At 43.2% G+C, this 288358-nt stretch overlaps 1 long non-coding RNA gene across 1 annotated transcript; it reads right to left on the bottom strand.

Moving 5' to 3' along the window:
• Positions 1–12435: 12435 nt before the first annotated feature.
• LOC102391039 lies at positions 12436–13846 on the bottom strand. Its single transcript, XR_006548755.2, has 2 exons — positions 13345–13846; positions 12436–12831 (listed from the first exon to the last, which is right to left on the bottom strand). It is a non-coding gene; the product is annotated as an uncharacterized LOC102391039 (long non-coding RNA).
• Positions 13847–288358: the final 274512 nt, after the last annotated feature.

The following is a 288358-nucleotide window of genomic DNA, read 5'->3' as shown; positions in this document are numbered from 1 at the left end:
GTGATGAAACCTCCTGTGAGGAAGCCCCGCGGGCAGAGCTCACTGTGTGGTCTCCCCTTCCTGCCCTTGGCTTCTGGGTTCAGTGGGAACCTTCCCTTACAAATTCTGCAGGAAGGGGTCAAGCCCCCAGTGGGGACTGTGGCTTCCAGGACACGAGCCTCTTCCCTCTGCAATGTCCCCCCTTTCCTTTAATGAGTTGATGCAGTGGAGCTTCTGGGACCGCCCCTCCTCCCATAAGCAAAGACTCCAGGACATTACCTGGAGGCTCACAGGGGACCTGTCCCCCCAGTTCAGAGACCCTGCTCAGCCCCACAGCTCAGGGGGTCATGCTTTCAACACCATCCAGAGAGCTCCTTGTAGACAGGGGAGACACACCCTCCCTCAGGCTCGGGGTTTTATAGGTGTTTTCCTTCTGCATTGTTTTACTCACTTGACCCAAAAGTTAGACATCATCAAACACAAGAGGACGGAAGTAAACCCTGAATGGCCCGTTCTCCTGGATCTCCTCTGGGTTAGTGGATCCCATGTACCCTGACCTCCATTGTCCTGAAAGCTAAAAGTAGAACACCCATTTACAGTTTTCGTCCTTGTCTTTTTATTTGATCCAGCATCATTCATCACGAGTTTCCCATCCCTTGTGCAGAGAGGCACAGATTATCTAACTTGACTGAACAAAGCAGGATGTATGAAATAATGTACACACAAAAAAATGAAGTCAGAGGAAAAAAGGAATTGAGACATTTCTGAGAGAGCTTGAGCTCTGATGTCAAATGCAAGCACTCCAACAGCTGTTTGGCTGATCCTCTTTCTCTGTTACAAGAGCAGGAAAAATTCATGAGAGTCGATTAGCACACACAAGAGATGGTGCAGAGACCAAATAGAACAGGTATAGAGTCAGCTAATGGAGTAGTGTTGAGTTGAAGGGAGGTGGATTGGCTCATGGATCCACATGAGAAAACTACAAAAGGGAGTCACACAGACACAGACACACACATAGACAGACAGACAGACACACACACACACACACACACATCCCAAGACCTCCTCCCAGATCAGACCATCCCTGGTACCTCTGAGAGACTTTGCTCAGCCTCCTCTTCTTGGGAGGCACAAACCACACCAAGGAGAAGAGTCAGGAACAGAACCTTCATCTTGTATCTCTCATGGTCTTTCTTCTGGAAAAGCTGAGGGTGTCCCAGCGGTTGGAGAGGATGAGAGTTGGTGCCACTTTTTATAGGATCATTACATTGGTATGACATGTCATGAACCTGTGGTTGTCCCTTCTAAGATCACGGTTACAGAGACATGATCTTCAATATCCTGCTTGGCAAAGGTCAGCTGTTTTAAGAGAAGCTCAGCTGAATCTGGACATTTGACCTGTAGACTGAGTGAGATATCACAATACACATTTGATATTTCAAGGTTAGGATATTTATTTTCCTTTGCATCCTGAGATCCAAACTGTCCAAGAGACATAGTCCCCACTCCTGTATTTTCTCCTTAACGTTGAGACAAAGGTTTAAAATTTACTCTCTCAAACTGAAGTTGAGTGTGTGTTTTATCAAAGTCAAAAATATTTCCTAACAGACACTTGGAAAGCCTCCTATTTCCCTTGAGTTGAGGAGCCCGTCAGCACAAAGTGTTTATCACCTCCTCCTGCTTCACGGTGGGCTGTGTCCTCCTTATAACCAAGAAGAGGATCCATTCAAATGCCCCTTCACGTCATCTGAGGATGGCATGTCTGTACATCATTTCCATCACTTGTTTTTCCAGACACACTTTTACCTGTCTCATCTGTAATGTATCATTTACTCATTGACTGACTTCTTTGTCAAGCAAGAAAGAAAGCAAGATGGTTCTTGCAATTTGTAGAATTTTGAAGGAAAAAAAAATTTTTTTTCCCTGACTCTAAATGCCAAGTTATGTTCAACTAGTTTGGATCTTCAACTATTTTCAATGCCTAGTTATTTTACTCCAAAAGTCAAAGAATCTCTTTTTGTATTTTTTTTTTTCTCAACCAGGAATCTTAATTCCCCGACTGGGAATGGAACCAGCATACCTCACATTGTTAAGTGTGGAGTCTGAACAACTGGGCCACCAGGGTAGTCCTGACTCAGGTTGTCTTCTGCGGTGGGAGGTTTGTTCTTCATGGGCAGATTTGGGCAACCATGTATATAACGGGGGCATTTCTTGGTGCAAAGAAAGACCAAAGGCCCTGTTAAGGACTAGAATCCAGAGCCATTTTCCAAGGTTTATTCAGTCACATCCACGGGAGTGCAGGTTCAGAATAAGGAGTCCTGGGCAGCACTGTCCAGTGGACAAGAAAGAAGGCTCTAGAACACCAGGAGGCACCGGCCCAGGTGTGTTTAGAAGACACCCAGCAGCCTGACAGTGAGTGTCCCTGAGACCTGTGACGACAGGGAGAGACATCCATCCACGTTCACTTAGACAAATGACAATGTTTGCCCCTCAGTCGTGTCTGACTCTTTGCGGCCCCATGGACTGTAGCCCACCAGGCTCCTCTGTCCATGAGAGTTCCTAGGCAAGAATGCTGGAGTGTATTGCCATTCCCGTCTCCAGGGGATTTTACCCACCCAGGGATTAGAACCCAAGTCTCCTGCATTGCAGGCAGATTCTTTACTGCCTGAGCCACCAGGAAAGCCCAGATAGACAAACAGGAATGTGGAAGAAGGGAAGGAAGATATCCACTCTTGTTCTCTAGGGACTGTCCACCTAGAATCAGGCTAAGACAGGGCAGGGACTGTTCTGAATATTTACCCAGGTTGTACATTTCAGCAGAGATTTCAAGGGTACCCCATTAGTCTGATTCAGGAAAGATGGATCATTCTTCCACTAAATGTCAGGGAGACTCTTTGAGATGCACACAGCCCAAAGGATACACACTCAACGTGAGCCGAGGAGGTAACGTCTGTACTTTGTCTCAAGTTTTCCTGCCAGAAATCCTCACCATTCGGAGCTTCTGTGGAGCTCGTATGGCCATTGAGAACCTCTCGAAGCCCTCCAGGTGGACAGGAACAGAAAGCTGATGTATCCATGACCTTCCTAATACTTGTGGAAACTTTTAGGATTGCAGGTTGACGTAGACAGGAGGAAATCTCCTGTAGATATCAGAGAGGACAGGTCCCATAGAGAAAGGTCCCATTGTTTGTCACTACTGGGCACCTTTGTTTTCATGTTCCCGTACTGGTATTTATTGATCAGCGTCTGTTTTCCTTCCATCACGCATGTTAGTTTTACTGAATGATGGACAATTTAATTCCTTTGTGAGCATTTGAATCAGATGGCCTCTAGACTTGGTCCTTTTTCAAAGTGTGTTATTATTATTAATCTATTATATAGGAATTAGAGTTTTCCACCCTCCAGCCTATGCAATAATGGGTGACTGTTAGCTAATGTTAGGTTGGAAACAAAAGCCAGCATCACCAATGGCAAACCTCAGACCAGCCTTTCTCAACGTGTGGGCATGAGTGAAAGAAAAGTTACAATCTCTGCAGACTGTCTTGATTTCTCTTTTACCTGATGGCAACAGACTAGAGAATAATTTTTGTGCAATGATGTGTAAACTCATACTCTCGTGTGCATCATAAAGAACATGTGTTCTGTAAGATTCCGCCTTGTCCACGCTTTGGTCTGAATTCGGTAAATACAGATTTAGTGCCAACAGGAGCCTAAGCTTCGGAATTTAGCAGGAAGCAGACAGACTCAGCACAGCATCCAGTAAGCTGTCTTCCTGTGGAAGAACACAAATATATATTAAAACAAGAAGCAAGAAATTGCCGCACAAATCCCTGTTTCTACATTGCAGGGTGAGGAATAAGCAAAGATGGGAACTTAGAGTGTGTTTCCGGTCCTGTTTTGGAAAGAAGGAATATTTTCATCGAGAAGGTTTTGAGTGATGCTCTGAGTATAGTTGGAGGAGTGAGTTTAGTTTGTATCTGTGAGAACACAATACGACTTGAGAACAGAAAATGCAAATATGTTTTCAACGGTCACCTTGGTTGGGTGTAGAATCTCTCAAAATTCTACAAGTGTGTTCACTTTTTTAAAAAGTTTTTTTTTAATAGAAACTGTGTTTTAACATTTTATTGAAATGGTTACATATTTGCTTCTGTTTCATCCTTTGGTTTTTTGCCTCCAAGGCATGTAGGATCTTAGCTCCTCAACCACAGATCAAACCCCACATTGAAAGGCCCTCACCTCTGGACCATCAGGGAAGTCCCTTGAAGTGCATTCACTTTGATAAGGCATTCCACTGAAAAGAATTATGAGACAATTCATACAGATAAAAAGTGTTAACGGGTTTGTTGATTGTGGTGTTGAAACATTTAGAAGTAAATGAAACAGTCTCGTAGTTGTTACAGATTCATAGTGGAAAATATAGGAAATTGGATTCATAAATAGTGCTCTGTGAATCAACACAATCTTTAAAATTATTACTATTTGAAATAAACAGAAAGATGATGCTCTTTATATTTTAATTCTCACGTATGTATAAAGCAAACAACTGCTCTCCAGTATGCTTGTGTGTTTGTATAGTGTTCTTGCCTGGAGAATCCCCGGGACGGGGGAGCCTGGTGGGCTGCCGTCTATGCGGTTGCACAGAGTCGGACACGACTGAAGCGACTTAGCAGCAGCAGCAGCAGCAGCAGCATAGGTTTGGTGACTCAGATGGTTAACAATCCACCTGCAATGTGGGAGACCTGGGTTCGATTCCTAGGTTGGGAAGATCCCCTGGAGGAAAGCATGGCAACCCACTCCAGTATTCTTGCCTGGAGAATCCCATGGACAGAGGAGCCTGGCGGGCTACAGTCCATGGGGTCGTAAAGAGTTGGACACGACTGAGCAACTGAACATAGCACACCTGGGCTTACAGGGTTTAAAGAAATCTGTCGGAGGTACCTAATTCTGTTTAAAGAATTAAGTAGCAAATTAGAATGGAAAAAAACTTTACTATGAACTCACAGGGTCCCAAGATTTGGAAACAACTTAGCGATTAAACCACCACCAACACCACATATGACCATGTGTCTGTAGACGGCTTTCTCTAAATTTAGTGATATTTCTTCTAAATTTTCTATGAAATATACTAGGCCTGCAAGTTAAGGAACAGCCTTATCCATTTCTTTTATAGACAAATGATATTAGAAATGTTTGAATTTATCATATATTAATTTTTGTAACCCATCGTGCATGTAATGTGTATATTTTTGTCAAGAGTATTAATTCCAAAAACATATATCTGTTTATACTTTCCTCATAGTCTGTATCTTTTGACTTTGTGGTGATAATCCATTTTTTATTAATATAGTTATCACAGATACATAGTCACACATGTATATTGGAGTATATATGTGTATGTGTATATATGGGTATATATATATACACACATAAATACATATATGTGTATTTGATATTTCAGAATTGTTGTCTTGTTCATGACAGGTCTTGCATTTCAAAATTCCTTAAGAGATTCACTCCATTCCTCTGTGTTCAGTTGCCTCTGTCCGTATCCACCCATCAGTCCAGCATTCCCAGACGTTCTGTGAAGATCATAGTCATAACTTCAACTGCATACTCTGTGCTATACAAGTGGGAGAATTTAAACCTTGTCCTTGACCTCTGTTACTACCAACTAAGCCAGGGAAACTTTCCTTACTGGTGCCTTTGACATTGGCCAGCTGTAGCTCATTCGGAGGCCAAGTCTCTGTAGGAACTAAAACATTAATTCTGCTACATATCATTTAGGTTTAGTTTTATTTTGCCAGCTCTTAAGCTGAATCTCTATGCTTTGGCCCAACTATTTTAAAAAGTCCTATATCCTGAGGAAAAAAAAAAGATCATGGCATCTGGTCCCATCACTTCATGACAAATAGATGGGGAGACAATGGAAGCAGTGACAGGCTTTATTATTTTGGGCTCCAAAATCACTGAAGGTGGTCACTGCAGCCATGAAATTAAAAGACACTTACTCCTTGGAAGGAACCAACCTAGACAGCATATTAACAAGCAGAGACATTACTTTGCCAACAAAGGTCCATCTAGTCAAGGCTATGGTTTTTCCAGTAGTCATATGTATGGATGTGAGAGTTGGACTATAAAGAAAGCTGAGCCCCAAATGATTGGTGCTTTTGAACTGTGGTGTTGGAGAAGACTCTTGAGAATCCCTTGGACTGCAAGGAGATCCAGCCAGTCCATTCTAAAGGAAATCAGTCCTGAATATTCATTAGAAGGACTGCTGGTGAAGCTGAAACTCCAATACTTTGGCCACCTGAAGAGAAGAGCTAACTCATTTGATAAGACCCTGTGCTGGGAAAGATTGAAGGGAGGAGGAGAAGGGGACGACAGAGGATGAGGTGATTGGATGGCATCACCGACTCAATGAACATGAATTTGAGTACACTCTGGGAATTGGTGATGGACAGGAAGGACTGGCGTGCTGCAGTCCATGGGGTCGCAAAGAGTCGTACATGACTGAGTGACTGAACTGAACTGAACTGAACTGAGCTGTAGCTCATTTGGAGGTCAAGTCTCCGTAGGAACTAAGACATTATTTCTGTTACATATCACTTAGGTCTAGTTTTATTCTGCCAGCTCTTAAGCTGCATCTCTATGCTTTGGCCCAGCCCTTGAAATAAGTCCTACATCCTGAGGCTGCTAGATCTTGTAGACTGTAAAGCCCTCGAGCAGCGTGGGGAGCTGAGCAGTGTGCTCCCCCAGTGACAGTGGGTGGAAACACTAACACCCCCTGCTCTTTGAAGCAGAAGAGGATGGAAGACCACCTTTAGATGTTGTCAACAGCTGTGACTCCTTTCTGTCAATCATCTTGCTCCTGCAGAGACCACACTGACGGCAGGGTCCTACGAATTGACCAAGGCTCCATGCCTGCCGACCTTGGATTCGTAGTGATCCAAATGGTAAGAAACATCAAGCCCTTTGGCTCAATTGCAGACATTCTGGTGCTGTCAGAATACCCACTGATCCCGTTGTGGCCCACGGCATCTTATATTTTCTCCCCATGAAGCTCGGAGAGTGGAATATCCGCTGCTTTCCTTGTAATGAAGAAAGATGCATTTTAGGGACATCTTTCTTGACCAGACTGTCCCCTTCCCTCCAGTTAGAGGATTCTGAACCCTGTCCTCTGCCCCCTGAAGACTTAGTCTTTTTTCTTCTCTCCCTTGGACACCTCTAGGACATATCTATTTACTCCATAAGTATCTTTAATGGAGCAGCTATCCATTTAAAGCCATATGCTGCTGCTGCTGCTAAGTCACTTCAGTCGTGTCCGACTCTGTGCGACCCCATAGACGGCAGCCCACCAGGCTCCCCCACTGGAGTGGGTTGCCATTTCCCTCTCCAACGCATGAAAGTGAAAAATGAAAGCAAAGTCCTTCAGTCGTGTCCAACTCTTCGCAACCTCATGGACTGCAGCCTACTGGGCTCCTCCATCCATGGGATTTTCCAGGCAAGAGTACTGGAGTGGGGTGCCATTGTCTTCTCCGTTAAAGGCATATGTCTCTGGATAAATTTAAGGTGCATCTTTTGACAAAGGAGATTTTCTCTACAGATACACATAAGTCAGGTGTATATTAAACCAATTTAATTAGATCCTCAGGAATCACATACCACCAGACAGAATGTGATTACAGACTAGGAGATTTGAGACGGGAAAGAGAGTGTAAGTATGAATAGAGAAGGATCATGTTAATCAGGAACCAGGAAAGTGGTCTTCATGTTGTTGATCTTGATTCCATGGAGACAAGGGACTCTTTCTGTAGGTGAGTAAAACAGAACCAAAGGTTTAAGAGAGTCAACTGTGTGACGGCTGACAGGGTGAGCCTCGGGCGGTAGACTGTCCATGGTACAGGAGCTGGTAGCTGACCCAATGGACAGAATGCTGGTGGACGTCAATATTACACATCTCTCTGATGTAGGTAGGGGTCCATGTGGAATTTTCCCCAGGAGGTACATATGGGGTAGCGTTTCCCATTTGGGTCAATTCTCAGAGCTACAGTTTCATAATGCCTGATCAGGGTTGTGATTGGAGCACACGCCTCTGATGCCACAAGTTCTATCTTTTCAGTCTTAAAGAATCAATTTTTTAGTTTTTATGTTGGAGTATATTTGATTGACAATGCTATTTTAGTTTCAGGAGTCCAGCAAATTGATTAATTTGTATGTACACATATAAACATCTATTCTTTGTCAGATTAATTTCCTATGTAGGTTTCTACAGAGTACTGCAGATAGTTCCCTATAATACACAGTTTGACCTTGTTGTCTATCCATCCTATAGATAATAGTTGCATCTGCTAAACCCAAACTCCCCATCCTTCTCTTCCCCAGCCTCCTCCCTCTTGACAACCACAAGTTTCTTCTCCACATCACTGAGTCTATTTTGTAAATAAGTTCCTCCATGTCATGTTTCAGATTCCACATGTAAGTGATATCATGTGATATTTATCTTTGTCTTTTGACTTACCTCACTTGGTATGGCAATCTCCAGGTCCATCCATGTTGGTGCAAATGCATGATTTCATTCTTTTTTATGACCGAGTGATATTCCACTGACTGTATGCCCCGCATCTTTCTTATCACACTCACTAAGAAGCTAGAGTTTTTCTTTGATTTTTGTCTTTCATTTTTTTCTTCAACAGAACATTAGAAGCCACAGTTTATGAGATCAGTGACAATTTCTGAAGCTGTCTTAGTTTAGAAAGTTTAAAGATCTCACTTTAAGAAAATCTCCTGAAGGGGAATATAATCGAAATGCATGCTTCAGACACATGGTGAGAAGTCCTTTTAGGTTCTGTCAGAAACATATGTAATTAAACACTAGTCTTGCAGAAAGCGTGAGCTCTCTCTAATCCCAATTTTCCTGGAGGAAGGGTGTGTGTGGACAACCGTGAGGTCAGGACTGACGGGAACACTAATTAGTTTCCACTCACTTGTGGTCATTCCTGCTTCTCTCCGATGACTCTGGTCTGCAAGATTCCTGCAGGATATGGCTTTCTCACCAAAGCTGCTTAGCATTAATCAAGCAACCCACTTGCAATTTAATATGGCTCCAGAGAAGAGAAATAAGCTAATGGAACAATAAAAGTTCTCTAATGATAGAATGTAAGTTGTTGGGGCAAAAAAACCATTACCTACAAAATGTGACAGGTATGAAATTACCATGTGTCCTTATTGATTTATTTAATGCAGCAACATTAATAACCGATGTTTTTCACTTACCCCGAGATTGATTTGAAATGAGTTTTCCTCAAGGAAGCTGGTCATCTAGGGGAAGATGAAAAGGACAGGAAATAAAGATTCACAGATTACTACTGTTCCAAAGGATTTACAAGGCTGGTTTTGTTTGTTTGTTTGTTTTTAAGTAAGAGATTATGGAAAATATTATTTCTGGAGAAAGAAATTTTCAATAAGTTGATTTATTTACTAATAGAATATTTACCTATCGGGTGAATGATATATTTAGGAATAAGTGTATAATTCATTTACCAGTTTCGATGAAATTCACAACATTTTCCTCTTCAATCCCTTTCTCTTGAGTCAGCTCCTTGAACTTCTGCAAGCTTTCGTCTTCAATATTTACTTTAACTGAAAAATACCATGCAGAAAACCGAATGTTTACCTCTGAGATCCCAGAGAAATTCCTCAGTGCAGAAAAAGTAGTTGAGTGTGCAAGTCAGATCTTCGCTTTTTACAAATTAAGCCTCAAACAATTTGTATTTCCCATGACACAGAAATCTGCTGTCTGTCTTAGGAATTAATTTCTGTGCAACTGTGTAACTAGATCCCCAGTGGTATCAGTAACAGGACCCTTAGAGACTCGCAGTAGCTCAATGAATTTGGGGGCCCATCCATCACAATGAGGAAATGACCTGCTCCATGACCAGCTTCCCAGGTATCTGCAGATGTCAGTCAGGTCATGTTCTGGACCCAAATAAATAGGAAACAGGATTCTCCCCTGACAGAGAGACGTGTTCACCACGTCACACATGATAATGGGACACGAACTATTCTGTAATAATACACCGGTCTACCCTATACCTTTCTTGGAGTAGACGCCTGATATCTTGTTGGTTCACATACCTCTCCCACTTCTCACTGAGAAGTGCTTGGGGGTGTTATAAGTGTTCATAAAAACAACGCAAGTGAACATTTGAAAGGGATGAAGTTTTATTATAAAAGTTTCTGTTCCAAGGCTTAGAGAGTATTGAGAAGCTGGTATCAACTGAGGAAATGGAGAGTAGCCTCATTTTAGCCATGGCTTGACATTAATTGAGGTGTTTAAAAAAACAAAACAAACAAAAAAAAACTAAAAACCAAAAACCATTGTAATTTTCCTCCCATTAAAATTTAAAAAAACATTTAAGCTGTTTTTAGTAAAATTCAGTTAATTTCGAAATTTCCACAGGTGAGAACTATTTTTAAATTCCTGATGACCTGATCCCCATAGCCCTACAAGCTCCTCTTCCCTGGTAGATGACTTTCCAGAGTCCCTGACACCGTGAACGAAAAGAAATGGGTCCCGTAGACTGAGTAATGGATATAGTCAGCACATCCTGATTTTATGGACAAAGATACAGACAAAGGAAATGTTCCATGATGGTGTCCATGTGAATAGGAGGATGTCATACGTACCAAAGAGTCCAGTCAGTACTGTTTTCTGGCCATGCTCATCCACGTTGATGTTATGTACTATTAGTATGTTGTTGGACGCATGACTAACCTCAAATACATTTTTACCCTCATCTGTGAGAGAGAGAGAAGAGATACATATGTATAACCTTGCCTTAATGTCTTATCGGTTGGATGTATTGTGACGTTTTGAGTGTACCAGCAAGGGTAGGTGCGATATAGATCTCTGTCTCACTCCGCAGGTGAGCTGAACGCGATGGTCGTTATGGCAGCAAGCGAAACAGACAAGGCTTTTCTCTTTCCTAATTTTCATACAGTTGATTGGATACACGTAAGTTGTAGTCAAATATGTACCCTTTAGGCCCCATAAAAATAGGAATGTATTTTGGGGCTGTTATGGCACCCCACTCCAGGACTCTTGCCTGGAAAATCCCATGGATGGAGGAGCCTGGTGGGCTGCAGTCCATGGGGTCGCTAGGAGTCGGACACGACTGAGCGACTTCCCTTTCACTTTTCACTTTCATGCACTGGAGAAGGAAATGGCAACCCACTCCAGTGTTCTTGCCTGGAGAGTCCCAGGGATGGGGGAGCCTGGTGGGCTGCCGTCTATGGGGTCGCACAGAGTCGGACACAACTGAAGTGACTTAGCAGCAGCAGCAGGGATATAAGTGTTAGCCAGCATCCCCATGGCTTTCAACAGAAGCTGCCTTGATGATTGAACTCAGGATCATTTCCTTGGATTTATGTTCATCCACTGAGCCTTGGATATATTAAGATGTTTTAAGATTTTTTTTGTTTGTTTGAGTGAATGATACTGATGTGCATACTTAAGACTCCTGAGACATCAGTTCATAAGGTTGTTGTAAGTTATGTGTGAGAACCATATGAAATACACGTCTCCACATGCTATATCATTGGGTAACACTCATAATTGGGTGGAGACCTCCAAGCCGTGTGTTTGAACCCTTGTCTCCTGACAAAATAAAGTGCTTGGAGATCTTATGGACAGGAGCATGCTCACTCCTCTGACTGTTTGTAGAATTCAGCTGTGTGGGATTCCGGAAGGAAGTTGTGCCAAGATTTCCACCCAAGCATACTCTGACCACTGAAATAGTCACACTTACAGTCAACAGCAAAAGTGCCATCCTCTTGCTTTATTCCCGTGACGTGTTTATATTCCCATTTCCCCTTGTGTCTTAAAAACAAAAACACATTCAAGCAGGTGGATTAAAGTCATGAAAAAAATTGATATAAAATTAGAATTTTCTTTGTTTCTTCCCAAAGATTAAGTGTGACAGGTAAGCTTAGTGCATGTAATAATGTGACCTTTAAAAGAGAGGAAACATGTTTTCTGAGGGCAAGTCACTATCAAGTGACAAGGAGGGCTTGTCTATTAAATCTGAGCCGTAGTTCCAAAGATAAACATCAAATACAGGGTAAATCATGTTTAAAGCAGAATATGGAAGAATCTAGAATTTTAGAAAAATAAAAGAATACCTGTTTTTAAAAAATACTTCCTGTAAACAGATGGTTGTCATCATGACAGACCTTGGGTGTTCTCATAACCTGGGAAATAATTGATTAAATAAGAGGGGGAAAAATCGCCCTCTTAGGAAAAGAAATATTTAATTTTATGAAAACACACACTCTTCTTCCATCACAGTACTATAAGAGGATTAAACACTGAAAGACACAAATGTTAAGACCTACACACGTACAAGAAAACACACAAGTCCACATGATATGCTTATATGACATAAGGAGAGTGTATATGTGTCCCTCATTGCTTTAATGAGTTGATGCAAGTGGAGCTTCTGGAACACCCCTCCCCCAAGCAAAAGCTCCAGGAAATTCCCTGGAGACTCACAGGGGAACTGCATCCCCAGCTCAGAGACCCTGCTCAGCCCCACAACTCAGGGTGTCATGGTCTCAACACATCCAGAGAGCTCCCTGCAGACGGGGGAGACACACCCTCCCAGAGGCTCGGGGTTTACATGTGTTTTCCTTCTGGGTGATTTTTACTTACTTGACAAAAAAGTAGAAGTCCACTGTGCCCTGTTCATCATCAAACAGAAGTTTGTGGAGGTAAACCCTGAATGGCCCGTTGGGCTTGATCTTCCCCAGGTTACTGGATGCAATGTAGGCCGTTCTCCATTGCCCTGAAAGCTAACAGCAAAATTCCTCTTAGAAATTGTAGTCCTTGTCTTTCTCTTTCATCCAGCCTCATCAGGCATGAGTTTCCCATCAGTTTTGCAAGTCAGAGACATAATCAGAACTGACTGAAAAAAAGGAGGGTTTATAAAGTACGGAAAAAGTGAAGTTAGAGGGAAAGAAGCAATTGAGACAATTCTGAGGGAGCTTGGGCTCTGATGTCAAATGCAGGATCTCAAATCCAACAGCTGTTTGGCTGATCCTCTCTCGCTGTTACTAGAGCAGAAAAAAAATGCATAAGAGGCAAGTAATACACAGTAGAGATGAAACAGAACAGGCATAGAGCCCATAAATGAAGCAGTGTTGAGATGGAGGGAGATGGCTCACATTATGGATCCACGATAACAAAATCACAAAAGGAACACAGACACACACACACACACACACACACACACACTCTCTCTCTTTCTCTCTCTCTCTTTCTCTCTCTCTCCAAGACCTCCTCCCAGATCAGACCATCCCTGGTACCTCTGAGAGACTTGGCTGTGCTTCCTCTTCTTGGGCAGCACAAATCACACCAAGAAGTAGACTCAGGAACAAAACCTTCATCTTGAGGCTCCCGTGGTCTTTCTTCTGCCGAGGCTGAGGGTATTCCAGTAGCTGGAGAGGATGGAAGCTGGTGCCACTTTTTATAGGGCTGATATGTTGGCGTGACATGTCATGAACCAATGGTTGTTCCTCCTGAGACCAAGGTTACACAGAAGTCATCTTCAGTATCCTGCTTGGCAGGAGCCATCTTTTATGTAATTTCATCATTGTTATCATGACGATTGTTTTAGGAGAAGCTTGAGGGAATCTGGATATCTGACCTTTAGAGTGAATAAGAACTCACAAACACATCTGATATTTCAAGGTCAGGAATATTTGTTTTCCTTTATAATCTGACATCAAACTGGAATGTGCTGTCCAAGGTACATATACCCCCATGCCTGTGTTGTTTCCTTAACATTTAGATAGCTTAAAATGTGTTTTCTAAAATTAAATTGAGTGTATCATTTAATAAACTTGAAAATATTTCCCACGAGACTATTGGAAAGCCTCCTATTTCTCTGGGATGACAAACATGAAAACAAAGTCTTTATCCCTTCCTCCAGCCTCACAGCGGGCTCTGTCCTTCTTATAACTAAGAGGAGGACCTAATCAAGGCTCCTTAACCTCACCTAATCAACGCTCCTTAACCTCACCTAATCAACGTTCCTTGAAAGTGAAAGTGAAGTCGCTCAGTCGTGTCCGACTCTTTGCGACCCCATGGACTATAGCCTATCAGGCTCCTCCATCCATGAGATTTTCTAGGCATGAGTGCTGGAGTGGATTGCTATTTCCTTCTCCAGGGGATCTTCCCGACCCAGGAATCGAACCCTGGTCTCCCACATTGCAGGCAGACGCTTTATCGTCTGAGCCACCAGGGAAGCCACTTAACCTCACTTAATCAACGCTCCTTAACCTCACCTAATCAATGCTCCTTAACCTCATGCCTGAGGAAGTTTGTCAGTGATTTATTTCCAGCTGGGTCTTGGATCCAGAGCCAAAGGTCATTCAGTCACACGCATGGGTGCATGGCTTCAGCAGAAGTGGTCCTCATTAACAGCATCTATTGGACAAGGAAGAAAGCTTAGAAGGTTTGAGTACACTGGTCCCAAGTGAGTTTAGAAGTCACCCCACACCCCAACTCTGTGACTGTCCCTGAGACCGGTGGTGTCGGGGAAAGAGAGCCATCAGGGCTCAGTTAGATAAACTCGAATGTACAGAGATGGAAGTTGGAACTGCATGCTGGTCTGTAGCGAGTCCCCACCCAGAAGCCGGGTAACACAGAGGAGGGGCCCCTCTCAATGGTCAAGCCAGGCTGTAGATTTCAGCAGAGCTTCCAAGGCTGCCCCATTAGTCTGACTCAAGAAAGACAGATCGTTTGTTACTAAATGTCAGGGAGACACTTTAAGGTACATAGAGCCCCTGTAAAGGACAGATCAACACTCAATGTGAGTGGAGGAGGTAATATCTATACTTTGCCTCAAGTGATCCTCCTAAAAATCGTCACCACTCGGAGCTTCCTTTGAGCTCGTATTTTCCGCTGAAAACTTCTCGAAGCTCTCCAGGAGAAGAGGAAAAGAGAGAGATGAAAAGAAAAAAAAAAAAGTAACATATCCATAAATTTCCTAATACTATGGAAACTTTTTGGCTTGTTGCAGGTTGACTTGAGGAGGAATAAATTTCCTACAAATATCAGAGAGGACTGGTCCCATAGACAAAGGTCACAGTGTATCTCACCATTCTGCACCTTTGTTTTTATGTTTCCACACTGGTATTTGTCAATCAGTGTCTGTTATCTTCTTTTTTAAATTTAAATTTATTTATTTCAATTGGAGTCTAATTACTTTACAATATTGTATTGGTTTTGCCACACATCAGCATGAATCCACCACGGGTGTACACATGTTCCCCATCCTGAACCCCCTTCCCTCCTCCCTCCCCATTCCATCCCTCTGGGTCATCCCAGTGCACCAGCCCCAAGCTTCCTGTATCCTGCATCCAACCTAGACTGGCAATGCATTTCTTATATGATAATATACACAGTGAAGTAAGCCAGAAAGAAAAACACCAATACAGTATACTAACACATATATACAGAATTTAGAAAGATGGTAACGATAACCCTGTATGAGAGACAGCAAAAGAGACACAGATGTACAGAACAGTCTTTGGGACTCTGTGGGAGAGGGAGGTGGGGGATGATTTGGGAGAATGGCACTGAAACATGTTTTCTTTTTCATCACACATGTTAGTTTTCTGAATGATGGATGCTTCCTTCCTTTCTGGATATTTCAATCAATCAGCCTTTTGACGTAATCCTTGATCAAAGGGTGTTGTTAACATCATTTATATAGGAGTTGGAGTTTTCCACCTCCTCCACCCTACTGTAATAAGGGGTGAGCATTAGCTGATGGTAGGTTAGAAACGGTAAACCCCCAGCTGGCCCTTCTCAAGTTGTGTGCAAGGAGGCAGGGAAAAGCTTCATTTCTCTGCACAGGGTCTTGATTTCCAATTCCTCTGACAGTCACAGACGAGAAATAAGTTCAGTACACTGTGCTGTAAACCTTTACCTCGACGTGAGTCTGAGTGAACTCCGGGAGTTGGTGATGGACAGGGAGGCCTGGCGTGCTGCGATTCATGGAGTTGCAAAGAGTCGGACACGACTGAGCGACTGAACTGAACTGAACTGAGGCATCATAAAGAACATGTATTCTGTAAGATTCTTCCTGTCCGCACTTGGACCTGAATTCAGTGAATACAGATTTAGTGCCAACAAGAGCTGAGCCTCGGAATTCAGCAGGAAGCAGACAGACTCAGTACATTGTCCAGTGAGCTGCTTCGTGTGAAAGGAGTCAGATGCATATGAATACAAGCTAACAAAGAATTGCCAAGTAAATCTCTCTTTAGAAGTTGTAGGATGAGAAAAAAAAAAAAAAAAATGGAGAGTGGAAGTTAGAGTGTGTTTGAGCTCCTGTATGGTAATGAGGGAATATTTCCATAGAGAAGGTTTTGAGTGATGCTCTGAGGAAGAAAAGCTATGACCAACCTAGAGAACATAGTAAAAGAGAGACATTACTTTGCTAACAAAGGTCCATCTAGTCAAAGCTATGGTTGATCCAGTAGTCATGTATGGATGTGAGACTTGGACTATAAAGAAAGCTGAGCCCTGAAGAATTGATGCTTTTGAACTGTGGTGTTGGAGAAGGCTCTTGAGAGTCCTTTGGACTGCAAGGATATCCAGCCAGTCCATCCTAAAGGAACTCAGTCCTGAATATTCACTGGAAGGACTGATGATGCTGAAGCTGAAGCTCTGATACTTTGGCCACCTGATGAGTTTGAGCAAGCTCCAGGAATTGGTGATGGACAGGGAAGCCTGGTGTGCTGTGGCCTATGGCATCGCAGAGTCGGACACGACTGAGTGACTGAACTGAACTGAATTGAGGATAGTTGGAAGGGTGTGTAAAGTGTGAAGCAGTGAGAAGAACACAGCACAACTCAAGAAAAATACAGATTGTTTTGAAAGGTCCCCTTGGTTGGTTGTATCTATCAAAATTCTATGGACATACCACCCTGAACATGCCCAATCTCGTTTGATGGGCTTCCCTGTGGCTCAGACTGTGTCTGCCTGCAATGCCAAAGACACTGGTTCCATCCCTGGATCAGGAAGATTCCCTGGAAAAAGAAATGGCAACCCACTCCAGTATTCTTGCCAGGAGAATTCTCCATGCACAGAGGAGCTTAGCAGGCTACAGTCCATGGGGTCACAAAGAGTCGGACGTGCATGAGTGACTAACATCACACACACACATGGAATTTGTTCACCATTGCTTCTGTTTTATATTTTGGTGATTTGGCTGCAAGGCATATGGGAGCTTACCTCACCAATCAGGAATTGAACCAGCACCCCCTACTTTGGAAGGCAAGTGTAATGACTGGACCATCAGGGAAGTCCACAGAAGTGTGTTCACTTTGGTTTGTTTTTCTTTTCAATTTTATTATTATTTTTATTTTTACTTTACAATATTGTATTGGTTTTGCCATACATCAACATGCATCCGCCACGGGTATACACGTGTTCCGCATCCTGAACCCCCCTCCCACCTCCCTCCCCATACCATCCCTCCGGGTCATCCCAGTGCACCAGCCCCAAGCTTCCTGTATCCTGCATCGAACCTGGACTGGCGATTCGTTTCTTATATGATATTATACATGTTTTAATGCCATTCTCCCAAATCATCCCCCCGCCCCACAGAGTCCAAAAGACTGTCCTATACATCTGTACCTCTTTTGCTGTCTCGCAAACAGGGTTGTCATTAACATCTTTCTAAATTCCATATATATGCGTTAGTACACTGTATTGGTGTTTTTCTTTCTGGCTTACTTCCTCTGTATAATAGGCTCCAGTTTCATCCACCTCATTAGAACTGATTCAAATGAATTCTTTATAATGGTTGAGTAATACTCCATTGTGTACACTTTGATAAGGCATTCCATTTGAAGAAATTATGACACAGTTGATAATAAAAAAAAATTCATTGGTGTGTTGATTGTGGTGTTGAAGCATTTAGAAATAAATTTAAGCATCTTGTAGCTATGATACATTCATAATGGTAAATATAGATCTTGGATTCATAAATTAGATCTCTAAGTCAATACAATCTGTAGAAATAGTAGTACCTAAGCAGAAATATGATTCTCTTTATAGCTTAACTCTCATGCATGTTTAAAAAAAGACTGCTCTTCATGGAGTCCAGTCATCTTAACTTTCAACTTTATGGAGCATTCTACTAAATTTCTTTAACAGATAAAGGGCTGTAGAAATTTTCTGTTTATCAAGTATGAATTTCAGTAATACATCTTTCAAGTAATGTGTTCATTTCATCAGAAGCATTAATTCCAATAACATAAACCTGTTTATAGTTTTTTCATCCTCTTTATCTATGTGATATGTGGTGAAAATTCTTTTTTTTAATAAATACAGTTATCTAAATAAACACAGTCACATATGTGAGTGATATATATAAGATATATCAGTATTTTTATATATATATATATATATAAGATAGTATCTTATATAATAAATACAGTCATCTAAATACATACAGTCACTCATGAGAGAGTCAGTTCCTAGGCAGATGGATAGGGAGTCTAGGGGTCCCCAAGGAGATAGGGGTCTGGAATTCTCAAGGAGGAAGAAAGGACAAACTTTTTTTCTTTCTCCACATTCCTTAGGATTATATAACAATAATGTATCCTGCCTAAGGACAGTCATTGGATTCAACCTTCTGTTATCTTAAAATGTTAATTATGGGAGTAGACCTGGTCTTTACAAGGATGTATCTTGCCTGAGGACAGTATTATCTTAAAATGTAAATTATGGGAGTAGGTCTGATGAGGTCTTTACAACCTCCAGATATTCTTTGGATTATATAACCTCATTGTTAACACTAGCAAGCGGGTACTCTTTCTGCCCCCTTCTGATGCCTATGTCAGAAGCTTTCTCTATCTCCTTTATACTTTAATAAAACTTTATTACACAAAAGCTCTGAGCGATCAAGCCTCGTCTCTGGCCCCGGATTGAATTCTTCTCTTCCGGGGGCCAAGAATCCCGGTGTCTTTGCGTGATTCAACAACAACCTTTCACTCACATATGTGACTGATACATATAAGATATATCAGTATTTATATATATCGGAGAAGGCAATGGCACCCCACTCCAGCACTCTTGCCTGGAAAATCCCATGGACGGAGGAGCCTGGTGGGCTGCAGTCCATGGGGTCGTGAAGAGTCGGACACGACTGAGCGACTTCACTTTCACTTTTCACTTTTATGCATTGGAGAAGGAAATGGCAACCCACTCCAGTGTTCTTGCCTGAAGAATCCCAGAGACAGGGGAGCCTGGTGGGCTGCTGTCTATGGGGTCGCACAGCGACTTAGCAGCAGCATATATATATATAAGATATATTGGTATCTTATATAACAAATACAGTTATCTAAACACACACATATGTGTGTGATATATATAAGATATATCAGTATTTATATATATATATATATAAGATATATCAGTATCTTATATAATAAATAGAGTTATCTTAACACACACAGTCACTCACATATGTGACTGATATATATAAGATATATCAGTATTTATATATATATAAGATATATCAGTATCTTATATAATAAATACAGTTATCTTAAGACACACAGTCACTCACATATGTGACTGATATATATAAGATATATCAGTATTTATATAAATATATATATATAAGATATATCAATATTTTTGTCTTGTATATGTGAGGTCTTGTCTTTCAATATCCTTTAAGAGTTTTATGCCCTTACTCTGCCCGCAGTTTCCTCTGCGTGTATCCACCCATACAATTCAGCATTTCCCAACATTTCCTGACATACTGTGAAGACAAAGTCAGAACTCCAACTGTATACGCTCTGCTATACATGTGGGAGAACTTGAAGAAAGCCCTTGACCTCCCTTACTATGCACTAAAGCATAGAAACATTTATGGCTGATGCATTTGACAGTGGCCAGCTGTAGACATTTGGAGGCTGTGTCTCCGTAGGAACTAAAATATTTATTCTGCTAAATATCACTCAGGTCTAGTGTTATTTTCTGAGGACCTGGATCAAATCTCTGAGCTTTCATCCAACCCTTGGAATATGTTCTAAATCTTGTGGGTGCGTGATCTTTTAGATTGTAAGCATCGCGAGAACCACGGGGGCTGTGCAGCATTCTCCATCCATGACAGTGGGGATGCCCAGTCCTTGCAAATCCTAGCATGCGCTTCTCATCCTCTTATGAGAAGGATGGAAGACGATGGAAGACGATCTTCAGATATTGTGAACAGTTACAACTTCCTGTATGAATCTGTCATCATCTTGTTCTTGCAGACACTGCATGGACTTCATGGTCTTGTGGATTGTCCAAGGCTCAGTTCCTGCCCATCTTTGGTTCGTAGTGATCCAAAAGGTAAGAAACATCAGTCCTTCAGCTCAGTTGCAGAAGTGCTGATGCTGTCAAAATACTGATTTATCCTGTCTTGGCCCATGGCATCTTCCACTTCCTCTCTATGAAGATCAGAGAGTGGAGCACAAGCTCCTTTCCCTGTAATGACTAAGATGTTTCCTGGGGACATTGTTCTGGAGCAGACTGTTCTGTCCCACTGTAGTAAGAGCATCCATAACCATGTCCCCTGTCCTGTGATGGTTTAGTCTTTTTTCTCCTTCTCCCCTGGACACCACGAGGACATCTCCTTTTAGTCCTCCTAAGAATTGTCTCTGATGGAGCACCTGCCTTTTAAAGAGATACGTTTCTGGATGGTTAAATTTAATGTGCTTATTTCTGTGTTTTAAAACGGGGGCTTTTGGTACCAACACACATAACTTAGGTGTGTATTAAACCAATTTATTTAACACTCAGAAATCAAACACCACCAAGCAGGACATGATTAGTGACCAGGAGAGATGAGATGGGAGAGGAAGTATGAGTGTGAATAGAGAAGAATCACGCTCATCAGGAAAGTCGTCTTCATGTTGTTGATCTTGATTCCACGCAGAAGACGACGTGTCTGGTCTCAGTGACTCTTTCTGTAGGTGAATAAAACAGAACCAGAGGTTTAGTAGAGTTGATTATGTGACTGCTGACAGGGGTGAGCCTCAGGCGGGAGGCTGTCCAGGCTGCAGGAGCTGGTAGCTGATCCAATGTGAGAATCCTGGTGGACCTCACTATTCCACATCTCTGTGATATAGGTGGGTGTCCATGTGGAATCTCCCCCAAGATGTCCATATGGGGTGACCTTTACCACTGGGGCTTGATTGTAGGAATAATGATATCAGGATGCATGTTCAGGCTCGGTAAGTGGAGCACATGCCTGTAGTCACACGAGTCTTGTCTTTGGGTTCATCAAGAATTTATTTTCTAATATTTATGTTACATTGGATTATAGTTGATTAGCTATGATATGTTACTTTCAGGGGTATATCAATGTGATTAGTTTAAACACAAACACATTAATATATACTCTTTTTCTGAGTCTTTCTTATCGACGTTTTCTCAGAGTATTGCATGTAGTTCTCTCTGCTATACAATAAGATCTTTTTGTCTCTCCATCCTGTATATATTACTTCTCATCTACTAAATCCCAAACTCTCAGTCCTTGTCACCAAGCCCCTCCGCCTCGTGGCAGCCTCAAGTCTGCCTTCCACATCTGTGAGTCTACTTCTGTATTGTAAATAAGTTTCTTCATGCCATATTTGAGATGCCACATATAAGTGATATCACGTGATGCTTGTCTTTTCCCTTTCAGACTTACTCAGGTTGAAAATCTGTAGGTCCACCCATGTTGCTGCAAATGGTATGATTTCATTCTTTTTTATGGCTGAGTAATGTTTTATTGTATATATGAAGCACATTTTTTTTTTTCATATTAATCTGGAAGCTAGTGAGTTTTCTTTTGCTTTTTTTTTTTGGTCAAATTTTCTCTCAACAGAAATTTAAAAACCCATAGTTTAATCTAGATCAGTGTGGTTTTCTGAGGCTGTCTTAGTTTAGAATATTTAAAGATCTCACTTTAAGAAAATCACTACCTTAAAGGGAAAGTGAAAGTCACTCAGTTGTGTTCGACTCTTTGCTAACCCATAGAGTAAAGAGTCCATGGAATTCTCTAGGCCAGAATACTAGAATGGTAACCTTTCCCTTTTCCAGGAGTTCTTCCAACCATGGGATTGAACCAGGTTGTCCTGCATTGCAGGTGGATTCTTTACCCACTGAGCTATCAGGGAAGCCCCTGATAGAGGAATAGAATTCAAATCCATGTTTCAGTGTGGTTCGAAGGCCTTTAGATTCTGTCAGAATCATGTGAGATTAAACACTGATTTTGTAGAAATAAATTCTGAGCTCTCTCTAATCCCATTCCCCTGGATGAGGGAAGTATATGGGCAACCATGAGGTCAGGACTGACGGGAACACTAATTAGTTTCCACCAGCTTGTGGGGATTTCTGCTTCTCTCTGACAACTCTGGTCTGCAAGATTCCTGCAGGATGAAGCTCTCTCACCAAAGCTGCTCAGCATTAATCAACCAACCCATTTGCAATTTAATATGGCTCAAGAGCAGAGAATTAATTAAGGTAACAGACAAAGTTCTTTAGGGTAGAATGTAAGTGTTTGGGATATAATCTTTACCTGAATAATTTGCTAGGTATGAAATCACTACATTTGCTTTTTGACTTATTTAGTGGAACAACATTAGTAAGAGACCATTTTCACTTACACTCAGCTTGTTTTGAACTCCGTAGCTTTGCACAGGGAGGACACTCATCTAGTGGAAAATCTAAAGGACAGAAAGAAATGATCTGCCGATTACTACCATTTCCCTGGATTTCCAAGGCTGTTTTTTTTTTTTTTAAATAAGGGATTATGAAAAGCATTATCTATGAACAAAGAAAATTTGAATAAATTGATTTGTTTCCTGTTAGTATATTTACATGTCAAGGAAATTATATATTTAGGAAAAACTATAATTCCATTACCAGTCTCAATGATCTTCAAAACATTTTTATCTTCAATCTTCTTTTCTTTTACCAACTCATTGACCTTCTCCAAGGCTTCAGCTTCAATATCATTTACCTTAACTGAAAAACATCACACAGAAGGCAGAATTTTTGCCCTTTAGAACCCAGAGAAACTTCTGAACGCAGAACAAAAAGTTAAGTGTGCAAGTCAGATCTTCCCTTGATATAAATTAAGCTTCAAACAGTTTCTATTTCCCATGACACAGATGTCTGCTGTCTGTCTTAGCAATTAATCCCTGTTGAACTTTAACTAGACTCCCACCAGCATCAACAGCAGGGCCCCAAAGACTCAAAGGAGCTCCATGAATTTGGGGTGCCATCCATCACAGGATGGATTCTGCTTGCTCCGAGACCTACTTCCTAATACCTGTATCTGCCATGCAGGTCTTGTTCTGAACCAAAATAAATAAGAAACACCATTCTGCTCTGACAGAACCACACTCACCATGTCACACATAATAATGGGAGATAATTTATTGGTTAATTAACTCACGCCTCAATACCTGTTCAGAAGTAGATTCATCTTCTGCTACTGGTATTCACACTTCTCAGTACTTCTATGTGCTTATGTGGGGTGATGTCAATGTTTATAAGAACAATGCATTTGAAAAAATTGATCAGGATGAAGATTTATTATAAAAGTTTCTGTTCCAAGGCTTAGAGTGCACTGGAACACTGGTATAACATGAAGAAATTGAGAGAAGCCTCATTGTCTCCATCATTGAAATTAGAGTGTTAAAAAGGAAAAACGAGAAACCAACACAGTATTGCAGTTAACCTATTAAAAAAATTTTTTTAATGTAATATTTTTAGTAAAACTCAATTTTTTATGTTTTAATATTGAGATTGAAAATTATTAGAAATAGCTGATGATCTGATTCTCCCCATCTGTACAAGCTCCTTTTTGTTGGTAGATTTTGTTCCAGGGTCCTTAACTCTCTGAACAAAGAGACAGGCCTTGTAGACCACATAATGGATATTTTCACCAAACGTTGATATTCTGAATAAAAGTACTGGCCATGGAAATGTTACATGAGAATTTCAATGTGAATAAGTATCACACATACCAAATATTATAGCAAATCTTGTCTTCACATCTTTATACATGTTGTCAACACATGCTACCCAAACTTTGTTGGACTTGTAAACAATTTCAAATACATTTGTACCCTCATCTGGGAGAGAGAGAAAAGATACATATATATATATATGACCGTACCTTCATTTACTGTCAATCAGATTTATGGTGGCAAATTGAGGATATCAGCAATGGTACATCCTGTGTTGATCTATCTCTCACTCAGTGTGTGGGCTGAATGATGCAGTTGTTAGGACATAAAGGAAAACAGGCAAGACTTTTTCATTCCGCCTTCTCATACAACCCACCTGATACACGTAAACTGTAGTCCAATATGTACTCCTTAGGCCATGTAAAATTGGCAATGTTGTTTATGTCATTATAAAGAATTTAGGGATATAAATCTTAGCCAGCATCCCCAAGGCTTTGAACAGAAGCTACCTTTATGGTTGAACTCAGGATGATTTCCTTGGGCTCAGGTTCATTCACTTCACCTTGGATGGATGAAGATATTTTAAGATTGTTTTTAAAAAGTGAATGACAATGATGTGCAGACTCGTAAAGGACCCCTGAGATGTCAGTTTATAAGGCTGCTGTAAATTGTCTATGAGAACGGAACGAAACAGAGGTCTACACAAGTTATTCTTAATGAGTGACAGTCATAATTGGGAGGAGACCTCCAAGCAGTGTGTTTGAACCCTGGTCTCATGCCAAAGTAAACGGATTGGAAATCTTAGGGACTGCAGCCTGCTCATGCCTATGATTGTTAGTAGGAGTAGAAATCAGATGTGTAAGCTTACTGAATATAGTTGTGCCAAGATTTCCACCCAAACATACTTTGGCCAATGAAACAGTCATGCTTACAACTCAACAGTATAAGTGCTGCGGGCTTTCTCTGTTCCCCTGACGCGTTTTTCTACCCATTCTCCATTCACCCTTGAAAACAACACATATACAATGTGGTTAATCACAGTAATGAAAACATTTGACATATAAGTGGAATTTTCTTTGTTCCTCCTCAAAGATTATGTGTGCGGTGTCACCAGAGTGCCTGTGAGCAATGTGACCTTTTCAAAGCAAAGAAATATGTTCTCTAAGGTCAAGTCACGATCAGGTGACAGGGATGGTTTGTGCGCACATTAAATCCGAGCAGCAGTTCCAAAGATAAACTGCAAATACAAAGCAAGTCGTGTTGAAAGCCAAATGAAGGAAAAACGCAGAATTTTAAGAAAAAATTAACAGAAAACACCTTTTAAAAATGAGTCCCTGGAAACAGACATGTATCGCCACCATGACAGACGTTGTGGGTTCTCACAACCCAGGCAGTGATTCATCAGAGAATATACTAAGAAAAAAATCGTAAAAATTAGAGAAAGAAAGGTTTGATTTTATCAAAACACACACTATTCTTCCATCACAACACCATAAGAGGGTTAAATATTGAAAGTCACATGTATACATACACATTGACAAAAACAGACAAACAAACACACAAATACACATGCTTATATGACATAAGGAAAAAATATATATAATATACAATAAATATATATTGCTACTATAACAAAAGACTTTCACTTCATATGTATCATGTGTGAAAAAAAGGTATATTTGTGACCTAGCATACACATGAAACAAATATTAAATGGACAATAACCCAACAAAAATTGGATTAACGTTTGGTCAGATACCTTGGGAAATAGTTTCCACAATGAATTGTGTTCACTGTTATTACTCATTATGAGACGGCATTGAAGTTACTCAAAACAACCAAATTCGGAAGAAAACCCAGTTTGCTATAACTGCAAAATACACAAAATGTTATCTATGCAAGCAATATTCTTTCACTTGGCTTGAAAAATGTGACTCCCTACATATGCAGATGCAGAGAAAAACGTTTAAATATTCATGCTGATGGGAAAAATGATGCAGGGCTCATAATCGTGTCATCTGAAGTTTTAGAAGAGGAGAGAATAGTTAGATCCATTATTACCTGTGGCTCAAGGGGTAGATATTTAATGGTGAGGAAAAGGAGATTTTTGGCAGAGATGGCAGAATTTTAGATTTGGACTGTGGAGGTCATAAAAAAGGTATGCTTCTGACAAAACACAGTGAACTATGCCCTCCACAAAGGTGCAGATAATAACACCTAAATACACTTCAGTAAAGTGGAATTCAGAAAGAGCAGCCTCATGCAAATACAAACATAGAACTAAAAACTGGCAAAAACAACAGAGAAAGATAATATGGTGTTCTTAAAAAAATTAGTGAAAACAGACTGTTATATCTCCTGACATAGGATATACGTAAGTCTGTGCATCTATATCTATATGTGTGGTTGTAGTTTGTTTGCAAGTGTAGAATAGACATGAAGTGAAGTGAAGTGAAGTCGTTCAGTCGTGTCCGACTCTTTGTGACCCCATGGACCCCACGGACTGTAGCCTACCAGGCACTGAGGAGCCTCTCAGCCTCTCAGTCCATGGAATTTTCCAGGCAAGAGTACTGGAATGGGTTTCCATTTCCTTCTCCAGGGGATCTTCCCAACCCAGGGATCGAACCCGGGTCTCCTGCACTGCAGGCAGACGCTTTACCGTCTGAGCCACCAGGGAATATATCATATATTGCATATGTACTATAGACATATACATATGCAATACATGATATATAAAATTTGTATGTTAATATGTCTCTAAACCAATCTCTCTAAGCAAAAATCTCTTAGTTGTTTTTTTCTTCATATTTTTATTCCTCCCTATACATCCCTGAGTTTGCATGTTCTCAGTAAACCGTCTGCCGTGTACTGGACATTCCCTGAGTGGTCCTTGGGGCTCTGAGTCTTTAGTAAACTCAGTGGTGGTGAAACCCGTGAGGAAGCCCCGAGGGCAGAGCTCATTGTGTGATCTCCCCCGCCCTCGCTTCTGGGCTCAGGGGAAACCATCTCTTACAAATTCCACAGGAAAGGGTCAAGCCCCTGGTGGGGACTGTGGGTTCCAGGACACGAGCCTCTTCCCTGTGCTGTGTCCCTCTTTCCTTCAATGAGTTGATGCCAGCGGAGCTTCTGGGACCCACCCCCCCAATCCCTATTCTAAGCAAAGGTTCCAGGACATTCCCTGGAGGCTCTCAGGGGAACTGCCCCCCCAACCCCCAGCTCAGAGACCCTGCTCAGCCCCACAGCTCAGGGCGTCATGCTCTCAAATCATCCAGAGAGTTCCCTGCAGATGGGAAAACACACTCTCCCTCAGGCTCAGGGTTTGTAGGTGTCTTCCCTCTGGGTTATTTCTACTTACTTGACAAAAAGTAGAAGTCTACTGTGCTCTTTGTATCATCAAACACAATATGATACACATATACCCTGAAAGGCGAGTTCTCAGCGGTCTTTGCCTTGTCACTGGAGGCAATGGAGGAGGTTCTCCATTCTCCTGAAAGCTAACAGCAACGTTCCCCTTTGAAATTTCAGTCCTTGTCTTTTTATTTCATCCAGAATCAACCCTCATGAATCTCCCCACATTTGTGCAAATCAGCACGTGCGATCTGACTTGACTGAAGAAAGCAACTGATAAAAAATTTAAAACTGAACTCAGAGTGAAAGCAAAAATTAAGACATTTCTGACATAACTTGAGCTCTGATGTCAAATGCAAGAACTCCAACAGCTGTCTGGCTGATCATCTTTCTCTGTTACAACAACAAGAGTCAATTAATACAGAGTAGAGACCACTCCAGTGTTCTTGCCTGGAGAATCCCAGGGACGGTGGAGCCTGGTGGGCTGCCGTCTATGGGGTCGCACAGAGTCAGACACGACTGAAGCGACTTAGCAGCAGCAGCAGAGATGCTGCAGAGACCAAATGGAAGAGGCATAGAGCCAGGAAATGGAGCAGAGCTGAGTTGGAGGCAGACAGTTCAGCTTATGGATCCACATAACAAAATCACAAAAGGGACACACACACACACACACACACACAAGACCTCCCAAATCAGACCATCTCTGGTACCTCTGAGAGACTTTGCTCAGCTTCCTCTTCTTGGGCGGCACAAACCAGAGCAAGGAGAAGAGTCAGGAACAGAACCTTCATCTTGTGTCTCCCGTGGTCTTTCTTCTGGAACAGCTGAGGGTGTTCCAGAGGTTGGAGTGCATGGGAATTGGTTCCGCTTTTTATAGGATCGCTTTGTTGGCATGGTGCGTCATGAACCAATGGTTGTCCTTCCTAACAGGAAGGTTGCACAGAAGTCATCTTCAATATCCTGCTTGGCAGGGATGAACTTTCATGGCATTCTGTGACTGTAATCATGGGGATTGTTTTAAGAGATGCTTAAGTGAATCTGAACATTGGACCTTTAGAGTGAGTGAGAAATCACAATACACGTCTGATATTTCAGGTCAGGGATATTTATTTTCCTTTATATCTTGGAATCCAAAGTGGGATTAACTGTCCAGGAGACATATCTCTGACTCTGTACTCTTTCTATAACATTGAAGGGATACTTTTAAATGTATTTTCCTATATATTGAATTTCAAAAATTGAATGTGTGCTTAACATAGTTAAATGGTTTCCTTCCAGACCCTTGGAAAGCCTCCTATTTCTCTGACGTGGTGAAAACCTCACCACCGAGTGTTTATCACCTCTCCTCCCCCACAACAGGCTCTGTCTTTGTTTTAACTAAGAGGACAATCCATTCCTCTGTGAAGTTAAGGCCACTTAACTTCATCTGAAGAAGCCCTGGGACCAGTTCATTTCTGTCTCTCCTTTTCCAGACACCCTTTGACCTATCCAGTTTGTAACGTATCATTTACTCAGTGACTCAAATGTTTCTCAGACAAGCGAGAAAGCAAGAGAAGAGTTCTTGTAACCAGCAGTCCCACTGCTGGGCATACACACGGAGGAAACCAGAAGGGAAAGAGACACGTGTACCCCAGTGTTCATCGCAGCACTGTTTATAATAGCCAGGACATGGAAGCAACCTAGATGCCCATCAGCAGATGAATGGATAAGAAAGCTGTGGTACATATACACAATGGAGTATTACTCAGCCATTAAAAAGAATCCATTTGAATCAGTTCTAATGAGGTGGATGAAACTGGAGCCTATTATACAGAGTGAAGTAAGCCAGAAAGAAAAACACCGATACAGTATACTAATGCATATATATGGAATTTAGAAAGATGGTAACAATAACGCTGTGTACAAGACAGCAAAAGAGACACTGATGTATAGATCAGTCTTATGAACTCTGTGGGAGAGGGAGAGGGTGGGGAGAATTGGGAGAAGGGCATTGAAACATGTACAATATCATGTATGAAACGAGTCTCCAGTCCAAGTTCGATGCACGATACTGGATGCTTGGGGCTGGTGCACTGGGACGACCCAGAGGGAGGGTATGGGGAGGGAGGAGGGAGGAGGGTTCAGGATGGGGAGCATGGGTATACCTGTGGCGGATTCATTTTGATGTTTGGCAAAACTAATACAATATTGTAAAGTTTAAAAATAAAATAAAATTTAAAAAGAAAAAGCAGGCTTCCTAACTCTAAACACATAGTTATTTTCAAGCAGTCAAAGAATCGGTTTTTTATATTTTTTCTTAACCAGAGAGTGTATTTCCCTGACCAGGGATGTAAACAGCACCCCTGCAGTGAGAGGCTGGAGTCTTAACCACTGGACCACCAGGATAGACCTGACTCAGGTTGTGTCCTGGGGATTTTGTACTTGATGGGCAGATTTGGGCAACCATGTATATGACAGGGCCATTTCTTGGTGAAAAGAAAGAGCAAAGGACCTGTTTTTGTGGTTGTTCAGTTGCTCCGTCGGGTCTGACTCTGTTACGGACCCTGAATGCAGAGCCATTTTCCAAGGGTCATTCAGGCACATGCATGGGAGTGTGGGTTCAAATGAAGGGGTCCTGGTGAGCACTATCCAGGGGATAAGGAGGAAGGCTTTAGAAAGCCAGGGGGTCACTGGCCCAGGCAGGTCTAGAAGTCATCCCCGACTCAGTGGACATGAGTTTGAGTCAACTCCGGGAGTTGGTGATGGACAGGGAGGCCTGGCGTGCTGCAGTCCACGGGGTCGCAAAGAGTCGGACACGACTGAGCAACTGAACTGAACTCAACTGAGCACCCAGACAGTGATTGCTTGTCTCTGAGACCTAGGACACCAGGGAAAGACAGGCACCAGGGTTCAGTCGGACAAGTGACGGTGCTGTGTAGGACAAGGTCCTCAGTTGTGTAGGACAGAGGACAGTTGCCTGGTAGGCAACTCTTTGTGACCCCATGGACTGTAGCCTGCCAGGCTCCTCTGTCCATGGGATCTCCTAGGCAAGAATATCGGAGTGGGTTGCCATTTCCTCATGCAGGGGGATCTTTCCAACCCTGGGATCAAACCTGGGTCTTCTGCATTGCAAGCAGATTCTTTACTGCTGGACTGTTGGAACCACCTGGGAAGACCAGTTAGACAAATAAAAGTGTATAAGGATGGGAGGAAGACATCCATTTGTTCTTTGGGGGAGTGCCCACCTAGAAGCAGGTAACACAGAGTATGGAGTCCTCTGAAATGGGTCACTGGATTGCACATCTCAGCATAGGTTCCAAAGGTGCCCCCATTAGTCTGAGTCAGGACGGATGTATAATTTCCCCACTAAATGTCTAGGAAGTATTTTCAGATGCACACAGCCCAAGCAAAGGACAGATCAACACTCAATGTGAGCAGTGGAAGTAGCATCTATATTTTCTCTCGAGTTTTCCTGCCAGGAGTCCTCACCACTCGGACCTTCCTTTGAGCTCGTGTTGCCACTGAGAACCTCTCGAAGCTCTCCAGCTAGACAGGAACATAGAGACATGAAATTAAAAAAAAGAAAAGTGACATATCCATGTCCTTCCTCATACTTTGGAAACTTTGAGGTTTCCAGGTTGATGTGGACAGGAGGAAATTTCCTACGCATGTCAGAGAGGACCGGTCCCGTAGAGAAAGGTCCCATTGTATCTCGCCACTGGGCACCTTTGTTTTTATGTTCCAGTATTGATATTCACCAGTGCGTGTCTGTTTCCTTTCAATCCTGCATGTTAGTTTTACCAAATGATGGACAGTCAATTCCTTTGTGGGTGTTTCAAATGTCAGTCGCTTGATTTAGTCCTTGATCAAAGTGTGTTATTTTTCAAGTATATAGGGTGCCAGTTTTCCACCCCTATGCCCTATGTAATAAAGGGTGAGTCTTAGCTAATGTTAGTTTGGAAACAAGAGCCAGTATCAACAGGAAATCCCACACATGCCCTTCTCAAGCTGTGTGCGCTGAGTGAAAGAAGAGTTTCATTCTCTGCACCATGTCTGGATTTCTCCTTTATCTGTCAGGGACAGACAGGAAAATAAGCTATCATGTGCTATAAATGTCTACCTACAGTTCAGTTCAGTTCAGTTCAGTTCAGTCGCTCAGTCATGTCCAACTCTGCGACCCCATGAATCGCAGCACACCAGGCCTCCCTGTCCATCACCAACTCCTGCAGTTCACTCAGACTCATGTCCATCGAGTCAGTGATGCCATCCAGCCATCTCATCCTCTGTCGTCCCCTTCTCCTCCTGCCCCCAATCCCTCCCAGCATCAGAGTCTTTTCCAATGAGTCAACTCTTCGCATGAGATGGCCAAAGTACTGGCATCATAAAAAAAATGTGTGTTCTATAAGATTCCTTGTGTCCACACTTTGGCCTGAATTTGGTAAAGACAGATTTAGTGCCAACCAGAGCCCGAGCCTCAGAATTCAGCAGGAAGCAGAGAGATTCAGAATATCGTCCAGCGACCAGTCTTCCTGTGAATGGAGACAAGAAATATTAATAGAAGAAAGAAAGAATTGACAAATAGATCCTTGTTTATAAGTCGCAGGATGAAGAATAAAGAAGGTGGGAACTTAGAGTGTGTTTGGGGTCCTGTTTTGGAAAGAGGGAATATTTCCATAGAGAAGGTTTTGAGTGATGCTCTGAGGAGAGTTGAATGAGTGAGGTTAGTGTGTATCTGTGAGAAGGATGCAATACAACTCAAGGCCAGAAAGTACAAATGTGTTTTGAAAGGTCCCTTTGGTTGGTTGTATCTCTCAAAATTCTACAAATGTGTTCACTTTTTAAAATATTTATTTATTTTACTTGGAGGCTAATTACTTAACAATATTGTTGTGTTTTTTGCCATCCATTGATATGAATCAGCCATGGGTATATATGTGTCCCCATCCTGAACCCCCTTCCCACCTCCCTCCCCATCCCATCCCTCTGGGTCATTCCAGTGCACCATCCCTGAGCACCCTGTCTCATGCATCAAACCTGGACTGGTGATCTCTTTCACATATAATAATATATATGTTTCAATGCTATTCTCTCAAATCATCCCACACTTGCCTTCTCCCACAGACTCCAAAAGACTGTTCTGTACATCTGTGTCTCTTTTGCTGTCTCACATATAGGGTTATCATTACCATCTTTCTAAAATTCCATATATATGCATTAATATACTGTATGGGTTTTTTTTCTTTCTGACCTACTTCACTCTGTATGATAGGCTCCAATTCCATCCACGTCATTAGAACTGATTTAATGCATTCTTTTTAATGGCTGAGTAGTATTTCCTTGTGTATAGGTACCACAGCTTTCTTATCCATTCGTCTGCCAATGGACATCTAGGTTGCTTCCACTGCTGGGCATACACACCAAGGAAACCAGAATTGAAAGAGACATGCGTACCCCAATGTTCATCACAGCACTGTTCAACATGTGATATTTGTTTTTCTCTTTCTGACTTACTTCACTCAGTACAATAGTCTCTACGTCCATGTATTTTTGCTACAAATGGCCTGATTTCATTCTTTATTGTGGCTGAGTAATACTCTGTTGAATATATGTACCACATCTTTCTTATCATATTCATCTGGAAGCTGGTGTTCTTGTTTGTTCTTTTTCTTTCATTTTTCTTTCTCAATAAAAAATTAACACCCACTCTTTAGCTGAGATCAGTCTTGTTTTCTGAAGCTGTCTTAGTTTAGAAAGTGTAAAGATTTCACTGTAAGAAAATCCCCTTCTGAAGGGGAATATAATTCAAATGCACAGACAGTGTGGCTGGAAGGCCTTTACTGTTTCTGTCAGAAACATGTGAGAATAAACACATGTACTTGCCGGAAAGTGAGCTCTCTTTAATCCCCATTTACCTAGACAGCAATGAGGTCTGGACTGACGGGAACACTAATTAATTTCCACCAAGTTGTGGCCTGATGACTCTGGTCTACAAGACCAGAGTTTCTCCCTGATGACTCTGGTCTACAAGATTCCTGCAGGATAAGGCTTTCTCTTCAAAGCGGCTCAGCATAAATCAACCAATTGTCAATATAAAATGTCTCAAGAGATGAGAAAGTCCCTAATATAACAAAGTCCTCCAGTGATAGGATGTAAATTGTTAGGACAAAAAAACATGATTATCTAGTAAATTTGGTAGGTATAATATCCCCATGTGTCCTTATTGCTTTATTTAATTGAACAGCATTAGTAACATATGACTGTCACTCACATTGTTGTTATGGCCCTTGTTGTCCACAGGGAGCCCAGACATCTGGGGGAAGATCAAAAAGACAGGAAAAAGAGATCCACCAGTTACAACCAGGAAGAAGAAATCCACCAGTTACAACCATTCTCCTCTATTCTCAAGGGTGTTTCTCTTTCAAGTAAGGGTTCACATAAAACCATGATATATGAGATAGATAGATAGATAGATGAGAGATAGAAATTTTAAATAAATTGATTTGTTTCTGGATAGTGTATTTACATATCAGGGGAACAATATATTTGTGAAATGTACAATCCCCTTACCCCTTTTGATGAAATTCACAATATCTTTCTCTCCAATCCCTTTCTCTTGAACTTCTCCAAGGCTTCATCTTCAATATTTACTTTAACTGAAAAGCACCATGCACAAAGTAGAATGCATGCCCCCTTAGAACTCAGAAAAATTCCTGAATACAGAACAGGAAGTTGAGTGTGCAAGTCAGATCTTCACTTGTTATAAAGCAATCCTCAAAGAGTTATCATTTCCCATGACACTGATGTCTGTTGTCCGTCTTAACAATTAATCCCCATCCAACTCTGTAACCAGACTCCTGCCAGCAGCAGCAGCAGGATCCCAAAGACTTGCAGGAGCTTCATGAAGTTGGGGCTCCATCCATCACAGTATGGAATGGACCTACTGCTTAAACAACTTCCTAGTATTTGTACCTACCCCTCAGGTCTTCTTCTGGACCCAAATAAATAGGAAAGAGGGTTTTCCCCTATCAGACACATACTCACCACGGCACACATAATAATCGTGTGTAGTCGCTCAGTCGTGTCTGACTCTTTGTGACCCCATGGAGTGTAACCTGCCAGGCTCCCCTGTCCATGGGGTTCTCCAGGCAAGAATACTGGAGTGGGTTGACATTTCCTCCTCCAATAATAATGGCAGAGGATCTATTCTTTAATTAACCCACTCAAGATTCTATCCAGTACCTTGCCTTAAATAGATGCATGTTGTTCCAATGGTATTCACACCTCTCAGGGCTTGTATGTGGGTATTTGGGGTGACGATAGGATTCATAAGAACAAAGCATTCAAAAAATTGAACAGGATGAAGATTTATTATAAAAAAGTGTCTATACCATGGCTTAGAGTGCATTGTGAGACTGGTATAAACTGAAGAAATTGAGACGAGCCTCATTATAGCCATGGCTAGAAATTGAGTTGTTTAAAGAAACTAGAAACCAACACAATATTTAATTTTCCTCTAATTAAAGATACAAAAAAATAAGCTATTTCTAGTAGAACTAACTTTTTAAAAAATGCTCAACTAGTTTGAGTTATTTGTAAATGTCTCATGATCTGATCCCCGTGACCCCTGCAAACCTCTCTTTCTTGGTAGATTACATTCCAGGGTCCTAACGCAGTGAACGTAAAGACGTAGGTGTGCAGACTGAATAACGGATATTGTCCCCACATCCTGATTTTATGGATAAAAGTGATGACAATGGAAATGACACATGGTAATGTCTATGTGAATATGAGGATGTCATACATACCAAATACGTCAACCAGCTGTGTCTCCACGCCTTCCTCATTCACGTATCCAATACACCGTATCTGAACAGTGTTGGACTCAAACTATAAGTTGTTTTATCCACTCGTCTGTGTGAGCGAGAAAAGATACTTACATACAAGCCCGTCTCCACGTATTGCCAATTCTATTTACTGTGGCAAAGTGAGGGCGTTAGCAAGGGGGCATCCTGTACTGATCTGTGCCTCATCATCGATGGGCTGAATTCTACAGTTCTTCTGACAGCTAGGACAGCAGGCAAGAATTTTTTATTCCCACCTCTTCATACAGTAGATCTGATACGTTTAAATGTAGTCAAATACAGGCCGTGTAAAATCAGAAGTGTTGCTTAGGTCCATTATCAGCATTTAGAGATATAAATCTTAGCAGCATTCCCATTGTTCTGAACAGAAGCTGCCTTTATGGTTGAACTCAGGATGATTTCTTTGGATTCAACTTCATCCACCATACCTTGGGAGCATTAAGATGTTTTAAGATGGTTTTGAAAAAGTGAATGACACGGATATGCAGACTCAGGATACACCCTTGAGACAGGTTCTTAAGTGAAAGAAAGTGAAAGGGAAAGTCTCTCAGTCGTGTCTGACTCTTTGTGAACCCATGGATTTACAGTGCATGGCATTCTCTAGGTCAGAATACTGCAGTGGGTAGCTGTTCCCTCCTCCAGGAGATTTTCCCAACCCAGGGATTAAACCCAGGTCTCCCACATTGCAGGCAGATTCTTTATCAGCTGAGCCACAAAGGAGACCCAATGATACGTCCCTGAGACTTCAGTTTGGAAGGCTGTTGTAAATTAGCTGTTAGAACCATATGAAAAACGGGTCTGCACATGTTATTCTCATTGAGTACATGAGTGCTTAGTCGCTCACTCATGTCTTATTCTTTTTGACCCCACGGACTGTGACCCACCAGGCTCCTCTGTCTCACTGAGTCACACTCATAACTGAGAGGAGACCTCCAAGCTGTGGGCTTGATCCCTTACTCCCGACAAAGAAAAGTGTTTGGAAAACTTAGGAACTGCAGCCTGCTCACCCCTCTGGTTGTTAATTGGAGCAGAATTCAGGTGTGTGGGGATATTCAAGGATGTTGCGCCAAGATTTCCACCCAAACGTACTCTGATCAGTGAAACACTCTTACTTACAAGTCAACAACATAAGTTCCATCATCTTGCTTTGCTCCCGTGATGTGTATTACTTCCTGGTTTTCACTCAACCTAAAAAAAAAACAAAATATACTCAAGGTGGGTAATTAAAATAATGAAAAAATTTGACATATAAAGAGGATTTTCTTTGTTTTACCCCAAAGATTAAGTGTTTGATGTCACTTTAGTAACTTTGAGCAACGTGATGTTCAGAAGAGAATATGTTCTCTAAGGTCAAGTCATTATCAAGGCTCAAGGATGGTTTGTCTACACTTTAAATCTGTGCAGTAGGTCCAAAGAGTAACTGCAAATACAAAGCAAGTCATGTTGAAAGCCAAATAAACATGGAGAAATCTAGAATTTAGGGAAAAATAAGAACAGTACACCTTTTTAAAAAAAAAAACACTTTGTTGAAACAGAGGTGAAGCCATCCTGACAGACCTTGTGGATTCTCAAAACCCTTGGCAATGACTCATTAGATAAAATGATAGGAAAAATCACTAAAAATTAAGATAAAATGTTTCATTGTAATCAAAACACACATTCTTTTTCCATTACAACACCATAAGATGATTAAACACTTAAGGACATATGAATGTATGCACCTATATCAACAAATATACACACAGAAGTAAACATGATATGCTTATATGAGATAAGGAAATTATATATATTAGTACAATATATATATTATACATAAGTTGCCTGCCAAATAAAAGGAGACTTTCACTGACTTCATATATGACATTACATCATGTGTGTAAAAGCTGTATTTGCCACATAGGAAGAATGCACATGAAAGAAATATCAAAAGGGAAATAACCCAAAGAGTTGGGTTAATTTTTGGACATTCATTGTCATTAGTCATGAAACTGCATTGAAGTCACTCAAAACAAGCCAGAACAAAACCATTTTCCAATAATTGCAAAATATACAGAATTTCTTATATGCAAGCCCTATCCTTTCACTGGGGTTGAAAAATGTGAGTCCCTGCATATGCAGACCCAGAGATAAAATTTTCAAGCATTATGGTGAGTGATAGGAACAAGGGGATATGATACAAGACTGAAAATCTTGTGATCTGAAGTTCTATAATGGGAGAGAATAAGCAGATCCAAGTTACCAGTGGCTCAAGGGGTAGACATTAATGGTGAGGATCAGGAGATTTTTGGCCAAGATAGAGGAATTTTAGATCTGGACTATGAAGGTGCTGAAAAAGGTGTGCTTCTGGCAAAATACAACGGTGTATATACGTACACACAAATATACTTCAGTAAAGCCGATTTCAGAGTTGCCACTAGATATTCAAACATGGATTTCAAAAATTATAAAAGCGGCAAAGAGGAAGATAAGATGGTTTCCTTAAAAGAATTTGTGAAAACAGAAATGTATACCTCCTGGGATAGAATATATACCTGTGTGTGTGTCTGTGAGTCTGTATCTACATGTGTGGTTGTAATGTGATTGTTAAGTATACTATCAAATGGAATACATATACAATATATAAATATTTATACCTTTATATATCTATAAACCAATATATCCAAGCAGAAACTTTTGAGTTGTTTTTTCGCTATGTATTTAATTCCTCAAAATAAGCACCTGACTTTGCATGTTAGCAAACCCTCTGCCGTGTCATGGACATTCCCTGAGTGGTCCTTGGGGCTGTGAGTCTTTAGTAAAGAGTGGTGATGAAACCTCCCGTGAGGAAGCCCCGAGGGCAGAGCTCACTGTGTGATCTCCCCCCGCCCTCACATCTGGGCTCAGTGGGAACCGTCTCTTACAAATTCTGCAGGAAGCGGTCAAGCCCCTGGTGGGGACTGTGGGCTCCAGGACGCAAGCCTCTTCCCGCTGCCACGTCCCTCTTTCCTGTAATGAGTTGATGCCAGTGGAGCTTCTGGGACCCCCATCTAGGCAAAGATTCCAGGACATTCCCTGCAGGTTCAAAGGGGAACTGCTCCCCTAGCTCAGAGACCCTGCTCAACCCCACAGCTCAGGGCATCATGATCTCAACATCACCCAGAGAGCTCCCTGCAGACCGGGAAGCCACACACACTCCCTTCATGCTTGGGGTTTGTAGTTGTTTTCCTTCTGGATTGCTTTTACTTACCTGTCACATAAATTGAACTCTATTGTGCCCTTTATTTCATCATCAAACACAGGATGATACCAAAACAAACCCTGACTGGCCCCCTCTATGGGTTACTGGATCCAAAGTAGACGACTCTCCATTTTCCTGAAAGCTAACAGCAAAAATCCCACCAGAAATTTTTGTGCCTGTCTTTTTATTTCATCTAGCATCACGCCACCTAAGTTTCTCACCCCTTGTGCAACTCAGCAGACATTTTCTAACTTGATTGAACAAAGCAGAATTGATAAAATAATGTAAAACTGAAGTCAGAATAGAAGAAGGAATTGAGACATTTCTGAGAGAGCTTGATCTCCAGTGTCAAATGCAAGAACTCCAACAGCTGTTTGGCTGATCCTCTTTCTCTGTTACAAGGGCAGGAAAAATGATGAAGAGTCAACTAATACACAGTACAGATGATGCAGACACGAAATAGAACAGGTCAGAGCCAGTAAATGGAACAGTGTTCAGTTGGAGGGACAGGGCTCTACTTATGGATCCACATAACAAAACCACAAAAGACACACACACACACCCCCCCAAGACCTCCTCCCAGAGCAGACCATCCTTGGTACTTCTGCAGCATCTTTCAGAGTGTCAGCTTCTTGGGCAGCATAAACCAGACCAAGGAGAAGAGTCAGAAATAGAACCATCATCTTGTCTCTCTTGTGGTCCTTCTTCTGCAGAAGGTGAGGGTGTCCCAGCGGTTGGAGAAGATGAGAATTGGTGTCAGTCTTATAGCATCATTGTGTGTTGGCGTGACATGTCATGAACCAATGATTGTCCCTTCTAAAGCCATGTTACACACAAGTCATCTTCAATATCCTGCTTCACAGGGATGCACTTTTATGACATTTTCTATGTTAATCATGCCGATTGTTTTAGGAGAAAGTTGAATGAATCTGGACATTTGACCTTTACAGTGAGTGAGATATCACAATACACTTCCAATATTTCAGGTCAGGAATACTTATTTTCCTTTGTATCTTGAGATCCAAAATGGGATAAACTGTCCAGGATACACACACCCTCCACTCTTGAATTGCTTCCTTAACATTGAGGTAACGGTTTAACGTTGCTTTTCTAAAAGTGAAAGTGAGTGTGTGGTTTCATGAAGTTAAACGATTTCCTAAGAGAACTTTAGAAAGCCTCCTACTTCTCTGAAGTGAGGACATCAGCACAAAGTTAATCACCCTCTCCTGCCCCAGAGCAGGCTCTGTCCTCATAACTAAGAGCATGATCTGACCAGTGCCCTTTAACGTGCCCTGAAAAGCTATGTCAGCAACACGTTTTCATCTCTCCCTGTGAAGACACCCCTTTATCCATCCAATCTGTAATGTATCATTCACTCACTGACTCTGTTGATTCTCAGGCAACTGAGAAAGCAAGACAGTAGTTCTTGTAATTTCTAGAATTTTTGAAGGAGAAAAAATTTCCTAACTCTAAAGACCTGAAAGTTAGTTTCAAGGTCATTCCAACAGTCAAAGAATCTGTTCTTTGTCATTTTTCTCAACCAGAGATCTTAGTTCCCTGATCAAGGGTGGAACCAGCTGCCCCTAAAAAGTGTGGCGTCTTAACCACTGAACCACCAGGGAAGTCCTGATTCAGGGTGTTTCCTGGGGTTTTTTGTTCTTGATGAGCAAATTTGGGCAACCATTTGTATAACCAGGGCATTTCCTGGTGAAAAGAAAGACCGAAGGGCCTGTTTAGAACCCTGAATCCAGAGCTATGCCCAAGAGTCATTAGTCACATACAGGGGAGTGTGGGTTTAAAAGACGGGGTTACGATCAGCACTGTCCAGTGGACAAGGAAGAAGGCTCTAGAAAGCCCGAGGTCACTGGCCCAGGTGTGTTTAGAAGACACCCTACAGCCCGACTGATTTCCCTGAGACCTGTGGTGACAAGGAAAGAGAGACATCAAGGTTCAGGTAGACAACTGACAGCCTTTGTCCCTCGGTGATGTCTGACTCTGCAACCCCATGGACTGCAGCCCACCAGACTCCTCTGCTCTTGTGATTCTCCAGGCAACAATACTGGAGTGGGCTGCCATTCCCTTCTTCAAGGGAAGAAGGAATCGAACCTGGGTCTCCTGCATTGCAGGCGGATTCCTTGCCGTTAGAGCCACAGGGAAGCCCAGTTAGACAAACAGGAATGTATAAGCATGGAAGGAAGACCTCCCATTTGTTTTCTAGGAATACCCACCTAGAAGCAGGATAACACAGAGAAGGAATTCCTCACAAATAGTTACCCAGATTGTACATTTCAGCATAGCTTCCAAAGGTACCTCATCAGTCTCACTCAGGACAGATTTACAATTTTCCAGTAAATGTCAGAGAAACAGTTAGAGGTGGACACAGCCCGAGCAAAGGGTAAACTCCATGTGAGCAGAGGAGGTAACATCTACAATTTACATCTATACTTTATATCTCAAGGTTTCCTGCTAGAAATCCTCACCACTCAGAACTTCCTTTGAGCTTGTATTGCCACTGAGGACCCCTCAAAGCTCTCCAGGTGGAGAGGAAAAGACTCTGATGTTGGGAAAGATTGAGGGCAGGAGGAGAAGAGGACAATAAAGGATGTGTGTTGGTGTGAAGACATTTTACCTGCTGGGAAATGCAGGCAGCGACCTCCTAGCAGTGAGCTCCCTCCCCACCTGAAGGGCCGCCCCTCCTCTCTGCCCAGCCCATCTACTCAGCACCGTGTATCTGGACAAGAAGCAACTCTGACCTACTGCACGTCACCTCTACACTGTCTACATCCGTTCTCAGTGGCTGGAAACAGTGGAAACAGTGTCACACTTTATTTCGGGAGGCTCCAAAACCACTGCAGATGCTGGTTGAACCCATGAAATTAAAAAAGACGCTTACTCCTTGGAAGGAAAGTTATGACCAACCTAGACAGCATATTAAAAAGCAGAGACATTACTTTGCCAACAAAGGTCTGTCCAGTCAAGGCTATGGTTTTTCCAGTGGTCATGTATGGATGTGAGAGTTGGACTGTGAAGAAGGCTGAGCACTGATGAATTGATGCTTTTGAACTGTGGTGTTGGAGAAGACTCTTGAGAGTCCCTTGGACTGCAAGGAGATCCAACAGCCCATTCTGAAGGAGATCAGCCCTGGGATTTCTTTGGAAGGAATGATGCTAAAGCTGAAACTCCAGTACTTTGGCCACCTCATGTGAAGAGTTGACTCATTGGAAAAGACTCTAATGCTGCGAGGGATTGGGGGCAGGATGAAAAGGGGACGACAGAGGATGAGATGGCTGGATGGCATCACCGACTTGATGGACATGGGTTTTGTTTGACTCCAGGAGTTGGTGATGGACAGGGAGGCCTGGCGTGCTGCAATTCATGAGGTCGCAAAGAGTTGGACATGACTGAGTGACTGAACTGAACTGAACTGATACTCTATCTTTTGAGTTTGTGATAGTAATCCATTTTTATTAATATAGTTTTTACAGATACACACAGTCACACAAATACATATAGATGTGTGTATGTATATAGACACACATAATTACAGATGTGTGTATATGATATTTCAGAGTTGTTGACTTGTTCATGCCAGGTCTTGCATTTCAAAGTTTCTTAAGACACTCACGCCCTTGCTTTATGTTCAGTTGTTCTGTGTGTGTGCACTCATCCAGTCCAGCATTTCCAGACAGTCTGTGAAGACCATAGTCACAATCCAACTGCATACACTGTGCATACAAATGGCAGAATTTAAACACTGCCTTTGAACTCCATTACTACCAACTAAGCCACGCAAAGATTCATTACTTGCATCTTGAAAATGGTCAGCCAGCCGTAGTCCATTTGGAGGTCATGTCTATGTACGATCTAAAACATTTATTCTGTTACATTACTTCTAATATTATTTTCCCAGCTCTTAGATCAAATACTGTAGCTATGGCCGCAACCCTTGGACACAGTTCTATATCTTGAGGGGGCTAGTTCTTGTAGACTGCAAACAGCTCAACCACCATGGGGAGCTGACCAGTGTGTTCTGCCCAGGACGGTGGGAATGCCAGTCCTCGGAAATTCTAGCATCTACAGGTGTTGGAAACATACCAGGTGGGAAGACCATCTTTAAATGCTATGAAGACTCAGAACTTCCTGACTGAGCTGTCAATCATCTGGTACCTGTGAACACTGCCCTGGGTCATGGCCTATGAAGTGACCAAGGCTCAGGGGCTGCTCCACCTTTGATGCCCAGTGACCCAAAGGTCAAGAAGGGTCCATCCTTCAGCTCAACGTAAGAAGTGCTGGTGCTCAGAATACACATTTTCCCTCAGTTGTGGCCCATGGCTTCTTACGCTTCCTTTCTATGAAGCTCAGAGACTGGAATTCAGGTTCCCATCCTGTTATGAATGAGATGCTCTCTAGAGACTTGTTTCTTGACCAGACTGCCCCCTCCCACTGCAGTATGAGAATCAGAATCCTATGCCCTGACCCTTGATTTCTTAGTCCTTTTTCTTCTTCTCCCCTGGACACCTCTAGGGCATCTCTATTTACTCCATCATTGTCTCTGATGGGACAGCTAACCTATTCAACGCATATGTTTCTGGATGGTTAAGTTTAATATGCATTTCTGTGTGTTGGACAATAGGGGCTTTTGGAACAAGCACATGTAAGTTGATTGTAAATTAACCAGTTTATTTAAACCCTCAGAAATCAAACACCACCAGACCAGACATGATTAGTGGCCAGGAGAGATGAGATGGTCTCAGGGACTCTTTCTCTAGGTGAATAGAACAGGACCAAAAGCTTAGTAGAGTCAACTGTGAGACGTCTGACGAGGGTGAGCCTCAGGCAGTAGGCTGTCCAGGGTACAGGGAGCTGGTAGCTGATCCAGTGCACAGAATCCTGGTGGACCTCCGTACTCCACACCTCTGTGCTGTGGGGGTCTGTGTGGAATTTTCCCAAGGATGTACTTACAGGGTGGTCTTTCCCATTGGGCTGTATTCTAGGAGCTATGATTTCAGAATGCACATTCATACTCAGGGATGGGAGCATATGCCTTAAATCCCGTAAGTATTGTCCTTTGGGGCTTCAAGAATCAATTTATTAATTTTTATTTTATGGTGGAGTATAGTTGATTCATAATGCTGTATTAGTTTCAGGGGCACAGCAGACTGAATAGTTTATACTCATACAATGTGTGGTTTCTATGCACATGCATTAATATCTATTCTTATTCAGATTCCTTTCCTATTTAGGGTTTTTCGGAGTATTTGACATACGTTCCTGTGCTCTACAGTTGAAAGTTCTTGTCTATCCATCCTGTATGTAATAGTTTGCATCTGCCAGCCCCAAACTCCCCTTCCTTCTCTTCCCAACCCTCTTCTCCTTGGCAACCACAAGTCTGTTCTCCACGTCTCTGACTCTGTTTCTCTTTTATAAATAAGTTCCTCTGTGTCATATTATAGATTCCACATGTAAGTGATATCGAGTGCTATTTATCTTTCCCTTTTGACTTACTACACTTGGTATGACAATATCTAGGCCCATCCATGTTGGTGCACATGCATGATTTCACTCTTTTTTACATCTGAGAAACTCCAGTACTTTGGCCACCTCATGGGAAGAGCTGACTCATTGGAAAAGACTCTGATTCTGGGAGGGATTGAGGGCAGGAGGAGAAGGGGACGACAGAGGATGAGATGGCTGGATGGCATCACTGACTCGATGGACGTGAGTCTGAGTGAACTCCGGGAGTTGGTGATGGACAGGGAGGCCTGGTTTGCTGCGATTCATGGGGTCGCAAAGAGTCGGACACAACTGAGCGACTGAACTGAACTGAACTGAATATTCCATTGAATAAATACAACACCTCTTTCTTATCATACTCACCTGGAAGCTAGTCTTTTTCTTTGCTTTTTTTCTTTCATGTTTTAATTTGACAGAAAATTAAAACTCACACTTGACCCTAGATCTGTGTCGTTTTCTGAGACTGACTTAGTTTAGAAAGTTTAAACATCTCAGCTTAAGAAAATCAGCTTCTGATGGGGGATAGAATTCAAATGGATGTTTCAGAGAGTGTGGCTTGAAGGCCTTTTGGTTCTGTGAGAATCATGTGAGATTAAACACTGGTCTTGCAAAAAAAAAAAAAAAATGAGTTGTGTTTAATCCCGATTTCCCAGGAGGAGGGAAGTGTGTGGACAACCATGAGGTCAGGACTGATGGTAACACTAATTAGTTTCCCCCAACTTGTAGGGATTCCTGAGTCTCTCTGATGACTCTGGTCTGCAAGATTCCTGCAGGATAAATCTCCCTCACCAAAGCTGCTCAGCATTAATCAATCAACCAATTAACACTTTAATATGGCTCCAGAGAAGTGAAATCAGCTACTGTGACAAAGTTCTCTAGCAACAGAATGTAAGTTGTTGGGCAAAAAAATATATATATTACCTACAAAAATTGGCAGGTATGAAATCACCAAGTGTCCTTATTGATTTATTATTGGAACAGTATTCAGTTCAGTGCAATCGCTCAGTCGTGTCCAACTCTTTATAACCCCATGAACCGCAGTAGGCCAGGCCTCCCTGTCCATCACCAACTCCCGGAGTTTACCCAGACTCATGTCCGTTGAGTTGGTGATGTCATCTAACCATTTCATCGTCTGTCATCCCCTTCTCCTCCTGCCTCCAATCTTTCCCAACATCAGGGTTGATGAAGGTGAAAGAGGAGAGTGAAAGTTTTCTTAAAGTTCAACATTCAGAAAACTAAGATCGTGGCATCTGGTCCCATCACTTCATGGCAAATAGATGGGGAAACAGTGGCTGACTTTATTTTGGGGGGTTCCAATATCACTGCAGATGGTGATTGCAGCCATGAAATTAAAAGACGCTTACTCCTTGGAAAGAAAGTTATGACCAACCTGCTGCTGCTATTGTTAAGTCGCTTCAGTTGTGTCTGACTCTGTGCGACCCCATAGATGGCAGCCCACCAGGCTCCCCTATCCCTGGGATTCTCCAGGCAAGAACACTGGAGTGGGCTGCCTTTTCCTTCTCCAATGCAGGAAAGTGAAAAGTGAAAGTGAAGTCACTCAGTCATGTCCGACTCTTAGCGACCATACAGACTGCAGCCTACCAGGCTTCTCTGTCCATGGGATTTTCCAGGCAAGAGTACTGGAGTGGGGTGCCATTCCCTTCTCTGACCAACCTTGACAGCATATTAAAAAGCAGAGACATTACTTTATCAACAAAGGTCCATCTAGTCAGGCTATGGTTTTTCCAGTAGTTATGTATGGATGTGAGAGTTGGACTATAAAAATAGCTGAGTGCAGAGGAATTGATGCTTTTGAACTGTGGTGTTGGAGAAGATTCTTGAAAGTCCCTTGGACTGCAAGGAGATCCATCCAGTTCATCCTAAGGGAAATTAGTACTGAATGTTCATTGGAAGCATTGATGTTGAAGCTGAAAGTCCAATATTTGGGCCATCTGATGCAAAGAGCTGACTCATTTGAAAAGACCTGAACAATATTAGTAACAGACTATTTTCACTTACACTGGGGTGTTGAAATCCATAGTCCACAGGAAATATACTCATCTGTTGGAGGATCTAAAGGACAGGAAAAAAAAAAATGCACCAATTATTGCCATTCCTCAGTGTTTCTAAGGCTGTTTTCTATTTTAGTTTTTTTTTTTTTTTTTCAAGAAAGGGGTTATATAAAAGATTATTTATGCAGAAAGAAATTTTAAATAAGTTGATTTGTTTGATTGCATATTTTCTTATCAGGTGAATGATATCTTTAGGAAAAACTATAATTCCACTACCGCTTTTGATGAACTTCACAATATCTTTCCTTTTAATCCCTTTTGCTTCTATCAGCTCATAGAACTTCTCCCAGGCTTCTTTTCAATATTTACTTTCACTGAAAAACATGACACAGAAAGCAGAATTTTACCACTTACAAGCAGTAGAAATTTCTGAATACCAAACAAAAAGTTGAGTGTGCAAGTCAGACCTTCACTTGTTATGAATTAAGCCTCATACAGTTACCATTTCCATGACACAGATGCTGTCTGTCTTAAGAATTAGTGCCTGTCCAAGTCTGTAACTACATCCCCCCAGTGTAACCAGCAGGACCCCAAAACTTACAAGAGCTCCCTGAATTTGGGGCCCCATCTGTCACAGTACGGAGCCTACTTGCTCCTTGATCAACTTCCTAGTTATCTGTTCCTGCCACTCAGGTCACGTTCTGGTCCCTAATATATATACAAAACAGGGTTCCTCCCTGACAGACACTCACCACGTCAGACATTATAATGGGAGACGATCTGTACTTTATTTAATCCACTGTTCTACCCAATTCCTTTCCTGAAATAGACACGTGTAAATTCCAGTAGGATTTACACCTCTCACTGTTTCTTTGTGGTTATTTGGGCTGTTTGTAATGTTTGTAAGAACATTGCATTCGAAAATCTAGCAGGACAAAGATGTATTATGAAAGTTTCTTTTCCAAGCCTTAGAGTGCATTGGGAAACTGGTATAAAATGAAAAAACTGAGAATTAGACTTGCCATCAGTTCGTTCAGTTCAGTCGCTCTGTCGTGTCCAACTCTTTGTGACCCCATGAACCGCAGCATGCCAGGACTCCCTGTCCATCACCAACACCGGAAGTTTACCCAGACTCATGTCCATGGAATCAGTGATGCCATCCAACCATCTCATCCTCTGTCCAGACATCCTGGAATGCAAAATCAAGTGGGCCTTAAGAAGCATCACTCTGAGCAAAGCTAGTGGAGGTGATGGAATTCCAGTGGAGCTATTTCAAATCCTAAAAGACGATGCTGTGAAACTGCTGCACTCAATATGCCAGCAAATTTGGAAAACTCAGCAGTGGCCACAGGACTGGAAAAGGTCCATTTTCATTCCAATCCCAAAGAAAGCAATGCCAAAGAATGCTCAAACTACCACGTAATTGCATTCATCTCAAACACTAGCAAAGTAATGCTCAAAATTCTCCAAACCAAGCTTCAACAGTATGTGAATCATGAACTTGTAGAAGTTCAAGCTGGGTTTAGAAAAAGCGGAGGAACCAGAGATCAAATTGCCAACATCCGCTGGATCATGGGGAAAGCAAGAGAGTTCCAGAAAATATCAACTTCTGCTTTATTGACTATGCCAAAACCTTTGACTGTGTGGATCGCAGCAAACTGTGGAAAATTCTGAAAGAGATGGGAATACCAGACCACCTGACCTGCCTCTTGGGAAATCTGTATGCAGGTCAGGAAGCAACAGTTAGAACTAGACATGGAACAACAGACTGGATCCAAATCGGGAAAGGAGTACGTCAAGGCTGTCACCCTGCTTGTTTAACTTCTATGCAGAGTACATCATGAGAAACGCTGGACTAGATGAAGCACATGCTGGAATCAAGATTGCTCGGAAAAATATCAATAACCTCAGATATGTAGATGACATCACCCTTATGGCAGAAAGTGAAGAGGAACAGATGACACCACCCTTATGGCAGAAAGTGAAGAAGAACTAAAGAGCCTCTTGATGAAAATGAAAGAGGCAAGTGAAAAAGTTGACTTAAAACTCAGCATTCACAAAACTAAGATCGTGGCATCCAGTCCCATCATTTCATGACAAATAGATGGGGAAACAATAGAAACAGTGACAGACTTTATTTTGGGGGGGCTTCCAAAATCACTGCAAATGGTGACTGTAGCCATGAAATTAAAAGACACTTGCTCCTTGGAAGAAAAGCTTGATCAACCTAGACAGCATACGATAAAGTAGAGAGATTACTTTGCCAACAAAGGTCCGTCTAGTCAAGGCCATGGTTTTTCCAGTGCTCGTGTATGGATGTGAGAGTTGGACTATAAAGAAAGCTGAGCACCGAAGAGTTGATGCTTTTGAACTGTGGTGTTGGAGAAGACTCTTGAGAGTCCCTTAGACTACAAGGAGATCCATCCAGTCCATACTAAAGGAAATTCGTCCTGAATATGCATTGGAAGGACTGATGCTGAAGCTGAAACTCCAATACTTTGGCCAACTGATGCAAAAAGCTGACTCATTTGAAAAGACCCTGATGCTGGGAAAAATTGAGAGCAGGAGAAGGAGATGACAGAGGATGAGATGGTTGGATGGCATCACCGACTCCATGGACATGAGTTTGAGTACACTCTGGGAGTTGGTGATGGACAGGGAGGCCTGGCGTGCTGTGGTTCATGGGGTCTCAAAGAGTCGGACACAACTAAATCAACTTAGGAAGCCAGCAAGCATACTATCAAATATATACATATATGATATATAACATATAAACATATGTATGTTTGTATAGCCATAAGTCACTCTCTCAAAGCAGAAACTTATTTTTTGTGAACGTTTTTATTCCTCCATATACATCCCTGAGTTTGCATGTTCTTAGTAAACCATCTGCAGTGTAGTGGGCATTCCCTGAGTGGTCCTTGGGGCTGTGAGTCTTTATTAAACTCAGTGGTGATGAAACCTCCCGTGAGGACGCTCCTAGGGCAGAGCTCACTGTGTGATCTCCCCCTGCCCTCGGCTTCCGTGCTCAGTGGGAACGTCTCTTACAAATTCCACAGGAACGGGTCAAGCCCCTGGCGGGGACTGTGGGCTCCAGGACACAAGTCTCTCCCCGCTGCCGTGTCCCTCTTTCCTTTAATGAGTTGAGGCCAGTGGAGCTTCTGGGACCTCCCTCTAGGCTAAGGCTCCAGGACATTCCCTGGAGGCTCACAGGGGACCTGCCCCCCCAGCTCAGAGACCCTGCTCAGCCCCACAATTCAGGGCGTCCTGCTCTTAACATCACCCAGAGAGCTCCCTGCAGATGGGGGAGACACACCCTCCCTCAGGCTCGGGGTTTATAGATGTTTTCCTTCTGGGTTATTTTTACTTACTAGACCCAGAAGTAGATGTCTACTGTGCCTTTTTCATCATCAAACACAACATCACACACGTAAACCCTGAATGGTGCATTGATGTGTTGTGGGTAAGTGCTGGGTCAGTGGATGCGATGTACAGAGTTCTCCAGTGTCTTGAAATCTAAAAGTAAAATCTGCCTTAGAAAATTAGTCCTTGTCTTTTTACTTCATCCAGCATGAGCTTCCCAGCCGTTCTGCAAATGAGCATCCATTGTCTAGATTCAATGAAGATAGAAGGATTTATAAAATAATGTAGTAATCAAAATCAGAATAAAAGAAGGAATGGAGACATTTCTGAGACAGCTTGAGCTCTGATGTCAAATGCTAGAACTCCAACAGGTGTTTGGCTGATCCTCTTTCTCTTATTAGAGCAGGAAAAATGCATGAGAATCAATACACAGCAGAGATGATACAGACACCAAACAGGAGAGGTCTAGAGCCGCTGACTGGAGCAAAGTTGAGTTGAAGGGACACAACTTGCCTATGGATCAACATAACAAAACCAGAAAATGTACACACACACACACACACACACACACACGAGCTCCTCCCAGATCAGACCTTCCCTGGTACCTCTGAGACACTTTGCTCAGCTTCCTCTTCTTGGGCAGCACAAACCAGACCAAGGAGAAGAGTCAGGAACAGAACCTTCATCTTGTGTCTCCTTGGTCCTTCTTCTGTCGAGGCTAACGGTGTCCCAGAGGTTGGAAAGGATGGGAATTGGTGCCACCTTTAATAGGGTCCTTATTTTGGCTTGATGTCATGAACCAGTGGCTGTTCCTCCTAAGACCAAGGTTGCACAGGAGTCATCTTCAATATCCTGCTTTGCATGGATGAACTTTCATGACATTTTGTATTTGAATCATGCAGATTGCTTTAGGAGAAGGTTGAGTGAATCTGGACATTTGCCCTTTAGAGCGAGTGAGAAATCACAATACACTTCCCATATTTCAGGTCAGGAAGATTTATTTTCCTTTGCATCTTGAGATCCAAAATGGGATAAACTGTCCAGGACACACATCTCCCGCTCCTGTATTATTTCATACTGTTTCCTTAACATTGAGGAAGTGGTTTAAATTTTATTTTCTTAAAGTGAAACTGAGTGTGTGGTTTCATGAAGTTAAATGATTTCCTGAAAGAACCTTAGAAAGCCTCCTACTTCTCTGAAGTGAGGAGGACATCAGCACAAAGTTAATCACCCCTCCTGCCCTAGAGCAGGCTCCGTCCTCCTCATAACTAAGAGCATGATCTGACCAGTGCCCCTTAACGTGGTCTGAAAGGGTATATCAGCAATGCATTTTCATGTTTCACTTTGAAGACACCCCTTTATCCATCAAATCTGTTCTTTATAATTTTTCTCAACCAGTGATCTGGGGATGGAACCAGCACCTTCCTCAGTGGAAGTGTGGAGTCCTAACCACTGGACCACCAGGGCAGTCCTGATTCAGGCTGTTTCCTGGGGGGTGGGGGCGGGGGCGGCGTTCTTCATGGGCAGACTTGGGCAAGCATGTGTATAAAAGGGCAATGCTTGGTGAAAAGAAAGACCAAAGGACCTGTTAAGAACCCTGAATCCAGAGCCATGTCCACGGTTCATTAGTCACATGCATAAGAGTGTGGGTTTGAAAGAAGGGATCCCAGTCAGCACTGTCCCGTGGACAAGGAAGAAGGCTCTAGAAAGCCCGAGGTCACTGGCCCAGGTGTGTTTAGAAGGCACTCTACAGCCCGACTGTGACTTCCCTGAGACCTGTGGTGACAAGGAAAGAGAGACATCAAGGTTCAGGTAGACAACTGACAGCCTTTGTCCCTCAGTGATGCCCGACTCTGCAACCCCGTGGACCATAGCCCACCAGACTCCTGTGTCCACGTGATTCTCCAGACAAGAATCCTGGAGTGGGCTTCCATTCCCTTCTTCAAGGGAAGAAGGAATCGAACCTGGGTCTCCTGCATTGCAGGCAGATTCCTTGCCGTTAGAGCCACAGGGAAGCCCAGTTATACAAACAGGAATGTATAAGCGTGGAAGGAAGACCTCCATCTCGTTCTCTAGGAATACCCACCTAGAAGCAGGATAACACAGAGTAGGAATTCCTAAGAAATAGTCACTCATGTTGTACATTTCAACATAGCTTCCAAAGGTACCTCATTAGTGTGACTCAGGACAGATTTACAATTTTCCAGTAAATGTCAGAGAAACACTTTGAGGTGGACACAGCCCAAGCAAAGGGTAAGCACTGCATGTGAGCAGAGGACGTAACATCTGTACTTTATATCTCAAGGTTTCCTGCTAGAAATCCTCACCGCTCAGGGCTTCCTTTGAGCTTGTGTTGCCATGGAGGACCCCTCGAAGCTCTCCAGGTGGAGAGGAAAAGAGAGATGTGAAAAAAATAGAGAAGTGGCATGTCCATTATGTTCCTCAGTTCAGTTCAGTTCAGTTCAGTTGCTCAGTCATGTCTGACTCTTTGTGACCCCATGAATCGCAGAACGCCAGGCCTCCCTGTCCATCACCAACTCCGGGAGTTCACCCAAACCCACGTCCATCGAGCTGGTGATGCCAACCAGCCATCTCATCCTCTGTCGTCCCCTTTTCCTCCTACCCCCAATCCTTCTCAGCATCAGAGTCTTTTCCAATAAGTCAACTCTTCGCATGAGGTGGCATGCGTACTGGAGTTTCGCATGAAGTACTGGAGTTTCAGCATTAGCATCAGTCCTTCCAATGAACACGCAGGGCTGATCTCCTTTAGGATGGACTGGTTGGATATCCTTGCAGTCCAAGGGACTCTCAAGAGTCTTCTCCAACACCACAATTCAAAAGCATCAATTCTTTGGCACTCAGCTTTCTTCACAGTTTGGAAACTTTAAGGTTTGCAGGTTGACGTGGACAGGAGGAAATTTCCTACAGATATCAGAGAGGACAGGTCCCATAGAGAAAAATCCCATTGTGTCTTGCCACTCTGCACCATTGCTTTTATGTTCTTGTATTGGGATTTATTGGTCAATGTCTGTTTTCATTGCATCGTGTGTGTTAGTTTTACTCAATTGTGGACAGTTAATTGTTAGGCTGAGCACCGAAGAATTGATGCTTTTGAACTGTGGTTTTGGAGAAGGCTCTTGAAAGTCCCTTGGACTGCAAGGAGATCCAACCAGTCAATCCTAAAGGAGATCGATCAGTCCTGAATGTTCATTGGAAGGACTGATCTTGAAGCTGAAACTCCAATCCTTTGGCCACCTGATGCGAAGAACTGACTCCTTGGAAAAGACCCTGATGCTGGGATAGATTGAAGGCAGGAGGAGAACGGCATGACAGAGGATGAGATGGTTGTATGCCATCACTGACTCGATGGACATGAGTTTGAGTAAGCTCCAGGAGTTGGTGATGGACAGGGAGGCCTGGCATGCTGCAGTCCATGGGGTCACAAAGAGTCAGACACGACTGAGCGACTGAACTGAAATGAACTGAACTGAATTCCTCTGTGGATGTTTCAGTCAGTCTCTTGACTTAGTCCTTGATTCAAGAGTGTTATTATTAATATCAGTTTTCCACCCCTCCACCCTATATCGGAGAAGGCAATGGCAACCCACTCCAGTACTCTTGCCTAGAAAATCACATGGACGGAGGAGCCTAGTAGGCTGCAGTCCATGGGGTCGCTAAGAGTCAGATACGACTGAGCGTCTTCACTTTCACTTTTCACTTTTGTGCATTGGAAAAGGAAATGGCAACCCACTCCAGTGTTCTTGCCTGGAGAATCCCAGGGACAGGGGGAGCCTGGTGGGCCGCTGTCTATGGGGCTGCACAGAGTCGGACAGGACTGAAGGGGCTTAACAGCAGCAGCATCAGCCACCCTATATAATAATGGGTCAGTCTCAGCTAACGTTAGGTTGGAAACAAGAGCCAGTATCAACAGTAAACTTCATACCCGCCCTTCTCAAGATGTGTGAACTGGGTGGGAAAACAGTTTCATTGTCTACAGAATGTCTTGATATTGCCTTTATCTGACAGTAAGAGACTGGAGAATATGTTTAGGACAGGGTTTACCTACAGGCCCTGCGTGCTATAAATGTTTATACCCCCATATGAACCATAGAGAACATGTTTTTTTGTAAGATTCTTCCTGTCCACGCTTTGGTCTGAGTTCAGTAAATATAGATTTAGCACCAACAGGAGCCTAACCCTCAGTATTCAGCAGTAAGCAGACAGACTCAGTGCAACATCCAGTGGGCTGTCTTCCTATGAAAGGGGAGAGATACACATTAATACAAGAAACAAATGATTGCCAAATAAACCCCTGTTTATAGGTTGCAGATGAAGAACAGAGAAAGATGGGAACTTACAGTGTTTTTGTGCCCTGTTTTGGAAAGGAGTTATTTCCATAGAGAAGGTTTTGAGTGATGCTCTGAGCAGAGTTGGATGAGTGAATTTAGTGTCTATCTGTAAGAGTACAGTACAACTTGAGAACAGGAAGTATAAATGTGTTTTGCAAGGTCCCCTTGGTTGGTTTTATCTATCAAAATTCTACAAGGTTGTTCACTCTTTTTAAAAGATTTTTTTGATGGGGACCATTTTTTTTTAACTCATTATTGAATTTGTTGCTATTTTGCATCTGTTTTATGGTTTCATTTTTTGGCTCTAAGGCAGGTGTAATCTTACTGGAGAAGGAAATGGCAACCCGCTCCAGTATTCTTGCCTGGAAAATCCCATGGACAGAGGAGCCTGGCGGGCTACAGTCCATGGGGTGGCAAAGAGTCAGACAGGACTGAGCGACTAACACACACACACACAGTCTTAACTCCCCAGCCAGGCATCAAACCCATACCCTATGCATTGGAAGGCATAGTCCTCACCTGTGGTCCATCAAGGAAATTCCTTCATTTTGATAAGACGTTCCAATTAAAGGAATCATGAGGCAATTCATACATACAAAAAAAAAGCATTAACTGGTTTGTTGATTGTGGTATTGAAATATTTAGAAATAGACTTAACCATCTATAGTTGGCGTTACACATTCATAGTCGAAAATATAGGAAACTGGCTTCATAAATTAGTTCTCTATGAATCAAAACAATTTGGAAAACTGCTAGTATTTGAAATAAACAGATATATGATGCTCTTTATATTTACTTCTCGTGTATGTGTAAAACAAAGACTGCTCTTCAGTATGTTGAATGTTTGTGCATTAATGAGAAAGCATGCATGTGTGTATAGAATTGTTATAAAGTTTTATTGGCCTATAGTTGCTTTACACACCAGTGTGTTCATTTCTGCTTATATCAAAGTTAATCAGCTATCCATATACATATATCAACTATTTTGGATTTCCTTCCCATTGATGGCAACCCACTCCAGTACCCTTGCCTGGAAAATCCCATGGACGGAGGAGCCTGGTGGGCTGCAGTCCGTGGGGTCGCCAAGAGTCGGACATGACTGAGCGACTTTACTTCCCTTTGGGTCACCACAGAGCACTGAGTAGATTTCCCTGTGCAGTACACTAGCTTCTCTGTAGTTCCCTATTTTATACGGTAGCTTCTCTGTAGTTCCCTATTTTATATGTAGTATCAATAGTATCAAAAGAAAGAAAGAAAGAAGGGAAAGATGCTGGGGAAATGGAGTACAGGAGGAGAAGGAGGCGACAGAGGATAAGATAGTAGAATGGTATCACTGCCACAATGGACATGACTTTGAGCAAACTCCAGGAGGTAGTGGAAGACAGGGAGGGAAACTGCAGCCTGCTGCAGCCCATGGGGTCTCAAAGAGTTGAACACAATGTAGCGATTGAACAACAACCTCAATGGTGTATATGGGTCAGTCCCAATCTACCAATCTATCCCGCCCCCCTCTTCTCCCTTGGTGTCCATATATCAGTTTTCCATGTCTGTGTCTCTATTCCTGCTCTGGAATTTGGTTTAAAGTACCGCTTCCGGCAATCCACTCCAGTACTCTTGCCTGGAAAATCCCATGGACGGAGGAGCCTGGTGGGCTGCAGTCCATGGGGTGGCTAAGAGTCGGACACAACTGAGCAACTTCACTCTCACTTTTCACTTTCCTGCATTGGAGAAGGAAATGGCAACCCACTCCAGTGTTCTTGCCTGGAGAATCCCAGGGACGGGGGAGCCTTGTGGGCTGACGTCTATGGGGTCACACAGAGTCGGACACGACTGAAGTGACTTAGCAGCACCAGCAACCACTTCTCTAGAATTCACATCCACGCGTTAATAGACGATATTTATTTTCCTGTTTTTAGCTTACTACACTCGGTCTGACAGTCTGCATGTCCACCCACTTCTCTGCAAATGAATAAGTAATGTTCCATAGCATAAATCCAGTATTTTTTCCCCCCTGTAAATCCCATGAACAGAGGAGCCTAGTGGGCTACAGTCCATGGGTTCACAGAGAGTTGGCTGCCTTAGCAAGTAAACAACAGCCAAAGTAATGACATCTTTTTCCATTCTTCTGTGGATGGACATGATGCTTGCTTCCATGTCCTGTGTATTGTAAATAGTGCTGCTGAACCGTGGTGTGCATGTACATTTTTGAATTTTGGTTTTCTATGGGTTTATAGAGTTTAAGCAAATCTGTCAGAGGTATCAAATTCTGTCTAAAGGAATACGTAGCAAATTAGAATGGAAAATACTTTAATATGAGCTCACATGGTCTCAAGAATCAGAAACAGCTTAGTGATTGAACCACCACCAGCAACGCTTATGATCATGTGCCTGTGAATGGCTTTCTTCTAAATTTAGTGATATTTCTCCTTGACTTCAAAAATTTTCCATTAAATCACCTGGACCTACAAATTTATGGAGCACGCTACTCAATGTCTTTAATAGATAAAGGACATTAGAAATTTCTGGATTTATAATGTATTAAATTTTGTAACACATCATGCAAGTCATGGGCATTTTTCCATAAGGAGTATTAATTCCAAAAATATTACTCTGTTTATCGCTTCCTCCTACTCTGTATCTTTTGACTTTGTGGTGATAATCCATGTTTTTATTACTATGACTATCACAGATACACACAGTCTATATATTTTTTATATATCTATACATATTTATATAGACATAAATGCATATGTGTATATATGGTATTTCAGAATTTTTACCTTGTTCATGCCAGGTCTAGCACTTGAGCATTTCTTAAGAGTTTCACCCTGTTACTCTGTCTTTTGTTGCCTATCTGTGTATCCACTCATCCAGTCCATTATTTCCAGACGTTCTGTGAAGACCAGAGTCGGAAATTCAATTGCATACACTCTGAGATACAAGCAGAAGAATGTAAACATTGCCCTTGACTGCCGTTACTACCAACTAAGCAATGGATGAGGGGCCTGGTGCCATTCTGAGTTTTAAGACATTCCTTTCTTTCATTAACAGACTGCTGGTCTTTGGAAGGAATGATGCTAAAGCTGAAACTCCAGTACTTTGGCCACCTCATGCGAAGAGTTGACTCATTGGAAAAGACTCTGATGCTGGGAGGGATTGGGGGCAGGAAGAGAAGGGGACAACAGAGGATGAGATGGCTGGATGGCATCACCGACTCAATGGACGTGAGTTTGAGTGAACTCTGGGAGTTGGTGATGGACAGGGAGGCCTGGCGTGCTGCGGTTCATGGGGTCGCAAAGAGTCAGACACGACTGAGCGACTGAACTGAACTGAGTGACTATATAACATCCAGCTGAAGACTAGCAGGGGGGTACTCTTTCCTCCCCCTCTGATGCCTATGTCAGAAGCTTTCTCTATCTCCTTTATACTTTAATAAAACTTTATTACACAAAAGCTCTGAGCGATCAACCCTTGTCTCTGGCCCCAGATTGAATTCTCCTCCAGAGGCCAAGAATCCCAGTGTCTTTTCGTTCAGCAACATCCTTTCATCTTTTTCTTTCATTGTTTTCCTCAACAAAAAATTAAAAGCCACTGTGGCCTAGATTGCTATTGTTTTCTGAGGCTTATTGTAGAAAGTTTAAAGATCTCATTTTAAGAAAATCAGCTTCTGATGGGGAGTATAATTTCAGAAAGTATGATTGGAAAGCCTTTGCTGCTGCTAAGTCGCTTCAGTCATGTCCGACTCTGTGCAACCCCATAGATGGCAGCCCACCAGGCTCCCCCGTCCCTGGGATTCTCCAGGCAAGAACACTGGAGTGGGTTGCCATTTCCTTCTCTAATGGATGAAAGTGAAAAGTGAAAGTGAAGTCACTCAGTAGTGTCTGACTCTTAGCGACCCCATGGACTGCAGCCCACCAGGCTCCTCCACCCATGGGATTTTCCAGGCAAGAGTACTGGAGTGGGTTGCCATTTCCTTCTCCAGGGCATCTTCCCGACCCAGGGATCCAACCTGGATGTCCCACATTGTAGGCAGACGCTTTACCGTCTGAGCGACCAGGGAAGTCAGGGATTATATAAAAGATTATTCATGGAGAAAGAAATTGTAAATGAATTGATTTGTTTCCTGATAATAGGTTTACATGTTGGGTGAATGATATATTTAGGGAAAAGTATAATTTCATTACCAATCTCGATGAAATTCACAACATTTTCATCTTTAATTCCTTTTTCACTTTTCAGCTTATTGAATATCTCCAAGGCTTCCTCTTCAATATCATTTACTTTAACTGAAAAAGAACATGCAGAAAGCAGAATGTTTGCCCATGTGGACACAGGGAAATTTCTGAATGCAGAACAAAAATTTGAAAGTCCAACTCAGATAGAACTTCACAGCTATAAATGAAGCCCCAAGCAGTTTCCATTTCCCATGACTCAGATGTCTGCGGTCTATCTTAAGAATGAATCCTCCTCGAACTCTGGAACTAGACCCTGCCCCCTCCCCACTGAATCAACAGCAGGACGTCAAAGATTCCCGGGAGCTCCATGCTCTGGGGGCTCCATCCATCACAGCATGGCACTGACTTGTTCCTTTACCAAATCTGTCACTCTTAACTTATTCTGGACCAAATAAATAGCAAAGAGGGTTCTCCCCTGATAGACACACACTCACCATGTTGCACATAATAATGGGAGATGATTTATTCTTTAATTAGCACACCATTATTCCCAGAATCTTTCTTGAAATACACACATATTGGTCCAATGATATTCACACCTCCCAGTGCCTCTAGGGGAGTATTTGGGCTGATGTCAATATTCATAAGAAGAATACATTTGAAAACCTGAACAGGATGAAGATTTATGATTAAGGTTCCTATAAGAAATGGCAACCCACTCCAGTGTTCTTGCCTGGAAAATCCTATGGCAAGAGGAGCCTGGTAGGTTACAGTCCATGGGATCCGAAAAAGTCGGACACGACTGAGCGACTTCACTTTCACTTCACTTTCCAAGGCTTAGAGTACATTGAGAAGTGGGTATAAACTGAAGAAACTGAGAGAAGTCTCAATATAACCATGGTTTGAAATTAATTGAGGTGTTAAAGGAAAAAAAAACTGGAGAAAAACAATATTGTAAATTTCCTCCAATTAAGAATTTTTAATGTCAAAAACCTATTTCTACTAAAACTGGGTTTCTTAATTTTTTTTTAATGTCAACATGTGAGAATTATTTAGAAATTTCTGATGATCTGGTCCTCCCCTCCCCTAAAAACTCCTCTTTGTTGGTAGATTTCGTTCCGGGGTTCTTACCTCTCTGAACATAAACACCTCGGTCCCGTAGACTGCGTAATGGATATTGTCGCCACCTATTGATTTTATCTATAAAAGTTCTGACAATGGAAGTGTTTCATAGCAATGTTGATGTGCATGTGAGGATATCATACATAGCAGCTGATATTACAGCTCATGGTGTCTCTCCCCATTTTCATCCACTTCGGCACACATAGAACCAGAACAGTGTCGGAAGCATACGTAACTTTAAATTTTGTTGTACCTTCACCTGGGAGAGAGAGAAAAGATGCACATGTACAAACCTGGCTTTGTTTATTGCCAGTTAGACATATTTATTGTCAGGGAAACAGTACATCCTGTTTCACTCCATGGATGGGTTGAAAGCTGCAGTTGTTATGAGAGCAAGGAAAGCAGCCAAGACTTTTTATTCTCACCTTCTCATAATGTTGAGCTGATATGCTTAAACTGTAGTCACATATATACCCTTTTGTTGTTCAGTCACCCGGTCATGTCCGACTCTTTGCAACCCCAAGGACTGTAGCGTGCCAGGCTTCCCTGTCCTTCTTCATCTTTGGGAGCTAGCTCAAACTCATGTCCATCGAGTCAGTGATGCAATGTAAACATCTTATCCTCTGTCATCCCCTTCTCTCCTGCTTTCAAACTTTCCCAGCATCAGGGTCTTTTCCAGCGAGTCAGCTCTTTGCATCAGGTGGCCAAAGTATCGGAGTTTCAGCTTCAGCATCAGTCCTTCCAATGAATATTCAGGACTGATCTCCTTTAGAATGGACTGGTGGGATCTCCTTGCAGTCCAAGGGGCTCTCAAGAGTCTTCTCCAACACCACAGTTCAAAAGCATCAATTCTTCGGCGCTCAGCTTTCTTCACAGTCCAACTCTCACATCCATACATGACCATTGGAAAAACCATAGCCTTGACTAGACAGACCTTTGTTAGCAAAGTAATGTCTCTGCTTTTCAATATGCTGTCTAGGTTGGTCATAGCTTTTCTTCCAAGGAGCAAGCACCTTTTAATTTCATGGCTGCAGCCACAATCTACAGTGATTTTGGAGCCAAAGAAAATAAGCTCTGTCACTGTTTCCATTGTTTCCCCATCTTTTTGCCATGAAATGATGGGGCCAGATGCCATGATCATCATTTTTTGAATGTTGAGTTTTAAGCCAACTTTTTCACTCTCCCCTTTCACCTTCATCAAAAGGCTCTTCAGTTCCTCTTCGCTTTCTACCATAACGGTGGTATTAACTGCATATCTGATGTTATTGATATTTATCCCAGCAACCTTGATCCCAGCTTGTGCTTGACCCAGCCCAGCGTTTCTCATGATGTACCCTGCATATAAGCAGCTTGTGCTTGACCCAGTCCAGCATTTCTCATGATGTACTCTACATATAAGCAGCTTGTGCTTGACCCAGCCCAGCATTTCTCATGATGTACTCTGCATATAAGCAGCTTGTGCTTGACCCAGCCCAGCATTTCTCATGATGTACCCTGCATATAAGCAGCTTGTGCTTGACCCAGCCCAGCGTTTCTCATGATGTACCCTGCATATAAGTTAAATAAGCAGGGTGACAATATACAGTCTTGATGTACTGCTTTCCCAGTTTGGAACCAGTCCGTTGTTCCATGTCCAGTTCTAACTATTGCTTCTTGACCTGCATACAGATTTCTCAGGAATCAGGTACGGTGGTCTGGTATTCCCATCTCTTTAAGAATTTTCCAGTTTTTTGTGATCCACACAGTCAAAGGCTTTAGCATAGTCAATGAGGCAGAAATGGATATTTTTCTGGAATTCTCTTGCTTTTTCGATGCTCCAGTGGATGTTGACACTTTGATCTCTGGTTCCTCTGCCTTTTCCAGATCCAGCTTGAACATCGGGAGTTCTTGGTTCATGTACTGCTGAAGCCTGGCTTGCAGAATTACTACCTTGTGTGTTACTTTGCTGGTGTGTGAAATGAGTACAATTGTACAGTAGTTTGAACACTCTCTGGCATTTCCTTTCTTTGGTATTAGAATGAAAACTGACCTTTTCCAGTCACTGTGGCCACTGCCGTACTCCTTAGGCCATGTAAAATTAGAAATGTTGTTTAGGGCCATTGTAGAGAAGTTAGAGATGTGAATCTTAGCCAGCATCCCCATGGATTTGAACAGAAGTTGCTTTTACAGTTGAACTTACGATGATTTCCTGGCATTAAAGTTAATCCACTGTATCTTGTATGGAATAAGATATTTAAAGGTTGTTTTTAAAAATTAAATGTACTGATGTGCAAGCTCAAGATACACATTTGAGTTGTCGGTTCATAAGTCTGTTGTAAATTATCTCTTAGAATCATGTGAACTACAGTTCCACACATATTACTCTCATTGAGGGTGTGCATGCTTAGTCACTCAGTCATGTCTAGTTCTTCATGCCTGCATGGATGTAGCCCACCAGGCACTTCTGTCTCACTGAGTAACCCTCAAAATTGGGAGGAGACCTCCAAGCCATCTGTTTGATACTTTTGTTCATGAGAAAGCAATGTGTTTGGAAATCTTAGGATCTGCAGCCTACTTACAGGTCTGATTGTTAGTAAAAGTAGCATTCAGGGGCGTGGTGTTATCCAAGGAAGTTGTGCCAAGATTTCCACCCAAACATACTCTGTTCTGTGAAACACTCAAACTTACCGTCAACAACATAAATGCCATCCTAATTTTTTTTCATGTGACATGTTTTGCTTCCTGGTTTCCATTCAACCTGAAAAACAAAAGATATTCAAGGTGGGTGATTACAATAATGGAAAATTTGACGTAGAGTGATGATTCTCTTTGTTTCACCCCAGAGATTAAGTGCGAGGTGTCACTTTGGAGACTGTGAACGATGTGTTACTCCAAGGGGATATGTTCTCTAAGGTCAAGTCACTAGTGACGAGGATGGCCGGTCTACACATGAAATCTGAGCCAAGGTTCCGCAGATAAGCTGCAGATACAAAGCAAGCCATGCCGAGAGCTGAGGAAACATGGGGAAGTCTAGAATTCTAGAAAACAATGAAAAGGATACACCCTCTAAAAAAAAACACACACAAAAAACAGTTCCTAGAAACAGAGAGGTGTAGATATCATCACAGAACTTGGGGGTTCGCACGACCCTGGCAAAGACTCATTGGATGATGCAATAGGAAAGAATCACTAAGAATTAGAGGAAGAAATGTTTAATTTTATGGAAGCACGCACTTTTCCCATCACAACACCATAAGAGGGTTAAACACGGCAAGACACACGTATGCCTGTACGTGTATTTACACACACACACACAATAAAACACACAGCGCATGATATGTTTATATGACATAAGGAAATTACACACATATATATGATATATATAAGCTATCAGCCATATAACAGAAGCCTTTCACTGACTTCATATATGTCATGTGAGAGGAAAGGAGTCCTGGCAGATGGGATGCAGGCACAATAAAGAAATATTAAAAGGGAAATAGCCCAATAAAAATTGGGTTAATTTATGAACAGACACGTTGGAAAAGAAAGGGCACCATGAATGGTGTTCATTGTCATTAGTCATTATGAAAACGCATTTAGTTATTCAAAATCACCACAAAGTGGGGAAGAACCGCTTTCAAATAACGGCAAAATATTCCCCAGTGGTTCAGGGGTAAAGAAACCGCCTGGAGTGCAGAAGCCACAGGAGACCTGGATTTGATCCCTGGGTCGGAAATATCCCCTGGAGAAAGAAACGGCAAGCCACTCCAGTGTTCTTGCCTGGAGAATCCCCATGGACGGAGGAGCCTGGTGGGCTGTAGTCCATGGGGTCACAGAGTCTGACACAACTGAGCGACTGAGTGTGCATAACACATACAAAACTGTGTATGTGTGAGCAGTATCCTTACATTTGGCTTGAAAAAGGTGAGTCCCTGCATATGCACACGCAGAGATACATTTTTACAACATTATTCTGAGTGATAGGAGCCGGGGAAATCAACCAGGACTCATACTCTTATCATCTGACGTTCTAGAAGAGGAGAGAATAAGGAGATCTCTTGTTACCTGTGGCGCTAGGGGTAAAATTTCATGGTGAGGAAAGGGAGATTTTTGAAAGAAATGGAGGAATTTGAGATCAGAACTGTGGATGTCATGAAAAAGGCGTGCACTGCTCAAAGCACATTAAACTATGGCCTCCATAAAGGTGTACATAAATACACTTCAGTGCATTCAAAATTCAAACATAGAGCTCAAAAACTGTAGAAACAGCAGAAAGGAAGATAACATGGTATTCGAAAAAAATTAATGAAAACAGACCAAAAATATCCCAGGATAGGACATGCACGAGAGTCTTTGTGTTTGAGAGTCTCTGTCTATATATGTGGTTTTAATTTGTAAGTATGCTATATCAACTATATGCATACACAATATATACTATAAAAACGTTATACATTTATATATTTAGAAACCAACCTCTCCAAGCAGAAAACTCTTGCTTTTTTTTTTCCTTAGTGTTTTTATTCCTCCATATACATACCTTAGTTTGCATGTTGTTCCTGAAACTTTCCCGGTATAGTGGACATCCCTGAATGGTACCTGGGACTCTGACGACTATAGTAAGCTCAGTGGAGATGAAACCTCCCGGGAGGAAGCCCCGCGGGCAGAGCTCACCCTGTGCTCTCCCCCCGCCCTCGGCTTCTGTGCTCAGTGGGAACCGTTTATTACGAATTCCACAGGAAGGGGTCAAGCCCCTGGTGGGGACTGTGGCTTCCAGGACACCAGACTCTTCCCACTGCCGTGTCCCTCTTTCCTGTAATGAGTAGACATCAATGGCGCTTCTGGGATCCCCTCTCTTCTCAGACCATAGTCTTCAGAACATGCCCTGGTGGCTCAGAGGAGAAAGGCACCACTCCCCCAGCTCAGAGACCCTGCTCAGCCCCACAGCTCAGGCTGTCATGCTCTCAACATCATCCAGAGAGCTCCCTGCAGACGGGGGAGACACACCCTCCCTCAGGCTCGGAGTCTACCTGTGTTTTCCTTCTGGGTGATTTTTACTTACTCATTGCAAATGGAGAAGTCTATTGTGCCCTGTTCATCAAACACCACTTTACACACTTTACGGAAGAAGTCCCTGAATAACCCTTTCTCCTTGGTCTTCTCTGTCAGTGAAAGCAATGTACACAATTCTCCATTCTCCTGAAAGCGAGCAGCAAAATTCCCATTAGAAATTGTAGTCCTTGTCTTTTTGTTTCACCCAGCATCATCCCTCAAGAGTTTCCCATCCCTTGTGCAAATCAGCACACCTTATCTGTCTTGACTAAGCAAAGTAGGATTGATAAAACAGTGCAAAAATGAGATCAGAGGAAAAGACACAACTGAGACACTTCTGAGATAGCTTGAGCTCTGATGTTAAATGCAAGAACGCCAACAGCTGTTTCATGGAACCTCTTTCTCCCTTCCAAGAGCAAGACAAATGCGTGACAGTCAATTAATGCCCAGCAGAGATATAACAGATACCAAACGGAACAGGTGCAGGGCCAGTAAATGAAGTAGTGTTTCTTCAGAGGGATATGACTCAGCTTATAGATCTACATAACAAAACCCCAAGAGAGAAACACACACACACACACACACACACACACACACACACACACACACACCCCAAGGCTGCCTCCCAGATCAGACCACCCCTCGTACCTCTGGGACACTTGGCTGAGCTTCCTCTTCTTTGGCGGCACAAACCAAAGTAGTAGACTGAAGAACAGAGCCTTCATCTTGTGTCTCTTATGGTCTTGCTTCTGTCGAGGCTGAGGGTGTCCCAGTGGTTGGACAGGGTGGGGATTGGTGCCACTTTTTATAGGCTCGCTATGTTGGCCGTGACATTTCACGAACCAATGGTTGTCCCTCCTAAGACCGGGGTCACAGACAAGTGATCTTCAATATCCGACTTGGCAGGGCTGAGCTTTCAAGGCATTTTGTCCTTTTAACAGGGAGTATTGTCTTAGGAGATGCTTAAGTGAATCTGGACATTTGACATTTACAGTTTGTGAGAAATGACATGTACACACCCAGTATTTCAGGCCAGGAATATTTCTTTTCCTTTCTATCTTGAGATCCAAAATAGGATAAACGCTGCAGGGCACACACCTCTCGCTCCTGTATTACTTCCTTAACTTTGAGCAGATGGTTTAAAATTTATTTTCTACAAGTAAAACTGAGTGTGTGTTTTCACATAGTTAAATGATTTCCTAAGAGAACCTTAGGAAGCCTCCTACTTCTCCGAGATGAGGAGCACGTGAGCACAAAGTATTCAATGCCTCCTCCGACGCCACAGCGGGCTCCGTCCTCATTATAACTAAGAGCAGGATTCATTCACATTCCCCTGAACCTCATCTGAAGAAGCCAAGTCAGCAACTCATTCCTGTGTCTCCCCTTCCAGACACTCTTTACCCATCTGATCTGCAATATATCATTTATTTACTGACTCGGGTGTTTCTTAGACAAGGAAGAAAGCAAGACAGTAGTTTTATTCTAATTTGTGGATATTAAAAGAATACAGACAGCTAAGCCTGATGTGCTGCATGCAGTCTGTGGGGTGGCAAAGAGTCGGACGTGACTTAGTGAATAACAACAAGAAGAAAAAAACAAATTTCCTAACTTTTCCTGTCTAGTTATTATCAAGGTCACTCAAACAACCGAAGAATCTCCTTTGTATTTTTTTCTCAACCAGGGATCTTAGGTTGCCCACTCAGTGATGAAACCAGCACCCCCTGCATTGGTGAAGCATGGACTCTTCACCACTGGTCCACCAGGGTGGTCCCCAATCAGAAAATTTCGAGCAGAGTTCTGATCCCAGCTAACACCCCTTATCCACCCACCATCACCCTTCTGTCTCTGGTTATGCACCTCCAGCTTCCCCAGGTTTTCCTTTTGGATTCTTACCAACACGCATCCCCTGGGAACGTGTCCTAGGACCATTCCGTCTTAGGAAGTCCTTTCTAACAGCCAGTCGAGGGGAGGGTAAACACAGTTTCTCCAAGAGATGATTGCCACAGGATGTCTCAATCTTGTTATTTTGTAAATGAAGGAAGACACAGGACCTTTATTCAAAAGTCTCTTTTCATCAGTATTGCTAAAATGTAGGTAAAAAAAAATGATACATAAAAAAACAGAATTGTCTTACTCAAACAGTACTCTTGTAGCCCCTCTCCCCAGACAATGCTAATCCATGCTTGGTACAACCCCCTGGCATCTCTTTCTCTAGTTTGTCCAGGTTTCTGTAACTGTGAAGCCTCTCTTTCCTAGTTTATTAATTATCTGTTACTTTTCCCTTTACTCTATGATGATTGTTTTTCTATGGAAGACGGCACAGCTCTTATCCAAACAGTGCAAGGAAACTTTTAATCTTGTCCACAAAGAACACCAAGTTCCTTCAAGGATTCATGAGCACGGTTCAATGGACCGATGTTGTACATTTCACATAGTTCCAAGGGGAAGAGAAGGGAAGTCGCTCAGTTGTGTCCGACTCTTCGCGACCCCATGGACTGCAGCCCACCAGGCTCCTCTGTGCATGGGACTTTGCAGGCAAGAGTACTGGAGTGGGGTGCCATTGCCTTCTCCGAAGGGTGGCGCATTTGTCTGAAATTTCCATGACCTTCCTAGTACTTGTGGAAACTTTTACGGTTGCGGGTTGACGTAGTCGGGAGGAAATTTCCTAGAAATGTTGGAGAGGACCGGTCTCATAGAGAAAGGCCCCATAGAGAAAGGTCCCTCTGTGTCTCGCCACTGTTCAGCTTTGTTTCTATGTTCCAGTCCTGGCATTTATCGGTCAATGCATGTTTTCTTTTCATCGCAAGTGTTGGTTTTACTGAATGCTGGACAGCTAATTCCTTTCAAGGTATTTCAGTCCATCAGCACTTGGACATAGCCCTTGATCAGAGCATTTCACTATCAGTTAAATAGGAATTGAAATTTTCCACCCCTCCACATGACACTAAAAATTGGTGAGTGTTAGATGAGGCCAGGGTGGAAACCAAAGACAACATCAACAGTGGAAAACCCCAGACTAGTGCTTCTCAAGATGTGTGCACCACAGGAGAGAAAAGCTTCCTTTTCTGCAGCATGCCTTGATCTGTCCTTTGTCTGACAATAAAATACTAGAAAATAAATTCCACACAATGTCCAGTAAACATCTACCTCCATGTACATCATAAAAAGCGTGTGTTCTGTAAGACGCCTCAGGTCCACACTTTGTCCTGAATTCAGTAAATACAGACTTAGTGGCAACAAGAGCCTGAGCCTCAGAATTCAGCAGGAAGCAGACAGACTCAGGACATCATCCAGCGAGGAGTCTTCCTGTGAAAGAAGACAAATACACAGATGAATATTGCCAGAGGAATCCCTGTGTAGAAGTTTTAGGGTGAGAATAAAGAAAGGTGGGAAGTTAGATTGTGTTTGGAATCCTGTTTGGTAAGGAGGAAATAGTTCCAAAGAGAAGGTTTGGAGTGATGCTCTGAGGAGGGTTGGAAAAGTGAGTTAAGTGTGAATCTGCGACAAGAAGATGGTAGGACTCAAGAACAGAAAATACAAATGTGTTTTGAATGGTCTCTTTGAAAGGCTGTATCCATCAAAAAATTCTACACGTGCATTCACTGCTTTTTTTTCTTTAAAGATTTTCTTTTCTGAGGTGGACTATTTTTAAGTCTGTTTTGAATTTGTTACAGTACCGTTTCTGTTTTGGTTTTTTGCCCACAAGGCATGTGGGGTCTTATCTCACCAACTAGGAATGGAACCTGTGCAGAGTTCTAACCACTGAGCCGGAAGAGAAGTCCTTAGACGGGCACTCAGGTTCATAAGGCATTACATTTAAAGCAATTATAGAACAATTGATACAGATAAAAATCATTCACTGGTTTGTTGATTTTGGTGTCGAAACATTTAGAAATAAATTTGATGTTCTAGCAGCTATGACAGACTCATAGTGGAAAATATAAATCATCGCATTCATAAATTAGATGCCTAATGTGAATTTTGTGAATTCACAAAATCCCTACAAATATTAGGACTTAATCAGAAATGTAATTCTCTTTATATTTTAATCGTCACATATGTGTAAAACAAAGACTACTCTTCAGCGTGTTAGTATGTTTCTGTTAATGGCAAAGCATGCATACTTTGTACGCATGAATTTGTATGTAGAACTGTTATAAAATCTCTGTTGGAATAGAGTTGCTTTCCAGGGTTGTGTTAGCTTCTGCCCATCAACAAGGTGAATCAGCTGGACAAGCACATATATCCCCTCTTTTCTGGATTTCTTTCCCACTCAGGTCACCACAAAGCACTGAGCAGAGTTCCCTGTGCTGTGCCGGAGGTCCGCATTAGTTACCTATTTTATGCATAGTATCAACAGTGTGTCAGTGTCTACCCCAATCTCTCAAATCCTCCACCACCCTGCCCGTTTCCTCCTTGGAGTTCCTATGTTTGGGCTCTCTGTCTCTGTCTCTGCTTCTGCCCTGGAACTAGGCTCATCTGTACTGCTTTCCTATTAATAGATTGCACACACACATGAATTAATATACTGTATTTGTTTCTCACTTTCCGACCGACTTCACGCTCTATCACACTCTGTAGGTCCATCCACAGCGCTGCAACTGACTGAGTAGTATTCCATTGTGTATATTGAGTATTCTCGCCTGGGAAACCCCATGAACATAAGAGCCTGGAGAACTATTGTTCATGGGGTGGCAAAGAGTAGGACACACCTTACGACTAAATAACAACAAATACGTCTTTATCCATTCCTTGGTTGGTGAGCATTAATGTTGCTTCCATGTCCTGGTTGCTGTACCTGGGGTGAATGTACATTTTAGAATTAATGTTTTCTCAGATGCTTTTGAACTGCAGTGTTGGAGAAGACTCTTGAGAGTCCCTTGGACTGCAAGGAGATCCAACCAGTCCATTCTGAAGGAGATCAGCCCTGTGATTTCTTTGGAAGGAATGATGCTAAAGCTGAAACTCCAGTACTTTGGCCACCTCATGCAAAGAGTTGACTCATTGGAAAAGACTCTGATGCTGGGAGGGATTGGGAGCAAGAGGAGAAAGGGACAACAGAGGATGAGATGGCTGGATGGCATCACCGACTCGGTGGACGTGAGTCTGGGTGAACTCCGGGAGTTGGTGATGGACAGGGAGGCCTGGCCTGCTGCGATTCATAGGGTCTCAAACAGTTGGACACGACTGAGCGACTGAACTGAACTGAACTGAACTGAGTATATACAATTTAACAAATCAGAAGTACCTAATTGTGGATTCAGGATCAAATTAGAGTGGACAGCACTTTAGTATGAACTCATATTATCATCAGTCTGTGGGTGGCTTTCTGTAAGTTCAGTAACATTTCTTCTTTGTTCTTAAATATTTTAATTAAATCTTCTTGCCCTGCAAATTTATCAAGCATTCTACTCAATTTCTTTTCTGGATTAAAGGACAGTAAAAGGTTTTGTGTGTGTGTGTGTGTGTGTGTGTGTGTTTGCTTATATCAGGATTACTAACACATGTTTCAAGTAATGTGTACATTTCATCAAGAATATTACTTCCAGTAACATAAATCTGTTTACAGTTTCCTCATGATTGGTAACCATTGGATTTGTGATGATGATTGGTTTTCCCATATTATTACTGACATGACAAATACATGCATTCACACAGTTATATTTATATGTGTGTGTGTTTATATACACATAAATCCATCTATATTATACCAGGTCTTGCCTTTCAGCATTTCTTAAGAGACTCGACCCCTTTCTCTGTATTCATTTGCCTATGTGTGTATCCTCTCATACAATCCAGCATTTCCAGATCGCCTGTGAAGACTAGCATGCAAAGTCCACCAGGATTCACTCTGCTGTACAAGTGGGAGAATTTAAACGCTGTCATGGACCCCGTTACTACAAACTAAGCCATGGAAGCATTCATTACTGCTGCCTTTGACACTGGCCAATTGTAGTCCATTTGGAGGCCAAGTCCATGTAGGAACTAAAACATTTACGATGCCACATGTCACCTAAGTCTAGTATTCCGTTCCCAGCTCTTGGACCAATTCTCTGAGCTTTGCCCCAACCCTTGGAACGTTCTGTATCTAGGATGGTTGATCTTTCAGACTGTAAACACTTTGAGCACCATGGGGAGCTGGGCTATGTGCTCTCCCCAAGGCAGTGGGAATGGCCTCTCCTTGGAAGTACGAGTATCCTCTGCTCTTTGCAGATGATGAGGCCTAAAGACCCTCTTTAGATTCTGTGAACAGTGACCGCTTCCTGACTGAGCTGTCAATCATCTTGTTCCTGCAAACACTGTACCCACATCATGATCCTATGAACTGACCCAGGGTTCACCAGGGGCTCAGGCAGTAAAGAATCTTTGGCAATGCAGGAGACTCAGGATTGATCCCTGGGTGGGGAACATCCCCTGGAGAAGGGAATGGCAACCCACTGCAGCAGTCTTGACTAGAGAATCCCATGGACAGAGGAGCCTGCTGGGCTATAGTCCATGGAAGCACAGAGAAGGGCACAACTGAGGTCTAAATCATATTAAAAAGCAGAGTCATTATTTTGTCAACAGAGGTCCATCTAGTCAAGGCTATGGTTTTTCCAGTGGTCGTGTATGGATGTGAGAGCTGGACTATAAAGAAAGCTGAGTGTCGAAGAATTGATGCTTTTGAACTGTGGTGTTGGAGAAGACTCTTGAGAGTCCTTTGGACTGCAAGGAGATCCAACCAGTCCATCCTAAAGGAAATCAGTCCTGAATATTTATTCATGGAAGGCCTGATGCTGAAGCTGAAACTCCAATACTTTGGCTACCTCATGCGAAGAGCTGACACATTGGAAAAGACCCTGATGCTGGGAAAGATTGAGGTCAGGAGGAGAAGGGGATGACAGAGGATGAGATGGCTGGATGGCATCACCGACTCGATGGAGATGAGCAAGCTCCGGGAGATAGTTGAGGACACAGAAACCTGGCGAGACAGGGACGCCTGGCGTGCTGCAGTCCACGGGGTCACAAAGAGTCGGACATGACGGAGAGACTGAACTGAACTGAACTGATGCAACTTGCATTCCTAGTGATCCAATCGTTAAGAAATATCAGTGCTGGTATTATCAGAATATGCCTTTTTCTTGTCCTGGCGCATGGCGTCTTACAGTTTCTCTCTATGAGGCTCAGAGAGTGGAACACAAGCTCCTTTCTTTGTCATGAATACGATGTTTTCTAGGGACATCTCTCTTGACCAGACTGCCCCGTCCCCTACAGTAAGATGACCCAGAACCTTGTCTCCAGTCCCGTGATGGTCTAGTCCTTTTTCACCTTCTCCTCTGCAAACCTCTAGCATGTCTCCTCTTAATCTTTCTCAGAAACCTTCGGATGGAACACTGATCCTATTAAAGGCACAGGTTTCTGGATAATTAAATTCAATTTGCATAATTGTGTGTTTTAAAACGGCGACGTTCCACACAAATACACGTGACTCAGCTGTATACTAAAGCAATTTATTTAAACTCTCAGGAATCAAATGCACCAAACAGGATGTGATTAGTGACCATAAGAGATGAGAAGGGGGAGGGAGTGTGACTGCAAAGAGAGAAGGATCATGTTAAACGGGAACCAGGAAAGTCGTCTTTGTGTTGTCGATTTTGATTCCATGGAGATGAGGACGTGTCTGGTCTCAGTGACTCTTCCTGTGAATGAATAAAACGGGACCAAAGGTTTAGTAGAGTCTACCATGCGACGGCTGACAGGGGTGAGCCTCAGGCAGTAGGCTGTCCAGGGTATAGGAGCTGGTAGCTGACCCAATGTCAGAATCCCGGTGGGCCTCACTACTCCACATCTCAGTCATGTGGGTGGGGGTCCATGTGGATTTTCCCGAGGATATACATATGGTTGAATCTTTTATCTACAGATGCATTGTAGAAGTAATGATTTCATAGTGCCCGTTCATGTGGATGGGTCATCTAAAGATGGTTTGCAGACTTGTTGATTGGCATAGCTCCTCTAATTCCACAAGCTTTGTCTTCTGGGTCTTTGCGAATTAATTTCATAATTTTTTATTTTATATTGGAGTATAGTTGATTAATACTGTTGTATTAGTCTTAGGTGTACAGCAATGTGATTAGTTTACACATACACGCATCTATTCTTTACCAGATTCTTTTCCCGCTGAGCTTTCTACAGAATGTTGCAAATACTTCTCTGTGCTATACATTATGATCTTGTTGTCCATCCCGGCTGTATGTAACACTTTGCCTCTGCTAACTCCAAACTCCCAATCCTTCTCTTCCCCAATGTCTCACACTTGGCAACCACAAGTCTTCTTCTGTATCTATGAGTCTATTACTGTTTTGTGAATAAGTTCCTCCGTGTCGTATTAAACTCCATATATAAGTGATATCAAGTCATATTTGTCACTGTCTTTCTGACTTACTTCACTCAGTATGACAATCAGTATGTCCATCCAGGTTGCTGCAAATGGTATGGCTTCGTGCTTTTTTATGGCTGACTAATATTCCATTAAATATACGCACTACATCTTTCTTATCACATTGACCTAGAAGCTAACACTTTCTTTTTTTCTCAACAGAAAATTAACACCCACACTTTAGCCTTAATCATTGTCATTTTCTGAAACTGTATTATGGTAGAATGTTTAATCACACTTTAAGAAAATGTTATTCAGAGTAGGACTGTAAACCAAATGCATGTTTCAGGCTGTGTGGTTGGAAGGCCTTTACTGCTTCTGTCATTATCTTGAGATATTAAACACTGGTCTTGCACAAAATGTGAGATCTCTTTAACCCTGCTTCCTGTGAAGGAGGGAATGTGTGTGGACAAGCGTGAGGTCACCAGTGATGGGAACACTTAATTGGTTTGCACCAACTTGTGGGGATTCCTGCTTCTCTCTGATGCCTCTGGTCTGCAAGATTCCTGAAGGATAAGGTTTTCTCACCCAAGTTGCTCAGTATTAATCAACCAACACATTTGCAGTTTAATATGGCTCAAGAGACGGAGAAGGCAATGGCACCCCACTCCAGTACTCTTGCCTGGAAAATCCCATGGACGGAGGAGACTGGTGGGCTGCAGTCCATGGGGTCACAAAGAGTCGGACACGACTGAGCAACTTCACTTTCACTTTTCACTTTCCTGCATTGGAGAAGGAAATGGCAACCCACTCCAGTGTTCTTGCCTGGAGAATCCCAGGGACGGGGGAGCCTGGTGGGCTGCCGTCTATGGGGTCACACAGAGTCAGACAGGACTGAAGCGACTTAGCAGCAGCAGCAGCAGCATGGCTCAAGAGAAGAGAAATTAGGTCTTGTAACAAAGGAACTTCTCCACTGATAAAATGTGAGTTGTTAGGACAAAAAAGCATTACCTATGAAATTTGGCCAGTGTGAAGCCACCACATGTCCCTATTCATTCATTTTATGGAACAACTCTAATAACAGTCTATTTTTACTTACACTGAGGTTGTCTGAAGCCTTATTGTCCACACGGAGGACAGTCATCTGGGGAAAGATGGAAAGGACAGGAATAAAAGATCCACTGATTACTACCATTCCTTACCATTTGCAAGGTTTCTTTCTTTTCTTTTTTACAGTAACATATTTTATAGATTATCTATGCAGAAAGAAAATTTAAATAAATTGATTTGTTTCCTGATAGGATATATTATGAAAACATATATTTCCATTACCACTTTCGAGGAAATTCACAATATATTTCTCTTCAATTTTTTTCTCTTCTACCAGCTCTTTCAATGTTGCCCAGGCTTCATCTTCAATATTTACTTTAACTGAAAAACACCAACAGAAAGCAGAATTTTGCTCCTTAAGCCCAGGGAAATTTCCAAACACAAACCAAGAGTTTGAGTGTCCAAGTCAGACCTTCACTCGATATAAAATAAGTCTCAAAGAAATACAATTTCCCACGACTCAGATGTCTGCTGTCTGTCTTAAGAATGAATCCCCGTACAACTCTGTAACTAGAACCCCCTCCCCCAGCATCAGCAGCAGGATCCCAGAGACTCGCAAGAGCTCCGTGAATTTGGGGATCATCCATCACTCTATGGAACTGACCTGCTCCTTGACCAACATCCTAGAATCTGTACCTGCCACTCAGGTCTTGTTCTGACCCCAATACATAGGAAACAGTGTTCTCCCCTGACACATACACTCTCGGCATGTCAGAGGAATAATGGGAGATGATCTATCCTCTAATTTTTTTTAATGGCGACATGCAGGAATTATTTAGAAATGTCTGAGGTCCTGACCTCCCCACCCCTATTAACTCCTCTTTCTTGGTAGATTTTGTTCCAGGGTTCTTAACTCACTGAACATAAAGACCTAAGTCCTGTCGACTGCAGAATGGATATTGGCAGCACATCCTTCTTTCATGGATAAAGTACCGACGATGGAAACGTTTCGTCACAATGTTGATGTGACTACGAGGGGATCATACATACCAGCCAACATTACAGCGCATGGTGTCTCCACGCTTAGCTCATCCACGTTGAAAACACATAATATCAGAACAGTGTCAGACAAATGAGCAACTTTCAGTTTTTTGTACCCTTATCTGTGAGAGAGAGAAAAGATACATATATACAACCCTGTCTTAATTCATTGTCAGGCAGCTTTATTTTGGAAAGTGAGGGTGTTCGAGTGGGTACATTCTGTACTGATCTCTGTCCCACTCCATGGGTGGGGTGAATACTACATGTTAAGACAGCAAGGAGTCCATGCAAGATAGCTTTATTTCCATCTTCTCAGAAAGCTGACCTGATACACTTAAATAATAGTTACATTACTACTTAGGCCAAGTAAAATTACGGATGTTTTTCAGGGTCGTTGTAAGAAGATAGAGATGTAAATCCTAGCCAACATCCCCATGACTTTGAACAGAAAGTGTTTTGAAGGTTGACCATTAGATGATTTCCTTGCATGCAAGTTCATCCACCGTACCTCGGATAGGATAAGATATTTGAAGATTGTTTTTAAAAAGTGAATGCACTGTTGTGCAAACTCATGACACAGCCTTGAGACATCGGTTCGTACGGCTGTTGTAAATTACCTATAAGAACCGTATGAAATACAGGTCGACAAATGTAATTCTCATTGAGTGTGTACGAGTTTACTCGCTCATTCATTCTGAGTCTTTGCCACACCAGTGGACTGTAGCTCACCAGGCCCCTCTGTTTCACTGAGTAACATTCACCATCGGGAGGAGACACTCAAGCCCCGTGTTTGAACCCTTGTCTCATGACAAAGTAACCTGCTCGGAAATCTTAGGGACTGGAGCCCGCTCACCCCTCTGATTGTTCGTAGGAGTAGAATTCAGGTGAGTGGGATTACTACTGAAGGAAGCTGTGCCAAGATTTCCACCCAAACATACTCTGTTCGGTGGAACCCTCATACTTACACTCAAAAACATAAGTGTTATCGTCTTCCTTTTTTCCCGTGATTTTTACTTTTTCCCATTTTCCGTTGCACCTTAGAAAACATATGCAAGGGCGTTGATTAAAATAATGGAAAAACTGTGACATGCAATTAGGATTTTCTTTGTTTCACCCAAAGATTAAGTCTGAGGTGTCCCCTTAGGGGTTGTGAACAAGCTGATGTTTTCTAAGGTCAACTCACTATCAACTGACAAGCAGGGCTTGTCTACACATTAAATCTGAGCAGTAGTTGCAAAGGTAAAATACAAATAAAAGTGCAAATACAAGGTAAGTCCTGCTGAAAGCCAAATCAACTGAGAAATCGAGAATTTAGAAAAAATAAAAGCAATACAGCTTTCTAACAAATACTTCCCAGAAATAGAGAGGTGAAGCCATCACGACACTGTGGGGGTTCTCAAAACCTTGTCAATGACTTGTTAGATTATATGATAGAAAAAAATCACCAAAAATTAGAGAAGGAAATTTTTAATTTTACCAAAACACAAACTTTTTCCATCACAACACCATAAGAGGATGAAACACGGAAAGACACATGTATGTATGCACATATATTGATACAAACACACATGTGATATGCTTATAGGACAGATTTTTTTAAAGAAATGGAAGAATTTGACATCTGGACTGTCTAGGTTGTGAAAAAAGTGTGCACTCTCAAAGCACATTAAACTATGCCCTCCATAAAGGTGCATATAATTACACATGAATACACTTGCGTGTCCTCAAAATTCAAACACCAAGCACAAATACTGTTAAAACAGCAGAGAGGAAGATAATATTGTATTCTTTAAAAATTAAGGACAATGGACCAAAAGTATCCTGGAATAGGATATGTATGAGAGTGTTTGTGAGTCTCTGTATGTGTGGTTGTTGGCAACCCACTCCAGTATTCTTGCCTGGAGAATCCCAGGGACGGGAGAGCCTGGTGGGCTGCCATCTATGGGGTCGCACAGAGTCGGAAACGACTGAAGTGACTTAGCAGCAGCAGCAGCATGCTATCAAATATATACATATACAATAGATAATATAAAAATATTTATACATTTATATATTTATCAACCAGCCTCTGCTTGCAGACACCACTTACTTGTTTTAATCTTAGTGTTTTTATTCCTCCATATACATCCCTGAGTTTGCATGTTCTTAGTAAACCCTCTGCCGTGTCGTGGACATGCCCTGACTGGTCGTTGGTGCTGTGAGTCTTTAGTAAACTCAGGGGTGATGAAACCTCCCATGTGATCACTGTGTGATCTCTGCCTGCCCTCGGCTTCTGCGCACAGTGGGAACCGTCTCTTACAGATTCCGCAGGAAGGGGTCAAGCCCCTGGTGGGGACTGTGGGTTTCAGGACAGGAGTCTCTTCCCTCTGGCCTGTCCCTCTTTCCTTTAATGAGTTGATGCCAATAAGCAAAGACTCCAGGACATTCCCTGGAGACTCACAGCTCAGAGACCCTGCTCAGCCCCACAGCTCAGGGGGTCATGCACTCAACATCACCCAGAGAGCTTCCTGCAGACGGGGAAGACACACCCTCCTTCAGATCGGGGTTGATAGATTTTCCTTCTGGGTGATTTTTAAACACAAAGGTAGATTTCTACTGTGCCCTCGTCATCGTTAAACACAACTTTAATAACGTAAAGCTTGGTTGGCCCGTTCTCCGTGGTCGTCTCTAGAACACAGACTGCAGGCTCCTCCGTCTTCTCTGTGTTAGTGGATCCAAAGTACACGGTTCTCCATTCTCCTTTGTAAAATTTGTCCTAATCTTTTTATTTCATCAAGCACCATCCCTCGTGAGCTTCCCATCCCTTGTACAATTCATTATCTAACTTGACTGAGCAGAGCAGGATTTATAAAATAATGTAAAACTGAAGTCACGGGATAAGACAGAACTGAGACATTTCCGAGATCGCTTGAGCTCGGATGTCAAATGCAAGAACTCCGATCCAACCCTGTTTGCTGATCCCCATTCTGTGTTACAAGAGCAGGAAAAATGCACTTGAGTCAATTAATACACTAGAGATGATACAGACACCAAACACAACAGGAATAGAGCCAGTAAGTGGAGTAATGTATTGCTGGGGGTATATGACTCAGCTTATGAATCCACATAGCAAAACCACAAAAGGGACACAGACACACCAAGACCTCCGCCCAGATCAGATCGTCTCTGGTACCTCTGAGGCACTTGGCTCAGCTTCCTCTTCTTGGGCAGCACAAACCAGACCAAGGAGAAGAGTCAGGAACAGAGCCTTCATTTTGTGTCTCCTGTGGTCTTTCTCCTGTCGAGGCTGAGGGTGTCCCAGTGGTTGGAGAGGATGAGAATTGTGCCACTTTTTATAGCATCCTTATGTTGATGTGACCCGTCATGAACCAATGGTTGTCCCTTCTAAGACCAGGGTTACAGAGAAGTGATCTTCAATATCCTGCTTGGCAGGGCTGAGCATTCACAGCATTTTATCTTTTTAACAGGGAGGATTGTTTTAGGAGATGCTTAAATGAATCTGGACTTTTGACCTTTAGAGTGGATGGAAAATCACCATACACAAGTGATATGTCAGCTCAGGAATATTTATCTTTCCTTTCTGTGTTGAAATCAAAATGGGATGAACTGTCCCAGACTCACATCCCCCACTCCTGCATTCATTCCTTAACGTTGAAGAGATGGTTTATATTTTATTCTCTAGAAATAAAGTTGAGTATGTGGTTTCACATAGTTAAATGACTTCCTACGAGACCCTTGGAAAGCCTCCTATTTCTCTGAGATGAGGATCATGTCCGCACAAACTATTCATCACCTTCTCCTGCCCCAAGGCAGGCTCTGTCCTCCTCATAACTAAGACGAGGATCCGTTCTGTGCCCCTTAACCTCCTGTAAAGAGGCATATCAAAAGTCCACTTCCATCTCCCAATCTCCAGACACACTTGATCCATCAAATCTCTGATATCTCATTTATTCATTGACTCAGTTTTTTCTTAGGCAAGCAAGAAAGCAACACAGGAGTTCTTATAATTTCAAGAATTCTGAAGGAAAAAAAAAAATCTCCTAACTCTATATGTCTAGTTATTGTCAAGATCAATGAAACAGCCAAAGAATCTCTTCTTTGTATTTCTTTTCAACCTGGGAACTTAACTCCCCAACCAGAGATGGAAGTCCTGCCTCATCCAGTGCAAGGGCAGAGTGTGAGCCACTGGACCATAAGGGTCATCCTCATTCAGATAATTTCAAATAGAGATGTGATCCCAGCTGACATACCTTATCTTCCCGCCATCACCCTTCCATCTCTCCTTAGGCACCTCCAACATCCCCAGGTTTTCCTTTTGGATTCTTACCAACACCTGTCCCCCTGGGAATGTGTTCTGGGCCATCACATCTTTTGAAGCCCTTTCTAACTGCCACAGAGAAGGCAATGGCACCCCACTCCAGTACTTTTGCCTGGAAAATCCTATGGACGGAGGAGCCTGGTGGGCTGCAGTCCATGGGGTTGCTGAGGGTCAGACACAACTGAGCGACTTCACTTTCACTTTCCACTTTCATGCATTGGAGAAGGAAATGGCAACCCACTCCAGTGTTCTTGCCTGGAGAGTCCCAGGGATGGTGGAGCCTGGTGGGCTGCTGTCTATAGGGTTGTGCAGAGTCGGACACGACTGAAGCAACTTAGCAGCAGAAGCAGCTAACTGCCAATCAAGGGGAGATTAAACATAGCCTTCTCAGAGATGATGAAAACACGTTGTGGCTGTCTTGTTATTTTGTAAATAAGGGAATTCACGGGACCTTTATCCCAAACTCTTTACATCAGTATTGCCAAAAAGGTAGGTAAAAAGTTGATAAATAAAAACAGAATGGTCTTACTGAAACAGTACTCTTGTAACCTCTCCCCCTAAAAATGCTAATCCGTGCTCGTTACGTCTTCCCGGCATCTTTTTCTCCAGTTTGTCCAGGTTTCTGTAACCATGAAGCCTCTCTTTCCTAGATGACTGATTTTGTCTTACTTTTCTCTTTTTCTCTGTGATCATTATCTATCTTAGACCACACAACTCCTATGGAAACCATGCAAGGAAACTTTTGACCTTGGCTACTAAGAACACCCAGTTGCCTCAAGGATTCGTGGCCAAGAGTTGGTGGACCTACACTGTACCTCTCACATAATTCCCACGCATGCTCCATTTGTCCGAAATTTCCATGACCTTCCTAGTACTTGTGGAAACTTTTAGAATTGCAAGTTGATGTGGACGGGAGGAAATTTCCTAGAAATGTCAAAGAGGACCAGTCCTGGAGAGAAAGGTCCGGTAGAGAAAGGCCCCATTGTGTCTCACCTCTGTTTACCTTCGTCTCTATGTTCCAGTCCTGGCATTTATCGGCCAATGCGTGTTTTCATTTCATCACAAGTGTTCGTTTTACTGAATGCTGGACACGTCATTCCTTTCTAGGTATTTCAGTCCATCAGCACCTGGACATAGCCCATGACCAAACCATTTCATTGTCAACTAAAATAGAAAATGAACTTTTCCACCCCTTCCACAAGACTCTGCTGTTTGCTGAGTGTGAGGTGAGGTCAGGGTGGAGACCAAGCGCAACATCAACAGTGGAAAACCCCAGACTAGTGCTTCTCAAGATGTGTGCACCATATGAGAGCAAAGCTCCCTTCTCTGCAGAAGGCTTTGATCTCTCCTTTATCTGACACAACTGAAGTGACTTGCCTTACCTTACCTTATCTGACAGTGAACTACTAGAGAATGAGTTCCATACAACATCTGCTAAATTCTGCCTACATGCGAATCATGAAGAACGTGTGTTCTGTAAGATGCCTCAGGTTCACACTTTGACCTGATTTCAGTAAATAGAGATTTAGTGCCAAAAAGAGCCTGAGCCTCAGAATTCAGGAGGAAACAGAGTCAGTACATCATCCAAAGAGAAGTCTTCCTCTGAAAGGAGTAAGATACACATTCATACAAGCTAACAAGCAATTGCCAAATGAACCCCTCTTTAGAAGTTGTAGCTTGAGAATACAGAAATGTGGAAAGTTAGAGTACTCTTGCCTAGAAAATCTCATGGACGGAGGAGCCTAGTAGGCTGCAGTCTATGGGGTCGCTAAAGAGTCAGACACAACTGAGCAACTGCACTTTCACTTTTACACATTGGAGAAGGAAATGGCAACCCACTCCAGTGTTCTTGCCTGGAGAATCCCAGGGATGGGGAAGCCTGGTGGGCTGCCGTCTATGAGTCACACAGAGTCGGACACGACTGAAGTGACTTAGCAGCAGCAGCATCAGAGTGTGTATGGGTACTATTTTGGAAAGAGGGACTATTCCATGGAAAAGGTTTTGTGTGATGGTCTCTGAATAGTTGGAAGACTGAGTTAAATGTGAATCTGTGAGAAGAGTACAATATGACTTGAGAATATAAATAAAAATGTGTTTTGAACAGTGCCTTTGGTTGGTTGTAGGTATCAAAATTCTACAAGTGCATTCACTATTTTTTAAAGTTTTTGTTTTTCCTTATGAGGGCTATTTTAAATTTTTTATTGAAATTGTTACAATGCTGCTTCTCTTCTACATCATGGTGTTTTGGTCACAAGGCATGTGAGATTTTAGTTCAAAAGCCAGGACTAGATCCCATGTCCTGGCATTGAAAGGCAGAGTTCTAACCACTAGATGGCCAGAGAAGTCCCTAGAAGTTCGATCACTTCCATAAGGCATTACATTTTATGACATTATAAAACAACTGATACATAAGAACACCATTAACTGGTGTGCTGATTGTGGTGTTGAAACACTTAGAAATAAGTTCACTGTTCTAGTAACGGAAATGACCCTGGTGGCTCAGAGGCTAAAGTGTCTGCCTGCAATGTGGGAGACCTGGGTTCAATCCCTGGGTCGGGGAGATCCCCTGGAGAAGGAAATGGCAACCCACTCCAGTATTCTTGCCTGAAGAATCCCATGGACGACGGAGCCTGGTGGGCTACAGTCCACAGGGTTGCAAAGAGTCGGACACAACTGAGTGGCTTCACTTTCACTTTCTAGTAACTATGATGCAATCATAGTGGAAAATATTTTAAACAATTGGATTCATAAATTAGATCTCTACGAATTAACACAATCTGAAAAATTAATTCTTTAAACAAAAATATGATTCTCTTCATATTATAATTCTCATTATGTGTGAAATAAAGACTGCTGCTCAGTATGTTTGTATGTTAATGACAAAACATGCACATATATATATAGAATTGCTATAAAAATTTTTGTTGGAGTATAGTAGTTTGCAGTGTTGGGTTAGTTCTGCCATACAGCAACATGAATCAATGATACGTGTATATACATCCGCTCTTGTCTGGGATTCCTTCCCATTCAGATCTCTACAGAGCACTGAGTATAGTTCCCTGTGCTGTGCAGGAGGTTTTTATTAGTTACCTATTTTATACACAGTATCAGTAGTATATATTATGTGAGTCCCAGTCTCCCATATCCTCTCAGCATCCGTTTCCCCCTTGGTGTCCAGATGTTTGTGGTCTCTGTCTGTGTCTCAGCTTCTACCCTGGAACTAGGCTCATCTGCACCGCTTCTCTATGAATAGACTGCAGATAAAAGAGCTAATATACTGTATTTCTTTTTCACTTTCTGACCTACTTCACACTCTATGACACTCTGCACATCCATCCACAGCTCTGCACATGGCTGAGGAGTATTCCATTGTGTATGTCCAGTATTCTTGCCTGGGAAATCCAATGAACAGAGGAGCCTGGGGGGCTACAATCCATGGAGTGCCAAAGATTAAGATACAACTTCCGACTAAACAACAGCAACAGCAGCTACATCCTTATCTAGTGCTCTGTGGGTGGACATTTCTGTTGCTTCCATGTCCTGGCTATTGTACTTGCTAAGTGGCTTCAGTTGTGCCCGACTCTGTGTGACCCCATAGACGGCAGCCCACTAGGCTCCTCTGTCCCTGGGATTCTCCAGGCAAGGATACTGGAGTGGGTTGCCATTTCCCTCTCCAATGCATGAAAGTGAAAAGTAAAAGTGAAGTGCTGCTTTATATTATGGTGCATGTCTGTTTTGGATTACTGTTTTCTCTGAGTAGATAGAATCTATGGAAATCTGTTAGAAGTGCTTGATTCTGGCTACAGAATTCAGGATGAAATTAGAATGAAGAATAATATGAACTCAGGAGCATGTGTCTGTGGGTGACTATATCTAAGTATTGATATTTCTTCTTATACAATTTTAATTTCAATCTTCTTTTCTTGCAAATTTATTGAACATTATACTCAATTCCTTTACTGGATTAAAGACCGAAAAAGTATGTTTTTGGTCTATATCAGATTTAGTAACACATCTTTCAAGTAACCTGTACGTTTCCTGAGGAGTGTTACTTCCAGTAACATCATCTGCTCAGTCGTTCAGTTATGTCCCACTCTTTGTGACCCCGTGGACTGCAGCACACCAGACTTCCATGTCCATCACCATCTCCAGACCCTACTCAAACTCATGTCCATCGAGTTGCTAATGCCGTCCAATCATCTCCTCCTCTGTCATCCCCTTCTCCTCCTGCCTTCAATCTATCCCAGGATCAGGGTCTTTTCCAATGAGTCAGTTCTTCGCATCACATGGCCAAAGTATTGGAGTTTCAGCTTCACCATCAGTCTTGCCAATGAATATTCAGGAATGATTTCCTTTAGGATGGACTGGTTGCATTTCCTTGCTTTCCAAGGGACTCTCAAGAGTCTTCTCCACCACCACAGTTCAAAAGTATCAATATTTTCGAGCTGAGTTTTTTTTATAATCCAACTCTCACATCCATAGATGACTACCAGAAAAACCACAGCTTTGACTAGACAGACCTTTGTTGGCAAAGTAATGGTTCTTCTTTTTAACATGCTGTCTAGGGTTATCATAGTTCTTCTTCCAAGGAACAAGCATCTTTTAATTTCAAGCCTTCACTCACCATCTATAGTGATTTTGGAGCCCAAAAAATAAAGACTGTCACTGTTTCCATTGTTTCCCCATCTATTTGCCATGAAGTAATGGGACCAGTTTAAGTCTGAATTTGGCAATAAGGAGTTCATGGTCTGAGCCACAGTCAGCTCCTGGTCTTGTGTTTGCTGACTGTATAGAGCTTCTCCATCTTTGGCTGCAAAGAATATAATCAATCTGATTTCGGAGTTGACCATCTGGTGATGCCCATGTATAGAGTCTTCTCCTGTGTTGTTGGAAGAGGGTGTTTGTTATGCCCAGTGCGTGTTCTTGGCAAAACTCTATTGGTCTTTGCCCTGCTTCATTCTGTATTCCAAGGCCAAATTTGCCTGTTACTCCAGGTGTTTCTTGACTTCCTACTTTTGCATTCCAGTCCCCTATAATGAAAAGGACATCTTTTTTGGGTGTTAGTTCTAAAAGGTCTTGTAGGTCTTCATAGAAAGTAGGGAAAACCACTAGACCATTCAGGTATGACCTAAATCAAATCCCTTATGATTATACAGTGGAAGTGAGAAATAGATTTAAGGGCCTAGATCTGATAGATAGAGTGCCTGATGAACTATGGAATGAGATTCGTGACATTGTACAGGAGACAGGGATCAAGACCATTCCCATAGAAAAGAAATGCAAAAAAGCAAAATGGCTGTCTGGGGAGGCCTTACAAATAGCTGTGAAAAGAAGAGAAACAAAAAGCAAAGGAGAAAAGGAAAGATATAAACATCTGAATGCAGAGTTCCAAAGAATAGCAAGAAGAGTTAACAAAGCCTTCTTCAGCGATCAATGCAAAGAAATAGAGGAAAACAACAGAGTGGGAAAGACTAGGGATCTCTTCAAGACAATCAGAAATACCAAAGGAATATTTCATGCAAAGATGGGCTCGATAAAGGACAGAAATGGTATGGACGTAACAGAAGCAGAAGATATTAAGAAGAGATGGCAAGAATACACAGAAGAACTGTACAAAAAAGATCTTCACGACCCAGATAATCACCATGGTGTGATCACTGACCTAGAGCCAGACATCCTGGAATGTGAAGTCAAGTGGGCCTTAGAAAGCATCACTACGAACAAAGCTAGTGGAGGTGATAGAATTCCAGTTGAGCTATTCCAAATCCTGAAAGATGATGCTGTGAAAGTGCTGCACTCAATATGCAAGCAAATTTGGAAAACTCAGCAGTGGCCACAGGACTGGAAAAGGTCAGTTTTCATTCCAGTCCCAAAGAAAGGCAATGCCAAAGAATGTTCAAACTACCGCACAATTGCACTCATCTCACATGCTAGTAAAGTAATGCTCAAAATTCTCCAAGCCAGGCTTCAGCAATATGTGAACCATGAACTTCCTGATGTTCAAGCTGGTTTTAGAAAAGGCAGAGGAACCAGAGATCAAATTGCCAACATCTGCTGGATCATGGAAAAAGCAAGAGAGTACCAGAAAAACATCTATTTCTGCTTTATTGACTATGCCAAAGCCTTTGACTGTGTGGATCACAATAAACCGTGGACAATTCTTCAAGAGATGGGAATACCAGACCACCTGATCTGCCTCTTGAGAAATTTGTATGCAGGTCAGGAAGCAACAGTTAGAACTGGACATGGAACAACAGACTGGTTCCAAATAGGAAAAGGAATTTGTCAAGGCTGTATATTGTCACCCTGTTTATTTAACTTCTATGCAGAGTACATCATGAGAAATGCTGGACTGGAAGAAGCACAAGCTGGAATCAAGATTGCCGGGAGAAATATCAATAACCTCAGATATGCAGATGACACCACCCTGATGGCAGAAAGTGAAGAGGAACTCAAGAGCCTCTTGATGAAAGTGAAAGTGGAGAGTGAAAAAGTTGGCTTAAAGCTCAACATTCAGAAAATGAAGATCATGGCATCCAATCCTACCACTTCATGGGAAAACAGTGGAAACAGTGGGGAAACAGTGGAGAAACAGTGGAAACAGATGGGGAAACAGTGGAAACAGTGTCAGACTTTATTTTGGGGGGCTCCAAAATCACTACAGATGGTGACTGCAGCCATGAAATTAAAAGACGCTTACTCCTTGGAAGGAAAATTATGACCAACCTAGATAGCATATTCAAAAGCAGAGACATTACTTTGCCAACTAAGGTCCGTCTAGTCAAGGCTATGGTTTTTCCCGTGGTCATGTATGGATGTGAGAGTTGGACTGTGAAGAAGGCTGAGTGCCGAAGAACTTATGCTTGTGAACTGTGGTGTTGGAGAAGACTCTTGAGAATCCCTTGGACTGCAAGGAGATCCAACCAGTCCATTCTGAAGGGGATCAGCCCTGGGATTTCTTTGGAAGGACTGATGCTAAAGCTGAAACTCCAGTACTTTGGCCACCTCCTGCGAAGAGTTGACTCATTGGAAAAGACTCTGATGCTGGAAGGGATTGGGGGCAGGAGGAGAAGGGGACGACAGAAGATGAGATGGCTGGATGGCATCACTGACTCGATGGACGTGAGTCTGGGTGAACTCCGGGAGTTGGTGATGGACAGGGAGGCCTGGCGTGCTGCGATTCATGGGGTCGCAAAGAGTCAGACATGAATGAGCGACTGATCTGATCTGATCTGAATGGGACCAGATGCCATGATCTTAGTTTTCTGAATGTTGAGCTTTAAGCCAACTTTTTCACTCTCCACTTTCACTTTCATCAAGAGACTCTTGAGTTCTTCTTCACACTTTGCCATACGGGTGGTGTCATCTGCATATCTGAGGTTATTGATATTTTGCCTGGCAATCTTGATTCCAGCTTGTGCTTCATCCAGCCCAGCATTTCTTATGATGTACTCTGCATATAAGTTAAATAAGCAGGGTGACAATATACAGCCTTGACGTACTCCCTACCCATTTGGAACCAGTCTGTTGTTCCATCTCCGGTTATAACTGTTGCTTCTTGACCTGCATAAAGATGTCTCAGGAGGCAGTTAAGGTAGTCTGCTATTCCAGTCTCTTGAAGGATTTTCCACCATTTGTTTTCATCAACAGTCAAAGGATTGGGTGTAAACAAAGGCTTTGGTTTTGGCGTCCATAAAGCAGAAGTAGTTTTTCTGGAACTTTTTTACTTTTCCTGTGTTCCAATGGATGTTGGCAATTTGATCTCTGGTTCCTCTGCCATTTCTAAATACAGCTTGAACATCTGGAAGTTCATAATTCAAGTACTGTTGAAGCCTGGCTTGGAGAATTTTGAGCATTATTTTGCTAGCATGTGAGATGAGTGCAATTGTGCATTAGTTTGAGCATTCTTTCACATTGCCTTTTTTGGGATTGAAATGAAATCAGAGCTTGTATGTCCTGTGGCCACTGCAGAGTTTTCCAAATTTGCTGGCATACTGAGTCCAGCAGTTTCGCAGCATCATCTTTTAGAATTTGAAATGGCTCAACTGGAATTCCATCACCTCCACTAGCTTTGTTTGTAGTGATGCTTCCTAAGGCCCACTTGACCTTGCGTTCTAGGATGTCTGGCTTTAGGTGAGTGATCAAACCATTGTAGTTATCTGGGTCATGAAAATCTCTTTTGTTTATAGCTCTTCTGTGTTTTCTTGCCAAATCTTCTCAACATCTTCTGCTTCTCTTAGGTCCATACCATTTCTGTCCATTTTTGAGCCTATCTTTGCATGAAATGTTTCCTTGGAATCTCTAATTTTCAAGAGATCTCTAGTCTTTCCCATTCTATTGCTTTCCTCTATTTTTTACATTGATCACTGGGGAAGGCTTTCTTACCTCTCCTTGATATTCATTGGAACTCTGCATTCAAATGGGTATACCTTTCCTTCTCTCCTTTTTTGGGATTGAAATGAAATCAGAGCTTGTATGTCCTGTGGCCACTGCTGAGTTTTCCAAATTTGCTGGCATACTGAATCCAGCAGTATGGACTGCTTTGCCTTTAGATTCTCTCCTTTGCCTTTAGATTCTCTTCTTTCTCAGCTATTTGTAAGGCCTCCTCAGACAACCATTTTGCCTTTTTGCATTTCTCTTTCTTGGGGATGGTCTTGATCACTGCCTCCAATACAATGTCACGAACCTCTTCAGGCACTCTATCAGATCTAATCCCTTGAATCTATTTCTCACTTCCAGTGTATGATCATAGGGATTTGATTTAGGTCATGCCTGAATGGTCTAGTGGTTTTCACCACTTTCTTCAACTTAAGTCTGAATTTGGCTATATGGAGTTCATTATCTGAACCACATCAGCTCCCAGTCTTGTTTTTGCTGGCTGTATAGAGCTTCTCCATCTATGTCTACAAAGAATATAATCATTTTCATTTCAGTATTGACCATCCGGTGATGTCCATGTGTGGAATATTCTCTTATGTTGTTGGAAGAGGGTGTTTGCTATAACCAGTGTATTCTCTTGGTAGAACTCCATTAGCCTTTGCCCTGCTTCATTCTGTACTTGAAGGCCAAATTTGCCTGTTACTCCAGGTGTTTCTTGATTCCTACTTTTTCATTCCAGTCCCCTATAATGAAAAGGACATGTGTTTGGGGTGTTAGTTCTAGAAGTTTCTGTAGGTCTTCATAGAACCATTCGGCTTCAGCTTCTTCACCATTACTGGTCCAGGCATAGACCTGGATTACTGTGATATTGAATGGTTTGCCTTTGAAATGAACAGAGATCATTCTCTCGTCTTTGAGATTGCATCCAAGTGCTGCATTTTGGACTCTTTTGTAACTATGAGGGCTACTCCATTTCTTCTAAGGCATTGTTGCCCACAGTAGTAGATATAAGGGTCATCTGAGGTAAATTTGCCCATTCCAGTCCATCTTAGTTTGCTGATTCCTAAAATGTCGATGTTCACTCGTGCCATCTCCTGGTTGACCACTTCCAATTTGCCTTGATTCATGGACCTGACATTCCAGGTTCCTATGCAATAAAGCTCTTTACAGCATCGAACTTTACTTCCATCACCAGTCTCATGCACAACTGGGTGTTGTTTTTGCTTTGGCTCCGTCTCTTCTTTCTTTCTGGAGTTATTTCTTCACTGATCTCCAGTAGCATAATTGGGCACCTACCAACCTGGGGAGTTCATCTTTCAGTATGCTTTTTACCTTTTCATACTGTTCATGGGGATCTCAAGGCAGGAATACTGACGTGGTTTGCCATTCCCTTCTCCAGTGGACCACATTTAGTCAGAACTTCCCACCATTACCTGTCCATCTTCTGTGGCCCCACACAGCATGGCTCATAGTTTCATTGAGTTACACAAGGCTGTGGTCCATGTGATCAGATTGGCTAGTTTCCTGTGATTATGGCTTTCGTTCTGTCTGCCCTCTGATGGATAAGGACAAGAGGCTTATGGAAGTTTCCTGATGGGAGAGAGTAACTGACGGGGAAACTGGGTCTTGTTCGGATGGGCGGGACCATGCCCAGTAAATCTTTAACCCAATTTTCTGTTGATAGGCTGGGTTGTGTTCCCTCCCTGTTTGACATGAGGCAAAACGGTTGTGGAGGTAATGAAGATAATGGTGACCTCCTTCAAAAGGTCCCTTGCATGCACCGTTTCACTCAGTACCCCCAACTCTGCAGCAGGCCTCCATGGACGATTTCTGGATGCTCACGGGCAAGTCTGGTTCAATCTCTTGTGGGGTCACTGCTGCTTTGTCCTGGGTCCTGGTGCACACACGCTTCTGTTTGCGCTCTTCAAGAGTCTGTTTCACCAGTCCTGTGTACGTTCTGGTGGCTCTATGGTGGGGTTAATGCTGCCCTCCTCCAAAAGGGCTTATGCCACACTCAGGTCTGCTGCATGCGGAGCCCCTGCCCCTGCAGCAGTCCATTGCTGACCTGTAGCTCCACAGCAGACCCTCAAACACAGTTCTGGCTCAGTCTCTGTGGAGTGTCTGGGTCCTGGTGCGCACAAGGTTTGTTTGAGCCTTCCGAGTGTCTCTGGCAGGTATGGGGCTTGATTCTAAATGTGATTTGGCACCTTCTACCATCTTGCTGGGTCTTCTCCTTTGCCCTTGGATGTCCACTATCTTTTTCTGGTGGGATCCAACATTCTCCTGTCAATGTTCAGCAGCGGGTTGTAATTTTGGAGTTCTTGCAGGAGAAGCTGAGCACATGTCCTTCTACTCCACCCTCTTGGGTAATGTTACTGCTTTTTAACATGCTGTCTAGATCGGTCATAACTTTTCTTCCAGGGAGCAAGTGTCTTTTCATTTCATGGGTACAGTCACCATCTGCAGTAATTTTGGAAACCAAACAATAAAGTAACATCAATCTGTGTATAGTTTCCTCATGATTGGTATGAGTTGGATTTGATGTCATGATTGGGTTTTTCCATGTTAATGTTGGCATCACAAATACACAAGTCACACAATTATATGCATAAAATGTGTGCATATATATATATATATATACACACACACACATAAATCCACATATGTGTATATGGTATTTCAGAATTTTTGACCGCTTTATGCCAGGTCATCCTTTCAACTTTTCTTAAGAGATTCACCATCTTCATTTGTTCAGTTGCCTGTCTGTGTATCCACTCTCCAGTTCAGCATTTTCAGACCAGCTGTGAAGACTAGAATCCAAAGTCCAACTGTCTAAACTCTGCTATACAATTGGGAGAACTTTAACATTGCCCTTGACCTCCATTAGTACCAAGTAAGCAATGGAAACATTCATTACTGGTGCCTTTGACTTTGGCCAACTGCAGCCCATTTGGAGGTCATGTCTATGTAGGATCTAAAACATTTATTCTTTTACATGTCACTTAGGTCTAGTATTCCTTTCCCAGCTCTTGGATGAACTCACTGAGCTTTGACTCAACCCTTGGAACATTCTCTATCTAGGATGGTTGATGTTTCACATTGTAAACATCTCAAACACCATGGGGAGCTGATCTGTGTGTTCTGCCCATGACAATGGGAATGTCCAGCCCTTGGAAATCCTAGCATCCTCTGCTCTTTGCAGTTTATGAGGCCTGAAGACCGTCTTTAGATTCTGTGAACAGTTACAACTTCCTGACTGAGCTGTCAATCATCCTGTTCCTGCACACATCACACTGATTTCATGATCCAAGAAACTGACCCAGGGTTCACCGGTGGCTCAATCAGGAAAAGAATCTTTTGCGGGAGACTCAGGATTGATCCCTGCATCAGGAATATCCCCCTGGAGAAGGGAATGGCAACCCACTCCAGTAGCCTTGACTAGAGAATCCCATGGACAGAGGAGCCTGGTGGGCTACAGTCCATGGGCTTGCAGAGAAGGTCATGACTGAGGTCTGAATCATTGGACAGCTACACTTCTACTTTGATTTCTCGTGATCCAACCGTTAAGAAGCATCAGTCCTTCAGGTGACTCACACAAGTCTTGGTGCTGTCAGAATACACGCGTTTCCTCAGTTGTGGCCCACGGCATCTTACCCTTTCTCTCTATGAGACTCAGAGAGTGGAATGCAAGCTCCTTTCTTTGTAATGCATACGATGCTTTCCTGGGACATCTTTCTTGACCAGACTACCCCGTTCCCTACAGTAAGAGGATCTATAACCCTGTCGCCTGTCCCGTGATGGTTTAGTCCTTTTTCTCCTTCTCCTCTGGACACTTCTAGGAATCTCCTTTTATTCTTTTTCAGAAATCTTCTGACGGAACACTGATCCTATTACAGGCACAGGTTTCTGAATGATTAAATTGAATCTGCATAACCACCTGACCTGCCTCTTGAGAAACCTGTATGCAGGTCAGGAAGCAGCAGTTAGAACTGGACACAGAACAACAGACTGGTTCCAAATAGGAAAAGGAGTACATCAGGGCTGTATACTGTCACTCTGCTTAGTTAACTTATATGCAGAATACATCATGAGAAATGCTGGGCTGGAGGAAGCACAAGCTGGAATCAAGATTTCCGGGAGAAATATCAATAACCTCAGATATGCAGATGACACCACCCTTATGGCAGAGTGTGAAGAGGAAATAAAGAGCCTCTTGATGAAAGTGAAAGAGGAGAGTGAAAAAGTTAGCTTAAAACTCAACATACAGAAAACTAACATCATGACATCTGGCCCCATCACTTCATGGCAAACAGATGGGGAAACAGTGGAAACAGTGGCTGACTTTATTTTGTGGGGCTCCAATATCACTTCAGATAGTGATTGCAGCCATGAAATAAAAAGATGGTTGCTCCTTGGAAAGAAAGTTATGACCAATCTATTAAATTGCATATTAAAAAGCAGAGATATTACTTAGCCATCAAAGGCCCCTCTAGTCAAGGCTATGGTTTTTCCAGTAGTCATGTATGGATGTGAGAGTTGGACTATAAAGAAAGCTGGGCGCCAAAGAATGGATGCTTTTGAACTGAGGTGTTAGAGAAGACTCTTGAGAGTCCCTTGGACTGCAAGGAGATCCAACCAGTCCATCCAAAAAGAGATCAGTCCTGAGTGTTCATTGGAAGGATTGATGTTGAAGCTGAAACTCGAATACTTTGGCCACTTGATGCAAAGAGCTGACTCATTTGAAAAGACCCTGATACTGGGAAAGATTGAGGACAGGAGGAGAAGGGGACAACAGAGGATGAGATGGTTGGACAGCATCACTGACTCAATGTACATGAGTTTGGGTAAACTCCAGGAGTTTGTGGTGAACAGGAAGGCCTAGATGCTTCGGTCCATGGTGCCTCAAAGAGTCGGACACAACTGAGCGACTGAACTGAATGGATTGTGTGTTTTAAAATGGAGACATTCAGCACAGATACACATAACTCAGCTGTATAATAAAGCAATTTATTTAAACACTCAGAAATCAAATCTGCCACCCAGGATGTGATTAATGACCAGGAGAGATGATATGGGAGAAGGAGTGTGAATGTCAAGAAAGAAGGATAGTGTTAATCAGGAACCAGAAAAGTTGTCTTTGTGTTGTTGATCTTGATTCCGTGGAGATGAGGACACGTCTGGTCTCAGTGACTGTTTCTGTAGGTGAATAAAACAGAACCTTTTAGGAGAGTCGACTGCATGACAGCTGACTGAAGTGAGGCTCAGGCAGTAGGCTGTCCAGGGTACAGGAGCTGGTAGCTGATCCAGTGTCAGAATCCTGGTGGACCTCAACACTCCACATCTCTGTGATGTTGGAGTCCCTGTGGAATTTCCCCACGATGTGCTTATGGGATGATCTTTCCCATTTGGGATCGACTTTAGGAGCTATGATTTCAGAATGCATGTTCAGGTCTGTGATTGGAGCATATGCCTCTAATTCCACATGTTCAAAAATCAATTGTTTAGTTTTTTTTTTAATGGAGCACAGTTCATCTACAATATTGTATTAGTGTGGGTACAGCAAAGTGAATAGTTTATACTAATGCAGCATGTAATTCCTATGTACATACATTACTAATCAGTTCTTTTTCAGGTACGTTTCCTACTTAGGATTCTGCAGAGTCTTGCATATATTTCCCTGTGCTCTACAGTTGGACAGTTTTATCCATCCATCCTGTAAATAATGGTTTGAATCTGCTAATCCCAGACTCCCAATCCTTCTCTTCCCCAGCCTTCTTGCCCTTGGCAATCACAAGTCTGTTGCCTATATCTGTGAGTCTCTTTCTGTGTTGTAAAGAAGTTTCTCAGTGTCATATTTTAGATTCCACATATAAGTGATACTATATGATATTTATCTTTCTCTTTCAACTGACTTCATTTAGTATGACGGTCTCTACACCCATCCATGTTGGCACAGATGCTAGTTTTTGTTCTTTTTCATGACTGAGTAATATTCCATTGAATATATACAGCACATCTTTCTTCTCATGCTCACCTGGAAGCTAGTTTTTCTTTTCTTTGTCTTTCATTTTTTGTCCAGAAGAATATTAAAACAAACACTTCAGACTAAATCAGTGTTGTACTTTGAAGTTGTCTTAGTTTAGAAAGTTTAGAGACCTCAATTTAACTGTCTTCTTCTGAGGGGGAAAATAAAAATCCATGTTGCAAACAGTGCGGTTGGAAGCCCTTTACTGGTTCTGTCAGAATCATGTGAGATTAAACACTGATCTTGCAGAAATCCTGAGCTCTCTTTAATCCCATTCCCCTGGATGAGGGAAGTGTGTCAACAACCATGAGGTCAGGAATGACGGGAACATTAATTAGTTTCCACCAACCTGTGGGGATTCCTTCTTCTCTCTGATGCCTCTGGGCTGCAAGATTCCTGCAGGATAAGCCTCTCTCCCCAAACCTGCTCAGCATTAATCAACCAAAACGTTGAACTTTAATACAGCTCAAGAGAAGAGAAACTGCCTAATGTAACAGAAAGACGTCCCAAGCAACAGGATGTAAGTTATTGGGACAAAAATTGTTACCTGCAAAATTTGACACGTATAAAGTCACCATGTGTCCTTACTGATTTATTTAATGGAACATTAATCGGAGGCTATTTTCACTTACACTCAAGTTGTTTTGGAGTGCCTTCTCCACAGGGAGGACAGTCATCTGGGGGGAGATCAAAAGGACAAGAAAGAAACATCCACTGAACTACCATTCCCGAATAATTCCAAGAGGGTTTTTTTAAAGTAAGCGATTATGTAAAACATTATGTACAGAGATAGAAATTTTATCTATATTGATTTGTTTCTTGGTTGTATATTTACATATCAAATGAACAATATCTTTAGGAAAAAGTATAATTCCATTACCACTTTCAAAGATCTTCAGAATATCTTTTTCTTCAATCCCTTTGGCTTTTATCAGCTCATTGAACACTTCCAAGGCTTCTGCTTCAGTATCAACTTTAACTGAAAAATATCACGCACAAAGCAGAATTTTGCCCCTAAGAACCCAGGAAATTTCTGAGTACAGAACAAGAAGTTGACTGTACAATCAGATCATGACTTGTTATAAATTGAGCCTAAAACAGTAACCATTTCCCTTGACTCAGATGTCTGCTGTCTGTCTTAAGAATCATTCCCCATCCAGCTCTGTAACTAGATTCTCCCACAGCATCAGCAGCAGGACCCCAAAGACCCACAGGAGCTCCATGAATTTGGGGCCCATACATCATAGTATGGAACATGCTTGCTTTTGTACCAACTTCCTAGAAACCGTAACTGCCACTCAGGCCTTGTTCCGATCCAAAAATATAGGAAACAAGGTTCTGCCCTGAGAGAGACACGTTCACCACATCTCAGGTAGTAACTGGTGGTGATCCATTCTTTAATTAGCTCAATGTTCTCCCCAGTAACTTTCCTAAAATACACAAATGTCCTTCCAACTTGTACACACACCTCCCAGGGCTTCTCTGTGGGTATTCGGGCTGCTATCAGTGTTAATAATAATAATGCTTTTGGAAAATCAAAGAGGACAAAGATTTATCATGAAAGTTTCTGCTCCAAGTCTTAGAGTGCATTGGGAAACTGGTATCAAATGAAAAAATTGAGAGTAACCCATTATATCCATGAGTGGAAGTTAATTGAGGTATTAAAAAAAAAAAAAACTAACAACCAACACTATATTTTGGTTTTCCTCCAATTAAATTTCTTTTTAAATTTAAGAAGTTTAAGTGTGTTTAAAACTTTAAAAAACAACTTTTTTAATTTAAGGAAAAAAATTGCTAGAAATTTTTAGCAAAACTCAGGTTTTAAATTTTTTTTTTTTAATTTCACCAGATGGAAACTGTTTAGAAATATCTGAATATCTCTTCGTCCCCACCCCTAGGAGCTACTCTTTGTTCATAGATGATGTTCCAGTGTCCTGACCTCAGTGAAACAGAAGAGGCAGGTCCTATAGACCACGGAAAGGATGTGCTCAGCACATACTGATCTTATGGATAAAAGTGCTGACATTGTTAATGTTACATGACCACGTCCGTGTGAGTCTGGGGGATTCACACTTACCCAATATTGCAGCCAGCTGTGTCTCATTGCCTTCTGCATCAGTGTTGAGAACACAGACTACCACAACGTTGTCTGATGCATATTTAACTATAAATTCCGTGGTGCCCTCATGTGTGACAGAAAGGATACATATATGCAACCCTGCCTTAACATATTGTCAGATAGCCTTCTTGTGGCAAAATGAGGGCGTTGCCAAGTGTGCATCCTGTGTTGATCTGCGCTCACTCCATGGGTCAGTGAATTCTACAGTTACTAGGCCACCAAAGAAAGCAGCAAGACTTTTCTATTCCCACCTTCTTGTACAATTGACCTGACACAGTTCAATTGTAGTCAAATATGTACGCCTTCCCTGGAGAAGGGAAAGGCTACCCAGTCCAGTATTCTGGCCTGGGGAATTCCATGGACTGTATAGTCCATGGAGTCACAAAGAGTCAGACACGACTGAGCGAATTTCACTATGTACCCCTTAGTCATATAAAATCAGAAATGATGCTTAGGGCCATCACAAAGAACTTACAGATGTGAATCTTAGCACAATACTCATTGCTCTGAACAGAAGCTGCCTCTTTGACTGAACTCAGGATGATTTCCTTGGCTTCAAGTTTGCCTGAAATATTTGAATGGCTTAAGATATTTTAAGATTGTAAGAAGTGAATGACAGTGACGTGGAAAGTCAAGATAGACCCTATTACAGGTCAGTTTGTAAGGCTGTTCTAAAGTTTCTATGAGAACCGTATGAATTACAGGTCTACACGTTATTCTCACTTAGTAACACTCCCAGTTGGGAGGAGACATCCAAGCCGAGTGTTTGAACCCTTGCCCCAAGACAAAGTGACGTGCATGGAAATCGTAGGGACTGCAGCCTGCTCACCCCTTTCATTGTTCGACTGCAGCCTGCTCACCCCTTTCATTGTTAGTAGGAGTAGAATTCAGGTGTGTGGGTTATTGAAGGACGTTGTGCCAAGATTTCCACCAAAAAATATTCAGACCAGTGAAACAGCCATACTTACACTCAAAAACATACCTGTTGTCATCTTGTTTCTTTCCCGTGATGCATATTTTTTCCCATTCTCCATCACGCCTTAAAAACAAAACATATTCACAGTGGTTAATTAAAGAAATGAAAAAAAAATTTGACATGCAATCAGGATTTTCTTCATTTCTCCCCAAAGATTCAGTGTGAGGGGTGACTTTAGTGCGTGTGAGCAAATTAATCTTCGAAAGAGAAGAAACATAGTCTCTAAGGTAGAGTAGTGATCCCGTGACATGGATGGCTTATCTACACATTAAATCTGAAGAGTAGTTGCAAATAAACCGCAAGTACAAAGCAAGTCATGTTAAAAGCGAGATCACCATGGAGAAATCAAGAATTTTAGGAAAAAACGCAAAGAATACAGATTGAAAAATATATATATATCCCTGGAAACAGAGAATTTTAGCCATCATGAGAGACCTTGTGGGTTTCACAACCTGGCGATGATTCACTAGATAACATGATAGGAAAAGTAAATCACCAAAATTAGAGAAAGGAACGGTCAGTTTTGTCAAAGTGCACACTCCTCTTCCAGCACAACACAAAAAGAGGATTAAACAGTGAAGAAACTTGTGTATATACATGAGCAATCCAACATACACACAAACAAGCAGACACACAAGTACATATGATATGCTTATATGTCATAAGGAAATTAAAGGGATATATAATATTTGGTGGCACTTACTGGTAAAGAGCCTGCCTGCCAGTGCAGAAGAGGCAGAAGACACGGGTTTAATCCCTAGGTCAGGAAGAACCCCTGGAGGAGGAAAGGGCAACCCACTCTGGTATTCTTGCCTGGAGAGTCCCATGGACAGAGGAGCCTGATGGGCTACAGTCCACGAGATCACAAAGAGTCGGACACGACTCAAGAGACTTGGCACTCATGCCTGTATTGTCAACCATATAACAAGTGACTTAGTTGACTGCAACAATGCAAGTGTGAAAAACGGTATAAATGGCATATAGGAAGCATGCACACAAAACATATATTAAAAGGGAAATAGCCCAGCAAGTGTTGGATTAATTTTTATACAGACACCTTGAAAAAGAATATCTACAATGAATTAATTTCACCGTTATTAATCATTACGAGAATGAAAGTCGTTCAAAACATAAAACAACTGGAAAGAAAACCATTTTCCAATCACTGCAACGTATACAAAATTTAATCTATCCACAGAATATCTTTTCGCTTGATTTGAAAAATGTGACTCCCTGCATAGGCAGGTGGAGAAGGCAATGGCAACCCACTCCAGTACTCTTGCCTGGAAAATCCCATGGACGGAGGAGTCTGGTAGGCTACAGTCCATGGGGTCTCTAACAGTCAGACATGACTGAGCAACTTCACTTTCACTTTTCACTTTCATGCACTGGAGAAGGATGGCAACCCACTCCAGTGTTCTTGCCTGGAGAATCCCAGGGGCGGTGGAGCCTGGTGGACTGCCGTCTATGGGGTCGCACAGAGTCGGACACGACTGAAGCAACTTAGCAGCAGCAGCAGCATAGGCAGGCACAGAGATCAATTTTTAAATCATAACGCTGAGTGATAGAAGCTGAGGAAATGAGGCAGGGCTCATAATCTTGTCATCTGAAGTTGTACAAGATGACAGAATAAGTAGATCCCTTGTCACCTGTGTCTCAAGGGGCAGAAATTAACGCCGAGGAGAAGATTTTAGCAGAGATGGAGGAAATTTATATCTGGACTGTGGAGGTCATGAAAAGGGTGTGTGCCTATCAAAACCCATTGAACTCTGGCCTCCACAAGGGTGCATATTATTACACATACACACACTTCAGTAAAGTTGATTTCAGAATGAAAGCCACATGACAATTTCCATCGTAGAACTCAAAAATTGTAAGAACGGCTAAGGGAAAGATAATAGGATGTTCTTTAAAAAAAACTAGTGAAAACAGACATGTGTATCTCCCGCGTTAGGATGTGTGTGTGTGTGTGTGTTTGTGTGACTTTGTGTCTGTATGTGTGGTTGCAACCAATGGTGTGTATACTATTAAATATAGGCACGTACGATACATAATATATGAATATATATGAACATTTATATATCGTACGTGCCTATATTTAATAGTATACATACCATCGGTATAGTATACATACCATCAACATTTATATGTTTATATATCTATAAACCAAGTCTCGAAGCATAAACTTCATAGTTGTTTTTTCCTTCATGTTTTTATTCCTCCATGTACATCCCTGAGTTTGCATGTTCTCAGTAAACCGTCTGCCGTGTAGTGGACACTCCTTGGGGCTGTGAATCTTTAGTAAACTCAGTGGTGATCAAACCTCCCATGAGGACACCCCGAGGGCAGAGCTCACTGTGTGATCACCCCCCGGCCCTCGGCTTCTGCTCTCAGTGGGAACCGTCTCTTATAAATTCCGCAGGAAGGGCTCAAGCCACTGGTGGGGACTGTGGGCTCCAGGACATTCCCTGGAGGCTCTCAGGGGCACTGCCCCCCAGCTCAGATACCCTGCTCCGCCCCACAGCTCAGGGCATCCTGGTCTCAACATCATCCAGAGAGCTCCCTGCAGACTGGGGAGACACACCCTCCCTCAGGCTCAGGCTTTACAGATGTTTTGTTTCTGGGTTATTTTTACTTACTCAATGCAAAAGCAGAAGACGATTGTGTCCTCTGTATCACCGGCCTCAATTTTAAGGAACTTAATCCTGAATGGCCCATTCTCAGCAATCTTCTCTGGGTTAATGGAGGCAAGATACACAATTATCCATTTTCCTGAAAGCTAAGAGCTAATTCCCCTTAGAAATTTTTGTCCTTGTCTTTTTATTTCACCCAACATTATCCCACCTGAGTTTTCCACCCCTTGTGCAAATCAGCACACATTACCAAACTGCACTGAACAAAGCAGGATTTATAAAATAATGTAGAAACTGAAGTCAGAGTAAAAGAAGGAATGGAGACATTTCTGAGAGAGCAAAGCTCTGATGTCAAATGCAAGATCTCCAACAGCTATTGGGTTGATCCTCTTTCTGTGCTACAAGAGAAGGAAAAATGCATGAGTCAGTTAATACACAGTAGAGACGATACAGACACGAAATAGAGCAGGTATAGAGCCAGTGAATAGAGCAGTATTGAGGTGGAGGGAGACAAGCTGCTCAGGGATCCACATAGCAAAACCACAAAAGGGAGACACACACACACCCCCAAGACCTCCTCCGAGATCACACCATCCCTGATACCTCTGAGGCACTTGGCTCAGCTTCCTCTTCTTGGGCGGCACAAACCAGACCAAGGAGAAGAGTCAGGAACAGAACCTTCATCTTGTCTCTCGTGGACTTTCTTCTGTCGAGGCGGAGGGTGTCCCAGTGGTTGGAGAGGATGAGAAGTGTGCCACTTTTTATAGCATCCTTATGTTGGTGTGACGCGTCATGAGCCAGGGCTTGTCCCTTTTAAGAAAAATGTTATCCAGAAGTCACCTTCGATATCCTGCTTTGCAGGGATGAACTTCTATGACACTTTGTCATTTAACGATGAGGATTGTTTTAGGAGATGCTTAAGTGAATCTGGACATTTGACCTTTAGAGTGAGTAACAAATCGCAGTCCACATCCAACATTTCAGGTCAGGAAGATTTATTTTCCTTTCTATCCTGAGGTCCAAAATGGGATAAACTGTGCAGGACACACATCCCCCACTCCCGTATTATTTTTCTAACATTGACGAGATGAATGATATTTTATTTTCCAGCAGTAAAATTGAGTGTGTGGGTTCACATAGTTGAATAATTTCCAAGAGAACCTTGGAAAGCCTCCCGTTTCTCTGAGGTGAGGATCATTGCTCAAAGTGTTCATCAGCTCCTGTTGCCCCACGGCAGGCTCTGTCCTCCTTAGAGCTAAGAGGAGCATGCATTCTGTGTCCCTTCACCTCGGGCAAAGAAGGCAGGTAAGCAGTTCATCTCCATCTCTCCCTTTCCAGATGCCCTTTATCCATCAAATCTGTGATATCTCATTTACTCATTGACTCAGTTGTTTCTCAGGCAAACAAGAAAGCAAGACAGTAGTTCTTATAATTTCTAGAATTTTGAAGGAAAAAAAAAAAAACATTTCCTAACTCTGTACATCCAGTTATTATCAAGGTCAGTGAAACAGCCAAAGCGTCTCTTCTTTATATTTCCTTTCAACCAAGGAACTTAGTTCCACAACCAAGGATGGAAGCCGTGCCCCCTACAGTTCAAGGGCAGAGTCTGAACCGCTGGCCCACCAGGGTTCTCCTGATGCAGATAATTTCAAGCAAGAATGAGAACCCAGCCAACACACCTTATCCTCCTGACAAAACCCTTACGTCTCTCCTTACGCACCGCCAACATCCTCAGGCTTTCCTTTTGGATTCTTAACCAACACGTGTCTCCAGGGAATGTGTCCGAGGACCATTGCATCTCACAAAGACCTTTCTAACTGCCCATCAAGGGGAGAAAAAATGTAGTTACTCTAAAGGATGATTCCAACACGTTGGGACAGTTCTGTTATTTCTAACTGAAGGAAGTCATGGCGCCTTTATTCTAAATTCTCCGCTCATCAATATTGCCCAAAATGTAGGTAACAAACTGGCAAGTAAAACAGAATGGTCTCTTACTCAAACAGCACTGTTATAACCCCTCCTTCAAAATAATGCCAATGCATGCTTGGTGTGTCTCGTGGTGTTTCTTTCTCTAGTTTGTCCAGGTTTCTATGACTATGAAGCCTCTCTTTCCTAGAAGATTGATTGCCTCTTACTTTTCTCTTTTCTCTGTGATCCTTGTTTTTATTTCTTAGATTGCACAACTCCTATCCAAACACTGCAAGGTAACTTTTGACCTTGGCCACCAAAGATACCCACTTCCCTCAAGGATTCACGACCAAGGTTCAACGGACCTATGTTGTACATTTCTCATAGTTCCCAAGGGTGCCCCATTTGACTGAAATGTCCATGACCGTCCTAACAGTTGTGGAAACTTTTAGGTTTGCAGGTTGATGTGGACAGAAGGACATTTCCTAGAAATGTCAGAGAAGGCAGCTCCCGTGGAGAAAGGCTGCATTGTGTTTCACCGCTGGGCACCTTTGCTTGTATGTTCCAGGACTGCTTTTTATGGGTCAGTGTCCATTTTCTTTTCACCGCTCGTTATAGCTTTACTGAAGGCTGGACACCTAATTCCTTTCCAGGTATTTCACTCCGTCAGCACCTGGACATAGTCCTTGATCAAACTGCTTCACTATCAAATGAGAATTGGATTTTTCCACCTCTCCATGCCACACTGATAATTGGTGAGTGTTAGATGATGTCATGTTGGAAACCAAACACAGCTTCAACAATGGAAAACTCCAGACTAGTGCTTCTCAAGATGTGTGCACCACAGGAGAGAAAAGCTTCCTTCTCTGCAGCGTGTCTTGATCTCTCCTTTATCTGACAGGAGAAGGCAATGGCACCCCACTCCAGTACTATTGCCTGGAAAATCCCACGGATGGAGGAGCCTGGTGGGCTGCAGTCCATGGGGTCGCTAGGAGTCGGACACAACTGAGCGACTTCACTTTCACTTTCCACTTTCATGCATTGGAGAAGGAAATGGCAACCCACTCCAGTGTTCTTGCCTGGAGAATCCCATGGACGGAGAAGCCTGGTGGGCTGCAGTCCATGGGGTCGCACAGAGTCGGACACAACTGAAGCGACTTAGCAGCAGCAGCAGCAGAATACTAGAAAATAAGTTCCATACAATGTCCACTAAACTTCTGGCTTAATGTACATCATAAAGAACGTGTGCTCTGTAAAATTCTTCGTGTGCACACTTTGGCCTGAATTCAGTAAATACAGATTTAGTGCCAACAAGAGCCTAAGCCTCAGAATTCAGCAGGAAGCAGAAAGATTCAGTACGTTGTCCAGAGAACAGTCTTCCTATGAAAGTATTCAGATAAACATATTGCTGCTGCTGCTGCTAAGTCGCTTCTGTCGTGTCCGACTCTGTGCGACCCCATAAACGGCAGACCACCAGGCTCCCCCGTCCCTGGGATTCTCCAGATACATATTAATACAAGCTAATAAACAATTGCCAAAACAATCACTCTTTAGAAGTTGTAGGATGAGACCAGAGAAAGGTAGAAAGTTAGAGTGTGTAAGGTTCATTTTTTACATTGAGGGAATATTCCCTAGAGAAGGTTTTGCATGATGCTCTGTGAATAGTTGGAAGAGTGGGTTAAGTCTGAATCTGTGAGAAGAATACAATATTTGACTTAAGAATATAAATCCTAATGTGTTTTGAATAGTGGCCTTCGTTGGTTACATGATCAAAATTCTACAAATGCATTCACTGTTTTTTAATAGATTTTTTTTTCTGATGTAGACTGTTTTAGATTTGTGATTGAATTTGTTACCATAATGCTTCTTTTTTATTTATGGTTTTGTGGCCACAAGGTATGTGAGATCATAGCTAGAAAATGAGAGATTAGAAGGCAAAGTTCTAACCAGTGAATCAGCAAAGAAGTCCTTAGACGTGCATTCACTTTCATAAGGCATTACATTTAAGGCAATTATGAAACAATTGATACATACAAAATCCATTAACTGGTTTTTTAATTGTGGTATTAAAACATTTAGAAATAAATAGAATGTAATAGTAGCTATGAGACAGGATGGAAAATATAAAACACTGGATTCATAAATTAGGTCTCTATGAATTAACACATCTGCTTTTTTGACTACACCAAAGTCTTTGACTTTGTGGGTCACTACAAAATTCTTCAAGAGATGGGAATACCAGACCACCCTACCTGCCTCCTGAGAAATCTGTATGCAGGGCAAGAAGCAACCATTAGAACGGGACATGGAACAACAGACTGGTTCCAAATTGGGAAAGGAGTACCTAAACGCTGTATATTGTCACCCTGCTTATTTAACTTATGTGCAGAGTGCATCAAGTGAAATGCTGGGCTGGATGAAGCAGAAGCTGGAATCAAGATTGCTGGGTGAAATATCAATAACCTCAGATATGCTGATGGCACCACCCTTATGGCAGAAAGTGAAGAGGAACTAAAGAGCCTCTTGATGAAAGTGAAAGAGGACAGTGAAAAAGTTGGCTTAAAACTCAACATTCAGAAAACTAAGATCATGGCATCTGGTCCCATCACTTCATGACAAATAGATGGGGAAACAATGGAAACAGTGACAGATATTATTTTGGGGGGCTCCAAAATCACTGCAGTTGGTGACTGGAACCATGAAATTGAAAGATGCTTGCTCCTTGGATGAAAAGCTATGACCAACCTAGACAGCATGTTAAAAAACAGAGGCATTACTTTGCTAACAAAGACTCATCCAGTCAAAGCCTTCGTTTTTCCAGGGGTCATGTATGGATGTGAGAGTTGGACTATAAAGAAAGCTGACAACCGAAGAATTGGTGCTTTTGAACTGTGGTGTGGGAGAAGACTCCTGAGAGTCCCTTGGACTGCAAGGAGATCCAACCAGTCCATCCTAAAGAGATCAGTCCTGGGTGTTCATTGGAAGGACTGATGCTGAAGCTGAAACTCCAATACTTTGGTCACCTGATGTGAAGAGTTGACTCATTGGAAAAGGCCCTGATGCTGGGAAAGATTGAAGGCATGAGGAGAAGGGGACGACAGAGGATGAGATAGTTGGATGGCATCACCGACTTGATGGACATGAGTTTGAGCAAGCTCCGGACGATGCTGATGGACAGCAATGCCTAGAGTGCTGCAGTCCATGGTGTCGCAGAGTCAGACACAACTGAGCGACTGAACTGAACTGATGAATTAACACAGTCTCTACAAATACTATTCCTTGAACAAAAGTATAATTCCCTTCATGTTAATTCTCATGTATATGTAAAACAAAGACTGGTCTTCCGTAAGTTAGTATGTTGGTCTGTTTATGACACAGCATGCATGTGTATGCAGAAGTGTAAAATTTGTGTTGGCGTGTATCTGTTTTACACCATTGTGTTACTTCTGCCTTACAGCAAGGTGAATCAACTATGCATGCTCACACATCCCCTCTTCTCTGGAATTCCTTCCCATTCCGATCACCATACAGCACTGTGTGGAGCTCCCTGCACTGACCGCAGGGTCTCTTTAGTTCCCTCCTTTATTCAGAGTATCAGTGGTGTTTACATACGTGAGTCCCAGTCTCCCGTATCCTCTCAACCCCCGTTTCCCCGTTGGTGTCCATATGTATGTGCTCTCTGCCTGTGTCTCTGCTTCTGCCCTGGAACTAGGCTCATAGGTACCCCTTTTCTCTTAATAGATTCCACACACATAAGTTATATACTGTATTTGTGTTTCAGTTTCAGACATATGTCACACTCTGTGGGCCCGTCCACATCTCTGCACATGGCTGCATTGTATTTCATTTTGTTTGTCCAGGATTCTTGCCTGGGAAATCCCATGAATAGAGAAGCCTGGAGAGGTATAGTCAATCGGGTGGCAAAGAGTCAGGCACAAGTTAGTGAGTAAACACAAACCAACAAGTGTATCTTTATCTATTCCTCTGCTGGGGGACATTCATGTTGCTTCCATGTCCCGTCTATCGGAAATACTGCTGCTGTATATATCGCGGTACATGTACATTTTGGAATTAATGTTTTCTCTGGGTATATAGAATTTAATGAAACCTGTTGGAAATCTTTAATTCTGTCTAGAAGATTGAGGATGAAATTAGAAATGAAAATACTTTAATATGAAGTCACGATCATGTGTCTGTGGGTGACTTTCTATGAGTTTAGTCGTATTCTTAGAAAATTTTTAATTAAATCTTCTAGCCCTGAAAATTTATCAAACATTCAACTCAATTTCTTTAGTGGATTAAAGACAGTAAAAGGTTCTTTTTTTTTTTTTTTGTCCATGTCAGAATTAGTAACCCATCTTCCAAGTTATGTGTGCATTTCATCAGAAGTGTTATTTCCGGTAATATAAATCTGCTTATAGTTTCCTCATGATTGTATCCGTTGTATTTGATGTGATGATTTGGTTTTTCCATATTAATATTGGCATCACAAATACACAAGTCACACATATATATGTATATTATGTGTATATACATATACATAAATCCATATATGTGTACTTCAAATTTTTGACATATTTATGCCAGGTCTTCCTTTCAATATTACTTAAGAGATGACCCATCTTAATTAGTGTTCAGACGCCTATTTTTGCATCCACTCATCCAGTCCAGCATCTCCAGACCACCTGTGAAGACCAGAGTCCAAAGTCCAACAGCATACACTCTGCTTTACAAATGGGAGAACTTAAATATTGCCCTTGACCTCTGTAACTACCAACTAACCCATGGAAACATTCATTATTGGTGCCTTTGACGTTGGCCAGCTGTAGCCCACTGTAGAAGGCAATGGCACCCCACTCCAGTACTCTTGCCTAGAAAATCCCGTGGGCGGAGGAGCCTGGTAGGCTGCAGTCCATGGGGTCGCTACGAGTCGGACATGACTGAGCGACTTCCCTTTCACTTTTCACTTTCATGCATTGGAGAAGGAAATGGCAACCCACTCCAGTGTTCTTGCCTGGAGAATCCCAGGGATGGGGGAGCCTGGTGGGCTGCCGTCTATGGGGTCGCACAGAGTCGGACACGACTGAATCGACTTAGCAGCAGCAGCAGCAGCCCACTTGGAGGTCATGTTTATATAGGAACTAAAACATTTATTCTGTTAAATATTACTGAGGTCTAGTATTGCTTTCCCAGCTCCCGGACCAAATCTGCTTGCTTTGCCCCAACCCTTGGAACATTCTGTATCTTGAGGATGGTTGATGTTTCAGATCGTAAACATCTTGAGCACTCTGGGGAGCTGGTCCCTGTGTTCTCCCCAGGACAGTGGGAATGGCCTCTCCTGGGAAGCACTACCATCCGCTGCTCTCTGAAGCACGAGAGGCTGGAAAGCCGTCTTTAGACTTTGTGAGCAGTTGCAACTTCCTGACTGAGCTGTCAATCACCTTGTTCCTGCCAGCCCCGCCCTGACTTCCTATTACTATGAATTCACCACGGCTCAGATCCCAGCCACCTCTGATCACTAGTGATCCAGTCCTTAAGTAAAATCAGGCCTTCATTTCCATTGCAGAGGTCCAGGTGCTGTTAGAACAAACACCTTTCCTGCGGTGGCCCTTGGCGTCTTACGTTCTCTATGAAGCTCAGAGAGGGGAACACCAGTTCTTTCCCTGTAATGAATGAGATGCTTTCGAGAGACATTGTTCTTGACCAGCCTGCCCCCTCCCACGACAGTAAGAGAGTCCACCACCCTGTCACAGGATGGCTTAGTCCTTTATCTCCTTCCCCCCCTGGACACCTCTAGAGCATCTCCTTTTACTTTTTCTCAGAACTGTCTCTGATGGAACTCCGATCCTATTAGAGGCATCTGTTTCCCTATAATAAAATTTAATGTGCATATTTGTGTGTTGTAAAATGGGGGCTTTTGGTCCACACATGGGCGACTCAGCTGTATATTCAACCAATTTATTTAAACCCTCAGAAATCAAACACCACCAAGCAGCAAGTGATTCGTGATCAGGAGAGATGAGATGGGAGAGGGAGTGTGAGTGTGAGGAGAGAAGGATCGTGTTACTCAGGAACCAGGAAAGTCGTCTTCGTGTTGTTGGTCTTGATCTCAAGGAGATGAGGATGTGTCTGGTCTCAGGGACTCTTTCTGTAGGTGAACAAAACAGAAGCAAAGGTTTAGTAGAATCGACTGTGTGATGACTGCCGGGGTGAGCCTCGGGCAGTAGGCTGTGCAGGGTCCAGGAGCTGGTAGCTGATCCAATGTCAGAATCCTGGTGGACCTCAACACTCCACATCTCTGATGTAGATGGGGGTCCCTGTGGAATTTTCCACAGGATGTACATATGGGCTGACCTTTCCTATGGTGGGGGGGGTGAATTCTAGGAGCTATGATTTCAGAGTGCATGTTCAGGCTCTGTGATTGGACCACATGCCTGGAATTGCACGAATTTTGTTTTCGGGGTCTTCAAGAGTTAACTTTTAATTTTTATTTTGTATTGGAGCACAGTTCATTAACAACTTTGTATTACCTTCAGGGCTGCAGCAACCTGATTAGTTTATATGAATATATATTAATATCTATTTCTTTCATATTCTTTTCCCACTTAGGTTATTTGCAGAGTATTGCCTATAGTTCCCTATGCTATACAGTAAGACCTAGTTGTCTGTCCATCCTGTGTATAATACTTTGTATCTGTTAACTCCAAACTCCCAAGCCTTCTCTTCCCAACATCCTCTCACCAGGCAACTGTAAGTTTGTTTTCTGTGCCTGTGTGTCTTTTTCTCTGTTGTAAATAAAATGTTTCATGACTTACTTTAGGTTCCACGTATAAGTGATACCATATGATATGTGTCTTTCTCTTTCTGACTTCACTCAGTATGACAATCCCTAGGTCCATCCAAGTTGCTGCGAATGGAATGATTTCATGCTTTTTTATGGCTGAGTAATATTCCATTAAATACATGCACTATATCTTCCTTATCACATTCTCCTGGAAGCCAGTGTTTTCTTTTGCTTTTCTTGTATGCTACTTTTTTTCCCCAACAGAAAACTAAAAGCCACACGTTAGCCTAGATCAGTGTCTTTTTCTGAGGCTGTCTTAGTTGAGAAATTTTAAAGATCCCACTTTAAGAAAATCTTCTCATGAGGAGGGATATAAACCAAATGCACGTTTCAGACAGTGTGGCCGGAAGGGCCTTGACTGGTTTTGTCGCACCACGTGACATTAAACACTGGTTTTGCAGAAAGCGTGAGCTCTCTCTTAATCCCAGTTCTCCTGGAGGAGAAGAGACCTGCCTGGACAACCATGATGTCAGGACTGATGGGGACACCAATTAGTTTCCACCAACCTGTGGGGATTCCTGCTTCTCTCTGATGAGTGAGGTCTGCAAGATTCCTGCAGGATAAAGCTTTCTCACCAAAGGTTCTCAGCATGAATCAACCAACCTGTTTGCAATGTAATATGGCTCCAGCAAAGAGAAAGTACCTAATGTAACAGACAAAATTCTCCAGTGATAGAATGTAAGTTATTGCATCAAATAATCGTTACCTACAGTATTTGGCTGGTGTGAAATCACCATGTGTCCTTATTAATTTATTCAATAGAATGTTATCAGAAACAGACTTACTCTGAGGTTGTTGAAGTCTCTTGGGTACAGGGAGGACAGTCCTCTGGGGGAAGATCGAAAGGACAGGAAAAAAATATCCGCCGACTATTACCATTCCCCACTATTTCAAAACCATTTGTTTTTTAAGTAATGAATTATATAAAAGAGTTTTTATGGAGAAAGAAATTTTAAGCAAATTGATTTGTTTCTTGATAGTATATTTACAGATCAGGTGAATGATCTATTTAGGAAAAAGTATGATTCCGTTACCGCTTTCGATGAAATTGACGACATTTTTCTCTTCAATCTTTTTCTTGTCTATCAGCTCATTGAATATCGCCAAGGATTCCTCTTCAATATTCACTTTCACTGGAAAACACCACACAGGAAGCAGAATTTTGCCCCTTAGAACCCAGAGAAATGTTTCTGAATACAGAACAAAAAGTTGAGTGTGCAAGTCAGATCTTCCCTTGTTCTAAATTAAGCCTCAAACAGTTACCATTTCTCATGACTCCAGTGTCTGCTGTCTGTCTTAAGAATTAAGCCCTGTCCAACTCTGTACATAGACCGCCCCCAACATCATCAGCAGGACGCCAAAGACTCTCAGGAACTCCATGAATTTGGGGCTCCATGCATCACAGTGGGAAACCAACTTGCTTCTTTCCCAACTTCCTAGTATCTGTACCTCCATTCCTGTCTTGTGGATCCAAATAAGGAGGAAACGGTGTTCTCCCCTGATACACGTTATCACTCGCACATGGTAATTGAAGATGATGTATTCTTTACACAACCACCATTCTACCCAAAATCGACATGTGTGGTTCCAATGGTGTTCACACCTCTCAATGCTTCTGTGTAGCTATGTGGGGTGATGTCACTGTTTATAAGAACAAAGCACTTGAAAAATTGAACAAGACAAAGATTTACTGTACAAGTTTCTGTTTCAATGCTTAGAGTGTATTGGGAAACTGGTATAAACTGAGGAAACTGAGAGTAGCCACATCACAGCCATGGCTTGAAGTTAATTGAAGTGTTTAAAAAAAAAATAGAAATCAACAAAATATTGTAATTTCCTCTATTTAAAAATATTTTAAAAGTAAAGGCTATTTCTAGTAAAACTCAATTTGTTCCCGCTTAAATGTCAATAGGTGGAAATTTTTTTAGAAACGTCTGATGGTCATTGGAAGGACTGATGTTGAAGCTGAAACTCCAATCCTTTGGCCACCTGATGCGGAGAGCTGACTCATTTGAAAAGACCCTGATGCTGGGAAAGATGGAAGGCAGGAGGAGAAGGGGACGACAGAGGATGAGATGGTTGGATGGCATCACCTACTCAGTGGACATGGGTTTGGGTGGACTCCAGAAGCTGGTGATGGACAGGGAGAGGCCTGGCGTGCTGCGGTTCATGGGGTCGCAAAGAGTCGGAAACGACTGAGCGACCGAACTGAACTGAACTGACTGATGATCTGATACTTCCACGGCTACAAGCTCATCTTTCTTGGGAGATTATGTTGGGATTTAACTCAGTGCACATAAAGTCCAAGGTCCTGGAGACTGCATAATTGATACTGTCCCCATATCCTTATTTTATGGATAAAAGTCCTGACAATGGAAATGTTACAGGACCATGTTGACGTGAATATGAGGATATACATACCCAATATTCCAACAAATCATGTCTCCCCGCCGAATGCAAACTGGTTGACAACCCACAGCACCAGAGCATTGCCGGAAGCATAACTGATTCTGAGTTCATTTGTACGGAAAACTGTGAGAGAGAGAAAAGATAAAATCCCATGGATGGAGGAGCCCGGTAGGCTAGAGTCCATGGGGTCATAAAGAGTCAGACGGACACAACTTAGCACCTTCACTTTCACTTTTCTTTCGTACAATTGACCTAATACTCTTAAATTGTAGTCAGATATGTACTCCTGAGGCCATGTAAATTTAGGAAGGTAATTTAGGTCCATTATAAAGAATTTAGGAATATAAATCTTAGCCAGCATCCTCGCGGCTTTGAATGGAAACTGCCTTTACGGTTGAACTCAGGGTTATTTCTTTGGGTTCAAGTTCATCCACCATACCTTCGATGAATTAAGATGTTATAAGGTTGTTTTTAAAAGGTATTCACGTTGATGTTTGCCAGAGACCAACTCAATACTGTAGGCAATTATCCTTCAGTGAAAAATAAGTGAAATTTTAAAATGTAAAGGACACTGATGTGCAGACTCAAGGTAGACCCTTGAGACATGAGTTCATAAGGATGTTGTAAGTTCTCTGAGTACGATGTGAAATACAGGTAAACACATGGTTATGTTCATTGAGTAACACTCACAGTTGGCAGGAGACCTCCAAGCCGTGTGCTTGAACCCTTGTTTCAGGACAAAGTGAGTGCTTGGAGATCTTAGGGACTGGAGCCTGCTCACCCCTCTGATTGTTAGTAGGAGTAGAATTCAGGTGTGTGGGTTATAGAAGGACATTGTGCCAAGATTTCCACCCAAACATACTCTGACCAGTGAAACTCTCATACTTACAATAAACAACATAAGTCTTGTCATCTTTCTTTCTTCCCCAGAAATGTATTTTTTCCCAGTTTCCATTCAACCTTAAAACAATAAATATTCACGGTGATTGATCCAAGTAATGAAAATATGAGCTATAACTAGGATTTTCTTTGATTCTGGCCAAAGATGAAGTGTGAGGTGCCACCTTAGTGCCTGTGAGAAATGTGACCTTTGAAAGAGAAGAAATACATTCACTAAGAACAAGTTACTATCAAGCGATAAGGATGGCTTGCCTCAGTATTAAAACTGAGCAGTAGTTCCAAAATTAACGGCAAAGACAAAGCAAGTCATGCTTAAAGCCAAATGAACATGGAGAAATCTAGAGTTATAGGAAGACATGAAAAGAATACACCTTTTAAAAATATATATATACTTTCTGGAAACAGATGTACCCATTATGACAGACATCGGGGTTCTCAAAACCGTGACAATGTTCATTAGAGAATATGATAGGAAAAATTCACCAAAAGTTATAGAAAGAAATGTTTCGTTTTCTCAGAACACACGCTTTTCTTCCATCACAACACCATATAGAGGCTTACACACTGAAAGACACATGTGTGGATGTACACACATTCACACACACACACACACACACACACAAGCAAACACACAAGTACACATAATATGCTTGTATGCCAAAAGGAAGTTGTGTCTACATAATATAAGACGGTATATATTGTCAGGGCTTCTGCGGTGGGTCAGAGGGTAAAGAATCCCCCTCGATACAGGAGACCCAAGTTTGATCCTGAGTCAGGAACATTCCCTGGAGAAGGAGATGGCTATCCACTCCAGTACTCTTGCCTGGAGAATCCCATGCACAGAGGAGCCTGGTGGGCTACAGTCCATGGGGTCGCAAAGAGTCAGACACAACTGAAGCGACTTAACACGCATGCCTGCATATATTGTCAACTGTATAAGAAAAAAGACTTTGACTGACTTCATATGATCCATGTGTGATAAAGGGTGTATTTGGTACATAGGAAGCATGCACATGAACCCAGTATTAAAAGCGAAAGAACCCAACAAAAATAATTAGATTAATTATCAGACACCTTTGAAAACAATATCCACAGTGAATTGTGTTCACTGTTATTAATAAATCGAAATTACTCAAAACATCCAGAAAGTAGGAACAAAACCACTTTCTATTACATGAAAAATATACACAATTTTATATGTGCAAATAACATCCTTTCACTTGGCTTGAGAAATGTGACTCCCTGTATATGCAGACACTGAGATAAAATTGTAAACATTCTGCTGAGTGTTTAAGCCTGGGGAAAATGATGCAAGGTGCATAATCTTGCTGCCTGAGGTTCTAGAAGGGGAGAGAATAAGCAGATCCATTGTTATATAAGGCTCAAGGAAGAGACATTAATGGCGAGAAAAAAGAGATTTTTGGCAGAGTTGCAGGAATTTTGCATCTGGACTGTGGAGGTTGTGAAGAGGGTGTGCACCTATCAAAACACTTTGAACTATGCCCTCCACAAACGTGCATATAATTACACATAAATACACTTCAGTAAGGGGCTTCCCAGGTGGTGCTAGTGGTAAAGAACCCGCCTGCCAAAGCAGGAGACAGAAGAGACACGCGTTCCATCCCTGGCTCGGAAAGATCTGCTGGAGGAGCGCATAGCAACCCACTTCAGTATTCTTGCCTGGAGGATCCCGTGGACACAGGAGCTTGGGGGGCTATGGTACAGAGGGTTTGCACAGAGTCGGACAACGACTGAGTGACTCAGCACCCATGCACACTTTAGTAAAGCTGGTTTCTGAAAGAGCAGCCACGTGAAAATGCAAACATACAGCTCAAAACCTGAAAAACAAGACAAAACATCAGCAAAGAGTAAGATGACAGATAATCTTTAAAATTTTAGTGAAAACAAACAGGTATGTTTCCTAGTGTAGGGTATGTGTGTGTGTGGGTGTGTGTGTGCCTGTGAGCCTGTATCAGTACGTGTGGTTGTAATTGATCCTAACTATACTAAAAGTACATGCATATATATTGTATATATTTCTATATTTATATATCTATAAACCCATCACTGCAAGGAGAAATATTAATTGCTTTTTTTCTTAGTGTTTCTATTCTTGCATATACATACCCGAGGTTGCATGTTCTTAGTAAAGCATCTGTACTGTAGTGGACATTCCCTGAGTAGTCCTTGGGGCTGTGAGTCTTCAGTAAACTCAGTGGTGATGAAAGATTCCAGGACTTGCCCCAGGGGCTCACAGAAGAACTGCTGCCCCCCAGCTCAGAGACCCTGGTCAGCCCCACAGCTCAGGGGACCATGCTCTCAGCATCACACAGAGAGCTCCCTGCAGACAGGAGAGACACACTCTCCCTCAGGCTTGGGGTTTACAGCTGTGTTCCTTCTGGGTGATTTTTACTTACTCAACACAAACGTCCATCTTTTTTGTGCCCTTTTTATCGTCAATTTCAAGTTTAACAAGGGAAAACCCCAACTGGACGTTCTTGATCACTGAATTACTGGATGCAATGTACAACAACTCTCCATTTTCCTGAAAACTGAGAACAAAAATTCCCCTTAGAAATTTTAGTCCTTGTCTTTTTCTTTCATCAGGCATCATCCTTCATGAGTTTCCCGTCCCTCATGCAAAGAAGCCCATGTTGTCTAACTGGACTGAACAAAGCAGGATTCATAGAATAATGTAAAACTGAAGTCGGAGTGAAAGAAGCAATTAAGACATTTCTGAGAGAGTTTGACCTCTGATGTCAAATGCAAGAGCTCCAACCGCTGTTTGACTGATCCTCTTTCCATGTTAGAAGAGCAGGGAAAATGCTTAAGAGTCAATTAATACACAGTAGAGATGATGCAGAGACCAGTGGAACAGGCCTAGAGCCAGTAAATGGAGCAGTTGGAGGGATGCAAGTTTCTGATGGAGCCACATAACAAAACCACAAAAGGGACACACACACACACACACACACACCCTTACAAGACCTCCTCCCGGATCAGACCATCCCTGGTACCTCTGAGAGACTTTGCTCACCTTCCTCTTCTTGGGCGCAACAAATCAGACCAAGGAGAAGAGTCAGGAACAGAACCTTCATCCTGTGTCTCTTGTGGTCCTTCTTCTGTCGAGGCTGAGGGTGTCCCGGTGGTTGGAGAGGATGCGAATTCTGACACTTTTTATAGGATCGTTATGTTGGCGTGACACGTCATGAACCAATGGTTGTTCCTCCTTAAGACCTTGGTCGTTGAAGTCATCTTCGATATCCTGCTTGGCAGGGCTGAGCTTTCGTGGTATTTTGTCATTTTAATCACGAGGATTGTTTTAGGAGATGCTCAAGTGACTCTGGACCCTTGACCTGTAGAGTGAGTGAGAAATCACAATACACATCCGATATTTCAAGGTCAGGAAGATTTATTTTCCTTTATATCTTGAGGGCAAACGGGGATATGCTGTCCAGGACACACATTTCCCACTCTTGTAATTGTTTTCTTAATATTTAAGTTAATTTAAGCATTGCCCTTGGTCTTTGTTACTATCAACAAAGCCACGGAAATATTCATTACGCGTGCCTTTGTCATTGGCCACGTCTAACCCATTTAGAAGCTTTGTCTATGGAGGAACTAAAACATTCACTCTATTAAATATGACTTTGTTGTGGTTCAGTTGCTCAGTCGTGTCTGACTCTCTGTGTCCTCATGGACTGCAGCACTCCAGGCTTCCCTGTTCCTCCCCGTCTTGGAGTTGGCTCATGTTCATTCAGTCAGTGATGCCCTCTAACCATCTCATCCTGTGCCAACCCCTTCTTTTCCAGTCCTCAATCCTTTCCAGCATCAGCGTCTTTTCCAATGAGTTGGCTCTTTGCATCCGGTGGCCAAAAATATCAGAGCGTCAGCTTCAGCATCAGTCCTTCCAATCTATATTCAGGGTTGACTTCCTTTAGGATTGACCGGTGTGATCTCCTTGCAGTCCAAGGGACCCTCAAGAGTCTTCTCCAACATCACAGTTCAAAAGCATCATTTCTTTGATGCTCAGTCTTCTTTTTGGTCCTACTCATACCCCTACATGACCACTGGAAAAACCATAGCTTTGACTATACAGACCTTTCTCGGTAAAGTGATGTTTTTTGTTTTTAATACACTATCTAGTTTTCTTATAGCTTTTCTTCCAAGGAGCAAGCATCTTTTAATTTCATAACCGTAGTCACTGTCTGCAGTGATTTTGGAGCCCCCCAAAATAAAGTCTAGCACTGTTTCCATTTCCCTTCATTTATTTGCAATGAAGTGACGAAATCTGGTGCCATGATCTTAGGTTTTTGAACATTGAGTTTTGAGCCAGTTTTTCACGCTCTTCTTTCATTTTCATCAAGAAGTTCTTTAGTTCTTCTTCACTTTCTGCCATAAGGGTGGTGTCATCTGCATATCTGAGGTTATTGATATTCTCCTGGAAATCTTGATTCCAGCTTGTGCTTCCTCCCGCCCAGCGTTTCTCCTGATGTACTCTGTATATAAGTTAAATAAGCTCATTGACAGTATACAGCCTTGACGTACTCCTTGCTCAATTTGGAACCAGTCTGTTGTTCCATGTCCGTTTCTAACTGTTGCTTCTTGACCTGAATACAGTTTTCTCAGGAGGCAGGTAAGGTCTGGTATTCCCATCTCTTTAAGAACTTTTCACAGTTTGTTGTGATCTACACAGTCAAAGGCTTTGGCGTGGTTAGAGCAGATATTTTGCTGGAATTTTCTTGCTTTTTCTATGATCCAACGGATGTTGGCCATTAGATCTCTGGTTCCTCTGCCTTTTCTAAATCCAGCTTGAACATCTGGAAGTTCACGGTTCATGTACTGCTGAAGCCTGGCTTGGAGCATTTTGAGCATTACTTTGTTAGCATGTGAGATGAGTGCAATTGTGCGGTAGTTTGAGCATTCTTTGGCATTGCCCTTCTTTGGGATTGGAATGAAAACAGACCTTTTCCAGTCCTGTGGCCACTGCTGAGTTTTCCAAATTTGCTGGCATGTTGAGTGCAGCACTTTCACAGCATCATCTTTTAGAATCTGAAATAGCTCAACTGGGATTCCATCACCTCCACTAGCTTTGTTCATAGTGATGCTTCCTAAGACCCATTTGACTCTGCATTCCAGGATGTCCGGCTCTAGGTGGGTGACCACACCACTATGGTTACCCGGGTCATGAAGACCTCTTTTGTATGCTTGCCACCTCTTCTTAATCTCTTCTGCTTCAGTGAGGTCCTTCTCATTTCTGTCCTTTATTGTGCCCGTCTTTGCATGAAATGGTCCCATGGTATCTCTGATTTTCTTGAAGAGGTGTGTAGTCTTTTCCCATTCTGCTCTTTTCATCTATTTCTTTGCATTGATTGCTGAGGAAGAGTTTCTTGCTCTTCTCTGGAACTCTGCCTTCAGAGGCATATATGTTTCCCTTTCTGCTTTGCATTTTGCTTCTGTTCTTTTAAATACTGCTTAGGTCTTGGATTACTTTTCCCAGGCCTTGGACCAGATTGCTGAGCTTTCACCCCACCCTTGGAATAAGTTCTATCTCTTGAGTGTTTGCTGGGTCTTGTTGATTGTATACAGCTCAAACACCATGGCGATGGGCTGAAGAGTGTGCTGTGCACTTGATATTTGGAATATGCAAACACTGCACGTCCTAGCATCCACTGCTGTTTGATTCCAGTTTGTGCTTCCTCCAGCCCAGCGTTTCTCATGATGTACTCTGCATAGAAGTTAAATAAGCAGGGTGACAATATACAGCCTTGACGTACTCCTTTTCCTATTTGGAACCAGTCTGTTATTCCACTTCCAGTTCCAACTGTTGCTTCCTGACCTGCATACAGGTTTGTCAAGAGGCAGGTCAGGTGGTCTGGTACTCCCATCTCTTGAAGAATTTTCCACAGTTTATTGTGATCCCACAGTCAAAGGCTTTGGAATAGTCAATAAAGCAGAAATAGATGTTTTTCTGGAACTCTCTTGCTTTTTCGATGATCCAGCGGATGTTGGCAATTTGGTCTCTGGTTCCTTTGCCTTTTCTAAAACCAGCTCGAACATCTGGAAGTTCATGGTTCACATATTGCTGAAGCCTGATTGGAGAATTTTAAGCATTACTTTACTAGCATGTGAGATGAGTGCAATTGTGCAGTAGTTTGAGCATCCTTTGGCATTGCCTTTCTTTGGGATTGAAATGAGAAACGTTGGGCTGGAGGAAGCACAAGCTGGAATCAAGATTACCAGGACAAATACAAATAACCTCAGACATGCAGATGATACCACCCTTGTGGCAGAAAGTGGAGAGGAACTAAAAAGCCTCTTGATGAAAGGGGAGAGAGAAAAAGTTGGCTTAGAGCTCAGCATTCAGAAAACTAAGATCATGGCATCTGGTCCCATCATTTCATGGGAAACAGATGGGGAAACAGTGGAAACAGTGGCTGACTTTATTTTTCTGGCTCCAAAATCACTGCAGATGGTGACTGCAGCCATGAAATTAAAAGACACTTACTCCTTGGAAAGAAAGTTATGACCAACCTAGACAGCATGTTAAAAACCAGAGACATTACTTTGCCAACAAAGTTGCATCTAGTTAATGCTATGGTTTTTCCAGTGGTCAGGTATGGATGTGAGAGTTGGACTATAAGGAAAGCTGAGTGCTGAAGAATTGATGCTTTTGAACCGTGGTGTTGGAGAAGACTCTTGAGAGTCCCTTGGACTGCAAGGAGATCCAACCAGTCCATCCTAAAGGAGATCAGTCCTGGGTGTTCATTGGAGGGACTGATGTTGAAGCTGGAATTCTGATACTTTGGCCACCTGATGCAAAGAGCTGACTCATTTGAAAAGACCCTGATGCTGGGAAATTTGAAGGCAGGAGGAGAAGAGGACAACAGAGGATGAGATGGTTGGTTGGCATCATCGACTCAATGGACAGGGGTTTGGATGGACTCTGGGAGTTTGTGATGGACAGGGAGGCCTGGCTTGCTGCACTTCATGGGGTTGCAAAGAGTGGGTCATGACTGAGCGACTGAACTGAACTGCTCTTTGAAGCATTTGAGGCTAGAGACAAACTTTAGGTTTTGAGGACAGTGACAGCTTCCTGAGTGAGCAGCCAATCATCCTGTTCCTTCAGACAGTGCCGATCTGACTTCATGATCCCGTGGACTGACCAGGTCTCAGCTGCTGCTGAACTTTGCTTACTAGCGATACAGTGGTTAAGAAACATCAGTCCTTGAGCTCAGGTTCAGAAGGGTTTGTGCTATCGGAAGACGCATTTTCCCTGTTGTGGCCCATGGCATCTTACACTTTCTGTCTATGAAGCTCAGAGAGGGAAACACAAGCTCCTTTCCCTGTGACAATATGATGCTTTCAGGGACATCTTTCTTGACCAGACTGTCCCCTCCTGTGCAGTAAGAGGCTCCATAACCCTGCCACCTGTCCTGTGATTGAATAGACTTCTCTGTATCCTTGTCTGCTGGACACTCTAGGACATCTCTGTCTAACCCTCATCAGAATTGTCTCCAGTAGAACAACTCTCCTATTATAGACATATCTTTCTGGATAGTTGAATTGGATGTGCATATTTGTGTGTTTTAAAATCGGTCACTTTCTATAGAGACACACACAGTCAGGTACGTATTAGCCAGTTTATTTAAACCCTCAGAAATCAAACACCAACAGACAGGAAGTGACTAGTGACCAGGAGAGATGAGACGCGAAAGGGAGTGTGAGTGTGAAGAGAGAAGGATCGTGTTAATCAGGAGCCAGGAAAGTCGTCTTCCTGTTGTCTATCTTGATTCCATGGGGAAGATGATGTGTCTGGTCTCACAGATTCTGTAGGTGAATAAAAGAGAACCAAAGGCTTAGGAGAGTCCACTGGGTGATGCCTGACAGGGGGAGCCTTGGGCAGGAGGCTGTCCAGGGAACAGGGAGCTGGTAGCTGATCCAATGTTAGAATGCTGGTGGACCTCACTACTCCACATCTTGTGATGTAGCTGAGGATCTGTGTGGAGTTTTCCCCAGGATGTATGTATGGTGGGATCCTTTATCTGCAGGATGCATTGTAGGAGCCATGAACACAGGCTGCTTGTTCATGAAAATGGTTCCTCTAAAGAGGGCTTACAGATTCTGAGATTGGAGTAAACCCCTCTATTTCCACAAGCTTTGTCTTTGGGGGCTTCAAGAATCGAGTCTTAAATTTTGTTTTACATTGGAGGATAGTTAAGTATCGATGTGTTAGTTTCAGGCAGGGGTACAACAACATGATTAGTTTATACATACATATATCTATCATTTTTCAGATTCTTTTCGAATGTCGGTTTTTGAGTTCTTGCATATATTTCCCTGTGCTATACAGGGAGAATTTTTTGTCTATCCATCCTGTATATAACAGTTTGCATCTGCTAACGCCAAACTCCCAGTCCTTCTCTTCCCAGCATCCTCCCATTAAGCAACAAGAAGTCTCTTTTCTGTATCTGTGAGTCTGCTTCTGTTGGGGAAATAAGTTCCTTCGTGCCATATTTTACTTCTCATATATAAGTGACATCACGATATTTGTCTTCCTCTTTCTGACTGTCTTCACCTGGTATGATAACCTCCGTGGCACCCATCTTGCTGCAAAAGGCATCGTTTCATGCTTTTTAATGGCTGAGTAATATTCCATTGTACCTATGTACCACTTCTTTCTTATCATATTCACCTGGAAGTTACTTCTTTTTTTTTTTAAATTTCCTTTCTTTCCTTCCATTTTGCTTCAGCAGAAAAATGAAAGCCACACATTAGCCTAGACCGGGGTCATTTTCGGAGGCTGTCTTAGTTGAGACAGTTTAAGTATCTCACTTGAAGAAAATCACCTTCTGAATGGGAAAGTTAATTCAAATGTGTGTTTCAGACAGTGTGGTTGGAAGATCTTTACTGGTTCTGCCAGAATCATGAGAGATTAAACCCCAGCCTTGCATAAAATGGGACCTCTCTTTAATCTCTGTTCTCCTTGAGGGAGGGAAGCACGTGGACAACCTTGAGATCAGGACTGACGGGATCACGATTTAATTTCCACCAGCTTGCAGCCTTTCCTGCTTGTCTCTGATGACTCCGGTTGTCCACATTTCTTCAGAGTTAAGGTTTTCTCACTAAAAGTGCTCGGCGTTCATCAACTAACCAGTCTGAAATTTAATAGGGCTCAAGAAATGCAAAGTAGCCTAATGTAACAGAAAAAAAAAAAAAAAAAAAAAAAAGTTCTCCGGGGATAGAATGCAAGTCCTTGGGGCAAAACATGGTTACTTGTGAATTTTGACACATATAAACGCACAGCCTGTCTTTATTGATTTCGTTGATTGAACAGCGTTCATAACAGAGTGTGTTTACTTACAATTACATGGAGTTGACATCACTCTTGTTTTTTTCACTGGGTCTGACAGCCATCTGGGGGGAGATCAAATGGGCAGGAATAAGAGACCCACCGAATACTACCCGTTCCGGTAATTTTAATGTTTCTTAAGTAATGGATTATATAAAAGATTACTTGCGAGAGACCAAATTACAAGCAAACTGGTTTTTTTCCTGGTCATGTATGTACTCACGCGGTGAAAGATTCAGGGGAAAAAAAAGTATAGTTCCACTTACCAACCTTGGTGTAATCCACAATATTTTCCTCTGGAATCCCCAGCTTTCTAACCTCCTCCTTGAACCACTCCAGATCATGATCGTCAGCATCAGCTTCTTTGCCTGGAAATCACAATGCGGGAGAGCAGAAATTGACCCGTGAGAACCCCTACTCATTCCTGAAGGCACAATGAGAAGAACTGAATGCACTGACCGGGTTTCCCTTGGAATAACTGGGAGAGAGCCTCAAACAGTTACCATTTCCCACGACTCAGATGTCTGCTGTCCATCTTGAAGAATTAATCCCCATCCAAGTGTGTAACCAGCCCCGCCCCCAGCATCAGCAGCAGGACCTCAAAGAACTCCATGAATGTGGGCCTCCTTCCATCACACTAGGGAACCGCTTTCGCCTTGACTGACTTCCTAGCATCTGTGCTCATGGCTTGTCCCAGGGCCCAAATTAATAGCAGAGTTCTCCCCTGATAGACACACGCTCACCATGTCACACGTGATAATGGGAGACAATCTATTCGTTATTCAACCCACGGTTCTACGCAGAACCTTTCCTGAAAGAGACACCTGACGTCCCCAGGGAGGCCTGCCGTGCTGCAGTCCATGGGGTTTGCAAAGACTCAGACACGACTTAAAGACTGAACCACTGAACAATAAGAAGTCCCCACGGTACACACACCTCTCGGTGTTTCGTCATGGTTATTTGGGGGTGATGTCAATGTTCATAAGAACAATGCACGGGATAAATGAACAGGACAAAGATGTATTTTTAAAGTTTCTGTTTCGAGGCTTGGAACACTTTGGAAAAGTGGCATAAAATGAAGGAATTGAGGACAACTTTGATATACGGTAAAGAATCTGACCGCCAGTCCAAGAGACCTGGGTTCAATCCCTGAGTTGGGAAGATCCCCTGGAGGAAGGCATGGCAACCCACCTCTGTATTCTTGCCTGGAGAATCCCATGGACAGAGGAGCCTGGTGGGCTACAGTCCACGGGGTCGCAAGAGTCAAACATGACAGACTACCACTTGCATTGTAGCCATGCCTTCAAAAAAAACTCAGTGCTTTTATTTTTAAGTTTTAACAGGTGAGAATAATTCTGAATCGTCTGATGATATTTTCCACCACTTCCATCTACTTTCTGCACCTCTGTCTCTCTGGTAGATTACTTTCCAGGGCTCTTATGTCGATGAACAGAAACACCTAGCCCTTGTAAATGAATAATGAGAGCACGAGAGGAATTACGGATAAAAATACGGCAATGCTGCTGTTACACGGCAATGGGAACGTTGTCAGTTGGTAATACATACCCAAGAGCCCGATGTGTCTTATTCTGTTGCCTGCTTCATCCACGTTTTCACTACTTATTATCAGAACACTGTCAGACACCAGAATAAAGTGGAATCGATTGGCAACCGCATCTTTATTAGAGAGAAAAAATATGCAGTTAGCCCCACCTTGCAAAATTTATTATATGAGTAGACCACAGCTTTATCACAGTCTGTAGGCAGCAATGCCTTCTGTATTTATCCTATGGGCAAGCGCAACTGCCTGTCAATCTCTGTCTCAGCCCCGGGTCGAACACTGGAGTTGCTACGGCAACAAGGAGAGAAGCCAAGACTTCCCCGTAGTCCCACCGTCTCATGCAGTTGACCAGTCACTCCTTGCCGTGTTCCTAAAGGGGTTTTCTAGAACATGCGTTCTAACCAACACTTTTTAAAAAATGTGAGCGCTTTATCAGGTCCCAGGTGCAAAAAAAAAAAAAAAAAAAATTCTTTGTATTTCTGTTATCTCAGACATGGAATTGATTCCTGTTTAAGACCAAAAGCAACAAAACATTTCAGAGAGTAGCCCTGCCGTATATATACAAGCATGTTGTAAAACAGATAGATAGTGGGAAGGTCCTGTGTAGCCAGGGTGCTCAGCTCGGCGTTTTTGTGATGACCTAGAGGGGTGAGATGGGGAGACATGGAGGCTATGGAGGGAGGGGATATCCGTGGGCATATAGCTGATGTGGAAGCTGCTCTATAGGGAGCTCAGCTCAGTGCTCCGTGATGACCGAGAGGGGTGGGATGGAAGGGTGGGAGGCCATAGGGGGAGGACATGTTTGTATCCATTCAACGGATTCACGTTGTCCTGCAGACGCCAACCCAACACCGTAAAACAACCATCCTCCAATTAAAAATAAATTTAAGAGATGAAATCGGGGACAAACGGAGATGTTTCATAGAGATGTGTTTTAAAGAAGCAATGAATAAACAATTAATATTTGAATCACAAATTTTTTTAATATTTAAATAAAAGAATAATAAAAAAAAAACTTCATGTTTTTGAGTGCTGACCCTGTGGGCGGCAGCCTTCTGAATGTTTTATATTAATTACTGCGTTTCCTCTGCCCCTCAGGCTGGGTTACAACAGAGCTCATTGCCACGCTTGTTGCTGTGAAGGTCATTTACCTACCAGTGAGTTCCGTCCCCACCTGGAGGGACACCCGTCCTCTCTGCCCGTCCACTCTGCCCCGTGTGTCTGGACGAGATGCAGCCCCGACGTACTGCATGTCATTTCTACACCCGATAGTCCATCCTGTCTCTCCTGGCCCCCGTCACATCTTCCTGCTATCACTCAGCGACATAGGAGGTAAAACCGCCCGACTGTGTCCGCAAAACACGCCAACACAATTGGTCAGTGTGTGAAAACACTGATAATCATTCGAAAAACATTAGCTTGAGAAAAAAGGAAAAAATAGCCACTGCAATTCGGGCTCCTAGCCCCCGACAAGTGCGTGCTTCTTGCCCCAACCTGCTCTGGGTCCACGAGCCTTGGGTCACATTGGAACAACTTAAGTCAGATTTTCCGTGTCCTCCGGCCACGCGTCTTTGGGAAGAGCCATCCAAGGTCTGGGCTTGGACTCTGTGTTCATAACAAAACGCATTGCTGGGGAGATTCGGGGACCAGTGCCTGGTGTATGCATTTCTTGAGGAAGTTAAGACCGAGACCTCGACCTGAGTAAACGTATGCCTGTGAAACACTCATACTTACTGTCGAGCGTGTACACGTTGTTTCTGATCTTTCTTCCATGAAAAGATGACTCTATGCATACCCCGTCAATCCTTAAACACAGAACAGCTTCCAGTTGGTTGAAACAAGTCAGACCGATTTCACATCTCATTAGGATTTTGTTCCACCAACCAACACCACCCCCCCCCAACACACACAATGCCCTGTGTCACAGATCATTTTATTGACTGAGACGGTGTGAGGTTCACCAGCGAAACTTGTAACATCACGTGACTATCCAGTGACAAGGACTGTCATGTGGACGCATGAAGTTTGAGCAGTCATTCCAGGGATACACTGCCAATACAAAACAGGTCACCTTCACAAACAAACAAGCGTGGAGAAAGCCAGAACTGTAGGAAAGAAGAAGGAACGTAACAAGGCTGAGCTTTAATCCTTTTCTTCAAGCTGAGAGGCACAGCTCTCAACAGAGACCTTAGTGTTCTCCCAGTCCTAACCGTGTATTCTTAGAGTTTGCATACGTGCATATGAAGTCGTTTCAGTCATGTGTGACTCTTTGTGACCCCCATGGACTATAGCCCACCAGGCTCCTCTGTCTGTGGAATTCTCCAGGCAAGAACACTGGAGCGGGTTGCCTTTCCCTTCTGCAGGGGATCTTCCCAAGCCAGTGATCAAACCTGAATCTCTTAATGTCCCCTGCATTGGCAGGCGGGTTCTTTACCACTAGCGCCATCTGCGAAACCCATTCTTAGAGGACATAATCACCCCAAAGTGCAGGATATTAAAGGGGAAAAAAAAAAGTCTTTAATTTTATCAAAAACAAACTCTTGCTGTATAAAAGCACAGTAAGAGGACTTCCCTGTGCTCCAGTGGATGAGAATCCATGTGCCTATACAGGGAAAACAGGTTCAATCCCTGGCCCCGGAAGATCCCACATGTAGAGCGGCAACTGAGCCCGTATGGCACAGGTACTGAACCCGTGCTCTAGAGCTGGTATTCCTCAACCCGAGAAGCCATCCCAGCAAGAAGCCTGAGCACCGCAGCTAGAGACCAGCCCCAGGCTCGCCAGAACTAAAGAAAGCCTACACATAGCAATGAAGACCCCGCACAGCCAGAAAACAAATGAAAAATTAATTTAAAAAAAAAACAGTGTAAGAGGAATTAACATGAAAGGACATCTGTGTATGCAAAGACATTCACCCACATACAAAATACATATGATATTTGACACAGGGAATGATATTCAAATATGAAAGTGAAAGTCGCTCAGTCCTGTCCAACTCTTTGTGATCGCATGGACTATACAATCCATGGAATTCTCCAGGCAAGAATACTGGAGTGGGTAGCCTTTCCCTTCTCCAGGGGATCTTCCCAAACCAGGGATCAAACCCAAGTCTCCTGCATTGTAGGTGGATTCTTTACCAACGGAGCCACCAGGGAAGCCCAAGAATACGGGAATGGGTAGCCTATCCCTTCTCTAGGGGATCTTCCCAACCCAGGGACAGAACCCCGGTCTCTCAGATTGCAGACAGATTCTTGGACATGACTGAAGCAACTTAACATGCTCACATGTTATGACATATAATGACTTACATATATTTAAGAACTGATGCTTTTGAACTGTGGTATTGGAGAAGACACTTGAGAGTCCCTTGACTGCAAGGAGATCCAACAAGTCCATTTTGAAGGAGATCAGCCCTGGGATTTCTTTGGAAGGAATGATGCTAAAGCTGAAATTCCAGTACTTTGGCCTCCTCATGCAAAGAGTTGACTGACTGGAAAAGACTCTGATGCTGGGAGGGATTGGGGGCAGGAGGAGAAGGGGAGGACAGAGGATTAGATGGCTGGATGGCGTCACCGACTCGATGGACGTGAGTCTGAGTGAACTCCGGGAGTTGGTGATGGACAGGAGGCCTGGTGTGCTGTGATTCATGGGGTCGCAAAGAGTCGGACACGACTGAGCGACTGAACTGAACTGATCTGATACACCATTATCTCCAAGCATAAGCCTCTTCATTCTTTCCCTTTTCTATTTATTTATTAATTTTTTTACTGTGTTTCTATGTTCGTTGCTCAGTTGTGGTTGACTCTTTCTGACCCCATACACTGCAGCCCAGCAGGCTCCTCTGTCATTCTCCAGGACTGCAGTGGGTTGTCATTTCCTCGTCCAGGGGATCTTCCCCACCCTGGGATCGAACCCGCGTCTCTTGTGTCTCCTGCATTGGCAGGCGGGTTCTTTACCACTAGAGGCACCTGTGCTATACAGGTCCTTATTTATTAAGGTTTTCATTTCTCAAAATATGGACATGAGTTTGCATGCTCTCAGTAAACCATGTGCCGTGTAGTGGACATTCCCTGGGTGGTACCTGGGGCTCTGAGGCTTTGCTAAACTCAGTGGTGATGAAAGATTCCAGGACATTCCCTGGAGGCTCTCAGGGAAACTGCCCCCCTAGCTCAGAGACCCTGCTCAGCGCCCCAGCTCAGGGCCTCATGCTCTCCACATCACCCAGAGAGCTCCCTGCAGACGGGGGAGACACTCCATCCCTCAGGCTCAGGGCTTACAGGTGATTTCCTTCTGGGTTATGTTTTCTTACTTGAGAAAGAAGTGGAAGACAACGGAGTCCCCATCCTCGTTAACTTGGATGCTGCGAAAATAAATGTTCAATGGCCCTTTCTCACTGGTCATCTCTGTGTTCCTGGAGGCGATGTAATGAATTCTCCATTCTCCTGAAATCTAAACGCAAAATTCCCCTTAGAAATGTGAGTCCCTCCCTTTTCATCCTTTGGGAGTTTCCCTACACTTTGACTAGGGCAGAAGCTACCCAAGTTTATTGAGCGAAGCCCTGCTTAGAAAGTTATGTAAAGACTCAAGTCAAAGGAAGAAGAGGGAATTGAGGGATTTCTGTGACCGCTTAAGCTCTCTTTGTCAAATGCAGAACTCCAGTGTAACAGCTGTTTGACCCAAGCTCCTCTGATTTGGTCTTCCCTGCTGGCTCAGGCGGTAAAGAATCTGCCTACAATGTGGGAGACCTGGCTTCCATTCCTGGGTCAGGAAGATCCCTTGTAGGAAGAAATGGTAACCTACTCCACGGTTTTTGCCTGGAGAATCCCATGGAAAGAGGAGCCTGGTGGGATACAGTCTATGGAGTCGCAAAGAGTCAGATACAACTGAGTGACCAAAACCTTCACTTCTCTTGGCTCTGTTTTACAAGAGCAGTGAAAATGGCTAAGAAACAAGGAAGATAAGAGGATATTGTTTTTAAAAAATCAGTGAAAAGAGACAGGTATATCTCCTGGGATAGGACTTGTGTGTGTGTGTGAGTGTGTGTGTCTATATCTGTATATGTGGTTGGAATTCACTGTAACTATACTATTAAAAGGCCTTCCCTAGTGGATCAGATGGTAAAGAATCTGCCTGCAATGTGGGAAACATAGGTTCGAAACCAGGGTCAGGAAGATCCCCTGGAAGAGGAAATAGCAACCCACTGCAGTATCCTTGAGTGGAGAATCCCATGGACACAAGAGCCTGGTGGGATAGTCTATGGGGTTGCAAAGAGTCAGACACAACTGAATGACTAACACCTTCAGTTCACGTTCATGTTTTGCAAGAGCGGTGAAAATACCTAAGAGACATTTAACAGACAGTAGAGATTGAGCTTTCCTGGTGGCTCAGACAGTAAAGAATCTGCCTGCAATATGGGAGAGCTGGGCTTGATCCCTGGGTCGGAAAGATCCCCTGGAGGAGGAAATGGCAACCCATTCCAGGATTCTTGCCTGGAGAACCCTATGGACAGAGGAGCCTGGTGGGCTATACAGTCCACGGGGTCACAAAGAGTCAGACACACCTGGAGCAACGTCACACAGCACATATGAATCCACATAACAGAAACCCCTAAGAAACACATAGACACACACAAGCAAGACCTCCTCCCTGATCAGCTCATTATGGGTACCTTTGAGTGGTGTGGCTCAGCTGGACTCCCCTCACAAGAACAGACCAGACCAAGGACCAAAGTCAAAAACAGGACCTTCATCTTGTTGGCTCGCACGGTTGACTCCTCGTGGTCCTTCTTCTTCCGAGGCTGCGGGTGTCCCAGTGGTTTGGAGAGGACGTGAACAGCTTCCACTTTTTACCCTATCCTGCTGCTATTGGCATGAGATGCACACGAACCGATGGCCGCTCCTCCTGAGACACTGATGATGTAGACATCCACTTCTGATATCCTGGTTGGCAGCTGAGCTTCCCTGGCAGTCTGTAACTTTTATAATGAGATTAGACACTTTGCATCTGGACATGTGGCCTTGACACTCGGTGAAAAGTCAGGCTCTCGGAAGGTCAGGAATCTCTGCCTTTCTTGACATCCTGAGATGTAAAATGGGAGAAACCACCCAAGATACATATCTGCACCTCCTGAACTGCTTTTTTGGCATTGAGAAAATGGGGTTTAAGCTTCTCGTCTAGAACGAAAGATGTGATGGATTTCACAGGATTATAATGAGGACTAAGAGACCCTGGGCAACTCTCGGAATCCTCTCAGGTGAAGAGGACAAACCCTGTTGATCACTCCCTCCTCACAAGGAGGACAGTGTATTCAGACGCCCCCAGTAACCTCCTGGGAAGAAAGCATACCAGCAGTTTGTTGCCATCACCCCCTTTTCCAAAAACCCTCTTACCCACCCATTCTGTAATATGTCATTTGCTCACTGCCTCAATGATTTCTCCAGGCAAGCAAGAAAGTGTGAGGTGAGTTCTTCTAACTTTAAATATTTTGGAAGAAAAGAGAAAAAAATTAAAAGGAAAAAAAAACAAGTTTCCTCCCAATAAACTATAAAATTCATATTTTAAGGTGGGACAGGAAAAAAAAAAAAAAAAAAGCCAGACATCAACTTCTTTCTTCTGTGTTGCTTTGGACCTGTTGCCTTCTGTCCTAACATGTAGAGTGTGTCTGCTCTACACATTAACTGCAGACCCTCCAGACACAGGACGGTGACGTTGACCACAGGGGTCAATTATGTTTTTATTTCTCCTGATGCTGCCCACATACCTTCTTAAAGACTAGGAGTGGGTCCTGGCATTGCCAGGAGGCTCAGCGATAATGAATTTGCCTGCCAGTGCTAGAGATGGGTCAGGAAGATCCCCTGGAGTAGGAAATGGCCACCAACCTGCTCCAGTATTCTTGTCTGAAAAACACCATGTGTGACTTTTTAAAAATTGCTTTAAGTACTTGTAATTGGCACTGTAAAAAAAAAAAAAAAAAAAAAAAAAAAAAAAACGCCATGGACACAGGAGCCTGGTGGGCTACAGTCCATGGGGTCGCAAAGAGCTGGACACCACTGAGCGTATAATCCAACACCCTGGAAGGGGAAGTGGCAACCCTCTCTAGTATTCTTGCCTGGAGAATCCCATGGACAGAGGAGCCTGGCGGGCTGCAGTCCTTCAATTCAGTTCAGTCACTCAGTTGTGTCTGACTTTTTGTGACCCCATGAATCGCAGCACACCAGGCTTCCCTGTCCATCACCAGCTCCCGGAGTTCACTCAGACTCACGTCCATCGAGTCCGTGATGCCATCCAGCCATCTCATCCTCTGTCATCCCCTTCTCCTCCTGCCCCCAATCCCTCCCAGCTTCAGACTCTTTTCCAATGAGTCAACTCTTCACATGAGGTGGCCAAAGTACTGGAGTTTCAGCTTTAGCATCATTCCTTCCAAAGAAATCCCAGGGCTGATCTCCTTCAAAATGGACTGGTTGGATCACCTTGCAGTCCAAGGGTCTCTCAAGAGTCTTCAACACCTACAGTCCTTAGGGGTCACAAAAGAGTCAGACATGACTGAGTGAAGATGCACGCACTCACAGGGGGGTCCGCGTGAGTTGCTTTTACATGCACACCTGGACTATGCCTCCTTGGTCAACTTTATGTAACATATCCATGAGTCACTCTGGTGAATATCCCTTTTTCTCAAAAATGTATAGGAGCATGCCTTCAACTTGCAACAGGCAGCACAGGCCTCAAGACGTTCTGGGATTCTGCTTCCCGCTTCGTAATGCTCAGTTTGGCTTGAATTAACCCCCTCCCCCCTACCTTCCGGAGAAGGCAATGGCAACCCACTCCAGTACTCTTGCCTGGAAAATCCATGGACAGAGGAGCCTGGTGGGCTGCAGTCCAGGGGGTCGCTAAGTGTAGGTCACGACTGAGCGATTTCACTTTCACTTTTCCCTTTCATGCATTGGAGAAGGAAATGGCAACCTTCACCACCTCGCCAACTCTTTCTGGTCAACTTGATAGCTCATTGAACTTTCACTGATAATCCTTCCTCTGTTATCTTCAAGGACAATGAAAGAGCCGAAGAACACCCTCTTTGTTCTTCTTCCAATGTTCATTAATGGGCATTTTCTTTCATAGGGATTTATCAAATGAACGCGCCAAAGGTACATCAAGTTCCAACTGCAGAAATGAAGGAACAATGGTACTTTTATGGTTTCCAGTCCAGCTGAGCAAAATCACCGAGAGCATGGACTCTGGGTTGCTTGCTTCTGGGACACCTCAGAGCTCAGAATTGGTGTTTGGCATCAGCCCTTTGAGGAGGCTTTGGCTAAAACGGGGTCTTCAACTTAGGCCTTCATATTGCCACTTTCTCTGAGAATGACCAGCAGTGTTCCTTCAGGAACATGCTGCTGTTGTTCAGCTGCCAAGTCATGTCCAACTCCCTGGGACCCCAAGGACTGCAGCACGCCAGGCCGCCCTGTCCTTCACTATCTCCTGGAGCTTGCTCAAACTAGTGTCCATCGAGCCCATGATGCCATCCAACCACCTCATCCTCTATCGTCCCCTTCTCCTCCTGCCCCCAGTCTTTCCCAGCATCAGGGTCTTTTCCAAAGAGTCAGTTCTTCTCATCAGGTGGCCAGAGTATTGGAGCTTCAACTCTAACATCAGTCCTTCCAATGAACAACCAGGACTGATTTCCTTTAGGATGGACTGGCTGGATCTCCTTGCAGTCCAAGGGACTCTCAAGAGTCTTCTCCAACACCACAGTTCAAAAGCATCAATTCTTCAGCACTCAACCTACTTTATGGTCCAACTCTCACATGGATACATGACTACTGGAAAAAAAAAACCTAGCTTTGACTCTACAGACCTTTGTCAGTAATGTCTCTGCTTTATAATACGCTGTCTAGGTTGGTCATAGCTTTTCTCCCAAGGACCGAACATCTTTTAATTTCATGGCTGCAATCACCATCTGCAGTGATTTTGGAGCCTGAGGAAATCCACTTTTTCCATCTATTTCAATCACATTATCTTTCTTTAAATCCTGTTCTTCTTTTTACAAAATATTTATGTGTTTATTTGCCATCAGGTTCCAGCAATGCAAGCCAGCAATATGGGTTGGGAGCAAAGAATCTTACCTACTAGACCACCAGGGAAGGCCCTCCTTTCTTTTCTTTTTTATTTTGGTCCCAAGATACATCTTTCTGTTGGTTTTCTTTTATTCCTCTGTATGCGTTCTGATCTAACATCCCTGTGAAAGGTCGTCACAGAAACTTGTTATGCCTCGTAACACCCACCCAGATTTTCTCACTCATCTCCATGACGTATGTCATTTCCAGCAGGGATGTGATCCCAGCTAACACCCCTCATCCACCCATCATCAGCTTTCCATGCCTCCTTAGGCACCTCCAACATCCCCGGGTTTTCCTCTGGAGTCTTACCAACACATGTTCCCCTGGGAGGGAGTGTTTCCCAGGACCATGCCCTCTTAGCAAAGACATTTCTAACTGCCAATCAAGGGGAGATGACCTTTCTAACTGCCAATCAAGGGGAGATAAAACACAGTTATCTCAGAGATGATTGCAGACAGGTGGTGGTAATCCTGCCATTTTGTAACTGAAGGAAGTCATAGGATCTTTATCGCCTACTGTCTTTCATAAGCGTTGAGTAACTGACGGTCACAGAATGATAAATAAAAATGGAATCCTCCTGCACAAACACTACCCTTATAAACCTCTCAACAGTGCTAAGCGTCCTTCCTGACTTTTGCTCCTCAAATTTAGCCAGCTTTCTCTAACTCTTGAGAGAGTCCATGTCTAGGCAGCTTGATAAGAAGTCCAGGGGGGTCCCCAAGGAGAGAGGGCTCTGGAATTCTCAAGGAAGAGGAAAGGACAAACTTTTTTTGGTCTACATTCCTTAGTCTTAGTCAATTACACAACTCACTTTAAACTCTGTACTAGGGATCAGACAGCAACAATGGATCCTGCTTGAGGACAGTTTCTCCTTCCTGAGGGCCTTCTGGCTAATCCTGTTATCTTGAAATGTGGATTGTGGAAGTGGGTCTAGTAAAATCTTTGCAACCTCTGGACATTCTTTGGATTCATGGTAATAACTAATTGGAGAGTATATAAATCCCTTGCTAACACTGGCAGCAGGGAAGGGGGGCACTCTCTGTCCCCCTTCTGATGTCTGTGTCAGAAGCTTTCTCTATCTCTTTTATACTTTAATAAAAGTTTATTACACAAAAGCTCTGAGTGATCAAGCCTTGTCTCTGGCCCTGGCTTGAATTCTTCTCCTCCCGAGGCCAAGAATCTAAGTGTCTTTCGTGGTTCAGCAACAACCTTTCACCATGAAGCCTGTCTCTCCCAGTTTATAAATTTCTGATTTGTTTTTAAGTTTTCTCTGTATTCTTTTTTTTTTGCATCTTAGATTTCACAACTGGATCTAAACAGTGAAAGGAAGATTTTGACCTTGTCCACCGAACACAACCTGTCCCCTCAAGGATTCTGTTTTATTTTTTTTTTAAACCTAGGTAGTTTTGTTTTTAATTTTATGCAGTTTTCAAAGGTTAAAATTGATTAACACTTACAAAATACTGGCTATATTCCTTGTGTTGAACAATACATTCTTGCTGCTGCTAAGTCACCTCAGTCGTGTCCGACTCTGGGTGACCCCATAGACGGCAGCCCAGCAGGCTGCCGCGTCCCTGGGATTCTTGAGCCTCCCTTAGATCCAATAGTTTATATCTCCTAGTCTTCTACGCTCTTCACTGGTGACCACTAGTTCTTCCTCCGTGAGTCTTTTTTTGTAATAGTCACTGGTTTATTATATTCTATAGATTCCACATGTAAGTGGTAACAGGCAGGATTTGTCTTTCTCTAACTGATTTCACTTATCATAGCGCCCTACACGACCATCTACATTGCTGCCAAAGGCATCATTTTGTTCTCTTTTATGGCTGAGTCCTGTTCCACTGTGCATTCATACCACATCTTCTTTACTCATTCATCTTTCAGTGCATATTTCGGTCGTTTCTGTGTCCTGGCTATTGTATAAGGCTTCTATGAACATTGTGGGGGCGGGGGGGGCGGTGCATGTATCTTTTTGAATTAGATTTTCATCTGAGTATACGCCCAGAAGTGGAATCAGTGGAATCATACCTTAGCTCTGTTTTTTAGTGAATCCTCCATTCTGTTTCGCTCAGTGGTTGCACCAATTTGCATTCCCATCAACAGCGTAGGAGCACACCCTTTTTTCCACACCCTCTTCAATATTTGTTATTTGTGCTCTTTTTCATAATAGCCCTTCTTATAGCTGTAAGGGGAGATCTCACTGTGGTTTTGATTTGCATTTCCTTGAAAATTAGCAGTTTTGAGCATCTATTCATGTCCCTGTTGCCCTCTACATATCTGCTTTGGAAAATGTCTCTTTGATTTTCTTCCCATTTTTAAATCGGGTTGTCTTTTTTTATGTTGAATTGTGTGAGCTGTATATATGTTGCATACTTTATCCTTTATCAGGGATATCACTTGGAAATATTTTCTCATTTCTGATAGGTTGTCTTTTTTCTTTTGTCAATGGTTTCTTTTCCTGTGCAAAAGCTTTTACAGTCAATTAGGTCTTATTTGTTTATTTTTCCTTTCTTTCCTTTAAGATTCAAAAACATATTCCTGCAATTTTTGTCAAAAGGGTTCTACTGGTTTTCCTCTCGGAGTTTCACAGTATTTGGTATTACATTTCAGTCTTTAATCCATTTTGACTTCATTTGTGTATATGGTATTAGAGAGTGTTCTAATTTCATCCTTTTACATGCAGTTTTCTCAGCACCACTTATTGAAGTCACTCAGTCAGTTCAGTCGCTCATTCGTGTCTGACTCTTTGCGACCCCATGGACTGCAGCATGCCAGGTCTCCCTGTCCATCACTAACTCCCGGAGCTTGCTCAAACTCATGTCCATCGAGTCTGTGATGCCATCCAACCATCTCATCCTCTGTCGTCCCCTTCTCCTCCCACCTTCCATCTTTCCCAGCATCAGGGCCTTTTCCAATGACTCCAGAGATCTAGCGTCTCTAGAGACTCGAGATCTCCAGTCTTTCCCATCCTGTTGTTTTCCTCTATTTCTTTGCATTGATCCCTGAGGAAGGCTTTCTTATCTCTCTTTGCTATTCTTTGGAACTCTGCATGCAAATGGGAATATCTTTCCTTTTCTCCTTTGCCTTTTACTTCTCTTCTTTTCACAGCTATCTGGAAGGCCTCCTCAGACAGCCATTTTGCTTTTTTGCATTTCTTTTTCTTGGGGATGGTCTTGATCCCTGTCTCCTATACAATGTCACAAACCTCTGACCATAGTTCTTCAGGCATTCTGTCTATCAGATCTAGTCCCTTAAATCTATTTCTCACTTCCATTGTATAATCGTTAGGGATTTGATTTAGGTCATAGCTGAATGGTCTACTGGTTTTCTCTACTTTCTTCAATTTAAGTCTGAATTTGGCAATAAGGAGTTCATGATCTGAGCCACAGTCAGCTCCTGGTCTTATTTTTGTTGACTGTATAGAGCTTCTCCAACTTCAGCTACTAATAATATAATCAATGTGATTTCGGTGTTGACCATTTGGTGATGTCCATGTGTAGAGTCTTCTCTTGTGTTGTTGGAAGAGGGTGTTTGCTATGACCAGTGCGTTCTCATGGCAAATTCCGTTAGCCTTTGCTGTGCTTCATTTTGTATGCCAAGGCCAAACTTGCCTATTACACCAGGTAGCTCTTGACTTCCTACTTTTGCATCCCAGTCCCCTGTAATGAAAAGGACATCTTTTGGGGGTGTTAGTTCTAGAAGGTCTTGTAGATGTTCATAGAACCATTCAACTTCAGCTTCTTCAGCATTACTGGTTGGGGCATAGACTTGGATTACTGTGATACTGAATGGTTTCCCTTGGAAACAAATAGACGTCATTCTGTCATTTTTGAGATTACATCCAGTACTGCATTTTGGACTCTTTCGTTGACTATGAGGGCTACTCCATTTCTTCTAAGAGATTCTTGCCAACAGTAGTAGACATAATGGTCATCTGAGTTAAATCCACCCGTTCCAGTCCATTTTAGTTCACTGATTCCTAGAATGCTGATGTTCACTCTTGTCATCTCCTTTTTGACCACTTCCAATTGACCTTGATTCGTGGACCTCTCATTCCAGGTTCCTATGCAATATTGCTCTTTACAGCATCGGACCTTGCTTCTATCACCAGTCACATCCACAACTGGGTGTTGTTTTTGCTTATTGAAGAGACTCTCTTTTCTCCACCATATACTCATGTCTTCTTTGTAGGAGATTATTTGACTGCAAGTGTGTGGATTTATTTCTGGGCTTTGTGTCCTGTTGCTTTGTCTTATATGTGTGGCTGTGTGTGTGTGGTTGTGTGTGTGTGTGTGTGGTTCTCTGTGTGTGTGGTTGTGTGTGTGTGTGTGGTTGTGTGTGTGGTTGTGTGTGTGTGGTTGTGTGTGTGTGTGTGGTTGTGTGTGTATGGTTGTGTGTGTGTGGTTGTGTGTGTGTGTGGTTGTGTGTGTGTCTGGTTGTGTGTGTGTGTGTGTGGTTCTGTGTGTGTATGGTTGTGTGTGTGTGTGTGGTTGTGTGTGTGTGTGGTTGTGTGTGTGTATGGTTGTGTGTGTGTGTGGCTGTGTGTGTGTCTGGTTGTGTGTGTGTCTGGTTGTGTGTGTGTGTGTGTGGTTCTGTGTGTGTATGGTTGTGTGTGTGTGGTTGTGTGTGTGTATGGTTGTGTGTGGTTGTGTGCGTGTGGTTGTGTGTGTGTGTGTGTGGTTGTGTGTGTGTGTGGTTGTGTGTGTGTGGTTGTGTGTGGTTGTGTGCGTGTGATTGTGTGTGTGTGTGTGTGGTTGTGTGTGTGTGTGGTTGTGTGTGTGTGGTTGTGTGTGTGTGTCTGGTTGTGTGTGTGTGTGTGTGGTTCTGTGTGTGTATGGTTGTGTGTGTGTGTGGTTGTGTGTGTGTGTGTGTGGTTCTGTGTGTGTATGGTTGTGTGTGTGTGTGGTTGTGTGTGTGTGGTTGTGTGTGTGTGTGTGGTTGTGTGTGTGTGTGTGGTTGTGTGTGTGTGTGGTTGTGTGTGTGGTTGTGTGCGTGTGGTTGTGTGCATGTGGTTGTGTGTGTGTGTGGTTGTGTGTGTGTGTGGTTGTGTGTGTGTGGTTGTGTGTGTGTGTGTGGTTGTGTGTGTGTGGTTGTGTGCGTGTGGTTGTGTGTGTGTGTCTGGTTGTGTGTGTGTGTGTGTGGTTCTGTGTGTGTGTGGTTGTGTGTGTGTGGTTGTGTGTGTGTGTGGTTGTGTGCGTGTGGTTGTGTGTGTGTGTGGTTGTGTGTGTGTGTGGGGTTGTGTGTGTGGTTGTGTGTGTGTGTGTGGTTGTGTGTGTGTGTGGTTGTGTGTGTGTGTGTGGTTGTGTGTGTGTGGTTGTGTGTGTGTGTGGTTGTGTGTGTGTGTGGTTGTGTGTGTGTGTCTGGTTGTGTGTGTGGTTGTGTGCGTGTGGTTGTGTGTGTGTGTGGTTGTGTGTGTGTGTGTGGTTGTGTGTGTGTGGGTGTGTGTGTGGTTGTGTGTGTGTGTGTGGTTGTGTGTGTGTGTGGTTGTGTGTGTGTGGTTGTGTGTGTGTGGTTGTGTGTGTGTGGTTGTGTGTGTGTGTGGTTGTGTGTGTGTGTCTGGTTGTGTGTGTGGTTGTGTGCGTGTGGTTGTGTGTGTGTGTGGTTGTGTGTGTGTGTCTGGTTGTGTGTGTGTGTGTGTGGTTGTGTGTGTGTGGTTGTGTGTGTGTGTGGTTGTGTGTGTGGTTGTGTGTGTGTGGTTGTGTGTGTGTGGTTGTGTGTGTGTGTGTGGTTGTGTGTGTGTGTGGTTGTGTGTGTGTGTCTGGTTGTGTGTGTGGTTGTGTGCGTGTGGTTGTGTGTGTGTGTGGTTGTGTGTGTGTGTGTGGTTGTGTGTGTGTGGGTGTGTGTGTGGTGTGTGTGTGTGTGTGGTGTGTGTGTGTGTGTGTGTGTGTGGTTGTGTGTGTGTGGTTGTGTGTGTGGTTGTGTGTGTGTGGTTGTGTGTGTGTGTGGTTGTGTGTGTGTGGTTGTGTGTGTGTGTCTGGTTGTGTGTGTGGTTGTGTGCGTGTGGTTGTGTGTGTGTGTGGTTGTGTGTGTGTGTGTGGTTGTGTGTGTGTGGTTGTGTGTGTGTGTGGTTGTGTGTGTATGGTTGTGTGTGTGTGTGGTTGTGTGTGTGTGTGGTTGTGTGTGTGTCTGGTTGTGTGTGTGTGTGTGTGGTTCTGTGTGTGTATGGTTGTGTGTGTGTGTGTGGTTGTGTGTGTGTGTGGTTGTGTGTGTGTATGGTTGTGTGTGTGTGTGGTTGTGTGTGTGTCTGGTTGTGTGTGTGTCTGGTTGTGTGTGTGTGTGTGTGGTTCTGTGTGTGTATGGTTGTGTGTGTGTGGTTGTGTGTGTGTATGGTTGTGTGTGGTTGTGTGCGTGTGGTTGTGTGTGTGTGTGTGTGGTTGTGTGTGTGTGTGGTTGTGTGTGTGTGGTTGTGTGTGTGTGTGGTTGTGTGTGTGTGTGGTTGTGTGTGTGTCTGGTTGTGTGTGTGTGTGTGTGGTTGTGTGTGTGTCTGGTTGTGTGTGTGTCTGGTTGTGTGTGTGTGTGTGTGGTTCTGTGTGTGTATGGTTGTGTGTGTGTGGTTGTGTGTGTGTATGGTTGTGTGTGGTTGTGTGCGTGTGGTTGTGTGTGTGTGTGTGGTTGTGTGTGTGTGTGGTTGTGTGTGTGTGGTTGTGTGTGTGTGTGGTTGTGTGTGTGTGTGGTTGTGTGTGTGTCTGGTTGTGTGTGTGTGTGTGTGGTTGTGTGTGTGTCTGGTTGTGTGTGTGTGGTTGTGTGTGTGTATGGTTGTGTGTGGTTGTGTGCGTGTGGTTGTGTGTGTGTGTGTGTGGTTGTGTGTGTGTGTGGTTGTGTGTGTGTGGTTGTGTGTGGTTGTGTGCGTGTGATTGTGTGTGTGTGTGTGTGGTTGTGTGTGTGTGTGGTTGTGTGTGTGTGGTTGTGTGTGTGTGTCTGGTTGTGTGTGTGTGTGTGTGGTTCTGTGTGTGTATGGTTGTGTGTGTGTGTGTGGTTGTGTGTGTGTGTGTGTGGTTCTGTGTGTGTATGGTTGTGTGTGTGTGTGTGGTTGTGTGTGTGTGGTTGTGTGTGTGTGTGTGGTTGTGTGTGTGTGTGGTTGTGTGTGTGTGTGGTTGTGTGTGTGGTTGTGTGCGTGTGGTTGTGTGCATGTGGTTGTGTGTGTGTGTGGTTGTGTGTGTGTGTGGTTGTGTGTGTGTGGTTGTGTGTGTGTGTGTGGTTGTGTGTGTGTGGTTGTGTGCGTGTGGTTGTGTGTGTGTGTCTGGTTGTGTGTGTGTGTGTGTGGTTCTGTGTGTGTGTGGTTGTGTGTGTGTGGTTGTGTGTGTGTGTGGTTGTGTGTGTGGTTGTGTGCGTGTGGTTGTGTGTGTGTGTGGTTGTGTGTGTGTGTGTGGTTGTGTGTGTGTGTGGTTGTGTGTGTGTGTGGTTGTGTGTGTGTGTGTGGTTGTGTGTGTGTGTGGTTGTGTGTGTGTGTGTGGGTGTGTGTGTGTGGGTGTGTGTGTGGTTGTGTGTGTGTGGTTGTGTGTGTGTGGTTGTGTGTGTGTGTCTGGTTGTGTGTGTGGTTGTGTGTGTGTGTGGTTGTGTGTGTGTGTGTGGTTGTGTGTGTGGTTGTGTGTGTGGTTGTGTGTGTGGTGTGTGGTTGTGTGTGTGTGTGGTTGTGTGTGTGTGTGGTTGTGTGTGTGTGTGGTTGTGTGTGTGGTTGTGTGTGTGGTTGTGTGTGTGTGTGTGGTTGTGTGTGTGTGTGTGGTTGTGTGTGTGTGTGGTTGTGTGCGTGTGGTTGTGTGTGTGTGGTTGTGTGTGTGTGCTTGTTTTGTCACTACCATCCTGTCTTGCTAACTGTAGTTTTATAATATAGTCTGAAGCCTAGAAGCATGTTTCTTCAAGCTGTATTCCTCTTTCTGCAGAAGCTTTTGGCTTTTGAGGGCGGGGGGTCTTGGTGATTGCATACAAATTTTAAAATTCGTTATTCCTGTTCTGAAAACAATTGCCATTGGTAGTTTGACAGGGATGGCCATGAACCTGCAGATGGCCTTGCCCAGCCATCCCTGACCAAGGTTGCAGTGTCCATAAACTCTCAGGTGAAAGAATGGATCACAGGCTCATTTTTGAGCTCTCACCCTTGATGACATTCTCTACATAGCACCTCTCCAATAGAAAGATGAACACTGAGCCTCAGAGAAGACTATTGGTGGTGCTGGTTCTGATGGAGTGGGTTTAGTGTTGACCCTGGACCCTGCATTTCTAACACATGCCCCTGGAGATCGCAGTGCTTTTGCTTCCAAAGTGAAAGTGAAGTCACTCAGTCGTGTCCGACTCTTTGCCACCCCATGGACAGTAGCCTACCAGGCTCTGCGGTCCATGGGATTTTCCAGGCAAGACTACTGGAGTGGGCTGCCATTTCCTTACTCCGGGGGATCTTCCCAACCCAGGGATCAAACCCGGGTCTCCTGCATTGTAGACAGATGCTTTACCATCTGAACCACCAGGGAAGCCACACTTTTAAGCAGCAGAGTCTTCTCAAGAGATTTGCCAAATTTTCCTGGTTCCCCATGGAGATTTCTCTGTCCTTGACCAGCAGCTTCAGTGTTTCCCCAAATCTGGCAAACGTTTTCTAACACCACGTGTAGAGAATTTGTTCTCAACCAGAGATGTCTCTGCCTCCCAGGAGAAACCCTTGTCGTGTAGGTGATGATGTTTCTGGGCGTCACAATGCAAGAGGTGGGAGGTGATACCTTTCATGCGGTCAGAGATGAAGATGAAGCAGGCTGCCTGACAGCGTACAGTGCCCAGGACAGCACCTCACAGAGAACCGTCTAGTCGTGTGCATCACGGGGAGGCTGAGAAGTCCTGAATCACCTGAGGTAACCTGCTGCTCTGACCCAGAATGAAGCATCAGTCCTTGTAGGAACCTGTAGATTTCTACAGGACGTGGTCCTTGCTCCAGCCTCACAGCCCCGCGCTCCCTAACTGCTCTCCCTCCCACTTTATCATCTTTTGTTCTGTTGATAAGCGACCTTCATGCTCCAGTGAGTGAGTTCCTCTTCAGTCCTGGATTTTGGTCTTGGCTGTACCCCGAGTGCTAGAGCTGATGAATGAATGGGGCAGCGTGCCCCTGTTGTTCTCAACGCCCAGGGTGCACCACCTTGGGTGTGTTTAGGAGGAAACAGGAGTCAACCCCTCAGGGACTAGCTGTACTTGAAATACCTGAAGATAAATGGAGAGATAGTCAAGGCAGGTGGTTCCGTAACACAAGCGAGATTGTTTAAAGAAGGAAATCCCTGCAGGGAAGCGATAGAGAATACAGGGATCAGGTGTTAGTCGCTGCACTGTGGCTGACTCCCTGCGACCCCATGGGCTGTAGGCTTCCAGGCTCCTCTGTCCATGGGATTCTCCAGGGAAGAACACTGGACTGCGTTGCCATTTCTTCTCGTATGTACTGGGATACCCAAAAAGTTCATTTGGCTTTTTATATAACATCTTATGGAAAAGCCTGAACAAGCTTTTTGGTCAATTCAATATATAGGGTAGTCCAGTATACATTAACCTTTTTATCCATATATGCACTCCCAGGTGACTCAGTAGTAAAAAAGAAAAAAAAAAAAAAAGAAAGAAAACTGCCTCCAATGCAGCAGACCAGGGCTCAATCCCTGTGTTAGGAAGATCTCCTAGAATGCTATGCCTCCTCCAGGGGATCTTCCTGACCCAGGGATCGAACCCGCATCTCTTATATTTCCTGCATTGGCAGGTGGGTTCTTTCCCACTAGCGTCAGCCGGGTAGCCCTTGAGTAGAAGCGGTACCATGTATACTTTATCTCAAGTTTTCCTACTAGAAATGCTCACCCTTTGAAGCTTTATTTGAGCCCACGCTTGTCACTGAGAACCTCCTGAAGCTCTCCAGGTGTTGAGGGAATGAGAAATGTGAAAAGGAAAAAAGCAACATATTCCATGACCTCCCTAATACTCATGGATGATTTTAGGCTTGCAGGTAGATGCCAGCGGGATGAGGTTTCCTTCAGATGTCAGAAACCGGGCGCCTTCTAGAGAAAAAGGTCCCACTGGGTCTCAACACTGTTTACCTTAGGCTTTATGTTCTTTCTAGCTATCAGTTGACCTGTTTGTTGTTTGTTTTCATTTTAGGATTTGTGTTTGCTTTACTAAGAAAGTCAAGTAGCTCAGTCGTGTCCAACTCTTTGCGACCCCATGAACTGTAGCCTACCAGGTTCCCCGATCCATTGGATTTTCCAGGCAAGAGTACTGGAGTGGGCTGCCATTTCCTTCTCCATGCTTTACTAAATGATGGACAATTAATTTCCCCTGTGGGTATTTATGTCTGTCAGTCTCTGGACATAGTCCTCGGCCAAAGTGTTTATTGTCAATTACACAGGCAATGGTGTTTTTATCCACACCCCCCACCATGGCCTAGTATTTAGGGAGTGTCTGCTAATATCAATCTGGAATCCATTGTGAAGCGCAGAGAATTGCAGGCCAACCCTAGACTATGTGTATTTACTCAGTGAGGGACAAGTCTCAGTTATCAGAAGGACTGCAAATCTCCTTTATTTTGCTGTAGCATAGTAGAGTGTATTGGGATACCCAAAAAGTTTGTTTGGGTTTTTATATAGCATCTTATGGAAAAGTCTGAGCAAACGTTTTGGCCAACCCAACAGATACTATAGTCCACTGTGTATGTGTGTATGTCTGTGTGTGTGTGTGTGTCTGTGTGTGTCTCTGTGTGTGTCTCTGTGTGTGTGTTACTTGCTCAGACATGTCTGACTCTTTGCGACCCCTTGAACCGAAGCCCACCATGGAATTCTCCAGGCAAGAATACAGGAGTGGGTTACCATTCCCTCTTCTAGGGGGTCTTCCCAGCTCAGGGGTCGAACCCAGGTCTCCTGCATTGCAGGCGAATTCTTTACCATCTGAGCCACCAGGGAAGCTCATGGTTAAATATATGGTAAACCTTTATCCATATATGCATTATAGAAAAGAGTGTCTTTTGAAAGGTTCCTAATGCCCAGTGTCTGGTCTGTGTTCCATGAGTGTTTATATGGGCTTCCCAATTGGCTCCATGGAAATGAATCCAGCGCAGGAGACACAGGAGACATGGGTCCAATGGGCATGGCAATGCACTCCTGTATTCTTGCCTGAAGAATCCTATGGACGGAGGAGCCTGGCGGGCTACTGTCCCTGGGGTTGCAAAGAGTCAGACGTGATTGAAGTGACTTAGCAAAAGCACACAGCACATAACAGCTGAAACTTTGGGAACCAGGCTGAACTCACGATCCATTGAACTGTCTTCCAGACAGAGGAGATAGAATGCAAGGCAGATAACCAGTAATTGACAAATATATCCCATGTCTCTAAGCTCTACAATGAAGCTCTCAGTTCAGTTCAGTCACTCAGTCGTGTCCCACTCTTTGCGACCCCATGGACTGCAGCACGCCAGGCTTCCCTGTCCGTCACCAGCTTTCAGAGCTTGCTTGAACTCATGTCCATTGATGGCAAGGTACAGTCCAGGAGTGTGTTTTCAATCCATTTTGATGGAAGACACAATTTCAAAAGAGTAAGGTTTTGAGTAAAGCCCTGATATTAGTTGCAAGAGTGAATTACATCTTTATCTGTGGGTAGGACTATCTGAGAAAGGGAACAGAATATACAAGGGGGTTTTGAAAGGTCCTTTGGGTGTAACTGTCCATATTCTAAAGATGGATTCTCTTTGATGGGGCATTTCCATTAACAGAAATTTTAAAATGATTGACACATATAAATATGATTCACTGGTTTCTTGTTTGTAAGATCGATATATTTGAAATAAATTGACAATCTGCTAGCTATTAGAGAGGGCTACCCTGCTGGCTCAGTGGTAAAGTATCTGCTTGCCAATGCAGGAGACATGGGTTCAGTCTGTGGTCCGGGAAGATCCCCTGGAGAAGGAAATGGTACCTGACTCCTGTAGTCTTGCCTGGAGAATCCCATGGAAAGAAGAGCCTGGTGGGCTACAGTCAATGGACCTGCAAAGAGTCAGATATGACTTATCAATGGAACAATAACAAGCTATGCCATATCATAGTGCAAGATGTAAAAAGTTAAATTAATACATCAGTCTCTATGAATCAAGATATGAATTATCCTCTAAAAACATTAGTATCTGAACAAGAGCAGAAATAAGAATCTCTGTATATTTTGATAGGATGCCTAGCATGCCGCAGTCCATGGGGTTGCAAAGACTTGGACACGACTTAGTGACTGATCAGCAAGAACGTTTGTTTTCATACTTAGGTTTAGTGAAGTGAAGTTGCTCAGTCGTGTCCGACTCTTTGCGACCCCACAGAGTGTAGCCTATCAGGCTCCTCCGTCCACGGGATGTTTATGTGTGTGCAAAACAAAGGGTGCCCTCCTACAGTTGCCCAGCCTCCTTGTGCTATAAATAAAATGCTGTAAATAAATTATATATCATCACTGTGTAAATGTTACCAATTTGTTGAGAGGACCTCAAAAAATTAAATGTCTCGGGAATGCAAGGGCAGTTTCAGATATGAGACATCTTAATATGAACTCGTAGGTGTATACATATAATTGAGTTCTTTTTTCTGAATTTGGGGGTTTAGGCTCTGCTCACCTCATCAAAGGAGCAGGACTGTGTCCCTTATTCTCTCCTTCTGAAAAGTTTAACCAAGTCTAGCGCTCTCTCTTATTTGCAAATCTGAGAGGAGTCTCCAGTGAAATGTTCTGACCCTCCAAGTTCTTAATGAAACATTGGATGATGACAGGTCCAATTTCTTTCATAAGAGAAAAGACTAAGCAAATTTTTCTGTTTTATCTTGTGTCGACGTCAGTCACGAATCTTTCAAGAAATGGGTCCATTTCATCCAAAGTGTAAATTCGGGTGGAAGAACTTGGTTTCTAGTTATCTTCTATGTTTCCCTGCATTTCTGTAGCATTTGTGGTGAGAACCCTGTTTTCCTTGTTGATAACGGTCATCGCAAACACATGGAGCATTCCACAATTGCCTACCTCGTTTATTCAGGTCCTGTCTTTCCCTTTAAGGGGTAATCCCACCCCCGACGATTCCGTTCTCTCTGAATTTATCCACCCAACCAAGCCAACCTTTCAGACATACTGGGAGGACCAGAGTCAGAACTGCAAATGCATACCTTCTATTATTCAGGAGAAATAACTCAAATATTGCCCTTGACAGCTCTGTTACTTCCAAATAAACTCTCCAAAGCCTTCACTACCCATGCCTTTGACATTGGCCAGCTGTAGCCCACTTGGAGGCCATCTCTATGAAGGACCTAAAGCATTGATTCTGATAAATATGGCTTACGTCTGGTTTTATTTTCTGAGGACGAGGACCAGATATCTGAGCTGTGGCCCAGCCCTTGGAATAAGTTCTACATCTCGAGCATTTGCTAGATCTCATAGATGGCAAATGGCTCAAACCCCATGCGAAGCTGAGCAATGCTTTGCCCACGACAGTGGGACGGGCCAGTCCTTGGAAATATTAGCGTCCACCTGCTTTTGAAGCATATGAGACTGGACAACCATCTTTAAATGCCACAATGAGCTGTCAGTCATCTCGCTCCTGCAAACCCTGCCCTGTCTTCACGGTCCCATCGATCCAGACTCAGCTGCTCTTCCATCTTTGATACCTTCTATTCCAATCGTGAAGACATGTGCGTCCTTCAGCTCAATTGCAGAAGTGTGCTGCAGTCAGAACACATGTTTCCCCTCAGTGACATGGCTTGTCATCTGACGCTTTCTCTCTATGAAGCTCAGTGAGTGGAACCCAAGCTCCTTTCCCTGGAATGAATAAGATGTTTTCTGGGGACATCTTTCCTGACCACGCTGTCCCCTTCCACTACAGTAAGAAGGTCCAAAACCCTGTCACAGGATGGTTTAGTCCTTTTTTTCCTTCTTCCCGTGGACACCTCTAGAGCATCTCCACTTAACCCTTCTCACAATGTCTCTGATGAACACCCGTCCTATTGAAGGCACAGTTTCCTGGATAATGTGGATATTTGAGTGTTTTAAATCAGATGACTTTTGCACAGACACACACGTGTGGGGAAGATGTTAAATTAATTTATTTAGACCCTCAGAAATGAAACACCCCCAAGCAGGGCGTGATTAGTGACCAGGAGAGATGACATGGGAGAGGGAGTGTGAGGGTAAGAGGGAAGGGTCATGTTAATCAGGAACCACAAAGGTCGTCTTCCTGTTGATGATCTGGATTCCATGGAAACAAGGATGTGTCTGGTCTCAGGGACTCTTTCTGTAGGTGAATAAAACAGAACCAAAGACTTAGTGGAGTCAACTGTTGACAGCTGACAGGGGTGAGTGTCAGGAAGTAGGATGTCCAGGCTACAGGATCTGGTAGGTGGTCCAATGTCCAAATCCTGGTGGACCTCAACACTCCACATCTCTGTGCTGTAGGCGGGGGTCCCTGTGTAACTTCCCCCAGGATATACATATGGTGGGATCCTTTATCTACAGAATGCACTCTAGGTAGAATCATTTCAGGCTGTATGTTTAAGATGGTTTACAGGACTGGTGATTGAATTATGCTCTTCACCTAATTCCAAGAGAGTGGTCTTTCTGTGGGCTTTATGAATTATATCCACCTGAAAGCTGTTGTTCTTCTTTGCTTTTAAAGATCTCACTTTAAGAAAATTTCCTTCTGAAAGGGAATATGAAAACAAATGCATGTTTCAGACAGTGTTATCAGAAGGCATTGAATGTGGCCATCAGAATTATGTGAGATTAAACACAGGTCTTGCAGAAAATGTGAGTCCTTTTTTAATCCGGTTCTCCTAGTGGTGGGATGTGTGTGGACACGCATGAGGTCAGGACTGACGGGAACGCTAATTAGTTTCCACTAACTTGTGGCCATTCCTGCTTCTCTCTGACGATTCTGGTCTGCAAGATTCCTGCAGGATAAGGCTCTCTCACCAAAGCTGCTTAAGATTAATCAAGCAACAATTTGAAATTTATTAGGGCTCAAGAGAAGCTAAGTAACCTAATGTAATAGACACAGTTCTCTATCAATAAGATATAAGTTATTGGGACAAAAAAATAAATTGTTACCTGCAAAATTTGACACAAATGAAATCACACTACATCCTTATTGACGGACTTGATGGAACAGCCTTGATAACAAACCATTTTCACTTTGCTATTTCTGACTCGATGGATGTGAGTCTGAGTGAACTCCAGGAGTTGGTGATGGACAGGGAGGCCTGGCATGCTGCGATTCATGGGGTCGCAAAGAGTCGGACACAACTGAGCGACTGATCTGATTTCTGAAATGCTTTTTCTCCCTGTCCACTGTTTAAGACAGTCATCTGGCAGAAGAACAAAAGGGTAAGAGTAAAAGACCCACGGGTTACTCCCATTCGCCAGTATTTCCAAGGTTTTGGTTTTTATTTTTCTTTGTTTCTCTTTAAGTAAGGGATTATATAAAAGATTATTTATGAAGGAAGAAAGTTTACATGAATCTGTTTGTTTTCCAATAGAACACGTACACACCACCTGATTGATAGATTCAGAAAAAAAGTTTAATTCCACTGCCATTTTCCAGGATATTCATGACATTTTCTTCTGGAATTCCCCTTTGTCTAGTCTCCTCCTTGAATTCTCCAAGACTCCCTCTTCAATATGATTCCCTTTGCCTGAAAAATTACCATGCAGAAGTTTAACCTTGAGGACCCCTAAACATTTCTGAGTACAGAATGACCAAAAACATCATAATAAATTGGAAATTATCTTCAATTGGTACAAGTGAGTCTCTTATAGTTACAATCTCCTATAACAAAGATAGATGTCTGCTCTCTGTCTTAAGAATTAAACCCATCAAAAGACACATGTACCCCAAAGTTCACATCAGCAGTATTTACAATAACTAGGACTTGAAAGCAACCTCAATGTTCATTGACAGAAGAATGGATAAAGAAGTAGTGGTACATACACATACACAGTGGAATATTGTTGTTGATCCAAGCTAACTAGTGTCCGATTTTTCGAACCCATGGACTGCAGCACACCAGGCTCCTCTGTCCTTCACCATATCCCAGAGTTCCTTAAACTCATGCCCTCTGAGTCCGTGATGCCCTCCAGCCATCTCATCCTCTATCATCCCCTTCTCTATCCCAGCATCAGGGTCTTTTCCAGTGAGTCGACTCTTCCCATTAGATGGCCAAAGGATTGGCACATCAGGGCTTCTAATGAATATTCAGAGTTGATTTCCTCTAAAGCAAAATCCTAAGATTGACTGGTTGGATCTCCTCGCAGTCCAAGGGACGCTCAAGAGTCTTCTCCAACACCACCATTCAAAAGCATCAATTCCTTAGCACTCAGCCCACTTTGTGGTCCAGCTCTCACATCCGTACATGACTATTGGAAAAAACATAGCTTTGTCTAAAGACTTTTGTTGGCAAAGGAATGCCTCTGCTTTTTAATATGCCGTCAAGTTTCTCGTAGCCTTTCTTCAAAGGAGCAGGCAGTTTCAATTTCACAGCTTCCGTCACCATCTGCAGTGATTATGGATCCCAAGAAAATAAAGTCTGTCACTGTTTCCATTGTTTCCCCATCTATTTGCCATGAAGTGATGGGACTGGATGCCATGATCTTAGTTTTTTAAATATTGAGTATTAAGCCAGCTTTTTCACTCTCCTCTTTCTCTTTCATCAAGAGGCTCTTTAGCTCTTCGCTTTCTGCCCTAAGGGTGGTGTCATCTGCATATCTGAGTTTATTGATGTTTCTCCCGGCAATCTTATTTCAACTTGTGCTTCATCCACCCTGGCGTTTCGCATGATGTACTCTGCATAGAAATAAATTAAATAAACAGGGTGACATTGTACAACTTGACGTACTCCTTTTCCAATTTGAAACCAGTCCATCATTCCATGTCTGGTTCTAACAGTTGCTTGTTGACCTGTATACAGGTTTCTCAGGAGGCAGGTCAGGTGGTCTGGTATTCCCATCTCTTGAAGAATGTTCCCCAGTTTGTTGTGATCCACACAGTCAAAGGCTTTGGCATAGTCAATAAAGCAGAAATAGATGTTTTTCTGGAACTCTCTTGCTTTTTCCATGATCCAGTGGGTGTTGGCAATTTGATCTCTGGTTCCTCTGCCTTTTCTAAAACCAGCTTGAACATCTGGAAGTTCACGGTTCACATATTGCAGAAGCCTGGCTTGGAGAATTTTGAGCATTACTTTACTAGCGTGTGAGATGAGTGCAATTGTGCGGTAGTTTGAGCATTCTTTGGCATTGCCTTTCTTTGGGATTGGAATGAAAACTCACCTTTTCCAGTCCTGTGGCCACTGCTGAGTTTTTCAGGTTTGCTGGCATCTTGAGTGCAGCACTTTCACAGCATCATCTTTCAGGGTTTGAAATAGCTCAACTAATTCCATCGCCTCCACTAGCTTTGTTTATAGTGATGCTTCCTAAGGCCCATTTAACTTCACATTCCAGGATGTCTGGCTCTAGCTGAGTGAACACACCATCATGATTATCTGGGTCATGAAGATCTCTTTTGTACAGTTCTTCTGTGTATTCTTGCCACCGCTTCTTAATATCTTCTTCTTCTGTTAGGTCCACACCATTTCTGTCCTTTATCGAGCCCATCTTTGCATGAAATGTTCCCTTGGTATCTCTAATGTTCTTGAAGAGATCTCTAGTCTTTCCCATTCTGTTGTTTTCCTCTATTTCTTTGCATTGATCATTTAGGAAGGCTTTCTTATCCCTCCTTGCTATTCTTCGGAACTCTGCATTCAGATGCTTATATCTTTCCTTTTCTCCTTTGCCTTTATCTTCTCTTTTCTTCTCAGCTATTTGTAAGGCCTCCTCAGACACCCATTTTGCCTTTTTGCATTTCTATTTCCTTGGGAATGATTTTGATCACTGCTTCCTGTACAATGTTACAAACCTCTGTCCATAGTTCAGACACTCTGTCTATCAGATTGAATCCCTTCAATCTATTTGTCACTTCCACTATATAAAGCTGAAAGGTGAAAGGGCTAAAGTGAAGTCATTCAGTTGTGTCTGACTCTTTGCGACGCCATGGACTATAGCCTACCAGACTTCTCCATCCATGGTTTTTTTCAGGCAAGGGTACTGGAGTGGGTTGCCATTTCCTCCTCCGGGGGATCTTCCTGATCCAGGGATCAAACCAAGGTCTCCCGCATTGCAGGCCAACGCTTTACCATCTGAGCCACCTGGGAAGTCCTTCCACTATATAATCGTAAGAAATTTAAAATGTTAACTCCTAATAAGTTGAAGTTACTTTGAAAGGATGATAAGAGCATTCTAAGTATCATTGAGGGAACATGGATAATAGGATTTTGGTGTCTATCCGACTTTTTCCAAGACAGAGACACTTTTATATTGATAGTACAAGACTCGGGGACTCTGGGAATAAAATTGGCCGTATGCATACAATTCTGTGGAACTAGGTTCTTTTATTTTGTGACCTGTGCTGCTACAGAAAGATTTTGATTTAGTCATTTGCTTTTAATCCCCATTTGTCTTTCTTTGTATTGGATAAGACCTTAGTTCGACAAAAGGTGGTGGTCGTGGTTTAGTCACTAAGTCGTGTCCCACACTTGTGACCCGATGGACTGTAGCCCGCTAGGCTCCTCTGTCCATGGGATTTTCCAGGCAACAATACTGGAGTGGCTTGCCATTCCCTTCCCCAGGAGATCTTCCCAAACCAGGGATCAAATCCAGGTACCCTGCACTGCAGGCAGATTTTTCACTGACTGAGGCTCCAGGGAAGTCCTGGTATACAAAAAGTTCAGTTCAGTTCAGTTCAGTCACTCAGTCGTGTCTGACTCTTTGCGACCCCGTGAATCGCAGCACGCCAGGCCTCCCTGTCCATCACCAACTCCCGGAGTTCACTCAGACTCATGTCCATCGAGTCAGTGATGCCATCCAGCCGTCTCATCCTCTGTCGTCCCCTTCTCCTCCTGCCCCCAGTCCCTCCCAGCATCAGAGTCTTTTCCAATGAGTCAGCTCTTCGCATGAGGTGGCCAAAGTACTGGAGTTTCAGCTTCAGCATTAGTCCTTCCAATGAATATTCAGGACTGATCTCCTTCAGAATGGACTGGTTGGATCTCCTTGCAGTCCAAGGGACTCTCAATAGTCTTCTCCAACACCACAGTTCAAAAGCATAAGTTCTTCGGCGCTCAGCTTTCTTCACAGTCCAACTCTCGCATCCATGCATGACCACTGGAAAAACCATAGCCTTGACTAGACGGACCTTTGTTGGCAAAGTAATGCCTCTGCTCTTCGATATGCTGTCTAAGTTGGTCATAATTTTTCTGTATTCTTCTGCAAATATAAGGTAGTACTGTATTCTGTTGGAATCTGCTATCATTCATTGAAAGATTTAGTTTCAGGTTTACCAACTGTTTATTTTCTCTAACATTTGAGCATGTTACTTTATAAATGACAGGATTCCAGGGTGGGAATGGAGTGCTTTTACCCTTTCAATTTTCTTTTTTTTAAAAATTATGTCAGTTAAACTCCACTTTAGCATTGTGGTTCAGTAAACGCATTTTGCCTTATGGAGGAAACAGTGTTAAATTTTTTATTTTCAAACATGTTTCTTTATGGTTAGGCTTGATTTCTAAATGTTACTTTTTATTTGTATTTTACTTTTGGTATGGCCAGATATTCAGCTTGTTTTTCATAGTTTCTGATGTTTTCAGAAAAATCAAAATATTTTCATTCCCTAAAAAAGAAAAAGAAAAATTGGTTCTTCCTTGTTAGAGTTCCAAAATTACAGCAAGAGACTTCAACACAGTTCTTTCAGAACTGATGGAACATTTCAGTTAAATGTCACAAAAGATATAAAAAATTTGGAAAAGAAAATTCGTTCAGAACTACTCTGTCTAAAATGTTTCACAGAACAGTGGAGGGATGCTTGTACTTTATAGCAAACCAAGATTTTCTACCTTCTGAAACTTCAAGGAAGCCTCAGAAATGACACAGCAGTAAAATCATATGGATTATTATACATTTACCATTTAAGTTAGTATAGCGTAAGAGGTAAAGAACACACTTGCCAGTGCATGAGACCTAAGAGACACAGGTTCGAGTCCTGTTTGGGAAGATGCCCCAGAGGAGGAAACGGCAACCCACTCCAGTATTCTTGCCTCGAGAATCCCATGGACAGAGGGGCCTGGCGGGCTACACTCCATGGGGTCACAAAAAGTCAGACATGACTGAAGCAACTTAGCAAGCAAGCACAACCAAAAACAGAACTAGAAAGTGCTTCTATTGTTTGACTTTAGAAAGAATTTTCCTTTTAGGGGCCCTCTGAAAGGAGGGCCCTTACAAAGGAACTTGACCAAACACAGCTGTGACTTTGTGGTAAGGCATAAATAAAATTACCATAAAAATTGAGATCTTTTGCAAGCTGTTTAAATAACAATTGCTTGTAAATTCTTGGGGCTTCCCTTGATACCTTGGAAGTCACAGAGAGGAGGATTATGGTGACACGAGGCATTTTTGAAATGTGGACTTTAAATCAACCCCCCCAGGGGACTTCCCTGGTAGCCCAGTGGTTAAGACTTTGCCTCCCAGTGGGAGTGGTGCAGGTTCAATCTCAGGTCAGGGAGCTAAGATCCAACATGCCTGCTGCATGTGGGCTAAGTTCCTTCCGTCCTGTCTGACTCTTTTGCAACCCCATGGACTGTAGCCCACCAGGCTCCTCTGCCCGTGGGATTTCCCAGGCAAGAATACTGGAGTGGGTTGTCATTTCCTCCTCCAGGGGAATCTTCCCGACCCAGGGATAAAAGCCGCGTCTCTTATGTCTCGTGGGTTCTTTACCACTAGTGCCACCTGGGAAGCCTGTTCTTAGGGCTACTGGTCTTGTTGGCAACTCGGGTGTGGTTTCTGCAAACATTTTGAAACTGAACCTTCACTGTGGGCTTGCAGATTGACTATAGACTGAGAACGCACAGCCAGAAACACAGACATCTGTCTGCAGGCTTCTCAGACTCCAGAGGTTGAACCTGGGTCATTTGGGGGCACATGGTGGAGTCTGTGTCTGGCCACGGAGGTGAGTGATCCACCTCAGGGACCTCTGTGAGCAAGCTTGGCTGACGTCCCAGACACCCACGGTCAGTGCTGGTTGGCACGACTCAGTGTTTATTTCCACCTCCCATTCGTGCACCCAGCAGCTTGTGTAAGCCTCTGCTTTCTGTCTTTTCTCATTCCAGGACCCAAGCGGAGAAATAGCTCTTTCCGTGGGAAGTTGCCACAAAGGAAAAACAAAAGAAAACAGGAGTTGGCACGGAACCCCGCGAGGACACTGAAAATTCCTTATCAGAGGTGGCATGTGGTATGCCTGCCAGAGAAGAGGTCACGGGGTAAGAACTTGACGTGATCTCTTGTACATCTCAGGGTGGCGGTCGTTGAAATGCAAGTACCTCCCGGTCAGTCATCGCTTCAGCTCACACTCATGTGACAGTCACGAGCCCTGTTGTGCCCTAAGCCCTAAAGTGCACTCAAGAGTTACTTGCAAAAGAGAGACAGATGGACACTTGTTTAGACAACTCTCCTGAAGGATTTTGCAAGAGAAAAAAGAAAGTGTGGCGGACTTGGAGACACACAGGTGCTGAAGAAACTCTTTTCATTTAGGAGGAAAAAGCAAAAGAAATAAGTAGCATGACAGAAATAAATGATTTAGGAAAGAGGGAAATAATCACATGTAACAAATACATATTTCTCAGACCGCACAGAGTGTTGTCAACAAATCTGAAAAAAAAGAAAAACTTAAAATGTAATACCTGCTCAGGAAGGTTGTGTTAGTTGGGATTCTACAAAGAAATACAACAACTAGGATATGTACACAGTGAATATATATTATATATAATAAACATCTCTAAGTCGTTTCAGTCGTGTCCGGCTCTGTGTGACCCCATAGACGGCAGCCCACCAGGCTCCCCCGCCCCTGGGATTCTCAAGGCAAGAACACTGGAGTGGGTTGCCATTTCCTTCTCCAATGCAGGAAAGTGAAAAGGGAAAGTGAAGTCGCTCAGTCTTGTCAGACTCTTAGCAACCCCATGGACTGCGGCCCACCAGGCTCCTCCATCCATGGGATTTTCCAGGAAAGAGTGCTGGAGTGGGATGCCTTCTCCGAAACATCTCTAATATACCTAATATTTATAATATTTATATAATATAATGGTCTTTCCTGGTGGCTCAGCAGTAAAGAATCCACCTGCAATGTAGGATACGTGGATTCAATCCCTGGGTCAGGAAGATCCTCTGGAGAAGGGCATGGCAACCCACTCCAGTATTTATGCCTGGAAAATCCCTTGGACAGAGGAACCTGGGAGCTACAGTTCCTGGGGTTGCAAAGAGTTGGACACAACTGAAGCCACTTAGCATGCACACACATATAGTGTAATGTAATTTGTATAATGTATAATTCATATATAATACATATAACAAATATTAGAGGTGTGTATTATATGTAAAATATACTTTTATAGTAAACATAAACATGTTTATTGTGTCATATATAAATTTTTTTTCTTTTTTTTTCTTTTTTTTCACATATAAAATTTAAGCTGAACAAAGCAGAGTGTTTTTGCACGCATCATGTTTATAGTGTCATATGTAACTTTTTTTTCTTTTTTTAATATATAAAATTTAAGCTGAACAGAGTATTTTTGCACGCATCATGTTTATTGTGTCATATGTAACTTTTTTTTCTTTTTTTTCACATTTAAAATTTAAGCTGAGCAAAGCAGAGTATTTTTGCACGCATATAGAGCAACTGACTGAAAATTTTAAGTATATCCTTGTTGGCGTGAAACATGACACTAATCCATCCTTGGAAGAGCGTGCCTATTTACATTTTATGATTAAGCAAACAAAAGCAAAGGCCCAAGGAGACTACACGTGGCGTGTCCTTCCGTAAAATGTGGGCAAGCACAGCTTTTCCAGAATTTCAAAGGAAACGCATCTAACATTCACCAGTTCCACACAAACGGCATGGCCAGACTCTGATTTTTCCTGTATGGGTGGATCTGTTGGATGTGAGTTTGCAAAAGGCCTGATACGGTAGGTGGGGTGTTTCTTGGACCATCACTTTCACGGGCAGAAAAGTGTCTTCCAAGTCTCGCATTTCTGGGCAGCACTTGAGATAAAGTGAGGACTAAGGTGGTTGAGAACTTGCTGTTTGCACAAGTCACCACGTAGATTGCCACGTGGAACAAAAATTTTTAAAAAAAAAAGAGAAGAAAAAGAAGTTCCTGCAAAATGGTTGATCAGCAAAAGCTGGTTTTTATAGAGAAGCCTGAACTATGCACAAATTAATTCAAGACTTTTTTCCCCCGATTCAGTAGTGTGCTCTAGGTACACAGAGCTTCCTCAGCGTTAGCGCATTTCACGGCCAATACGTGCACTCTCTATATTTGATGTATTTGTCCTTGTAAATATACACATGCCCGTGTACACCCAAACAGCTTCCCATGTCGCATTTAGCATCAACTTGTAGAAAACTCCCGCTATATTAAAATTGGAGATGGAAGTCAAGAATCTCTGTTTGGTTTTGTCTCCTGTTAGGATGGGCTTTTGTTTTGTTTTAACCTTTAATTTTGACTTAAAGATGTCTGTTCCCTGGGTGGGGAAGATCCCCTGGAGAAGGGCATGGCACCCCCCTGCTGTATTCTTGCCTGGAGAATCCCAGAGACAGAGGAGCCTGGAGGGATACAGTCCACAGGGTCGACGTACAGACTTGGACATGACTGAAGCGACTTAGCCCACAGAGATGTCTTTAACTCTGAGATTACAAGACAGTTTTGTGGCTTTTAATGTTTTTTCCTCATAGAATGTGACTGTCGAAGGAAATGCACCACAAATTGCTTTTAAAAGTACAACCCCTCATTGAATTTTAATAAATGGCAATTTTTTTTTTTTTCTTGACTCTTTGGGAGGAAAAAAAAAATGTGGCTTTCCAAACTTCATTCAATACTTCTTCCTGTACCTTTGAAGAGTTCTTTATAAACACTCCAAATGCTTGTTTGGGTTTACTATTGATTCCTTTAAAAAACATATTTATATATAAAACCCTCTTTTTATTGTAATTCAAATAGCTTCTCAAGTCCTCTTTCCTTGAGAAGTTAAAACTGCACAATTTTCTGCTATTTTTCACTTTCATTGTATCTGAACGTGCATTTTGGACAACTGTCTTCATCGCATAAAATATCCTTGAGTGTTCTATATCTATCTTTTTTTAAACACAAAGCTACGTGTATGTATGAAGATTTCCTCTAAGCCATTCCCTGTAAAATGTTGTTCAACCAAAGGCTTTATTTTTGCTTCCATTTACAGTGTGGTTATGATTGTAAAAGGGGACAGATTTAAAAGGTCCCTCTTTAAACATATTTCCATGTGCTGCTCATAAAGAGAAGGGTGTTATACATAAATTCCCACAGACATATCCAAATCATGAATATTTTAAATACTGAATTCCAGGAAGCAGGCAATGTGTTCAGTCTTCTTTGTAGACTAGAGGCTCTTATCACCTATGGGCTAGAGATCTCTGTGTAAGAGTTAAATGAGCTCCAGTGCTTTAAGTCTAGTTGAAGCATTATGTAGGCTTCCTATTTATGACATAATTTCAATGAGACCTGGTAAATGGCCAAGACAGGTTTTATCCAGGGAGGCAGCATTTGGTCGAACACAGTTGGTTGATTTTTCTGCAAGGGTGACAGAAACAAACCAACCAACCAAAAAAATCACTTGTTATTTTTAAAATAAATATTTCAGAGGTTTCAGTAATTTCTGTACGATAGACTAAACCGTTTTTACTTTTACTAACTTCTCTGTAAAGTATTTCTTAAAGGTTTTTAAAAAAAATTATTTATTTATTTTATGGCTCACTAGAAAAGACTCTGATGCTGGGAAAGACGGAAGGCAGAAGGAGAAGGGGTCACAGAGGATGAGATGGTTGGATGGCATCAGCGACTCAACGAACACGAGTTTGAGCAAGCTCCGGGAGTCGGTGATGGACAGGGAAGCCTGGCGTGCTGCAGTCCATGGGGTCGCAAAGAGTCAGACACGACTGAGCGACTGAACTGAACTGATGGATGTGCTGGGTCTTTATTGCTACACGCGGGCTTTCTCTAGTTTGGGGGAGTGGGGACTCCTCTCTAGTTGTGGTGTGCGGGCTTCTCATTGCGGTGACCTCTCGTCGCAGAGCATGGGCTGAATGCCCCCGGGATTCAGCAGTTGTGGCTCCCGGGCTCCAGAGGACAAATTCAATATGACCGAGTAAATATTCCATTGCATATATCTACCACACTCTATCCATTCATCTGTCCACGGGCGTTTAGGTGGCTTCCACAACTTGGCTATCGTAAACAGTGCTGTATCTTTCTGGATCAGAATCACGCTTAAATATATGCCCAGGAGTGCACCTCACATTTCCAACGGATTGGGTTTTTAATACGTCTTGTACTCTCTTCTGTCACCCAGGTGCCATGAAGAAATACTTGTCTTCGATTGCCGAGTATTCAGATTTCCCAGGTAACTGCTTTCATTGGTTTGGAACTCAAGTCTGTTTTTGACCGTAGAATGTATCTGATAGAACTCCAGCCTTTGAAAGTATGTTATTATTTACTCTATGACCCAGAGACTGGCATATCGCTGTGGGTGTTTCATGGGCGATTGAAGATACGCTGTGCTCTACACTTGGGGTGAAAGTTCAGTTGATGAGGTCCTGTTTGTCACACCAGTGAGTGAAAGATGAGGGCTGGACTCTGAATCAGTAGTGACAGATTTGTGTATTTTCCCCTTTAGATCTCTATGAACAGTGCTTGTCTATTTTGAATCTGTTATTTGCGTACATATATTTGCAATCTTTTGATGACTTGCCTGCTGATTTAAGTGCCTTATCATTAGGAAATGTCCATTCTCATGCTTCGTGAAGTGGCAGTCACTCAGTCGTGTCTGACTCTTTGCGACCCCACGGACTGTATAGAGATCTTCCAACCCAGGGATCGAAGCCAGGTCTCCCGCATGGCAGGCGGATTCATTACCATCTGAGCCACCAGGGAAGCCTGAGGTCTCCTTTGTCTACTGTTAATACAGTTATTTCAGCTTTTTTGTAGTTGAAAGTCCCTGGCTCAAAAGGTAAAGAATCCACCTGAAATGCAGAAGACCCAAGTTCAATCCAGAAAGATCCCCTGGAGAAGAGCAGGGCAACCCACTCCAGTATTCTTGCATGGGAAATCCCCTGGACAGAGGAGACTCATGTAGTCCACTTCATGGGGTCCCAAAAAAAAAGAGCAAGAGACAGAGGATGAGATGGTCGGATGGCATCTCCAACTCAATGGACGTGAGTTTGAGCAAACTCTGGGAGATGGTGAAGGACAAGGAAGCCTGGCGTGCTGCAGTCCGTGGGGGTCACAAAGAGACAAGACTTTGTGACTAAACAAGAAATAAAAAATGGCTTTCTTATGCCTCTTGTTTCCACAGTAAACTTTCCTATCCACTCAATTAATTAATCTGACCATACTGGGTCTTAGCTGTACCACATGCTGCACAGGATCATAGTTGAGCCTCATATGAGCCTCACCTCATTGTGGTTGAGTCCCCTAACCAGGGTCAGTAGTTGAGACTCCCAGTCTTACTTGCTCTGTGGCATGTGGGATCTCACTCCCTTGACCAGAGCTCAAATCCATGTCCCCTGCAGTGGGAAGCAGATTCTTAACCACTGGACGGCCCAGGAAGTCTTCCCATGCACTTATTTCAAACTTTCAGGAGTCTTGTAACAAACATGCATCTCTTGTAGTCTCATGGTGCTGGGTTTTAAACCTTGGTTGAGTGAGAGTCCCTTGGACTGCAATGAGATCCAACCAGTCCATTCTGAAAGAGATCAGCCCTGGGATTTCTTTGGAAGGAATGATGCTAAAGCTGAAACTCCAGTACTTTGGCCACCTCATGTGAAGAGTTGACTCATTGGAAAAGACTCTGATGCTGGGAGGGATTGGGGGCAGGAGGAGAAGGGGACGACAGAGGATGAGATGGCTGGATGGAATCACTGACTCAATGCGCGTGAGTCTGAGTGAACTCCGGGAGTTGTGATGGACAGGGAGGCCTGCGTGCTGCGATTCACGGGGTCGCAAAGAGTCAGACACGACTGAGCGACTGAACTGAACTGAACTGAGTGTATATATTACATACAGGCTTGAATGTCTTGATGTCATTTGCAGTTTTTGTCTAACTTGGTGAGGTATTATATACATGGACCACATCAGTTTAAAAGGAACACTTGAGTCAGCTTGAAGATCGTGACCACATGCTCCCCGCAATGAACCTTGCACAGAACACCCCCGGCATCCCAGACTGTCCCCACAAGCCCTTTTCCAGACACATCTTCACACTGTTTATAGCCCTCAGGCAAGCAATAATGTGTTTTCCATCACCAGACACCGTAGATGGGACATTACAGAACAGCAAATAAAAGAAATAAGACAGCATGTACTTACCCTGTTTGTCTTTCTGGCTCACCAGTTTAGTTTAGAGAGCTGCAAACATTGAGGTGTCCAACCACCCTGAAGCTATGCGTTCATGTGTGCCAAGTCACTTCAGTCTTGTCCCACTTTTTGCAACCCCATTGACTACAGGCCCCTCTCCTTGTAGCTCAGTTGGTCAAGAATCTGCCTGCAGTACAGGAGACCCAGGGTTCAATCCCTGGGTCGGGAAGATCCCCTGGAGCAGGAAATGGCAACCCACCCCAGTATCCTTGCCTGGAAAAACTCACAGACGTAGAAGCCTGGTGGGCTGCAGTCCATGGGGTCGCAAAGAGTCAGGCACGACTGAGCAACTAACACTTTGACTGTAGACCCCCAGGCTCCTCTGTCCGTGGGATTCTCCAGGCAAGAATACTGGAGTGGGTTGCCATGCCCTCCTCCAGGGGGTCCAAAATCACTGCAGATTGTGACTGCAGCCATGAAAATAAAAGATGCTTACTTATGACCATCCTAGATAGCATATTGAAAAGCAGAGACATTACTTTGTCCACAAAGGTCCATCTAGTCAAGGCTATGGTTTTTCCAGTGGTCATGTATGGATGTTAGAGTTGGACTGTGAAGAAAGCTGAGTGCCAAAGAATTGATGCTTTTGAACTGTGGTGTTGGAAAAGACTCTTGAGAGTCCCTTGGCCTGCAAGGAGATCTAACCAGTCCATCCTAAACGAGACCAGTCCTGGGTGTTCATTGGAAGGACTGATGCTGAAGCTGAAACTCCAGTCCTTTGGCCACCTGATGCAAAGAGCTGACTCATTTGAGTAGACCTTGATGCTGGGAAAGATTAAGGGCAGGAGGAGAAGAGGATGACAGAGGATGAGATGGTTGGATGGCATCACCGACTCAATGGGCATGGGTTTGGGTAAACTCCAGGAGTTGGTGATGGACAGGGAGGCCTGGTATGCTGTGATTCATAGGGTCGCAAAGAGTCGGACACGACTGAGCAACTGAATTGAACTGAAACACATATAGGAACTATAATAATTTATTTTTAGTTTATTTCTAAATATAAACATTTATATATATACACACATATATATATATATATGATGACTTGAGGAATAGAAAGAACTATGAACAGATCAGTAGCTCTATCATAAATCTGCTAAAGTAAATTGTCCACCTCTGTGGGTGTGACATGTGCATTCACTTCCAACTTTCTTGTGTTTGAGAATTTTAGTGTTCCACGTTGAAAAAATCCTGTAATAACTTGATGTTGTGTGTGTGCTCCATTGTGCCTGAATCTTTGTGACCCCAGGGACCATAGCCCACCGGGCTCCTCTGTCCATGGGATTCTTCAGGCAAGAATACTGGACTGGGTTGCCACTGCCTCCTCCAGGGGATCTCTTCCCAACCCAGGGATGGAACTCAGTCCTCCTGCATTGGCAGTCAGATTCTTTACCTCTGGCGCCATCTGGGAAGCCCAACAACTATTAATATATCTTAGAAAAAGCTTCCGTGCTGCTTCCTTAGAGGCAAGAAAATAGAAAAGACTTTGTGTAAGTTACCTAGAACTGGAGACGCCAATGATCTAAGTGGGCTTTGAGATGGTCACCTTTCTTTTTAAGAAACCTCCAACGGAGGCATGTTAATGACTTTGCTTTATGTTGCTTTAAACACATTTCTTTTATCAGAGGTAGTATTTTTGAGTTTGTCATGATGGCAAGCCAAATGTAACCTGCATTTTATTGAGCATGGTGATACAATGAAGATTTGTGCTTGTTTGTTCAACCCAAATATGCAGATAGTATATGAATTTATAAACTAGAACTCTACAATGAATTGGGTCATAAATACATTCTTCCACCTGTTTTGTACACACATATAAAAATATTATTACCAGGAGTGGCCATGACCATTTGTTTCTCTGTCAGACGTTCTTTATAGGGTGCAGTATTGATTTTGTGTGTTTGTAGCTCAGTTGTGTCCAACTCTCTGCGACACCATGGACTGTATGTAGTCTGTAGCCCGTCCTTGGAATTCTCCAGGCAAGAATACTGGAGTGCGTGGTCATTTCCTCCTCCAGGGATCTTCCTGACTCAGGGATCAAACCTGGGGTCTTCTGCATTGCATGCAGAGATATATTATGGAAGCAATTTCCGCATTTAAGTCGATTCAAGTCATAGTCTCTGGATGACGAACTAGTAGTAAAAACGCAGCATCAAATCTAAAAAGCCATTGAGGAGACCTCCGTGGTGGTCCAGTACTTGAGGCTGTGCACTTCCAGTGTTGCAGGGTTGGGATCAATCCCTGGTCAGGGAACAAAGCTGCCACATGCTGCATGGTGTGGCAAAAACCCGAAATATAAACCAGAAGCAATATTGTAACAAATTCAGTAAAGACTTTAAAAATGGTCCACTTCAAAAAAAAAAAAAATCTAAAAACATCAGCACTCGAATCGTGTCTTTATAATATATTAATAATAATTACTAATACAATAATCAGTAGTTTAGCTAATCTTTGTGCAAGAAATGGCCACAGAAAAAAAGCCAGTCACTGGAGAAAGTGTTATTTCACTGGGCCTTTCTTTCAGTCAAGGATCAGATGGTAAAGAATCCGCCTGCCAGTGCAGGAGATGGAGGTTCGATCCCTGGATCAGGAAGATCCCCTGGAGAAGGAAATGGCAGCCCACTCTAGTATTCTTGCCTGGAGAGTCCCATGGACAGAGGACTGGTGGGCCACAGTCCATGGGGTCACAAAGACATGAATGAGTGACTCTCACTCAATTGCATCATTAAGCCACAGAGTACAGACTGGATTCCATATGTTGTCTGTGTAAATTCTTTGTCTCTTTGTGGTGTTCGCTCAGGAGCCCTTTGTTGTCTTGGGAGTGGATTAGGAGAAAGATAGGAGTTTTGGTTGTATCTTTATTTTCTGCAAATGCATATTTTTATACGTAAAATCCATTTCACATTGATCCATCGTTGGTCAGGCCGTGATTGCACTCTGCAGGAACCATGCTGAACGCTGTCTCATTGTAACTCACATATCGTTAGAGGAAGCAGCTGAATATAAATTGAGAGACACAGATTGCTGTTTGTAAAGGGAGACTGAAATATTAGAGATTTGCAACTTTCTCGCCTAAATCCATACAGAGGAGTTTATATCTTGAAGCGTGAAAAAAGAGAAAAGGCACATATTCTTCTCCTAAATCTTTACCAGCTTTGGATTCTTTGCCAACTGAGCCACCAGGGAAGCCCAACAATACTGGAGTGGGTAGCCTTTCCCTTCTGGAGAATCCCATGGACAGAGGAGCCTGGCGGACTACAGTCTATGGGGTCGCAAAGAGTCGGACTTGACTGAGCATCCGTGCACACTGATGCTTACACAGTCAGTAGGAAAGTCATCTCTTCTCATCAGAGACGTTAATTCACATTCAGACTCCATGGTTCTTTTATATGTCTGTATCGGTTTGGCTGAGTCAGACGTTGCTGGTGGGATGTGTAATCTCCCTTGTGGCATGCCAGCTCTTGCCTGGTGGCACATGGATGCCCTAGCCATGGGGCACAGACTTACTGGACCCCACTGTAAGCAGGATCTTGGCTTGTGGCACATGGATGCCCTAGCCTTGGGGCACAGACTTAGTTATCCCACCGTAAGTGGGATCTTGGCTCCCTGACCTGGGATGGAAACCGAGTCCTCTGCATTAGAAGGTAAAGTCTTAACCCCTGGGCCCCCAGGACGGTTCCCAGACTCCATTTTTTAATACATGCAATCCACAGCTTTAGTGATTTTCTTTTATCTTGGAGAACTGTGATTCCTGACCAAAAAGCTCACCTTGGGGCATTTTTCAGTACTAAGAAGTGTCCCTGGTGTGCGTGAGATACAAACGAACGAGTTGAATCCACCAAACTCACAGTACCAGATTTACCACTGGCAAGGAACATGCCAGAGGTTCTACAGAATCCCTGCCTGAGAAATAAATGAGCAAAGATAAAAACAGTTACTTTCAACAGTGCAGAGGCTGAGGGTATTTATCTACAGATCCAAGAAGCAATGCATAGTTCCAAAATAAGGCCATCAGACCAGACAGTGGACACAAACTCTCCAAACTGCCTTGCTTTTCTCATTCCAGAAATTCAGAGTCCACCTAGAGACATCTTTCTCTGAAAGAGCTGACTCATAAGAAGCTTTGTGGTTTTGTTTGTCGTTGTTTCTTTGAAAGAGGACCAAATCACCTTGCAACATCTAACCTGCCAAAGTGAAGTGAAGGGTTAGTCACTCAGTCGTGTCCGACTCTTTGTGACCCCATGGACTGTACCCCCCAGCCTCCTCTGTCCATGGGGTTCCCCAGGCAAGAATGCTAGAGTGGGTTGCCATGCCCTCCTCCAGGGCATCTTCCCGACCCATGGATCAAACCCAAATATCCTGCATTGCGGGCAAATTCTTGACCATATGAGCCTTTACCAGGGAAGTCTTCAGCAATTAAATTATTTCCAAGACTATCATTTAGCTCTTCTAGCCTGTTTCTACAAAATAGGTGAATCTGTTTAACACACTCTTTGGTGTCTTTGGTGGGAAAAGATAAAATTCTCTTTTTTGTCTCAGAGCAACCACCACTAAGACCATTTGCAAAATACAAAAGGAAGCATTCTTTGTCAAGTGCTGGTAAGCACGCCATGCAGTCTTCCGTGTGATCATGAACATAACAGTTCATGTCTGCAAAGTCTGAAACATCAGCGCATCATGGCTTCTGAGAGGCTTTTTATCGGACGAGAGGAACCAAACACATCCAGACAACAACAGCAGAAGCAAAAACAATCACGAAAAGAGGAGGTGGGAATTTGGAAATGATTAAGGGACTTACCCTGTTCACAGTTTTAGAGCTAAAAGTAGGTTTGATTACACCCTGGTCGAAACAGAACACTATCACGAAATTCTTTTTTTTTTTTTAATTTATTTATTTTAATTGGACGCTAATTACTTTACAATATTGTATTGGTTTTGCAATACATTGACATGAATCCGCCACGAGTGTACTTCTTTAAACCTGTGCTCAAAACCAGCTTTAACACTTTCTGTATGTGTAGGGTGTGATGCGTTCTGGGGTCTTTCAGTCTTCGCATTAGCATTTTAGAGAGTATTAGTGGGTGCATGCCTGCTAAGTCGCTTCAGTCGTGTCCAAGTCTTTGCTACCCTATGGACTGTAGCCCACCAGGCTCCTCTGTCCATGAGATTCTCTAGGCAAGAATACTGGAGTGGGTTGCCATGCCCTTCTCCAGGAGGCCTTTCCAACCCAGGGATCAAATCCAAGGCTTCTGTGGCTCCTGCATTGCAGGCAGATTCTTTACTGCTGGGCCACCGGGGAAGCCCAGAGTTTATTAGTACTTGCTCCAAAACCGGCTGTGGAAATCAATTTAGATCAATTGTGTAGAATATTCAGTCAAGAGTCTGCCATAGCATATGCAGTTAGTCAAGGGAGATTCCAAAGGAATGTCAGCAGTGAGTTTTCACATTCAGCCATGATCCGAATCAACTTGAATATCAAAATTACTTTCTAGTCCAGGAGGAAAACTGAAGAGAATTTGAGTGGTAAAGTAGGTCCTTAATCCTTCGTATGGCTCTCATTTTACTGCAAGTTTCTATAGGAATTAAGGGCTTCCCAGGTGGCTCAGTCGGTAAAGAATCTGACCTCAACATATGGGACCAGGGTTTGGTCCCTGGGTTGGGAAGATCCCCTGGAGGAGGGCATGGCAACCCACTCCAGTATTCTTGCCTGGAGAATCCCATGGACAGAGGAGCCTGGTGGGTTACAGTGCATGGATTTGGAAAGAGTCAGACATAACTTGGCGACTCATGTTCCATTGCATTCTATAGGAATTAATGATAGGATGAGCCTGTGTGTCCTGAGAAAGGGGAAATATTAATATGCAAGTTGACGCTGTTGCTGACCCACAGCCCTCATCCTTGACTGAAGGCCATCTTGTGGCTGGAACGTCACACATTTACTGCAGACCCTGGTTGGAAATTGGCTTCTGAAACCCTGTTTAGCCGTGTCTTCCTACAGGTATGACAAATGTGAATTTAAAGGTGTGATCAGGCGGCCTCGAGACTCATCATTCATCCAAAGTTGGAAGATGTTAAAGAAAAGTGTGACATCTTATCTTTCACCTACAATCTTTATATTGACCTTTCAAGGTCTGTAGGTGGATCCCCTTCACAGTTCATTACACTTATTGCTACTCTATTCTATGTTGGGGGCTTCCCTGATAGCTCAGTTGGTAAAGAATCTGCCTGCAATGCAGGAGACGCCAGTTCCATCCCTGGGCTGGGAACATCCCCTGGAGAACGGATACGCTATCCTCTCCAGTATTGTTGGGCCTCCCCGGTGGCTCAGCTGGTAAAGAATCCACTTGCAATAATTTTTTTTAATATTTATTTAAGTATTCATTTATTTATTTGGCTACTCGGGTCTTAGATGTGGTATGTAGGGTGTAGTTGCCTGACCAGGAATCAAACCTGGGCCCCCTGTATTGGCAGCAGAGAGCCTTAGCCGCTGGACCGCCAGCAAAGTCCCTCAACCTGTTCTTTATATATATATATATTTAGAAAAATTATGTATATTTAGAATGTTCTTTATATACATATATATTTACATACATATGTGTCTGTGTGTTTGATGGGCGGGATAAATTGTGAGATTTGCATTGACATGTACCCACTACTGTATATAAAAGAGATAACCACCAAGGACCTATTGCATAGCAAAGGGTTGCTATATTCAGTATCTTACAATAACATGTAATGGAAAAGAAGGGAAAAGTGCAGCTGAATCACTTTGCTGCCCAGCTGAAACCACCACCCTGTAAATCACCTGCGTTTCCACTTTTAATACATTGGGGCAATGAAATCTGTACATAAATTAATCTTCTCTATGAAGGTGAGCTATCTTGATGAAGAAAGAAATGATCTCCTCCACTAGTAACCTAAAAGCACAAATTAATATCCGTTAATAGGCACTTTAATATCAAACGATCGCTCTTGACTAGAACGATGCACCTGTGTTCACTGGCACTTAAGCCACCCTTCTCTTCTTGTCTTTCTCTCAGAGGCTGGGCTAGTCTATTCACGGGCATCCCCGTTGGGTCAGATGGTAAAGAATCTGCCTGCAACACGGGGAGACCTGGGTTCAATCCCTGGGTCGGGAAGATTCCCTGGAGGAGGGCATGGCAACCCATTCCAGTATTGTTGCCTGGAGAAGCCCATGGACAGAGGAGCCTGGCAGGCTTCAGCCCATAAGGTTGCAAGAGTCGGACACGACTGAGCGACTGAGCACAACACAGTCTGTTCATAAAGAAAGCAATGTTACCAAACACCGTGTTCTATGATGTTGTAACTATTGCTTTGGCAAACTTCATAAACCATAACAGCGTTACGTCACTGCCTCAGAAGTGACTGGACATCATGTCTTAAATTGGAAGGGACCCCCTATGCCTTCAAAATGCCCCCGTAACGATCATCTACGTACCCTTTGGGTTTTATGTGTGTGATTAAGCTGCTGTGATTTTAAGATCACTTGCATGCAGCAGGGATACGAAAAGGGAGGGAGCACCCTGCTTCCAAGGTTTGCTTTATGTAACAAATCCAGTAGATGCTAACCATCACTGTTAAGAGGCCGTGGCAGTGTCTGACTGTGTTTACACACTTTTTAAATCCATTTAAACACCTTCCTGCTTGTGAAGCTCTATTTAGAAAGCTAGTGTGTTTTATCTCCTCCTTCAGTACTTCCTTTATCTGAAGTAACACACGAAACCTTCTGAACAGGCAAGAAAGAAATCCTCTAAGATTTCTTTATGATTTTGTTCTAAAGCTTTTTTCTTTTTCTTTTTGTCATAGTTAAAAAATAAAAACAATACGGGTCTTCCCTGGTGGTCCAGTGGTTTAGACTCTGTGCTCCCAGTTCAGGGGGCCCAGGTTCAATCCCTGGTCACAAAACTAGATCCCACATGTCACAACTAAAGATCCAGTGTATCTAAATAGATGAATAAATAAAAAATTTTGAAACAACAACGTTATTAGCACTCTGGGCTTCCCTGGTGGCTCAGTGGTACAGAATCTGCTTGCAGTGCAGGAGACCTGGGTTCGATCCCTGGGTGGGGAAAATCCCCTGGAGGAGGGCATGGCAACCCACTCCACGATTCTTGCCTGGAGAATCCCATGGACAGAGGAGCCTGGCGGGCTATGGTTCGTGGGGTCGCAAAGAGTCAGACACGACCGAGCGGCTCACACTTTCACTGGAACTCCACGGGAATGGTCATCTGAACGTCACATTCATCAGCTGTATAAACTTCACATATCACTGGCTATTCAGAAAGGTTTCCTGTGTTACTTCAGATAAAGAAAGTACTGAAGAAGGAGATAAAACACACTGGATTTCTAAATGGAGCTTCATAGAAAGGTGTTTAAGTGGATTAAAAAAAAAAAGGTGCAAATATAGTCAGACAGTCACAGCCTCTTAACAGGGATGGTTAACGTCAACCAGATTTGTCAACAGAATTCAGCAGGAAGTGTTTAAGAACTCCCTGGCGGTCAAGTGGTTAGGACTTGGCCTCCCAATGCAGGGGACATGGGTTCCCTCCCTGGTTGGAAAAATAAGATCCTGCCTGCTGCATAAAGGGAAGGAAGGAAGGAAAGTATGGAGGAGGGATGGAAAGCAATAAGGAAAAGGAAGAAAGGAAACAAAGAAAGAGGGGATGAAAGGAAAAAAAGAATGAAGAAAGAAAGAAACTTAACACTGTGTGGCTCAGATGGTAATGAACCCTCCTTCAGTACAGGAGACCCAGGTTCAATCCCTGGGTCAGGAAAATCCCCTGGAGAAGGACACGGCAACCCACTCCAGGATTCCTGCCTGGAGAATCCCATGGACAGAGGAGTCTGGCAGGCTGCAGTCCATGGGGTTGCAAAGAGTCGGACACAACTGAGCCAACTAAACATCAGCAGCAGCCATTGTTAATTGCATAGTTCACTGTGTTCAGTATATTCATATTGGTTTGCAGCTTTCTGGGACTTTTTCGTCCTGCGGCGCAGAACCTCTGTGGCCGTGAAACACCAACCTCCCATCCTTGGTGTACATTTTGGTGCTTTCTATGTCTATGACTTTACCTACTTACATACTTGATAGGAGTGCGGTCCTACACTTTCTATCCCTTTGGGCCTGGCTTACTTTGCTTAGCATCATGTCCTGGGAGCTCATCCATGTTTTAGCAGGTGACTGGGTTTCCTGTCTTTTTAAAAAATAATAATAATTTTTTTTTGATAAGGGATATTTATCACTGATAAATGATACAGTTCTCAGCACACTCTCCTGGTGTTGTATTTGCCTCCTGGCGGGGACCACAGACGGCATTTCATTCCAATGGTTAATTATGGCGGTAGTCACAGGGTTCAGGCTATGGATAATAAACACATTCGGAAATGGATCATATGGATATGTACTTATGGATAATAAACTGCGTTTGGATGTATGAAGGGAAACAGCTTACAGGGTGCCCAACCACTTGTGTTCCTCTCGCGAATGCAAAATGCCCCAGTTTTTAAAGGATGTTCCTCTTCTTCGTTTATTTTTTTGGCTGGGCTGCGTCTGCATTGCCGCGTGGGGGCTTTCTCTAGTTGCGGAGATGGGGGCTCCTCTCTGCTTGTGGTTCTTGGGCTTCTCACTGCGGTGGCCTGTCTTGTGGCAGGACACGAGGTCTTCAGGAGTAGTGGGTCCTGGGCTCAATACTTGTGGTACCCAGAGATTAGGTGCTCCATGGCCTCTTGGATCTTTCTAGACCAGAGATCAAACGCATGTTCTTCTGCATTCCCACGTGGGTACTTTACCACTGAGCCACCAGGGAAGCCCCCAAGCCCTGCATTTTAATGGCTTTCATATATTCTTACCACCGCTTAGGAACCATTTGATAAAGTACAATATCAGCATAAAGTGAAGTGAAGTGAAAGTTGGCGTCTGACTCTTTGCGACCCCATGGACTAGGCAGTCCAGGGAATTCTCCTGGTCACAATACTGGAGTGGGTAGCCTTTCCCTTCTCCCTGGGATCTTCCCAACCCAGGGATCAAACCCAAGTCTCCCACATTGCAAGGGAATTCTTTACCAGCTGAGCCACAGGGAAGCCCACGAACACTGGAGTTGTTTCCCTTCTCCAGCAGATCTTCCCGATCCAAGAATGAAGCTGCGTCTCCTGCATTGCAGGTGGATTCTTTACCAACTGAGCTATCAGGGAAGCCGGTAAAATATATCAGCATAGACGATGCATTTGCTTTCCATACTGTTAATAAGGTCTATAATGCTCTGAATATCCATCGTTAATTATTTTAAACCGTCTCCTGAGGATGAAACGTTGAACCACTCATTATCAATTAGAAGTAACAGAAGTTTACCACAATAACAAGATCGATTTCAATATAGCGCATCTAATCCAATAATGGTTACATGCAATATCCCATTTAATATAAGCCGGCAGTCAGAGGAAAGGACTTAATATACCGCTTTTATGAGCAGAGTACCATATGCATACATCTAAGGTTCCAAAATTGGAGCAGAGTAAGTGATTTATAGCTAATCCTGTTTAAGACATTCCACGGACTATTCCACAGCTGTATGGGAGCCGTGTGCATGAGGTCTATGCTAAAATTTTATCTGTTGACGTATTTGTTAATTTCTGGCCGCACTGGGTCTTCCCTGCTGCACACGGGCATTGTCGAGCTGTGGCAAGCCGGGGTTTCTCTCTAGTTTCAGTTCTGGGGCTTATGGCAGTGGGTTCTCTGGCTGTGGAGCGAAGGCTCCATAGTTGCGGTGCAGGCAGTTAGTTGCCCCCTGTCAAATGGAATCTTCCGCGATCAGTGATCAAACCCGTGTTCCCTGCACTGGCAGATGGATGCTTAACCACTGGATCACCCAGGAAGCCCCAGTTAGGTCTTAAAAGGATGAACACAACGGGACCACGTGTGTCCACTGGTCAGTCCTTTATCCACGATTGCCATCAGCGTGGATTCAGTTCCTAGAAATAATGTAATCGCTCAGTCGTGTATGTCTCTCTGCGACCCCCTGGACTGTAGTCAGCCAGGCTCCTCTGTCCATGGGATTTTCCAGGCAAGAATACTGGTGTGGGTTGCCATTTCCTCCTCCAGGGGATGTTCCCCACCCAGGGATCAAACCTGTGTCTCTTACGTCTCCTACATTGGCCGATGGGGGTCTTTACCACTAATAACACCTGGGAAGCCCAGGTAAGGAATAGGAGTAGTCTGCCCTGGTGGCTCAGAGGTTAAAGCCTCTGCCTGCAGTGTGGGAGACTCTGGGTTCGTTCCCTGGGTCCGGAAGATCCCCTGGAGAAGGAAATGGCAACCCACTTCAGTATTCTTGCCTGGAGAATCCCATGGACGGAGGAGCCTGGTGGGCTACAGTCCATGGGGTCTCAAAGAGTCAGACACGACTGAGCAACTTCACTTTCTTTCTTTCTCTCTCTCTCTTTCTTTCTTTCTTTTTCTCTCTTTCTCTCTGTCTTCCTCTCTCTCTTTCTCTCTTCCTTTCTTTCTTTCTTTCTTGTGTATGAGACAAGATGAATGGTGTAAGATGAATATCAAGGTTACATGAGGGTACAGCCTGTTTAAAAGGTTTTCATTTCACCTGGAGTCACATTTGAAGACAAACGTGTCCACAATTCTAAGCACATCCAAACGCCCGGACGTGTTAACAATTCTAAAGGGATGGAAACAGCCCTAGGCCACGGATGTCTTCTCTCAATTATTGTATTTTGATGGGTAGTGATTTAGGTAATTTTCCCTCTGTGTACTCTTGGTTCTGATGTAAACATTTTCAAATCTCCAAGTGCCCAGTTGGTAAAGAATCTGCCTGCAATGGGGGAGACCTGGGTTCTATCCCTGGGTGGGGAAGAGCCCCTGGAGGAGGGCATGGCTACTCACTCCGGGATTCTTGCCTGGAGAATCCCATGGACAGAGGAGCCTGGCGGGCTGCAGTCCGTGGTGTTGCAAAGAGTCGGACAGGGCTGAAACACAACGTAGCAGATACAAACAGAAGAACTCCTGCCTGATATTTCTCTGCCCGGGGTCTTCAAATGGGTGCATTTCTCCTGACCGGAAGGTGGACTCTCCTCTCTTAGTGTCCGTCCAGATTGCAAAGGCCATTGAGCTCTGAGGGGCAAAGAGGCGGACACGACTGAAGTGACTGAGCACAGCACAGGAAAAGGTACCTAATGCAAGCAATGTTCTGGGTCTCAAACTCAGACGCAGCGAGAACAGAGAACACACTCAAAATAATAACATCATGGGTGGAACCACGGACAGAACGATGCTTGGAAATCAGGATGAATGCAGGATGGTCTGCAATATATGTCTCAACTCCAGCTTCTTTGGGAATTATTTCCATAAAGAAATCAGGGGGGAAAGGGCACCAGCAGATGTGGTGACCGCTGAGGGCTGACTTCCCTGTGTCTTCACCTGCTGGAAGGAGCAAGGCAGCTCTCACTTCCTGCTACCATCATAGTCAAAGCTACAGTTTTTCCAGTAATCATGTACGGATGTGAGAGTTGGACCATAAACAAGGCTGAGCACTGAAGAACCGATGCTTTCCAACTGTGATGTTGGAGAAGACTTGAGAGACCCTTGGACTGCAAGGAGATCCAACCAGTCAATCCTAAAGGAAATTAGTCCTGAATATTCATTGGAAGGAATGATGCTGAAGCTGAAACTCCAATACTTTGGGCATCTGATGCTGACTCATTGGAGAAGACCCTGATGCTGGGAAAGATTGAGGGCAGGAGGAGAAGGGGACAACAGAGGATGAGATGGTTGGATGGCATCACCGACTCAATGGACTTGAGTTTGAGGGAACTCCAGGAGTTGGTGATGGACAGGGAGGCCTGGCGTGCTGCAGTCCATGGGGTCACAAAGAGTCGGACACGACTGAGTGACTGAACAACAGTAAGAACCATCCCCTTGGGGTTGGGTTTCTTTCTTTTTTAAGTGGCTTCACAATGTTGTATCAGTTTCTACTGTACAGCAAAGTGAATCGGCTATATATACATATATCCAGTCTTTTTTGGGTTTCCTTCCCATTTAAAGTGGTGCTGGGAAAACTGGACAACTATGTGTAAAAGACTGGAATCGGAACACTCCCTAACACCATGCAGGTGGTGTTAGTGGTAAAGAGTGGGCCTGCCAGTGTGGAAGATGGAAGACCCTTAGGTTCAATCCTGGGGAAGATCCCCAGGAAGAGGGAATGGCAACCCACTCCAGTTTTCTGGAGAACCCCTTGGATGGAGGTGCCTGGTGGGCTACAGTCCAGGGAGGGTGTCCCAAAGCGTCGGACACGACTGAAGTGACTGAGCACACATGCACACACTCACATCTAATAGAGAAGGGCAAACTTCAAGCCAGTGCATGTTACTGCTTGCAATACACTTGCCAGATAACATCAGAGATGCCACGCCTTGTCTAAAACCTAGCTGGCGTCTCTGAATTCCTGAACTCATTTCCAAATCTCTGAACTCACTTGCAAATTTCTGTACTCACTTCCGAATTTCTGAACTCCTGAATTCCTGATGTCATTTCTGAATTTCAAGTTCGGTGGACTTGTTGCACGGTCGACACCTGCATTCCCTGGTCTCTTTGGCACCGGTTACCAGTTACCTGGAAGAAAGCTTTTTCCAGGTGGGATGGAGAGTGGTTTCAGGGTGATCCAAGTACGTAGCATTTACTGTGTGCTTTATTTCTATCATTATTCCATCGGCTCCACTGAAGATCATCAGGCGCTTTAGATCCCGGAGGTGGGGGACCCCTCGCCTACATAATTAGGTTACCTATGCCAGCCGATCTAGCATCATGTGCAAGAATTTGCATTTTGAACAAGCATCCTGGTGATGTTGGCATCGTTGACCCAGAGACCATATTTTGAGAACCCCTGGTTGAATAAATGGGAAAATCTAAATGTCAAATAATTTTTCAAATTAAAAAGAATGCCCTTGGCTCCCGTGAATGTATTCATTTATCCCAATGATTATTAGAGAATATCTCGCTGCCCAAGCTGGTTAATTTCTTTTTCTGTTCATTTTGTTTTGCTGATGTATTTTCTTAAGCTGAGTAGCTTCTTAATGACTGCAAAATGAAAACATCATCCTCACTTTGAAATTGTTTTCCCTCAGGAAACAGATCAACTAAACAAATCAGAACAGATCAAACTAAACACAGCAACATGCTAAATAATATCAGTGGAGTAATAAATCTTACACTGATATATTAACGTGCATTATGCCGTACTTAAAAGAAACTGCTGAGAACTACACTCCGTGGCTGTATCTTTTCTTACGGTGTCGAGAAGCAGTAAATTTCTAGAGTTCAACAAATCGTGGCAAACCATATTTAGCGTCATTATAAAGGGACGTTTTTGGGAAGCAAACAAATCAAAGCATCTTAGCTAAGTACACAAATGGCCCTGTATCTGCTGAGAGAACAATTAAACTAGATTTTACCTCTCCTTAAGAAAGACACATACAACTGGTGTTCGTGGCAGGCCTACGTACAACAGCCAAGACATGGAAGGAGCCTGAGTGCCCGCCAGCAGGTGATAGCTTCAAGGGTACATAATACATACACAAAGGAATATTACTCAGCTATAAAAAAGAACAACACTTTGCCATTTTCAGCAACACAGATAGACTTGGGCGGCATTGGGCTAAGTGAAATAAGTCAGACAAAGAGAAATACTTTATGATCTCACTTATACGTGGAATCTAAAAAGCACTAAAAGATACAATAGGTGAGTGAATATAGCGAAAATAAGCAGACTCAGAGATGCACAGAACAAGCTACTAGTGAGCAGCGGGGAGAGGGAAGCAGGGAGGGGCAATACAGGGGTAAGGAATTAAGAGTTTCAAACTATGCTAAATAAGAAAAGCTGCAAGGACATATCGTACAATGCAGGAAATATAGCCACTACTGTATAATGCCTATACATGGAATATAACCTTTAAAAGTTGTGAGTTACTATATAGCACACTAGTAACTTATATAATGCTTCCCTGGGGGCTCAGATGGTAAAGAATCTGCCTGCAATGCAAGAGACCTGGGTTCAGTCCCTGGGTTGGGAAGATTCCCCTGGAGGAGGGCATGGCAACCCACTCCAGTATTCTTGGACTTCCCTGGTGGCTCCGAAGGTTAAGAACCTGCCTGCAAATGCAGGAGACCTGGCTTCGAGCTCTAGGTTGGGAAGAAGTCATCGTGAATCTATAGTTAAACTTGAAACAAAGTACTTCAGGGGTAATTTAAAAAAATATCAAAACTGGACCAGTAGTAAAACTGGGATCAGTGACACAGAACTTGTATATGAGTTCAAGGACAATCACTTACGATATATTTCTCTCTCTCTCCGTCTCTCTCTGTTTTTTAAAATATTTATTTATTTGGCTATACCAGGTCTTAGCCACTGGACTACCAGGGAAACTGCAAGATGGATTTCTGAACATTTTCATCTTATGCTGAATGTCCTGGGGAAGCTCACTTTGCTAATACAATCCCCGAAGATGATTCTGTAACATAATTAATCCCTCTATCACATCTGCAGCCATGAAACTAAAAGAGGCTTGCTCCTTGGAAGAAAAGCTATGACAAACACAGCATATTAAAAAGCAGACACATGACTTTGCTGACAAAGGTCCGTCTAGTCAAAGCTATGGTTTTTCCATTGGTCATGTATGGATGTGAGAGTTGGACCATAGAGAGACCAAAGAATGCTTTTGACCTGTGGTGCAGGAGAAGACTCTTGAGAGTCCCTTGGACTGCAAGGAGATCCAAACAGTCCATCCTAAAGGAGATCAGTCCTGAATATTCATTGGAAGGACTGATGCTGAAGCTGAAACTCCAATACTTTGGGCCCCTGGTGTGAAGAACGGACTCATTGGAAAAGACCCTGATGCTGGGAAAGATTGAGGGCAGAAGGAGGAGGGGATGACAGAGAATGAGACGGTTGGATGGCATCAATGACTCGATGGACATGAGTTTGAGCAAGCTCCAGGAGATGGCGAGGGACAGGGAGGCCTGGCGTGCTGCAGTCCATGGGGTCGCAAAGAGCTGGACGCAACTGCACAACTGAACACCAATCACATCTGACTTTAAAATGTATCTAATCATTGCATCATGTTTTTCTTTAAGTGCAGATAAATTAGTTTTCTGAGTTGCAGATATATGCACAACTGCCCTTCCCCGTTCAAAAATCTCTTCTTCTGTTTAATCTTCTGTTAAACTTTTGCGGTACATCAAGAGCTGATCCGTGCTGTGCGTCCTTCTCTTAAACCAGCTTCCCGTACTTCTGGTCTGTATTCTGGGAAATCTTGGGTCATTGTGAAGGGGCTTACCTGTCGTCTGCAAATAGCAGTTTTAAAAAAGTTGCTACTATTCTGGTTATTTAATAACAATATCATATATATGCATGCATTATTAATGGAAAAAAAAATATATATATATACCAGCACTTAACAAATACAGACAACCAGACCACAGGTGTGTGTGTTTTTTTTTCCCCTCTAGCACTCTGTTCTCTCAATAGGAAGCTAAAAATATTTTAGGGAAAGTTCTGTAAGCAGCTGTTTGCAGCCCTGAAAATACACTGCTGTCCTCCCACGATTGGGTAACTTATTTCCCCATTACTATCTAGGTGCTGACATTGCAAGTTTGTACTTGTTGATGTATTTCTGTTTTAAAAGTATGACTACTTTATTGAATGTGTCTTCCCAAACACAAAAACCAGCATTTCCCCGTATTACTAGCTAAAATGTTGATGAATCGTAAAGAATGTGAAACAATATTTTTGCTGCTTATATGAATGAGTTGTATATATACATATATATATATATAGTTTTATATATTCCATAAAATTCTATATATTCTGCAGCCATATATATGTATAGTTTTATATATTCCATAAAATGAAATTCTATATATTCCAGGGTGTATTATTATTCCTACAGAGTCATATATATGTGTGTGTGTGTATATATATATATAGTTTTAAATATTTTATATATTTATATATTTCTAAAATACAAAGCTATTTATTCTGGGGTATATTATTATTCTTTCAAAGCATGTTTAAATGAAAGCAAGATGCTTGCTTTTGCCAATGGAGTTATAAACAATCAACCATCTTTTGAAAAGTCATATATATATACATATAGTTTTATATATTCCATAAGACAAAATTCTATATATTGTGCAGTGTATTATTATTCATACAGTCATATGCATCTGCATATGGTTTTATATATTCCATAAAATAAAATTGTCTATGTTCTGGAATGTATTATTCGTACAAAGCATGCTTAAATGAAAGTGAGATGCTGGTTTTTGCCAGTGGAGATGCAAACAAACAATCATCTTTGGAGAAGATCTTAGTCCGGCTGCCCCAGAAAACTGTACCCAGTCAAGGCTTAGATGTTGCAAGTACTTTGAGAGATAGGGATCAGTGATGCCAATAACAGGTAGTTTTTCCCATCCCTCACCCCCTGGGGTAAAGGGAGACCTCCTTTCTCTGTGGAATGCAGGTTTCCACTGCAGGCTGAGGCTCAGAGTGACCCCAACCCCAGAGCAAGGAGGTGGGGTGAAGTGAAGTTGCTCAGTCGTGCCCGACTCTTTGTGACCCCATGGATAGTAGCCTACACCAAGCTCCTCCATCCATGGGATTTTCAAGGCAAGAATACTGGAGTGGGTTGCCATTTCCTTCTCCAGGGAATCTTCCCAACCCAGGGATTGAACCCAGGTCTCTCGCATTGTAGACAGACGCTTTACCGTCTGAGCCACCAGGGAAGGAGGTGGGGCACCTGACTCCAACTTCTGTTCCGTAACTGATGGATACCTGTGTCTGGGCACTAACTGGCTTGCATATGCCTCTTACTTACTCATCCTGTGGCCAACCCATGCCCCCATGGCCAGGAAAGAAAAAAAATAAATGAATAAAGTAAATGAAAACCAAACTAGCAACAGTCCTGATAGCAAAGAGCCAGGACTTCACTGTCAGGACACCACCGTGGGATAATGACTGCTAAGGAGTCAGTGCCAAGGTCTTCATGTCAATCAGCGCTTCTCTTTCATTCCGCTAATGGAGCTCTTTTTGTTTTTACTGTTTGCACTCTGTTACTTACTCCTTGGAAGGAAAGTTATGACCAACCTAAAAGTGAACGTGAAGTCGCTCAGTCGTGTCCGACTCTTTGCAACCCCATGGACTGTAGCCCACCAGGCTCCTCTGTCCATGGGATTCTCCAGGCAAGAATACTGGAGTGGGTTGCCATTTCCTTCTCCAGGATATCTTCCTGACCCAGGGATCGAACCCAGGTCTCTCACATTGCAGGCAGATGCTTTCACCTCTGAGCCACCAGGGAAGCCCCATGACCAACCTAGACAGCATATTCAAAAGCAGAGACATTACTTTGCCAACAAAGGTCCATCTAGTCGAGGCTATGGTTTTTCCAGTGGATGTGAGAGTTGGACCATAAAGAAAGCTGAGCGCTGAAGAACTGATGCTTTTGAACTGTGGTGTTGGAGAAGACTCTTGAGAGTCCCTTGGACTGCAAGGAGATCCAACCAGTCCATCCTAAAGGAAATCAGTCCTGAATATTCACTGGGAGGACTGATGCTGAAGCTGAAACTCCAATACTTTGGTCACCTGATGCAAAGAGCTGACTCATTGGAGAAGACCCTGATGCTGGGAAAGATTGAGGGCAGGAGGAGAAGGGGATGACAGATGATGAGATGGTTGGATGGCATCATGCACTCAATGGACATGAGTTTGAGCAAGCTCCGTGAGTTGGTGATGGACAGGGAGGCCTGGCGTGCTGCAGTCCACGGGGTCGCAAAGAGCTGGACACGACTGAGCGGCTGAACTGAACTGAACTTTCAGAGGAAAAAAAAAAGCAGTCACCAATGGTTATTTGTTTAGAAATTTACTTTGTGAATAGCAGAAGGTATTAAGAGTGTATGGAACAAGGGAAAGCCAGCTGAGGAACTGACTTAGAGAAAAACACTGAGACAGGCAGATCAAAAACACCAGGAGGTGTCAGCTCTCACCTGTCAGAACGGCCGGCACCAAAAAGACGGGTGATGACGGGTGTGGACGCAGATGTGGAGGAAAGGAAACCCTAGTAACACTGTTGATGGGAATGCAAACCGTTTCGGGCACTCTGGAGAACAGTATGGAAGCTTCTCAAAAGAATTCAAAATAGAGCTACCAAACCATCTGGCAATCCCACTCCTGGGTATTTATGGGAAGGAAATAAAGTGATTCTGTTGAAGAGGCGTCTGGACCCGTGTTCATAACAGCGTTGTCTGTAGTTGCCAAGACATGAATGTCAAGAGATGAATGGATAAATAAGATGTAGTACATATACTCGATGGAAAGGTGAATTCTTTATCCACTGTACTACCAGGAAAGTCCTAAAGATTTTTTTTTTTTTTTTGATGTGGACCATTTTAAAAGTATTTGTTGAATTTGTTGCAATATTGCTTTCATATTGGGTTTTTTTTTTTTTTTTTTTGGCAGTGAGACACGTGGGATCTTAGCTTCAGGGGTGGAACTTGCACCCCCGGCTTTGGAAGGCAAAGTTTTAACCACTGGACTCCCCAGGGAACCCCCAGATTAGGGTTATTTTCTTTTAAATATATAACGCTGCATCCTGTACCAGGCCTTAACAATAATCTTCCTCCTTTATCACGTGGTTAACTCCTTACTGAATTTCTATTTTGTAAATTGTATCACAATTTTAACGAGTCATTCAGGTTAAAATTGTTCATGGAGCCTCGGGTAAGCAACCTACTGTCTTGAGAACAAACGGGGATCAGAGAAATGAATAGATGAATTCCCTTCATTCTTGGAGGTTGAATGCTGGTGGGAGAGGGCAGAAAATATGCCAACTGGTAAATACATTAAGGAAAAATGTTTGAATTCAAAAGATGCATGATCTGGCATAGGAAAGATTTGGTAACTTCCTACAGTCTGGTTCACATCAGTTTAGTTTACTCACATATTTTTCATTGAACTAACACCTTACACTTCTGTGTTCTTAAGTGTGATGGCTTTATCTTAATTGAAAATCCGACATTACCTTACGCTGTTGACTGCAGGTATTTCTAATGATGGTTACTGGATTTTAAAAACGATCATTAAATGGAAACAGAAAAAAAAAATTAAATGAGACCTTCATAGCTGAACCTGTGTTTACAAGCCTGTATGAATTTCCCGTCAAAGTCAAATGGATCACATTGAACACATTATGAAGCGTTAGCAAAGCTGTTATTACCCAGCATCTGTAAATAACGCTGTTTACTTTTTGGAGTCAGAAGTCCAATACTGGTTTTTATTAGGATTGCTCCCCGTGGGTGTGTGTGTCTGTGTGTGTGTGTGTTAGTCGCTCAGTCGTGTCCGATTCTTTGTGACCCCATGGACTGTAGCCCACCAGGCTCCTCCGTCCATGAGACTTTCCAGGCAGGAATCCTGGAGTGGGTTGCCATGCCCTGTCCACGGGACCTTCCAGTGCTGTATAACGCAGGGAGTTCAAATCCAGCGCTCTGTGACAGCTTAGAGGAGTGGGCTGGGGTGGGAGGTAGGAGGGAGGTTCAAGAGGGAGGGGACGTACGCATACCTACGGCTGATTCACGTTGGTGTGTGGCAGAAACTGACAAAGTATTGTAAAGCAATCATCCTGCATTTAAAAATAAATTTAAAAAGTAATAAATATACAGTACACAGCAACGAATCGACAAGGAAAGTGCCAGTTCCAAGGCTATCAGTATTCCAAGAGTTAAAGCAGTGATATTAGATAAGAACCAAAGACATATATAACTGTATGCGTGAACCTGTATAATATCTAACTTTCTCATCACACAGCGTAGGGCAGGCTCTTAATTGCTGTCAAAATATATACTGTTGATAACACTTAACACTGTAAGAACCAATTATGCCTTCTGATGTCTGCTGATTAGTATAGAAATATTCAAACTCATTATTGTCAGTCCGAATCCTTTGATATTGAGATTATTCTCCTTTTACTTTCTTATCTAGATTAAAGATATGAAAATGTTCAGTTGTTAAAACTTTAGCCAGAGGCTGCCACGGGGACATGTCTCTCTTTTTCTGTTGACATAATTTTTTCGACTTCATCTTGAAAAGAAAAGAAAAAGAGGTCTCTAATTTAGAATGATTAAGTCAGGTTTATTTTCAGCACTGGCTTTGAGAATTAAACCTTTCATCTTTATAATGATATAGAATCCTTTTTTGCTTAACAAGGGGAAATAAATGAATGAATACTTTTTTTAAAAGAGAAGCTTTTTGGTTTGTGTTGCAGGTATAACCAATAAACAGTGTTGGGATAGTTTTAGGTGGACAGGAAAGGGACTCATATATACACATGTATCCATTCTCCCCTAAATTGCACTCCCAGCCAGGCTGCCACATGACACTGAGCAGAGTTCCCTGTGCTGTCCAGCAGGTCCTTGCTGATTCTCCATGTTAAATACAGCAGTGTGTCCATGTCCATCCCAGACTCCCTGACTATCACTCCCCCATCCTTCCCCCTGGGAACCATAAGGTTATTACAGAGTATTGAGCAGAGTTCCCTGTGCTGGCCAGCAGGTCCTTGCTGGTTATCGTTGTTAAATACAGCAGTGAGGAATACATTTTTTAAAAAATTCAGTAAAGAATTTCTGCACTGAATTAGAAGAAGAGACAGCTTACTCCTAGGAAGTATTTCTGGGAAAGTTAGACAACTAGAGCTTATCCCAAGGAGGAAGAAGTTGGCTTTAATCAGAGTGTCGTAAGTGTGAAGGTATCCAATGTAATTTTAGATAATTGGTGGGGTATGCTTTTTTATTTCAGTGGTACTATCGATACAGGGGCTTCCCTCTATAAAGAATTTGCATGCAATGCAGGAGATATGGGTTCAGTGTGTTGGGAAGATCCCCTGGAGGAGGAAATGGCAACCCACCCAAGTATTTTTGCCTGGAGAATCCCGTGACAGTGGAGCCTGGCCGGGCTGCAGTCCATAGGGTCGCACAGAGTCGAACCCGACCGAAGTGACTTAGCACACACGCAGGAGCATAAGAATGTATAGGGATGATTGAAACTTCAGAAGAAGTCATTCTTCCATGGGCATTTCTTTAAAAAAATTTTTTTTTTTTTAATTTTTGACTGTGCTGAATATTCAATGCTGCCCATGGGCTTTTTTTGTTTTTCTCCTTGTGACGTGTGGGCTTCCCATCGGAGACGCTTCTCTTGTTACGTAGCATGGGTTCTAGGGTGTGTGGGTTTCTGATGTTGAGGCTCCCTGGTTCAAGACCACAGGCTCAGTAGTTACGACACCCAGGCTTAGCTGGTCCGTGACATGTGGGATCTTCCTGGACCAGGGATTGAGCCCAAGTCTCCTGCATTGGCAGCCAGATTCTTTACCACTGAGCCACCAGGGAAGCCCTCTAGGGGCACTTTTTATAAACACAAGTGAAAATAGCTCAGCGATTTCTTATGCTTGCTGGTGGGTTAATCGTTAAAATTTTATACCATCAAACTGAACGCTGGGGCGTGACATTTATTTTAACAAATGACCAGCAGAGTCTTTATTTCCTAATTATGTGTGTACAGCTCTATGTATTATTGTAATATATCTCTATATCTTTATTACTTTCTTCATTGAACCTAGTTAATTTATCACTTTACCCACTAAGCTCTCTTTAGCGCTTCAGATTTTGTTACTTACAATTTTCTTTCACACAGGCATTGCGTTTGCCTCTGTGTTTCAACATCAGTCACCTCCTTGGTACATAGCAGAGAAGAGACTCTATAATATATATACAGACTGTGTATATTACACAGACTGTATAATATATATACAGACTGTATATATTATACAGACTGTATATATTATACAGACTGTATAAATTACATAGAATTTAATCCAGAGGATATATTCTAGCTCAAATAGGTTTAAATCCAGGCTCTTTTGATGAAGTTTAAGTCATATCCTTTGATTCAAGCCTTTGTTTACTTATCACTTCAGTTCAGGCGCTCAGTTGTGTCCAACTCTGTGTGACCCCATGGACTGCAGCACGCCAGGCCTCCCTGTCCATCACCATCTCCTAGAGTTTACTCAAACTCATGTCTATCAAGTCGGTAATGCCATCCAACCATCTCATCCTCTCTTCCCCCCTTCTCCTCCTGCCTTCAATCTTTCCCAACATCAGCGGCTTTTCACATGAGTCAGTTCTTTGCATCAACTGGCCAAAGAATTGGAGTTTTAGCTTCAACATCAGTCCTTCCAATGAACACCCAGGACTGATTTCCTTTAAGATGGACTGGTTGGATCTCCTTGCAGTCCAAGGGACTCTCAAGAGTCATCTCCAACACCACAGTTCAAAAGCAGCAATTCTTCAGCACTCAACTTTCTTCACAGTCCAACTCTCACATCCATACATGACCACTGGAAAAACCATAGCCTTGACTAGATGGAACTTTGTTGGCAAAGTAGTATCTCTGCTTTTGAATATGCTGTCTAGGTTGGTCATAACTTTCCTTCCAAGGAATAGGCGTCTTTTAATTTCATGGCTGCAGTCACCACCTGCAGTGATTTTGGAGCCCAAAAAAATAAAGTCTGACACTGTTTCCACTGTTTCCCCATCTATTTGCCATGAAGTGATGGGACCAGATGCCATGATCTTAGTTTTCTGAATGTTGAACTTTAAGCCAACTTTTTCACTCTCCTCTTTCACTTTCATCAAGAGGCTTTTTAGTTTCTAGGTTTAAATTTATACATCTATACAACTTGTATAAATACTGTATTTAGTATATACTTTTATGTGCATGTAAATTATATATATATATGTTTTTATGCAGTTTTACAACACACATATATACATGACTCAAGTGACTTAGTATAGCACACAAATGTATATAATTTGTATATATACATATAAGTTTTACAAATGTATGCATCGTATACATATACAAATTGTATGTTGTTTAGTCGCTCAGTCATGTCAGACTCTTTACAACCCCATGGACTCTAGCCCACCAGGCTCCTCTGTCCATGGATTCTCCAGGCAAGAATACTGGAGTGGGTTGCCATTTCCTCCTCCAGGGGATCTTCCCGACCCAGGGATCGAACCCAAGTCTCCCACATTGCAGGCATATTCTTTACCACTGAGCCACCAGGGAAGTCCAAATCCTTTTAAGTATAAATTCCCTGGTGGCTCAGACGGTAAAGAAGATGCCTGCAATGTGGGAGACCTGGGTTTTATCCCTGGGTAGGGAAGATCCCCTGGAGGAGGACAGCACATATATAAATTATACAAGTTGTATGAGAATATATGAATTATGCTTTATATACAAATTGTATATATATATATTTGCATAAGTTATACAAACTGTATAAAAATATATAAATAATGTTTTATATAAAAGAATAAAATACATATTGAGAAAAAATGTGAAAAGAATGCAAAGTAGAACTTCCCTCATTTGATTTTATTCATATTCCTCAGTTACTCTTCTACAGCCCTTTGAGATTCATAGAACAAAATCCCAGGTGTCAAGGAAAGGTCAGAAAATTTACACAAGAAAATATTAGTTTGAGTTTTCTTTCCTACTTTTCTATGACTGTGTCCATGGACAAACACAATTACAGACAACATTGCAAATGAAGTGTCCTGCATTTTATCCGCTTATCAGTTGCCTGTGTCACCAATCTGTTTATCTATTATCTATCTCATCTATGTATCTGGCTAGCTGATTATTATCTACCTGCTATCTGTCTGTCTCTCCACCTAGCTATCTATACATCCATCCATCTATACATCTATCCATCCATTGGTCAACCCATCCATCCCATCTATCCATCCATCTATACATTCATCAATCTATTTATCTGTCTGTCAATCTATTACGTATCTACCCATCCATCTATTGATCCGTCTATGTAGGAAGCTAGCTATTATCTATTAATCATGTATCATCTTTCTAAATCTTGATGGGCTAGCTCAAATACAGCTTTGTCTTTGTAGCTTCTGTTAAACGCAGCAATAGCATGTAAGGAAAAAGATGAATCGGGTGTTGAGTGGACGTCAGTGTTTTTCACTCTGTCTTCTCTGCTAAAATACACATCTTGTTATCCATCTTTTTTCATTGAGCACTTACTGTTATCCACTGACATTGTAGGCAAGTGTTAGTCGCTCAGTCGTGTCTGACTCTTTGCGACCACGTGGACTGCAGCCCACCAGGTTCCTTGTCCATGGGATTTTCCAGGCAAGAATATCGGAATGGGTTGTCATTTTCTTCTCCAGGGGATCTTCCCAACCCAGGAATCAAACCTCGGTCTTCTGCCTTGCAGCCAGATTCTTTACCATCTGAGCCTCTGGGGATGCCCCACATTGTAGGTAAGGCTAACCTAAAATTCTGAAATCGTGTCAAAACGGAGCTGGTAATGAACTCATCATCTAAACAAGCTCATATGCAATAAACAACCACCATTGCAGGGTCATATAGAAGTATCGTAAAGCAAACTAAATACATTCACCAAATGAAATTACCTACAATTACTTAAATAGGTATCATAGAGACCCCTACTTGAAGTATCACAGTATCATAAAGAGGACTAAATAAAATCACCAAATAAAATTACCTACATTTACTTACATGTGATTTTTAAAATCCTTCTTTACCTCATTCATGTATTCATTGCAAAAGCTGTGATACATTATTCACATTCAGTGGCCTCTCTCTTTCTCTCAAACTGTAACTCAGTTTCATTAAACTCTAATGCTTGATAATGAACGATGAATATTTATTTAGCTCTGTTATGTAAATTCCCTGCTATCTCAAATTCCAGACATCCCGGTGATGAGATATTAAGTAATTTTGAATCAGATGAGGATATATAAATTATCAGACTATTTAGAGTGAGTAAAGTTTGCCACATCTATTCTTTTTTTAATGTAGAAAAAGTAATGATTACAGGGAAAGGTCAACCTGAAAAAGCTAGAGAATATATGAATTGATGCTTTCAAATAGGGGTACCAGTGAAGACTCTTGAGAATCCCTTGGACTGCAAGGAGATCCAACCAGTCCATCCTAAAAGAGATCAGTCCTGGGTGTTCATTGGAGAGACGGATGTTGAAGCTGGAACTCTGATACTTTGGCCACCTGATGTAAAGAGCTGACTCATTGGAAAAGACCCTGCTGCTGGGAAAGATTGAAGGCAGGAGGAGAAGGGGACAACAGAGGATGAGACAGTTGGATAGCATCACTGACTCGATGGATATGAGTTTGAGCAAGCTCTAGGAGATGGCGAAGGACAGGGAAGCCTGGTGTGCTGCAGTCCATGGGGTCACAAAGATTCAGACATGACTTAGCAACTGAATAACAACAAACATGAATCTGATTACATGACATTCTGGGAAAAAGCAAAGCTGTAGAGACAGTCAGATGATGAATGGTTAGTGGGGAGGAAAAGGGCGTGGAATGAATGGATGAAGCAGTTATTTTGGGGGGCGGTGAAACTACTCTGCAGAACAGTATAATGATGGATCCACATCACCAGGCTTTTGTCCAAGCCCATAGAATAGACAGCACCAAGACTGAACCCTGGTGTAGACTATGGAGCCTGGGTGATGATGATACGTCTATGAAGGTTCATCAGTTATAAACAATGTACCATCTGATGGGGGTTGTTGATAATGAGGGATGTTTTGCATATGTAGGGCACAATGGATGTATGGAAGTCTGTACCTTTTTCTCAAATTTGCTGTGAACCTGAAATGGCTCTAAAAAGAATCAAGTCTTTGAAAATAAAATCGTAGTAGCAGAGAGATCTGGCAACGTGAGCCATGTTAGAAGGTGTCCATATGTTTGCCCCAGAAAATAATTAAATGGTATCACACATGCATATTAAGTCACTTCTGTCATGTCCAACTCTTTGCGATTCCATGGACTGTAGTCTGCAAGGCTCCTCTGTCCTTGGGATTCTCCAGGCAAGGATACTGGAGTGGGATGCCATTCCCTTCTCCAGGGGATCTTCCAGACCCAGAAATTGAACATGCATCTCTTACGTCTCCTGCATTGGCAGGCAGATTCTTTACCACTAGTATGACCTGGGAAGACATTAAATGGGATCAACCCAGCTTAAATACTTTGAGTCATTTCTTTGCAAAAAAAATTTTACTTTTTGGCTGCCCTGGGCCTTAGTTGCAGCATGTAAGATCTTTATTGTAACACGTGAACTCTTAATTGCAGCAAGTGGGATCCAGTTCCCCAACCAGAAGTCAAAACCTGGGCCCCCTGCCTTGGGAGTGCAGAGCCTTAGCTGCTGGACCACCAGGAAGTCCCAATATTTTGAGTTCTTTTTGAGACAGAGAGAGAGAGGATTTCAGTTCAGTTCAGTCGCTCACTAATGTCCGACTCTTTGCGACCCCATGGACTGCAGCACACCAGGCTTCCCTGTCCATCACCAACTCCCAGAGCTTGCTCAAACTCATATCCATCAAGTCAGTGATGCCATCCAATCTTCTCTGCTCTGTCGACCCCTTCTCTCCTGCCTTCAATCTTTCCCAGCATCAGGGTCTTTTTCAATGAGTCAGTTCTTCACATCAGGTGGCCAAAGGATTGGAGTTTCAGCTTCAACATCAGTCCTTCCAATGAACACCCAGGACTGATCTCCTTTAGGATGGACTGGTTGGATCTCCTTGCAGTCCAAGGGACTCTCAAGAGTCTTCTCCAACACCACAGTTCAAAAGCATCAGTTCTTCCGCGCTCAGCTTTCTTTATGGTCCAACTCTCACTTCCATACACGACTACTGGGAAAACCATAGCTTTGACTAGACGGACCTTTGTCGGCAAAGTAACTCTATTTAATATGCTGTCTAGGTTTGTCATAGTTTGTCATAGTTGAACAGTATGAAAAGGCAAAAAGATATGACACTGAAAGATGAACTCCCCAGGTTGGTAAGCGTCCAGTACACTACCAGAGAAGAGTGGAGAAATAACTCCAGAAAGAATGAAGAGATGGAGCCAAAGCAAAAACAATGCCCAGTTGTGGATGTGACTGGTGGTGGAAGTAAAGTCCAATGTTGCAAAAAAAAACAGCATTGCATAGGAACCTAGAATGTTAGGTCCATGAATCAAGGTAAATTGGAAGTAGTCAAACAGGAGATGGCAAAGGCGAACATCCACATTTTTTTGGAATCTGCTGCTGCTGCTGCTAAGTCGCTTCAGTCGTGTCCGACTCTGTGCGACCCCATAGACGGCAACCCACCAGGCTCCGCCATCCCTGGGATTCTCCAGGCAAGAACACTGTAGTGGGTTGCCATTTCCTTCTCCAATGCATGAAAGTGAAAAGGGAAAGTGAAGTCGCTCAGTCGTGTCCGACTCTTAGCGACCCCCATGGACTGCAGCCCACCAGACTCCTCCGTCGATGGGATTTTCCAGGCAAGAGTACTGGAGTGGGGTGCCATTGCCTTCTCCGTTTTAGGAATCAGTGAACTAAAATAGACTGCAATGGGTGAATTTAACTCAGATGACCATTATATCTACTACTGTGGACAAGAATCCCTTAGAAGAAATGGAGTAGCCCTCCCAGTCAAGAAAAGATGTCATATTCAGGACCCAACCCTACATGCATGAGAAACTTCTGGGCACATGTATCAGAAGAGTAACACAGAGATGTTTTTAGCAGCCTTGAAAAACAGTGCAGAATCCACAGGAACCTCAGGACACACTGAAAGAAGAATAGATACAAAGACTGTATTATACTCGCATCATCATTTTATAGAGCATTGAACATAAATTATATTAACTGCTTGCCTGCTTGCAAGTGTGAATGCACATGAGAAAGCAGCTTTACTGGTTAAAGTATATACATATATATTCCTCAGGGAAAATAGAATATGGTGCTCTTACAATAAAGCCCTAAATCTGCACACAACACCATACATCCACTTTACCTATATGTAGCTGTCCAAACACATATACACACATGTGCGTACACACCTGTGTATATGCCCATATTCATATGCGTAAATATAGGATATTTGTTTTTTCTCTTTCTGACTTTCTTCACTCTGTATAACAGACTCCAGGTCCGTCTGCTTCACTCCACTCGACTCAGTTTCACCCCTGTCTATGGCTGCCGGCTGATGCTCAGCGAGTCCTGACTGCAGACATGCTTTGCCTGTTAAGATCTCCGCTTGAAGAAGCGATTGGTAGTAAAAGATTTAAGTAATAGAGGCTACATGATGAAAACAGATGAGCTCAGAGTTTGAAACGAAGCAGCTAGAGATTAATTGCCTGCTAGGAGACAGAGAGGGAAAAAAAAAATATGAATGCTACCCTGAAATGTCCAATTACTGAACAAACAAAGATGAGGTGTTTTTAGGAAAGCTGTTCTGTTTCTTTTGTTTGTGTGTTTGCTTTTCTATTTAGGAAACCTCTTTGAACAAAATGACTTTCATCGAAGTGATGTCTAAGTGACATTGTGAATGTCACAATGAAATTATACCGACAAATTGGCTTTGCAGACGCGTTCCTGCAATTTACCTACAGCACAATCTCCGCTTCATAAAGTATATGCCTCTCCTCTCTCTCCTGAGATTCATCGCAAAATAACCACACGTAGAGCACAATTTTAAGCCAGTCGAAACAGCTCATCATTTTTTGAATGATGTGGCCTATTGTATATTCTGCTTCTTCCAAAATGAAGAGATCAATAAAATGGAATAGAGTTGTTTTTAGAGCAGACCGCCAAGTTAAATTAGGAAAAATTGCCATAGATGTTACTTTATGTGAAAAACACAAACGTATATATGTTCATCACATAACCTTAAGTATGGGGAATAAATTTCCTATCATTCTATTTTTTTATAGCTACATAATTAAAACCCAGGAAAAGTAAATGGCTTATTAAGGCTGAAACAGCTACTGTTAGGCCCAGAGATGGAACTGGAATTGTTGGTCCACAGATGCTGATTCTCCACGCACTAAAGGGTTTGCATTATAAATGTTATGTATGTGAGTTAACATTTGCTATGAAGGACTGTATTTATAAATTCAGAAAGTCCATGGATCAAACCTCTGGATTTGTTTTTTTTTTTTAATTTTGACAGTTATAGGCAGTCTTAACATTTGTAGAGCTTCCCTGATGGCTTAGCAGGTAAAGAATCCACCGGCAATGCAAGAGACCCAGGAGATGTGGGTTTGATCCCTGGGGTCGGGAAGATCCCCTGGAGGAGGGCCTGGCAACCCACTCCAGTATTCTTGCGTGAAAAATACCATGGACAGAGGAGCCTGGAGGGCTGCAGTCCATCTGGTTGCAAAGACTCGGACACAACTGAGCAACTTAAGCATGCAACAAAATTCACATCAATATTATAATTAATAATACATTGACGGTATTCTTGTGCAAAAGCAAGCTTCTTTCAAAAGAACAGAATCCTTTATGCTAAAGTAAACTTCATTGCTATATTCATGGAGTACGAGATGGCCAGGGTAAACTTGGGATCCTTGAATCCTTAGGAAATGATGGCCATAATGTAGAGAATGATTTTAGAATGCCGATCATTTTTTAAAGAAAAAAAAGAAAAACAAGGATATGTCTTAGCTAGCAAACCAACACAGCAAACTCATTTTCAAGGTGCAAATAGTCAAACAATTGTACTGTATTAAAAACACACGCTTATTTGTCCACATGCTTCTTTTTTTATAATTTTACTCATCTATACTTTTGGCTGTGCTGGGTCTCTGTTGCTGGGCAGGGTTTTCTGTAGTGACAGCGAGCAGCGTCTACTCTGCTGTTGCACAGCACTCTGCTCAAAGCATACGGGCTTCAGTAGTTTGGCACGTGGGCTCTATAGTCATGGCTCCCTGTGTCTAGAGCGCAGGCTCAAGAATTGTGGCGCACGGGCTTAGTCGCTCCGTGGCATGTAGGATCTTCCCAGATCAGAGGTCAGACCCGTGTCTCCTGCATCTCCTGCGTTGGCAGGCAGATTCTTTACCCCTGAGCCACCGGGGAAGGCCCACACACTTCTCTTTCAAGAGGCACTGCCCCTGGGAGCCAGTGATGTCTTATCAGCAAGGATTGCACGCAATGAGAAAATCAGCCAGTGTCTTCTGCAAACTGCAGAGGCGATGTTACCTTCATATTTAAAACAGGCAGCAGTCACTCGAGTGGGAATCACAAAAGATGGCAAGGCAACCGACGTGAACCATGGGAAAGGGAAAAATGTTAGTGACCAGCGACAGGAAAATGCATTGCTCTTAAAAGGAGCTCACAATCAGAGATGGAGTGCAAAAAATGTGAAATGTGTGCAAACCTTCGTACACAGCAGGGATGGACCATCTTAATCTATCTGTTACTATTTTGAGAAATCACAAAGATACCATATTGTATGTATATGATACATGCATACATGCTCAGTGCATATGTGTGTAATATATGTGCATACACACGTGTAGATACACATGTGTGCATATTTATACACATACTGAATGCACACATGCTCAGTGCATATGTGTGTTATATGTGTACATACACATGTGTACATACACATGTGTGCATATTTATACACATACTGAATGCATAATGTATTATATATAATATATACTGAATATATGTGTATGCGCTAATATATATAAACACATATGCAGTATATATATTATATGTATATTATAATGTGTGTATATGCATTTTATATGTGTGTGAATACAGTGAATACATAAAATGTATAATCAGCATCCTAACCCTGGTGGCTCAGATGGTACAGAATCTGCCTGCAATGTGGGACACCTGGGTTCGATCCCTGGGTTGGGAAGATCCTCTGGAGGAGGGCATGGCAACACCAGTTGCCATGTATTCTTGCCTGGAGTATCCCATGGACAGAGGAGCCTGGCAGGCTACAGTCCATGGGGTCCATAGAGTCAGACACGACTGAGTGACTAACACTTTCACTTTCAATATATATATCTGTTTATGTAAAGTCTGTATAATCTGTCTATACATATATGGTATGAATATAATCTCTTCCTAAATACCATATCTTCCTAAATACTATATAATATACTGTGCATATGTGTATTTGTATATATGCGTGTATAGTGTATTTATGCACACACATTGTGTATACATATGAATAAATTGTATATATATGCAACATTGTGTGTACATATGTATGTATATGGACAGTGTATACATGTGTATATATAAACATGTATAATCAGACTGTGTTTCTAGAGGAGCAAATTAAATCCCTTTTAGAAAGATAATAATTCAAAATACTGGGCAATAGAATGACTGGAGTTTCTGTGTGCAAAGTCAGACATGAAATTCCTTGGGCATCCCTCCCAGATGCAAGTTACTGGATGATTCCACATGGGCATTTTAGTCTGTCACGAAATTATGATCCATAAAAGCTACTCAAGAAAGTCTTTGGAACTCATAGTGACATTAAATTAATGGATAAGTAATGGATATCGCTATTATAATGAGATTCTTTTGTCCTTAATTGGCTTAAAAGAAATTCCATTAAGAGAATTCCTGTATCCAGTAATTACACTGTCCATTTTATTTTTCAAAAATTAAAGCAAATGAACTATTTTATGATTTCTGCCAAATGTGCCCCTGTGGCCATTTTAGAAGTGCTCATTGCAAGGAAACTTTGTTGCCATTCATGACAGGAACGACAGGTGTAAATTATGTTCCTGGAAAAACACGTTTTTATTTATATATTGAGGTGTGAAAAGATTAACTACACCAGTCACCAAAAAGGCCCTGTTCATATATCGAAGGAGTAGGAAAGACACAAAAATAGTGCCATGCATTTTTCACCTTTTTTTAATTTTAACTTCACTTTTTGTAAGTTGATGATCATTCTTCAGTTTATATCCTCTACAATCTACATAGGGTTAGCAGCTAAGTAGATGAAGACCATAGGAGACTAAGTACTGGTTACTCTCATGTAGGCAAATGTTCCTTTTTTACAGACATATTTGTATTTATCTATTTTTATTTGCCTGTGCCGGGTGTTAGCTGTCGAAGGCAGAATCTAGTTCTCTGACCAGGGATCAAACCCTGGCCCCCTGTACTCTGAGTTCAGAATCTCAGCCCCGGGACCACCAGGGAAATCCCATAAGCAAATGTTTCTATCTAGTATTTGGAAGTATTTCTACTAGATTTTCAGAATTGGAGTGAAAAATGCCATATCTTTAAAGTTACTCATTCTTGTGGCATAGACAAAAATCTTTTGTGACTGTGTATAATCCCGCTTAAAAATGGTGACTATTCCTATGAAAACCAACTCTTGGAAGTAACTGTCAAACAGGAGTTGTTGTTGGTTTTTTTTTATTTTTTTTTTTTAATTAACCTTGAACTTTGGGACCTCAGCACATTCACAGCTCAAAAAAACTACATTTTTTTGTTGGAATTGAATCAGTGTTTATTGATGTCATTCTCATAGAAAAGACCAAATTGTTTTATCACTAGATACTAAAATTTATGTTTCTAGGTAAAACAACGTAGAATAATTTCTTATGTGTTGTGCCCATAAAGGACTCGAGGAGTTTGTGCCTTCATGGATACTGTCTTTTCTCTTTCCACTTCGTGATTGCTAAGCAACAGTCACTTCCTGACTCACTCACCCATCATCTTGAGATGATGGGATAAATACACCCTTTTTCTCTGGGATAAGTCTAGACTCCTACAACCATCTTTGGAGATCTTAGCCAGCCGTGGAGTGTGGTGGGAATAGACAAGTGACATCTGTTTCCATTTGGGAGTATGACGGCTAATCTCAGGTGTCAACTTGACTGACCCACAGAGGGCTCAGGTGTTGGCATAAACATCATTTCTGGGTGTGTTGGTGAGAGTGCTTCTGAATGAGATTCACGTTTGAGTAAAGCAGATGATTGCTCTGCTTACTGTGGCTGGGCGTGACCCAGTCCACGGAGGACCTGAACAAACAAAAGGAGAAAAGGTGGATTCATTGTCTCTCTGCCTGACTCTTTGAACTGGTCATCAGTCCTGTCTTACCTTTGTGCTTGAACTCAGAGTCATAATAGACCACCAGATCTCTAACGTTGCCAACCACAGATCTTGAGAACTGTCAGTCCCCGAAATCATGGGCCAATTCTGTAAAATTTATAAAGACAGAGATAGATAGATGTACAGACAATGTCAGTTCTGTATAATTTATAGAGACAGAGACAGCTAGATAGACACAGACAGAATGGATGGAAGGATGGGATAGATAGATAGACTGGATGGATGGATAGACTGGATGGATGGATGGATAGACTGGATGGATGGATGGATAGACTGGATGGATGGATGGATGGATGGATAGATATACTTGATGGATGGATGGATAGATGGTAGATAGACTGGATGGAGAGATGGTTGGATAGATAGATAAATAGACAGACAGACTGGATAGATAGATAGATAGAAATAGGTAGACCAAATGGGAAGATGGAAGGATGGGGTGATAGACTGGATGGATTGATAGATAGACAAACTGGGTGGATGGATAGATAGACTGGATGGATAGACAGACAGACTGGATGGATAAATAGAAATAGATATATAGACCAGATGGATGGGTGGGTAGATGGATAGATAGACTGGAATGATGGATGTATGGATAGATAGATAGACTGGATGGATAGACAGACAGACTGGATGGATAAATAGATAGAAATAGATATATAGACCAGGGATGGGTGGGTGGATGGATAGATAGACTGGATGGATGAATGGATGGATGGATAGATAGACTGGATGGATGCATGGATAGACAGACAGACTGGATGGATAAATAGATAGAAATAGATATATAGACCAGATGGATGGGTGGGTAGATGGATAGATAAACTGGATGGATGGATGGATAGACTGGATGGATAGATGGATGGATAGACTGGTAAATTTCAGATACCCTAACTTAAATGTAAATGGGGAAAAAAAACAGGTTTTGTACATACACAGATTTTTGTGTGTGTTTATATATATATAGGTGTGTGTGTGTGCAGGTGTGTATGTATATATAGTATATATATTGATTATACATACTATATACACAGTGTGTGTATATATACACATTGTATATATGAATGCTGCTGCTGCTGCTAAGTCACTTCAGTCGTGTCTGACTCTGTGCGACCCCATAGACGGCAGCCCACCAGGCTCCCCCGTCCCTGGGATTCTCCAGGCAAGAACACTGGAGTGGGTTGCCATTTCCTTCTCCAATGCATGAAAGTGAAAAGTAAAAGTGAAGTCGCTCAGTCGTGTCCGACTCTTAGCGACCCCATGGACTGCAGCCTTCCAGGCTCCTCCATCCATGGGATTTTCCAGGCAAGAGTACTGGAGTGGGGTGCCATTGATACACAGTGTCTATATATAATGTGTATATACTATGTGTATGTATATGCACACATGTATAATACACATATATATATACAGTGTATGTATATCTATGTGTGTAAATATATACACATGTGTGTGTGCTCAATCACCCAGTCATGTCTGACCCTTTATGACCCCAAGGACTGTAGCCCGCCAGGCTCCTCTGCCCATGGGATTCTCCAGGCAAGAATGCTGGAGTAGGTTGCTATGCCCTCCTCCAGGAAATCTTCCCAACCCAGGGGTTGAAGGCAGATTCTTTTAGCACTGAGTCATCTGGGACGCCACATATATACACACGTGGGCGTCCCAGGAGGTACCACTGGTGAAGAACCCACCTGTCACTGCAGGAGACATAAGAGATGTGAGTTCCATCCCTGGGTTGGGCGGATCCCCAGGAGCGGGGAACGGCAACCCACTGCAGTATTCTTGCCTGGAGAATCCCATGGACAGAGGAGCCTGGTGGGCCACAGTCTATGGGGTCACAAAGAGTCGGACACGACTGAGTGACTAACACACACACGGTATATACAGTTGCTCTCTCTGAATCCAGAAACTAAATCCCACTTTACACACGAATGCAAGCAATATTTTCAATTGTTCTCACACGCGTTGAATTTTCACGGAAGGCATTTAACTATGTAATTTCAGGAAAGAAATTATACTTTGTTTCTTTTAAAGTCCTTTCCTAGGAAAACCTTTCTTTCAAAACATACTTAGAGCCAATGCTACCCAGGTTGCAAGTATAAATTCTGCTGGAAGTAACAAATCTTTCTATACCGCTAAGACGATAAGCGAACTTATACCACGTTTGCTGATAACAGTTCAAAACGAATTTCAATCCTGGTACCATTCCTGCATTTTTAAACACAATCCTGCAGGGTAGATAAAGGTGAACATTTGACTGAAACTGTGTGTCTCCCATTTTATTTTCCCCCAGCCTGGGGAAAACAGGAAGGGAGATCTACCCCACCCCACCCACCGCCACTGAAAAGAATTTAGGAAAAGAGAGAAGCTTGAAGGTAACGAGATTATTGTTTTCATTATTTTTGTTTCGTGTCTGCTGTGGCTCTGCTACCTTCGAACACCAAATGTTTCCATTCTGTGTTTTTTCCAATAAGTTTTTCTATTTGGAAAATCCAAATACTCTTACAATCATTGACGACTACGATGTTCCCTCCTAGAGAAATGGATAATAACACAGCTGAGCCTACTCCAGCTTCCACAACCTTCCTTTGCTGAAGACTTCCCTGCCTGGAATCAGGAACAGAAGAGTCTTGCACACATGGCGGGGACTTACCCTCCATTGATGAATATCCTACATTCTCTCACGCCATTTCAGGAAGCCTATTATTTTTGCAGAAGTGGGCTTAAAGCAACCTCTGAGTCATGAATGGCTCCAAAGACATCTTTCATAAAAAAAAAAATGGCTCCAAAGACATCTTTCATAAAAAAAATGGCTCCAAAGACATCTTTCATAAAAAAGAAAAAAGAAAAAGACGAGAAGTCCTTTACAAAGAGTTGTTCTGAGCCCTCAAGGCGAGGGTCAAAGCGATTGCAAAACCCCTTGTGTTGCAAAACCCATCTGGAGTGAATTGCTAGAAAATGGTCCTGGAAACAGAATCTCCTTAAAATAGTCTTCCTATGAAAGGTAAACAGGTGAGAAGCAGATGGCAGAGATACGAGAGGATGAGGCTATTGCCTGGAAAGATGGAGGGAAGTGAGAGCAGTCTAGCCCCACACAGCAAAACAGCTTCCCATTCCGTGTACTTCCACAGGCCATCATCTTGTTGTTGCAATCAAAGCTGTGTTACGAGTCCAAGCAGGCTTTGCTCACCATACGTTAGGCCAATAAATCCAAGAACCCAGGGGTTAAGACAAGGAAAGGACTTTATTCAGGGACCTGGCTGACTGAGAAGATGGCAAGCTAGTGCCTCAAAAAAACCCACCTTGTCAGTTGGTCGGGATGCCAGTTTCTTCTGTAGAATCAGAGAGACAGACGCAATGAGGAACTAAAGTCAAAAGACAGAAGAGAGAGGGAGAGGCAGGGGGGAAATAAAGTGAGAGGGTCTTCAGTCTTGCGAAACATCTCCCGGGGAATGGCCAGCCTTTGAAAGGAGTGTGTGCATCTCTTATTCACACAGGTGGGCAGGGTAAGATTATCTCCTTGTGAGCTGAACAAGGAGAAGGACTCCTGATTCACTGGAAGGGCTGATGCTGAAGCTGAAATTCCAACACTCTGGCCACCTGATGTAAAGAGCTGACTCATTGGAAAACACCCTGATGCTGGGAAAGATTGAAGGCGGGAGGAGAAGGGGCCGACAGAGGATGAGATGGTTGGATGGCATCACTGACTCAATGGACGTGAGTTTGAGCAAGCTCCGGGAGTTGGTGATGGGCAGGGAGGCCTGGCATTCTGTGGTCCATGGGGTCGCAAAGAGTCGGACACGACTGAGCGACTGAACTGAACTGAGCTGAACAAAGGCCCTATAGTTCACAGTCCAGCAGAGGGGCCGGGTCCTTTGAAGCAGACCATTATGTATGATTAGAGTAATGATCACTGACTGTGAACAGTGTCAGATTCATGGTCTGTGAAGAAGAAGATTTAGCTTTGGGACCAGAGACCAGGCTTGATCACTTAAAAGCTTTTGTGTAGCAGAGTTTTATTAAAGTATGAAAAGGGACTAGAAAAGCTTCTGACATAAACATCAGAAGGGGGACGGAAGTGCCCCTGACTAGTCTTAGCAAGGGAGCTATATACTTTTTAATTGGTTATCCAGTTCAGTTCAGTTCAGTCGCTCAGTTGTGTCCGACTCTTTGCAACCCCATGAACTGCAGCATGCCAGGCCTCCCTGTCCATCACCAATTCCCGGAGTCCAAACTCATGTCCTTTGAGTCGATGATGCTATCCAACCATCTCATCCTCTGTCATCCCCTTCTCCTCCTGCCTTCAATCTTTCCCAGCATCAGGGTCTTTTCCAATGAGTCAGTTCTTCGCATGAGGTGGCCAAAGGATTGGAGCTTCAGCTTCAGCATCAGTCCTTCCAATAAACACCGTGGACAGATCTCCTTTAGGATGGACTGGTTGGATCTCCTTGGTGTCTAAGGGACTCTCTTCCAATGCAGGGGGTGTGAGTTGAATCCCTTTTGAAGGAGCTAAGACTCCACATGCCTTGCAGACAAAAACCAAAAGATAAAACAGAAGGAATATTGGAACAAGTGCAATAAACAGTTTAAAGATGGTCCACATCAAAAAAAAAATAATAACTTATAAAGAAGTCTGGTAAAAACAATGCTGCTGTAAGACAAAAGTACATTAAAGTACTCGGAAATCAGAAAATGATAGTCTTGTATGTGAACTTGAGCAGCAGAGGGAGTAAATGAAACCCCCTGTTTCGTGTACTCTGGAAAAACAAGTTTTATGGGTTGGCAATCATCAGTCCAGCATCGTCTGCAATATTGCTAAGCTGAGATACTGCTGTTTTATTCCTTGTTAGGTGATTGTGTGCTAAATCGCTTCAGTCGTATCTGACTCTTTGTGATCTTACGGACTGTACCCCACCAGGCATCCTCTGTCCACAGGATTCTCCAGGCAAGAACCCTGGAGTGGGTTGCCACGCCCTCCTCCAGGGGATCTTCCCCACCCAGGGATCAAACCTGAGTCTCCTGCATTGCAGCCAGATTCTTTACCGTCTGAGCCACCAGTGAAGCCCCTTATTTAGTGATTAGGGGAAAACTAATATTCATAAAATGTAGGCAGTTTAGAGCCAGACCCACCCACTCATCAAGTAGCAGTTAGGTACTGAACTCCTGCTTGGGCCATGTTGGAAACCCCGTGGATTTAGTCGGAAATAAAACCATCCTGGGGCAAATGTGAGATTTATTGATTTGGAGCCAGCTGGGAGGTATAGATATCAAAGGAAAAGCCGGGCGCTTGGTCTTAAACATACTATTCTGAAGGGGATCATTTCAGTGATAGGTGAAAAGTTGAATCTACCCTTGACGGGCAAGTGTTGCATTCAAGATAAGTGTCACTTTGCACCAGGAGAATATTGATGGCACGAAAAAAAGCAGGACCCTCTATTGTGTGGCGGAGAAGGCAATGGCACCCCACTCCAGTACTCTTTGTCTGGAAAATCCCATGGACGGAGGAGCCTGGTGGGCTGCAGTCCATGGGGTCGCTAGGAGTCGGACACGACTGAGTGACTTCACTTTATTTTTTTCACTTTCATGCATTGGAGAAGGAAATGGCAACCCACTCCAGTGTTCTTGCCTTGAGAATCCCAGGGACAGGGGACCCTGGTGGGTTGCCGTCCATGGGGTTGCACAGAGTCGGACACGACTGAAGCGACTTAGCAGCAGCAGCTATTGTGTGGGGATCCCCTTGGGATTTATTTTTTAAAATTAAATATCATCCAATGGTCATTCCTGCCATCCGTGTGAAGACCTCCTCTTTCTTTCACGTAAGGAGTGAGCTAGCTAGCTGTCTGTCTATTATCTGTATCTGTCTATCCATCTATCACTCTATCATGTCTATTGATCTACCCATTGTTCTATCGTATCTATTTATCTATGTATCTGTCTATCCATTGATCCATCTACCTATCTATTCATCCATCCATCCATTGATCTATCATTTCTGTCTGTCTGTCTGACTATCTGTCTATCTATCTGGGCTGGCCTGGTGGCTCAGTTGTAAAGAATCTGCCTGCCAATCCAGGAGACTCAGGTTCGATCCCTGGGTTGGGAAGATCCCCTGGAGAAGGGAATTGTGACCCACTGCAGTATTCTTGCCTGGAGAATCCCATGGACAGAGGAGCCTGTTGAGCTACTGTCCACGGGGTCACAAAAGAATCAGACGCGACTTACCAACTTAACAACAACAGCATGTATCTATCCATCCATTGATCCATCTGTCTGTCTATCTATATCTCTATCAGCTGTCTACTTATCATTTATCCACATCTATCTATATATCTACCCACCCACCCATCCATCCATCATGTCTATCTACAAATATATTAATATATATGTATATATACAGAGAAGGCAATGGCACCCCACTCCAGTACTCTTGCCTAGAAAATCCCATGGACGGAGGAGCCTGGAAGGCTGCAGTCCACAGGGTCACTAAGAGTCGGGCACGATTGAGGGACTTCACTTTCACTTTTCACTTTCACGCACTGGGGAAGGAAATGGCAATCCACTCCAGTGATCTTGCCTGGAGAATCCCAGGGACAGAGGAGACTACTGGGCTGCCGTCTATGGGGTCACACAGAGTCGGACACGACTGAAGTGACTTAGCCACAGCATATGTATGTATGCTGCTGCTGCTAAGTCGCTTCAGTCGTGTCCGACTCTGTGCGACCCCATAGACGGCAGCCCACCAGGCTCCCCCGTCCCTGGGATTCTCCAGGCAAGAACACCAGAATGGGTTGCCATTTCCTTCTCCAGTGCATGAAAGTGAAAAGTGAAAGTGAGTCGCTCAGTCATGTCCGACTCCCAGCGACCCCATGGACTGCAGCCTACCAGGCTCCTCCGTCCATGGGATTTTTCAGTCAAGAGTACTGGAGTGGGGTGCCATTGCATTCTTCGACAGCATATGTATATATATCCATAAATATGTTTTATTAGTGACATCATACACATAATATCAACGTCACCATGTTAACTCTCTGAAATAGTACCAGGCAGTAGAATTTAGTGCATTCAGCATATTGCACAAACATAATCTCTGTCTAGTCCCGGAAATTCTTCGTTAACCCCGAAAGGGATGCCCAGTCTTCTTGCCTGGTGCCCCTGGGGGCCCATGCATCAGCGTTCCACCTCTACGGATTCACCTGTTCTGGAGGTCATCTCTAAGTGGGATCATAAACCACGTGGCCTTTTCTGCATCTGGCTCCACGTTTTCAAGGCTCGTCTATGTTGCAACATGTTATCAGAGCTTTGTTCTTTTCCATGGCAATATTATTTTGACACAAATACATAGATGTAACGAAAGGAGTAACCACTAGGGTATCCAGCTAATCTAAAAGGATCCTGGGTCCTGAGAAACCCACAACTGGATGTCCTCACCCTCTTGTCAAAACTTCCCAAGAGGGTGCAGCAGGCCTGTACTGTTCTCGGTCTCCAGGTCCCCTTCGGTTTCTGCTTGGCCCTCTCGTCTCACATGTATTCAAGGGCTGAGACAATTAAGTCTCAATTAATGGGGACTTCCTTGATGGTCCAGTGGCTAAGCCTCTGGGCTCCCAAAGCAGGGGTGCCAGGGTTTGATCCCTGGTCCGGGAACCAGATCCCACACACTGCAACTAAAAGATCCTATATGCCTCCACTAAGACCAGCTGCAGCCAAATAAATAAATATATATATATATTTTTTAAGTCTCAATTAATGGAGCCGTTCTCTTTGATTCGTCCCACACTTCTGAGTGAATTTCCTCTTTATTGAATAGCTTCGTACTTAACTGTGTCAAACCGATTCGCCAGACGTTACTTTAAGCCACAAAGCACGGGCCCTCCTTCCCTGGTGGAATCGGGAGTTTTAATTAGCAAGCCCTCCGTGGAAAAACCGCCAATGCGTTTTCCCTAACCTAGTGAGAGCGTGGACGAATAACCCTCCCAGGAACACGTCCGAAACGCTTGGTGTGTTTGGGAAGCATGTTGAGGCTTCTTCTTAATTAGCTTCTGAAGCCCCACGAGCAAGTTCACTTGTAGTTGCATTTCACTGACTTTGTGAGGGCAAGAGGTCCGTCTAAAATGCAAAACCAGTGCGTCTCTGGTCGGGACAGCGGCTTAACAGGACACTCGGTGGATGCTTTCAAGAAGACATCAGCTATCTCGTTTTCTTCTGTCGGACACCTCCCCTCCCTGTGATCCAGCTGCACAATATTTTTGCTCCATCTCTCAGCACTGGGTTAACCACTCCAGTCAGTAAAGTACAATCCGTTTCTGCAGTGACAATCGGGGTGGGGTGGAGTGGTTGGGGTGAGGCTCAATTGTAACATTTTATGGTTGGACAGAATGTCATTGATTTGTGGCAGTTGCTTGAAAACATAAATGAGCTTATAGATAAATATCCAGGAAACAGTGGAATCTTCTTTTTTCTTTTTTTTTGAACACAATTATGGCCATACATATTTAATTGGAAGCATAACAGTTTCAAGCGGGAGAACTATGCCTTAGACATTATTTGCTTTAGCTATGCTGTAAGAATGAAGAAACTGGTCCACACTGATATCTAGAAATGTGTCCAAGATTATTGTTTTCTGTGGTTGTTGTTTGTTTGTTTTTAGCCATGGTGCTTGGCTTGCAGAGTTTTAGTTCCCTGACCAGGGATTGAATTTTTGCCTCCTACAGTAGAGATCTTCCCTGTGGCTCAGATGGTAAAGAATCTGCCTGCAATGCAGGAGACCCTGGTTCAATCCCTGGCTCGGGAAGATCCCTTGGAGAAGGGAATGGCAACCCACTCCAGTTCCTACCTTAGAGAATTCCATGGACAGACCATGGGGTTGCAAAGTGTCAGACATGACTGAGCGACTAACACTTAGCCTTTAGGACTGGGGGATAGGGTGTCCAAAAGCTAACTGCCCCGCCAACCCCCGAAACTCAGTGGGCAAGAGCCTTTATAGACAGAGGGTGCGGGCTCCATGTAGAAACAGCACAGTCAGCTCTGACAGTCAACTTGAAATTGATCATCGGCGATGTGACCAGCATCTTCTCACTTTTTTTTAGGTATAGTTGGTCTCCAGGTCCAGGGTCCGTCTGTTCCCATTTCTTGAGGCTTGTTCTTGGAATGATGGCAACCTATGTCGTGGCTACAGTCTGGTCAGGTAGTTAACGTCCCCACTGAGTAGGGCTTCCAGTATCTGTAAGACCGCTCAAAGGACAGGGCTCAGAATATTCTATAGCCCCTGAGAAGGAACTAGAAGTCCTTGACTTTCCTGAGTGAGTTCAGTTCAGTTCTGTCGCTCAGGCGTGTCCGACTCTTTGCAACCCCATGGACTGCAGCATGCCAGGCCTCCCTGTCCTTCACCAACTCGAGGAGTTTACCCAAACCCACGTCCATCGAGTCGGTGATGCCATCCAACCATCTCATCCTGTCATCCCCTTCTCCTCCTGCCCTCAATCTTTCCCAGCATCAGGGTCTTTCCTAATGAGTTAGCTCTTTGCATCAGGTGGCCAAAGGATTGGAGTTTCAGCTTTAGCATCATTCCTTCCAAAGAAATACCAGGGCTGATCTCCTTCAGAATGGACTAGTTGGATCTCCTTGCAGTCCAAGGGACTCTCAAGAGTCTTCTCCAACACCGCAGTTCAAAAGCATCAATTCTTCGGCGCTCAGCTTTCTTAATAGTCCAGCTCTCACATCCATACATGACCACTGGAAACACCATAGCCTGAGTGAGTACACTATGATTATTTGGTCGCCTTTGACTGTTTTCCTTTGTTTCTGCATGTTCACAGTTCCCTGATTAAATTTATTCTTCGGCTAAAGTTTTCCCACAGACAAAAAGGCAGGCAGACAGCATGGTGAGGGCAAGGACCATCGAGTTCTGCTCCGTTACAGATATACTGGGTGAGGAGCGGTTCTGAAATGTAATGTCCTCAGTCTACCAACTCTCTCCTAATATTTAGGACTTCCTGGGTATTGCTTTAAAATCTGACTTGACAGTGAGCTCATAAAAAATGTTCTATAATATTAATTTTTTTGAGCAAGCTCCGGGAGTTGGTGATGGACAGGGAAGCCTGGCACGCTGCAGTCCATGGGGGCGGGGGGTGGGGGGTGGGGTGGGGGTCTCAAAGAGTCAGACACGACTCAGCGACTGAGTTGAATATTATTTTATAGATCACCCAGCCCAGTACAGCTTTCTGTGTGTGTTCAGTCCTTTCTGACTCTGTTGACCCCGTGAACTGTAGCCCGCCAGGCTCCTCTGCCCTTGGGGATTCTCCAGGCAAGAATACTGGACTGGAGTGGGTTGCCTTTCTTTCTCCAGGGGATCTTCCCAAGCCAGGGATTGAACCCAGATCTCCTGCATTGCAGGCGGATTCTTTACCAGCTGAGTCACAAGGGAAGCCCAAGAATACTGGAGCGGGTTGCCGGTCCTTCTCCAGTGGATCTCCCCTACTCAGGGTTGGAACCCCTGTCTCGAGCATCTCCTGCTTCGGCGGGTGGATTCTTTACCAGCAGCGCCACCTTCTGGGATGACGGCGAATTTATGATTGTTGCAGCCGGACGCTGCAGACTGCTGCAGGTGGTTGTTGAGCGTTTAGATGGGGGTGGTGTCACTGAGAAAAATAAATTAAACTTTGCTTTTTACTCGCCTTACATTTGAATTGGCGTCTGTGGGTGGCGAGTGTCTTACTGAATATTGCAGATCCAGGTGCTCTGTCTTGGCACGTTTCTCAACCCCAGGTGGCTCAGCGGTAAAGAATCTTCCTGCCCGCGCAGGAGTCTTGGCTTTCATCCCCGGGTCAGAAAGATGTCCTGCAGAAGGAAATGACAACCCGCTCCAGTATTCCTGCCTGGAGAATCCCAGGGACGGAGGAGCCTGGCGGGCTACAGCCCGTGGGGTCGCAAAGAGTCGGGCACAACTGAGCGACTGAACAACAACCTTGTGTTCTAGTCATTTTTCATATAAAACGGTCTGACTTCCTCATCCTGTCCCCTTGGTTTATTTTCTGATTTTTTGCAGTGTTTTAATGACGACTTAATATATCTTTATATCCAAAAAGACAGTTAACACTGGCAGGGAGCTCCTAAAACCCTTGGAATTTCCTGAGAGATAGGAGTTTCTTTGTAATTCAAAAGCAACCTAGGGCTATGCTATTGAGTTTATGCTAATGAGCTGATGGCAGATTGTTGTTCAGTCGCTCAGTCGTGTCTGACTCTGCGACCCCATGGACTGCAGCACCCCAGGCCTCCCTGTCCATCACCAACTCCCTGAGCTTGCTCAAACTCACGTCCATTGCGTCTGTGATGCCATCCAACCATCTCATCTTCTGTCGTCCCCTTCTCCTCCTGCCTTCCGTCTTTCCCAGCATCAGGGTCTTTTCAAATGAGTCAGCTCTTTGCATCAGGTGGCCAAAGGATTGGAGCTTCAGCTGCAGCATCAGTCCTTCCAATGAACACTCAGGACTGATCTCCTTTAGGACTGACTGGTTTCCTGTCCTTGCTCTTTGCATATTTTCTCTTATCTTTGTGTAACTTTGCTCTCGTGAGGACTTCCGACTTTCTCCTCTGTGTTTTGTTTACATTTGTTATAGGTAATTATTACTTGTTGCAGCGAGAAGCCAATTCTGACCCCGGGTTGGAACTGTTTCTTTGACTTGCTTTTCACGACCTTTTGTTTTTATAATCACACATAATGGCCCGCCTCAGGGAACCGTTCTCTTCGGCCTGACTGTTAAACTAAAACATCTTTGTTCAGAATTCTGTCCACCTATGGATGGCAGGAAGCAAAAGAGAAACACAGCCTCTGCCCGAGGCTGTCTGTTCTAGATGTTTGCATGATTAATGGTCTTTTTAGGGCTTCCTAGGTGGCTCAGAGGGTAAACTGTCTACCCCCTAGGAGGGAGACCTGGGTTCAGTCCCTGGGTTGGGAAGATCCCCGGAGAAGAAAATGGCAACACACTCCAGTATCCTTGTCTGGAGAATTCCATGCATGGAGGAGCCTTGTGGGTTACAGTCCATGGGGTCACAAAGAGTTGGACAGGACTGAATGACTGACACATATCTGTCTTTTATCTATGTTCTATCTTTTCATAGTGTTCATGGGGTTCTCAAGGCAAAAATACTGAAGTGATTTCCCATTCCTCTCTCCCGTGGCCCACGTTTTGTCAGAAAGGTGAGCGCCAAAGAATTGATGCTTTTGAACTGTGCTGTTGGAGAAGACTCTTGTGAGTCCCTTGGAATGCAAAGAGATCCAACCAGTCCATCCTAAAGGAAATCAGTCCTGAACATTCACTGGAAGGACTGATGCTGAAGCTGAAGCTCCAATACTTTGGCCACCTGATGCAAAGAGCTGACTTATTGGAAAAGACCCTGATGCTGGGAAAGACTGAAGGTGGGAGGAGAAGGGACGACAGAGAATGAGATGGTTGGATGGCATCACTGACTGGATGGACATGAGTTTAAGTAAACTCCAGGCGTTGGGGAAGGACAGGAAGGCCTGGCGTGCTGCAGTCCATGAGGTCCCAAAGAGTCGGACACAACTGAGCGACTGAACTGAACTGCCCATCTTTTTTCTATGTCTGACTATCCTATCTTTTATCCATGTCTGTTTGTCTATCTTTTATCTATATCTTTCTTTCTGTCTATCTTTTATCTATGTCTGTCTGTCTGACTGTCTGTCTACTTACACACATATTATGGGTTGTGTTTCTGTGGAGAATTCTAACTAATACGGGGGAAGTCTTGACGACTAATTAGTGAATTAAGTCACGACAGTTACTATATGTACTATAGTTCTGTGAATTGTTTCAGGATATAGTCACTGTGAAAAACCCTTAACAATATTCCTTTCTAAAAAAATATGAAAAAAAAATTTGTAGTGTGTCATCTAAATTCAACTTTATGGCCTTCTCAGTCTTTTTATTTAATTCGCTTTGATTCATCTCTGTGTGTTAGTCTCTCAGTCGTGTCCAACTCTTTTGCGACCCCGTGGACTGTAACCCCCCAGGTTTCTCTGTCCCTGGGATTCTCCAGGCAAGGATACTGGAGTGGGTTGCCATGCCCTCCTCCAGGGGCTCTTCCCCACCCAGGGATGGAGCCCTGCTCTCCTGCGTTGCAGGCAGTCTCTTTACCCTCTGAGGGTTTTGAGCAGTCCTTGTTGCTGTTCACAGGGCTCCTATTATGCCTGTACTGTGCCCATTTCCTCAGTAGGCAAAGGTGGCCTCCCCAAAGGTCTGGCACTGCTGTTGAAGAAGGAATTCATAGGGCCTGGAAGACTCTTGAGAGTCCCTTGGACTGCAAGGAGATCCAACCAGTCCATTCTGAAGGAGATCAGCCCTGGGATTTCTTTGGAAGGAATGATGCTAAAGCTGAAACTCCAGTACTTTGGCCACCTCATGCGAAGAGTTGACTCATTGGAAAAGACTCTGATGCTGGGAGGGAGTGGGGGCAGGAGGAGAAGGGGATGACAGAAGATGAGATGGCTGGATGGCATCACTGACTCGATGGACGTGAGTCTCGGTAAACTCCAGGAGTTGGTGATGGACAGGGAAGCCTGGCATGCTGCGATTCATGGGGTCGCAGAGTTGGACACGACTGAGCGACTTATCTGATCTGATCTGATCTGGACTCCATCTTAGGCCTGTTCATGCTGATCATGCTCGGCCACCTTTCCAATGGACTCTGAACTCTGTGTTTAGTGCCTATGAAAACAACAACCGAAGGATAAGACCCCTCTCCAGACAGGGGAACCTTGAAGATCGTATCTAGGTTACTCATCGCCTAAGAAAAAACATAAACTAATCACCCTTTCCTCCAGACAGGCCATAAATTTTTCTGTGTCTATCGGAGTGTAACCTCGGGTTTATTGATTATTGGCTAATTGTTTGACTGTTTGAGCACATGAGCACATAGCACGCGAATGATGGGGTTATTGGGATTGTATTTTCCTTGGTTTATGTAAGTCTCAAGGAATTTGGAGTGGTGGGCTCAGACAGATACACATGGGGTATAAAAGATTTTCACAAATGCTGGTCAGGGTCCTTGGCTAAGAGGAGACTCTGCCTTGGTCCCGCCGGTGTATTAAACTGCGCTCCACGATCTGCATGGTCCTTCTGGGTGAGTTTGTTTCCCGGAACACGTGGCTACAACACTGTGAGGACATGCGTCATCATTCCATTACCATCAGAATGTGAATCAGTGATCCTGAAACCCTCACGGATTATTTCCCAGCATCCCTGAAAGGAATCTTCTGAGGGTATGTGGCGTTCCAGAGGGGGTTGCAAAATAAATTTTTTTTATGTATTTATTTTGTTCTAGTGAAGGCATGAATTATTGAACATGCCAACTGCAGGATATATTTAAAATTCCTTCTACTGGCTTTGAAAAATTTCATCAATTATGGAATAAGCCATATTGAGCAGGTAAAGTGTCTAAAACATCTTATTGCTTCAGCTGAATCGTATTCATTAAGTGTCAGCAGCTGACGCACTGAGTTGCTAGGGAGCCAACAAGTGTAACATAATATTCAGTAGAAGTCAAGGCTGTTTTTCAAGTAGGCATGAAAATACTAGACTCCAGCTAGTGCAGGAAGAAGAGCAAAGTGCAGGTAGTGGAGATTACATGAACTTCACTGTCATAGGACATTCCAAAGGAGGAGCAGAGCGAGGCTGATTTCTGTTCTCTTGTGTTTGAACATCATTATTTTATTTTTCCTAAAAAAAAATTATTTTTCAAATGAGTTCTGGGTTGAGGGTTCGTTTCCAAATCTCTCAGTTAATTTATTTGTTTAACATTTGTGTGCTCACTCAGTCGTATCCGACTCTTTTGCAACCTCTTAGACTGTAGCCCGCCAGGCTTTTCTGTCCGCGGGATTTTCCAGGCAAGAATACTGGAGTGGGTGGCCGTGCCCTCCTCCAGGGGATCTTCCAGTCCCAGGGACCAAGCCCAGATCTCCTGCATTGGTGGGCAGATTCTTTACCGCTGAGCCACCTGGGAGGCCCTTTTACTATTTAACCTGTGAGTTTCTTTGACTGCACTGGGTCTTAGCTGCCGCACACAGCATCTTCAGTCTCGGCATGTGGGATGTAGTTCGCTGACCGGGATTGGAACCTGGGACTTGTGCACTGGGAGCATGGAGTCTTAGCCACTGGACCACAACGGAAGTCCCTTCCCCTGGATTTTTCCAGAGATAGCTCATCCTAGATGTTATAGTTAGGGGTGGAAGTGCTGCGTCTCAGGAAAACACAACACACTTTACAATCTCATCCGTGTGTCCCCAGGGTGTTCCGACCCCACTCTTTCGAGTCCTCGCAAACACCTGCTTCCGCGGGACTGCTTAATTCTTTCCAGTCTGTTGGTGGAAACATCTGCCTTACTATACCTTTTGTCTTCAATTCCTCATTCCTATAGAAACCAGTAAGTTTTTCATGTATTATTTGGCCAGTTTTTTTTTTTCTTTCTTTCTATGAAATGTCTATTAATGCCTTAGCATCTGTTTCCTAGTGATTCTTTTCTTTTTTAAAATAAAAAAATCTCAGCTCATTTCATTCGCTCGGTCGTGTCCGACTGTTTAAAAACTTGACTTGATTCCTTTATGCCTTAACATACGCCTGAACGTGCATTCCCTTCTGCATAATATTAAAATGCTTCTGTTTATAAATACCTCATCATTCTGCTTCTAGTTCAGAGTCGTTTTGGACATGTGAAGCATCGTTACTGGGAAGAAATGGTGGAACTTCACTTGCCTTTGAATCCATCTCCCCTTTTCAGTGGCAATTTGCATCTTTAAAATATCTTCCTCTATGGTAGTATCATCACTATACAGTCTTTTTTTTAAGTTTTTTTTTTAATATTTATTTATTCATTTGGCCACACCGGGTCTTAGCCGCGGCACGAGAGATCTTTCATCTTCTCTGGAGCATGTGGGATCTTTTTTTAGTTGGCGCTTGTCAACTCTTAGTTGTAGCAAAGTGACTCTAATTCCCTGATCTGGAATCGAATCCTGGCCCCCTGCATTGGGGGTTGCAGGGTCTTCACCACTTGACCACCAGGGAAGTCCTGAGTCTTTACATTCTTTCCTAATAAATCTCAATATTCATGGTGGCAAGGGCTCTCAGATGAGTGTCTCCTTTTTATGTATCAGGTGGTGGTCTGGGTACCCCGAACAGTTGTTCCATAGTGGGGTTGGATACAGTACTTGAGTTTCTAAAATTACACCTTTTTGCCTTTAAATCTGAAACTCAAAGCAACCGCGTTTGGCGAGAAAACACCTTAGAAAGCAAAGAACTCTGAAAAATAGTGATTTGGCCAAAATGGAAGCTTGAATGCATTTGTACTGCCTGAGACTGTTTTTAAGTCAAAACTGTTTCTCTCTGCCTGTCAATAAATAAACTTTCTCTGAAAATCGTTCGCTGTTAAGGTTCAACAGATAAAAAATCATCTAGTTTAAAATCTACAAATGCAAGCGTGGGAAAACCCAGCTTCAAATACAATGTGTAAAGTGTGACACTTTACTTCCACAAATCATTGTTTATATACCTATATACTTTTGTTAAATGTTTTTGAATGTTGCATATTATAGCTTAATATGCACTTTTTCATTCTTATACACATCTATCAATGTATCTGTCATCTATCAACGTAACTATCTGTACGTGTGTGTTAGTCTCTCATTCATGTCTGACTCTGCAACCTCATGGATTATACAGCCCACCAGGCTCCTCTGTCCATGGGATTCTCCAGGCAAGAATAGTGGAGTGGGTTGCCATGCCCTTCTGCAGGGAATATTGCTGACCCAGGGATCAAACCCAGGTGTCCTGCATTGCAGGCAGATTCTTTACCATCTGAGCCACCAGGGCACTCATCTATTTATCATCTGTCTGTGTCTATCTGTCTATCTCTCTGTCTGTCTGTCTATCTATCCATGGAGAAAATGGAAAATTGTCAAAAAAAAAACACAAGAATTCCCTGACAGTCCAGGCTTAGGAGGACAGTCCCACAGCTGAGGGCCAGTGTTCGATCCCTAGTGCCAGAACTAAGAACCCACAGCCACGTTGCGAAAAAAGAGGAAAAGCCAAAAGAAAAAAAAATAGAAAAGTATAAAATAACAGTAACAGGTATCTTGTCTAGGTGGTGAGATCATTTCTCTTTTCTCTGAGTTTTCTATATTTTTCTAATTTTTAAAATGAGTTCATCTAACTTTGAATTAATGCCTGGTGGTGGTGGTCTAATTGCTCAGTTGTGTCTGACTCTTTACGACCCCATGGACTGTAGCCTGCCAGGCTCCCCTGTCCATGGGATTCTCCAGGCAAGGATACTGGAGTGGGTTGGCATTTTCTCCTCTAGGGGATCTTCCCAACCCAGGGACTGAGCCTGCATGTCCTTCATGGATGGGCAAATGCTTTACCACTGACCCACCTGAAGAAGGGTTGTTGCTCAGTCATGTCCGACTCTTTGCGACCCCATGGACTGTAGCCTGCCAGGCTCCTCTGTCCATGGGAGTCTCCAGGCAAGGATACTGGAGTGGGTTGCCATTTCCTCCTCTAGGGGATCTTCCTGACCCAGGGATTGAACCCAGGTCTCCTGCATTGCAAGTGGGTTCTTCCCCAACTGAGCCACCAGGGAAGCCCCAATATGTACTTTTGTCAAGTATGAATATTTCTACTCACATACGAATATTTATTTTGATGTTGGATTTCTTCGAAGATTTCTGTAGAAAGTGATCTGGGAAGAGGCTTGCTGCCTTTCTCCAAAGCAGCAGTTTTGAAAGAATGGCGTCCCTCGTGTGTTCTGAAGACGCTGTTTCATTCTCTGATATGGCGAGGAGTTATCCAGTGTGGGTAACAGAAGGAATGAAGCCCCATGGGTCCCTTCGCAATGTGAATCTTTATTTCTGTGTTAAAGCATGCTCACCCAAAAAGAGACCCTGATGATAAGAGACAAAGAAGCTTGATACCAACCAAGTAACAGAAAAAGCTTAGCTATTTCCACAAAGGAAAAGGGTTCTTGATCCCAGAAAGATGCAAACTTAAATGGGACAGGACTCTTCCAGAGTGTCAGCTCTAGATAGTAAATAGCTTTCTTTTTTTTTTTTTAATAGCGTTCTTTTTATTGCTCAATATGAATTATTTCTCCTCTTTAAAGTCATAACTGGTTGTAAAACACCCACAACTTTCTGGAACTTCCATGAACATGCCCACATGTTTCAACAGTGAATTTTAAACCTCACGGATACTGCGAATGATGGTATTTCAGGGAACAGAAATAATAACGTCATTATTTTTCCTTAAAAGTTTTACCGGTTAGTCTTAGTCTTCACTGTTCCACTTTCTCCCAAATATACACACCCTGGCTGTCTGCACTATCACCTGGGACAAATGTCGAAAGCATTGTATACATTGAATACAAATTGTGTTTACAACGTGTGCACACTGTATACTATTGTATACAGATTGTTTACAGAGTAGGCTTCCCAGGTGGCACAGCGGTTAAGAATCCACCTGCCCATGCAGGAGACTCGGGAGATGGGAGTTCCATCTCTGGGTCGGGAAGATCCCCTGGAGGAGGGCACGGCAACCCACTCCAGTATCCTTGCCTGGAGACTCCCATGGACAGAGGAGCCTGGCGGGGCTACGGTCCACGGGGTCGCAGAGAGTCAGACACGACTGACCTCACACTCACAGTGTTAGATTTTCCCCAAACGTGACCCAGTTTTGAGATTATAAAGCCCCATGTTGCATTAAAACAACAAAGAATATGATACAAAGGACCATGAGAGAGCGGTTTGCTTGTATTGGAAACATTTAAAACTAACTGGTTCTGGGTTTCTGGGAGACATGCACTTTCAGGAAACAAGTAAGCCACCATCTGGGCATCATTAAGAGACGCGTCAGCAACTTGACCCATATGAGACTGCACAGTCCCACTGGAGGTGACGGATTGCCTGCCATCATTCCACGGAACCCCCTTTAGCAGAACAAGGGGCGATGACACAGAAATGCGTCCATCGTGTGGAATCCGCCTCTTCCCACAAAGAAAGACGTGATTTGTCCTCCACCTGGTCCTTTCATCTGGGTGATTAAGTTCATTCCCCGAGAGGAAATGTGTCTGGTCTCATCAAGAGGAGAAGGCAGAATATGCATCTTTTCTGTGGCCAGATTCTCGTCATTAGAACACGATTGCCTAAGATGGAATAAAGGCGATGAAATCGCTCATCTCGCCGTTTTCTCTTTTTAGAGTTGCCTTTTTTTTTTTTTTTTTTTTGGCTTTGTGTTATTTGTTTGGCCGTGCCGGGTCTTAGCTGTAGCACTTGGAAGCTTCGATCTGCACTGTGGCGTGTCGAATCTTTACTTGCGGCACACGGAATATTCGATCTTTGTGCAGGATTATTTAGTTGTGGCGTGTTAACTCTTAGCGGCAGCCTGAGGGACCTACTTCCCTGACCAGGGATCGAACCCGCCCCACCTGCATTGGGAGGGCAGAGTCTTAGACACTGGACCGCCAGGGAAGTCCCCTAGAGTCACAGTGGACTTAAAGGTCCTCTGTACCTTTCCTTCAGAGAAGGCAATGGCACCCCACTCCAGTACTGTTGCCTGGAAAATGCCATGGACGGAGGAGCCTGGTAGGCTGCAGTCCATGGGGTCGCACAGTGTCAGACACGACTGAAGCAACTTAGCAGCAGCAGTAGTACCTTTCCTTTAAGCTTCTTAAGGGATCAGTCTTTTTCTCTTCTGTTCTCAAAGTCTCCTTTAAACGTTTCTCACAAAACTTGTCCACTTGATAACGCAATGATCTCAAGCACAGGTTCCTCTTCTCAGCACACTGTTAGCATCGGGGACCAGAGAACCCTGTTCTGGGGGTCGTCCTGTGCCTTGCAGAGTGTGGACCAATATCTCTGGTCTCCCCCACGATTGTTGTTGATGTTGTTCAGTCGCTCAGTCCTGTCCAACTCTTTGCGACCCCGTGGACCGCAGCACACCAGGCTTCCCTGTCCTTCACCATCTCCCGGAGTTTGCTCAAAGTCATGTCCATTGAGTCAGTGATGGCATCTAACCATGATCGCACTCCAAACCAATATATGAGGACCCCAAATCTCTCTTCATTTTGACCACAGAGTGACACAACATTCACGTTTTCTGTGGATTTCACCATAGTAAGGAATAATCCACATTGTGGGGAAAGAATCCATATGGAATAAATTAATAAATAAGGCACTCCATGGTGAATAGATGGGGAAACAATGGAAACAGTGACAGAATTTTTTTTCTTGGGCTCCAAAATCACTGTGGATGGTGACTGCAGCCATGAAATTGAAAGACCCTTTTTCCATGGAAGAAAAGCTATGATAAACCTAGACAGCATATTAGAAAGCTTAAACATTACTTTAGAGAAGGCGATGGCATCCCACTCCAGTACTCTTGCCTGGAAAATCCCATGGATAGAGGAGCCTGGTGGGCTGCAGTCCATGGGGTTGCAAATAATCGGACACAACTGAGCGACTTCACTTTCACTTTTCACTTTCATGCATTGAAGAAGGAAATGGCAACCCACTCCAATGTTCTTGCCTGGAGAATCCCAGGGATGGGGGAGCGTGGTGGGCTGCCGTCTATGGGGTCGCACAGAGTCGGACACGACTGAAGTGACTTAGCAGCAGCAAACATTACTTTCCTGACAAAGGTCCACCTAGTCAAAGCTATGGTTTTTCCAGTAGTCATGTATATGTGAGAGTTGGACTATAAAGAAAGCTGAGTGCCAAAGAATTGATGCTTTTGAACTGTGGTTTTGGAGAAGACTCTTGAGAGTCCCTTGTACTGCAGGGAGATCCAACCAGTCCATCCTAAAGGAAGTCAATCCTGAATATTCATTTGAAGGACTGATGCTGAAACTCCAATAATTTGGCCACCTGATGTGTGAAGAGCCGACTCATTGGAAAAGACCCTGATGCTGGGAAAGGTTGAAGGTGGGAGGAGAAGGGGACGGCATAGGATGTCATGGTTGGATGGCATCACTGACTCGATGGACATGAGTTTGAGTAAACTCCAGGATTTGGTCATGGACAAGGAGGCCTGGCGTCCATGGGGTTGCAAAGAGTCAGACATGACTTAGCAACTGAGCAACAACAGATACATAAGGAATGATGTGTCAAAGGGGAAGGAGACGTCTCCCATGGTAACAGAAAGAAACTGGAGATTGAGAGCAAATTTCCTCAGCTAACTCTTCTGTCCCAGAAGAAGGAAGGAAAGACACAGAGTTGCGCTCAGCACTTTCTGAACGGACAGCGTTTGCTTTCTGTATCAACAACGGGGAAGCTTCAACAACCTTACACGTGTAGCGTCTTTTATACTCACACTCTCATCCCTTGCCCAGAATCGTCCCGACTGTATAACTGCTGTCTTTCCGCAGCTGAAAAAGAAATGCTGAGGCTATTTAAATACATACTATATATCTGCACGTTGCAAAGCAGAAGGATTTCCTGTAAGATAAGGAAGTGAATACTATCTCTTTGTACAGGACAGTCATGCTTGTCTGTGTTAAATCGCAGTCAGTGCCTTGCTACAGGGCTTCGCTGTTGACTCCGTGGTAAAGAATCTGCCATTGCAGAAGCTGCAGGTTCAATCCCTGGGTCAGGAAGATCCCCTGGAGAAGGAAATGCAACCCACTCCAGTATCCTTGCCTGGAGAATCCCGTGGACAGAGGAGCGTACCGAGTCAGACACGACTGAGGCAACTTGGCACACACACACTTAGAGGTGAGAAAGTTTGAACCTCGACTGAAAGAACACTGTTCAACTTCGGGGGTTATTATGATTCTTTTCATTTTAGTTAATCAGAGAAAGGGTGAAACAGAAGTTCAGGAGTGAAATGAGGACAAAAGAGACGTTTGATGCCAAATTAAAAAAAAAATTGTTATAAAAGATGAAAAAATCATCCACTTCAGAATGTCATGCTCCTTTTGATCTCAGACTGTGTCGCGGCAAAAATGGCCTTTTTTCTTCCCCCCAGGGTCGCAAAAGACTGTTTCAAGCAGACCCATAAAATGTGTGTAACCTCAGAGGCATCTGATTTATATATCTGACCCTGTGTCTTTTCTTTTTAAAATGCATCAGTAGCTCTTTGCTGTCTCCAAACAGAAGTTGAACACCTTCACATGAGCCAGACCGTTCATGATCTAAACCCCTGCTCGTATGTTCCAACAGCCTCCTTCTTCTGCCTAAACCTTGTCCCTAAACTTCAGGCTATCACCTCTTGCCAGTCCCAACACTCGTTCATACAGCTGTGCTTTAATGGGCAATACTTAGAGTCTGTGGCTTTGCCGAGGCTGATCCCACTCGGTGTAAAAGCGAAACCTGTTCACCCTCTTCATCCAGAAAACTCTCATAAATAAGTCAGCACGCAGCTCACCTGTTAGCTTTCTGAGCATCTTCTAACCCTCCTAGGCTACACAGGATTTCAGATTTCCCCCGAGCATGGTTGGATCACTGTACATGTAATTCTTTCTTTGTCTTGAGCATCTTATTACATATTTGTCTCCCATCCACAATGAAGGATCAGGTCCATATTTAGTTAACATTTAAACATCCAGGGCACAGCTTGAGTGGCTGCAGAGAGTAAATATAATTAGCTCTGTAATAATTACATCAGTGAATGCGTGGCCATGCCTTTGCCTTGTTACCTGGGCTATCTTTTTAATTCTTACTCTAGCATTTACTGTATTCTGGAATTCAGATGCCTTTAATACAGAAGATCGAACGCTCAGTGATTTCTAAGCAGCGAGAGAATTATCTCATCCTATTTATTAATTTCATTTTTCATCGAGAATGTCTGAGATTCCACCAGACCCATTAGTCAGAGGGCTCAGTTCAACATAAGAGGCTGTTGGATGCTTGTCAAATTCAGACAAGTGAATTGCCTCAATATATGTCTGATAAATGTTACGTCAGCAGCTGATTAAACAGCCATTTATAAAGCAAGCTTCTTGTAAGCTAGAAGTCCATGCATCTAATTGATACAATTCAAGTGGATCGTAGCGTTTATATGTGTGATTCCTTCATCTCCACCAACAACAAAATATCAGGTAATTTCTCCATGTACCTGTAGTTAGATTTCACATCTTTTTTAAGACCAGATATAGTGCTGGAGACAGAGACAGGGATATTTTTTTTAAAAAGACAAATGTGATTGCCAGCCTGATAAAGAAGACACTGTCACTGGTGAGAAATAAGCAATGCATTTTATTGCAGGTTTATTCTAGGCTGGTAAGGAATACACCTGCAATGCGGGAGACCTGGGTTTGATCCCTGGTTTGGAAAGATTCCCCTGGGGAAGGGAAAGGCTACCCACTCCAGGATTCTGGCCTGGAGAATTCCATGGGCTGTATAGTACGTGGGGTCCCAAAGAGTCAGACGTGACTTACCAACTGCAACCGGACAACATCATCAATAGAATCTGGAACAGCCGGACTTGATCCCAACATAAAACAATGTCTCAATAAATATCTGATAGCACACTCTACTGTTTAAAAGTGTGTGTGTTAGTCGCTCAGTCGTGTCCGACTCTTTGCGACCCCACGGACTGTAACCCTCCAGGCTCCTCCGTCCATGGGGTTCTCCAGGGAGGAATACTGGAGTGGGTTGCCCTTTCCTACTCCAGGGGAAGTTTTACCTATTTGGGTTTTTGTGGGTTTGTTCTTTGCTGTGCTGGGTCATTGTTCCTGCATGCGGGCTTTCTCTAGTTGTGCTGTGTAGGGCTACTCTCTAGGTGCTGTGTGAGGGCTTCTCATTCCAATGACTTCTCTCGCTGTGAAGCACCAGCTTTAAGGCACTCGGTCTTCAGTACTTGTGGTATACAGGCTCAATAGTCCCGTGGCATGTGGAATCTTCTCAGGCAAGGGATCGAACCCATTTCCCCTGCATTGGCAGGTGGACTCAACCACTGGACAACGGGGAAGCCCAGCACAGTCCATTTCTGCTTTCTTTTGTGTTCTGAGAGATGAAAAGGCTCTCCACCCCTCCTTCCCTCAAATATCACACCACCTGCTTACACACGAAGCTGACTTGGCAGAAATTCCTTCTCGTAGTTGGTAACATGTCAGCAAACTGTGTTGTCCTTCTTCACTCATGAATTTTAATAAAAAGTAGTTTATTGCACATATTAATTAAGCTGCTAGATGGTTCCCCAATCCATCAAAATTTTTTTAAACTGTAAAGATTGCCTGATTAACATCCGTCAGGGAGTTCAGTCGTTCAGTCGTGTCTGACTCTTTGCGACCCCATGCACTGCAGCACGCCAGGCTTCCCTGTCCATCACCAACTCCTGGAGCTTGCTCAAACTCATGTCCATCGAGTCGGTGATGCCATCCAACCATCTCATCATCTGTCGTCCCCTACTCCTCCCGCCTTTAATCTCTCCCAACATCAGGGTCTTTTCCAGTGAGTCAGCTCTTTGCATCAGGTAGCCAAAGTATTGGAGCTTCAGCTTCAGCATCAGTCCTTCCAATGAATATTCAGGACTGATTTCCTTTAGGATGGACTGGTTTGATCTCTTTGCAGTCCAAGGGACTCTCAAGAGTCTTCTCCAGCATTGCATATTAACATATAAGCTAGTTATTACTGCGAGATGTTGTTCACTGGACATAAAGTTTCAGTTATATGCTCTATAAATCTACTCTACATAACCCTGTACATATAGGTCACGTGGTGCTGTGCATGTAAAAGTGTTCCCTAGTGACTCAGATAGTAAAAAATCTGCCTGCAATACAGGAGACCGGGTTTGAGCCCTGGGTTGGGAAGTTCCCCTAGAGATGGAAATGACAACCTGCTTCAGTATTCTTGTCTGGAGAATCCCATGGATAGAGGAGCCTGGTGGGCTACAGCCCATGGGGTCAAAAACAGCCTGACACAGGGGAGAGTTACTAACACTTTCACTGTATGTCTCGATAAAACTGTTTAACAAAAGGAAATGCTAGAATTATCTCACTATCAAGAAGAAACAAATGAAGTAGAACCTTATGAATTATATGCTGAATTGCAAGAATGTGGAAAACCCCAATTCAGGCTGAACAATGCAAAATCTTTTTCTTGAAATATTGGAATATTAAAAACGTACATACAGATCTATTAAATTGATGCCTATTTAGAGTGGTGTAGGTCTCAAAATTTGTCCACACTGCTTTCTGTTGAGATTCTTAAAAAGACAAAAAGGTGCCTTTTCATGAAAACTCATAACTGCATAGTAGCTATACATTCTGAAATAGAGATGTAAATATATTCTGAACAAAACACTCTAATTTATTCTTGCTTCTTTGAATCTCCCTGTCAAATTGGCACTTCTCAAATGATGTATCTAAAATATCTTTAGGAATTGTCTAGCAGTACCCACTCCAGTCACTGCAGATGGTGATTGCAGGCATGAAATTAAAAGACCCTTGCTCCTTGCAAGGGAAGCTATGACCAACGTAGACAGCACATTAAAAAGCAGAGACATCACTTTGCCAACAAAGGTCCGTCTAGTCGAAGCTATGGTTTTTCCAGTAGTCATGTATAGATGTGAGAGTTGGACCACAAAGAAAGCTGAGCACCAAAGAATTGATGCTTTTGAACTATGGTGTTGAAGAAGACGCTTGAGAGTCCCTTGGATCCAACCAGTCCATCCTAAAGGAAATCAGTCCTGACTGTTCATTGGAAGGACTGATGCTGAAGCTGAAAGTCCAATACTTTGGCCACGTGATGCAAAGAGCTGCCTCACTGGAGAAGACCCTGATGCTGGGAAAGATTGAAGGCAGGAGGAGAAGGGGACAACAGAGGGTGAGATGGTTGGATGGCATCACCGACTCAATGGACAGGAATTTGAGCAAGCTGCAGAAGATGGTGATGGACAGGGAAGCCTGGTGTGCTGCAGTCCATGGAGTCGAAAAGAGTCGGACACGACTGAGCGACTGGACTGAATGGACCCACTCCAGTATTCTTGGGCTTCCCTGGTGGCTCAGAGGGTAAAGAATGTGCCTGAAATGCGGGAGACCTGGGTTCGATCCCTGGGCTGGGAAGATCCCCTGGAGAAGGGAATGGCAACCCGCTCCAGTATTCTTGCCTGGAAAATTCCACGGACAGAGGAGCCTGGGGGCTACAGTCCACGGGGTCGCAGAGAGTTAGACATGACCGACCAACTGTCACTTTCTCTCACCTAATGTGGTTAGGTCTCCACGTTTCTACCACAGGGGGCACAGGTTCAATCCCTGGTCAGGGAACTAAGATCCCACAGGGATCGAAACCAGGTCTTCTGCATCTCCTGCATTGCAGGCAAGTTCTTTACCCACAGAGCCACCTGAGAAGCTTCTCACGCCACTAGGCATGGCCAAAATAAATTTTTTTAATTAAAAAAAAAACCATCCAGTAAACATTTTTCGTGGCAGTCTATTAAGAAAGGTTGTCATTTGTATTAGTAATATACCTTTCTCTTATTTGCAGCGTTATATTGTATATGACACTCTGAAAACATCAGTGTGCCCGTAAGACTTTCCTTCCAGCCTTGAGGTTTTTCAGCATGGCAAGCATCTCTCATCCATCTTGGCGTATTCAGGCTTGAACCCCGTGCCAACACTCACGGGGGACCCTCCCAGTGTGGACTGTATTACTGAAAAGGGAGAATTCAGGGACGGGAGATCTCTGCACTGAAATAAGTCGTCACCAGCCCCCTCTGTTTTGTGTCGAGAGCTTCACTCTGTATGTTCCCGGAAGCCATCCGCACAGCTAATCACTTCTCTGACAAACGCTCTACACAACTGTGGAAAAATAAGATGAGATTGCAGAGCAAAGTAAATATTTAATTAAGAAACAGCTAATCAGATTCCCCTTTGCCTTTTTTTTTTTTCCTGCTGATAGTTAAGCAGCTCCATCTCATGGAAGACCATTGCCATTAATATTTTAAAACTCCTTCAGTCCTTTTTTTTTTTTTTTTTCATTTCAATTTTCTGCCTCATTATTTTTTTAGTGACCTCCATCCCCAAATTGATTTTGACTGCATTACTGCCGGAGATATATATGTATATAAAACTTTTAAATTCACTTAGACTTTGAAATCATGTAATCATAAACTGAGAATTGGTCATCTTACTCAAAAGGAGGCTCTCTGGACAGGAAGCCTTAGAATTAAACTGCCCTCAAATGACAGATAATGTGGTTTCTCATAAACTTTCATTAAAACTTCAACTAAATATAGTCAGACTCTTAACAGACTAAATGCAATGAATTGCTTCTAACCAAAGAGAAACAAATATTCCCTTTTTCTTTTTCTTTTTTTTTGGTGAAACAGAGTAGAGAAGTTTATTGACATGCATACAAAATTCACATTTGAACTAACCTTAGATTGGACGGAAAAGAATCTGCCTGCATTGCAGGAGACCTGAATTCAATCCTTGGGTTGGGAAGATCCCCTGGAGGAGGCCATGGCAACCCACTCCAGTATTCTTGCCTGGAGAATCCCATGGATAGAGGAGCCTGGCGGGCTCCAGTCCATGGGATCTCAAAGAGTCAGGCACTCCTGAGCGACTTTCTTTTTAAGAAACTACCACCTGTCTATTTTTAATACTATTTCCGCTATCACTGCCATTTACTGAATGAGTATTAAGTGTATTAATAGAGTATATGTGTGTGGGGTCAGGTGCTCAGTCATGTCTGACTATTTGCGACCACATGGACTGTACAGCCCATGGAATTCTCCAGGCCAGAATACTGGAGTGGGTAGTCTTTCCCTTCTCCAGGGGATCTTCCCAACCCAGAGACTCGAACCCAGGTCTCCCACAGTGCAGGCAGATTCTTTACCAGCTGAACTATCAGGAAAGCTCTCCTTGTCTGTACTTAAAGATAAATTAAAGAAAACCAGCTCTACATTGTGGATAGTAGCCTAAAGCCAAATTTTTTTTTTTTTGACGTGGACCATTTTAAGTCTTTATTGAATTTATGACAATATTGCTTCTGTGCTATGCTTTGGGTTTTTGACCACCAGGCATGTGGGATCTCACCTCCCCAACCAGGGACCAAGCCCTCACCCCCTGCCTTGGAAGGTGAGATGGACCACCAGTAAAACTAAAGGCAGTTTTCAAACACAGTGCTACAGTCTGTTTTTGAAAGTCCACCAGATACGTTTACTGAAGGCACTCTTTATTTCTTAGAGATCTCCACACTTTGTTTGCAAAGGAAGAAAGCAGCCTCTCCTGTTTTATCTCTTAAAGACGAGAGAGAGGTACATAAAATTCAGAATGGTGATGGTTTCCGGAGAACAACAGAAGCAAAATGGAGGCGGGGGCTGAGGATGGATCTGTGCTTATGATCAACATCTATGGATCATGCATCTGTAGGCTTCGACGTGTGGAGTGTATCACACAGCAACAACAAATGAACACGCACATCCATCAGGTTACAAAGATAATAATCTGAGTGACGTGTGAACCTTGAAATGGTAAAATCTCTTGAGAATGATTCACAGTGGTCGAAATGGGAGGGAATCAGTCTAGTAAGTTGGGAAGTGGAATAGAAACTTGGCGATTGCACCAAATTGTGTAGAATGCAGGTCGACGCCTTTTAATCCCAGAGCCTCCGTGTCTTTCAAAAGATGGGCCCAAGTGGGTTAAGACGTTTGTTTGTTGGAGGGTATGTTTAGCGCAGTTTTCAGAAGGACATTCTTATATCACACTTAGACAAAAAAAAAAAAGAACTCTAAACAAATGTGAAAGTCTTACCTTGGGGGTTTCCCGAGTCACTCAGGGATAAAGAAACCACCTGCCAAAGCAGAAGACATGGGGATGGGTCCCTGATCTGGGAAGATGCATCCCACGTGCCACAGGGCAGCTAAGCCCACGCGCCCTAGAGATCATGTTCCACAAGAGAAGTGACAGCAAAGATAAGCCCTCGAACCACAACGAGAGACTAGCCCCCGCTCCCTGCAACTAGGGAAAGCCTGTTTGCAGCAGCCAAGACCAAGCACAGCCAAAAATAAATAAGTTAAATCTTAAAAATTAAAATAATTTTTAAAAAAAGACCCGCCTTGAAAGTACCACCTTCAGCTACGGGGCATGGCTTCAATGTATTTTTCACCCAGTTTCCAGATCTCAGCGTTGCTTCTCACATCCAAAGAATTCCCTGTGCCCCTTGATAACCATCTTCCACTCCATCCAAACCACATGTTGTTGGTCTTCTCCAGAAGCACAGTTCTGCAAAACAAACATTATTGTTAATGCTTAAGGGCTCAATCAACGAAGGAGTTGGCATTGGTGTTGGGGTAAAAAAAAAATTATTTGCAAATTGGAAAATGAAATCCATTCCATGTCAAGTTTTATGCCATCTTTAATGACATTCCATAAAAATGTCCAAAAAAACAAAGGACAGCTGATGTAATAATCCTCTCTTTAGAATGCCCAGTTGCTCAGTCAAGTCTGACTCTGCAACCCCATGGACTGTAGCCTGCCAGGCTCCTCTGTCCATGGGATTTCCCAGGCAAGAGTGGCTTGCCATTCCCTTTTCCAGGGGACCTTCAGGACCCAGGGATCGAACCTGAGTCTCTTGCGTCTCTTGCATTGGCAGGCAGATACTTTACCAACCAGCACCACGTGGGAAGCCATCTTTAGAATGATCAGGCATCATTTGACAGACTTCTCCTTCTCGCTGGCTTCCCCCAGCACTGAGTCCTGCTGCTACAAGCCTGTTCCTGCTTTCCCAGGGGTCTCCCATGACCCCCGAAAGGAGACAGGTCTCTGCATCTCACCAGAGGACGGGACCAGGCTCCCAACCATCTGCCATCAAACACTCTCCTCCTAGGCTTCATGGGTGAGTTTGTTACATTTACATTAAAGAGATCTCGGCCACCGGGAAATACTGTGTGACCACACTTCCATCCAAAAAGAAAAAGACAACAAAGAGTATAATGGTGCTCTGATTCTCTACAGCTTCAGCAGAAGAAAATTCTTAGTCTTGGAAAAAGTTGTACATAATTAATACATAATAAGGTGGGGGCGGGGATCCATTCTGAGACATCATCATTGGATGATAACGGTTGAGGGAGGTCTGTGTAGCAGGAACTCGCAATGTGGTCACTGATAGGACTTGTCCGAGTTCCCTACAGGAAACACATCGCAAGGCTGGTATTCCATAAAGCGCCACCAACGAGGAGTTTGTTCAGATCATACCATTGGGGTCACCATCAGCATCTGTCTTCATTAATTCTCTCTCTTTGCCTTGTGTGTGTAAAAAGCCAAGGTGTGTGCCTATGAAAGCATGTCTTCTCATTAACACAAGTGTCAAGAAAAAAGTGAAGCTTGCTTTCTAAGGCAAGTTTTTAATTGCCGATATCTGAAAGATGATGGAAAGGAATTGATGCTTTGTGGGATTCTCTTTTGTGGTCATCCTTTGTAATGGTCAGACTTAATTACTTGTTTAATGTAAGCACTGTGGATACAAATTTTAGTAATCTACCGATCTGTATGTCTTTTAGAAACTTAGTGGGTGACATTTTCTTATCAACTTACATCCATTCTAATGAGATGTGTAGGGATTCCGCCCACAAAGGTTTTCATTTAAAGAATGGGTTAATGAGATACACATATATTTTGTCATTGAGTTGGGTGTCTATTTTGCACTCCTAGTTGTGTTTTTTAAACTAATGGCACTGTGGTTAAATAACCTGGTCTCTAAGATACAGGAAGTGAGCTGTTAAAAGTGAAAGTGAAGTTGCTCAGTCGTGTCTGACTCTTTGCAACCCCATGGACTGTAGCCCACCAGGCTCCTCTGTCCATGGGGATTCTCCAGGCAGGACTACTGGAGTGGGTTGCCATTTCCTCCTCCCGGGGATCTTCTCAACCCAAAGATCAAGATTCTTTACTATATGAGCCAACAGGGAAGCCCAGATTGCTAGACTCAGGGTTGCCACAAACCCTCAATTTGTTAAAAGAAAAGAAAAGCAATGTTTGCAAAGTACAAAAAAACCAAGGTCTGCTTGGGTGCGACTATATAGACATAGCTCTCCCTCTCTCCTTGTGTCTCCGAGTCATCTCTTGAGTTGTGTGGGATGAATTTATTTCCAGGAATTAAATTCTACTAGTGCATTAGAACAGAGAAGGTGATGGCACCCCACTCCAGTACTCTTGCCTGGAAAATCCCATGGACGGAGGAGCCTGGTGGGCTGCAGTCCATGGGGTTTCGAAGAGTTGGACACGACTGAGCGACTTCACTTTCACTTTTCACTTTCATGCATTGGAGAAGGAAATGGCAACCCACTCCAGTGTTCTTGCCTGGAGAATCCCAGGGATGGGGGAGCCTGGTGGGCTGCCGTCTATGGGGTCACACAGAGTCGGACACGACTGAAGCGACTTAGCAGCAGCAGCAGCAGCAATGCATTAGAATGTCGTGCAGAAGAATTATTTATTGGACAAGAATATGCCAATTTCTTTTTGCTGGTGCAGTCTGTTGATGTTTCTCTAACTTAAGGTGAAAGTTGACTTTCTTCCGGCTTAGTTGTCAGAAAGGTGGGAAGAATTCCGAAAAACAGAATTCTGTCTGCCTATCAGTTGACTCCGTTCAAGCCAGGCAGTTGATGAAGCATCTCTCAAGCCTGTGTTATATCTGGCTCAGTCAACATTCATAGTGGGGAAACTGGCAAGTGAAAATCAGTGACCATCACTATCGGTCCCAAGAAAATGGCTTTTTCAGTTCCCTGTGAATTGCTGAGATCTGGAAACACATTATCTGTAAGCAGTCAATAAGAGCAGAAAAGTCACTGGAAGGAACAGAATTGAGGGAGGAGGTTGATTAAAAGAAAGAAATTCAGTAATAACGTTATGCTCATAAAAATCTATATAATTCAGGGTAGCACGGGCCGTGGAAGGTCCGTAATGACAGCCTGTTCACAGGTCCAAATAATGGAGATGTTTTTGACGGTTAAACAGAATGATAATTTTAGGCTATTACTGTGTCAATGTCCCGATAATATTTTCCAGCCATCCCTTTTTGCTATTCTCAAAATTGCCCTTTCTTTGAATTCACGCCATTAGGCAATGTTGGTGCAGAAACAGAATTTAGAGATGATCTGCGACCCAAGTGACTATTTTATACATGTTTCCGAGGCAGGAGAAGATAGGAAGCAGTTAAGTATGGCAGATACATGGGGGGAAAAAATTCCAGCCATTTTCTTTGCAAAGCCTGTATCATTTCTGCACATTTTAGTTCAATGGATACGTTGTGTTCCATGACTTTAGAAATCCTTAACCCAGTTCATGTCGCTGTTACCGTTTTATCAACAAATGTTGAATTTAAGACATTCGCTTCTAAATCACTCGTCACCAGTATGTGTCTTCTTTGATGGATTTTGAGCTTTTCGTCCATTTCTTATAAGGTGTCTTTTCAAGTAGCCACTGTTCTTGTTATTCAGTCGCTCAGTCATGTCTGACTCTGTGACCCCACGGACCGCAGCACGCCAGGCTTCCCTGTCCTCCACCATCTGCCAGAGCTCGCTCAAACTCATGTCCATTGAGTCGGTGATGCCATCCAACCATCTCATCCTCTGTCACCCCTTTGTGTTTTATGCTCCCTCTGTCTGGCCATATCCAAACAGGAGAGTGGCCATACTCTTGTGCTCCATTGAGTCCCTGTCCACGTTGCTTTTCTGTCATTAAGCAGCTTGTAGAAATTATATTCTTTTTTTGCAAACCGTGGTCTTTCCCCATCATCACTCTCCAGAGTTATTCCCATGCACAAGAGAAAAGAAGTGAAATTATTGAAAAAGAATTGGTTCATTGCAGACTCTTTGTATCCTCCCCCCCCACCCCAGTGACCTAAACCAGGTTCATTAGACTGTGTGCTTCCTCTTCAGGAGCACATATCAGGAAATGGGTGTCCTAAGCTTTAAATGGGCTTCCCTGGTGGCTCAGCTAGTAAAGAATCCGCCTGCAATGTGCGAGACCTGGGTTCAATCCCTGGCTTGGGAAGATCCCCTGGAAAAGGGAAAGGCTACCCACTCCAGTATTCTGACCTGGAGAATTCCACGGACTATACGGTCCTTGGGGTCTCAAGGAGTCGGACATGACTGAGAGACTTTCACTTACCTAACCTTTAAATATATGTAATGCTAATACAATTATGTTAAGTTTAAAAATAAAATAAAATTAAAAATAAATAAATAAATATATGTAATGCTTTTCTTTCCCAGAAAAGGTAACAAGAAACATTTTTCAGAGAAGTTCAATTGCGAAGGTTAGGACGATGTATCTTATGTAAAAGGCACTGTGGAAATGCAAACCCTCATAACTCTGTTAAATATGAGGGAGAATGTGTTTGGGGAATTTCTGTAACATCAGAAGCAACTATTTCATCCCGTACAGAACATATATTTCCTCCGCACTAAGGAAACATGAAATGGATAGTCATCCATCACTCGTAACCATTTTTAAGGACGTCCTTGATCTCTGTTAATGTAATGTTGCCTGAAATTACCAGAGTATTTTGAAACCATAGGGGTTTGGAAACAGGCTACAGTGGTTTTATTTCACTGGTTTATGGGCTCCTGTGGGTTCAGGCTCCTGTGAATCACCACAACTGAATAGCAACTGGCTTAATCCTATCTGACAGATGCAATCTTCATGACACTGAGAGAGAAAATGCAATCTCCCACCTAGCACGTGGAGATTTAAGCATTTAGTGAAAAATGGCACTACAGACTGAGCTGGGTTTCATTGTACACTGGCATGCAATAAAACACATTTAAATTCCTGTTAAATTCCTCATTACACTGACATTATAGTGAAATGATAATGAAATATTTGAACAGTAAGAAAGTGGATAAACTGTAGCTACGCAAAATATATCAGTGGGTCTTAAAACCTTAATATATAGCTGTTAAGAACAACTCCCATAGTCACACTAAACCATGATTCCATTTTTTTTTTTAAGTTTCAGCACAATCAAGTGACGTTGATAGTGGCTTATATAAGAGTGTGTAACTTTATAAGTGTAAACTTCATAAATACAGGGAATGTTCAATAAAAATTTAAGGTATCAGTACTTAGGGAAGTAGCTTGTAGATTGATTCAAATTTTTGGTAATATTCTCATTCTTCCTTCAGCTTGTGGGCCCACAAATAAGTATTGAGCTGTTAAAAGTGAATGAATACATGAATGGATGGAGAGATAAGTGGATGGATGAATAGAGAGATGGAAAGATGAATAGGTGGATGGATGGATAGATGGCTGGCTGGCTGGATAGGTGGATGGCTGGATAATGGATGGATAGGTGGACAAGTGGATGGATGGATGGATAGGTGGATGGATGGGTGATGGGTGGATGATGGATGAATAGATGGATGGATGGATGATGGATGGATGGATGGATGGATAGATGATGGGTGGAGAGATGAATGAATAGGTGAATGGATGAATGATGGATAGATAGATAAATATGTGGATGGATGGATGATGGATGAATAGATGAATAGGTGGATGGATGGATGATGGGTGGATAGATGGATGAATGAATAGATGGATAGATGGATGATGGATGGATAGATGGATGGATGAATAGATGGATGGATGGATGGTGGATGGATAGATGGATGGATGAATAGATGGATGGATGGTGGATGGATAGATGGATAGATAAATAGATGGATGGATAGATGGATAGATGGATGGATGAATGGATAGATGGATGGATGGGTGATAGAAGGGTGAATGCTCAGATGTGTATATGGGTAATGGACAAATGGATGGATAGATGAATAGATGGATTGATGGATGATGGATGGATGAGGGATGGATGGATGATGGATGAATAAGGGATGGGTAGATGAATAGGTGGATGGATGGATAGATGAATAGGTGGATGGATGGATAGAAGGATGGATGATGGATGGAGAGATGGATGGATGGATGGATGATGGATGGAGAAATGAATAGGTGGATGGATGGATGATGATGGATAGATGAATGGATAGATGGATGAATGAATAGATGGATGGATGGTGGATGGATAGATGGATGGATGAATAAATAGACGGACAGATGGCTAAATGGATGGGTGGGTGATAGAAGGGTGAATGCTCGGATGTGTAGGTGGATGGATGGATGAGAACAATACAACACTGAGCCCACACTCTGTATCTTTTGAAAGGAAAAAAAGGTGCTCCATCGTGGCTGGGTCTTGACTTCTAATGTCCCATGCCTCTTTATCTTCTTAAGAGCATAGTCTTATTCTAACTGCTCCATCTCTCCTAAGATCGTGATATTTGAACTACTCAAGGCTTCCCTCTCACTTGGTTTATGTTTTATTCATTTATATGATAAAGAAACCTGGGTTGATAATTTTATAAAGGGAATAATAAAGTGAATGAAACCAAAAAAAAAAAAGAAACTTGGGTTGGTAGGTGGGATTATAAAACAGTATCCAATAACCTGTATCTTTGTAAAAGTCTCTCCCTTTGGTTGTGGCCACGTCTGAGAATATGGGTGAGAGAGAATATCAGAATATGGGACTGATGGGTGAATGTGAGAGCCATAAAGAAGACTGAGTGCCAAAGAATGGATGTTTTGAACTGTGGTGTTGGAGAAGACTCTTGAGAGTTCCTTGGACTATAAGGAGATCCAACCAATCCATCCTAAAGAAGATGAGTCCTGAATATTCCTTGGAAGGACTGATGCTGAGGGTGAAGCTCCAATCCTTTGGCCACCTGATGCAAAGAAGTGACTAACTAGAAAAGACCCTGATGCTGGGAAAGATTGAAGGCAGAAGGAAAAGGGGACGACAGAGGATGAGATGGTTGGATGGCATCATCGACTCAATGGACATGAGTTTGGGTAAACTCCGGGAGTTGGTGATGGACAGGGAGGCCTGGCGTGCTGCAGTCCATGGGGTCACCAAGAATCAGACACTACTGAGTGACTGAACAACAGCATCCAGGCACAGATGACTCCAACAAATAGAGATTATCCTTGGCGCGCCTGACCTAATCAGATTAGACTCTTGAAAGGACAATGTCCTTCTCTGCAAGAGAGATTCAGAGCTCAAAAGGGAGGGAGATTCTCCATGGGTGTCTCTAAAGATTTGGCAGAACCAGGTGACAAGGGATGCTGTGGGCCCCAGGCAGCTGAGCACGGCACCTTGAGAGAAGCCAGCCGGAAGAGAGACACATAATTTGTACAATCACCAGGAGCTGAATTTTCCCACAACGAGTTAAACTTGGAAAAGGAGTCTTTGCTCAAAAAGAGAACAGTATCTCAACACCTTAATTTCAGTCTCGTGAGATCTGAGCAGAAGATGGGTTCTGCAGGATTCGTGACTTATAGAACTCTGAGCTGGGACCTGGGGCTTGTCTGAAGACAGTACATTTGTGCTGATTTGTGATACAGGAGTGAAAAAAAATGAATGCAGGACCTACGCATGATTGTATCCAGAGTGCTTAGGGCAAACCCTAGCCATCACAAGAAAAAAGCATCCTTGTGAAAATGTATTTATGGTCACAACAAGATCTATTTTTTTTAAAAAATAGCACATTCCACATGAAGACTGTCAAGTCTTCTTTTCAAAAGTGAGATTAATGTCCCCCTGTGATCTTTGGAAGTTCCTCATTGGCAGATAACATGCATGATTCTTTTTCAAATTCAAAATACTGTGTAGCCAAAAACAGATTTTATGAAATATGTATAACTTCATTAGAAGTTTGGAAACCTGATAGTGTTGACAAGATAGTTGTTAAACTGAAACTCTGCCCTAGATAGATGACAATGACATTTTGTGCTATCAAGAAATAGAAAAATTTAAACTCTTCATTTCTGAAAGATACATTCACCTCCAACATCACAGAGAGTGAGATTATATTACAAAGGTTAATGAATCATTGCCCGTTGGGGGGAGAACTTTAGCATAGATATGACTAAAGCATTTATTTTTTAGTGTGATTCTTTTAAATGAGACTTTTATTACCAGAATTGACTCAGTAATTGATGAAGAGTATGGTTAAAATGAACTATTCTTGAATGTTCTTCATATAGATAAGTCAGGAAAATATTCTTGCTGTGTTCAATTGCTCAGTCATGTCCAACTCTCTGTGACCCCATGGACTGCAGCAAGCCAGGCTTCCCTGTCCTTCACCATCTCCCAGAGTTTGCTCAAACTCATGTCCATTAGGTCAGTGATGCCATCCAGCCATCTCATCCTCTGCCCTCAGTCTTTCCCAGTATCAGGGTCTTTTCCAGTGAGTTGGCTCTTAGCAGGAGAATATACATTTTTAAATGACATATGCATGTATTTTTAGTAGAATAACTTACAGAGAATGTACACTATATTTTAGATAGCAATTTTGCCCGTTTGAGAAAAATTGTTACATTTCTGTCAATGACGACAGATACATTTGGCTCACATTCATATGCTCAAGAAATATCCGAGCCAGGTAGCTACTGAGAACGGCAGATTGGAGGACTTCCAACTTTGTATTTTAGAGTTCTCAAAGAATTGTAGTTAAAAGGTCAATTTCTGCTATTTTTTAAATGCCACCGATGACAATTTATATAGATAAGGACCTATAAGTCTCTCATAGTTGTGATTCAGAGGTTTAATACTAATTTCTAAGACACGGAGATGAATAAGGTTGACCAGAAGGCTGCAAAGAGTATAGGGTTTTCCTTGATTTCCTTTTCTGTTTGTTGTGTCTCTTCAGAATACTCCCCCTGGAGGGAGTACGAAATAAGGACATTTCATCTCTCTCACTCTCAGTTCAGTTCAGTTCAGTGGCTCAGTCATGTCTGACTCTTCGCGACCCCATGAACCACAGCATGCCAGGCCTCCCTGTCCATCAGCAACTCCCGGAGTTTACCCAAATTCATGTCCATCAAGTCGGTGATGCCATCCAACCATCTCATCCTCTGTCTTCCCCTTCTCCTCATGCTTTCAATCTTTCCCAGCATCAGGGTCTTTTCCAGTGAGTCAGCTCTCCGCATCAGGTGGCCAAAGGATTGGAGTTTCAGCTTCAACATCAGTCCTTCCATTGAACACCCAGGACTGATGTGGAATTCCAGCGAATACAAAAGAAATAATGGCTTAACCTGCTTCCAACTTGCCATATAACAGAAAGTTCTCTCATGACTCAGTTCAAATGGATGGATGGAATAATGCAGCTCAGATTAGACATCCAGTCTGGGGGTCAACAAACCATGTGGTCAGAGAGGCTGTGAAGTTGTACAACCACAATAGCTACTGAAATAGACTCATGGGTGGATAGGACTGGGGTCCACACAAGGCTGGTTGGATGACGTGGCAGCCTGCCTCCCAACCAAAGGTGGTTACACGCATGCTCAGTCATTCAGTCATGTCCGACATGATCAGTCGCTCAGTCGTGTCTGACTCTTTGCGACCCCATGGACTGTAGCCCCCCAGGCTCCTCTGTCCATGGGATTCTGCAGGCAAGAATACTGGAGTGGGTTGCCATTTCCTCCTCCAGGGAATCTTCCCAACCCTGGGACTGAACCTCTGTCTCCTGCATTGCAGGCAGATTCTTTACCATCTGAGACACTAGGGAAGCCCCTAACATCTTAGCAAAAGGTAACGCCCAAGGCAATGGTGTTGTCTAGTCCTCCCCGCCTCCACAACCATCACTTAAAACCCTAAAGAATGAGGTTAGTGCCAGAGCCTGTGTCAACAAAAATACATTTCCAGCCAGTTGGTGAAGTGCAAGCTAAAATCAAAAATTCACTTGTTACAGAAAAAATATGTGTATCTTCTTTGCATACAGGTTTTAGTTTTGCGGTTGGTTCCTGATATCAACATCTTTTTTTCAATCTGTGACTTCCCTGGTAGCTCAGTTGATAAAATGTCTGCCTACAATGCGGGAGACCCGGGTTCAATCCCTGGGTCGGGAAGATCTCCTGGAGAAGGACATGGCAACCCACGCCAGTATTCTGGCCTGGAGAATCCCACAGATGGAGGAACTTGGTGGAATACAGTCCATGGGGTCACAAAGAGTCGGGCATGACTAAGGGAATAACACACACACACACTTTACATTTTACTTTTTATTTATTCAACATTATGCTTTCTTTTCTGTTTGTTTTGACTACACCACATCCTGTGGAGTCTCAAGTCTTAACCACTGGATCCCCAGGGAAGTCTCGATACTATTTTGTGGTTTTTGTTTGTTTTTTGGCATGCTGCAACATAAGTTTCATTCATTCAGAAAACACTGGCAAAATTAATTTCAGCTGCAAAGTCACAGACACATGCTTCAAAGTGTCAAGTTGCATATAACCCCCCCAAAATGCAGTTAATATTAATTACAATGACTTATAGGTCAAACCAGTCAATGCTAAAGAAAATCAACCCTGAATATTCCTTGGAAGGACTGATGCTGAAGCTGAAACTCCAATCCTTTGGTCACCTGATGTGAAGAGCTGACTCATTAGAAAAGACCCCAATGTTGGGAAATGTTGAAGGCGGGAGAAGGGGACAACAGAGAATGAGATGGTTGGATGGCATCACCGACTTGATGGACATGAGACTGGGTAAACTCCAGGAGCTGGGGAAGGACAGGGAGACCTGGCATGCTGCGGTCCATGGGGTTGCAAAGAGTCGGACACGACTGAGCGACTGAACACCAACTGCAACCTACAGAATATGAAAGAATGATCAAGTACAATCTCACAAAAGGTCGAATAGTGTTTTGCTTATTTTTTTAAATTTCTTTTGAAACGGAGGATAATTGCTTTGCAGTCGGTTTCTGCTGTACAACAGCGTGAGTCAGCTCCAAGTAGACATATATCCCCTCCCCGCTTTGATTGAAGTGAAATGTCCCTCACCCCTCTCATTGTTCCCACGCACTAGCTTACTCCTGGAGACTGCAGCCGGCATTAGATTCTTTTACGAAATGATCACTCTCAAGCTGCTGACATGTAGGAAAACGACTCACAGATTTTCAGGGGGGGACAGAAATCGTTATCAACAGCGACTTGCAAATGACTGATAAAATTAACTACCGAGATGATGCTGAGGCTACCTTCAGTGTTTCCTTAGAAAGCCGTGTTCAGGGCTCCCCCCACTGCTGAGTGTCTGATGCTCTGCTGGAAATTAGATATTGATTCCAACTGTCGATGGCTATCTCCCCTGCCCCACGCCAGAGTGTCCTCTCCCAGAAAATGAGAACCATATCCCATCAAAACTCATCCAGAAGCTACATCCAAAGGCCAACGTAGTCTTTACAGAATGCCTGTGACGGAGGAGAATTGGTCTAAGGCAGGAGTAGCAGGTGGAAGGGAGGCTCCAAAGGGAGGGCATCTTCTGAATACCTTTATCTTCCTAAAGTCCTTCTCTAGTTGAATCAGTTTACCACTCTAGATGGGCTTCCCGGGTGCCTGAGTGGGTAAAGAATTCACCTGCAATGCAGGAGACGCAGGTTCGATCCCTGGGTTGGGAAGATCCCCTGGAGAAGGGCATGGCAACCCACTCCAGTATTCTTGCCTGGAGAATACTATGGACCGAGGAGCCTGGTGGGCTACGGTCCATACAATCGCAGAGAGTCAGACACGACTGAGAGACTCACTGTATGTAAGATAATGGCTGTGTCGACTTAAAAAAACAGTGCTCTTCTGGAATCATGATGGAATCAGATGGTCTGAATTCATCAAGGTTTCTTGTGAGCAATGGATTGTGAACGCCCTGCCCAGTGAGATAGGAATCAACTTCAAGTTCAGCTGTGTGCTGACTTTAAAAAAAAAAAAAGTACAAGGTGAAAGTTGCAAGTTAAGTTTTATTTGGGGGAAAAATGAGGCCTGCAGCCTGGGAGACAGCACCTCAGATGGCTCCGAGAGTCTGCTCCAAAGAGGCGGGTTGCGGGGAATGTCAGGATATACGATTTTGGTGAATGAAGGGGGGGTTCAGGCCATCGGGCACTGATTTGTCCAGAAGGTTTCTACTACCCTTATGAAACTCTTCTAGTCTAATCAGAAATGAAAACACCGGGCTAGGGGGTGGGAGACAGGCTCAAGAAGGAGGGGACAGATGTATACTTATGGCTGATTCACATTGTACAGCAGAAACGGACTTTGTACAGCAATCATCCTCCAATTAAAAGTTAATTTTTAAAAAAACGATGAAGGTAACTTTTGAATGAAAATCACATCGATAAGACATCCAATATAACTTGTCTCACATGCTTTTTTTTCTTTTTAATGACGCTGTATGCCTTCTTTTGAAGGAAAATAGAGGTTAGTATTACAAGGCATAGGACAGCCTTGCTCCTACCGTCTGTAAAAGGGGAGGAGGCCACTGCAGAACAGGGCTCGGCATGGGCAGTGGAAGAGACAAATTTAGTAAACAGGGTGTGTATTTCATAAATACTCCCTTTATACGGAGAATGACAGCATTTGTCGTATGCTTGCCTTTTATTCCTTTTGTGCTTCCCTCATAGCTCAGCTGGTAAAGAATCCACCTGCAATGCAGGAGACCTGGTTCGATTCCTGGGAAAATCCCCGGGAGAAGGGAAAGGCTACCCACTCCAGTATTCTGGCCTGGAGAAATCCATGGACTGTATAGTCCATGGGGTTGCAGAGTCAGACACGACTGAGCGACTTTCGCCTCACTTCCTTTTATTCCTTCAGTCACAGATACGTGTTAACATACTGTGAAGTATCAGGGCTGCCTTGATGCTAAGAACGTATCACTGAGACATCCCTAGTGGTCCGGAGGTTAAGATTCTGCGCTTCCAGTGCAGAGATGGAGCTTGGGTTGGTCCCTGGTAGAGGAACTAAAGATCCTGCGTGCTGCGTGAGGCAGCCAAAAGGGAAAAGCAAAATCCTACCACTGAAACCCGTGACCCCCACCCTCCAATACTTCCAATACTCCTCACTAGATAAACACCTGTGGCATGCACAACACCAATACTCCAGCTATATTCAAAGACAGGTGACGCCGTGGACTGTCGCCTGCCAGGCTCCTCTGTCCGTGGGATTCTCCAGGCAAGGAGACTGGAATGGGTTGCCCTTCCCTTCTGCAGGGGATCTTCCTGACCCAGGGATTGAACCTGAGTCTCCTGCACTGCAGGCAGATTCTTTACCATCTGAGTCAGCACACAAGCCCAGGAACGCTGGGGTGGACTGCCATCCCCTTCTCCAGGGCATCTTCCCGACCCTTGGGACCGGCCTACATCTTCTGCGTTTGCAAGTGGATTCTTTACCCGCAAGCCACCTGGGAAGCCCTTATCCGTCTTTAGTCAGTTGCTGAATATTTGCCAGCATACTGCTGCATAAACCTCAAATATTTGCCCTATTATCTGGGTGTTTAAAAAGCCAGCGCAATCGCCTCATCTTTGTTCATAGATGACTGCTTTTCTCCCATCTGTAAAGGACTAAGAACTTCTTTTCCCCGCTGGTGATACAGATAGGATCAAAGTGTTTAATTTGATCCAGAAATGCACTTTGCAGTAACATAAAGAGTGTCTGCCTCCCATACGGAGAAGATGGTTTGGACCTCTCTCTTCCTGCTTCTCTGCACCAAGTGTTACCGTAGAAATAGAGCAGGAGACAACCAAAGGAGAAGTCTGAAAGACGAAAAGCAGAAGGCAGACTGCAGTAGCGTCTCAGACCTGGATGAAGAACACGGCAGGACGTGTGTTAGGGTGTCCTGCCCAGCAGAAAAAAATATATATATACACAGATCTGGGGTTTCCAAGCCTCGCAACAGAGGATGGCGGCTCGTGTAACCCTCACTTTCTATCTGAGTCCAACACCACCCAGAAAAGGGATTGACGTGGGTTCCTGCCGACAATACACTCTGGGGAGAGCACCCTCCTACCCAGCCAGCCCAGAAACAGCCTTTCGTGTCCAAAGACAGCAGAGTCAGAATTTCCCCTAAACTAATTGGGAGGGTTTCAAAGGGCTTCTATCACAATCCCAGCAAGGTTTCATTTGTAACATAGACATGCTTATTGTAAAATTTTTACGGGGACTTCCTGCCAATGCAGGGGCAACTCTTGGAATGCAGATTCTAATTCTGCAGGTGTTGGGAGGGTGGGGTGCGACCTCTGGTTCCCCCTTGCTAAGGAGCGCTTCTCAAGCGAGGTCCTCAACGCGAAGGTTCTCAAGATTTCCGTTTGTCAAAAGTTCAAAGCAAATGCAAAACTCATCAATCTTGTTCGCTGTCAAGACGGTGTTTACCATTTGCTAAATTTGGGGAGCGATTAGAGCAGGTTTCTGCATCTCTGATAATATCTTTGCTTTTTTCCCTGATCCTCCAGTATCCATTTTCCATTTTGTACAAAGTTGGTAGCTATTTTGCACGGGTTAGCTGAAAATTCATCCATAAGGGTGGTTTACTCGGATAAAAGGTGTTTGCTCTGATAAAATGTGTTCTTTCATCCAAAAGCAGAAAAAGAGCGCGAATCCCTCCCCCTGCCCACGCCTCCGCCAATCATATAGAACAGATTCGTTTCAAAGGAAAGGACCTCAGAATTGAGCAGACGTCTTGTGTGTTGGCTGCAAACGTTGAGTGACATCGGCAAGATTGTGACCACCCAGTCTTGGGCAAATGTTACATCTCTGGAATGAAATTCTGTACAGAGATAATTAGGCAGTACTGAAACCTAAAACCTAGCAATTCCGGAGGACAAGATGGTATAACAACACACATCTTTATTATTGTAGAAAAACATGCATCTTAGCTGTTCACGCTAAGAGTGTGTTTTTTGACATAAACCGCCGTGCTTTTTATTGTTGTTGTTCAGTCGCTCAGTCATGTCTGACTCTTTGCGACCCTGTGGACTGCAGCACGTCAGGCTTCCCTGTCCTTCACCATCTCCCAGAGTTTGCTCAAATTCATGTCCATTAAGTCGGTGATGCCATCCAACCATCTCATCCTCTGTCGTCCCCTTCTCCTCCCGCCTTCAATCTTTCTCAGCATCAGGGTCTTTTCCAATGACACGGTTCTTCCCATCAGAGGCCCAAAGTATTAGAGCTTCAACTTCCAATGAATATTCAGGACTGATTTCCTTTAGGATTGACTCCTTTGATCTCCTTGCTGTCGCAAAACAGAATAATGTGGGACTCCGTTTGTACAACTGACCTTTCTGTAAACCATCATGAAATGTTTCTGCAATGAAGTCACAGGTAGTCCTTTTGTAAATCTAATTTGTGAATTACATAATGGAACATTCACTCAGTGACTCCTTGGGAGTGAATTGTAAAAAAATCTCACACATGATTATGTCGTCCGTGAAAAGCCTAATGATATGAGTAATTGCTTGGTAAATGTTTGCTTGCATAGATTGATTTTTTTAAATAATTTATCAGATTTCAGTCTCACAGCTACATGACGGTAAATTTGAAAAGTATAAGCCGTGGATGTACTTGTTAATTTCCCACAGTCCTTATGAATGAAACATCACACCCAGAAATATTTCCTGGCAAGAGCACTTACATATATCTAAATTGCAAAAATTACCTCTCAAAACTTCTTCCTGCCTTTTTAATAGAATTCTTAAATCTGAAATTGGAACACTCGGTAAAAATCATTAAGCTTGGGTGGCTCCATAAAATACAATTTAACGCTTATTTCACTAGGTGAGATTTTCACATGTTTCAAAATTTAAAAGCAAATGTATAAATGGATGCACATGAATAAGCCTAGCAACTATATATTCACCATACAAGCTGGCCTTACTGACCCCATTAGGGGTAATAATAATTGATAATTTTGTATGTGTTTGTATATCATTCCATTGTTTTTTATACTTAAAATCAAATATAATATGCCTGCAAATACAATATGTTATAGCATACAAATATAATATGCCTATATATATATCTATATGCACACACGCACACATACCCACACACACAATTATATGTACATATGTGACATATACCCACACACACAATTGTATATACGTATATGATTTTATTTTATATATAAAATATGCACACACAATTACTGTCTTCTTGATTACATTCTACACAAAAAAGAAGCATTTTGCCCACATTCCTAGACAGCAGCATTTCCTGATTAATCATCTTTTCAGATTCCTGAACGAACCCAGCAAACATAAATCAGAGGAGGGAGATTTCGCCATCCGCATCGTCAACATCCCGCAGACGTCCTTTAAGAGAGTGATAGGTGCGTTTGCATAAATCAAGGCCCCATCCGGCCTCCTGTCTCCGTCAGGCTTCCTCGCTGCGGGACGAGGTCCTTGATTTCCCCAGTGGCTCCCGAGAGGCTGCGGAGGTTGGCAATCAGGGGCGGAGAACCCTCTAGGAATGAGAATCAGGAGATTCATCTCCTGCCGAGCGCTCAGGAGTGGTGGAGAGAACACAGCATACTTTCTCAAAAATCTTCCAGGAAACATCTCTTACCAACATGTGGAGAGGTTCAGAGAGATGCTCTTTGGTTCCCCTGGTGCTTAAAAAGATGCCTAAAATGTTTTCCCCTAGGTTTGATGGGTCTGTAATCGCAAAACTACTGAACTGGTGTTTAGAACTTTTGCAATGGCTCTATCTTTTAAAGCAAATCACCCAAGTATCCTGATTTATAATCTACGGGTAAGAAAACGTCTCTACAACATACCCTGCTAGGAGCAAGGACTCCAGTGATAATATGGAGAGGATGAAAGTGAAAGTGTTAGTCGCTCAGTCGTGTCTGACTCTTTGCGACACCATGGACTGTAGCCCTCCAGGCTCCTCTGTCCATGGGATTTTCCAGGCAAGAACACTGGAGTGGGTTACCATTTCCTCCTCCAGGGGATATTCTCGACCCAAAGGATGGAATCCGGGTCTCCTGCATTGCAGGCGGATTCTAAGCTCCCTGGAGAGGATGAGGTCGATCTAAAATTTATTGAGTCAGATTTCTACACCTGACGCCTGCCGACCCTCCCTCCCCAACGCCTTCAGGATTCCCACCATCTAGTCTCAGTTTTTGAATTTCTACACTGCCTTCTCTCTACGTACATCTGGAGTCCTTGATCGTGACTAGCAGGTTGCAGATCAGGGATTTTCCATCCATATCTCTGAACTTCTCGATTTTTTTTTACTCTTCCCTGGGCAGAAACCTTGTAGGCTCCAAGGATGGAGACATGAGCTGATGGCAACTCAGTACCTTTACCACAGGGTCCTAATAGGGTCTGAATATTCATTGGAAGGACTGGTGCTGAAGCTGAAGGTCCAAGCCTTTGGCCACCTGATGCGAAGAGCTGACTCATTTGAAAAGACCCTGAGGCTGGGAAAGATTGAGGGCAGGAGGAGAAGGGGACGACAGAGGATGAGATGGTTGGATGGCATCACCGAGGCAATGGACATGAGTTTGAGTAAAGTCTGGGAGTTGGTGATGGGCAGGGAGGCCTGGTGGGCTGTGGTCTATGGGGTCGCAAAGAGTCGGACACAAGTCAGTGACTGAACAAGAGAATGGGTTGAGGAACCATCTAGTGGCTCAATTGAGCGCAATAAACTAATTTTTAGTGATATTCTTGTGCCCTTGAGTGAAGAAGGATAACACAGCTTGCTGGTGTCTCGTCAACTGTGGAAAGAAATTTGTGCTAAATCAGCTTCGTGTTTAGGTAGGTAGTATGGTATTTGAAGGAAGGAGAGACTGAGCCTGTTTTCATTAAGCAGAACAGAAAAGAAAGCAAAAGCGTACTGTATTAGACTTCTGTGGGGGTCTGGAGGTTAAGAATCTGCCTGCCAATGCTGGGGTCACAGCTCTGACCCCTGCTCAGGTTAGATGCCAGAAGCTGCTGTGCAGCTGAGCCCCTAACCTGTAACTGCAGAGGCCCATGAGCCCTGGAGCCCACGCTCTGCAACCAGAAAAGCCACTGTGATGAGAAGCTTCTGTACCACAACTAGAGAGTCGCCTCCGCTCCTTAAAACTAGAGCAAAGCCCACACACAGCCAGGAAGACCCCACACAGCCAAAAATAAGTAATAAACAAATAAAATCATTTTAAAAATCTTAGCCTTTCCAGAAAAACAAAGCAGGTCTTAAACAGACGTGAAGGGAGATATTTGTGCATGATCTATCCTTGAAGATGAGATGCCTTCACTAATATTCTAGGCACACCCATCCATCATTCTGTTTATGGGGTTCTTTGGTGGTGGGAAGAGTTGATGGCATTCCTGGGCACTGCTTACTAGCCTCATTGTGTGATTGGGCAGAATACAGAGATGTGTAACGAACATGCACTCATATCCCCTTTGCTGGTGTTTCTCAGTCGCTCAGTCGTGTCCGACTCTTTGCAACCCCATGAACCACGGGACTCCAGGTCTCCCTGTCCATCACCAACTCCCAGAGCTTGCTCAAACTCATGTCCACTGAGTCGGTGATGCCATCCAACCATCTCATCCTCTGTCATCCCCTTCTCCTCCTTCCCTCAATCTTTCCCAGCATCAGGGGTCTTTTCCAATGAGTCAGTTCTTCGCATCAGGTGGCCAAAGTATTGGAGTTTAAGCTTCAGCATCAGTCCTTCCAGTAGATATTCAGGACTGATGTCCTTTAGGATGGACTGATTTGATCTCCTTGCAGTCCCAGAAATTCAGAGGTCCAGTCGTTTCAAGGAAGACGTGCACCCCAGGCTTGCTTCAGCCTTAATCAGGCTTCCTGGAACACATTCACAGCCTGTAGCCGCCTTCCTCCCGTTCCGTGGCATCATGCGGAAATTTAAAATATAAACAGCAAAGAGGCTTCATACTAGTTCTGCCTCTGAAAACTCATTGCTAGTGTTCTCATGACATTGGAGATACAATGCGAATATGAACAGTATCAACAGTGGATTTTTAAAAGGTGGTATATCTATTTTGTTTTGTATTTATTTTTGGTTGCCTGGGTTCTTTGTTGCTGTGTGTGAGCTTATCAGTGTAGTTTCTCCTCTTGCTGGGGAGTGCAGCTCTTGCTGGGGAGCACGGCTCTTGCTGGGGAGCACGGCTCTTGTTGGGGACCACAGCTCTTGTTGGGGACCATGGCTCTTGTTGGGGACCACAGGCTCTGGGGACACGGCTCTTGCTGGGGAGCCCAGATCTTGTTTGGATCACAGGCTCTGGGGAGAACAGACTTCCATAGTTTCAGCTCATGGGCTCTAGAACACAGGCTCGGTGTTTCTGGCTCACTGACTCAGCTGCCCCCGGGCACGTGGGATATTCCCAGACCAGGGATGGAACCCATGTCTCCAGTGTTGCAAGGCAGATTCTTAAGCCCTGAACCCCCAGGGGAACCCCCACATGGAGGTTTGTAAATATACAAGCTGAACTGGAATATCAGGGAAAGATATGCAAACTGCAGGAGGTGGTGATGGACAGGGAGGCCTGGCGTGCTGCAGTCCATGTGGTTGCAAAGAGTCAAACACGACTGAGCAACTGAACCGAGCTGAAATGTATGTACCTGAACACGTAACAGACTCCACAGGTGACCCAAGAGCATGCCAGCATTCTTGCTGTTCAGTTCCTGAGTCGTGTCCGACTCTTGTGACCCCACGGACTGTAGCCTGCCAGGCTCTTATGTCCTCCACTAGCTCCATGAGTTTGATCAAACTCATGTCCTTTGAGTCGGTGATGTCATCCAACCATCTCATCCTCTGTCACCCCCTTCTCCCGCCTTCAGTCTTTCCCAGCAATAGGGTCTTTTCCAGTGAGTTGGCTCTTTGCATCAAGTACCCAAAGTATTGGCACTTAGACTTCAGCAACAGTCCTTCCAGTGAATAGTCAGGGTTTGTTTCCTTTATGATTGCCTGGTTTGATCTCCTTGCTGTCCACAGGACTCTCAAGAGTCTTTTCCAACACCACAGCTCAAAAGCATCAATTCTTCTGTGCTCAACCTTCTTTATGGTCCAACTCTCACATCTGTACTTGACTACATACCACTCTAATGTCATAAAGTGAAGAGGAACTAAAGAGCCTCTTGCTGAGGGTGAAAAAAGGAGAGTGCAAAACCTGGCCTAGAACCCAACAGTCAAAAAACAAAGATCGTGGCATCCGGTCCCTTCAGTTCATAACACATAGATGGGGGTGGAGGTAAAATGGAAACAGTGATAGACTATTTTCTTAGGCTCCAAAATCACTGCAGATGGTGACTGCAGCCGTGAAATTAAGACGCTTGCTCCTTGGAAAGAAAGCTATGAGAAGCCTATGCAGTATATTAAAAACCAGAGACATCACTTGCCTGACGAGAGTGCATGTAGTCAAAGCTACGGTTTTCCCAGTAGTCATGTATGGATGAGAGAGTTGGACCACAAAGAAGCCTGAAAGTGAAAAACTATATATAAGTTGAGAGTTTGATCTAAAGGAAAGAAACCTAAGTTTATTTTTATAAGGATTTTCATAAGCATTTTTCTCCTTATAATTTTCAAAGGGACCCAATTTCCTCTTCACTTGCAGAAGAGAAAGAAATCTATTACCTTGTAAGTCTTTAGGCTAAAGTATGGAAAAGTGATAACTGAGTTACAGTCAACGAGCAAATACATTCCATTGATTAATCCGTTTGATCATTATTTCGATTGGGAAAAATCAGAAGTATATTAATAGTCTAACTCACGTTGTCAGTCTTATCTGTCATCTTTCATGGTAAATCACATCGGATGGAAGATTTTTGTTTCGCTTGTTTCAGGTAACAATAGATAAGAAGGAACAATTGTCACCAAAGCACACGATGGACAATGCTGGCAGTTACGTAGATAAAGGGGATAAACTTCCCTGCTGGTCCAGTGGCTAGGATTCTGAGCTCCCAGTGCGCGGGGCCGGGGTGTGATCCCTGGTCAGGGAAGTAGTTGCAACATGCCACAAGTAAAGGTCAGGTATGCGTCAACCAAGACCCCATTTGGTTCAATTCAGCTGCTCAGTCGTGTCCAACTCTCTGCGACCCCATGGACCGCAGCACGCCAGGCCTCCCTGTCCATCACCAGCTCCCAGAGTTTACCCAAACTCATGTCCATGGAGTCGGTGATGCCATCCAGCCATCTCATCCTCTGTTGTCCCCTTCTCCTCCTGCCTTCAGTCTTTCCCAGCATCAGGGTCTTTTCCAATGAGTCAGCTCTTGGCATCAGGTGGCCAAAGCACTAGAGCTTCAACTTCACCCAAATTAATAAATGACAGCCTAGAGGGGTAGGGTGGAGTGTCGGGGGGTGGGGGGCTGGGAGGGGGGCTCAAGGGGCAGGGGATGTGTGTATTCCTGTGGCTGAGGCGCATCGTACAGCAGGAACCACCACAATATTGTAAAGCAATTATCCTCCAATTAAAAATAAATTTTTAACAAATTTTAAAAATGACTAAGTACTTTAAGAAAAAAAAAAAAAACAGGGGAAAGTTCCAGGAACTCACAACCATGTCAGAGGATTTGTTTGAGAGTAACTATGAAGGGATCAGTTCAGTCGCTCAGTCATGTCCAACTCTTTGCGACCCCATGAACCGCAGCATGCCAGGCCTCCCTGTCCATCACCAACACCCAGAGTTCACTCAGACTCACGTCCATCGAGTCAGTGATGCCATCCAGCCATCTCATCCTCTGTCGTCCCCTTCTCCTCCTGCCCCCAATCCCTCCCAGCATCAGAGTCTTTTCCAATGAGTCAGCTCTTTGCATGAGGTGGCCAAAGTACTGGAGTTTCAGCTTTAGCATCATTCCTTCCAAAGAAATCCCAGGGCTGATCTCCTTCAGAATAGACTGGGTGGATAGGGCAACAAAAAAGTGGGGGAAAAAAGTCACCTGGTAGCTGGGTTAGTATTATTAACAAGGTGAAATAATTACTGATGAGTTGTTGGACTCATCCACAACCTTAATTGGGAAAGAGATAAATGTCCTTTCAGCTGAATTTAACAAGCTCTAGAAAGTAATATGCAGACATGCAGGTTACCTAGATACACATGGAAACTATGACCTTGAATGTGTATATTCATTGATATATATGTGTGTGTATATTGATTTATATGTCTACATGTGTGTGTTGATTTAAGCTGTAAATGCATGTAAATATATAACTGTATGGAAAGCTCTGTGCTTCTAACAGAGAACATTATATATATATATATATAAAATATTTGCATATAAAATATATATCCATAGAGAGCTATTGATAGAGCTACTGATAGAATATATGTGTGTATGTATATGTATGTGTATATATATATATATATATATATATATATATATATATATAATGTAGGAAGGCAATGGCACCCCACTCCAGTACTCTTGCCTGGAAAATCCCATGGATGGAGGAGCCTGGTGGGCAGCAGTCCATGGGGTTGCACAGAGTCGGACACGACTGAAGCAAATTAGCAGCAGCAGCAGCAGGGTTTCCCTGGTAGCTCAGTTGGTAAAGAATACACCTGCAATACAGGAGACCCGGGTTCGACTCCTGGGTCAGAAAGATCCCCTGCAGAAGGGAATGGCACCCCACTCCCGTAGTCTTGTCTGGGAAATCCCATGGACAGAGGAGCCTGGTGGGTTACAGTCCATGGGGTTGCAAAGAGTCAGACACAACTGGGTGACTGAGCAGATAGATATATAACCATATGTAGTATCTGGAGTTGCAAAGAGTTGGACACTCACAGCATGTATATGCTATTCACAATTCATAATCAAAATATTATTTTCTTACCAACAACCATTACTATTTTTATATTCACTTTAATTGCATGGCTAGAAAAGTATTATTTTTTTTAAAAGACAATTCTGTGTATCTAGCTACTTTTCCTAAATCTAATATGAACTCCAATGTTTATTTCTGTGGATGAGTGAGAATTTTCCATGTATATGATTATATTGCCAGGAAAAAAAAATATCTGTGTCATCCACTGACAATGTTCATACCACTGATTTGGTCTTGTTTCACTCTATCTGCTAAAAGTCTCCACAGCCACCTTAAACAGTAATGGTGAGAGTAGGCATCATCTTCTCCTTTGTTCTTTTCATTCAAACTCAGTGTTAGTGTTTCCAAGGACAGTACGTGCTGTTGGGGTCTGGGGAGTGAGCATGCCTTGTAGCCCATAGCTTTTTATTTTATTATTTTTTTGTTGTTGTTCATCTCTTTCCACCCCAGAGATGCTCCACTTAAAATATAAGAACTTGGGTCACTTCTGGTGATGGCACTCTTTCCGTTGGACACAGAATAGTTAGATTTTAGGTCAAAAGTTTTAAAGAGGCATCTACCTGTGGAACAGTCCTAAAAGAGATCAACCCTGAATATTCATTGGAATGACTGACGCTGAAGCTCCAATACTTTGGCCACCTGATGCAAAGAGCTGACTCATTGGAAAAGACCCTGATGGTGGGAAAGATTGAGGGCGGGAGGAGAAGGGGACGACAGAGGATGAGATGGTTGGATGGCATCACGGGCTAGATGGGCAACAGTTTGAGCAAGCTCCAGAATTTGGTGATGGACAGGGAGGCCTGGTGTGCTGCAGTCCATGGGGTCACAGAGTCAGACACGACTGATCGACTGAACAACAGACCATGTAGGAGCTGAAGAGAAACTAGACAGATTGAAGACATGAGTCCTGACGTTTTCCTTCATCAGCACAATTTTCAGTAATGCCTCCTGCTGCTTTCTGTGCATTTGTTGCCTTTTTCGTGGCTTCAACAGCCCATTCCCTGAGGGGCCTGCTTCAGTTCCTTCCTTCAGTGTAAATGTGTCCCGGAACCTGGGTTCATTTTGTGCAGCTGATTAACGGGAATCAAATTAGGTCACTGGTCTGCCGACACAGTTTGGAACTGCAGTTGGGTTCTTTAATTGTCTGCTGTGAGCCAGGGTGCAATCCGCGGACATCATTCTGTCACTCTCTCAGGGAAAGGCTTTGTCTCCGGGCACCTTGAATCATTAAAATGACCAGAGGGTTTTCCCTGGTTCCATCCCCAAAGATACGATCAACTGCAATCAGACAGTTCCGTGAGCTTTTCCTTAATTCTCTTTACGGAGTCATTCACTTCATCACTGAAGCGCTTCAGTTTCCGTATGAAGAAGGGAACTTTGCTTTGTTTGGTTTAGGCATTTTTAGTCCCTAAGTCCTGTGCAACTCTTTGCAACGCCATGGACTGTAGCCCACCGAGGTCCTCTGTCCATGGGATTCTCCATGCAAGAACCCTGGAGTGGGTTGCCACGCCCTCCTCCAGGGGATCTTCCCATTTCAGGGATCGAACCCGCATCTCCTGTATTGGCAGGTGGACTCTCGACTCTCTGAGCCACCAGGGAAGCCCCTCTTTACAGGGCTTAGGAAAATCCTACCCACCACAACCATTTACATTTCGATTTCTCAAATCGCAGATGCGTGTTCTGGCTGCCAGTGTAAGAGCTGAAAGACCATTTCAGGAACTGACTTGAGTAGACATTCCTGGCTGACATCCTTGTGATGTAAGACAGATGAATAAGAGAAACACAAATTAATTCACACGTCTACCTCATGTATACAAGGCAGTTACCCAAGGAAAAATGAGTAGCTCCTTACGGTGGTTTAGAACTCCACTTTATGTACCAGTTTCTACAAAGAGCAAACACCTTTGCAGAAAGCGCAGGGCAAAGGAAGCTGGTTTTAGGCTTCAAGGTCAAGGCAAAATAAGCGTTGCTGTTGTTTAGTCGCCAAGTCGTGTCTGACCCTTTGGGACCATATGGACTGAAGTCGGCCAGGCTCCTCTGTCCATGGGATTCTCCAGGCAAGAATAGTGGAGTGGGTTGCCATGCCCTCCTCCAGGGGATCTTCCCAACCCAGGGATCAAACCCAGGTCTATCACATTGGAAGCAAATTCTTTACCATCTGAGCCACCAGGGAAGCCCAAGAAGACTGCAATGCATTGTTATTCCCTTCTCCAGGGGATCTTCCTGACCCAGGAATTGAACTGGGGTCTCCTGCATTGCAGGCAGATTCTTGACTATCTGAGCCACCTCAGGTTACTGGAATGGAATGGCATATATATATATACATATTTACACACGTACATACATATACACTCACTGCTAAAGCACAGAGTTAAATATTACAAAGTGCAATTCAGATGTTGATGACTCTTTCAAGGTTTCTTTTCAAACACCGCTGTGCCCTGTTAACACGTCTTCCTAATAGAACCTGAACGGCAGAGCCTCAGTATGAGATAAACCACACATCAAGAGACTGTTTAATGAACTGCAGAACATCGTAAAGGAAAAGCTGTTCATGCCCTGAAAATTGCACATTGCCAGGAGAAATCTCAAACCCGCTTGCATATAATTGCCAAAGAAAATAACCCCCAGCATGACTTAACAGTGTATCCTTTTAAAAAAAATAAAAAGCTAAAGTGAACATCATTTGCAGTATCTTACATGTAATATCTCTTGAGGACCTAGAGATTTACAGATCTGCACAGTTCAGCTCAGTTCAGCCACTCAGTCGTGTCCGACTGAACACAGTCGGACCACATGAACCACAGCACACCAGGCCTCCCTGTCCACCTCCAACTCCCAGAGTTTACCCAAACCCATGTCCATTGAGTCAGTGATGCCATCCAACCATCTCCTCCTCTGTCGTCCCCTTCTCCTCCTGCCCTCAATCTTTCCCAGCATCAGGGTCTTTTCCAATGAGTCAGTTCTTTGCATCAGGTGGCCAAGGGATTGGAGTTTCAGCTTCAGCATCACTCCTTCCAATGAATATTCAAGACTGATTTCCTTTAGGATGGACTGGTGGGATCTCCATGAAGTCCAAGGGACTCTCAAGAGTCTTCTCCAACACCACAGTTCAAAAGCATCAGTTCTTCAGTGCTCAGCTTTCTTTATAGTCCAACAGACCTGCACACTGCTATCTACGTTACGTCTTGGATCAGCCTGGTCCTTGTTCGGAATTCTGCAAGAGGGGTATCAGCTGACATCATCATCCCTGACTTTGTCTCCTGTTTGTTTTAAAGGCACCTCCAAGTGAAATGAGGGCTTCCAAGGTGGCTCAGATGATAAAGAACCCGCCTGCGATGTGGGAGACCTGGGTTCAATCCCTGGGCCGGGAAGATCTCCTGGAGAAGGGAAATGGCAGCCCACTCCAGGATTCTTGCCTGGAGAATTCCCATGGACAGAGGAGCCTGGCGGGGGCTACAGTCTGTGGGGTCACAAAGAGTTTGACACGACTGCGCATGAGCACTTAAAATGTAAGGAAAACAGCAAGGACCAACTGTATCGCTCAGATCGCCGAACTCAATATCTTATAATAACCTGTCAGGGAAAAGGATCTGAAAAAGATTATATATGGATAACTGAATCACTTCGCTGTACACCCGAGACCAATAACAACATTGTCAATCAAGTAAACTTCAATAAAAATAAATGTTTAAAGAAATTATTGCCTTTCTGGTCCAGACTTAACCAATATTAACGCCAGTTAGGGATTTTTGCTTGCAGCTGGCATCAGGCCTCATGTCTTGCAAGTATTAATTCTGTTATTTGGGGAAGACCAATAAATTGCAATAAAAATGGATATTGCCTGCAAATACTAATTTCCAAGCAGATTAGCCTTCTGACTGTTTTCCCCTTAAATCAGCATGTCAGTTGCTTCTCCTTAATTAACAGAGTATTTTTCAACCGTAAACATAATTATATATTATATCCATGGATTCCTTTTATATTATCAATGAAAGCATCATTTGTATCCGCAATCTTTCCTGGTATGATGGAAAAATGTCCTGTCTAGAAGGAATAAATTATAATGGACTCACCAGACGTGTTGTCAAAAACTATTTTCTTTGTTATAAACTGAACATGTGTAACAGGGAATTCACAGGTATTTTTTCTTAGCTATTGAGCACCTGTTATGATAGCATTTCTGACTTAAAATGATGGGGGGTCATTCCGCTTATCCTCACAGAGTTCAGCTCTGTTAACTTCAGCCCGTATCTCGAGTACGGTGATCATTTCAGACGCTAAAATAGAAACTAATTTATGTGTTATAAAATAGAATCTTAGTGAATAAGCTGGCAACAATTGAAGAGAATCCAGTCAGATACGTGTTAAACATTTACTATATACAGTGCTGTTCTCTGCAATGAAAAGTGTCAGACGGAGAAGAATGGAACACTTTCCTCCTTATTTACTGTAATGAGCAAATTATAATAAATGAAGAGCTAAGTGAACTGAAAGTCGCTCAGTCACGTCCAACTCTTTGTAACCCCACAGACTTATATATACTGTCCATGGAATTCTCCAGGCCAGAATCCTGCACTGGGTAGCCTTTCCCTTCTCCAGGGGATCTTCCCAACCCAGGGTACAAATCCAGGTCTTCCACATTGCAGAGGGATTCTTTACCAGCTGAGCCACAAGGGCTAAACTCATAGAAAAGATGATTGCAATTCTTCATATACTGTTTTTATCTTATTTTTTAAAAGTATTTTTAAAGATGTATTTATTTTTAACTGAAGAATAATTGCTTAGCAGTATTGTGTTGGTTTCTGCCATACGTCAACATGAATTAGCCATGGGTACACATGTGTCCCCTTCCTCTTGAGCCTCCCTCCCACTTCCAATTTCATCCCACCCCTCTAGGCTGTTACAGTGCTGTGGTTTGAGCTCTGAGTCATAGAGCAAATTCCCACTGGCAATCTGTTTTACCTATGGTAATGCATATGTTTCCATGGTGCTCTGTCCGTTGACCCTCCATCTCCTTCCCCCCTCTGCCCTGTATCTTCTATAAGTCTGTTCTTTATATCTTCATCTCCACTGCTGCTGCTGCTAAGTCGCTTCAGTCGTGTCCGACTCTGTGCGACCCCATAGACGGCAGCCCACCAGGCTCCGCCATCCCTGGGATTCTCCAGGCAAGAACACTGGAGTGGGTTGCCATTTCCTTCTCCAATGCATGAAAGTGAAAATTTTCCCTAGCTATTTTAAACAGTGCTGCATGAACGTAGGGGTACATGTGTCTCTTTCAGTTATGGATTTCTCTGGGTACACACCCAGTAATGGGTTTGTTGGGTCATATAGTACTGTTATTCCTTGTGTGTGGTTTTTTCTTTAAGGAATATCCATACTGTTCTCCCAGCAACTGTATCACTTTACATTTCTACCAAGAGTGTAAGAGGGCTCCCTTTTCTCCACACCTTCCCCGGCATTTATTGCTGGTAGACTTTTTGATGATGGCCATCCTGACTGCTGTGAGTTGATATCTCATTGTAGTTATTATTTGCATTTCTCTAATCATGAGGGATGTTGAGCATCTTTTCATGTGTCTATTAGCCATCTGCATGTCTTCTTTGGAGAAATGTCTGTTTAGTCCTTTAGCCCAGTTTTTGATTGGGTTGTTTGTTTTTCTGGTACTGTGTTGTATGAGCTGCTTGTATATTTTGCAAATCAATCCTTTGCCAATTGTTGCATTTGATATTATTTTCTCCCACCATCTAAGGGTTGTCTTTTCATCTTGTTTACAGTTTCCTTGTTGGAAGTCTTAGCTACAGCAATCAGAGAAGGTAAGACTTTTTTGATGCGGACCACTTTTTTTAAAGTCTTTATTGAATTTGTTACAACGCTGCTTCTGTTTCTTCTGTTTTGTTTTTTTTTGTCCTTGAGACATGCAGGATCTTAGCTCCCTGACCACAGATTGAACGCCCACCTGCTGCATTGAAAGGCAAAGTCCTGACTTCTGGACTGGAAGGGAAGTTCTGGACTGCAAAGGAAGTATATATAAACAAACACTATTTTGATCTATAATCAGTGACATACTGATCTTTGCTTTTGAGACCTAAAGGCAGGTGTCATAAGGGATCTTCATCACCCACGTTAACAAAGAAACACATCCTTAGGAGAAACATAGGAACAACCCACTGGAAATTCTTTACTCTCAGCCACACAGCTCAGCTCACACAAACTAGACATCTCACGACTTTCTTCAGCCTTATCTCCAAACTCATGATTGTAAGGCTAGAAATTCCAATTCATGTTGCTCTCTATCGGGGAATACCTTTGGCAATTCTCTGATGGTCTTGGATATCCAGGGAAAGTCCTTCTTGGTCCTGGGCACACATCATAGGTGTCAAGAGTTTATTCTGGCTGGTGTGCAGAACTGAGGTAAGACACAGGGGCTGAAGGAACATCCTTGCCCATCATCACACCACACATGCTAAACTTGGCCAGGGTTTTTTCTTAACTTTTTATTTTGTGTTGAAGTCTAGCCAGTTAGCAAAGAGTGATAGTTTCAGGTGAACAGTGAAGAGACTCAGCCATCCATATAGATGCATCCGTTCTCCCCCAAACTCCCCTCCATCCAGGCTGCCATGTGACACTGAGCAGAGTCCCCTGTGCTGTCCAGCAGGTCCTTGCTTGTTCTCCATGTTAAATACAGCAGTGTGTCCATGTCCATCCCAGACTCCCTGACTATCCCTTCCCCCATCCTTTCCTCTGGGAACCATCAGGTTATTACAGAGGATTGAGCAGAGTTCCCTGTGCTGGACAGAAGGTCCTTGCTGGTTCTCCATGTTAAACACAGCGGTGTGTCCATGTCCATCCCAAACTCCCTGACTATCCCTTCCCCCATCCTTCCCCCTGGGAACCATCAGGTTATCGCAGAATATTGAGCAGAGTTCCCTGTGCTGTCCAGTAGGTCATAGTTAGTTCTTTAATAGAGTTGCATTTCCACTAACAGAAATATGAACAGAATTCTAACAGAATCAGATCCTAGGGACTTAGGGGGAAAGGCACATTCGTGATGAAATTCAAATCTCTCACTGATGTGGAGGAGGACATTCCTCCTTACAAAAAAAGAAAGACATTGCAGAAATAAAGAATGCTTTTAAATAGTCAGCTCTAAAGGAACACACTTTACCTCACTGCTCATCGTAGCGTCTGTGTTGTAATGTGTGTGTGTGTGTGTGTGTGGCTCAGTCGTGTCTGACTCTCTGTGACCCCATGGACTGTAGCCCGCCAGGCTCCTCTGTCCATGGGATTCTCCAGGCAAGAATACTGGAGTGGAGTGCCACTTCCTTCTCCAGGGGATCTTCCCTAACCAGGGGTCAAACCCATCTCCTGCACTGCAGGCAGATTCTTTACTGACTCAGCCACCAGGGAAACCCCTGTGTTATAATAAATATCTTTAAACAAGCTGCATTTTAACAACGGCATTGTAAAGACATCTGGTCCCAAACAAATCGAAATAACAGATATTTAATTTAAACCTCTTTTTTAAAAACTATGTATTTAATTTTTGCTTGCACAGGGTCTTTGTTGCTGTGTGAGGGCTTTCTCTAGCTGTGGAGAGCAAGGGCTCCTTCTCGTTGGGGTGCGTATGCTCAAGTAGTTATGGTCACGGGCTTAAGTGCTCTGCTTCCTGTGGAATCTTCCTGGAAGGGGGATCGAACCCGTGTTTCCTGCGTTGGCACACAGATTCCTATCTTCTGTGCCGCCAGCGAATTCCCAGACACCAGATTTTAATCGTAGCCCAAAGCCAAAGAACTCATATAATGAAAAAGGAATACAAGTTACTACCCATCTATGTGTTTATCTCCTGATAGCTAAAAAGTAAAAACTGTGGTAGAGATTAAGAACATAAAATGATAAGGCAGTCGGGTAAGCTGGAAATGAAATGCAAGTTTGAATAAACACAATTTAGATGCTTTTCAGAAATACCTCTGCCTCTAAGATCATTAGGGCTGAGACTAAATTATTGCTAACAAGGAAAAAATGTAAATCATATCACAGTGAGTCCAATAAGCTATTTTGGATTAAAAAAAATTCATTAGACTTTTGAAGAGAAAATTAGTTGTTAGAGTAATTTCAAAAATAATTACAGTTCCATCTGTGCTGAAATATGCAGTGACCTTGCCAATTAGGAATATAAATTTGTTCTTCTGTTCTATTATTTTTAAATTAGAATATGAATTGTAAATGTATTAATATGAAGCTGTAACCAAATTCGGGTTGTGTTACATAAAAGTTAATTTGAATTATGGTCAGATATATTTTATAGAAATACCTCAGAAATGTAAAGATTAAAGTCACAAGAATAATTAAAGTCACAAGTCATTAAAGTCACATGAATAAACACAAGAAACAGAAATAACTATGGTTATGATCCATAATGCGAAAAAATGTCCCTCACATCAACCCACAGTAAATATGTTATTTCAGTTTAAAAAAAAATTAGTGCAAAACATGAGTGTTATTTGTTCAGTTGTGTCCAACTCTTTGTGACCCTGTGGACTCCTCTGTCCAAGGGAGTGTTATTTGTTCTGCTGCTGCTGCTGCTGCTAAGTCGCTTCAGTCGTGTCCGACTCTGTGCGACCCCATAGACGGCAGCCCACCAGGCTCCCCCGTCCCTGGGATTCTCCAGGCAAGAACACTGGAGTGGGGTGCCATTTCCTTCTCCAATGCATGAAAGTGAAAAGTGAAAGTGAAGTCGCTCAGTCGTGTCTGACTCTTAGCAACCCCATGGACTGCAGCCCACCAGGATCCTCCATCCATGGGATTCTCCAGACAAGAGTACTGGAGTGGGGTGCCATTGCCTCCTCCAGGGAATCTTCCCAACCCAGGGATCGAACTGGAGTCTCCTGCACTGGCAGGCAGATTATTTACAAGTGAGATACCTGGGAAACCCCCATTTGAATCTAGACAGAAACAAAAGATGGGATATGAGGAAACACTACAAAGATTTCCCCCAGCTGGACTGTATGTTGGAGGAGGACACTCGTGACAAAAATGTCCAAGGGGAGGGACTTACCCAGTGGTCCAGTGGTTGAGACTCTGCCTTCCAATGCAGGGAGCAGAGGTCTGTCTGTGATCCAGGAGCTAAGATTCCACATGCCTCGTGACTTGGCCAAAAACATTTTTTTTTTAAATGTCCCAGAGAAAACATAGAAACTATAAAGTACAAGAAAGAAACACTGACACAATTTCTTGGTTCTTTCAGTCTTCACAGAACATTTAATGCATATCTACTTTTCTGAAAATTCTAGGAGTCCTAAAATAGCAGAAACAAGAAGGAAAGTTAATACATATATAGAGAGAGAGAGCAAAAAATTTATTGGTGTATTAAAACAGAAAGAACCATAAGTATAGCAGATACTGCTACTGAGATGGGAAATGATGCTACTCAGGTGGGAAAAAGATAAATTCCTGGTTGGACTTAATTTGATGGAAGGATCAATATCTATGTGTCTATCCGTACAGATAAGGACTTTCCAGTTGGCAGTAGTGGTAAAGAACCCACCTGCCAATGCAGGAGACACGGGTTCAATCCCTGGGCCAGCAAGATCCCTTGGAGTAGGAAATGTTAACCCACTCCAGTATTCTTGCCTGGAGAATCCCATGTATGGAGGAGCCTGGCGGGTACACTCCACGGGGTCACAGAGAGTCTTAGAATCACTTAGCAAGTAAGGAACAACAAAGTGAATTAATTACATTAGAGGTGAATATAAACCTCAATGCAAATAGCAGATGCTCCAGACTTTCAAAGCAAGCACTGAAGAACATCTCAATCAATGCCTGGGAGAAAATCCTTCTATAAAAGCATAGCTTGGTAAATAGAACTACAAAAAAACCCACCTATCTTGTATGCCAAAGGCGGTGTGATTAGTTGGGAAGATAAGCAAACTCTGAAATTAAACGGTTAGTCTTTCCCTAGTCTCTCATGGACAAAGACCTTTGAGAAACTTCCATTCATCCTGAAAAATTGATGAATTCATGACGCAGTGAATATGCTTTTATAAGACCATCTTTAATGCCTTAATTTGTATGCTCCTCTCTTCTTATAGGAACTGTTGGGAAAAAAAAAACTGATTGAATTATGCTTATTAGATTTCTTAAAATATGGCCAGTAGTGAATCACAACGGTAGAAAGGTAGCCCCTTGTGTTGAAATAAATCTGATTAAGGAAACATCTTTGTCGAGAACCATTTTTCATTTTTTTATCCTTTTCAATAACTCTGGATAAATAGCTCAGGTGAAATGCAACATTCCTAACTTGCAGGGTGAACCCATCAAAGAGGGATGGGCAATTTGTAGATGCAATTTCTAGACTGTGTGGGAGCATTCAGACCTCACCAATTCCTAAAATTTAATAATTCGGGGGATTTCTACAGAGCGAAATAAAATGCTTCAGAAAAGATTGGCTTTGGACTCTATAACATAAATGGATCCATTTTGTAAAATTATGACTTTATAGCGGCACCCACTCAAAAGTGTGGAGGTGAAAAGTACTTTTGGTCATGACCGCACACATTTTTATGACTATGGCCCTGAAATATTGGCGGCAGAATGTGAGAATTCACCTGGGTCACTTTAGTTTCTTCCTAATCACCATTACCAGTAAAACAACTGCTGCTGCTGCTGCTAAGTCGCTTCAGTCGTGTCCGACTCTATGCAACCCCATAGATGGCAGCCCACCAGGATCCCCCGTCCCTGGGATTCTCCAGGCAACAACATTGGAGTGGGTTGCCATTTCTTTCTCCAATGCAGGAAAGTGAAAAGTGAAAGTGAAGTCGTTCAGTCGTGTCCGACTCTTAGCGACCCCATGGACTGCAGCCCACCAGGCTCCTCCGTCCATGGGATTTTCCAGGCAAGAGTACTGGAGTGGGGTGCCACTGCCTTCTCCACTAACACCACTTAAAACTTATGTTCACGCTTGCTTTTGCTTAAGGAACAGACCTTAAAATTCTCATGGCTATTCATGGTTCTGAGTTGGTAAAATATTCTTGTGTGTGGCAGTGTTAAATGTGTACTGGAAAAAAAAATATATGTATTGAGCAGGAATTATCTTGGAAACTGATCTTTTGTTTGTTACTGGTGATCAGTTGCTCAGCTGTCTCCCACGCTTTGCGACCCCATGGACAGCAGCAAGGCAGGCTTTTGTTACTTTTTGTATTTTCAATGCCAGTTGCATAACCAAAAGCATGTTTGAACACTGTGTAAGATTAAAGGGCAAAAATGCTTTCACAGGTAGTTTTTCTCACCTTCAAGAAAATTTCCTCCAGTGTGTATGCTCGACTGTAGCTTTAGCACTAAGGAGAACAGAGCAAAATGCGTGCGTGTCAGGTCAGTGGTGTCTGACTCTTTCTGACTTCATGGACTGCAGCCCGCCAGGCTCCTCTGTCGTTGGGATCCTCCAGGCAAGAACAATGGAGTGGGTTGCCATTTCCTCCTCCAGGGGATCTTCCCCACCCAGGGATGGAACCTGGGTCTCCTGCATTGCAGGCAGATTCTTTACAATCTGAGCTATGAGGGAAGCCAGCAAAATACAGCTCTCCTCAAATCTGAGCTTTCTTCAAGTGTTTTATCCCTGATCAAGGAAATCATTAATATTGTGAGCCCTAATTTCCAGTGGTCAAGTATGGATGTGAGAGTTGGACTGTGAAGAAGGCTGAGCACTGAAGAATTGATGCTTTTGAACTGTGGTGTTGGAGAAGGCTCTTGAGAGTCCCTTGGACTGCAAGGAGATCCAACCAGTCCATTCTGAAGGAGATCAGCCCTGGGATTTCTTTGGAAGGAATGATGCTAAAGCTGAAACTCCAGTACTTTGGCCACCTCATGCGAAGAGTTGACTCATTGGAAAAGACTCTGATGCTGGGAGGGATTGGAGGCAAGAGGAGAAGGGGACGACAGAGGATGAGATGGCTGGATGGCATCACTGACTCGATGGACGTGAGTCTGAGTGAACTCCGGGAGTTGGTGATGGACAGGGAGGCCTGGCATGCTGAGATTCATGGGGTCGCAAAGAGTCGGACACGACTGAGCGACTGAACTGAACTGAACTGATGAGCTTCATAGAAGATCATTTAAAAAAAAATAGAAGTCACTTTTTTAATAACAACATATAAATACAATTTTAGCCTACAATTGCTATGATTAAAACAGAATAACACTTTGATACTGAGTAATAATCTCTGGAAAAGAATGAGCCCAGTCAAAGAAAAGTGAGTGAGTTCCAATGGTATTCCCTGAGGGCAGTTTCTGTACAATAGCAAACCTGTCTGAAGAAAGCACAAGCCATCCTCTGTCCCCTCCCTGGCCCTCCTGTCTATGGCTGTCGTCCAGAAAGACCCAGAAAGGGCCAACCAAGAGCCCCAAGCATCACTCCCTCAATTTCCGCCTCCATCCTGGCTCCCCCAGACCCAGACAACCTGCTTTCCATCACTAAGGCATTGTCTGCATTTCCTAGTACTTTGTACACATGGAATTTCTATTGATGTTATTATTGTTCAGTCGCTCAGTCATGTCCAACTCTGTGACCCCAAGAACCGCAGCACGCCAGGCCTCCCTGTCCATCATCAACTCCCGGAGCTTGCTCAAACTCAAGTCCATTAAGTCTGTGATGCCGTCCAACCGACTCATCCTCTGTCGTCCCCTTCTCCTCCTGCCCTCAGTCTTTCCCGGCATCAAGGTCTTTTCCAATGAGTCGGTTCTTTGAACCAGGTGGCCAAAGTATTGGAGTTTCAGCTTCAACATCAGTCCTTCCAATGAACACTCAGGACTGATCTCCTTTAGGATGGACTGGTTGGATCTCCTTGCAGTCCAAGAGACTCCATATTATTACTTAGCTGTTCCTGTTTCATATAAAGTAGTGCATATGTCTCAATCCCAATCTCCCAATGTATCCCTTTGAAAAAAAATAATTTAACAAGGTACATATTCTGCCCCATTGCTGTGTGTTTTGTTAGTAGACTTTGAATTCTGCATTGCGGATTTGAAAGTTTCTAAGAAAGGAGACCTTAAACATTCTCATCACAGAAAAAAAAAAACACTAGTAACATTGTGGCCTTATCTAGACTTACTGGTAACCAAGTGTGCTGACACGTTTGATATAAACTCAGAGTGCTGTTTCTGTAGCAATAGACACAAATGATTGTTTAGTATACACAGATATAGAATTGATATATTGCACATCTGAAAGTAAAACAATGGTAAGTGTATTCGTAAGGGTCCCTGGTGGCTCAATGGTTAAGAACTCGCCTCTCAATGCAGGAGACTTGAGTTCAATCCTGTGTCAGGAAGATGCCCTGGAGGAGGGCATGGCAACCCACTCCAGTATTCTTGCCTGGGGAATCCCATGGACAGAGGAGCCTGGTGGGCTCCAGTCCACAGGGTCGCAGAGAGTCAGGCATGACTTGTCAACTAAAGGGTAGCGGTGAAATTAGAAATGAGGTAGCCACGACAGGAGACGTCCACGTCAGAATGAATGTGAGCAGAGGCTTAAACCAGAGACGGTGGGTTTTGAGAGAATTAGGAAGAATTACGACAGATAGCCTCAGAATCCCAATTTGGCCTCAATCCAAAAAAAAAAAAAAATTACTAACACATCTGTGAATTCACCTGGCATCTTTTTTTTAAACAAAGCCATTTATATATGAGCCAGGCTGTTTTACTCAACGTCTTTATTATGTGTTAACTTTCTAGCCACGCTACGCGGCATGCAGAATTTAGTTCCCTGACCAGAGACCTAAGCCATGTTCCCTGCGTTAGGAGGGTGGAGTCATAACCACCGTCCCACCAGGGAAGACCCAGGATGTTTTACACACTCGTATACTTTTTGCCCAAATCAGTACCTATCCCGATTTTAACTGCTTTATCTGAAAAAGAAAAACTATTTTCTCTGGATTATGCATCAGTTGAACAGCTTGATGCCACTCCATGAAGTAGCTACGGCAAACTGGACGTGCAAAATTCCTTATCGTTCACCTTTTAAAGTTTTTCCTTCTCTCCTATCACTTGCTCTACCCACTGCGAGCATTCCGAGTAAGTCTGTTTTTTTTTTTTTAATATTATTTTTTTTTTCCCAAATTCACACCAGTTCTTCATGTTAGTTTGGAAGAATTGAAATTACCTGCTTTCAACATATGAGCCTTGGAACAGGTTTTCAGTACATATTGCCTTTGTCCTCCTCACAATGGTATTCAGGAATTCGCATTTCATCTTCAATAAAATGGAAAATAAAACTGCGTGTTCAAAGAAAAATGCTATAGAAAAGTTGTTGCTTTCACTGAACGGGAAAAGAAAATGGTTAACGCATTTAGCAGCAAACCCTGTTGACGCCTGAAATGATTTTGCAACACGCCGAATCTCTGGGTTTACCTGGACTGAGGTGTGGGAGAGACTGGGGAAGAAATGTGCTGTTTCCATCTTTGTCTCCTTTGCTACCCTGTAGGTAGGATCCTCAGTACCATCCTTACAGATTCCATATGTATGCGTTAATATAGGCTGTGTGTCCTTCTCTTTCTGACTTGGGGCTGCTGCTAAGTCGCCTCAGTCGTGTCCGACCCTGTGCAACCCCATAGACAGCAGCCCACCAGGCTCCCCCGTCCCTGGGATTCTCCAGGCAAGAACACTGGAGTGGGTTGCCATTTCCTTCTCCAATGCATAAAAGTGAAAGGGAAGTCGCTCAGTCGTGTCCGACCCTCAGCGGCCCCATGGACTGCAGCCCACCAGGCTCCTCCATCCATGGGATTTTCCAGGCAAGAGTACTGGAGTGGGGTGCCATTGCATTTCTGACTTACTTGGCTCTCTATAAAAGGCTCTAGGTCCATCTGGATTCGGTGGGAGAAGGCAAGGGTGGGATGGATGGTTTGAGAGAATGGCACTGAAGCATGTATGTTACCATACGCGGAATAGATGACGAGTGCAAGAATGCTGCATGAAGCAGGTCACCCAGGGCTGGTGCTCTGGGGCCACGTGGAGGGCTGGGGTGGGGAGGGACGTGGAAGGGAGATTCAGTTTGGGGGAGACATGTGTATACCTGTGGCCAGCCGATTCACGTGGATGTGTGGCAGAAGCATTCACAATATCGTAAAGTAGCTATACTCCAGTTAAAATAAATATTTATTTTTTACAAAAGAAATGTGTATCGGCTTTCAAAGAAAGGTATACTTTTCTTTGAGCAACAGAAAATCTTAGAGGAAACCAAACTAGGATTATATGACTCCGTGTTTCTCCACTGTTGTATATAATTTGGGATGGATATAATACAACTGGTAAACCCTCACTGGAACTTAATTTCACACTGTCCCACCCACAGTTTGTACATGTTCTGTGAACAAACCCTTATTGAGGTAAGAAAGTTCACATTTTAAAACACAAGCTGATTGTTTTTTCCTTTTTTTAGAATTTTATTTATAATTGGAAAATTGCTTTACAATGCTGTTTGTTTCTACCATACAACAACACCAATCAGTGTGTGTGTGTTAGTCACCTAGTCGTGTCTGATCCTTTGTGACCCCATGGACTGTAGCCCACCAGGCTCTGCTGTCCATGGGATTCTCCAGGCAAGAATATTGGAGTGCGTTGCCATTTCCTTCTCCAGGGGATCTTCCTGACCCAAGGATCAAACCCAGATCTCCTGCATTGCAGGTAGATTCTTTACCATCTGAGCTATAGGGAAATCCAAAGTATATTATAGAATGGATAATTTCCCATTTCAAATTGAGTGTGTGGGTGTGTGTTCCTCGCTCAATCCTGTCCAACTCTTTGGGACCATATGGACCATAGCCCGCCAGGCTCGTCTGTACATGGATCTCCAGGCAAGGATGCTGGAGTGGGTTGTCATTGCCTTCTCCAGGGATCAAACTCACATCTCTTATGTCTCTTGCAGTGGCAGGTAGATTCTTTACCACTAGTCCTTGGGGTTGCAAAGAGTTGGACGAGACTGAGCAAGTAATTGCATTTGTATATACATGCACATATATGAATATATATGTGCAAAAAGATGTGCTCAATGGATCCAGAAACACAGACTATATATATTAAATTAATATAATACATAGATCTATGTATTTGTGAAATGTACCATAGGATACACTTTGTGTAGCTATTGTTATTGTTGTTCAGTCACTAAGTCGTGTCTGACTCTTTGCGACCCCATGAACTGCAGCACACCAGGCCTCCCTGTCCATCACCAACTCCTGGAGCTTACTCAAACTCATGTCCATCAAGTCAGTGATGCCATCCAACCATCTCATTCTTTGTCGTCCCCTTCTCCTCCTGCCTTCAATCTTTCCCAGCATCAGGGTCTTTTCCAATGAGTCAGCTCTTCACATCAGGTGACCAAAGGATTGGAGTTTCAGCTTCAGCATCAGTCCTTCCAATGAATATTCAGGACTGATTTCCTTTAGGATGGACTGGTTGGATCTCCTTGCAGTCCAAGGGGCTCTCAAGAGTCTTCTCCAACACCACAGTTCAAAAGCATAAGTTCTTTAGTGCTCAGCCTTCTTTATGGTCCAACTCTCATATCCGTACATGACCACTGGAAAACCATAGCTCTGACTAGATGGACTTGTGTGTTGGTCTTCATTTAGTATGATTGCAGAAGCTGGTTTTTTTTGGAATGGTGTAATTATGGGGGTTTAACTTACTTCTTTAATCTCATCTTTTCATGTAGTCTCTGAATCTTGAAAGACTCAACGATTTCTATTGCTCTAGGAATTTAACTGCCCTTAGACAATTTCCTTCTGACATTACTTAACCCTGTAGACCTTTAATGTTTCAATTCTCAAAGATGTGAATTACCTTCAGAATTATTTAATCTCACCCTGCTCTAAGGATTATTTCAGGTAAAGTCGTGGTTTTCCATTTTTTAATATTTTCCTGTTATCTCTCTGCTCCTGTAGTTTTTCTATAGCTCAAGTGATTTAAAAATAGTTGGATTAAGATGTTGCTTGCTGGATGGGGAGGGAGGTGGGAAGGAGGTTCGAGAGGGAAGGGACATGTGTATACCTATGGCTGATTCATGTTGACATTTGGCAGAAACCAAGACAATTCTGTGAAGCAATTATCCTTCAATTTAAAAATAATTTTTTATTGCTTATTTTACATTCCTGAATGAAATGAGTGTTTTGGGGGGTGGGGAAGAACCAGGAAGACCACGTGTTTCTTCTTGCAGCTGGGAGCTGACTTGAGTCAAAGGAGGACATGAGTGTAATTTGGACTCACCTTGTATTGAATCATTTTTCAAAGGGTCAGTTCTTCACGGCCACAAACTGTGACCCTGGGGTGGCAGATGGTGAGTCCATATGCCATGTACTAAAAATTGGGCTCTTGGAGACATTGCTTTGAAGTGTGCAGTTCTTCCTGGTCTGTTTTTAACTTTTCTCTGTCATGGTTAAGACAGTAAAAAGAAAAAAAAATCCACCTGCCAATGCAGGAGACCCGGATTTGATCACTTGGTGAGGAACATCGCCTGGAGGAGGAAATGGCAACCCACTCCAGCGTTATTGTCTAGAGAATCCCGTGGACAGAGGAGCCTGGTAGGCTCCAGCCCATGGGGTCGCAAAGAGTCGGACATGACTGAGGGACTGTTGATGTTGTTGTTAAACTTTTTATTTCATATTGGGGTATAGCCCATTAACAATGTTGTGATTGTTTCGGGCGGACAGCAAAGGGACTCAGCCCTACATACACATGTATCCCTTCTCCCCCAAACTCCCCTCCCATCCAGGCTGCCACATGACATTGAGCAGAATTGCCTGTGCTGGACAGCAGGCCCTTGTGGGTTCTCCATGTTAAATACAGCAGTGTGTCCATGTCCATCCCAAACTCTCCAAGTATCCCTTCCCACATCCTTCTTCCCTGGTGACCATAAGTTCATTCTCTACGTCTGTACCTGTTTTCTGAATAAGTTCATTTGTATCATTTCTTTTTAGATTCCATATATAAGTTATATTATACAGTATGTATCTTTCTCTTTCTGTCTTATGTCACTTAGTTTGATCATCTGTAGGGCCGTCCATGTTGCTGCAAATGGCGTTACCTTGTTCTTTTTCATGGCTGAGTAATATCCCATTGTATACATGTACCACATCTTTATCCATCCCTTGGCTGATGGACATTTAGCTTGTTTCCATGTCCTGGCTGTTGTAAATAGTGTTACAATGAACACGGAGGGGTGGGGAGGGGGGGAGAATGTGCATGTATCCTATCGGATCATCTTTTTCTCAGCATATAACGAAGCAGGTAACTTCTGATAATGATACTTCTCTCATTCATTGCACTTCCAATTCTGCTGTGCAGCCTCTTACCAATTGCCTTGAGGAGCAAAGTGTACTTTAATTCAGCTGTTAATTTGTGCAGATTTGGCTTGCAAAGGATATTCTGAGGACTGGCACATACAATAGGGACTGAAGAGAGGAGGACCCCTGATACAGAATTTGAGAACATGACTATTCATTGTAGAAAATGCATTTTTAGCATTATTAGAGTTCCTGGGCTCTAATTTCTCAGTGAAACTGTGAGAGCTGCATTAAATCTGACACAAGCAGCAAAAGAAAACTAAAACAGAACTCCCTCGATGTTAAAATGCGAAATGAAATCCAGACGTTCAGCCATGCTGTAGAATAAGCTATATCAGAGTGAGACAGAGAGAGAGAAGGCAGGGAAATAGACTGAAGTTAACTCTCACATGCATTCAGAAGGATTTTTGCATAAAGCAGACAATCTTTAAATTTGTATTTTAGCTGGATTGTCCACATAGCACTCTGTTGAAAGTGAAAGTGAAGTCGCTCAGTCGTGTCTGACTCTTAGCGACCCCATGGACTGCAGCCTCGTATCATTAACTATGAGGCTAAAAATAAGAAGCTTTTAAAAATACTTATTTTATTTATTTTTGATGTGCTGAGTCAGTAGTCGAGGCAGGCGGACTCTGTAGTTGTGAACGTAGCTGATCCAAGGCATGTGGGATATTCCTGGGGCCAGGGATCGAACCCATGTCTCCTGCATTGGCAGGCAGATTCTTTACCACTGAGTCACCAGGGTAGCTCTAAAAACAAGAAACTTAAAAAAGAAAAAATCACATCTCACAGAGAAATAAGAAGAGGCAGTTAAAAATATATAGCCTAACTTTAAAATAGATAACCAACAAGGATCTACTTTTTTAAAAAATTAAATTAAAAAAATGGAGCCTAGGATCAACTGACTTTTTCCTTAAAATATATGTTCTAAGTGTTAGCCTCAGACTGATGAGTTTCTCCAGTTAAATTCGATAACTGCATGCCCTCTTCAGTATTTTCAGTGATTTAATACATGTGATCAAGACACGCAATTTTTCAAAGATGCAAATGTTCCCAGAGCTCATTTGTTTAAATTCTGTTTCTCTCCTTAAATAAAGCAAGCACAGCCTGTCATTTGATAATAATTGATTGGAAATTATTTCTAACAAATTTAGATTTTTCTTACTGGAACATTTTAATTGAGCTCAAATTGGGTAGTATGATAACATAGAAAATATTCTGGCTCTAGTTACAAACAGTTCAGTTCAGTCACTCAGTCGTGTCTGACTCTTTGTGACCCCATGGACTATAGCATGCCAGTCCTCCCTGTCCGTCACCAACTCCCGGAGTTTACTCAAACTCATGTTCATCGAGTCAGTGAGGCCATCTAATCATCTCACCCTCTGTCGTCCCCTTCTCCTCCTGCCTTCAATCTTTCCTAGCATCAGGGACTTTTCCAGTGAGTCGGTTCTTCACTTCAGGTGGCCAAAGTATTGGAGCTTCAGCTTCAGCATCAGTCCTTCCAGTGAACACCCAGGACTGATCTCCTTTAGGATGGACTGGTTGGATCTCCTTGCAGTCCAAGGGACTCTCAAGAGTCTTCTCTAACACCACAGTTCAAAAGCATCAATTCTTAGGTGCTCAGCTTTCTTCGCAGTCCAACTCTCACATCCATACATGACTACTGGAAAAACCATAGCCTTGACTAGATGGACCTTTATTGGCAAAGTAAAGTCTCTGCTTTTTAATATGCTGTCTAGGTTGGTCATAGCTTTTCTTCCAAAGAGAAAACATAATAAAATATATAATCACAATAATACATATTAATAGAGAAAGAGCAAGATTCAGGTTTAAGTCACTGATGTGACTTTCTACGTGAACATACGTATTATACAGGGAAGCACACATACAATTACTATAATTTAATTGTGTGTTAAATTATAATTAATATAATTAAAATATAACAGATGTTCCTTTTCTGACATACAAAGAGCAGATGCCATTCTCAATTCTGTTAACCTGTGGACACACTGCCTGGAATCTATGTCCACTTTACTCAGAGATACGTGAATAAAGAATTAAAACTATTGATTTCCACCTCATGTACAAAACAGAAATAGAGTCAGACATGTAGAAAACACACTTACAGTTACCAGGGCATAAGGGGTGGAAGGGATAAATTCAGAGATTGGGATTGACATACATACACTAAGCATGCTAAGTCACCTCAGTCGTGTCTCTTTGCGACCCCGTGGACTGTAGCCCTCCAGGCTCCTCTGTCCATGGGATTCTCCAGGCAAGAACGCTGGAGTGGGTGGCCATTTCCTTCTCCAGGGGATCTTCCCAACCCAGGGACTGGACCCCTGGTCTCCTGAACTGCAAGCAGACACTTTACCATCTGAGCCACCAGGGAAACCCTTAATGAACTCTACTCCAATAAAAACAGACAGACAAAAAAAGTGTCCCTTTCCAGCTTCACTCCCCTAACCCATCACAGCCTCTCCCATGAGTGAGCTGAACCAGAGAACAATAAGAAACCTTTCTTATTTTTTAACCTCACAATATATGGTGATTAACAGAGTGCTATGTGTACAATGAGAAAACCTAAAGAATTAGCCCTACATGTTATTTTGATCGCCTTTCGGTCTCATGAAAGTCGCTCGGTCGTGTCAGACTCTTTTGAGACCCCTTGGACTAGCCTGCCAAGGCTCCTCCATCCATGGGATTTCCCAGGCAAGAATACTGGAGCGGGTTGCCATTCCCTTCTCCAGTAGATCTTCTTGACCCAGGGACCAAACATGCGCCTTCTGTGTCTCCTACGTTAGCAGGCAGATTCTTTACCACGAGCACCACCTGGGAAGTTCGATTGAGAACAAAGCAGATTATAGATATGAGTTGGAAAACTGATGCAAATTGTATTTGTTTTCAGACATAATACTTTAGGATCAGTGTCTATCAATAAATATTTTCCACCATGGAAGAATGTATCCTAAATTTATCCTAAAGCATTATCTCCGTAAAATGGAAACAAAGATAGTATCTACAGAAATATGTATTGCTACCTGTAAATACTAAAGTCTGAAAATCAGAGAATCAAACCCTTTTTATTTGTTTTATTTTTTTATTTTTTTGAGTCAGACCCTTTTTATAATTGCAGTCAATTGGGTTTGCATTTTTATTAAATTAAAATATTTCTGGGATTGTGATTATCTGCTGCCTATTTTTTAAATCTTATTGTCAGAGATACTTTACACCTTTTTTAATGGGCTGAACAACAGGAAAACATCTACTTCTGCTTTATTGACTACACCAACGCTTTTGACTGTGTGGATCACAACAAACTGTGGAAAATTCTGAAAGAGATGGAAATAACAGGCCACCTGACCTGCCTCCTGAGAAATCTGTATGCAGGTCAGGAAGCAACAGTTAGACCCGGACAAATGATCTGGTTCCAAATCAGGAAAGGAGTACATCAAGGCTGTATATTGTCACCTGCTTATTTAACTTATATGTAGAGTGAAAGTGAAAGTGAAATCACTCAGTCATGTCCGACCCTTTGCGACCCCATGCACTGTAGCCTATCATGCTCCTCCGACCATGGGTTTTTCCAGGCAAGAGTACTGGAGTGGGTTGCCATTTCCTTCTCCAGGAGATCTTACCCACCCAGGGATTTAACCCGGGTCTCCCACATTGTAGGCAGACACGTTACCATCTGAGCCACCAGGGAAGATAATGGTGACTTCCTTCAAAACATCCCATGCATATACTGCTACACTCAGTGCCCCCAAATCCTGCAGCAAGCCACCACCGACCCACGCCTCCACTGGAGACTCCTGGACACTCAGAGGCAACGTTATGAGAAATGCTGGACTTGATGAAACACAAGCTGGAATCAAGATTGCCGTGAGAAATGTCAATAACCTCAGATATGCAGATGACACCACCCTCATGGCAGAAAGCAAAGAAGAACTAAAGAGCCTCTTGATGAAAGGGAAAGAGGAGATTGAAAAACTTGGCTTAAAACTCAACATTCAGAAAACTAACATCATGACATCTGGTCCCATCACTTCATGGTAAATAGATGGGGAAACAATGGAAACAGTGAGACTATATTTTCTGGGCTCCAAAATCACTGCAGGTGGTGACTGCAGCCATGGAATTAAAAGACACTTACCCTTTGGAAGAAAAACTATGGTCAACCTAGACAGCATATTAAAAAGCAGAGACATTAATTTGCCATCAAAGGTCTATCTAGTCAAAGCTATGGTTTTTCCAGTAGTTCTGTATGGATGTGAGAGTTGGACTATAAAGAAAGCTGAGTGCCAAAGAACTGATGCTTTTGAACTGTGGTGTTGGAGAAGACTCTTCAGAGTCCCTTGGACTGCAAGGTGATCCAACCAGTCCATCCTAAAGGAAATCAGTCCTGACTGTACATTGGAAGGACTGATGCTGAAGATGAAACTCCAATACTCTGGCCACGTGATGCAAAGAACTGCCTCATTGGAAAAGACCCTGAGGCTGGGAAAGATTGAAGGCAGGAGGAGAAGGGAAGGACAGAGGATGAGATGGTTGGATGGCATCACCGACTCAAGGGACAGGAGTTTGAACAAGCTCTGGGAGTTGGTGATGGACAGGGAGGCCTGGCGTGCTGCAGTCCATGGGTTCACCAAGAGTGGACACAACTGTGCCACTGAACTGATCCGAAATAACAGGATCTAGATGAATAGCTTGTTGAATAGAAACAATTTCTTTTATTTTATTTACAGACGTTGAACCTGTTGGAATAATGACCTCAGGATCTTCTTCAGTTTGTGTGACTGTGGGGTAATAGTTCTTGATAGACCATTGCCTAATTCGTAATTTTATGTAAATTTAATCCTTTCTCATAGTTCATTTTGGCTTTCCCATTTCCTGCTGGGTGATGTTTTGATTGATTCTGTTGAACATTGCACTGGTGTCCAGTTGAGATATATGTATTTGCACATATTTCATGAAATACGACTGGAGTCTTTATTTTTTCCATTTGCTGGGCCTTGTGATAGTACAAAAATTTAATAGACATGCTGTTTGTCCCATTGCTATGCCTCAGCACAGTGCAAATTATTTTTCTGAGTACAACAGAATGTTCTTCAAATCTTATAACAGGGATCTTTTTCTTACAATTTCACAAGGTAGTCTTCTGAAAAAAATGAATTCGTTCTGATTGAAAGAAATGATGACTTGTATTTCAAAGAGAATCAAACTGAAAAAAATGACTGCCTTCGGAACAAATAAGACACAACCTATAGATATTTTAGTGTGATGAAATTTCTTTCCTTGCAAGTGTTTTGTAGAATAACATCATTTTTCTCTCACTAAGCACTGAAAGAAGGAAATAAATATATTTTTAGAAGTATTGATGTTTAGATTCTGCAGTCGGCATTAATTAGTGAGGGGAAGGGCTTGTTAGGGAGTTTGGGGAAGTCATGTATGAATGGCTGTATTTAACATGGATAACCAACAAGGATCTACTTCGTAGGGAGCTCTGTTCAGTATTCTGTAAAAGCCTTATGGTTTTCAGGCCAGAAAGGTCGGGGGAAGAGATAGTGAGGGAGTTTGGGATGGACATGAACACACTGCTGTATTTAACATGGAGAACCAGCAAGGACCTGCTGGACAGCACAGGGAACTCTGCTCAGTGTCACGTGGCAGCCTGTTTGGGAGGGGAGTTTGGGGTGGGGGGAGAATGGATACGTATATGTATGGCTGAGTCCCTTTGCTGTTTGCCTGAAACCATCACAGCATTGTAAATCGGCTATATTCTAATGTAAAATAAAATGTTTAAAACTTAGAAAAGAATAAACTTCCTCTAGTATCATGGCTGACTTTGAAAATAAATACTAAGTACCAGAATTAAGCGTCCTTTAAAAATCCCCTCAAGTTGTATTGAACCCCAGATAGAATCGTAACGTATTTAAGACTTATACAAAGGGAACACCTCCACAGCCTGTGAAGACGTGAACAATCAGGGCTTTCCTTACCCCGTGGGCGTTGATCTTCTTTAAAAATGAATGAACACGGCAGTCACAGCGGTTTCTAGGTAATTACGGGATTACGTTGGCAGTCGACACGCACAAAAGATGAGTAGGGCAATCCTGATCCTAACAAGCCTTTTGAAAAACGGCTCAGCCGTAAAACACGAGAAAAAATGCTAGGAGGGTGGTATGATAAATTAGAAATTCGATATTCCGTCTTCTTTCCCTCTAGACCCCCGCTGGTAACACATGTCCGATCTGGGTGAGGTGAAAGATTTCTTCAGTTAAAAAAAAAAAAGAGAAATCCTGAATTCAATGGGATATTTATGGGGCCTGTTGGAACAAAGGCGCCACTGAACTGAATTTTGAGTATTCAAGATACAAAATGAACCAAGAAGCCCTCTGATTGCCTCATCCCCCAACCACAATTCCGTTCAATGTATTGCTAATCAAGATGCGTTATTTAGGTCTCCATTCAAATGCTCATCCACCCAGTCCGACTGTTCCCATTTAAGAATAATCACATCTGATTTGTATGGAAGGAGAAAGAGAGCGTTCTCCGGGAATGGTCCATGCCTGAATTTTAGCTTAAGAGAAAAAAGAGTGGGACGTGGAGAATTGCCCAGAATCTTACCACCTGCTTCCTCCCACCTGTCATGACTTCAAGATCTCCCTAGCTCCGTTGTCTCATCCTCACTAAATTTCATGACGTCCAGACATGTGAGGAAGCATTTTGGATGTGTGAATTTGCAGAGCTTCTACGACCATTAACGTTCTATATCAATAATATTGCCTCTTCTTGTTGTTATTAATTTCCCACTTTCCCTCAATCTGGGCTTCCCTGGTAGCTCAATCGGTGAAAATTTCACCTGCAGTGCAGGAGACCCATGTTCCATACCTGGATTGGGAAGATCCCCTGGAGGAGGGCATGGCAACCCAACTCCAGTATTCTTGCCTGGAGCATCCCAAGGACAGAGGAGCGTGGCGGGCTCCAGTCTGTGGGGGTCACAAAGAGCTAGACATGACTAACACGACTTAGTGCTCTCCCCTTTCAGTCTGCCTTCGTGGTTCTGATGAAGGTTTTTAATACTTTGCATCTATCACAGGTTAGCAGACATTTGGTCCTGTGCACAATGTCCGTAAGGTGTGTTTGCTTACTGGCGTAGAGTTGATTAACGATGCTTTTTGTGTCAGCTAGACAGCAAAGTGAGTCAGTTATTCAGTTACATATACATATATGTATCAGTTATTCATATATATATATGACTGCTGTATGTATGTATATACATATATCCCCTTTTTTTCACATTCCTTTCCCATATAGGTCATTACAGAGCATTGAAGCAGGGTTCCCTGTGCTGTACAGCAGGTCCTTCTTAGTTACCTATTTTATATACACTAGCGTGTATGTCAATGGCACCCCACTCCAGTACTCTTGCCTGGAAAATCCCATGGACGGAGGAGCCTGGAAGGCTGCAGTCCATGGGGTCGCTGAGAGTCGGACACGACTGAACGACTTCACTTTCACTTTTCACTTTCATGCATTGGAGAAGGAAATGGCAACCCACTCCAGTGTTCTTGCCTGGAGAATCCCAGGGACAGAGGAGCCTGGTGGGCTGCCGTCTATGGGGTCGCACAGAGTCGGACACGACTGAAGCGACTTAGCAGCAGCAGCAGCAGTGTGTATGTCTCAATCCCAGCCTTCCAATTTGCTCCTCCACTCACCCCCCTGGTAACTGTAAGTTCCTTCTCTTAAGTCTGTGACTATTTCTGTTTAGTCAATAAGATCATTTGTACCCTTGTTAAAGATTCTACATAAAAACGAAGGCATATGATATTTTGTCTTTATCTGTCTTGCTTCACTTAGTGTGACACTGTCTAGGTCTGTCCACGTCGATGCAAATGGCATTCAGTTCAGTCGATCCATTGTGTCCAACTCTTTTCGACCCCATGGATTGCAGCACGCCAGGCTTCCCTGTCCATCACCAACTCCCAGACCTTGCTCAGACTCATGTCTGTCATGGCAGTGATGCCATCCAACCATCTCCTCCTCTGTCGTCCCCTTCTCCTCCTGCCCTGAGTCTTTCCCAGCCTCAGGGTCTTTTCTGGTGAGTCCTTTCCAATGAGTCAAAATAATATGTGGCATTATGTTGTTCTTTTTTTATGGCTGAGTAGTATTCCATTGGAGAAGGAAAGGGCAACCCACTCTAGTGTTCTTGGCTGGAGAATCCCAGGGACGGGGGAGCCTGGTAGGCTGCCGTCTATGGGGTCGCACAGAGTCGGACACGACTGAAGCGACTTAGCAGCAGCAGCAGTATTCCACTGTGGTCTTCCCTGGCGGCTCAGGTGGTAAAGAACCTGCCTTCATGACTGAACAAGTCACACTCTCACCGTTCACACTTGCTTTACACGGTTGAGTCACTTACTGCTGCAAAGTGAATCAGCCGTGTGTGTGTGTGTGTTAGTCGCTCAGTCGTATCCGACTCTTTGTGACCCCCACGGACTGTGGCCCACCAGGCTCTTCTGTCCATGGGATTCTCCAGGCAAGAATACTGGAGGGGGTAGCCATTTCCTTCTCCAGGGGACCTTCCCAACCCAGGGATCAAACCTGCATCTCCTGAATTGCAGGAAGATTCTTTACCATTTGAGCCACCAGGGCTCAGCTATAGCGATACATATGTCCCCTGTTTTTTTTGGATTTCCTTCCCATTTAGCTGATCACAGAGCCCTGAGTAGCATTCCCTCCTCTGTGCAGTCGGTTCCCATTAGTCATCGATTTTATACAGAGTATCAGTACTGACCGTGCGTCAATTCCAATTTCTCGATTCCTCCCACCTCACCCCCCTTCTTTGGGTTTTGATTCCTTCTCCTGTCTCTTCCTTATTCCTTACGCAGAAGAGCCCTCGCACCATTGCTTTCTACATCCCGTCCACGATTTACTTGCAACGGGAGCCAGTGTCCGTCCGCACTGCGTCCACTCCATCCTCATCAACCCGGCTTTCTGCCCATGTATCCTCTGCTCTTTTTCCCTAGCTGATCCCACGGGCTCAGAAGATTTTGCACGCCTCAAATATTTATCTCCCGAAATTGGAAACAGGTTTTCACCCCTGTGTTCCCCTGCAATTTAATTTTTAGGAGGCCCCCAGGTGACGATGACCTGAAACTGAACCGGCCATGCAGATTCTGCAAAGCAAGGGCACAGCCATCTGTCACCCTCCTCTCGTTCGGCATCTGAAGCTACAAGTAACACCATTCCTTGTGAATGAGCAAGCTCCCGCCAAACCCAGAGACTGTTTTCTTTTCTTTTTTCTTGTTTTTAAGGTGGCAAAAAAAAAATCTCTTCCTTGGGTCCTGTTCTCTGCCTTCAGTTAAACCATTTTCAGTTTAAGAAGCTATGAAATCTTACTTTTTTGACCTTTTAAACAAAACTTTAAAAAAGTTTCATTTTATATTTTGAATTCTTCTTGCAGCAGAGTTGCTTTACAATGTTGCCTTGGTTTCAGGTCATCAGGGACGTGACTCAATTCTACACATGCATGTGTTCACTCTTTCTTTAGATCCTTTACCCATTTAGGTCACCACAGAGCGCTGAGCAGAGTTTCCTGTGCTGTGCGGTAACATCTCATGGGTTGTCTATTTTATTTATATAGCAGTGTGTATATGTGAATCCCAGCCTCCCAATTTATGCCTCCCCCCTTACCCCCTTGGTAACCGTAACGTGCTTTCCACATCTGTAACTCCATTTCTGTTTTATTCATCATATGCTTATTTATTGATTTTATGTGGCAGCTCCTGGCCTTAATTGCAGCACTCGGGGTCTTGTATCTTTGTTTGGGTGTTCAGGATCTTTAGTTGTGGCATGTGGGAGCTAGGTCCCAGACCAGAGATTGAACCTGCCCCGAGTGTATTGAAAGCATAGAGTCTTGACCACCAGACCACCAGAGCCGTCGCTGGTTATATAAATAAGTTTATTTGTATCCTTTTTTTTTTTTTTTTTAAAGATCCCACCCTCAGTGAAATGTCTGACTTACTTAACTCAGAATGACAATCTCTGCGGCTGCTAAGTCACTTCAGTCATGTCCGACTCTGTGCGACCCCACAGACAGCAGCCCACCAGGCTCCCCCGTCCCTGGGATTCTCCAGGCAAGAGCACTAGAGTGGGTTGCCACTTCCTTCTCCAATGCATGAAAGTGAAAAGTGAAAGTGAAGTCGCTCAGTCTTATCTGACTCATAGCGACCCCATGGACTGCAGCCCACCAGGCTCCTCCGTCCACGGGATTTTCCAGGCAAGAGTACTGGAGTGGGGTGCCATTGACAATTTCTAGGTCCATCCATGTCACTGAAGGTGGCGTTCTTCTAGGAGGCTATTAAATCTTACGTTGTTGTTCTTCGGTTGCTCAGTCATGTCTGACTCTTTAGGATCCCATGGACTGCAGCACACCAGGCTTACCTGTCTTTCACCATCTCCCGGATTTCGCTCAAACTCACGTCCAATGAGTCTGTGATCCCATCCAACCATCACATCCTCTGTCATCCCCTTCTCCTCCTGCCTTCAATTGTTCCTGTCACCAGGGTCTTTTCCAATGAATTAGCTCTTCACACCACGTGGCAAAGAACTGGAGTTTCAGCTTCAGCATCCGTCCTTCCAATGAATCTTCAGCGTTCATTTCCTTTAGGATTGACAGGCTGGATCTCCTTGCAGTCCAAGGGACTTTCAAGAGTCTTCTCCAACACCACAGTTCAAAAGCATCAGTTCTTCAGTGCTCAGCCTTCTATATGGTCCAACTCTCACATCCATACATGACTATTGGAAAAACCATAGCTCTGACTAGACGGATCTTTGTAGCCCAAGTGTTGTCTCTGCTTTTTAATACACTGTCTAAGTTTAGTGACGTAAGGTGGATCACATGATAAGGATGGAAGAACTGAAACCTGGTGCAAAGCGACCTCTTGCTTTGTAACATTTTTAAATCACAATCAGGAATCCTGGGAATGCACACGAGTGGATCACTCGTTCATAGACAGCTACAAGGAGAATGGGATGGGGTGATGGGTCTTATCCCTGGGGCAAATCTGCTCAGCCCCCAAGCAGGTCAGCCTCAACTGGGGGTGGGGGTGGCGGGAGGGGAGGTCCCTCCCCCATTCTCCCCATCCCCCCCAGGAAGTGCTCGAAGCTTTGATAAAGCCGAGGGGAAAAGCTTGCCTCTTGATGAGAGCAGCCTGCAGGCCCAGCATTTCAGAAACTCAACTTTGAACAACCCCACCAGGCACGTGTATTTAAACATCTTGATCTGCCTTGTTTTCATTTTGCATGCACACCACTGATTTCATTTTAAAAAGAAAAGAAAAAAAAAAGAAGGCTTTTGCAAAGAAGTCTTTCTAGCTCTCATTCAAAATACCCAAGGAAGACCAACCCTCACCAACCACCCCCGGGAGGTGAGGTCTCCGACCCTTGCCCCCCGTCACAGGCTGAGTTTTCTTAACAACCTGCGGCTCCGGTGGGTACTGGCTGTCCCCTGCCGGGCACACACCTGTAGACAGCCCCCATTTTTAATTTAATAAGACGTCTTTTGTTACAAAACCAGCACTCCCAGTTCTCCAGCCGGGAGCTCTGCTCAAGTGGAAAACAGGCCTGGGAGTTGGCTCACTTTTTCTCCCCTACCCAGAGATCCAACCAGTCCATCCTAAAGGAAATCAGTTCTGAATATTCATTGGAAGGACTGATGCTGAAGCTGAAACTGCAGTCCTTTGGCCACTTCATGCAAAGAGTTGACTCATTGGAAAAGACTCTGATGCTGGGAGGGATTGGGGGCAGGAGGAGAAGGGGACGACAGAGGATGAGATGGCTGGGTGGCATCACCGACTCAATGAACCTGAGTTTGAGCAAACTCCGGGAGTTGGTGATGGACAGGGAGGCCTGGCGTGCTGCAGTCCACAGGGTCGCCAAGAGTCGGACACGACTGAGCCACTGAACTGAACTGAACTGGAGTGATTTTCAGGGCTTGCTTCAGACTGAACAGCCTCTTCCTAATTTGAGTATTTCCCTCACAAACCTGTTCGATCCTGGCCCTGCCGAAGGAGCCCCGGGAGCCCAGTGCTGTGAGTGGCGCCTCTCTTCAAAGCTCTGCCAAGAGCATCCTCATCCCCTGCCATCGTCTCTGTATCGCTAGTCGCAGCTCGTGAGCAGCGGAAGAGGCTCAGACAAGCTGTGTGCTTCTCCCCAAGAGCCCTAGCTGGTTCCCCCCGCCCCCTCAAAACGCTCCGCGATGTTGCCGGAGGCTCAGCTGCCTGTGTTTCCAAAAGATGTCATTTATCTTTCAATTTGGTCCAGACGGGCGGTGAGCTGGGAGACCGCGCAGCAGAGGCGCACAGCGGGAGGGGATGGGGCGTTGCGCCCAAAGCCAGTGGGCTCGGTTAGTTACCCAAGCCCAATATGTAACTTTGCACCAGTGACCGGGCCTTCTCCCGCGGGCAGCTCCGAGGAATCTCTAAATCTTTTTACGTAATGACGGTGCCTTTTGTTGCCCTGGGTGTGCCTGCTAAGTCTCTTCAGTCATGTCTGATTCTTTGCGACCCCGTGGAGTATTGGGCTTCACTGATAGCTCAGCTGGTAAAGAGTCTGCCTGCGATGCAGGAGATCCCGGTTCAATTCCTCGGTCAGGAAGATCCGTTGGAGAAGGGATAGGCTACCCACCCCAGTATTCTTCTTGGGCTTCCCTGGTGGCTCAGCTGGTAAAGAATCTGCCTGCCATGCGGGGAGATCTGGGTTCGATCCGTGGGTTGTCAGATCCGCTGGAGAAGGGAACTGGCTGCCCACTCCAGTATTCTGGCCTGGAGAAGTCCATCAACTGTGTAGCCCTTGGGCTCGCAAAGAGTCAGACAGGGCTGAGCAGCTTTCACACATTCATATTGGACTGTAGTCCACCAGGCTCCTCTGTCCGTGGGATTCTGCAGGCAAGACTACTGGACTGGGTCGCCATTTCCTCCTCCAAGGGATCTATTCCTGACCCAGGGATCCAACCCAGGTCTCTTAGGTGTCCTGCACTAACAAGCAGGTTTTTTACCGCTGGTGCCAGCTGGGAAACCCTCCCACCTTTTCTTACGGGAAGCCGTAAATGCTTCAGGACAGCAAACCCTAATGTTTTTGGCACGAGGGAACTGCTTTCATGGAAGACAATGTTTCCGTGGATGGACCCAGCGGGGAGATGGGTGTCAGATGATTCAAGTCCACTACATTTATCATGCACTCGATTTACGTTATTATTACATCAGCATTAGATCCCAGGGAAAGGGACCGCTTCTGTAAGGCAGTAAACCACCTATTTCTCTGGCTTGGGCCTGGCTTAGCTTGGAAAGGATTTGAACTTCACAGCTCCTTAAATGAAGGGGAAGTTTTCAAGATAGGCAAGTGAGAGATAAGTTTATTAGGACTGAATACAATCAAATAAATTTCACAGTTTCTCCTTTTAAATAGAAAATTCTTATGGTGGTGGTCCAGTGGTTAAGACTCTGCTCTTCCACTGCAGGGGGACGTGGGTTCAAATCCCTGGCCGGGGATTTAAAAAAAAAAAAATAAACAATTTTTGGAGTTTCTCCTTTTACAAAGAAAATTTTGATTTGAAACTAATGGCAATGTTCTTTGAAAACAAATCTGGATTCCGCCTTCTGAATCTTTTCTTCATCCTTCGTTAAGATTTTTAAAGACTCGCTGGACTCCTTGGATGTGGTAGAAGGTTTGAAAGAAAAATGTTCCATCCTTTGTCACATATGTTATTGGACTAGATGCCATGGTGGTGAAATGAGGTCCCGTTTAAATTTATTAGGAGCCAGCTCTCCTGTGGGGCTTCCCTGGTGGCTCCGTGGTAATCTGCCAGCGGTGTAGGAGACACTGGTTCATTCCCTGGGTCAGGACCATCCCCTGGAGCAGGGCATGGCAACCCACTCCCGTATTCTTGCCTGGAGAATCCCATGGCCAGAGGAGCCTGGCAGGCTACATTCCCGAGTATGTACGTCCATCAAGTCGGTGATGCCATCCAATCATCTCATCCTCTGTCGTCCCCTTCTCCTCCCGCCTTCAATCTTTCCCAGCATCAGACTCTTTTCCAGTGAGTCATCTCTTTGCATCAGGTGGGCAAAGGACTGGAGTTTCAGCTTCAACATCAGTCCCTGCAATGAACACCCAGGACTGATTTCCTTTAGGATGGACTGGTTGGATCTTCTTGCAGCCCAAGGGACTCTGAAAAGTCTTCTCCAACATCACAGTTCAAAAGCATCAATTATTTGGCGCTCAGCTTTCTTTATAGTCCAGCTCTCACATCCATACATGACTACTGGAAAATCCATGAGTATTTTGGGTGTGCCTAACAGCATAACCTTGATCAAAAAAACTAATATCTTTAATTCTCCATTTTCTCTGTGAACTCAAAATAATGACATGAATTTCAGCACACTTTGGTCAATTGTAAGTAACCAAATAGGGAAGGATATTTTTTACACAAATAGTAGGCACTCAACACCAGCTAATTTCATGGAAAATTTTTTTTCTATGCATGCTTCTAAAGCCTTTAAATAATATATGGAAAATCACTTTGTCATCTTAAATTATATCTAGCAGATTTTTTTTTCCTTCAAAATTTTGTGTTTCTCTAGATTAACAGTAAGATTTATGCTGGAATTTAATTATGGCTGCTAAAAATTTAATTGTTCATAGGGTTACAGTGACCTCAGGGCACTTTTTCCTCTCAGCGAACATTGACATCTATGGAGTGCGACGGCGTTAGAAAAATAAGCCTGTCACATTAATAGTCCCACCAGCCATGAGCCATCTGGACTCCACTCCAGAAATCTTTCCTCACAAAAAAATCTCTTTAATGGCCCAAGCCTGGGAAATGTCACGAATTTTCTACATATAGGGCTGCACATATGTCGTATTTCTTCCCTTCTGTGTGTCCTGACGATTCAATAAATCTAAAGTTACAAAGTTTGCAATTACACACGACACATGACAAACAAATTTTCTTTTCTGATTCTGCAAATATCTTTTCTCTTTTCTACTTTCCTTCCTCCCTTTTTCCTTCTTGCATTCTCTGTTTTTCCTCCTTCATCGTCCCTCTTTCATTTGACTTGAATCACAGAATTTGATTTGCATGTGCATGTAAGAATTCTGGAGACGGAAACAGCAGCCCACTCCAGGGTTCCTGCCTGGAGAGTCTCATGGACAGAGGAGCTTGGGGGACCACAGTCCATGGGATTGCAAACAGTCGGGCATGACTGAAGCGAGTGAGCACAGGTAACAATTCAAACTCCTCATCTATAGATCAGGTTGACTTTGGAGAACTTCAGAGGTCAATAAAGCTTTCATTTCCATCTGTCCGAAATGCTTCTTCATGAATCTCAACCCTGCATGCATAGAAGAATTATTCGAGGGGCTTTCATAAAATATTGAAGTCTCGAGTGCATTCTTGGAGACTTCTGAGTCAATATTCTGGGTTGGGGCTTTCTCAAGTACATGTATTTGAAACCCTTCCTTGTTAGTTAATAATAACATGAATAAACAGGAGAGGTAGAGAATGTTGTCGAATCAGCATAAAGTAGTCTGATGCTGCTTTGTAAATAAGTCCATGTCTATCATTTTTTAAGGTTCCACATGTAAGTATATCATATAATATTTGGGTTTTTCTGATTCACTTCACTTCATACGATCATCTCTAGGTCCATCCACATTGTTGCAAATGGCATTGTTTCATTCTTTCTCTGCCTGAGTAATATTCCATTGTGTATATGTACCACATCGTCTTTATCCACCCAGCTGACTGTCCCTTTTACATTTCGTTGATGTATTTTTGGCTCTGCTGGGTCTCTGTTGCTGAGCACAGGCTTGGCTCTGCTGTGGCGAGCAGGGGACTGCTCTCACGTTGCCGTGTGTGGGCCTCTCCTTGCGGTGACGTCTCTTGTTGAGAAGCACGAGCTATAGCTAGCTATAGGTCACACGGGCTCAGTAGTTGTGCTGCTTGGGCTCAGTTGCTCCACTGCATGTGGGATTTTCCCAGACCACAGGATCGAACCCATGGCCCCTGCATTGGCAAGTAGGCTCAGTTGCCACCCAGAAAGTGTCTACCTGGTCTTCTGATTAAGACTCTTTCAGGGTATCTCAGGACCGTCCAGAGAAAGTCCAGACTCCTGAGCCCACTCTCTAAGACAAACAGATAACTTAAAATGCCTCCAAGATAAGGATAAGATAAGGATTAGGGCCAATGACAGATAAGGATTTGTGCGAAAACATAGGGAAATTCTCCACTGTAGAAAGGCAGGCTTTGAAAAGGAAGAGTAGAGATCATCCTCTGCTCGAAGTAGACGAAGGAGTCCACGAGTGAAGGGTGTGTTGACAGAGATTGAGCAAATAATGAAAACAGAGACACTGGTTGTACTCCTCTTCCACCCAGCTCAGTCTGTCTTAAATGACGGACTGTGCTGAGTCGCTCAGTCATGTCTCTACAGACCCCACGGACTGTAGCCCGCCCGGGTCCTCCGTCCATGGGATTCTCCAAGCCAGAATACTGGAGTGAGTTGTCATGCTCTCCTCCAAGGGGTCTTTCCCATCCAGGGATCAAACCCAGGTCTCCAAGTAACGGAAAGAACGTTCACAAGATGTGGGACAGAAAATGAGCAGAAATGACCCTGTCTGCTTCACGTGGCAACGCCTGATGCAATGTGGTTATACATCATTTTCCAGCTCATTACTAGCACTCAAGCGTCGAGGGAGCCTTGCAGACCTGTGAAAAGTGTCCTGTCCAGGTGAGCGTAACATGTATTCTCACATGGGCATCCCTTGATAAAGCGTGAGTGGCTGATATTCCATTAAAGACTAGGAACCACGTGGGACCAAGAAACTCATCAAAGAAGTTTCTGTCAATGCTGGCATCGAGTTTAAGGAAACAAACCTGGGAAGGAAAAGTTATTTGCAACCTTGTAGACAAAGTGAAAGACTATGCCATTTCCCCTAACTTTTTTTTTTTTAATGAATGTATTTCTTATTTTTGGCCACACTGGGTCTTGGGTACTAAGCAAGGGCTTTGTGTGGTTGCAGCGAGCAGGGGCTACGCTCTAGTGGAGTTTTGCCGGCTTCTCATTGCCGTGGCTTCTCTTGCTGCAGAGCGCGGTTTCTAGGACATGTGCGCTCAGGAGTTGCTCCACACGGGCTTAGTTGCTCCATGGCACGTGGGATCTTCCTGGACCGGGGACTAAGCCCAAGTCCCCTGCATTAGCAGGTGGATTCTCTTTTTTTCTTCTGTTTGGTTTGGAACGTTTGATTTATTTATTTTTAGGTGGAAGATGACTGCTTTACAATATTGTATTGGTGTCTGCCATACATCAACATGAATCAGCCATAGGTGTACACATGTTCCCCTCTCTCTTGAACCCCCCTCCCATCCACCACCCCACCCACCCCTCTACATTGTCACAGAGCCCCTGTTTGAGCTCCCTAAGTAACAAAACTAATTCCCACTGGCTATCTATTTTATATATGGTAGTGTACATGTTTCCACCATACTCTCTCAAATCGTCCCACCCTCTCCTTCCTCCCCTGCCCCAAGCACATCCACAAATCTGTTCTCTGTGTCAGCTTCTCCATTCCTGGCAGGCGGATTCTTAACCAGTGGACCTCCAGAGAAGTGCCTCCCCTAGCATTCTTAAATACAACCTGAAGTGAAGTCGCTCAGTCTGTGTCTGACTCTTTGCGACCCCATAGACTGTACAGTCCATGGAATTCTCCAGGCCAGAATACGGGATTGCATAGCTGTTCCCTTCTCCAGGAGATCTTCCCGACCCAGGGATCGAACCCAGGTCTCCCTTATTGCAGGCAGATTCTTTACCAGCTGAACCACCAGGGAAGCCCAAGAACACTGGACTGGGTAGCCTTTCCCTTCTTCAGCGGATCTTCCCGACCCAGGAATCAAATCGGGGTCTCTTGCATAGTAGGTGGATTCTTGACCACCTGAGCGGAAGCTACCTCAATTTAACCCAGTCATTTAAAAAATGAATCATGTCTTTATAGAAAAGCTAGCCTAATCAGTATAAGAGAAGGAGGCAAATATAGAGAAATTCAGTATTTTCTAATACTCTCTCCAGTATTCTTGCCTGGAGAATCCTATGGACAAATGACTCTGGCGGACTACAGTCCATGGGATCGCAAACAGTCGGACACAACTGAGTGAGTAACACTTTTACTTTTTACAGATAATAACCCCCAAAGATGCTTCCTATGAATCAAGAAAGAAATGTTAGCAATTTGCACCTCATGATAGAAATCATCTTGTTGAAGCAAACTCTCATGGGATCAACCTCTAGACTCTAGGGTTTGTGAGAAAAGAAAGACCATCGGAGATTATAAGGGCATCCTGAATATACAGTCAGATGGTGGAGAGTTATATGAGGGAAAAGACCCTTTTCTTTCAACAAACACGTTGAAAGAGGAAGATAAACAGATGGGGTAATGCTGAGTGGTAAGTCGTGTCAGGCTCTTTGCGACCCCATGGACCGTAGCCCGCCAGCCTCCTCTGTCCATGGGATTCTCCCATCAAGAATACTGCAGTGGGTTGCCATGCCCTCCTCCAAGGGATCTTCCCAACCTAGGGATCAAATCTGAGTCTTCTGCATTGGCAGGCAGATTCTTTACCACTGACCCACCTGGGAAGCACTTATTCAGTGAATTACGGCAAGATAAAAGTACATGTTTCCGAAAATATCCATCAGCGTTTTTATTTAATTTCATCAGAATAACTCGCAGCTTTATTTAAGCGAACATATGGCTCCATCGCTCATAGCATCAGCAGCTGGGAACATTGATGGATTTGTAATCTGTTCAAATTACACAGTATTCTTTTATGGATGGGACATTTTGGTTCTGTGACATTCTCTGTGCATGGTAATGACTCTAGCTTTGCAGAGGTATTTTCTTTAAAAAAATAAATAAATAAATAAATATCCCCATCCATCTCTTCTTCATCTCTCTTACAGACTAAGTTGCACCCTAAGTCACTTCAGTCATGTCTGACTCTTTTCGACCCCGTGGACTGTAGCCCACCAGGCTCCTCTGTCCATGGGATTCTCCAGGCAAGAATACTGGAGTGGGGTGCCATGCCCTTCTCAAGGGGATCTTCCCAACCTAGGGATTGAACCCAGATCTCCTGCGTTGGCAGGCAAGTCTTTACCACTGAGCCATCTGGGAAGCCTTATTTATATATCTATCTGTCCATATGAACAAATGCATGTCAAAATGTCCATACATAAAGAGATGCTTGTGTGTATAGATTTATATAAATGTACATACATATATAAATGTATACATTTATGCATGTGTTTATATATATATGTACAGATGGTGTGTGTGTGTGTGTGTATATACACATATTCATATTATTTAGAGAAATTTTCTCTGTATGTTCTTAAACAGTATTATTGTATTTCAATGGAAAATAGAAGCATCAAAATATAAGCAATGTGTATATATGAAACAGACATACAAGTATAGTTTTTTTCGTTCTTTCTTTTTTTCTTTTTTGAGTTGTGCTGTGTGGCTTGAGGGATCTTAGTTCTCTGACCAGGGATTAAACCCACACCCTCCACATTGAGAGCACAGAGTCCTAACCACCAGGGAAGTCCCTGTATAGATATTTATACACTTACACACATTTACATATAAATATCTATACACATGGGCTTACGTTTTATATATGCACATTTATATTTGTATAAAAATATATGCATATATAAATGTCTATACACATATGGCTATGGTTTTATATATATGTGTTTTATATGTGTGTGTGTGTGTATATATATACACACACACACGTACATGTGTGTGAGGCTTTCCAGGTGGTACTAGTTGTAAAGAACCCACCTGCTAATGCAGGAGACCTAAGAGACTGGAGTTCGATCCCTGGGTTGGGAAGATCCCCTGGAGCAGGAAAGGGCAACCCACACCAGTATTCTTGACTGGAGACTCCCATGGACAGAGGAGCCTGGTGGGCTACAGTCCATGGGGTCACAAAGAATCAGGCATGACTGAGTGACTAACACACACACACACACACACATTGAAAGAAATGCTGCTCTTCCTTCACAAAACTCGTGACCTGAGCAAGCTGAGACTGGCTCCCAGGATCTTACCCTGCAGAGACTTGTTTGTGGCTTGGGGACCTGTTCCATTTTCACCAAAAAGTTTTCTTCTTTCCCCATCTTGCCATTCTCTCCCTTTTGTTTCTTTTTCTTTCTTCGAGTATCACTTAAAAACAAAAAACAAATAGAACGTGAAATACTGTATACACTGAAGCAAAAGGAAAAATGAAGGGTATTCACATAAGATCTCCAGTTTCCTGAGTTTTTTTTTTTTTTGTCCAGTAATAAATTGGTGATGCAATCTCTGCAGTTGATGAAGCCAGGCGTGTAAAAATTTATGTTCCATATTTCCTGAGAATATACAGAGTCTTTCTACTCAGATCTGTTTTAAACCCCCACGATGGTCCACAAAGCGTAAACAGAGACTAAAGGTGCTGCGAGGTCAGTCTGATGCTGGCAAAGACTGAGGGCAGGAGGAGAAGGGGACAACAGAGGATGAGATGGTTGGATGGCATCACTGGCTCGATGGACATGGGTTTGAGCAAACTCTGGGAGATGGTAAAGGACAGGGAAGCCTGGTGTGCTGCAGTCCGTGGGGTGGCAAAGACTTGGACATGACTTAGCACATTCTTAGCACGACTTAGAACAAACAACAAGTCAGCAAAATCCAGATTTTGAAACAAACCTAAATTCCTAACTTTGGAAACGAAACATTGCTGGTAATACACCAACATACTACACTTTGCATTTCTCAGTTCGCAATCATGTGGAGCATCTTTTCATGTGCTTATCTGCCTGCCGTAGGTATATCTTCTTTGCTGATGTGTTCAAATCTTCATCCACTGTTAATTTCGTAATGTGTTGCATTTTTTTTAACATTGAGGGCTCTTGTACATTCAAGATTCAAGGCTATTTTTCAGATATTTGTTCTGCAAGTATCTTCTTTCAAACTGTGGCTTATTATTTTTTATTTTCTCTGTGATGTTTCGCAGTGGGTTGCCATTTCCTTCTCCAGGATGGGATCTTCCCAACCCAGGGATCAAACTGGGGTCTCCCACATTGCAGACAGAATTTGTTATCATCCAAGCTGCCAAGGAAGCCCAAGATATAAGGAATGCATGCAATTTTGGTTTTAAAGATAAATGTTTTGACTACTTCCTTGAGCTTCTTTAAGCATAATAGAATTTCACAAATTAGAAATAGGCAAGTGGGACTTCCCTGGTGGTCCAGTGAATAACATGACACACTCCCAATGTCAGGGGCCAGGGTTCAATCCCTGGTCAAGGACCTAGATTCCACATGCCACAAACTAACACTGGGGCAACCAAATAAATAAAAAATAACATAATAAATATGCATTATACATAATATAAAAATTAAAATTAAAAATAGTTATAACAAATGGGCAAATGACATAAAGATGTTTAAATACAAATCACTGCTTTAGTTATAACCAGCATAATAGTAATTGTGTGTATTCATCTCCCATGTGTATTTCAATACACAATAGGTATAATTGTGCACGTTTTTGAGTTCTTTGTGCTAAGTTTATTATAGTTGTGTCTACTGAAATGTAATTTTATGACTGTTGAGGCTGATTATAAAAAGATCAAGATGTTAAATAAATCAGCAAACAAAGGAAAAGGCTTCCCTGGTGGCTCATCAGTGAAGAATCTGCCTGCCAACACAGGAGACCTGGGTTCAACTCCTGGGTCGGGAAGATCCCCTGGAGAAGGAAATGGCAACCCACTCCAGTATTCGGGCCTGGAGAATCCCGTGGGCAGAGGAGCCTGGTTGGCTACAGTCCATGGGGTCACAGAGAGTCGGACACGGCTGAGCGACTAAACAGCAACGCTTTTTTGATAAAGACATCATATTTGACAAAGCCTGTCCCCCTGGCAGACGCAGTAACACTGCATGAGATAACATCTTTTTTTTTTTTTAATTTTTTAATAGAAGGATAATTGCTTTACAGAATTTTGTGGTTCCCTGTCCTATATCAACAAGAATCAGCCATAGGTACAGCCATGTCCCCACCGCCCAGACCTCCCTCCCTACTCCCTCCCAGCCCACCCTTCAGCCTGTCGTAGAGCCCCTGTTTGAGTTCCCTGAGTCACACAGCAAATTCCCATTGGCATCTCTGCAGTCCAACTCTCACCTCCATACGTGACTGCCGGAAAAACCATAGCCTTGACTGGACGGACCTCTGTTGGCAAAGTAATGTCTGTGCTTTTGAATATGTTGTCTAGATTGGTCATAACTTTCCTTCCAAGGAGTAAGCATCTTTTAATTTCATGGCTGCAGTTGCAATGTGCGGTGATTTTGGAGCCCAGAAAAATAAAGTCAGCCACTGTTTCCACTGTTTCCCCATCTGTCTGCCATGAAGTGATGGGACCGGATGCCATGATCTTAGTTTTTTGAATGTTGAGCTTTAAGCCAACTCTTTCACTCTCCTCTTTCACCTTCATCAAGAAGCTTTTTAATTCCTCTTCACTTTCTGCCATAAGGGTGGTGTCATCTGTGTATCTGAGGTTATTGATATTTCTCCCTGCAGTCTTGATTCCAGCTTGTGCTGGACTTTTACGTATGGTGTTGTAAATTTCTGTGTTACTCTCTCCATATGTCTCCTCTTCTCTCTCCTCTCCTTAGTTCTTTTTTCTATGTCTCTTTCTCCATTGCTGCCCTGAAAGTAAACTCATCAGTACCATCTCTTCAGATTCCATGTATATGCGTCCATATTCAATATTTATGTTTCTGCATGAGATGACACCTTGCTGCCCATCTGGAAATCCTTCTCTCTGACTCTCTCATTTTGCATTCTACCTACTGCTTTACGGAGTTAGAACAAATAGAGACGTCTCTGACGTGTCCCTTTAATTGCACATTGATTTTGAGGCTGCCCCTGGCAAGCGTGCATTAATCTAAATTACTTTGCAGCTACGTGTCCTCCCTGAAGAAATGTTGTTACCGTCTGACTATCAGAGATTTGGAGATTTAAAAAAAAAAGAAAAACAGACATTAACCACACTCTGTGGTAACAGACCAGCTTTGTCTACATTATGGATCTTTAAAGAGTCATTTGCACAAAAACTGAGTTATTATTTACACCCCAGTGGTGTCTAAAAGGATCATTCTATCATCACTACATATTGTTCTATTTATTGACAGATACACACACACACAAGTATTGAAACAAGTATTTGTTTCTACATAATTTATGTGTGTAATATAATTTTATACACATATATGCAAGTATCTATGAATATGTACACATATCTGAACATATGTTAATATTTGTGCATATACAAATATTATTATTATATATTATTTTATATAAAATATATTATATTTAAATTTACAGTTAATATTTAATTATATTTAATATTTAATTGATGTCAATGTTTTAACATATTATTTAAATATTTAATCTGTTATAATATTTATAAGTATTTATAAATTATATTATAATATTTAAAAGTATTTATAAATTATATTACAACATTTAATTTGATATATTAACATATGTTAATATTTGTGCATGTACAAATATTACATATATTATTTATATAAATATTTTTATAAATAAGTTGTATTTTATTTTTAATTCATGCTTATATTTAATAGTTATATTATATATAATTTATATAAATATTTTATATATTAATATAATATAGTATTATATTATATAATGTATACATGTAATATATATAAATATATTAGTATATATGTTATATAATATAGCATATATTATTATATAATAAACATATGCATTCTTATTGCTATCATTCATATATTTGTTCCTATATATATTCTAATATGTCGCTCAGTCATGTCAGACTCTTTGAGACCTCATGGACTACAGCCCACCAGGCTCCTCTGTCCCATGGGATTCTCCAGGCAAGAAGACTGGAATGGGTTGCCATTTCCTTCTCCAGGGGATCTTCCTGACCCAGGGATCAAACCCAGGTCTCCCTCATTGACAGGCAGAATCTTTATCACTAAGCAACGCAGGAAACCTGTATGTGATGTATGTATGTAGGTGTATATATACATATATATATGTATGTGAAAGTGAAGTGAAAGTGAAGTCGTGTCTGACTCTTTGCGACCCCATGGACACCAGGCTTCTCTGTCCATGGTATTTTCTAGGCAAGAGTACTGGAGTGGGTTGCCATTTCCTTCTCCAGAGAATCTTCCCAACCCAGCGATTGAACCCAGGTCTCCCACATTGTAGACAGACACTTTACCATCTGAGCCACAAGGGAAGTCCAATATATATACAATATATATATATACACACACACAATATATATAAATATACAATATATATATACACTATATATATATACAATATATATGTATGTACAAAAATACATATATACAATATATATGCATGTACACAATGTTAAAAAAAGAGTCAGACATGACTTAGCAACTGAACAACAGAAATAATATAAAATATACAAACTGAGAACGTATCAGTTCAGTTCAGTCGCTCAGTCGTGTCTGACTCTTTGCGACCCCATGGACCGCAGCACACCAGGCCTCCCTGTCCATCACCAACTCCTGGAGTTTACTCAAACTCATGTCCATTGAGTTGGTGATACCATCCAACCATCTCATCCTCTGTCGTCCCCTTCTCCTCCTACCTTCAATCTTTCCCAGAATCAAGGTCTTTTCAAATGAGTCAGTTCTTTGCATCAGGTGGCTAAAGTATGGGAGCTTCACCTTCAGCATCAGTCCTTCCAATCAATATTCAGGACTGATCTCCTTTAAGATGGACTGGTTGGATCTCTTTGCAGTCCAAGGGACTCTCAAGAGTCTTCTCCAACACCACAGTTCAAAAGCATCAATTCTTCTCCACTCAGCTTTTTTCACAGTCCAACTCTCACATCCATACATGACCACTGGAAAAACCATAGCCTTGACTAGACGGACCTTTGTTGACAAAGTAATGTCTCTGCTTTTTAATATGGTGTCTAGGTCAGGAAGCAACAGTTAGAACTGGACATGGAACAACAGACTGGTTCCAAATAGGAAAAGGAGTACGTCAAGGCTGTATATTGTCACCCTGCTTATTTAACTTATATGCAGAGTACATCATGAGAAAACGCTGGACTGGAAGAAACACAAGCTGGAATCAAGATTGCCAGGAGAAATATCAATAACCTCAGATATGCAGATGATACCACCCTGATGGCAGAAAGTGAAGAAGAACTAAAGAGCCTCTTGAAAGTGAAAGAGGAGAATGAGAAAGTTGGCTTAAAGGTCAACATTCAGAAAATGAAGATCATGGCATCTGGTCCCATCACTTCATGGGAAATAGATGGGAAAACAGTGGAAACAGTGTCAGACTTTATTTTTCTAGGCTGCAAAATCACTGCAGATGGTGATTGCAGCCATGAAATTAAAAGATGCTTACTCCTTGGAAGGAAAGTTATGACCAATCTAGATAGCATATTAAAAAGTAGAGACATTACTTTGCCAACAAAGGCCTACGAACATATACGCTGCTGCTGCTGCTTCGTAGCTTCAGTCGTGTCCGACTCTTCGAGACCCCACGGACTGCAGCCCACCAGGCTCCTCCGTCCATGGGATTTTCCTAGCCAGAGTACTGGAGTGGGTTGCCATTGCCTTCTCCGAGAACATATATATTAGAATATATATGCTTGGATATATATATGATATATTTATCATAGACAATATATATATACAAGAACTAGACATGAGTTGAGTTAGTCAGTCAGTCGTGCCCGACTCTTTGAGACCCCATGGACTGCAGCCCA

Source organism: Bubalus bubalis, chromosome X, assembly GCF_019923935.1.
Source record: "Bubalus bubalis isolate 160015118507 breed Murrah chromosome X, NDDB_SH_1, whole genome shotgun sequence".
In the NCBI taxonomy this organism is placed as follows: Eukaryota; Metazoa; Chordata; class Mammalia; order Artiodactyla; family Bovidae; genus Bubalus; species Bubalus bubalis.
The sequence above is the reverse complement of the archived record's forward strand: the minus strand, read 5'-3'. Positions and strand labels throughout refer to the sequence as shown.